The sequence below is a fragment of the Anser brachyrhynchus genome (genome assembly GCF_964034855.1).
Source record: "Anser brachyrhynchus genome assembly, chromosome: 1".
Taxonomy (NCBI): Eukaryota; Metazoa; Chordata; class Aves; order Anseriformes; family Anatidae; genus Anser; species Anser brachyrhynchus.
Window position 1 is genome coordinate 57,615,650 of NC_137694.1, and position 243,793 is coordinate 57,859,442.

The window sequence follows — 243,793 nt, forward strand, 5'->3', positions numbered from 1 at the left end:
ACGCAATTCAGGCTTGCTGATAGTTACCACTGGTTACCATATTTCCAGAAATCTCAAAACTAAGGCAGAGAGAGAGTTTGAATCTCTTCTCAGAGGCCACAAAGGGAAGAAGAAAACCTATAAAAATAGCAGAACCTGATCAGATATTCCTACCACTACCTTACACTTCTCTTCTTTCTTGGATAACAAACACAAATGCTTGTGCACCCCAAAATTAGTGCTTCAGCTCTAGATCCTTAGCGAGAACTGTCCAGGTAACTGTGCTTAAACTCTTTGGGTCTGGGAAACAGACCTGCAAAAGTAACAGCTCTTACAAAAAATGAAATAGTCTTTAGAAAAGGAACCTGTCTACCACCCAAAGAATAAAGGACAAAGCTTGTGACTGCCACTGACATTTTTAACAGTGCCACTTCAGTATGCTCAGGCTGAGTGAATGATCTGAGCCACTTGCTCACTTAGGCTCTTTCAATTTCTGAATTGTGTGTGGTTTGCCTAAGTGTTTTTCAAAACTATTGGCTGTGAATTAAGAAGAAATAATTGGGATCAAAGCTCTAGCAATAGCTAGACCCAAGTAACTCCACTGCAGGTACATGAAAGGAGGCACTCGATAGATAAAAGTGCGCAAATGTTCATAGCAGTATGCTAGAAATCAGCACATTATTTTTATACCTAATAATTTTGATTAGATGCCAACAGCACAAACCACCTCCCTATCTAGGTTTAAAAACCTAGGCTAAAAATTTAGTTTCATAGGTAGTACTTTGTCTGCACTTCCTATCCATTTTCTTTATTCTTTACTGAACATTCGTTGTTCCTGCAAGCAGTGATGTCCCATTCATTACCCACTGAAAGTGAAAACAAAAACAAAACAAAACAAAAAAACAGACAAACAAACACCACCAAACCACAGCCAGAATATATTCCTTTTTTTTTATTATTTAAATGAAATTTATGGACACATAAAATTGAGGTATTTAGTCAGTATGTGTTCTCATTTATACACAAGTATTTTTTTCAGGTGGTCAGTCAGCATATGTGAAGGAAAGACAAAAAGATACAAAACCATCTCACCAACATGAGGCCAAAAAAAGCAGATGTTTGAAAAGTTTGTGCAAAATGTAAGAAGGAGTTTACCCCAAATTCAGAATCGGATTTAAGCACATAGCTAAATGTTAATTTAATCTTGCCTTAGAAAAACAAAGATTTTTTGATCAATTTGGAGAAAAGTTCTCATTTTAAGTAGACATTGTTCAAATTGTAAGTATTTCATACATTTTGAGATATCAGTTTGAAAAGGTATATTCTTTGAAAAAGTAATGCAACATTCTGATCAAAAGGAGAAATACCTACATTTTCATGCAGATATAAACTGATATATTTAATGTTACCCTTTCTGTACATTAATTTAATGTACATTTCTGGACCTTTCAGGACTTAACCTCTACAGGAACACGTTTCTAAGCATATAATTTCTGACCTGTCAAAAAGACACAGTCAGGACTAGTTTGTGTACAACTCAGTTTTCAGAAAATAAAGAAACAGACTAGCAACATTTTTCTGTATCACGAATGGAGCTTTGCTTTTATAGGTGCAGTTTTACAAATCTCTGTCTACCACTTTCTAGAATGGATTCGAGTGAAAGAGTCCAACTTTCTTTTCCTGAAAATTATCCTTTGGATAATCACCGAATAGCCAGAGTCCAATGCATGAGTTGCTTCTTTCACTTTAGAAGAAGCCGTAAAAGAAATTAATTCACAAATGTAGGCTTATTTATAAAAACACTGTCTTTTCAGAAATAGGAGCATTTCTTTGGGTTTTCTAAAAAAATGTAGGGAAAGATGTGTTACCTAGATCTTACCTTTCCCAGTCCAAATGTTTGTAACCCGGTATTTGTCAGGGTAGCACTCAGGAAAAACAGACAATAAAACTTAAAGGAGGAAGCGGGATAAAGCAGAGGGGAGTTTCCTGAAATGGATTTATCTGGTTTTGCTGTCTCCTCGAGTGAAAAGCAAAAGAAAACAGACAAACAGGATAAAAGCTAAATGAAAAGTAGAAGGCAAACGTTGCTTTGGTTTTAACAAGCCAAAGTTTAGTAACACAGCTGAAACAACCTAAGCAATATCTATTTGCTTAAGAATCATCTTTAAGTTTTGTGCAGACAACATTTAAAGTCCTTCGACAGATTGAAAATACCTTTATCTTTTTTTCCTAGCTGTTTTCCCTTTTCCTGGTACTCATTTTAATCCGTAGAAAAATCCCTGGGGTTTTAGTTTTGGTTTTCGGCTGATCTTGAAGGCTTCTGTCTCCAGGGGGCCATTTCCTAGCTGCCTGCCTCCTCAAATTCACTGTAGGGGGATGAAGCTGAGGAGGTTTTAGACTCTCCATCACTGTTGCACTCCCGCAGGGGACCAGGACTGGGACCATCAGGGAGCTCCTTGGCAGAGAGCGTTTCCTTACTGTTAGACCCTAGGGGATGGCAGTCCAGCAAGCTCTGCAGGTGCTTGATGTAGCTTATTGCAGCTCGCAGGGTCTCCACTTTGCTGAGGCGCTTGTCAGCAAATTCTTTGGGCAGGTGCTCCCTCAGGCGCGTGTAGCCCTCATTCACGCAGCGCACCCGCTGCCTCTCCCTCTCGTTCCTCTTTCGAATGAAGGCAGGCTCAAAGGAATAGTCATAGACGCCCACGTAGCCAGGGAACGGGATGTAGGAGATGCGACCTGCGTGCCCACCGTAGGCTTGCTCCCAGTAAGACGGGTCCAGGCGGAAGGGAACCCCGAAGGGCTCTCTCAGGGGGACCCCGTGGGGATGCACATGGCTGCTAGCCAGGGACATCGCTCCTGGAAATGCAATCCTGTTCAACAGTCCATCATCCTCTTTACCGCTGTCCATGCTCTGTCTTTTCTCACCAGTGCAATGTCAGCTCCTGAATTTGGCTTCCAAATCTTGTATCAATCCAAACGAGGAGGAAACATTTGTGTAGGTACTCTGCCCCGCAGGCTGCAGATTCCTCCTGCGGTGTGTAAAAACTCAGATCTCAAAGCACCGCGAACAACTCATGAAGTCCACTCTGTGCTTGGTAATCAGCTCTAAGGCTTGATGTTTTTATAGATGCAGGATGCCAGCTAATTTACAGACAGGTATCGAGGACCATCACTCCACACATTAAACCCTTCTTTTCCTCTGATCTTCATATTTCAAAAGATAATAAGAGGGTTCCTGTGTATTCCTTTTCTCCCTGCTTGAAATTATGACCATACGAGTTAACGCCAAACATAAATAATCTTCCAGGCTCTAAACACTTCTCATGTATTGTAATCCACAATATCGTTTGATATAATTGTCTCCAAAAGCTGGGTAATTTGCAAAGTTTACAGGGATCTTCAAAGTTTTGGCAGAACTCCTCCCTTTCAGGAACCAAGGATCTTCTGTCATCTGAAAACTACCCAAAGGCTTTTCACAATGAAATCCAAAAGACAACTGCAAGCTTTGTTGTTTCGGCTGCTCTGGTCTAACTGAAACAGCTCACGAGCAGTTTGCAAAACTTATACGGCACGTCTCTAGCTTTCTGGAGAAGCTGAGAAATCTTCAAAGGAAAGAGTGCTCTCTTGTGGTTGCAAGTCATGTCAGATCAAGAATGCATATGTGCAAGCACAAGAGGAAAACTGCTTTCTTCACCTGAACAGAGGCCTTTTTAAGAAGTATGAGTTTCACAAATTGAAAATGAGCATTTTCAGAAAATATGCAACATGGTGCCTGTTTCTACTCGTTGCAGAGCTGTTCTGGTCAGCACTATAAGCACCTGCCTCAGATGATCAAACACAGAGATTATGCCCCGACTGGCTGCCCCAGTGTAGCCGTTACTGGAAGTTCACCCAGATAGGGGCTTACTAGTGGGACCCTACAAAATGCTTTAACTGGGGAGCTGAAAATCCCTCTCAGTTGTGCCAGATCCTTGCTGCATCCACCAGTTTTCCTGCAGCTTGCTAAGAAGTGGAGGTAGAAAGAAGAAAAGGGCATTTGGCAGCAAATTTCCTTTTTTTTTTTTTTTCTTTTGCCACCATCAGTTTGGTGAGTTGAACATTTTGTCTGGGAGTGCTGTGGGAAGGGACATACGTGAAAAGGTACAGGCATGCAGGCTCTGTTAAAACTGTTCTTTTGCTCAAAGTGAAAGTTTCCGCCCTGCTCAGTCTTTCATGCCAAACAGTCTCTGAAGCGTGAGTAACTGAAACAACATCCTCCCCTCTGAGAAACACATCTATGTCTCTGCTGAGTCAGAAACCTGCAGCAATGATGTCAGCGTGCGTTTTCAAGTCAGCTTCTGTAAACCTGCTGGCCCGTTCTGCAGCTTCAAAAAACAATGCTGCAGGAGCAATCCAGATTGTAATCTTCAAAGTATGATGAACGTACATGGAGACTGTTCCAAACAGACGCAAATGAGAACAATCCTCTACTCTGATTTATGCCAGGGGCAGGATCAGCACCAAAATGGCTCAAAATCCCGGGCAAGTATCCATCTACTTTCGCCTCCGTCACCAACGTTGACTAGCAAGAGACGATGACTCAAGCTGAAGGTTTCGTAGCATTACCTAATGGTTAGCTAATGCATTTTAGGAGAAGTTGAGATCTTATCCAGTCACAACTAAACGTCTTTCTAAAATGTCTGCCATTGTTCAGATGGGAGGAATGGGTGTGGGGCCAGAATTAGTGGGGAACACCCCGTGGTATGTACAACTGATTTCAGATCAAATAATCAAGACCCCTTTCTGCCTCTTAAATATCTGTGGAGACTCTTGAATGGCATTTGTTTTTCAACATCACTTGCACTATGAATTTTGCTGTCAGAGAGGTGTCTAGCAGATGTGTTTTCAGAACAGAATGCTTAAATGAAAATATTGCATTCACTGTAGCACTAAGGTAGGCAAGGACTTTAAGTCTTCTTAAAGCAAAGAAGATGTTGGCCTCTAAGCAAATACCTGAAGTAGGAAAAGGACATTTGATGTGTCATTATTCTATTGAAAATGCTGTTCTCTGTCATATGCAGCACAAGCAAAGACCTTCCCCAGTCTAGGATCTTTGCAGCAGCATGTAGGGAAATAGCAGCATGCCTCTTGGGGCTCTCAGGTAACAAAACTTTTCACAGCTCTCTGTGACCCTGCCAGAAGTCTGGCCACATTCAAAAGGCAGGGTTAGGTTTCAGTTCTGTCGTCAAATGCACTAGTCTTTGTTGCCAGGCTTCTTTACCGTGTTTACTGTAAATGCAGGTCACCTGCACTTCTCTGGGGGTCAGATCTGCACCTGTGCTAAACAGACACTTGCACCTCCTGCAGAAAAACCCACCTTGTTAATTACTTAAAGAAATAAATAGAAAAAATATTACAGGTGAATGTGATTTGTTAACCCGTGTGGCTGAAAGAGTTGGTCTCATAGCAGAGTCTGCAGGCTGATTGTGTTTCCGAGCAAGAGAAGTAAGAAAACACGCCACAAGCACTCGCTGAGCGTCCTATCTTGTTGACAAATCTCATGTCACTCCCTCAGACATGGCTTTGCCCCTGGGCAGGGAGCCACACAAGGCAACACGCCACATGTCCCATGGCAGGTCCCCTGTGCGAGTGCGAGCAGGGTGAGGGCGATGCGTGGTGCTTGTACCGACCTTCACACGGTGCAGGTCCTTATTGACGTGGCTACGTGCACAGGCTCGGGAAAGCTGCAGGACTGGCCCACATGTTCCTTTTAATCTGACAGGCAGGTGAAGACTGCATGAATAATTTCCCTCTTCTAAGAAAAGCTTTTGATCCTCGTTCTTAGGCCGTTTCCCAGATTAACTTCTCTTCACACCCTTGCCTGGATGATGCTTTGACTCCAGAATGCCACATCCTCTGAGCTGAAAGGAAGCAGAGGGCCTGGCTGGCTTTCCGTGTGGTAGAAGCCAGGTGTTATTCACTGCTCTACGATTGCAGAAAAGTCCTGCTTCAGAGCTGTTGCAAGGGGATATTCAGGCTCTGAGGTTCTGGAAGCTGTGCTGTTTCCACTTGTATCACATGTTTAGCCTTTTTTTTTCAATACAAAGTTTAAATGGGGACACAGGGACATTCCTTACATACTCTGTTGCCTGTGGCATTCGACTAGGTTTCCTTCTTTCTCTGCTTCTTTCTACTTCACTATATGAACTTAATTATCCAGTCAAAACTAAGAGAAAATATTTCCCACATACATAAAAATAAAGCATCGAGGCGTCTTCCTTCCAGATATAACTTAGTTGTGGTTTTAATTGCATATATCCTAGCACAGTATCTACAAGAACATAATCTTTGTACAAAGGAACCCTCAACTTGTTCACGCTCCCACAAGAATCATGAATAATACTACTGACATTTTTGTGTTACAGAGTGACTGCTTTGAATTACTTTGAATTACTCAAAGCAACAGATTCTCCTTGACACCATGTCCCTCGGTGTCTGAAATGAAAGTCATCATTGGAAATATTGTAGTAGAAACACAAGCATCAGCTGAACACATGCAAGTTCACCTACTTCCCGACGGATGAGGTCTCAACTATTTTATCTGTGAACCTATTACTGAGGAGGAGGAAGAAGAAAACACATCAGGAGTTAAAAAAAAAACCACAACCCTCACAACATTATGCATTTATTATATTTTACTGTTAAGTAATTATACTGAATTCTAGTACTTATTATATATATTGTAGATTGTCTGGGCTGTTACAGTTTATTAACAGATATAAAACTGAAATTAACAGTTTCTTGTGTTAACTGCATATCACAGAAATACTATTAATAACTGCAATTTAGATTGAGATTGAGGAATATAAGAATGAATTTGTGCATTGCTAATAGTTTTAGCAGTGTGGGCCATCTCTCTCCAGCTCTACAGCTAGAAGCGAGTGCTGCATCTACCCTACAGAGGCTGCATACCGTGACTGTCACCAAAATATGGGTGGGCATGCAAAGCGTCAACAAGCCCATAAAAAGTGGAAGGAAATCTGGGTATTTGATATTAAATGGCTGGCCTCAACCACAGTTGTTTGCACAGTCTTCACCCAGTGTAACTCTGCTCGCCCTGGGGAAAGAACCCCAGGCAGGTGAACAACAGCAGGAGAGAACCGATATCTGTGACACGTGGGCATGGTCCTGCAGGACTTCTGCTCACGCTGCAGAGAAGTACTAACTCATGCTAACTGCATCATTTTCCCTGTGACTCCGAGAGCCCCCCTTATTTTTCAGGATGTCTCCAGGATATTAATACAACTTGAAAAATAGCTCTGTAATTTGTTCTCACGCAGCAAGTACCACACAGCAAGTCAATAAACTAAGCTTTCAGGGGACTAAGCTTTCAGTTGTCTTATCAAAACACTTCACATATAACACGTGTTTCATATATAAAAAATATCTTCCCTTTCAGAAGAAACGTTTCTGAAATGTGTTTTATCACAATACCTTGGGCATGCAGAATATGTCTCTGCAGACACAGATTAATTTCTCATTCAGTGACACTTCATAGTACCACTGGCTTCCTTTGATACAGGTGCTTTATGCCAGCAGTTAAACTATCACTTGTTCAAGGGAGGAAAGTGGCTACAAGAAAAGCTGAAATCTTGAAGAAGTCGTGCTTGCCAGTCAGAGAAAATACTTTTGTCTGCCTATGACTACACCCAACCTGTCTCCTAGGTACAAAGTATTACTGTCAGCTCAGGTAGTTGAAATAATGTGAGGATTTCAGCGCCAGGCCAGTTCTCTGGTAGGACTGCACTGTCATAATTGGCATCAAGACAAGCTCAGGGCTTGGGCTAACCTGGTGTTTCAGGACGGAATTGAGATGTATTGAAAACAACTGCGAAGTCATAAGGATGACAAAGGAAAATGCAATGTCTCCGGTCATCTTCTACGTATTAGAGGATTAATGTGATGGAAGAGACTTCGGGGCTTGTAGTTGTTCACCAGAGCTTCTAAGAAAGATGCAAAGTATTAACAGCAACTATATGAACGTGTGGCACTACACTCAAAAAAATAATTACAGTTAAACCCCCATCACAAGCTTTGCAGTCCGTCAAAACCTGAGGCTTTCCTTCTGACTTGGTGAGACTGTTTTTTGGCTGACTCAGAAACACTTGGTCATGGTTAGAGTATTATTTGGCTTAGTGGAGAACATGAGAGACTCACATATGTGGTGCTCTAAAAGATGTCATTCTTTTGGCCACGGATGACAGAGGCCTGGATTTACTCCACCTAAATGCCGTCCTCTAGAAGTTAGGTGTCTGGTCTAAACTAATCACATAGGTCCCAGTTACAGGCCACAGACACAGGGAGGCAGCTCCACGGGGGATCCATCTCACACATCTTAGCCGCTGACCTCGGGATGGGATGAAGCACTCTGTATGGCAGGCTATTTCCTTCACCTGCAGAGAGAGCGTGGAGGTGTCTAATTTTCAGACAGCTGAAGCCAAACGAGAGGCTGTTTCCACCCCTTAAAGGACTGATTGCTTTGTACTGAACTGAAATCATGTTTCCAGATCATACAGTTAGTTTTTTTTAGGGCACGAGGCAGCAGGCAGAAAAATGCCTTAAGCTTCCCCCTGTGCAGACATCCTATCAAGGCCTGTATCACGGGGCATCACTTAGGAGTCAGGCACGACCAAATTGCAAAGCATATTATGGTGTTTTGGGAGAACAGCTGCTCACCCCTGTACTTAAGCAGCTCGTGCACCAATTTGAGCAAGTGTGACAAATGTCCATGTGCCCCAGGTGACCGTGAGGTGCAGTATTACTGGTACACATCGAGAGATACCATTGCTACCCAGCCTTTGGCAGAATGGTGCAGCATTGGCCCATAAATCCGAGAGGCCGGAGGCACAGCAGCTCTCCAGGAGGTAGCTCGGGAAGTTGTGCAGATGGTACCAGAGGCCACAAGACGCGGCCCCCTCACGGCAGCAGCGCTGGGAGCGCGGCGAGAGGGCCGGGAGCGCCGTGGGGGATAACGGGGACATCCCAAAGCCTCGGGACGCGAGGCCGGGCCGGCGGGGCCGCGGAAGGCAGCGCGCTGAGGGGCCGCGGGCACGGGGCCGAGCCCCGCGGCGCCGCCGCTTCCTGGATGTGGCGCCCGGCGGCGGAAGCGGCTCCAGCCCCCTCCTGCCGCCATCTCCTCCTCCTCCTCCTCCTTCCTCCTCCTCCTCCTCCTCCGACCGCGGCCGGGCCCGCGCCGCTCGGGGCCCCGCCCATGAGGCGGCGGTGGCGGCGCTTGCGGCCGGGCCGGGGCCGGGGCCGGGGCCGGGGCCGGGGCCGGGCGGCGCGGCGGGGGCAGGCGCCTGCCCGAGGGGCGGCGGCGGCGGCGGGCCGGGGCTGCGGGCCCTGATGCGGCTGCGGCCGCGGCCGCTCCGCCGCCGGGAGAGGCCCCGGCCCGGCGCCGGGCCCCACGCAGCGCAGGTGAGCGGCCTCGCGTCCCGCCGGGGCTCGGAGCCGAGGGGGTGCGGAGCGGGGACAGCCCCCGGCGGCGCGGGGCTCGGCCGTGCCTCTCCCCGGGGCGGCAGCGAGGGGCCCTCCCGGCGGCGCTTCGGGCCGGCGGTGGCGGTGCTGGGGCGGCGTCGCCGTGGGGAGTCGCCCGGGGGCAGGGGCTGAGCGCGGCTCCTTGGCGTCGCCGTCCCCGTGGAGCGGTGCGGGGCAGCGCCTGCAGCTTCCGCAGCTCTGCCGCTGCTGCTCGCGTGCCCTGCGCCCACGGCGCCGGTGTTCACTATAAACGCGTTTGAGGAGCGGGCTGAGACAGCCTGTCAAAACTCCTTAAAACGGCTCGTCTGCAGGAGGTGACGCCTGTCACTGCGGGCCTGGTCTGGGATGATGGCGAATTAGGGGTTTTGCGTCCCTTACCAATTTCAAGGGATCTTTCCCCCCCTCCTGTCCCCGTGTTTTAGTCTTTGGACTTGAATGTGGAGCCCGGAAGTCGTGCAGTACAAACGGGACACCATTGTCCAAGTAATTGTGACATTCAGCTTGCAAACTGACCAGCGTTCATAGTACTTAATCACAGGGGCTTTGACTGGAAGGAATGAGACTTTGCTGTCTGTATGTAGAAGGAAAAGCTCTGGTCAGATTTGTCTTTCAGAACCGTCCTTTTTAATCTTGGTCATTGCTCTCAGGTATGATAAGTATGCATTGATCATGGTGTGGTCACAGCCCGAGTGGTTGGCGTGCTTTATGCTTATCTTTCTAAGGCAGAGTTTTTACATGTCGATCTGAGTTTGAGTTTGTTTGCTCAACCCTCCTTCACCACAGTGCAGTCAGGAAACAGGAGTGCTCTTGCTTCTGTTTCTCTCTTTTTTTTGACCTCCCTTCTCTGTTCCCTGCCCTCCAGAATGAATGAAATGAACCTGAGTCCTGTAGGGATGGACCAGCTGACCTCGTCCTCTGTGAGCAATGCCCTGCCCGTCTCGGGGAGCCACTTGGGACTGGCAGCATCACCCACTCACAACGCCATACCAGCACCAGGTAAGGGCAGAGCTCCACGAAGGGTGTTGCAGCTGATGCTGTGTGTTTTACTGTCATGTGAGAGCTTATAGCTGCGTAGCTAAAGTCATGTCTTCAGCAGGTAATTAGGTGATGTAGAAATGGGGAAGGACAGACCATAAACCATCCCTTACGTGGGAAGACAAAAGGGATGTGTACTTACTGGGCTTATGCCTTAGTGTGAGTCTCCTTTTGTGGGGTGTTTTGCGCTGGGTGGGTGGGTGATAGCAGAGTCCTTTGAAATACAGCCTGTCACTGCAAATCCGTCTCCATCTTTGTCTATCTTCACTCAGGTAAAACTGATGGTCTTTCACCTGTAAAGCAAAACTGTTTTCCTAGGTGTTCTTTCAGGGGACACAGACAGAAGTTAATCACAATTGGGAAGTAGAAGCAGACCCTGCGTAATGTATTCAAAAGATCTAGCCACATTCAGGCATACCTCTCAGTGTTGTGATAACTGATCTGTTCCTTGAAACTTGTTGCCTTACCCTGACAGTTCCATGTTGTACTTCCATAGTGGGCTCCTGAGGAATTGGTAACCTCTTTGTGAGCGTGGTTGTTTATAAGCTCAAGTAGTTCCACGGAATTTAAATTAGCATTTTCTTTTCCAGGCTTGCCTGTTGCGATTCCAAACTTGGGCCCCTCCTTGAGTTCCTTGCCCTCTGCTCTGTCTCTGATGCTCCCAATGGGTATTGGGGATCGAGGAGTGATGTGTGGTATACCAGAGAGAAACTACACCCTACCTCCACCACCATACCCTCACCTGGAGAGCAGCTATTTCAGACACATTCTACCTGGTAAGTGGTCTGTGCTGATGGGTGGGAACAGAGAAGGAAACTGTTTTAAAGAGCCATCTGGTTTCTGTCCTGAAGCAGCCAAGCCTGAATATTTAGCAGAGCTGTAAATTCTCTTGAGTTTTCTTGGAGTCTGGTGTGTCATTGACACACCTTCGTTTTGAGATCTCTGTTGCTATACGTGTGTATTTGTATGTGGAGAGAATTGCAGGGCAATTGCTATTTAAACTGAACCTTTTATTACTCCTCCTGCTGCTTTCTTTTAAGGTAAACCAGAAAACAAGGCATGACTGGTTTTGATCTCAGATGGCTTGTTGTAGTTTGAAAACTGCTGCTGTTTTGTTGTTGGTTTTGTTGTTGTTCTCCTGTAGTCTGAAGGAGCACTTGATGTACGTGTAGTGGTTACGGTAGTTCAGAGCTCAAATTGAACAAGTCGTTGGTTGAGGAGTTTGTGCTCTTTCCCACCCCTATAGTCCATGGCATAGTTTTTCTTCATTTTTGTTCAAGGTTGGTTTCCACAGGCCTAACATACTGATTTCTATCTTGATTCCCCTATAGCAGGCATATTGGAGTATAAATGGAGCATTTTACATGTTAGTATATGAAGACAGAGATATTCCAGCTTTAAACGTAGACCTTGTTTCATTTTGTAGCTAAGATTGACAGGGTGGAAGGGGTTAGATAAACTCCAAGGTCACCCTGTGAGTGTTGTTGGTTCAGCCTGGATGAGGAAATGAAATACAGCAGCCCGGTTCTCGTCCAGCTGCCTGACAGCTAGTGGCTGGGCTTGCCAACTGCTTAGCAGTAACCTTTCCTACTGCATTGCATGCCTGCCCATTTTGTGGGCAAAGAGTGGAGGAGGAGACAGTGCATCTGAGGGCCAAAGGTATTTGCAATTCTTCTGAGCTGGAATAATGTGTGCAGAAATTTGTTGTTTGTTTGTTTGTTTTTTTAATAGTCCACTTGATGCTTGGTCAGATATTTCTTAAGGCTCTTCTGTCAGTCATCTTGCTGCCTTCAAAATTCTCTTGTTCAAGCGACAGGGCACCACTGCTTACAGAAATGTCTGATGCAGCTGATTAAATTAAATCATCCATTTATTACTAACTTCTTGGCTTAGCCGTTTTCATGGGGTTGTGTTGCAGAAAGAGTAACCATACTTGCATGCTTATAGTAACAGACATGTTTGAATGGAAAATTTTTACAGAAACAAATGGCTCATAGGGTTCAAGGCCAAAAAGAAACATGCTGACTCAGGTCTTGCAGAATCTGTAAAATCTCTCTGTCTCCACTGGAAGTAGTGTTTACTTGACTGTGCTGATGAATTTCCTCCAAAGATTTTTCAGCTTTGTCTACTAGGAGAAGTTGGTACTATGTAAATGTATGTTAGAGTTTCTTTTTATCTTAAGTTCCGAGGTTGTTTGATGTTGAGGAGCTTTCCAGAACTACCAGAAAAGATGTTAAGGTTTCTAATTTATATTTAACCAAGCTATTGTTTTGAGGAGAAAAAGCATGCTTTTCATCTAAGGAAAGAGAGCAGATGACTCAGGATACCTTTGAGAGACCTTATCATGGTCCTTCAGAATTGCAGCTGATGAGCTCTGAGATGGGCAGATGTGTCATTTAGTCTCAGAGGAAGGAAGTCGTCATTGTTAAAACTTAAATACCTAAGCAAAAAAGGATGTATCGTGGACAACTGTTTCTAGCAAAGATGAAACAGGGTTTATCAAATGTTAGGTACTACTAGAAACCCTCCGTTGTCCTTTCTGAGCTGGTTCTCAAGAAAGAAAAGTAATGCCCAAAATGTGAAGAACCCCTTTCTGGTTCAGAGCCTAGCTTAAATGCTGCCAGAAACTTGGCTCTTTGACAGAGAGACGGAGACACATAACTAGAGACTTGTTCTGTTGGGTGGAAGCTCTGTTTTTGTTGTCAAAAGGTAGTCTGGCAAGAGTGCCGGCTTGCCATATGTTTGTGAGTAAGGTTTTAGAGTCAGCGGGTTTTAATTGGCCATAATATAAGGAGCGTGTCTTCAGGAATTTAGGTCTGAATGTACTACTCTGCAGCGATGGGGTATTTTTGTGTAAGATTTGAAAACCTATGCCATTTCACCCTCTTCTCTTCTCCCCTCTCGTCCTATCAGGTATCTTATCTTACTTGGCTGACAGACCTCCGCCTCAGTACATTCATCCCAACACTATAAACGTTGACAGCAATTCAGCGTTGTCGGTCCCCAGCAACCCCTCAGCCCTAGACCCCTACCAGCCCAGTGGAGCCGTGGGGCTGGAGCCAGGGATCGTGTCCATGGACTCCCGCTCGGTCAGCGCGCACGGTGCTCAAAACCTGCATCCTGGTGAGAGCCACGAGGTAGCGCTGGATACCACAATCACCATGGAGAGCGTGTCGAGGGTAACCAGCCCCATCTCCACGGACGGGATGACGGAGGAGCTTACGATGGACGATGTAGCAGGGGATCATTCGCAGATCCCCAACGGCTCCCGGAGCCACGAACCTCTAACCGTAGACGCGGTGGGAAGTAACCTGGCGTCGGACGCGGTGGGGCACGGCGGCGTCATCCCCATTCACAGTAGCACTTTGGACCTCCCCGTCGTCATGGAGCCCGACCACATCGCCGGGCGGGTGACGGGGATATCGGACAGCACACTAAATGACTCCATTCATACTGTGGCCATGAGCACCAACTCTGTGAGCGTGGCGCTCTCTACCTCACACAACCTAGCTTCCCTGGACTCGGTAGCCTTGCACGAAGTGGGCCTCAGCCTTGAGCCGGTGGCGGTGTCTTCCATAAATCAGGAAGTAGCCATGGGGCCAAGTCACGTGGATGTGTCTGCAGACAATCTGGCTTTCGTACCGTCCTCTCTGCAGATGGAAGACTCCAACTCAAACAAGGAGAACATGGCAACCTTGTTCACCATATGTGAGTGTGCATTCGCTGCTTTCTTTGGGTTGGGCTTGTCACGTTGCCGTTGTCTGGAGGGGTGGCAGGACTCTTGCTGCCAGTCTTACAGATTTTTGGTGAAAGAAACCTTGCTGTTTAACAAGTCCAGAAAAAATGGGAACATCTGCAGTGGCCGATTAACCTCCAACTCGTAGACATAATAGGATGTTTTCGCATTGTTCTCTTTGTATCCCTCTCCCATGCTGCCTTCCGGTTGGAAGCTTAGCTCTTTCTGAGCCTCATGCCTTTGGTGGATATGCTGGTACTGCCCTTTGCAATGAGACTCTTGTTTTTTAAAGTCCAATCACAAATGACTCTTCTGGCTGTGTTTAAAGAGAAAGACAAACACAAGCTGTACATTTCATCAGGTGGGCATAGCTGTTGAGTTTAATGTTGCATGACTTTGTAAAAGTTTTATTAAACCATGAACAATCACCATGAAAACGTTGTTCTCAACAGGACCTACTGGAAAAAAAGTGCAGAGAGGGAGGGAAGTTTTTAATATTTCTAATTATTCTCATCAAAGGACTTCAGTACACAGGTTAGTTGATCTCCTAGGAAAAGAGGAGCACTGGACATTGTATTCTCTCAATCCTGTTGTAGTTGAAGGAGGGGTGTTTGAGAACCGTGAAGTTCTCCTTCACAGGGATGGAGATTTGAACTTCCACCCGCAGCTTGTCCGGCTTCCTGCCGCCGAAGCATAAGGCCAGCTTTTATGTGCAGTTGTGTCAGTCGTGGCAGCATTGCTGACCGCTGCTCCTGCACGCGAACTGGCCCTACAGCTGCTTGTCTTATGACCAGCTTTGCCTGCTGAACAGTTTTAAGAGATTGAAAGAAATAGTGCCTGGCTAGCAATGGGAGAGGTGCAGTTTACTGCATTGTCCTCCCAGTCGAGACACTTGAATTAAAACTTTTATTCTGTGTGATAAGATAGAACTTAAAATCAGGTGGCTGTAGACTATGGTAAAATCACAGCTCTTAGAGGAAAGGTTTTACAGGTGATGCACTCAGGAGTTGTTACTAACATCTGTTGCCTGTTGAACACATAATGATCAAAATACTACAATACGCAGCATGCTAGTGATGAAATCTCTCTCATTCACCCCAGTGAGATGTGGCATGTCATCTTCTTATCACAGTACTTGAAATGGTCCTATGCTGTTTCCCAGCTGATGTTCCCCACCAGTAGGACATTACAATGGCTGCTGCATGCCCGGTGCTTTCATGTGATTCGCAAAATAATCTTTGCCTTGGGAAGGTTTACATTTTAACTTTTTGTTAGTTGTTTCAGAGCCTCTTGCTGGCTCTTCACTGACAAGGCAGAAATCAGGGCCTTTTTCAGAAAGCTTTTTTACCATGTTCCGACATAGGAAGAAAAAAGTGCGCCTTTGATGCAGACCTAAATGTTTGTGAAACAACGGACACTTTTTGGTCATCTTTGCTTACAGTTATGGCTCTCTGAATCAGAGCAGTAATCACTGTGATTTTTATGCATTATTTGGCAAGGACAGAAGCAGAAATTCATATGCTGTAGAATTTTGTTTTGTTCTGTTTTTGTTTTTGTTTTTGTTTTTCTCTCTCCAAGTTCTTAAAAAGGTAAAAATAAAAATCTTAAAAATCCCTAAACCTTTCCAAGTGGAAGTGTCACGTGCCTAGAACTTGCATTTCTTACTTTTTGCCTCTTCCTGGGGCTACTCCACAGCTCCCTGGTGGTGTGTGGTAGGCAAGGCTTAGAAACAGCTACTACACGTAGTGTTCCTCATTACTTGGGTCTGGTTGTTGTGGCTGCTGTACTCGTACATGTCACTTGCACACATGAAGCAATTCTTATATAAGCTCTACCTGCTAATTTAGTGAGTACCTTCCTGCCTGTAATTGTAGAGTTGTTTGAACTGCACTTTGTATGGGGTCAGGTTCCAGTACGCCAATCTCTCTCTCTCCAAAAATCTCTTAAAAAAATAATAAGGGAGCTGTTTTTTATGCCTGCTGAAGACTGCTTCTGTGATAGGTGTTTGTACTGGAGTTGGGCCATCAGGGGGCCAAAGAAGGTCTTTGTGGAGATCCTGCTTAATTAACTGAGCGTCTTTCTTTAGAAGAAGAATGACTTATCAGGAGAGTGTTTCCTGAGTAGGTGTTGGTTGCTCCATTCACGGAGAATTAAAATGAGGTCGTTTTTTGAGGTGAGAGCGTTTCATGGTGTGCTTTTTCCTGAATTTATTGGACTGAGGACTTTCAGTGGTTTTATTTTTTTGGCACTGCGTATGCTGAATGACAGATTGAGAAAGCGGTGATACTGGCTCTTCTTGGACGCTTATTTTTGTTCCAATCAGTGGCATCTCATGAAGGTGTACTCTAGGAGTTTATTGCAGTGTGCCCTTCAAAAGCAACAGCGAGGTCAGGTTTTAGCTGCTGCATTGATTTCTGCATTGTCTGAATTTAAATGGAAACACGGGGGTAAAATTGTGATATCGTAGGGGAATAATTGTGGGTTCAAATTAGAAAAAAACTGTAGAATGAAGACCTTACTGTCCTACATTGGTTTTGCAGTAGTTTTGATGAAGAGTGGGCTCTGTCCCATTGCTGCTCCTGTAGGGACAGCCTAGAGGTCATCAGGAAGGCAGGTTTTCCTCGTGGTTGATCTGAATTTGATAGGAACAGTGACGTGTTGGTGCCCACCTGACTGTAACAGTAGGGTTCGCAGTCTTCTGAGCAAAAAGCTCCTAAAACTGATCAGTTAAAGCAGGTAGAAGCAGCCTTTGGCAGGAGCTGAGCTAGAACATGCCGGCAGGGAGCTGGTCACACCACGGGGACTGTTTCATCTTTTTCATCCCTGCTGTCCCTTCCCCTCTCTGCAGGGTGCACGCTGTGTGACAAGGCATATCCATCGGACTGCCCGGATCACGGGCCCGTCACCTTTGTCCCGGACACCCCGATAGAGAGCCGAGCCAGGCTTTCTCTCCCGAAGCAGCTGGTCCTCCGGCAGTCTCTCATGGGAGCCGAAGTGGGTAAGAATCAGATGACTGTTTGTTTCTGCACAGCAGTTTATAATATACTCCCCACCTGAAATCCCAGACTGTAGGGTTTTTAATGTGGGGAAGAAACACTGCAAGGCAGAGGTGGTTCCCTCTTCTGTAATCAGCCTGACTTCTCTTGTGCAAGAGCTTCTTGTACTCCAGTTACTGTTTAGACTTCAGCTAGACGGTAGGGGTGCTGCCACGCAGTGTTACTCTAACACTTGATAAGGTCAAGCACAAGCAAGGTATGGTGTTTATTTTTATCATGTGCTAAACAGTCCAGGCACAGCTTTGATAAGAAAAGAAAAAACTACAGCAGTTGCAGTTTGGGGGAAGATACCAGTTAGAAATAATGGAAGAGATTTCTGTTTGCTTGTTCATCAGCTTGGTTTGCTACCGTGTGGGTCTTCAGGATGGTGTCATTGGAGAATTGATCACGAGTGCCTCTTTCCCCCCCCCCCCCCCCATTTACATTTGGCATGTAGACTGTGACCTTGTCATTGGATGTGGACCTTGTAACTGTATTACACGCCATTGTCACCTGGAAGTCGAAGAGTACAGTGCAATACCCTAAGGACCTGAAGGCTAGAGAAGAATGTGATTATCGGCTTGCTTAGTGTTGCTGCTTGTTGAGCGTAGATTACACTTGTTCTTTTCAAGCTCCACTAGTTCCCAGTTTATTCCTGAAAGCTATTCAGTGTGTTCATGTAGATCTCTCTATATAAATGTTTAATAATAAATAATATACACGCAGGAATCCCTCTGCCCATGACAGAAATACAGCTGCCTCTGGGGAGAAATGCAGAAGCTGCTTAACAGTGCCCAGCAACAATTCTGGAAATTCCGGGGGATTAGGTAGGCAAAATGTAGTTACTGAACCTAGTATTTTCTGCTTCTGCAGAAAGCGCCACGAAAACATTGGTACAAGTGGCTAGGCTCTTAGTTTTGTAGCTTACTAAAAAGTAAATTACCTGCTTTTGACAGACAAAATGAGTATTTGTAATTACAACAAAGCGGCTCCAATAGTGTCATGTGGTGGTGGTGGTTCTTGTCTCTGCATTAGGTGTGTTCTACATGTGAAATAGAAGCTTTGATGATCTTATGCCTAGATAATCCCCTTGGAGCGTTATCTCATAAACCTCCCACCTTTTTGTTAAGCATCTTTCGTTGTTTAAATAACTGATTTCTGCAGATGTTGGTCTTCTACTGATAGGTGTGTGGACACGAGAAACCATTCCTGTAAGGACTTGTTTTGGACCTCTGATCGGGCAGCAGAGCCATTCTCTGGAGGTGGCTGACTGGACGGACAAAGCAGCGAGTCACATCTGGAAGGTCGGTGGTGTTACGGTTACGGGCTCTGCAGGCATGACTTTATCTGGTGAAATGACACAGCAGCTTTCACATTATCATCCTTGCCAAAACCAAAAACTAATGGAGTTTGATTGCTTAACACTTAAACTCAGCAGAGCAGAGCTGTATATCATGTGATATATGCTGGTAGTCAGTCTTGACCTACACTGAACCTCTTTAATGCCTTTTCTTTTAAAGGGCTGCGTGTGGTTTCCAGTATTTGTGTGGAGTTGCAGCTGAGATTGTATATTAATTTCTAGGCAGCACTTGTTTGTTTTGTATTGTTTATAGAGAGTTTCCACTGGTGATAAATCATTTGTTATAGGGAAGCTGCTTTAGAGCTTTCTTTTTCACATCATTTCATGTTGAGAAAATAAAATCGATCTACATAAATAAAGTAGGTACCGTATGCCCAGATACTATTATTCAGAAGATTTGGCTTGGAAGAAAATGAACTAGATGCATTTCTGCTGGGAGCTGAAGGTGGTAAGTGGGGAAAGCTGCTGATAAACAGTTTTTCTAGTCTCCTGGGTTGCAGAGAGGTCAAGATGTCTGTGTGAAGGGGAAAGTAGGGTGTAAGAGCAAGGCTGTGGTCTTGGCAGCAGCAATGGTGACCTCCTGGCACATTTTAGTTAAACACATCCTCTTAAAGGAAGAAACTGTCTTTCACTGAGTTTGTTGCTGCGTTTCATCCTAAGATTGCATCTGTTTTTCCTTGTAGATCTATCACAACGGTGTCTTGGAGTTCTGCATCATTACAACGGATGAAAATGAATGTAACTGGATGATGTTTGTACGCAAAGCCAGGTGAGAGCCACCTATGCTGTGCTGAGTAGCTGGGAGTCTGGGCTCATAGCAGGCTGTGCTGGCTGCCCAGACAGCTCGTGAGCTTGGGACCAAGGGACCTGCAGGAGTTATCCAGGCGTCTTGGAGTGAGGGGAGAGCAGTGAAACAGGACCCTGTGGAGAATGTAACAGGGGAACCAGTAGACATGCTGTAGTAAAACGGCCCCAAACCTGTCTGCGTAGTTTATTTTTCTTGTGCTAATGCTTTAGACGTTCTTTTTGTATTGGCTTAGTGTGTGTTAGCTTGTTATTGCCTTCCTTTTGTCCCATTCCTTTTGGATACGTCTGTGAAGACAGTGTTGATTGTTTTTTTGGTTTTGACCTTTATTAGGAAAGCGTCCCTGGATTCTTTTGGCCAAGTTCCAAACTCTTAGGGTTCATGAGAACCGACCTTTTCAGTCTTTATCTAGAGCCTGCGGTGAAAACTATCCAGACTGGCTTCCATATTGCTCCACATGTGGGCCAGTGTGGAGGCTGAACCTCTTCTATAGCTCTGTGATGGGTTTCCCCTGCAATTCATTTCATTGCTCCTGTATCCAGGAGTCAAGAAGTCAGTTCTTGATCTCCCTTAATCTCTGAATGCTTTTTCAGATTTCATATACTGGGAACCAAATATGTGTAAGGTACAGTCTCAGAAGATGAGTTATCACGTCTTGGAAATGGTGTTCAAGAGTTAGGTTTGAAGATAATTTTGCTTTAAGTCCTGCCTGGTATCTTCTCTCATGTGTTCTTTATTGCTTAAGGGGGTTATTATGAAAAATATATGTATTTTTTTTAGTTCCTTAAGCGATGCTAAACTCTCTTCCCTCAGCCCACTCCAATGCTTATTAATAACTTTCTCAGTAAGATACCAGTTTTGTTTGGTGGAGCAGATTGGTTCTCAAGGTCCAGTTTTCCTTTCCTTTCCTTTAAAATAAAGAAAGACAGAAATGACAGATGTGATTTTTTTTTTATAACATGCTGGCAAGCACTGAAGTTCTCTTGTAATCTATTTATAGGAATCTCCTCTGGTTTTTTTTCCCTCTTTCTGTATTTCTGGAGCACTTTTTTCATAACTCTCTCTATTGCTATAGGAACCGGGAAGAGCAGAATCTGGTAGCTTATCCTCACGATGGAAAAATTTACTTTTGCACCTCCCGGGACATCCCACCTGAACACGAGCTTCTCTTTTATTACAGTCGGGACTACGCACGCCAGCTCGGTAAGGAAGCACTCGTCTTTGTTGGCTTTGCAGGGAGTACCCAGCATGAATTGCCTTTTGGTGCCATCTCTGGGTATTGTGACTTGGGAGTGCTTGGTGTTCCTTGTCAGTTCCTAGCGGTGCACATCACAGTCTTCTTTTACATTACTCCTAAAAGAGCTGAAAGGAGCTGGAGTGAAAATGGCTCCAGCTGGCTTTGCTACCACAAAGTGTTAGCATGGCTCATGCTCACGCTCGGTTAGGCCTTGCCGTGCCGCACTAAAAGCGATGTTTTGTGCCCAAAGGTGTCCCCGAACATCCAGACGTGCACATCTGCCACTGCGGAAAGGAGTGTGCTTCCTACGCAGACTTCAAGGCCCATTTGAGCAGCCATATTCACAGCCACCTCCCCAGCCAGGGCCACAGCAGCAGCCACGGGCCAGGCCACGGCAAGGAAAGGAAGTGGAAGTGCTCCATGTGCCCCCAGGCTTTCATCTCCCCTTCCAAGCTCCACGTCCACTTCATGGGGCACATGGGCATGAAGCCGCACAAGTGCGATTTCTGCAGCAAAGCTTTCAGCGACCCCAGCAACTTACGGACGCACCTCAAGATACACACAGGTGAGGGCTGGGGACTTGTGCTAATAAAAACACCGGGGCAGGACCTGTTCTCTGATCCCTGGGCCAGCTGGCAGGGTATAGCTCGTGTCAATAATGCCAAGCTCTTGCCCCTGTTCTAAGAGCAGCATCCTGACCGTCTGCGGGAATGATCTCTGTGCTGAGTCCAGCTAATTGCTGGGCATCATCTAAGAGAGCTCTGGTTGGCGTGGGATAGGACAAGCTTGTAGGACAGTAGTTAGCCCTGTGTTCTAGCTGACAGTTCAGTTCTGTGCCTAAAAGAGCGTTTGGTAAGTTGAAGTACATTACATTTGGGAAGAACTGTCAGGCTTCATTTGGAAGACAGAAATCCCTTGTTCCCTCCCAGCAGCTCCAGTGCTGGCAGCTCTGGTATAACAAGGGTTCCCTTCTGCTTATGAGCAGCAGCCAACTGGGTTGGCGAGCTTGTAACGGGGACAGTTGTACACTTAACTGTGGGGCTGAGACCTCTCCCCTCGTTCCTACTTGGTTTTTCATCTTAAGCAAATGGGACAAGACTGAAATTGGTGACTGAAGTAGATAAAACTCAGCGCTGTCGCTCATCAAAACTTAAAAGTCTGAGTATGCTGTTGACTTCTGTGTGCATTTGGATATCGCTAGGGGCTTTGGAGATAAAGGAAGAATTGTCAGAAGATCTGAGAATGAAAAAGAGGAGGAAAAAACAGTGAAAGATTTTTCAGCTGTGTAAGAACATGATAGAGGGTAAGAAAATGCATTTAACACAGGGTGAGAAGAGGGGAGAGGGTGAAGAGCAAGTACAGTCCAGCAAGAGGCATGTGGATATTTTTCTTCTGTTCTTTCAGTAAGGTTGAAATAGCAATTGGGAATGAAGGAAGGCACACCACAAAGCTGGAAGTGGAGTAAAACTGGGAGTTCGGTGCACTCGAGTCAAGTATAGGAAGCTGCGGGCGCAGTACTGAACCGTTGGAGTGCAAATGTAGAGTACATGTGACCACAATGCTCACTGGGATAGGGTTCAAGTGGTATTCAAACTTAGTCTGGATTCAGTGGTATGTGGGGGTTTGGGACTATTTCTGGCAAAGAATAATGGAGGAATTACAGATAAGTAGAAAAATGGGATAGAGCAGGTTACCAAAGAGCCAGTGAGCTTTGTATGTGTGTGTTAGATAGATAAGAGAGCTTGTTTTTTTTCTAGACAAGATCTGGGTTTGGGGTCCAGTAAGGCATCAGAGACAGTTCCTGGGGGAATTAGTAGAGATGGGGATGCCCTAATGTACAGTACTTAGATGGTAACCATTAAAAAGGTCTCTACCATTATTTTTACTCAAGAATTCATCTTGGATAATCCTAGTCCTATTAAATGTTTGCGTGACTCTCTGCTGAAATATTTACTAGTACCTTGGTGGTGTTTTGAGACCCCAAACGAGGAGGTATGTTTGATGCAGACAAGCAGTGGAAAGTTTGACTTACAGGGAAGGCTGAATGACTGCAAGCCTGGGGAGAAGAGGAATCAGGCAAGGGTTTTTAGAAGGACAAAGCACAGTGCTGTGCACCATGTAAAGGGTTCAGTGTTTCAGAAGCGTTCGTAGTTTCAGAAGCGGACAGGCTTGTTTGCTCACTGTCAATCTGTGGGTGTACGTATGTAATCGCAGGTCAGAAGAATTACCGCTGTACCCTCTGCGACAAATCGTTCACCCAGAAGGCTCACCTGGAATCGCACATGGTCATCCACACGGGGGAGAAGAATCTGAAGTGCGATTACTGTGAAAAGCTCTTCATGCGGAGGCAGGACCTCAAGCAGCACGTACTTACTCACACGCAGTAAGTGGTCTTCGGGGATGTGTGGGACTGCAGTAAATAATGAAGCTTAACGGCCTGAGAATTTGCAGCGTGCAAATAGTTTGGCCCGGGGAGTGTAGGTTCATCCTCTGAAATAACAGAGATGTCGGTCTGGATGAACGCCTCGTTACTTGGCCTGCTGCTGAGGCTGGACAGTTCTGGCATTTTTTTTTGCAATCCTTCAATGACAAAGGAAATTCCAGGCACGCACCCTGTCTTGTGAAATAGCATTCTGGAGCGCTCATCACTTTGAAGAGGGGGGTCAGTCAGTTGATTTACATTTAGTTCTCTGCTGAGAACTGTTTCTGAGTCCCAACACAACATGAAAAAATCATGAAGTCCTGAATACTGTTATTCCCAGGTGTTAGTGAAGTCTCTCACTCTGCACCTGGGGGAGTGCATCTGCTCCCACCTGTTCCTTCCCCCCAAGCCTCATTCGTGCACTTTGCCCCTTCTGTAGGGGGAGATGCCCACAGGCAGGGCAGGGCAGGGCAGGTCTCCATCCTCCTCCCCCATGTATCTGTAGCTCCCCCAGGCCCTCAGCTCTCTGCCAGGCCCTTGGCTCTGAGAATTTCATCCATCCTGTTTGGAGTTACTCCCAGTCCAAGTTCCTCCCTTAAAGGCTGCTTGCCCAAACCTAATCCCTCTGCTTGTTTCATTTTCGGCATCTGGTTCTTGTATGCACTTCAGATCAGCTTGCTGCTGCTTTCCTGCTGCCTAGGAGACAGCACAGTGCAGCTAGCACCAGGGAGGGAGGGAGGAAGGGACTTGCTTTGCTGCTTGATCTTACAGCCAGAGCTGGGAGCACTACTGGTGGGAAGCGTTTTGCACAGTCATCTGCAGAATTTGACTGCTGCGGTCTGGTAATCCTCCACTTAGCAGTTACAGCTGAGGTTGGCTGTAACACTCAGCAGCTTTGTTCTTTTTTGTTGTGTTTTTTTTTTTTTCTTCCTGTTTGTGCAGGATGGGAAGTGGGGAGACTAACCCTTCCACCATGGCAACACCTCTGTCCTTGCCAAAACATGGAGTCGAACCAGGGTTTGGTCTTACTTCAAAAGACAAACAAACAAAAACCCTGTAGAATTCTTTTTAAACTTACCATCAGAAAAGATAAACATTGGTCGCCAGCGAGGAGTTAACCCGAAAAGCTTGACATTTGCCAGTGGTGGGGGAGCAGAGAAGAAGGGCTTTGTGAACATGCTGCTTTTTGAGAGAAAACTCAACAGCGTTTACACTTCAGTGCTGCAGTAATGCTGGCAACCTCCCCACTGTTTAATACAGCATCAGCTGCCTTGCTGCAGAAGCAAGCTAACATTTTTTTTTGTCTTGCAGAGAACGGCAGATCAAGTGCCCCAAGTGTGACAAGCTGTTTCTGAGGACAAATCACCTGAAGAAGCATCTCAACTCACATGAAGGAAAGAGGGACTATGTCTGTGAAAAATGCACCAAGGCTTATCTAACCAAATATCACCTCACTCGCCACTTAAAAATATGTAAAGGTCCCACATCCAGCCTGTCAGCCCCAGAGGAGGAAGAGGAGGATTCCGAGGAAGAATTAATAGACTCAATGAGGACTGAAGACTGTAGGATTAACAATGGAGTCTATTCAACAGGTGATACCCTCACTGGACACAAATGAAGAAAACAGAGAGGGAAATTTTCTTGGATGTTAAAAACTGGGGAAGAAAAAAACCACCACAAAAAAACTCTCGTTTCCCCAGTCAACAGCGTATGTCAAATGAGGAATTTTCCTTTTTGTTTTGGTCTCCCCACTACCGCCACTTAATAAACTCTGTAGCCAAAACACTGAATGAGAACGGATCATGCACGTACAGTTGCTAAGAAGGAAAGGTGAGGAACGGAGATTTTTCACACACGCTGTGCATACTTCTTTTCCAAATCACTCAGATTAATCCATCCAGTGCTAGGATACATGACACACCTCGCATCGTCCTTTGAGTGAAGAGCCACAAACCAGAACCGTAGTCGAGTGATTGCCATAACCTGTAAGCCAACTGTCCTTAACTGCCAAAGCCCTGACAGTAAGAAAAACAAACAGAAATGCTAGTGGCAGTTGATGTATTTTTCTTTTTAATACTTTTTAACTGAAGGATGTGGTTTGGCACAGAGCAAAGAACGTCAATGCTCAGGGTTCCTTCTAAAAATAAAAAATAACAATGCTTTGGTTGGAAGTCAGTGAGATCAGCATGTGCAGACAAAGCAATTACCCTGCTACAGAAGTGTTCAGAAAACCAAAAATTGGCTATTGGAGTACAGTTATTGCCTCTTCTCACACTTGTTCGCTAGAATAGGTATGTGAAGAGGTAAAGGCTGCAGACTAGTAAGGAAGAGGCTTACAGATGATCAGTGTTTACAGTATGCATTACGTCTTATGCTGTAAACCTTTTACCACCTAGAGTGATGGGAGGGTTTGCTGCTACTATTATTTATGGAATGAAAATGTATTTCATTCACTTGTTGTTTTTTTCCTGGAAAAAAAAAATTAAAAATGTGGCTCTTTTCTAATGTTCTTCTTTAATATTTACACATTCTGAAAAAAAACAGCACTTTTTCATCGTCTGCCTCTCCCAGGCTTTCCTGTGTTTAGTCAAGGGAGAGCTGGGCTATGAGGTGCCTGCTTGCAATGAACAATTCCTCCCTATAAAACAGGGCCCAACTTCTAGAGCCGATAATACCCACAGGCAGAGCTAGAGGAAACTACTACCCTCAAAGAGCTTAACATGAAGCATTTATTTCAAATGGAAGCTTTGAAAAACTTACAGCTTTTCACTGCAGAGCACTTGAACAGAGGTGGTTCTGGTGCTTTTACCTCTTCAGCTTCACAAACCCAGTTGTTCGTTTGTTCACACACCGTTCAGTGGTGCCTGGCAGATAAAGGATTGGGAAGGGACTCGACGCATCCAAGGTATTCTGGAAACAGCTGACTTGGAAGCTTAGAACCATTTAGGTGCAAAAGACCCTTTTGAAGCCGAATTGGATTCAGATGCAGGCACTTTGAGGAATGGAACAGAAACCCACAGCCCTGCCTTTTCCCATGTGCAGCCTGTACCGATTAATTTCTCTGCTTTACCTCCCCAGAATAAGTTCCAATGAGCTAGGGTGGAAAGCAGCGGTAACAGCTTGTCAGCTGTGCGCACAGGCACCATAGCTGCTTTGACACCGGTTGTTTTAACACCCAGGGCATTTTTGCTGCAGTAGTGCTTTAGCAGACACCTTCTGGAATGTGGAGAGGGAAGCACTTCACAGGAGGATGGGTATCGTTTAGCTTCTGGCCTCCAGGAAGGCACTTGGTGCTCATTTTAAAGGCGAGGAACCTTGATGAGGTTCCTGCTGTTACAAATGAATTCAGTCAGTGGTTAGGCTGACACTCAGAATGTTCCTCTGGGCTTTCAGATTTCAGGCAGAAACGCCTGCGAGGGGTTAAGAACACAAGCAGGTAAAATGGATAGCAGTGACAGGGACCAGCTGAGATCCCCGCTCCCACTTTGCACCCTGACAGCCTCTTACCCTCTTCTGAATAGTAGCTCCTTATTTCAATTCTAATTCTTTTTACAGATATCACATTTAGACTTTAAAATAAACAAAAACCCCAACAGCAGCACACGTGTAACATCAGTAAGATTCAGGTGCTGTGGAACCAGAGAAAAGAAACCCTTGATCTTGATGGGAAAGAGCGGGGATATTTCTGGTTTGACACTGGCGATCTGAGGTGTTACATTTCGTGATTCTACTCAGGGACTCCAACTTACTATTCAAGAAATACTCTTTCATACATAACTTTAAAAAAAAAATCTTAAAAACTTAAAATCTGTATAACAAATCTGTAAATTCAGTCCCAAGGATAAATCATCTGTCTATTTACATTTGCCCTTTCTTTCAGCATTTGCTTGATGTCACGCAACTGTTGACTGAAGTACCGTTCCTTATGCCATTACAAGTTATTTACCTCCTTTGCAGTATCTGACAAACTTCTGAGAGCAGCAGAATGCTTTTCTGGTGACAATCTCATAACTCTACACGCAGCAGCCCCTAACTCAGGGATCATAATCTCAGGCCCACGGAAGTCATTCAGTCTTTCACAGCTGGTGATAGAGGCAGAAACTCCCGACTTAAGAGCTTAACCACATGACCACGTTTCTTTGAGATGAAGAAGGCTGCAGATCGCATGACACGAATCATTTCTATGAACTATTTCCAAACAGGGGAATTTGTAGAATACAAGAGTTGTAGTCCCTTTAATTACTTTGATTTTGTGAGGTTTGGTCCGTCATGATTCCATTGCTGTCTCTGAATTGTTGCTGCTACTGCTGGCCAAGGAGCTGCAAGCTGCAGAGTTTGCCGCGCCAGCCAGAACAAGTCTCTCTCTGTTTCCAAAAACTTCATTCACTGCAACACAGGTAAGGCATTGCTTACTTGTTACTTTCCCAGAGAGAAGAGCATTACAGCAAGCATATAGCATGGCAAACAAATAGAATGGAAATCCTAACCTGATGCAGTTTCAAAGCTTTCCCCCATTACTCAGAGTAGAGATTTTAAGCTTACATATCAGAACAAGTCATCTCCCATGCATGATAATAAAAATCACAAGTTGTGTTATTTGTCCCCCAGAGAATCTCTACGTTTCCCTGTGCATAACTCCTTTACTTAAGTACTGTGAAATGGATGAGTTTTGTAGAGCAAAACAGTTTAAATTATTTATTTCTGGTTTTAGTCTCTGGTTTCCACCAAGCTCTTAAAAGCCTTCTCAAAAAAAAAAAAAATCACATCACTGAGTTATATGCAACTAAGACAACTGATCAAAACCAGTCCTCAATTTTCTTCCTACAGGTACTCAGGAATGTGATACTTTTTTCTTTATGTTCCTGGTGTAAACAAGTATGACATCGGTATTATAAGAGATAAGGTATTACACTTCAGCTACAAGAAAATAATTCATGGCAAACACAGTTCTCCAAGATAGAAAAAAAATAACAAAACAACATTTTTAAGCTCAAAGTGTGAAAACATCCAGTCTTTGGGTACTTCATTAAAAATGTTAACCGACAGTTTCTCTCAAAACCATACTACATTACTCTATATACAAATACACTCTGGGGGTAGGGGGGAGAACATCAAGATTCCAGAAAATTATAATGTTACCTGCAGAAATGGTGCTTATATCCCAAACACGCAGCCCTTCTCGCTCTCCTCCAAAGGCAAAAACAAATGGGAAGTCAGGGCAGCAAGCTGCACAGAAGAGAACACCCTGGGAAGGAGGAAGAAAGATTTTATTTATTTATTTATAAATATCATCTTAAAACAATTTTACCATCTGCGAATACTTTCACCAGGCAAGTTTTAACGAATGTAAGTTCTCTGTTTCTTGAAAACTGACTTTAATTTTGTGACTTTACAAAATTTTAAGAGCTGTTAATTACGAGTAATAAATCACATCTTCATCTTGAACCCAGCAGATACACGCTGGAGCACCCCTAGTTCTAGTCCAGAACATGGTACCTAATTTTCAAGTCTAAGGCTTTGAAGCAGTTTGCCAATTACATCTTGAATTGAATTGTAACAAGAATTGCATTGTAATGAGAATGATTTACACAGAATACACAGATGGGATTTTTTTTCCCTAAAAGATGTTATGTAAAACAAGATTCAAGTTAGAAAACAGATTCAGCAGACAGTTTATATTAAAATCTTCTTGGAACCAAGAAATGAAAGTTACCATTTTCATATCCCTGGAATGGATTAAACTTGGTTTGTCTCCCAGGATATCCCAAATTTTCACATATTTGTCCGCAGATGATGTCACAAGGCACCCTTTGACCTGACTGCTCAGCTGTAGCCCTGGAAGATTAAGAATGCATGGCTGTGAGAGCATCACCGAATCACTGTTTCAGAGATGAAGATACATTTTAAAGTGAAATCATAGGAACAAACCTAAGGTTCTCCTCACACTAAGCTCTGTTCCAGCAAAAAGATGCAAGTAGTTATTAACAGTTTTATGTTACCACTGCTCCCTACCGGGAGAGAAGTAACAATCTTTTGAGAGCAAAATAACTTCATGCAGGTCTATTTTGTTTCTCGATCTAATGACAGTAGCAGTACGAAGTTGCTTCTTTCCGTTACTTCACCTAACCTGACTTCCCCAAGTAGTTTTTTCCTTCATTTGCCAAGGAACATCTCCGTAGCCATACAAGACGACGGGGCATACTCATATGATCTCATTTTAGGCACTTAATCAGGTGCTTCAAGTTGTCTTTTATAGCTCCTATACTGGTCAAAGTAGTCTAAAGCAGAGTGTGTGAAAACCTCCCCATGTGCCATACCTAGGTCACCACCAGACTGAATGTTGGTATAGAATAATTACGGATACAGAAGGTAAACATTACAGTTCATAGTCCTGGACCAGAGTCCATAGTTTCTGTCCTTCCTCACCCAAAAAGCACAGGGACTGTGTCCCAAATGAACAGACCTGTTTTGACATGTTTATTCTTCACAGTATTTGCTGTGAAAAGTTCACCATTTTTAAAGTCCGTCTCTTACAGTGGCTTCTCAGCACAGATTGTTTCACAGTCCAGCTACACATGATCACTATGCACAACCTTTTTTTTTTGTTTTTGTTAAGGAAGGATTCACTACCACCTCAGTCATATCAGTTGAAGACATCTTCCAAATAAGCCTTAGCACTGGGAACAAACACGATACACGCTCAACTTACCTGACACCTCTTCCTCGTGAGCCTTCAGAGTAAACAGCGGCTTATCAGAGCGAGCATCCAGACAGTACACAAAGCCATCCTCTGTGCTTGCCTAAGGAAACCACAATACTTTAAAAACAAACAGCTGTAGCCATTCATTTGAAGAAAGCTTCTACGACATAACACCCACCCTCTATTAAATCCCTGTAGTCTGAGACGGACTTACAGTGCTTCTCCGTCGGGCATGTAACACATAGCTCTGCACCTCCCAAGTCAGACTCCACAAGCCTGGTGCCTGAGCTGTTCCACGTATCTAAACTACACTGCACTGACATACATGGAAGTCATAATCCTGGTCAAATTTCTTAATTATATTTTGATTTGAAGACGTTTGCACTGCTAGGGTTGGTTGTAATGCTAGGCACTGAAATACAGAGCCTTTCATCTCTAAACCAACAGTTCAAACTTTCTGGAGCCACCCAGTAGCTGCCCAGTAGGCCTGTGCAAAGTTAGTGTGAGTACACTGAGAGAGATCTACATGGCAAACCCAACAGAACTGAGCAGCTGCTCTTGTGGGCTGTATACACAAAGCAACAGAGAACGAGGCAGATAACTGAGATATCAAAAAAGTTTTGTTTTTAAATTCTGTTCAAAAGCTTTATTGTAAAAATCTTGATAAAAACAAGCTATTTTTACTTTATACCAGGTAAGAGAACAGTGCCCTCTAGTGCTGATATGAAACACTGAACCAGTATTCAGGATCTTAACTCTAATTAGCCACTTCTCAGCTGCAATTGCCTCGTTGCAAGAAATGTAACATTAACTACGCACAGGACAATATATCCCAGCCACTGAATGCTATGAGAACATAGCAAAGATGCCACCTCTGGCATGAAAAAGGATCAGCATCAATTGCTTTCACACTGTCACAATGAGAAGAAGATACCAAATAAGTAACTGATTTCTATATATATGTTGAAAAATCTACCTAAGAACAACCTCTGGCACGTTGTGTTTTGAAATAGGGAATGCTGGCAGCCCAACTCCCCATCAGCTCTATTATCTGATTCAGAAACATAAACACAAAGATACAGGCTAAACAAAACAGCCAACAGGCCAAGAAGAGAAGCGTATATACTCACTAAGAAATTACAAGGTGAAAAGTGATTCCAAGTTACTCTTTCAACCTGACCACTAAACCGCCAGATTCGATGGTTATCTTGTGGACTTCTGCAATCATACAGCACAGCTGATCTATCAGGAAAACAGACAGGAAGGGGAAAAACAATAAAAATCACAGCAGAACGCTTTATGAAGTTCGTTTTACCACTGACACCTATAGAAGGTACGTATAAACTACAATTCGAAAATTAAAATGGGAACTACTTCAATACTTAAGACTTCTAACTAAATAACAGATGTTGAAAACCTCTCAGATAAGCACAAGCTTTTTGCATAAGCTTCACAGTTGCACCTTGGTTACATTCAGTGGGGCTATGTGAGACTAAGCAAACAGAGCCCAGACTTGCTCAATACATTAGGTGCTTATTATATAGGAGACCATAATGCATATAAATGAATTATGAATGCGCTTTATTAAAGTCAACTAATTACTGTTCAAAAATAATGCTCTAATTCAGAAAGCAATTTATGATACATATACATTTGCAAACATGCTTTAACCAAAATAAATAAATAAATGAATAAATGTAAATTTGGTTAGGTAAATGCTAGTCTGAAAAGGAGAAGGAATAGATGGGAGTTAGCAGGTCCTCTGGGATTCTTTACAGACACGTGCTCAGGAAAGTGGTGGCAGAATCTGTCCAAACCAAAAAAGCTCCTGGATGCAAGCACAAGAAACGAGCAATGCTGTCACTCTTGCAACATCTCACTGCAACCAACATTCACAATGTAACTCATTCCCACTCTACCTTTAATTAAAGCCTAAGAAATGTGAGATCTAGTTTTCTCAGTTCCTTTACCAGGCATTTTCTAAAACTGTTTTAGTACATACAGAATTTTTTTATGGTCTAACTTTCAGGTTTTGAAAGCATCTGCCATCATTCACTGAATTGCCTGCAGTCCTTGGATGCTTTACAAGAGAAATCCACAAAGGCAGTCTACTAGTTTATGGACAATATACTGGTTTATAGGTGTGCATGGGATTAAAGGGCTAGCTAAAAAGGAATTGAGAAGCTGAAAGAAGCCCAAACGCTGAGACCATATTTTTATGGAAGAAAACAAAGGGGAAGAAAGTGGACAGAAGCAGGTTCCCAACAACAACGCAAGGTTTTTCTCCAATACTTTTACTGAAGCAGACGTAGCAACAGCATAAGACAAGCCAGAGAACATAAAGGCTTGGCCAAAGACCAATGAGTTTTTAAATACCTTAACACAAGGCAAAACCTTAAAAGCAGAATAAAAATTCATTTAAAATAAAACTCATGGTTATAGCACAAAATTAGAAGTTATCCCTGCGAGATGAGAGAACAGAGAACTTTTTTTGGCTGGCAGGATGTTTAAGTAGCTAGTCCAAGTGAGCAGACAAACCATTTCACAGCAACTCCAGGCTGCAATTACAGGATTGCCTGTTAAGTTTTGGCTATGGCACGCCTGTCAATAGGGGCTATGCAGAGCTGACTGGGACTTGAAAGCCCTTTATATCTCCAGTCTGGTCTTACAGTTTGGAAAAACATAGATAAGTTTTTGCAGGGATGAGCAGTGGCACACTCTTAATGCAGAAAATGCCAAGATGCCAAATTATGAAATAAATTCAGTTTGGAGCAGACACCTGGCACAGGAAATTGCAGTCCAGATGGTTAAAAGATTTAGCTTAGCTGAGAAAGAGGTAAGGAAAGCAGCATTTTGGCCACATACAAACCTGGCTACCTTAATGGAAAAAAATAATAACCTTGCTAAAATTTGGCAGTGCTACAAGCAAGTGAAAAAAAGGAAAGAAAACGTGAGACTTAATTCAATATTAATAGCCACTCTAAGTGTAACATTTGAAAATATTACCCTGACATACTTATCGTAAGATCCAGAAATAAGGGTCTGAGTTTCAAATGGATGAAATTGCAAAGTCTGGACCTAGATAACAGGAGATTTCATTAAAAAATAAGTATCGAGATAACACATACAGAGACTTCCTTTGAACAAAAATAGCAGACACACACACACACACACAAAACAAACAATCAAACAAAAAACTCTCAGCACTTTCACCAAAAGAAATGAGATGATTAGTTCATTTCTGATGTACCTATTACTCTACATATATATATTTCCTAAATTATATATTTGGTAAAATTTATTATTTTAAAGCTTTCTTACCTAGAACACACTGTAAACAACACTCGTTTCTTTACACAAGACTTACAGTTCGACTTATGTTCAGAGATCTACTTTTTGTAGGTTATAGCAGCACTATCAGATTCCCAGCCTTCAGGGCTCTTACACAAAAGGCATTTAAAAAAAAAAAAACAAGCAAACAAACAACAAAAGCCTACTGCAAGTCTTCCCAAAACTTCCTTAAGGGTAAGTAAAGTAACACTTTTAAAATCAAACACAGTGTTGTCTGCAAAAGCAACTAATTCAGAAATCTAAAGAATTCTGCACAGTTGGCTGGAAAATTATAGACCTGTTGTTCTAAGGGTTCACTACCAAGCAGCTAGTGAAAAAATGCAGTATTTTTCTCTCTGTTTTTCACAGTGGAAGACACATCGCAATTACTACATACCTTGTCTGTGTGTAGTGTCAGGCTGGCTGCTGCCTTACCGACGGACATATCCCACAAAATCACAGTGCTGTCAGCGGACGCACTTGCTAAAACGTTCCTGATAATGCATCAAAAGTGAAGTTCAAAAAAAATCTTTATACAGACACAAACAAATTGTGGTCAAAAGTCCTAAATACATACAGAGCCTGATTAAGCACACTGGTCTATGGCCTATGCATCTCAAGCCTAAGGGGTAACTTCCCTGAAGGTAATTCTAAGTTACAAGTAAAGACTACAAACAGACCATGTTATTTTAGTAAAATACTTATATTATAACACTGACATTTTTGCTTGCATTTCCCTCCCCACACCACTTAAAAATATCATTTAATGGGAGACTTTCTGAGCAAAGCAAAGTGAGAAAGGCTTTTAGCCACTTTGTTTCCTTTAACAGAAAGTTTTTTTAAACATTACCTACACAGCTTCAGTTTGTCATCATATAAGTACAGCTAAGAGCTGGACAAACCCATTTTTAACAAAATACTTTGCTCTCCGGTATCTGAGTGTTATATAATATAATTGTATATAAGTATATATATTCATTATTCATGTATATTCATTATATATTCATGTATATATATTCATTATATATATAATATAATTGTATATAAGTAATAAAGACCCAACACTGTACACCCATCCTACAGCGTTCACAGGAACCACTAACATTTAACAGTTAGTTTACAGACCCCACATTTCAACTTAAATTTGATCAACTGTGTCAATAGCAATAAAAGTTTTTAAGTTTAATCAGAAGAAACTCAAAACATTCCTAGAGCTTGTCAAAAACACCCTGCAACCACTGCCACTGCATTTAAACAACAGATCTATAACCTCAACATGCTGCTTCTGCTTGAAACTGCTCTTCTTCCACGTTCCCCCCTGCAAGGAAGTGTTTCTGACTGAGACACCTAACAATCCACTGGAAAAACTGTTCTCCCAAACAATGTTTCAAGAAAAAGTTACAAAAATGCATAGTGAAGGCTATGAGAATATGTTACATTAATGTAAGTACCATTAAGACCTACAGGCAGACAGTTATTTAGAGAGAGCTGTCACAGCATGTCTTGCTTAAAGAAGAAAAAAAAAAAGCATTCAAATATAAGCAGCTCCAAGGAGTTCTTTGTTTCAGCCCATGAGGCTCCCATTTCAAAGGCTGCTTTTATTTCTTGAAAGATCTATCGGTATCAATGTGTTCATAACTCTGTATATTACTGAATTATACATTCCAGACACTTTAATTCTTGTAGCTGTAATTTCTGTGATTTGTCTCTATATTATCACAAGACAATCATTTCCAGATAGCATGAAAGCTACTCTTTTGTCAGACGGGTAGAATGAACAATAACTAACACACTCTGCTCCTATGCATAATTGAAGAACAACAGACTGCACTGTAAATTAAGGGTGAAGCCTATGTATGTTTATCCTATGTCTATGTGGGTGTTTCTTCCTTTGTCTAAATAACAAGGAACTTTAAGTAAATGCTGATACCTGCTGATTGGAAGCATGCAGAATTGACTTTGTGCATCTTCAGAGACATTTATGACAGCAGGAAAAAAAAACAAACTTATCAGTCTGTATCTGACTGGTACAGTTTCAAGGCCCATTCTGAAGATCCTTTGACAGCTGAATCGTTAAAAACCACCTAAGCAATAACAAGTGGCATCTTTATTTCCATCAGCACATCGCCCTTGACCTCTCCCCCAGGATGGGCCAGCTTTGTGTTGCTTCAATAGCACCACTTTATTGCTAGCTCGTTCAGGCAACAGAGAATTCTCAAAAGCCAGAGTCATTTCTATAGCTGTGCTGTCAGGGCTTTCACACTGGTTTCTGTTCACAGCTCTAGGGCAAAAGGCAGAGGGGAGAGAAAAAAGAAAAAAAAAAAACACAAAAAAACACAAAGTACAGCAAGGACTTCCTTCTATAAAGCTACTTCCATCTGTTGAAATGGTGTTTTAGGTTATTGGCAGATTGGCACAGATCAGGGCAAACCTTGTGCTATTCCAATTTGTCCACCTGACTTAAATGTAGCTGATTTATTGAATGGCTTGGACACCCCTTAGCCCCGCCTTCATCTGGACAACTTGCAAATAAAAATGATCTGCAGCAATATATACATATTAAAGAAATTAACAGAAATAATAATTTAAAAAATAGCTTTGAAAAATAAAAAGGGAACAGGTATTTCTGAGAACTGATTCATTTCAGCCCTGCTTCCAAGTTCAGTGTTATACTACATAAAGTTTTGAATTTGTGAAAAAAACATGCCTACTTAAGTATGCTGATTTGTATCCAGCCATTGCTATTGACGTACTCGTTTACCTGCTTTGTTTGTTCCATGAAAGATCAAGCACAGCATCAGTATGTCCTTCCGCCGTTCCTTCTGCAGATAAATTCTGTATATGCAGATACAACATCAACAGGCTTTAGAATGCTACACCTTCAACGGAAATCAAACATTAACAGGAATTCCTTAAACGCCTGCACAAATAACTGTATTTTCTCTTACTTGCTGCTACAAGGCTTTTGGTAGAACTGCGCCTGCAGTACCTGCACTTCTCCTACTCCAAGTCTACTGCTCCATCCACAGCAGGAGAGCTTACAGAACCAATAACTCCCTTCAGGCTATAGAAGAAACTTCATTTTCACCAGTTAATGTGCAGCTTCTTCAACTTTCTTCTAAATGCTCCTGGCAGTTTCCTCTCTCTCCTCCCAATCAACCGCACTTTTGGTCCTTGTAATTGGCAGCTCCTGCAAATTCTAATTTAAAGTGGTTAAGCTTCGAAGGAGTCTTCCAGGACAGCAACTGGAAACCACCTATAAGTCACCCCAATCTTTTTCTGTTCTTTCCTCCAGACCTTATTTATCCATACACAGGGCAAACAGCTTTTCAAATTCAGGTAACATTCATGATTACCTTCAACAGCAATTCTAATAACTCAAGGATTTTCAGAAGCAAGTTTCAAAGAACAAATTCCCTTTCTTGGGGTATTTTTTTCTATTGTTTTTAAAATGAGAATGTTTGAGAGCTCAAGAAGTAAAACCCCTTCCCAACTACACACAGTGTGTTCTACAGCTGACTAACACTGAAGTGCCCCTTTGTTTGAGAAACTAAGATTAGCTATATATCAAGTGTTCACATCCGTATTTACTTTAAAGAATCTTTAAGTACTTTATGAAGAATCTATTATAAATAAATTATCGAAGATTAAGTTATGCTATCTTCCATACTTGCTCTACATACCCAAGAATTCGGACAAATCACCAAGGCACATTCAGGTCTACAACGAGGGTAGGATTCAGATCACAGAACTTGGCATCGAGTTGAAACCTACGCCTTACTCTTTCGTAATTAAGGTTTTCTCCACAGCCCACTAAAAGAAACTCAGTCATTCTCCGGGCGTGTCTCTATGCATTCACCCTAGATAATCTCGATGACTACCTTAAAACATGCTTCAGTTTTAGATGGATAAAGCTAACAGAGGTGAATCCTGCCTAACAGTGGTTTATTAGAGTAAACCCTGTCCTTTATTGCTCAACGCCTTATCAGCTCTCTAAGTCATGGGAAAATAGCAGTTTCAGCCTCCTGTATACTACCCTAACATTATTTTCTGTAACCTGTCTAGACACCATCTTTCAACATGACAGTGGGAATTAAACCAGACTACCTACGGTTTTATATTTTTCATAGTAGGAAAGAAGTAATAACAACATTATCCTTGCTCTACGTTTCTTCCATTTAACCAATACTTACTTTTTTTCCTTTCTTTTTCTTCTTTTTCTCTTTCTTGTTGCCAAGAGAAAAGACTGGTTCTAAGCAGTCCACTATATCAAGGTCCCAAATATCAATAACTGGGGTCATGTTACCCACTGCAACGTAATTTCCTACACAGAAAAATGCAAAGGCAACCACTTTTAGTTATAAAAACAGTGTATCTGGCAACCCAGCTGTTGCTGCTTTCTTTGATTAGGTCAGATTTATGTTTACATGCCAGAATTTTCTATCTGAACGTTTTTGGTGATTAGAACTGACAAGAAGTGGTTTAAAAATACTGACAGCAGATATTGCCAGAAAATTCTGACTTGCTCTTTAGTACACTTCCCCTTGAGTACAAGTAACTTTTTGAAGAAGACATATAAGGCACCACATGTAAGGAACACAAAAAAAAACAACACTCTACGTGATATGGAAAAAGTCTGTAAAAACAGGAAAAGGGTTACTAAAAACATCAGTATATATAAATCTCATTGTGTTTTAAAGTTAACCAACTGCATTGGCCATAATGAGTTTAACAAAAGCAACCTTTCATTTACAAATGTAAAAAAAAAAATCAGATTAGAGAAGAGCTTGTTTTGGTCTGTTAATTAACAATAACTATTTCTAATTAAACCAGTATTTTAGTCACATGACTTGTTATGCCAGCAGCACCAAGATTAAAACTGTTACACAGTTTTTCCCTCTTAACATCTTGGGTTTATTTCTTAGTCCCACTGGAGAAAACTACCTAGTAACAACATGACAATAACATACTTTTCAAGTAAAAAATACTCTTACTTGACAATTACAGTATCCTTTGTCATTTACCTGATGATTCATCAGGATTAGGATCAAAATTCAACCACTCCAAACTTAGAGGGTAAGCAGGCAAGATAATATCATGATGTACATAAAATGAGTCTTCTTCGTGATTATAAACTGAAAAAGAATTAGAGATATACATGGCATCAGTGAAGAGGAAAACCTGCCAACTTATAGTTCACTTCTAAAGAAGGAAGATGTGGCAAACACTAAATTCCCAAGGTGATCTGAAATGCAAATTTGCGATGCGTTCAGAGTTTCAACGCAGAGGCCAGAGCCTCCAAATACTAATGTTATGGCTCACAAAATTAAACATAATGAACTAACATTCACCTGCATACTTTAGATAAGGAAGTGACAAGTTCAGCAAAATTTAGACAGTTTGTTCCTAACTTTCCACACTACTTTGTAAGAATCACTTCAAAATAAATGCTCTGTACTATCACCATTTTCTACACGAGGAGACATTAATGATGGTTTAAACATTAATTTTACAGAATCAGTAATTAAAAAAATGAAATAAGTCTAGATTCAGTCACATGGGAAATCAGGGTAGAAGACAAACAGTTTTCACACAGTAGGGAGCCGAAGACTCCAAAAACCAACCCCCACTCTCTGTTCTACACAGCCACATGGAACAAACGGGCTGGGCAAAACCTATTTCCTAGCTTCATTGTAAGGAACAAATCCTGTTACTTACCATGGACCTCCAAACTACAGTAGTCTTTATCAACTCTGCCACAAAGGACAAGATTGTCACTGGATTTAATCAAAAAGTCTTCCTGTTCATATTGATCCTGAAGAGTGAAAAGGAGAGGACAACAGACGTAAGCAAGGCACGTACACACACACGCGACTGCACAAGTACAAAAGGCTGAATCAGTAATATTTTCTAACCAGAACTGAAAGCACTCGAAAACCAATGCCCTGCAGCCCACCCACCCAAAAAAACATCTTCTGATGGTAAATGCAGAAAGGCAGGAACCAGGCTCCACCGTGGGGATACTGAGTAGTTGTTATGCAGGCTGAAGGAGCATTTATGCGGACCTAGCTGGATTTAGAGAAATGTTTAATTACTAAACATGAAACCATCTCTTGAGGCTACCACGATGCAACCCATTGCTGAAACGAAAATCACCACCGGGGGCCCACATTTGTATCTTATTTCCCTTGGGGTCTCATGCCTGGGGCATTTATATAATGTAACACAGTTTCACACAATAAGCACACTGTGGCTGCTCTTCACACACAGGAAGCAATTCCAAGAGCATTAACGCGTTGTCCACTTTCTGGAAAATATTTCCAGAAAAGTGCTGCCTGCAGCTATACTGGGCATTCAGCTGCACCAGAACAGTAGCCTCCATCCAATTTCCATTGTTACTGAGGAATGGAAGGCATTCCGGGAATTTTTCTTAGTGGAAAACTAAGAACTGTACATAAAAGTCAGTAATCTTACACAGACCACCGCCCTTCAAATATACAACACATACAGGACCTTTTGGCTTTCATGTTGCAAGCTTTTAATAATTTCTTTTTTATTCACTCCAAGCATTTTTTCTATATTTGAATTCTACTGGGTATTGCAATTCTCTGAGTTAGTCAAGTTAATGCTGTGCAGTGCTTGGCCTTCAACAGCGGTGGTAATAAACACCAATAACATAAAATGTGTGCTGGAGAGTACTAAAAAGTATTCCGAATCTGTGGAAAGGATTTGAGCATAGAGGGATGAGAAAAGGGAGCTCCCCTTTTCTGTGTATGGAAGAAAGCCAGCTTTTCTGACACAGAATAAATAGGATCATGGAATATTCCGACTTGGAAGGGACCCACGTAGCTCACGTTCTCCCAGGGCAAGCACCTCTGACTATAAAACCCCTTTCAAAGCGTTTATCTTCTCTGCTGGTACATGCGAGCAAGAAAAATCACCAATAGCTCAGCGGAACACACGTAAAACATACAGTGCCCCAAAATGAATGTAGCAAGTGAACTCGTTTTAAAGATGCACATATACCTTCCTCCCTGAGCTTTGTTATGGTACGTGAAGCCACCATGACTTCTCGTGTGAGATCACACGTTTGACAAGGGTCCCTTACAAACAAACTGGACATTGTGGCAGGAGCCTACAACTAGTCTTACTTTTCAATTTTGAAAGCTTTGTGAAGAATCTAAAATAGTACAGAAACTACAGCTACCAGAAAAAAAAATCAGAACCTTTATGCTTAGCAAAGGTCTCAAAAATTCACCTACCCCACCCCCCTTGCCCCAGATGATCACAGTCCTTGCAGCTCTCTAAATTATATTGTCTCTTCGCATGAAGCCTCTCCTTCTAACTGACTTCTGTAGCCTCTCCCTGTACATTAATTCAGACGGCAGTCACAATCCATCTTTCTAAATTAAATTGCTGGATGTTCTTTGAAGTCTCTCCATATCACTTCTGAAGAAGCACCCCACATTCTAGGTAAGGCAACACCACTGTTACATACAGTGGAAGGATTACCTTGTGCCTCACACACTGCATCTCCATTTACCACAAAAAGACAAAGAGGCTGCGCCACAGGACAGCGCTGACACTCAGCCTGTGGTAGACTACAGCTAGAGATGATTTCTTCCCCTGCAGAGCTCCTACGAAGCTCCTGCCAGGATGTTCCCCATCTGATATTCGATGGAAACTGATACAGGCAGAAATAGGCGATTATGCTTTAATTGATGCTTATTTAACGGGGATGTGTTTCTTCAAGACATAGCCCTAATATAACACGATTACTTTTCTTTGTAATCCTGTTTTCTAAAATAGCCTGGGTCCATCTCAGCTTGATTTCTTCCACAAACTGGCGGAAGATGTAAGAGGCTTGTAATCTCACAAGTCGTCTAATTTTGGTCATTAGTGACCTGCAATGCTGAAACTTGTTATTTCTTCAAGCACTTTCTGTGTCCTATCAGAGAGCTGACAAGCCACTCCACGTACGGAAGTACACATCCTAAATCATGAGCCAGTTCACCTTAACATCTGACTTAAAGGTAAAAAGTGCACAGAAAGGGGGCTGCACAAAGCAGCCTTAAAAGGAAAAAATCTGTCTGAGCAAAAACCTGGCAAGCCTTTTAAAAGTGCTGCAAGCACCTAAGACCCCAAGGCAGTCAGGCAGAGAATTAGGCTTAAATGAATTCTAAGCTAATGCTGTTTAAGATATTTAGCATTTGTATAGTACTTACAGTGTTTTTTAGAGTGATGTAAGGATCCTGATCATTGCTCCCATACACTGCCAGCCCAGCTAAAGTCTCTCCGAGCTTTCTATCACCTAGATGGGAATTTCAGAACATTTCTTACATGTGTCAATGACAGGTGAAGTTAGACACTCCTGTACCAGTACCTGAATTGCAAAATATCAGGAGTGGGCTAAATGAACTTCCAAGTCCCAAACACGAGGAGAACCTCAGTAAGCTACATTGCTTAGTGCTTTCAGGGACTCTTGCTGCTGTGCTCCGGCACTGCAGCAGGGGGTGTGACAGCCTTTCCAACGCTGCTCAGTTCTTGCATCAGGGAGGAGGACACTAAACTGTTTCACTCACTAAATCACTTCCTAAACTGGGACGAGGAAATAATTCAACACGTGAATTTCCAGCACTTGAAACAAAGCACTCTGTAGTTTTAGGGTACTCATGCCTCAAGTACCACAAGAGGTGAAAAGGTTCCTCATTTGCAACGCGTATCTGACATTTAAATTTCTCTTACCTGTGTCTTCCTCTTCATCATACTTATCCAAATCATATTCAGCCAGTTCATCATCAGTCAGCTTTTCGGAGGTTTCCTCCTGGTCTTCATTTTTGGGAGAAGACTCAGCTCTTTCAGCAGTGGCAACGTCCATGCCATCTGCCATCTGGCCCTGCTCATCTTCATCACTATCATCAGCACCTTCCCTGTTTAAAGACAGACATCCCCTGAGGAAGCAACACGGACTGGATGCTTCCAGGAAATCATTCAGCAGATTGGCAACAAGATTTCAGCACGCAGTCCTGGCTGCTCACATGGATTTCCAGTCTTTATGCCAATAATTTGGAAACCTACTCAACTCCTTTCCTGACTTCTCCCAAAACAGAAGATGTCGTTATTCTCAGGCTGATAGGGAAAGCTTTTTCTTGCACATTTTCCTGACAAAGCGTGGCATAAGTTTTGTTTGGTGGAACTAAACTGAAGTGTGTCTAGATCTCTTACTCTTGCCTTTCCTTGTGGATAATTCAGTTTCTGTGAATGCTTGCAAGGAATTCAGCAGAAGGAGCACACAGCAGACGCTGACTGAGGGCCTAAGGCGGACATGCCAGGCCTCTGAGTGCAGCAGGCTCCACAGGAGCTCAGCCCTGCTGAACGCAGCGCGTGCTGCCCTCCTGCACACAGTCCCCAGGCAGCAACCAGCCAAGGTGGCTCCCACAGGTGGGGGGACCAGGTGATCTTGGAGGTCTTTTCCAGCCTTAATGATTCTGTGATTTCTAAAGCAAACGCCAGATGTCTGTTTAATAGAAGCACTTTGTGTAACAGTGTGAGAACTGGAAACGAGATAATCAGAGATCCTAAATTCAAGCCTGATTTATGACCTTTGCACGGGAAAAGAAAAAGCGGTCAATGTCATAGGATCATCAAGGCTGGAAAAGGGCCTTCAACATCACCTGGTCCAACCACCCCCTCGCTGAGGGTGCACTCAGCTCCCTCACCCAAACCACCGATAAAGACGTTAAAGAGGGCTGACCCCCCCGTTAACCCCTGGGGCACGCCACCGCTGACCAGACACCAGCTGGATGTCACCGCGCTCACCACCACCCCCCCCCCGGTCCCGTCCGTGACCACCGACGGGCGCCCAGCCCGCCCCGTGCCCCCCCCCCCAGCTCACCTCAGCCGTTCGCGGGCCTCCCCGACGAGGCGCCGGAGCTCGTCGCGGCTCAGCTGCACCTGGGGGGGGACACGGGGCCGTTAGGGGGGGACCGGGGGGGCGCTGAGGGGGCCGGGGGGGCGCTGAGGGGGCGCTGAGGGGGCCGGGGGGGCGCTGAGGGGACCGGGGGATCCCGCCCCCCCCCCACCTTGTCCGGCGTCTCCTTGGCAACGCCGCGTCGCACCCAGGCTGCGCACGGCACCGGGCAGCTCATGGCGGCTCCGCGTGCGGGACCGGGGGCGCGCGGGGGTGACGTCACGGGGAGGGGGGGGGGGAAGGAGGAGCGCGGTGGCGTCATCGCAGAGCGCCGCGGGGGGGGCGGGCAGAGGCGGGGAGGAGGGGCGGGGTAGGGGGGCTGTGTGTGGAGGGTGCTGTGAGGGGAGGTGCGTTGGGCGTTAATTAGCGGCTCTGTGCAGGGCTGTTGTTAATTGTTCGCTGCCCAGCTCCCCGTGCAGTGCTCCGTGCCCCCCGAGCCAGCCTTGTGTTTACGGAAGCACCGCCCAGAGGGGGCGCACACGCGCTGCTTCCCTCCCTCCACACGCGCGGTCACAGAGCAGCAGGGTGCTGTGGGGGCGCTCCACGGCCGGCGTGCAGAAAATGAGGGGAGGGGAGAAAAAAGGGTAGGAAAGCTGCATAGACGGCCTGCCGAGCTGCAGTTATAGGAAATAACTTCTCTTTTGAATCACAGAATCATTAGGGTTGGAAAAGCCCTCCAAGATCATCTGGTCCAACCCTCACCCCACCACCAGTGTCACCCACTAACCATGACCCCAGGCACCATGTCCAACCTTCCCTTGAACACCCCCAGGGACGGTGACTCCACCACCTCCCTGGGCAACCCGTCCCAGTGCTTGACCACTCTTCCACGTTTCCTCTGGAGTTGTGCCTGGAATCTCTCTCAGACCCATTTCTTAGCCTCTAATGAGCAGAGGTGATTTTTCATTTTCTCCTGAGGCACCTCTGCAAAGTAAGGCAAGACTTGGTAGCAGCGACTTTCACTGTTTCAGTTTAGTCACTGATTCTGGTGTCAGAGCCTTCTGCCTGTCTGACGAGAAAAGCACTGAAACACTGTCCCTAATTCTGGATCCACTTATGGAGAATTTGAGGCATTTGACCCATCCCAACCTATCTGAGGAGGCAAGTGCTGGGTAGTTCTCATCCACAGGAAATGTGTGTCCCTGTCTTGTTCCAGGTGTCATCATGAAGGTTCAGCTAGGTGAAGGTACCTGGCTAAGCAGAGCAAACTTTTATTCTGGCATGGACTTACCAAGCAAAGAAAAGCAGGGTCAGTAGGAAAAGTCAGTAGGAAAAAATGGCTCCTCTGAAGGGAAGTGCCAACTTTTTTTTTTTAGGGTATGTGTCAAGGTGCTCGGAGAGTATTACCTTCCACACTAAGTAAGGGTGGAGGAGAGAGGAGACCTGAAGAGATACAGAAGCCACCGGTGCCAGCAAGCTCCCCAATACTTATTTGAAAACTTGCAGAAAGGGTGCTCCAGAGTCCAAGGCTCTGCGGAGACCTTGAAATACCTTGAAACTGTCCGAGACAGTGTAAGCATGTCTAGTATGGCAGCTGGAAGGTACTACAAGGCCATGAGAAAGTTCATACTGCAAATCATACAGGCTGTAAGCAAGAAAACAAAGGGAATTTTATGTGTTTTGAGAGAAGCAGGCTTGTTGCTGTGGTTCAGCTCACCTCTTCAGATGAGACAAGGGTAAAGGCATTGATACACTAACACTCAAAAAAAAAAATCTTCTCTCAAATGAGCTGAAAAGTATGTTTTGCAGTCCCAGAGATGCTGAACAGCTAAAAGGGAAGTCACAACATCAAGAAATCCTCTAACTTTGGACAGACATAAAGAAGTGCTTACGAGTTGCTTTCAAACACCAAGGGCAGCCACAAAAGTCCTCAAGGTTACCTTTTGATTCTCTATTTGCATTCCCTGGGTGATTCTCTGAAATGAAGAGCATGAATTGGAGGAAACCAAAGGAAGATCAGATCCCAATAGGGCAGCATCTTGTCAGGGGAGACAACATACCCTGCTTGCACACAGCAGTGTAGCCTGGAGGGAAGACCTCTGATAGCTAGGCACAGGTAAGTTTTCAGGTGGTTGAAACAAGGCCGCTTTGGTTTTCTTTCATCCAAGATCTCAAGGTGTTGTCTGGGAGATAACCAACCTCCCCGCTTTAGAAGATAACGCATTCTTGCGCCAAGGCTTATTCTCCAAAATCTTAGGTTTTGCTTACCTTTATGGAATAAACTGGATCTGTTATTTATCCATTAATTTACTCTTATTTTTTATTGCTTATGGAGCATCTGTTTCCCCAAAATGTGCCCTAAGAGTTGATACAACTCTTACAAATGCACAACTACAACTCTGTAAATGATACAACACACTAGGGCTCTGCTAGTAAAGGAAAGTCAATAAACATATGGGTATGGGAAAAACCAACTGGCAGTGCTCCAGGTGCTGTGACTCTGCCAAGATATGCAAGTTTTACTTATAATTGTTGTTCTCACAGCCGGCAGGGAGTGGTGCCTGTGTGCCTTCGTGTCAGCGTACACATGGGTGAGCACTCGGAGGAGAAGGGGTACGTGCGAGTGTGCCGGGGCACCATCACATCTCCGTGGGCAGATGCACTCGTAAAAACACCAGAAGACTCCCACCCCTCCAGCTGTGCTGCACCACAGCAGTGAGGGGAGATGCTAGGGGCTGTATTTGTCTCAATGGTGGGGCGTATTTGCTACTTCAGTGTCTAAGAATATTGCCCAATATCAAGCTGCTTCAAGTATTCATGATTTCAGGAACTGAGACCCTTTTTTTTTTTACAAGCTTCTGGGCTTGTAGGGCAGAGGGGCTGGGAAGCTCCAGAAAAGCAGAGAGGCAGTGGGGCTGTGCTGTGTACAGCAGCATCCTGGACTGCCAGGCTATCTGTGCAGATTTGTGGATGTCATCTTTGTAGCAAAGCTTGGAGATAGACAGCCCACCTCTTACTCTGGAACAACAGCCCCCTTGAAACATTCTTAAAAAAAAAAAAAAGTAATTGAAGAAGCTCTCGTTAAAATATAAAGCTCTCTTGACATGGAAAAGTTTGGCTGATACTGCTACACACCTACAAATATGCCTGTATAAGCCACTATGCAGTTTTCTTAAATTTATTATTTCTGAATGGCTTAAATGATAGTGTTACTTTCTAAATAATCTAGTTTAAGCTGAGCTATACAATTATTTTTTTGTGTGTGTTACACAGATGCCTCTGCTGCTTATGCCCCCAGTAGACCTACATCAAGCACTTTAGACAGTGGTCTCCTGTTTGGACAATACCGGAGGCTCCTCTTGGGTAAGCCTTGCTGTGTGGCACTGGTGGTTTAAGACATCGCTGCCCACTTCTGGCTTGTAGAGGAGAAGACACAGCAGTGGGCAAGACTGTCCTAAACCTTAATTATTTTAGTGAATGTGCGCCAAAGCCCTCAGTTTCTACATGTTAAGGTTGTCCAGAAAACCTACAAAAAATGTGAACTGGCCGTAGCAGAAGCACAGATGATTTTGCAGAAAATGTAGAGCAATGTTGTTAATGGGTATGTCTGAACTTCTCTATTTTCTCAGGGAAGAGTTAACTCAGATGCCCAGAAATAATACTAAATTGCGCCAGTATCGATATTCTCCTTGGGAAAGGAAACAGACCAGACCAATTTGCTACAAGTGAAGCTTGCTTTGCTTTTTTTCCTAGTGAATGATACTGGGGAGGAAGGCAAGGGGGCCTACATCTGCTACTAAATTTTGATATTTGTAGTCTTGCCACCTGTCGTTACCACACTCAGCTCCTGGACGGCTGGGCTTGCAGAGCCTGCAGGCACCTGACTGTGCCAGGATCCTGGTCTGGAGCCACCCTGTCGCTTGTAGCAATGTTTAACTCGCATGACTCACATGTATGGATTTTTCCTTCTAGGCCATACTTGAAGGGATATTACCATTTTTTGCCTCCTGGATCAACTTGTTTTGTAATAATCTGATACATTATAAAGGAAGGATTTGATTCTAAATCCACCAAAACTTACAAGGTACAATTAAATTTAAAAGTTAAAAAAACCCAACACTCAAATAAAAAGATTTTTTTTCAAAGCTTGATTTTACTGTCATGCTAGAATTAATCATTTCCCTCTATTTACTTCTGAATTCTCCTTGATACCCATTTGGCACTTAGTTGTATGCACTTACAGCAATACTGCATAACAAAGCAAGCTCCCAGACTTTCGGGTCTTCACAAATCCAAACTGGCTGGCTACCACACATCTGCAGATGCTTGATTTTAAGCACCATGGCACTCCATTCCCTTGTCTTACAAGCAGTTTTTTTTAAAAAGATCAAGGCTCAGACAGAAATTTTTGGAAACAGCCTCCATGTCACTTCGTCAGAGGCACAGTGGCCTTACTGACAGCAGTGAGTGGGGAGAAAAAGCACCAAAAGTTCCCGATGCAAAACACTGGACACAGGTAGTTTCTGAGAGATGCTTCTTGGGAGAGCCCCCACAGTCCTGCCGCTGTCTGAAGTACACCGAGAAACACCTGAGCAGGAGAAGGAACAACAAAAACACTCACAGCAGCCATTGTCTAGGCTAGAAAACAATGGAATTTTTATTGAACAGAGATGGCTCATAGACACGCTCCAGAGAGTTCCACCTGCTGTTCAGCAATACTCATTGCCATCTGATAATAACCTATGGGGGCAGCTGTATAAAATAGGAATAAAATACCAAATTGCTATATTCATTAATAACTTTGCCTTCCAAATACAGAACTGTATGTTATTTAAAGTCTGAAAATAGACTACAGTTGTTAGCATTTAAACCAAACCTTTATGATAACAAATATACAAAAAGGCAGTCAATATATTAAACATTTAAATCAATAGCATACATTTCTCAGAGGTAAACATTGAGCAAACAAAGCCACCAATGATGTTCAGAAGTCAGGTAAAAGTTTTAAGGTCAAGCTCCAAACACTGTAGCTTTCCTAAAGCCATAGTGGTATTACACTTGCATCTAGCCCCTAAATTGAAAACTACATAGCATGAACATTTGAAAATACGACATTTGCTATCCGACAGGAAATTGGAAGTTTCTTCAGTCCTCGTTGTATTTATATTAAAGCACCTGCGGAGACAGAGGGCAGTAGGAGTTAAGCAATTTGCTTTGCTAGGTCGAGGTTTTAGTTCTGGTACAGGTGAGGGCAACAGCATCCTCACATCAGACACAAATTCCAGCACTGATGGAAGAGAAGTATTGCCTGACAGATAAACTGCGTGAAAAATCAGCCTTGCAGCTTGCATGAAACAGCATGGGATTTGCATACCTGTCTATTTGCTGAAAGTCTGCGCTATTTCTACTGCACAGAAAGAAGTCTCCTTCAGTAGTTGATCTAATGCCTGAGTTTGAAAGCTTGGGATACATACATACGGTCAAAAATAATGTGACAAATTTACTACCAATAAAAACGTGTTTTAATGCCAACAACTGATAAAAGTTCATATTGCAATATTGCTCACAACATAAATGTACAATTTGCACAAAACATGGCTCTTCAACATGAATATTTTGCAAGCTACAATATATATATATATAATATGTATAATTTCTTTCCTTAAAGAATTATATGCTGGAGTGCATGCAGAGAATTTCAAAGCAGTAACACAACAGGAGCAATCACTTGTTTACGGGTTACTGAAACCATTCAATACGAAACACCGGGATATTAGATAAGCAGACAGACAGATAAGTAGATGTACGGACACACTGCTTTTTCGCAGGCCTTCCCATGTTACACAAGAAGCGCCGGTTCCTTGTAAGCTCAGGTTCCTACGAAAGACTGATCCAAACCGGGCTCTGAACGTCCCCCACACTCTTCAACCATCTGAAACCACAAATCACTTCTGCTGGAGGTGACAGCAAAAGAGGCACTTGTCCTTTAGCCAGGAGCGGAGGCAAGCGATCTTCTCCATGGATAACACCTGTTCCAATCCTATTCCTATGTTTACAAGCAGTGGGTGGTGAGCATCTATCCATCCTATGTTTTGGCTGGTCCCCAGCAGTCTCCTGTAGCCTTTACAGTTGGAAACCCAAGATGGGAGAACCTGGATCCCCTGAACAGCAGTGCACAGCACTGCCACCGTTCTCGTCAGATATGTACAAGGCATGACACGTCCCCTCCGGTTAAAAATTTACATAAAGTATATACAAATAAAGCTATTCTATCAAGGTGCAAGTTTATTATTCTCCGGTGTGTTCTAGCGAAGATTTCTTAAAAACCTTTATACAAACCCACCGGGAGAGTTTACACAAAGTTGACGTTTTGTCATAGTTCACTGTGTGAGCTTTGTTCTGCAAGCTCCGGAGCAGAAACTCCCATCCCTTTCCCTTGGCGTTCTGCCTGTGCAAGGACTGGACTTGGTAGACTACAGTCATGTCTAATATAATTTTTTGACCTCAATACAGTTTTAACTGGGGTGAATTGGCACCATTTTTTATTTTTTTATTTTTTTTTATCGCAGGAAGTCATCAATCTCCACGAAATGAAGCAGGACTTGTAACTGGACATCGGGGGGTTGCGGTTCATATGCCCAGTCCAGCTTTCCTGGCTCGATGGGACTGTTTGTGGTATGTGAAGCTAGCACAGTTTGGCCCTAAGGGTATATTTTTAAGTCCTTGGCACTATTTTACATTAGCTGACGGCAGGCAGTGCCCTCAAAGAAACATTTAAAAAAAAAAAAAGATCAAATGCAATTTACTAAACAGTAAACATCAGCCTGATCCACTAAACAGATGGATATGGAATGCAACTTATCTAAAATTAGAATGGTTGATGTTTTCTTGGGCAGGTCTAAATTTGTAAAAATCTTTCCCACCCCACGCAGGGCTCACTCTACAGCACGTAAATATAAGATGCTTCTAATAAAGTCATTGGAAATGCACGGGCTGTGATCAACAAGCGCAAGGGAAGCCTACCCTCTCCCGTTTCTGCTCAGCAGAAACCTCAAAATTGTGCAACTAGCTCATGTAACCGAAGTACGTTTGTGATCCCTGCTGAGACAGGGCTGTTCTGTGCAAGGGCAGCAGGGTTTGGCCTTCAGCCCTGCTGCTGTACCAACCACAACCGTGCCGACGACTGGATGGGAAATTCTGTCTGCTAGTGCACTAAAACGCCTTACAGCCTTGCTGTATTCCCACTGACTTAAGGAGAAATAGACCAGAGTTTAACAACTGCATGCTCAGCACCACTGGAGGTAAGTTTTTTTCAAAAATCTTCCTCTAATACCATTTTCCTCCATTTTGTGACTTGATTTGAACAAGACGTTCAAGGAGAGGCTTTGCACACGTACTTTCAAGCTACAGGGAGCGTTTTATACTGGGAACAAAAATCTGATTAGTTTTTCTCTTTTTCAGAGTAATACAATAATGTAAAGAAGATCTTACTGCTTTCGCATGCTGTCCTGCATTTCTACAGTGTTAACAAAATGACATTTAGCAATGACGAATTAAAATCTAATTGGAGGTTTCAAAAGGATTAGCGTCAGACCGAAGGGGGTTTAAGATAACATAAGGTGCACTCAGAGAACAGGCCTTCAGTTTTCACAACATTTATGCTAAGGACCTCATTATGTAATAGCACACGTCAAGCTTTCCGATCCAGCCGACTGAAGGAATATGTTATACTCAAGGGAGAATTATGTTCATGTTAAAAAAAAAAAAAGAAAAGAAAAAGAAATATAAGACAAACGCACATTTCAAAATATTGTTAAAGCTGTGGACACAGTGGACAAGAGCTGCCACTTTGAATTATGGCTGAGCTCCTCTATTTTTAATGCATTTCCTCCTAGCTTGTTTCAAAGTGCCCTAAGTTGGTGTCTTCAGTGGAAACGTTTCCTCTGGAGCATTAACAGGAAAAAATGGGCAATTTTCAGAGGCATCTAGCAGAACTGAGAGACTGATACCTTTGAATAAGCTACAGTTATCTGTCTTTTTGAGGTGAAATACTTGTTTTTTCTTTCTTAGCTCTACTTTTTGTCTACTGACAAATACTTGCCGTCCTCATTTCTGTCCTCTGACTGTGCCACTTTAGAAGCTGAACATTCACCGAAGGACAAGCAAAGGGAAGGAAAGTTTCACCTGTGTTGCTAATTGCAGATGACCTCAAACGCGTCCGTGAAGCCACAAGCCAGTACTGAAGCTACATCTGTGGGATGAAGGACAATATCTTTGTGTTTGTTGACGATTACTGTTGGTTTGTGTGATCCTTCATTTGTTTCTCAATAAAAAGTGAAGAGAAACCTTCCCATAAAACCACAACAATGGATGGCAGTGAAGAAAACTACTCTGCTAGGAAAAGGAAAACACACACACACACACAAAACCCAACGAAACTCCTAACAAACAGCCATAACAAATGCAAAACATTCATAACCATTCCTGGTTTTATATAACACAAATTAGGAGTCTGCCCAAAAGCCACAAAAAAAAAAAAAATCAAGACTCACTCGATGGTTCTGCACCATTCCAGAAACCATCTTATTTCTAACACATCCTTTCCTCTAGCTTTCATCTTTCCCTTCTATCTTGAACTTCAAAGACATCTCAGAGACAAGTGGGAGTGGATGTTAAGAGGGATGAAGGAAGCAAAGAGTTGTCACAAGGACAGTGCCAGCTCTTCTGTCTTCTCAGGATGCCTGCACCGGGATTTCCCCATTCAGCCGCTGTTTTCTTGGTAAACAGAAAGATCCAAGATCAGTCCTTCAGAAGTGGATGACAGAGGAAGGACTTCTTCCCCATTTAAGGATCAAGACTGCTCTTTCTAATTACAGATACGCATTCGGCTTGGAAAGCATGAGATGCAAAAGGACTTCAAAGGTAACACAGTATGAAAGAGAAAACAGACCTAATCCACAGACTAGAAAAATCAATGAAAAGGCTTCCAGCAATTTTAATGGGGAAAATTTCATTTCATGCTTTCATGTTTGGTTTGTGAATGATGTTGTAGTAAAATCTCAACTTGTATTTTTCCTAGAATGTTCATATACCCTTCATTTAACATGTAAATTACTTCTTGAACCTTGCATCAAATATTTATAAATGCTAAACTAGGTACAAAGTGAAACCCTTTCGGGAAAGTGGAGCAGAGGGAGGTTTAGCTGCACTAATGGATATTGCATTAATGCTTAGCATCAAGGAAGCCTGACTGCCATTAACAAGAAATCTCATTACAAACATGATTTCACGCCTCATAACATATCCTGCAGATCTATTCACTGTCCATCTCCCTCTTTCAAACACACAAACACACAAAGATGACTACGGATGGAAAGTCCAAAACATTTCGTAGCCTTTTCTCTCCAGTAATAATAATCAAATAAAAGTAAAAAAAAAGCAGAAAATTCACGGTTCAGACAATATAGAACAAATCACTTTACAATGCCACTCTGTCCTGAATGACTTAAGAAGCTTTCCAGGCATCAAACTAATAAAAAGCCTGCTCTGAGGACAGTTGCTGCACAGACAAGCTTTGAGATGAGCCAGGACTGTAGGACACTCTAGCAGCCCACCTGCTACCACGTGGAAGGTGGGACGATGCTGTACTTCCAGTGATTTTTGTTTGTTTCCGCTGCTCTTCATTACACTATGATTCAAAACACGCGGGACCCAGATCCCTCTGTGAGAAGCGAGAAGAGGGTTGGGGAATGGAGCACTGACCCCATCTGGGGACTGTGCAGAGCAGAGATGTGTTATCCGACCTTCCACACGATGCTGATGGGAACGGTGGAGGCAGCGTCCTGCACTGAGGGGATTTGCCTGTCTGTTATCAGGATAAGGCTCAGGCGCCTCTGTTCCCCACTGACACAGCACACGCAGCTGCAACGCTCGGAGAAACATGGACAGGAAGCAAATACCATTACTGGTCGAAATGTACAGATAGGACTTAAATAGATCAAGTTTTTTTTCCGGTATTAATTGGAATTTAGCCAGGGACGTGAGGACAAAAAGCTCTAAAAATATTTCCTTCAGTCTTCGTTTTCTTCAATGGATAAACATGAACTCAGAGCTTGAGGAAGACCGAGCACTTCACCATGTCCCCAAACGGCACAAATAGTCACCGGTGCCATAATCGAGAGGCAAAAATCAGCTCCCAAGCTGCTGAACCGACTGTCCCAGACTTGCTTATCGGTGGTCTGCCAGGCGTGGCGGGCCAGGCCGGGTGCCTGGTTGGTGAACGCCTCGATGCTGGGGCAGCTTCCGCTCTGTGGAGACCTCGGGGCCCTCCCCAGGGAGCAAACCTCAGCCCGCAGAACGCCTTGGGGTCTTTAAAAGCCACTCGGAGCAGAGCTTTTTGAAACCAGGCTTTTGAAAGTCTCGTCTGAAAGCCCCGCACGCAATATGCGACAGGACAGTCAATTTGTCCACTGCTGGGAAGGGGAAAGGGCAAGGCACGTTGTCGTGAACCTGCGGCTTGAACAAGTCCAGATGCTTTGAACCGCACTAATCCGTCCCTGCCAGGATATCGGAGGTGTGGAGGCTGCGACCTTAATTATTTAAAATGACCTCCCAACAGACTGGCTTTTTCCAATGCGGCTGTCTTTTTTTTGTGTGTCTGAGCATCTCCGGTTTCTAATATGGCTTATTTTAAACCATGAGTGATTTCTGACTGGGAATTTCAGCGAGATTTTTTTCCCTTTCTTTGTTTGCTTTAGAAAGGCAATAAGAAACAAGATTGCCTCTCACTGCGCTGAGCAAAGCCGCGTAATGGAAGTTTTAATGAAAACACAGCAGCAAAGATGATGGGAAGTGGGAAGACCAAAGTTAACCACACACAAAGGGGTTCAGGCAAATTCGTTCTTGCAGCTGCAGCAACGGAGATACTTATAAGGCCAAAAAAAAAAAGGCTACCAATTTCTGCAGCTCCACGGCCATGTCTGAGCAGTGAGACCAAGCAAACCCTGAGCACTGCATAGCCCAGAGCCACACATGCTGGGTAGGGATGCTGAGCAAGGGATGGGAGATGGGGCTGCTCCCCCTTCCCTCCCGTCCTGTCCTCTCCTCTCCCCTTTGGCTGCATGGAAACTCTCATCTAGAAAACAAACGAAGCAGGAAAGAGGGAACTCCACACCTCTGAAACCCAAGGCAAAGATCTGCAGTTAGACACTGGACCTCCTCCCGTACCGAGACCTTTTCATTAGCATGCCACCCAACATGGACAGAAACCTGTGCCTACTCCAAACACGCCTGCTCACACCGCGTCATCACCTCTGCGGGATGAGACAAAAAAAAAAGAGTAAAACTGTGCCCAAATAAGGATGAAAAGTGCCTCCCCAACGGAGAACAAACACTGAAAGCGCTGTTCTGGTACATCGCGTATGATCAGGCGAGCAGACTTAGCCAACGAAACAACACAGCTTACAAAACCACAAGATGTTAATGGATTTTAACCTGTCTAGCCAATGCAACCCCTCCTGCAAGTTGCTGCCATGTCTCCTGGGCATTCCAGTGACAAGCAATCCCAGCAAAGCACAAGAAGCATCATCTATCAACACTACACCAACCTGAGGAAAACAAAAGCGGCCTCATCTAGAACCCTCCATGTGAAAAAGTCTAAGATAAACTAGGCCATCCATGACTGATCCACACAAGAAACCAAGCTAAAAGAATGAAAATTTAATGGCAACAGAAAGGAATCAAATACCCCCCCTCCTACCCCAACTACGCTTACTCCCCTGGACCTGAAGACAACGAAGACAGCGGACAAATGCCCATTAGCTTCTGCAGATTTCCAGATTTTTCCTTCTGCTTTGGGCACCACACTCATAATGTTTTCAGCAGTGGTCTCACTGAACTCACAGGTCATTGTCTCACAACTGAAGACTCAGATTCACTTTTTTTTTTTTTTCTTTTATAGGCCTCTTATAAATGGTAGGTCGGGTGCAATTCTGCTGAGAAGTGATAGTCTGGTCGGAGCTGGCAGTCTCAGGTTTCACCCACCGAAGACAACAGACCTCACCTCAAAATACATAGCACGTTAAAGAATAAAAACATTAGCTTCGTTATAAAAGTGTGGAAGATGTGATTGGAAGTCCTAGGAATTAGAGATACAAATGTGCTTATGTACAAGCATCTAAAATTAGTGATGCTCTCATCTATGGAGTTTCAGATATTATTTGGCTGTTAGTTCAAGGCTAACTTTCTGAAAGTTGGTTTATTAAATATTAGGACAAATCCTATGCGGCCTTTTTAACGCTTATATATCTCAACAGGCCTACGCCTTTGTGCTAGGGGATGAAAGCAACATCAGGCACTTCATTTCTGCAAAGCACTTGCAGATCCTCACATGAAAGACACTTTGTCAAACAAACTAACTTCAGGTCTTTGACTTCAGGTAACTCTCGTTCATCAAAAAAAGAAAGTCATCCACTAACTTCAGAGGCAGCTTTAGTGAACGCAGGCTTCAGGATGTCATCTTTCAGGAACGGTTTTGAAAAACAGAACCAGCTCCTGAGGGACACTGAATACATGCAACAGACTTCAATGAGCTCTGCAGGATCCCAGCCTCTGCTGGGATTTAACCCAGGGACAGCAGTACAAGGAACGGCCTTTTCTCCAAGATGGCCAAGTCTTGCCTTGACTACGTAGATGTGTGAACTTTAACACCTCTACTTCTCTTGAACATTACAAAATAAATCTCGTAAGTAGATTTAAGTCCTGCAAACCTGAGCCCCCACGGGTTTAGTGGCAATCCGTGCTGTAACAGAACCTTCCTCTGATTTGGGGCAGGTCTGAGGGGTTGGCGGTGCCCCTTCTTCCTTCTCACCATACCACCTCAGAGCAGCTTACTTCAGTGCAAACTGATGATTTTTTTTTCTTTTAATCTTCAAAAGGCAGCAAATTGTTCAACACTGAAATAAAAAATAGAGTTCTCCAAAGCCCCCAGCACACCACAGGCTGCAACACAACCGGGACAAGTTCACTGCTTGGTAGGAAGCCGGTGGTCGGTGGCTGTTCAAGACAAGAAGGCTCAGAGTCAACAGCAGCACGTGGAGGAGACTCAGCTCTCATAATGCCAACAAGAGACTGGCTACTAAGCCTTCATACCTCTTCAAAAATGCCTCTCCTCTGTCTTTTAATAGGCATTCGCACAAGTCTACTCAGAAGCTGAGTCCAAGCAGGCACAGCTTTAGCTGGGAAGAAGTCTCAGCCGTTACAAAGCTGGCCCTTCTCCAGAAGAGAGAGCATCTGGCCACCAGCTGTCTTAAGAGGACAGCAGGCTTAAGGAAGAGATCAGGGAAAATTTGAGAAAGGAGTAGACAGTGCTGAAATTTGTCTTGAAAAGAATACCAACCTTCCTCTCTGATGTCCAAAACCTTTGCCCTCAAACATTCCTCATCCTCTTCTCTTCCCAGCTCTGAAGCAGATTATTGGAAATTTGCCCATCTGGGAGAACGCAGATACCGTTTCTGGGCGTGGGATGGGACCCAGCAGGGCTCCCAAGTAACAAACCGGGAAGTGTGGAAACTGGCAGTATGGGAGGCAAAGTGAAAATATGAGGGAGTTCAGGAAGCTAAGGGAGGGTCTTGTGGAGTGGCAGAAGGAAAGACCTGCAGTGAGGCAGGGCAGGATGCCTGCAAGTCCTCAAATGTTACAGCACTGGGCTAGTATAAAAAAAAGACAGACGAAAGGCACCAAAACAGCCCTTCACTCATTACAAGCTGGACAGTTATGATAAAAACAAAAATCACACGTTTTTCTACAGATTTTGTATTTTCTTTTCCATCTCACCTAGAGTGGCTGGAGAGCACAGAGGTCATATTTTCCCTCAAAATTTGTAAATTATCACAACTCATACAAAGACTAAAGAAGCAGAAGGCCATTTACTTTCCAAAATGATAATACCATCTCTCTCTGCAAAATGCTAATAAAACGCTCTGATGGAAAGAGCCGTATCTGATAGGGATGGTATTCACGGGCACCCACCGAAACTCATGCTGCTTTTTAGATTAAATTTACAACAGAGCCCTTCCTCCCAGCCCCAGATTAATGGAACGGAGAATCCATGCATGAAGCCACATAAAATAAAGCCAGGAGATTATGAAACAGGCTAGAAGACAGGATCAGAATTGAAATTGATTTTGACGAAGTGGGGAAATTGCCCCAATTAAACCAGCACAAATTTAATAAAGACAAGTCGAAAATGTTATACTTCATAAGGTGTAGTAAACAAATGCACACATCCAAATGGGAACCCCTGGGAAAGGAGCAGTAATTCACCCAGGAATTATAATGCAAGGTAGAGTAGATCAAAGCCATGGGATGTTCTTGTAGAAAATATTCTGGGATATATTTTCTGATACGCTCTACATAAAACTCCTGAGAAAGCCACTGTGCTTTGCCTCTTCCTGTGTAACTCCCCTGCAGGAGCAGAGCATTTTGGGGAAGCTGGGGAGATGAGGGGAAAGACAGCAAAATTCAGAGGCCTAGAAAATATTATTGAAGGGACTTGGAAAAACTTGTACTAGTGAGGAAAGTAGGACAGTTCCTCTCATACACAGAATGATCTTATAAAGAGGCTGTGGATCATCAGCTCTTCCTGTCAACTGGGAGTTGAGGGAAAAGCGGCTTGCTTTGCAGTAGCGAATTTCTGAAGAGTCTGATAGGAAACCCTTCTGATTGTGAGGGTGGTGGACACTCTGGATCCCTGTCACTGGATGGTTCAAGAGCCCGCAAGCTACACGTTGTCTGCTGTGGTCCAGCTATACCTCACCCAGAGAAATGAATGTCACGGTTACACAGGGGCTGGCTCTTCTACTGCCAAAAATTATAGGGGTTACAGGATGAAAAAGTATTGAAAATTATGATTTTTTTAAGGTTTCTTTCAGCTACCTATCTATGATTTTGGGATTACCTATGTTTTGAAGGGCAAAAGTAATTCCCTTATAATCAATAGCTGCAATCCCTTCCTGTAAGAGCTTTGAACGTGGGACGTGACACTTGTGGCTACCGCTGTAACATCCAACGCCAGACTGCGGGATGAGGTCTGCTCCTGCCTAGTCGTTACTAGCACGGGAGGATGGCTCTCCTTGGAGGAGGAGGCAAACCGAACAGCAACAAGCACCCCTGAGTGTTGTCGCTGCATCAGCCTCAGTTTTGCTCCTCTAAGATGGCAACGTCCACAAAGAAGTTGCCGTTACCTAAATGTTCCCGACAACATCTCGCGTGGACATTCACTGTGCAGGGAAAAAAAAAAAAAAAGGTTGAATTGAATGACATGCTGTGTCTCCGCGACACTAGTGGCAGCTTAGACATTTTTGCAATATGTTGCAGAAACTGTACAGGCTTTAAAAGACCAAGCACACAGGAGGATTTACACCTCAGAGTGACAAAACAGCTCCCTACCGTGATGATAACTAAAGCCAAAGCTACGTTCTCTGAGCATGCCAAAAACTATCACCGTGGAGGAGCAGCCAACGTAGACACTTCAACAGAAGAACAAGAGGTTACCAAGCACTGCCAAAATAAAACTTCTAAAGTCTATGAACTGGGCACAGTTTCTGAACAGCATGCTAGAAAATAAATATATTAATGTCATTTTTTGCCATGGAAAAGGCAATATCTTTGCCTAAGTCTTGCTGTGGTTTTCTCCACGTTTTAAATCAAACAATTCATGAAAAGTATCATTCAAAGACAGAGCATCAGGAATGTTGTGGCACGTAGCAGATTTATCTTGCTAACAGTACGCTGCAAAATAAACGAAGCTCTGACATCAAATCGCACCCCCCCCATCCCACCCCACCCAAGCCCTGCATTGTAGATAACCTATACATTCTCAGGATATAACGAGAAATCATTCTATAGTACATATTTAATTATAATTTAAAAAAAGTCTAACTTGGACACAATCTCTGGCCAGTAGCAAAGTATTGACACGTTACTAGAGTAAAGATCTGTTATTATCCCTTCACTGTAACAAACAGACATCAGCATCTCGAGAAGGGTCTCTGGGGGTATCATATCACAAACAATTGCACTGGATAAAATAATATGCTAATTTCACAAATGGAGTTTGACAAGAAGTAACATTGCATTTGTCTTGGCAAAACGAAGCACAAACAAAACATTTCACAGGTACAGTTACCATGCAAATGCATGTTGAGTTTGTCATTGTTTTTAACCCCAAATCACAATTAGCATGCAGTTTTTCCTGCCCCCCCAACTACTGTATTAGAGATAGTCTGGGTAATGTACCTCTTTGGTGTAACCATAGCCTGTCAGGCAAGATTATACCACCTTAGGAAAGAATACAAGCAAAACTCGATCATATGTATGTTTACACAATGTACATTTTAACCATTTATAAAACAAAACATGTTACATAGATTCTCAAACACAGCTCTGTCGAAAATGAAATTTTAAGCTTAAGAAATAGTTTTTAAACTACAAGGCCACCCCATTATTTTTTATGAACAATTTAAAAAGTTCCCACCCCTAAAAATCTGCCAGTATTATTTCCTCAGTTGCGACAGTCTTACCCACTCTCTAACACAACTGATCTTTGCTCAACAGCAGTAACAGTTCTTACATTTCTTAAGTGTACGAGATAATGGACTCCGGGACAGACATAGTTCTTAAATGCGAAACACTGGGACGAAACCGCCTTGAATGAGTAATTGGTCGATTCAGGTGTTCCCTGGCACCACTGCTCAGGCTGGGGCTTCTGCTGTTCACTGATGTGAGTTCTGGCTTTTGTTGGCATCTAGCTCCACGACCACACTTTCAGGTTCAGAATTTGAGTACAACAGCGATGCACTGGACACTCTGGTACCCCTGTTGCTCAGAAGCATGCAGGAGCTATGTTTTCTGCATTCCCTCATCCAAACGAGGCTGTGGCCTCAGCACACCGCCTTTGGCCAACACAGAACTATTTGGATGCGAAGTAGAATCTATTTTTTTTGAATTTGCTTAAGCAACTGCAACAGGAGACTTAACTTGCAGGGTCTTTATTAAAGCGTTACCATCTTCCTCAGCTTTATACAATGGAGCCCTTTGAAGAAGACAAATGAATTGACTGAATCCTTGTAGCCAACGTCCTCTGTAAGTCCTGTAGTACATTTTGACCAGATGTTTCTCCATTCTTGTCATACAGCAGCTGTTTGAAAGCTTCGTTTTCAATGAGGACCATCATGTTTTTTAGAAAGTAGCCTTCACAATAGGAGGATAGTTCTGTGACTCCGAGAAACTACAAGAAGTGAAATTAGAGAAAGATAACCATTCTGATAAAACCTGGTCAGCAAGTACAGTGCATAAGAGCTGCACACAAACAAATACACGAACTAAACCTTTCAGACAGGTACAGTAACACTTACAGATCTATATGTTGGGAGGGGGGCAGGAGGCACACAGTATTTTACGCCTGTGATTCTGGTTATAAGTTCCACCTTATAAGGCCCTGGGTGTCCAGGGCTGAAGCTTTGGTCCTTTGGAAATTGGTAGCAGTTTTACCACAGAGTTCATTAGACCCATGACTTCACACCCTAAACCTATAGGTTTCGGAAGAACTGCTAGAGCCCAAGTTTCATGAATGCCAGCCTTCGCAAGAGTTGGACCATGACTGCAGAAACCTGTCACGCAAACTAACAGCTTTGAGGGATCTTTGGAGGAGAAACGGAGGCTTGCAGAGCATGTGCTTTGGGCTGTCAATATTCCTCTCATACTGAACACTGTGGCTGGGCAGTAGGCAGGGACACCGTGAAGTGTGAGCAAACCTTGCATGTGTAAACACAACTGTGTGAGCAAACCTCAAATGACCCATACTGGTCATCTGCTGGGTGACCAGCAGTGGTCATCACCCACTGGCCAGCTCCTGTGGTCATACAAGGAGTATAGCCATGATACTCTACTACAGGAGTTGCAAGCTGTGCAAATGTACAGAGCAGGGCTCAGCCCATCCTCCTGCCCAGGTAAGCTCCTGCTGGGGCTGAGCTCTGGGAAAATCAGGAACTGTTGGCTCTGGGGTGCAGCCAGAAGGGCCAGAACTGCAGGGACATTTCATACATCTGGGCCCAGACTGGAGCAACTGCACAGCAGCGTTACCCAGCACCACATTAACATCGTGTTTGGAACTAAGAATGGAAACTGTTAAAAAAAAAAAAAAGAAAAGAAATATAGATTAGGACTAGGTTGGACCTGTCTTCCAGAGGGAAACTTGGTTTCAAACCACACAGGTTTTCATCAAATTAAGAGTGCATTATTTTGCACCTGGATGAGATAGTGTATGTATAAATCGGTATTCTCCTCTTAAACACCATTCACCCCTATTCATTACTTCAATATATTCACAGCATTGAGAAAATAATGTATGTTTCTTTTCTTTTTTTAGACTTGTTCTGAGTCCCAGATTGCAAATTGTGCTAGCACTGAATGTTCTAGGTATGTATTTGAAACTCCAATCAATTTTGTTGGGAGTTTGAGGCATTTGTGTAAAACACAACTGGTACCCAGTGGTAACCTAGATGATTCCGTGAACGAAGCAGTCACCACTATATACCCTATTTGCCCGGTTACTTCATCTGTTTCTGGAGGCAACATGAAAATGAAACCCTAGAAGTGATACTAATCAGAAGGCTGCCTTTGTAGGTGTTGCAATCCTAAGAATGGAAAGCCACAGATGATTTAATGCTCTCTGTTCAGCTTTTAAACCATGAGTGTGAGAAAACCCACATTCTCTCACCTTCCTACCAGTACTTCGCCTCTTTAACCCAGGGCTCCAAACACTTGTTCCTACAGCTCCTACTACACAGCTCACCACCCTGCTAAATACTCCTCTTCTACAACATACGCCCCCACCACAAACAGCCTTCCAAATCTGTGCTCACTTCATGCTGCGCCTCCACCAAATCAGGTCTTTCTCTCAGTTATGATGAGAAAGACTGGGCTCCCTGTGTCTCCAGGCCAAACTGCTCACACATCTTCATCTGGAAAAGTAGGTCTCAGCATCACGCAACTTCCTGGAGGTCTTGCAAAGCAGCAAGGGCTAGAAATGCTACCTACAACAGGAGCAAGTTGCTCAAATGCATCACCAGCTCCTGGCTGGCATGGTGGTTCCTGTCTTCGGTGCCGGCTCACCTTATTCCCATCCTCACTGCTGTCTTACATGAGCTCCATCCACACTTCAGAGAGCAAGGAAAGGCAGACAGTTGGCTGGCAAGCTTCGGCTGACCTGCCTGTGAGCTCCCCTGGCTCATGAGGCTCATCTGGCCTCTTCCACCACATACCATGATCTCATATACACACAACAAACCCGTGAAGCTGCCGTGTGGTGGGAGCACTCTGAGCAGAATGAACTGGGCTCAGATTGGTAACCTGCACATCACACAGACCAGGAGCAGAGATGGACAAGTCTACTCTGCCAACTGCACAGCAGAGAGGTATCTGAACTAGCTTTAAATGTGTTAGTTCAAGTTCTGGAAACAATCTAGCTATAGCAGCACGAAGCTTAGCCCTGGTAATTTACTGGAAGCAAGGTAAATTGGCCCATGAAGAGCTCTAGGGTGATGTAGCTTAACTAATTCCAGAAGCCGGGACTTCATTCACAGCTAGCTTAGCTATCCCTGCAATGCACTACATGTCAGTGCAAACATGACCCTGGAATTAAAAGCCTCTCAAGGAAACCATTTACACTGACTCTACTGAGAGACACAGGCACATGAAACTTGAAGGCTGAGGCCCTTACAGGCAAACAAGGAACCAGATTTAGCCACAAATGCTGGGTTTATTCAGTCCCAGCACTGGCAGTGTAGAAGACCCTCAGACAAGTCTAAAGCTTGGTGTAAGAACGTTCTTCAGTCAGGATACAAAAACCAGCCACATTTCAAAATTCAAAGAACGTATGTGATTTTAAAACAAAATTATTCAGTTTACTTTTAGTAACAGTAACATAAATTGAGAAGTTCCCACATGAGCTAGAAGACAAATTGAGTATTTTTCAAGATTCCCACACTGCTGATTTTATTTCCTATTACAATAAATGGACCTGCAAATATACCTAATTTCTTATTCTTCAAGAAGTGGAACTTTATGCTATTTCAAACACTGATTGCAAGTTATCTGTACATCAAGACCTAACATTACTAGTTGCTGTAGGAAATACCTGAGGGTTGGAACAGAGGTCAGATCTGCAGGGGTTTGGAGCAATCTGCAGGATTACTCTGTTCAATCAAACCTCCATGTCACACTGCGACATTTTCTCTTTCATAAAGCCCATGCAAGTTATAGAAAAATCATTTAAGGAATGCTTTAAAAATATTTAATTACAACTATATTTGTATCATTTCCACCTTCCAAGTGAAAGTCTAACCACTAAGCAAAAGAGGAGGAGAAAAAATGAAACTAATCAATGTACAATCACCTCCATCAATGACCTAAAAGAGTTTTTTGGGGTCAAAAAAAAAAAAAGCCATGCTTTTATGCCTGATGGCTCTCTAGCTAAGTAATTTGATTCCAATAAGAAGCTGTGAAACCTTCTCCAAGACATGAAACTCTCATTACTATCTTTGCATGGCTGTGAGACACTGCACTTCGACAATCAGGCATCTTCATATATTGAAAAGTTATCACCAGCATTGAATATATCACCCCTGTGGGCTTCAGGCAGGAGGAAACAGGAAATTTTAATGGGAAAATGCAGCCTAGAAGGTGAAAAAGAGACATCTTATTCAGTTAGGTGATTCCTGTTGAATAACTCAGCAATTTGGGTTGCTGTGATAAGGGATAGGTCTTCCACATGGTAGTACACACAAGTAGAGTTTGAACCATTTAGGAAAGGGGGCAAGAACTTGCCACAGATGGTCTTAGATGTGATTTAGGACTGTAACTCTACTAGGTATATCTATTACAGTCCCAATAAATTAATAACAAATCTTAAATATGTAACAAACGTACTAAACATATGACATACGTATTACTACTTAGCATAAAACTGACCTACGAGTACGAGGACAGACATATAACATGCATGAGTAGTTATTTTTACCTTGGCATGATTATAAATATCTACGCAGTTTTCTGTATTAATGCTTTTTGCGCAAATGATCTCACAGTGTCGTTGTAAAGCTTCAAGCTGGAAAAATTTAGCAGCAGAGAGAAGCTAAAAAAAAAAACAAAAGAAAGGAAAAAATAGTCAAAACTGCTGAGTGGCACACATTCAGAACTTGCTTCTTTACTGCTTCATTATAATTTTTCTCTGCCCCTGCTTCAGTTTGAATGGAAGTACTGACCCTTGACAGTCAGTCAGAATGAGGAGGTTGCTTGGTTCCTTTAACCCCTCACAGTCCCCTCTAGATCAGCCTGTACATGGGGAAGGTGTACATGGACAGACCTCCAGGGGCTGTTGAGGTCCACATGCTGACTTTGGGACGGGGTTGCGTGTATGTGTCATAAAGGAAGTGTCAGCTTGGAGAGTCTTCGGTCACTTTGCAAACGTGACACTGCAAGGAGAGACCTGCAATTACATTCCAGGAAGAAGTTTGGGTTCAACAACTCCGTAAGCTCTGGCTGAAACAGAGCACCTGGGTTAGATGTGGGGATGTCAGCAGAAGGGCCAGGACCAAGAGTACAGAAGAATTCAAACCAGATGACGATAACTGCCCTGGGTAGTCTTAAAAACCTAGAGAGGCAATAAACTTCAAACCTGTCACCTCAGCCAGCTCGAGGAAATGGAGTCAGACCTCCATATGCTCCTTGCTCTAGCTCGTCAGCAGCAGTAAGGTCATGTCTAGGCCACAGGAGCTCAAACACTGCCTGGCTCCAAATGGAGTGGGTGTGCAGCGGGATGCAATGCAAACATGGGAACCAGCCTGGTGCGAGGCGATGCCTAGCTGCACTAGCACAAGGGTAATGTGTCCGCATCGCTGCGCTGGCATGGCTCTTGTGCCATCAGGACTCCAGCTGACCTCTCTCTTTGGACCTGCACCCACCCCATGGGTATGCCGCCTGGACTGGCGCTGCTTTGGGATCTCTGCACGCCACTGTACATGGGGAGCATGACCTGAAGCATGCAGGGCGAAAAACTGGCTTAAATCATGATTTCTCTCTCCAGCTGATTTCAATACTGCTTGGATTTCCCCTATTGCTTCTTTCATGTCCTTTTCCAGCTGAGGAAAGGGATTTCATCATCTTTCCACGGTAGGTTACCACCTCTGGCTCTCTGCTCTGGCTTAGGATGCAGGTTGGTGTTCTTCATTGCTTCACACCTTGCTCTAACCCAGCCAAATCCCTTAGGCCAAGGCCTTCAGGCATTTATATGGATCTTGTCATCACAGACCCCAGGACTACATGACGAAGAGCCTTCCTGTGATTCCTCAGCACTAGGTAGAAGCACTGGGGAACAAAACCCCAAAACTGCCATGACATTATTATTCTGATTTCTCCTATGCAATCTGTTCAAGTTCTGCTTTAATCCCATAAATAAATCCAAGTGCTGGAAATCTGCAGTGCTGATGTGATAGCAGCCAGCTGGCCTCAATTATGAATTGCAGCAAAGATTTCTGTGGAGTATTTCTGGCACTTCTTGTTATCATATTTGTAATAAGGCAAGTTGCTAAATGCAGTTCTGAAAGATAAAGCCAAATCCTATTCCAGCTGCCTCTGTGGCTCAAGCAGTCACGTGCTGGTTTGTAATTACTTTAAACTGTGAGGAACCGTGGCCAGATCTGTTATCAACAGATCAATCAATCAGCCATACATTCTAGAGTCACAGAAGTTTTGAGATGTCACAAAAGTAGAGCAAGCAGCCAGCTGAACTGCAGCACAAGCTTTTTAACAACCTAGGTGATTACATATGCATCTCTATAAAGTTGTTGTGCTATCTAGTCTGAGACTCCCTATTTCAGAGAGGGTTAGAAATTCAGGAGCTTTTTTCAAAACTGCAAATGAGAGAATCAGAGACCTTTTCCTATAAAACTCAGAAAGTCGATGTGGGTATGCTTAGTGAAAAACCCACTGCTTCCACTGGGGAGGGATGATTTCAGTCCTGACTAGTTCCATCCTCCAGTTGCTAGCAGGATTCATACAGATGCCCCTGTACCCGTCAGAACTGGTTCAACCTGGCCACTTGTACCCCAAAGAAGAGTTGCTCCCAATTTCTGGTTTGCAGCACTTTGTTGAGAGTCAAGCTTCGCATGGATGCCCCAGACAATAGAGTCATAGGGACAGATTAACTAATGTAAGCAATAATAAAGGATCATGGGGGCAGACCATACTTTGGACACTGATGATTACCAGTTATGTAAGTAGCTCTGCTTTTAGTATTTACTGTCCTGCATCCCTTTTGGCTGCCATAATTTGGTTATGGTCAACAGGAAAGCTCCTCAGAATGACTATCAAGAATTTGCTCAAATGTGTCTTAGTTCTGTTGAGTTGGAGTTGTTAGGTTGATCATAGCTGGCATTGACAGTGCACACTATATGGAGGAGCCTGACTTAACACCCATACAGGTTATGGGTGTGTGGCTATGCAGAAGGATCCAACGGGTTTGGACTGCCTTTTGCAAATGGGTACAGTATCACTGGACTTTCAACACCCAGTGAGAAAGCAGCAAAGAAATCTCTGTATCTCAGCAGCTTAATATTTTATTCAGAAAATGAGACAGTCACATGCTTGAAATTGAACTAACTGCAGTGGGATTTCTTCTGTGGTTAAAGTCTGGTGCGTGCCCAGGATTTCTCCAGAGTGACGAACCAAATTGGATCCTTTAATACTGCCGAGATAGGTCTGGACATGTAAGCCTGAGCTAGTAAGCCAAAAGTAAGAGTGTTGTAGAGAAGCTGACTGGCCCAGCTCAACAGAGCACCTCACCTATCAGGCTGAGAGACAGAGAGAACAGAATACTCTGTGGGAGTTGGTTCCAGATTTTAATAACACCAGCTTTGCACTTCCTTGAAAGAGCCTCTCAAAGCATCTAACTAGATGTTTTGATTTCAGATAATTTTTTGGCTCAATGATCTTGATTTTTCTACTCTTTCTTTTGTGACAGTCAACTTAATGCTGGCAGAAATTACCATAACAGGGGAACAGCAAAGCTGGAAGGAGACTGAGTGTCTTCTGCAGGACTGTGGACAGCCTAAGCACTCTGGGCACTCAGTGAGGGATGGAGGTGGCTCTTACAGGACTGCTCATGTCTTGCTCAGTGGCCTTGTGCCCTTGGGGTGATTGATATACAGATCACTTAGCATTGCTCCCATTGCAATAAAGATAAATATCTCTTACCTCCATAATTTCATTGTTTTTAATCAGAAGTGACTCTGCACCTCCATAGTAAAGATACTGCATAACCAGCTGTAACAAAACAAACAGAGTGTTTGTAAAAAAAAATAATAATTCAAGACATCGGGGAGCAGGGGTTCATGTAAAGATTGCAGCTAACACCAGAGACTCTTCAATACCACCAAGGATTTGTACATAAAACTAGCCCAACCCAACTGATTTCAGGATATATTTACTCTGTTTCTGCACAGTTCAATGGGTCCTTCTCACAGGTAGTCTGACATCTCAGCCCTCACCAGCCACATTGTCTGTGCCTTCTCGTGAGCCCCAAACAGTGTGCAGGAAGCTGATTAATTCTTTCTGACTTTTCAATGTATTTTTCAATACGTACAGTATATCATCGATTCAGGATAATATAGCATTTCTAATGCTTATTCCCTTATTCCTCTCCTGCCAATGGCACCCACACCTCCACCCAGCAGTTTGTGGGCATGTAGAGATGATGAGAAATAGTGGTGGCGCCTTTGCACTGCAATATGAGCTAACACCCCTCTGCAGCGAGCTTCCAGCACGCTCTAAGTTACTGTAGGCAGCTGGGAAACATCTGCATCTGTAACAGTTGATACATGGAACCGCCTGAGCTCTGACTCTAAAGGGAAGCGTATACAAGTATATGCTACAGATGCAGAAAGCAAACTGTATTTTCATGGCAAAAAAAAATGATCAAACAATATTCCTAAAGAAAGGAGTTAACTGTGTCTGGAAGCCTGTCCATTAAATACAGAGAAAGCCAACAACAGAAAAAGGAATCGAGTACTTTTAACTGACATGCCCTGCTTTATCTGCATACCCTGTATAAGTGAAATGCTTGTTACTTTATCTGGTTGGGCACGACATTTGCAATCAATAGCACTATGCAGCTTAGTGTATGCAAGAAGACAGAGTCTGTGCTCATGAAACCACAGCTGTAAGTTTATCAAATACACTTGTATTAGTTTGGACAGGGCATGTACAATGTTTCTATGTTCCATTCAAATTAAATGTGAGAAGTGACTTTACCTGAAAGATGGGGTACTTCACATAGTTGATCTCAATACATGTACTATCAGTTGAGGGCTTGCTAGACAGCAATGCTTTAAACCTAAACAGAAAGGAGCAAGACTGAAATACCAGCCCAACTATCTCTGTGAAAAAGTATGGTGAAGTGGCAGGACAGCATCAGCTCTCGCAAAAACAGTGCACTGAAATGCATGGATTTGTCACTGAAAAGCATCAAGATTTAGACACTTACATAAAATAAAGTTCAGACTATAAGGAAGAAGCCTTTCTTTTGGGAGATTTCAATTTGAAATTTTGGAAAAATATATCTGATATCACAATGGAAAAAAACGCATACAGGAGATTCAGATACTGTAATGATGTATATTACAAAATCAAAATTTTTTTGGGCAACGTGATCATTTAGGAAGAGTTGCAACATTTAAAAACTGAACACCTTATTTGAAGATCAATTTTAGCCTATTTCCATTATGCTGCTTTAAATGTTTTGGAACAAAATATTAAGACAACTTCAGTACAAATTTTAAGGCTTCTATGCAGGCTCAATACAATTGTATAAGAAGAGACAAGAGAGAAAACTGGATAGGTTGCTTTCTCTGATTATCAAAACCTGAAATTCAGACAGTTTTCAGGATAAAAGCACATTTTAAATTGATAATTGCAGATGTATGTAAGACAGATACATGTGTAGCAATCTATTTCTCAAAACTAGATATTCCCGTTTGATTAGAAGGTGAAAATGGGAAGTACACTGTCACAAACACAAGCCCTTGTAGTTCCTCTTTTCGATAATTCATCTGACCTTCTAGATGTAGTGCAAGGCTTGACTTATCTATCAAGACCAGCATTTGCTGGATGGTAACCTTTTCCATACTACAACTGCATCTTAATTAAAATATAGATAACAATTGATTTGATCTTAATAGTGTCAAACTCTATTGCAAGTACAATTTAATAAGCTTAAAGCCAAAGTTTGCAATGTGCTTGTACACCTTTAATTATAGAGCTGTGTCAGAATAAGGTTTGTGAGCAGTGTAAGGAAGGAATACACCTGAAGGCTGAGTTGAGCTGGCTGACCCACATCTGGCCTTCTGAGCAAAGGAAACAAACCGTTCGTACTGCCTTCCGATACAACATGACATGTTTTGTAGATATTTAATTTTACTAAAAAAAATGTAAAATCTTGTCAATTAATTGTATGATAGTAACTTGTTTTTCCTGCAGACTGCATACACTGATGCAAGGCAAGTTTTAGCTGCTCGCAGGGTAAATGATTGCTAAGAATCAAACTACTAAGACTCCTCTATGCTGGATGCAGAAATGGGTGCAGCAACGAGCTCCATACAAAAGTGCCTTGGTGGAATGAAGTCAGATGCATGGCCAGAAGCATGCAGCATCTACAGGGTGGGAATCTAGTGATAGGAGCACTTGTTAACATCCTGCAGATCAACCAGAAACAGGCTGTTGAGATTTTCTGATTAGTAAAAACTTGGAGGTTCAGGCATTAGCCCTCAAAGAATCTCAGCAACAGCAATAAAAACAAAAATACAAAATCTATTTCTGCTTTTGGTTAAAAATAGAAATATCTTTATATTTTACCTCGGTGATGCAGTAAATAGCAACACTCTATGTGCATAAAATGGTCTTCCTTCCACCAGAAATGTAACATCTGACATCTCTTTGTTGTTAAGAAAATGGGGATCTGGAATAAAAAAATAAAAAATAAAAAAATAAAAAAACAAAACACACACACCATTAAATTTTGTTTGGAAGAGTTCATGAAGGTACATAATATTTTCCTGTTTTGACAAAGGAAGACAATAGTGTAAAAGGATGTTGTTTTTAATGAGTGAAGCCCATAAAGCTATTTTGGACAGTCTGAGACAGAAGATCCACAGACAGCCACCTGGAGTTCAGACTAAGGAAATTCAAAGCTTTGAAATTCGTGTCGACCTTTGCTGAGATGACATCCAGCCAGCCCCACTGCAGGGAGCTGGCACAGCTTCCCAGCTCCATTACCCAAAGCAAACTGTGTCTAAATGCCCTCAGGCCATACCCTCACCCTCTCCCTGGGCAAGGGACAGCCTTTGTGCCAAGGGGAAGAGAGTCCTGGAACTTGGCTCATGTCTTCTCTAGGTCACATCAAACCAACTTGGGCTCTGTCAGCAGGGCTGGGAGGGCCGTGCTGCCGCGGTGTCACCTCCAGCCAGCCACAGTGGTTTGAGATGCGGACAGACGTTTGGCTTTGGGCCCTGGGCTGGGATCCCAGCCTCGTTAGCAACACAGACAGATCTTTGCAGATTTACAGTCCCACTTCCAGCGCATCTGATGATCCTATTGATTTCAGTGGGAGTTTTAGGACAGGCTAAGTTTGGGGCCTTTCATTTTTCTAGTCCTGTCTTCTAAGTCCACATTTTCTTTTGACTTGTGCCTCCTCCAGCACCCAGCCTGCAATGTGGACTTCCCATAGCTCTCCTTAAACAACCAAGAGCATCTCCAAGTCATACTTACCTAAGCGAGAGGTCTGCTTGCGCTTGATTTCAACAAGCTTTGGAATAGGGTAGGGTCCGTAGCAATGAGTGAAAATGACGGACAGCTGCTGACTTATCACTTCGTTCTAAGCAAAAGAAAACAAATACGAGCAGTGTAAACTCAGCATTCAAAGGGAGGTGTTGTATTGTTCTCAAGAGCTGCATGTTTTGAAGCTGAAAAATGTAATTGCTGAAGCTTTATTAAAAATTGGAACTTATAATTATTGGTAATTGTTGTAAACTACAATTCTCATTTAGTTGTTTGTTACATCTCCTGTAGGAAGCAGGTAAAATGAAATGTCCTCTCCTTGGACTAAAAGCATTCTTTTCCCAACAAACTCCGTAGACCACGTTCCCTCCAAGTAAACAAAACTCCTTTACAATAGCCTCTTCATTTCATTTGCAAACTTACTTCACTGTAGAATAACTTTTTGCTGCTCTTTGGAAAATGGTCATTGCTCACATTTTAGAAAACCAGAGCTACCAAACAGACACACAGCTGGTGTACATTTCTAAGCACAACACCCTCACAAACGGACCCTCCTTTACAGAATGATAGAAGCATCACAGCCTGCCATAGGAGCTCCTCATTTAATCCCAAACGTTTCATTAATGTGATCTTATATCCCTGGCTCTGGCCTTGGCACCACTTCTCTGAGGAGGCCGCCAGAACCTCACAGGGCCAGGTCTGGTGCCTGGCCCTACTCGTCTCTACGCAGGGCAAGGCACCCGTGGGACACTTTCCTAAGCAACTTAAGTATTTATTTGTCAGCCTATGCTGGAATGATAGTGAAACGGATTTAGTGCTTAACTATCTAAGTCACATCTGAAAGCAGGATTTAAAAGCTTTTGCTAACTTTATCCCACTCTTTGCTGGCAACTGAGCAGGTCTAGCCAAGTTCAGTGGGGCAAGATGGCTAATTCCTGACAATGGAGTATTTTGTCCTTTAGCCGCAATGTTGGTTGGCAATTCCCTTCCACACTGGGAAACTGTGATGAGACACTTAGATATGAGAAGGTTCAAGATGAAGAGAGTAAGCAGGTAAGGGAGAAAAATAATACTAATATAAAAACTGAGGAGTTTAGATGTTATACTAAAATTATCTCCAGGTTTTTAAAATGAAAGAAAATGAAGCTTTGCTTTCTCCGAGCACATTTCAATTCAGTTCTAAAAGTAGAAATTCCTTAAACCCCACGAGGGATGAGGAGGAACGGCAGAGATACTGTAATGACTCTTGCACCGTATCTAATTAAACAGGGTGGGAAAAGGAAACAAGCTGTGCCCTCATAGGCACACGCTGATGTCAAAGGAAATTACATACACTCACCCGCAGGCAGAAGTTGGCTCCCACTACTACGTCAGACATAATATTAAAAGAAATACTGAGATAAGGGAGATACTAAGAAATACCGATACCAAGAGAAACCATTTTGCACGGCACAGGGAGCAGCCTTCAGAGAGGGGCTCACCGCTGCGCCTCCGGGACGAGGAGGATGCTCTGCCCCGGGAGCATCTCTCTGCTCGGTGTCCTGAAGTCAGAGCTCTGCAAAGCCCTTCATAAAGGGAGTGAATCACAGGGCAAAGAGAAAAGGAAGATTTAAAGCCAGATTTACAGAAGGAAGTGACTCAGCCGTTGGGAGAGCCGGGGGGAGAGCTCTAGACAGACAGGGCAGAAAGAGCAATCGCTTCTCTGCTCGGAAGGGCTGTGCCGAAGAGCCGCACCGACTGAGTCAGCCAGGGAGGAGCGCATCCGGGGGGATGCCGATTACCAGCAGGGCAGCTCCGAGCTGGAGGCGGCAGATGCTAAAAAGTCAATAAATGCAACGCAGTATGGGGCTAATGCTGTGTTTCGGAGCATGGGGAAGCTTCTGGAGAGGAAAGGTATAAGAGCAACGCTCACCTTAACCTGCAGTGAATAACAGAGTGACTGCGCTACTGAGGAGAGCTACTGGCAGCTCCCGTCAAATCTGCCAGGGTGCCACTGTGGTTTTAGTGGGTCCGTGCACTCATCGGTCCCAACCACAGCTGAGCCTGGGCAATAATAGCTTATTAAAACAGACATCTATTTCAATAATGACATCTCCTCCTCCTAGGGGCGTCTGTGGGAATGCACTGATCAAAAATCTGGTAGCAAGCTCCCAGCACCTCGGTAGGAGCCAGAGGTCTCGCTCGCTGCAGACCAGGACGTCCAGGTGCACCAAGATCGGGAGAGAACAGGCCAGCCCCAGCCATGCAGGGGCGAGAAGAGGATCCACACTTGTAACTCGAACCGGCACGATGGGCAGGATGTACACTGACAAGCCCAGGGGAGTCTGCTGGCACAGGCGAGGCGCTGCCAGCTCGTGGGGTAACAAACAGGGCACAAACCCTGCCCACAGTGTGCAGACACCAGCCCATTATAAAGCCACCTCGCCACTGACTGCCCACAACTTTGTTAAAAACTGGTGTAGATTAAGATCTAATGAGCTCAAAACGTGACACATTCACGTGAGTGGGGCTTTAAGAACCCTAAGGTGCAGGAGAAAGATGGGACAAAGTGACAAAAAATGGAAGACCTTAGGATTGACAAGTCATAGAAAGCAGGGCCATCAAGCAAGCAGCCATACTGTGCACTGCGGATCTCCAGAGCTCTCACCCAGGACACTGCTCTTGTTTGGCAGAGAAGAGGTTGGAGACCTTTGGTTTCTGTCGATAACATTAAGAAACGCTTGCAGCTAGAAAGCTGAAGCATGTGCTCATTTTGAGTCATCGCTAACAAACCACAGCAAGTTTTCTCCCAAAAAAGACACGGAGAGGGGAGTGGTGAGCTATTACAGCAGAACAAGTCCGCTCCCCACACAAACACGCGTGCAGCCAAACCTCCCGGGGCCCTGGCTCTGCTCCCTGCAGCCCGCTGGCTTCACCAATAAACCGGGCAGAAAGAATCGGCAAAGAGGAGAGATAAAAGGGATGCTTTGTCAAAGGTACAGTCTGTGACTGGATTGCTGGGGAAAAAATCTGCTTTTTCACAAGCCAAATGTTGCTCTTGGAGCAGGCTGAGCTGGGCTGCCTGTGAAGTAACGGGGAACAACTACGAAGGACCATGACCTGGTGCCTCCGAATTGCTCCGGCAGAGAAGAGGATGTATCCAGCCTGATCAACCTTCCCTTTTCCACAGCACCCACACTGAGAAGCTCCGAAGCTGCCCTGGTTGCCACATCCACCCCATTTAAGCGCTGAGCATAATTCTTCCCTGTTTATCCATCCCCCTACCAGCTGATTGTGAAAGAACAGCTGTAGGAGCTCTCTGCAGCAGTTGTGGGCGGTGATATTAACACCAGAGGAGCAAATCCAAGTTTGTTTTCTTGCCACAGTTTGATGTTGAAAAACATTTTGCCTGGATGTGTGATGCCAAGATCTGGAGCAAGGCCAGCTTCCTCTCAGACACTCAGGAGCTCATGAGCGACTTCTATTGCGGGAGGGGAAAGAAAGCTTGGCATAGGATATAATGAAAATATTTACCTAGCCATGGGGTAGTTTATAAATAGGCAAGAGGGAACAGGGAACAGCGGTGAATCTTCTTAGGGAGATGGTGCTTCCAGCAGCGTTGGTCAATGAGCAAGCAACTTTGCTTTGTAGATACAAGCAGTCTCCTGACTTAAAAGCATTCCTCAGAAAAGATCCAAAGGAATTCCCCACACTTGAACTGTGGGGGGAATTCATAAATCCTCTTGAAGCAAAGCTGAAGGTTTTCAAGTTGCCAGAGATGAATAGTTGATTGATCTTAGAGAAGGTGAAGAACTGGGTGGAGGGTGCAAGGGCACCTTTTCCTGAATGCATTTCTGATGAAGGTCTGCAGCACGTCTCAGGACAGGCTCCTCCAGACTTAGGTCCAAATGCTGGAGAAGTTTGCTTCAGTTCGGCTTACCAGGTTCAGCCTGGCCTCACCATTCTGGGATGTGGTCCTACAAGGTCCTGAACACAGCTGGGAAACATCAAAACAGTTTTCTCCAGTACTTGGGGAAGTTGTGTTTCATCTTGGTGGCTCATGGTCCAGACTCTCAAGGGTAAAACCCAGGTTGGCTTTAGCAGTTAGGCTAAGGTCTTGCCCTTTGACTTCCCAGTTTTCTGAGATCACAGTTTGCATCACTTGACTCCTCTTCAAAGGTTCCCACACTGATTCTCCCTTGACTGCTCAAACCTCAGTGGCTAAGACTCTTGACCGATCTACAGACATCTTGCTACCTCCACCTGGTTGCCCTCTACAAGTTAGGCTGCTTTTCTTTACCAATTTACATGTATGTGTGCCAAGCCCTCAAATTCCTCTACCACAAAGCCACAAAAACAAACACTCCCAGTGTTAAGCAGAAAAATGACACACTTATTCTGGGCTCGGTGTCTGGCAGTTAATGCACATCTCCCCAGCAAGCAGAGAAACCATGCATGCAGGGGGGCTGGCAAAGGTTTCTTTTCTCTCCCTGGTCCTGAGGATGCCAGGAAGACCCATCTCTACAAAATACAGAACAGCAGAAGTGCTGCTTCCAGTCACCCGTTGTGCGCGTGGTCCCCAGCTGCTGTTCTAGCACTGTTGAAGTATCAAGATGCCCCAGACCCACTGAGGAGCCACTCATGAACTTCCTTCCATGACAGGCCGGGGTTGCCTTGAATTATTCCTCTATTTATGCTCCCCTCTTCCCATGAAGAGCCAATAAAGGGTAAAACAATAGAGGGCTTTTCTCAGACCTCCCAGGCTTGAGCACTCAAACTTTGCTATGAGACTTTGTTCGCCATGTCTCTGAATCTTTGTCACCCTTCCCTAGGTGTTTCCACTACTGTCCTCCAGCGTAATTCACTTTTGCCAGCTGCATCCAAACTGATTAAATGCCATTTTAGAGGGTCACTCCTAGGTGATTAAGCAGCATACACATAATTAATATTAGTCAACAGTTGCAAAGGTAGGGAAGCCCCAGAGGTTGGAGATACAGTTAGAGGCAGTGAGCTGCATAACAAAATGGGTTTTGTTAGAGCCAGGCTCAAGTCCTTCCACTGCAGATACAAATGGAAAGGAATTAATCACAGGTAAGGCACAAATGGACCCTTCAGTTAGCTCTGGGAAAGCTGCCAAGCCTCCCTTTCAAAAGACTCTTTATATCACAGCTGTGCATTGTATGTAAAAAGCTCTGATCCCCAGGCACAGTCTAATCCCTGGGTGAAAGCCCAGAAAAGGGCAGGTGTCACATCCATGGCATTCATTTATTGTAAATGAAGAAATGGCTCCTGCCTCTGGCAGGGAAACATTTTAGAAGGCAAACAGAGGGTAGGAAAGAAATCAAACCTGTGTTAGTACGAGGCCGAATCTGTGTTATGAAAACACAACACAGGGTTAACAGTCTGTTATTAACATGCCACTCGGTACCTGGCGTTCACATCTCACACGGAGAATGCACGACGTACATGTGTGGATGACTTGCGTCCTGGTTACTCTGAACTGTTTAGACACAGAAGTACTACAAATGACAATGGGCAACATTACAGATCACTGCAATTATGTGAGCACAGTGAAACCTGCCTTAAGAAATCACTCAAAGTCCCAGCCAGAAGATCAATCACTGAATACAAGCTGGGCATTAGCTGGCACACAGAAGGTTATCAGCCACTCCATGGAGCCTGTAAGCAGGCACTTTAGCTTCATGGAGGGAGGTCTTCAGGGTTATTTCTAGTGCTGGTTTTGATGTGCCTGTCTCCTCTCTGGAAAGTCCATTTTTTTTTTTTGCATTCAAAACATTTCATTTGTTGGCCAAAATATTCCGTTTCCAGGCATTAATTTTTTCAAGAAAAGTAAAATATTATGTGGAGAACAAATATTCTAATGAAACCTGTCATTATAATAAAACCTCAATTTTCCATTGAAAAGCTGTTCCACCAGAATGTGAAAGTTCATCCAGCATAGAGGGGTCTTTCCTGATCTGTTTCCAGGTAAGAGAAACACGCACAACCAAGAGAAGGTTTTTCTCTAGAAGGTGAGCAAGACCCAGTGCCTGCCCATACACTGTGCAGGGTTCACCTCTCCCCTCTAACCTAAGCCCTTCCTGCAGAAGAGGACAGTCTGGCGCCACACGGCAAACCCATCTTCATTAAGCCCATCAGAACGAATATTCATTTAGGCCCACTGTGACTCAAGGGAGAAGAAGGGGAATTTTTTAGCTCCATCTTCCAGAGACGCGTCATGTGCAGGCTACAGGGAAAGATGATGTTTGCTGACCACTGTGTCTGGACTTTGTAGAACAGAAGCACAAACTGAGTCTGTTGACATTACTCTGAGGAACCTCTTCCGGTGTTTGTTTTAGAGGAATTAAAACCAGAAAGACCATAGCAGCAAAGAAACAGGACACCCATCTCAAGCTTCAGCTTCTGAACATTTTGCAGCAACAGAGCAGGCAGGTGTTTCAGGCTTTCCCACTGCCTTTTGTTTGTTGGAGCCGTCAACATTTTTTTTAACAGTTAATGCACTCGTGACAGAGGCTACATGCTGCTATTTCTGAAAGGATGTATTAAAAAATATTTACTTTCTTAGAGATTTTGGATTCCAAGTGGCTAAGTCACTGGTTAAAGAGTACTTTGGCTTTTAAATTATATAGGCCAGGTTTCTCGAGATACCTACATGCCTGAACCCGTTTGGAATTTTAAAAACTGTTTATTGTTTTAAATCCTTATTTGTTCTATATAACTGTCAACACGGGGCTGTTATTCCAACAGTTCAACCTTCCAAAAAAGTCTGTGCACTCCTGCAGGTTTCCTCAGCTGCCTATAGATGCATTTGTAGTGTGTGAGAAACTTGGCATGAATTTTAAATTCTGAGGAAACATCTTTGCAAATAGTTTCATGTGTCTTTCAACAAGCCTTAATGCACAGTCTAATCAATGCCTTGCTAATGGGCTAATTTTTAAAATAAACTACCTTGTCACTGACAGAAACCTATGGGAAGGATGAATACTACTGAAAAAGGGCGATGAAGGACCTCCCAGGACTTTTCAAGTTGCTTTTGCCTTGGATAATACACTAGCAGGAGTACTCGCAGTCCTAAGCCAAGGTTTCCTGGCATGAAACACCTCTGGTGTCAAGCAGAGCTTCAGACAGCACTTTAGCATGTGCACTTAACACATGTGGACTAACACATTCAGCAATGTGTTCCCACAAAGGATCCAGAGTCCTGGCAAATAGCAGTTCCATGCCCATGCTGTAGGGGGAAGGCAGAAAGTTGTACGAGAGATTATTTGGAATTAAAAGATTCTTATTTTTCCTCCAAAAGTTAGGCCAAGGACCATTCGATCTAAATGGCTGCACACAGAAAAAGCAGTGGACGAAACTGGCTCACAACCCAGTACTGACAGCAGCAGCGCTGGCTGGTCTGCATGGATGGAGCTGGGTGATTTTAATGATAATTCAAGCTCATGCTGAGCTCCACAATGGAAACCTAACACCAACCTCTTCCAAAGACCAGATGTGTTTAACTTCCAAGGCTGTGGTTTTGAGTCCCTCTCTCTTCAGGTTGTGGAAACGTCCACCAAAACAGCTCCAGGATTTTGGTAGACAGGGGGATGAAGAAGCATCCCCCACATTCAGCGTGTTAGCCTCAGGAGGTCCTCTTTGCAAAAACAGAAGAGCACACATGCACACAGATGTTTTCTTCCCCGTGACTGCTGCCCACCAGCACGAGGGAACGGCCATTAGCCCTGCCTGCTGTCACGTGTGGATAACCCGCTCCACCTCAGGGCTGGGGGCAGGCCTGAGCTCCCCGTGCCTGTCCTCCCTGGTGGCCGCAGCTGACCTGCCGGCCCTGCCTCAGGCACTACAAGCCTGTAAATCGGGGTGCTTCCTCCACACGGCTCTTTTTAAATTCTCTTTTTTTTGGGGGGGGCCAAACTCAGCACTGCAGGCAGCCCTCTAGCACAGCCACTCCTCAGGCAACTGCAGTGCTCTGACGCAGATTGGGAGTTTCCTCAGGCCATGAAGAGTGCACCACGGATACTGACAGGCAGCGGTTCGGTTGCATCTTCCTATCTTCTTCTGTAACAAGATCTCCAGTGTCATCTTGGCTTTGAGGGACTCAACCCTGCACTACACAGCAGCTGGAGTTTAGCTCAGGGCTCCTCGCTCTCGGAAGTGTCTCTGCAGCTTTCGTCACACACAGCCCTGTCCAAACCACTCTGAGCAGGCTGTTTATGAGTTTGTCTGCCTCAGAGATTCAGTTGGTCTCGAACTGGCAGAGCCTTTCCTCCTCATCTGGTGGCTCACATCCCTTGGCGAACCACCACAACTTCATTGACAGTCTTAGTGTTAGGTTTGAATTTTGCCTGCTCTTAGGAAAGTACCCTGAACCAAGCTTTCCACGTCCTTCCTACCACCACTGCCTTTTGTGGTCTTTGGTTTGGAGCTGGGCTGACTGCAGGACAGCAACAGGGGCAGAGCCATCTGCCTGTTCTTGTAGCTTTGCCTTGGCTGCACGGAAATACTGTCATTCCTCCACACTCAGTCTGAGCAGTGCAGCTGATAAAGACATTTAAAGGCATGAAAGGAAATGAAAGCGCTCAGTCCCACCGGCAGCCACCAGGAGCTGGGTACTGAACCCTCATTTGTGCCTTTAGAAGTCTTCCCCCAGGGCTTCAGTGCAGCAGCCGACGACCAAAGTGCGATTTATTAACTGTTCTTCCCCTCTTATTTCACAGCTTGAGGAGAGGCAATAAAACCAGGGACTTCAGCTTAGCCAGTTTTGCCTGCTTTGCCAATTTTTTTTGCCAGTCTGTGTTCCACCATCAGGGCTTCTGAAAATTTTGTTTTCTTTTTCTTTCTGGCATTTCCTGGCATATAAATGGGAGCTGAGTGCCACCCTGCCAAGCTCCAGGACACTGGCATCAGTGCTGGTGGCAGAGCTTTCAAGCAAACTCTCACAACTGAACCTGAAGGACAGGGTACAGGCATTTTAAAAAACATCTATAAGACAAAAGGGATTCCTTATATCTGGTCCTGTTCTTATAGATGATGCTTAGTTTTTCTTTCGTCTTTTCAGTTTTTTAATATTTGCCCTTTTTGCATATCCTGGAAACCAGCACAAACCTTATGTCCCAGTGCAGAGTGGAAGCTGCGGGCAGGCCTGCTTCCTATTCAGAGACCTGCCCTATGTTTCTGTGTGAATTTTGAAGTCTGTCAGGCCAAATTACTCAAATTACAAACTGATGTCTGGCTTAGCCAGGCTGTCACAGCTTCTGAAGCTGAGACTGTCACTCTGTCAGGCACTGAAAATCTACCTGTTTAATTACCTCAGTTTCCCTATTTGTAAAAGGACAATAAGATCTTCTTCTGTATCTCAGCTCACTAATATTTGTAAATTGTTCAGAGACTGCAGGAGAGTTGGAACTACATCTAGGAATGCAAAGTGCCATTTCAATCAGGTACAAGTTGCTATGCAATTAAAATATACTGAGCATCATGATATGTAGCAAATGATGTAGACATCTTGTTTCATATCAGCCAAGAAATGCTAAGTGGCTCTGTGCTTTCTAGTTGCATATTTTGTACTTTTTGCCCTGAAAAACTCATTAAGGAAATGTATTGGGACAGACTGTGATGTTTAGCAAGAGTTATTATGTCTGTTGAAGTTCACGGCCCACGGGGAAAAGGATGTCCATGTGGACAAAATTCCTCTCCCCACAGCTCTACAAAATGCAGAGCTTTACAATTCACTGTAGAGAGGGACATGAACCACAGTTACAGTCTTTCTACACCTCTTAAAGGAGATTTCCATTCTGTGGATATATAGAAAGAAGAGTCTCTGCACTCAGCCCTCCCAGAGAAGGGGAACAGAAGAGCCTTAGAATCTCAGTTTTCCTTGGCTGCCTTCTACGGAGTGACCAGGGAGAACTTTTACTGGCTCTTTCTTCTGCAAATGAATTTATTTTGATTCCTTTCAAAGAGCTGCACAGAATCCGTCCTCATTTCTTTCTTTGAGAGCTTTCTGAGAGGCTTTTTGGACAAGACTGTGGCAATAATTCATGCCATTTGCAGACAATTTGTAAACCCTTACAGTGTCTCAGAATGATTCATTATTTTTCTAAGAATATGAAGCAGTTTATGTGTGCGCGTTTGTGAATATGCATGCTCATGAAAAGTGAAGACAGGCCGTTCCCCTAGGCCCAGAGGAGGGAACAAAGATCAGCACAGATTTTTTTCTTTATACTATTTTTTTTTGGATATATCAGTTGCTTCACCCCTCTACATTTTAGCTTTTAAGTGAACCCAAAGCAGAAGGCAGCAGTCTTATGTCTCCTACAAGACACCCTGGAAGACCCAGTCTAATATCTCCCAAAGGTATGATCCTGTGTAAGAAAATTATTCTAACGATGATCAGCTACAAATACATTATCTTTGGCTTCAGCCACCCAGGAGAACCACAGTTACAGCTATTCCTCATCCTAGATTAAAACGCCTAAACTTAATCTCTGTTAAATTTTCAATATGATTAGTTTTATATCAGCTTTCAAAACAAACAGCACCTTGCTGGTAGTTATTGCATGAACATACATTAACCCAAGCCAGTTCAGAGCAAGGACTCCACAAATCCTAGGATTTGGAATGATTTCCTAAAAGATATCTCTAGATATTTTCCATAAATACCTATCCAATACAAACCGATCCCAAAGGGAAAGTTCATGGGAGGAAAAATTTGAACAACTGCTGGAACAAACATTCAGCATTTGCACAAGACTGCTCTCCAAGCCCTCTTTTGCATCAGGATATGAGAAATAAATCCTTGTAGGCTTTCACTAGCTATACTATGTCTGGAACCCTTTAGTATTGAGTGCATACATCAGACCTCCCTCCTTTCCGCATTATTAAGGTTATTGCTTCAGGTGCTAAAAAATACTCACTCCTTGCTGTTATAGATAGAGTTGGGTGAGAAATGTTACTTACTTCCCAGTTAAACAAATAGAAGACTGTACCAACATGCACAGCATGTGATGAATGCTTATGTGATGAATGCAAAAAAACCTAACCTTCACTAGATAAGACATTTTCCTCTCCTTGCTGGCCCCATGATCCTCCCTTTGCTATTATACTTGCATACCTAATGGTATCTCCCTCAAAAGGCTTTGTTAGTCTGATATGTCTGGCTAAGAAAATGTCAGCTGAAAGAATAAATCTGGGAAGGCTGCAAGTACAAACACACAGAGGATTCTAAAAAATTATTCTGTGTGCGCTTGTAGAAACCAGTCTCCCCACAAGTTTAAAAGTCCAAATCCCACATGAAGGAATGAGAAAGTCATGTGAGAAGTTAAATAAATCCAAAGCAAACACGACTATTAGCTTTGTTGCATGGTCCTGTAAAACAAGCCGGGTAAAGTCAGTCTCTGGGTTGTTTTGGTTATCAGCATCTCTTGCTGTACTGCAGTTATCCTGGTGACTTTAATTTCACCGCTATGCATTAGCTTCTGTTGTCTCTCCAGCTCATTGTTAACACCAGTATTAAGCTGTTCTAGCAGGAGATGTGATTAGCTGGTGTTTTTAACCCATGCTTCCACATTGAAGAAATCTGAGATACACAATACAAAAAGTAATAATCCTATATGGTCTAAACAAGCTTTGGAGCAACTGTGCAAAAACAATATTGCAAGATTTGTGTCTAACAGGATCAGCATGAGGCTGATTTCTTTAAAATGCATAATTTATCCTACCTTGCTGGCTTTCAGTATCTCAAACATCAGAGGCAACCCCTGTGTGATGAGCTCCTCTGTGTACTCTTCTTCTTGAATGGACTTGAATTCCTTTAGCAAGCACTGGATGAGGGGTCGCCTGTGCTGCTGGAAGGATGTTCGCAAGGACTCCAGCCATGTGTGCAGCGTCCAGGGAACACCTAGGGATGGAGGACAGAGCTCATTCTCAGCTCCAGAGAAGGATTTGCCTTTCTGATATTTCTACCTTTACTTGTATTAATGTTAAGACTTTAAGCAAAAACTGCCAAATAATCCAAGAAATCAAATTCCACCACCTAATTTATCCACAGCTGAGAAAGTGGATGGTTATCAAGACATCCCAGACCTAATACACAGAGGCTCTCCTCCTAGTGCTTAGAGAAGACTGTGGTCTCTTTGCTCATCTATCCTTCAGCTTCTCTGCTGAGACTGCCAATTTGTGGTAATTGCTGTGGTGCTCTGTGATGCAAAACCCTTTTGGAAACTAGATTTACACTAGCTCATTTGTTTGAATGCAGCCCTGGAGAGCCATTAAATGGTAAAAAACAGATTTTGGTCACTACCCACCTGTATTCAAAGTGGTGGTCTTCAGATTACAACTTTCTTTAAGCACTACCCCATGTCCTTTACTGATCATTACTATTTCCCATAAACAGCACTGGGTGAGTTAAGCAGATCAGCCTTTTCAAGTAGCCATTTGTCATGGCAGAACCACTCTCCAGGAACTTAAAGGGAAATGTTCCCATGCACTGAATGAGAAAACACACAAAGCTAATATACTACTCCAGGCGTTAGGCTGGATGTGACCCAGTTTCTCTTCTTGTGGAACGGAGTGGGAGGAAACACAAGCCCAGGGTTTGGCAACAAAAGGTTTTTCCTCCCACTTCAGCAAATGCCCAGCACCTTGAGAGCAGCCCTGGTGCTCTCATCTCGCTCAGCACCAAGTGCTTTGTCTGCTCAGCCCTCCTGGCGAGCCACTGCTAAGACCCCACGCCCTCACCCATGCAAGAGGGTGGAGTGCTGCACCACGTGGAGGCACGTCAGGCACCCTGGCCTCTCTCTGAAGGCAAATTAATGGGGATTGGGCATACATCAATGGACACACAGCCCAGACTGATTCCTTCCGTGCTCCCGACCACCCTTGCTGTGGGCAGAAGCGGACTCCCAACAAGCTGGTATGATGCTCAAGCCCCATGCTGGCACAGTTAGACACTGAGAAGCCAGTTCACTGCTCCTCCCCTCAGAGGCTCGCAAACCTCGGAAAAGAAAGAATTTTTAACTGTGGACTGCATTATGGCAGAGTGCAGAAGAGGAGCTGTTGGAAGCAGTCTGCAGCAGACAAACACTGCCCCAGAGACCTAGTTAATACTGTGCCAGGCAGCAGTGAAGATGGCTGCTGGTGGAAACAGCTCTGTCCTGCAGAAAAGTGACTCTGAGCAGGGTATGCTATGGAGCTCTAAAAGGCCAGGAACCTGCAGGATCCCCCGTCATGTTCCAGATGGGGGTCAGAGAATGAGGGGCTGCTGTTAGCATGGGTCTAACACACGATTTGACATGAAGGGTGGATGCCTGTTTTGTACAGTTGGCATAGGAACCGGGACACTTAACTGGCTTGAGAGACGCTCCAAGAGCCTTGGCACTAAACCTGGGTTAACTCAACTCACTTCCCCATCCTTACCCACAGACTCACTGGGAACCCCCCTGCTATTATCACTTCCACAGCAGTTCAGGGAGGTGCAACTGTGGTCGGTTTAAGCAACAGCACACAAAAGACACGTCTTATGGTGGTATCTGTGAGGAGGGAGAGAAGGAAAGGTGCCGGCACTGACCTATACTCCGTATGTCAATGGTCACGTCCACGTATCCGTGCTCGGCACTGTGGTACATGGCCTCCTTCAGGGCTTTCAGCTTGGCCTTGCTGTTGCGGCTGGCGCAAAGTGGAGCTGCTGCAGAGTCAGGCAAGTCTGTCCCCTCAGCCAGGATCTCCTCCAGTGACAGGATATCGCTCTTTTCCTTCTCTGGCTGAGCAAGCAGCTTACGGAAGACATTCCTGTCAATCACAGCATGATACAGAGAGGGAGAGAGGAAAAAAAAAAGAGCAGGAGAGCGGAGTTAGCGGCGATGCTTTTTTTGTGCCCAGGATACTTGCTGCAGCATGACAGGTTAGGACACCTATCCAGCAGGCAGGTCAGAAACTACTCCAATTAACGGACTAGCTTACAACAGTCCCAAGACAAGCACCACTCCTGCTAACCCACCGGCAATGCCTGGACCACAACTGCAAGACGCTGCTGTAATGACAGCAACAGTACAGATGTCATACAAGTGGCAGCATCTTGTGGGAACACAAAACCATGAGCTAAACGTGACTCTCACGTGACTCATGACTTCTGGCACTTGCCGCACCATCGGGAAAGGCTGAGTTGCCTTTGGACAAGCTCGCAGGACTTTCACCAAGGAGGCCACTTGAGAAGGGAGCTGTCTGGAGCTACCAAAAGCACCACGACTCAATTAACACTCAAAGCAGTCTGGGAAAGCCAGAGCAACTAGACATTCAACGAGGCCAGTCAGGGCAGGTTCAAGCACTTGTGGGACTACTCTGGCTGGGCCATCAAACAGCAAAGCCCAAATTCAGCCACAGACTTAGTACCTTCAGGTTCATACCCGCATAACCTCATCAATATCAAAGGAATCGCTCTCAGTTTCCATGGCTGTGAGAAAAGAAACCAGGCTGGCCCCCAGCCCACCTCCCTCGTATTCCTCCCTGCACTTGCTCAGAATCTGGCACGGAGTGGCAGTGGGGCATGGGGTGTCCCCAACAACTGAGTGATTTGGGAAGAGAGGGAAAGAGGAGGGAGTCTGTGTGCGTGCTGTATAGGTAGGAACATAAAATCCAGTTCTCAGAAGTAAGTTGTGGGTCTGTGACATGCACAGGCTGCAGCCAAGCCTCGGAGTCCTCCTCAGGAGCTCAGCTCCCACTCAGACTGGCTGGCACCAAGGCCTGAGCAGTGAATGTGAGACTCCAGCAAAAAAAAAAAATCTGTACTCTCTGTCCTCCCAGAGATCCCTCGCAGGCTCCAGATGGGCAGCATTGCTTGAACCCGCCCTGACATGCCATGAGCATGTTGTTAGACTGGCAGCTCTTCTCTAAGCAAACAGACGGTAGGTACTGTCTCTAACCTGTATCTATGTTCCTCTGGATGGCTACAATCAGAAAAGTAGGAATGTGAAGATCAAAATACTAATCCATCGTACTGCAGTTAACTCCTGAATATTGCAAGATCATGCATGCCGGGTGCTCGTTTCATCACTGTCTTTAAAAAACTTCCAGCATACGTACAACATTAAGGCACACAGGACTTTACAGTAAACACAGATGCAGAAACTCTGTTCAACAACAGTGAAGGCTGCAGCAATACAGACACAATCCGCCCCAAACCTCAGAAATACATCAACAAGAAATTCAGAAGGAATGTCTTTGGCATTCCTTCCTGCCATCACACCAGCTCCCGTTTAACAGACATCACATTGCAACACACCATGTAGAGTCCCCTTCCATTTTTTTAAAATCAGATATTAAAAAGCAGTTTGTACCACCAACTGGTTAAATTCACATGCCAGCAAAAAGCCTTACATCTCTGCCCAGTTGGCGACATGTTTAATTGCTCATGCAGAATTTTCACCCATCTGCTCAAACCAGACTCCCAGGCAAGAAATAACCACTTCAAGTATGCCACTAGACTTGTTCCCACTCTACCTGTGTCCATGTGCAGCAGCCTGACTGAAAGAGTTCATGTCACCTTGTGGAGTCATGGAAATGCCATTCCTGTACATTGTTCCTATCATGGGATCAGCTCCTCGCTCCAACAGCAAACTGACCAGTTCAAAATTTCCTGCAAGTTAAGAGACACACATTTACTTCTTTTAAAATCCACTATTTGCTCGTCTTAATTCACAGATCTCGAGTGAAGAATTTATTACAGAGGGAGGAGAAAGTTCTTACCAGCAGCTGCTGCCAACTGTAAAGGAGTTTCAGAGTAATTTTCTTCTCCATGCTCCAAGGAACCTTCTACCTTTGCTCCAGCATCCAACAAGAGCTAGAAAGAAAATTCACCATTTAGAGCAACTGGGGGGGTATCAGTGTTCAGAGCTCATGAACAGTGACAAATGAGAGTCTAATGCTTCTTGTTATCTGCAAACCAGATACGATGGAGACAAGTGACATGCACATTCTGCTCACTCTCTCACAGAGGCAAATTGACCCCTTTTTTAGCTCGTTTTACACTGTCAAGACACCAGGAGCACTAGTGTCCAACTTCAGAGCCAAAAAAGTGTAACCCAGCATTTTTGAATGGGAAATGGGGATAAGGTCGGTGTTAGGAAGTAATGCACTGAAGATGGATATACTGAAAATTAGCTCAACAAGCATCCTTCCTTCGTGGTCTAATAGAAGCCCAGCACCATCTTAAAGTGGAGCAGATTTCATTTGCCTCCATCTTTTATATAAAGACATGGCCAAAGAAAGGCAATTCTTAAGGACAAATCGCAGCAATGAATCCAAAAGCTGTGGTCTCCATCGGGAACACTTCCACATGAATAATAACAACGCTGAAAACAAAAGTGGCCAAAGACAGCAGGACGGAGCCTGCCCTCCAGCCCCTCTTGTCCATTTCTCTCTTTAGGCTTTCATAGTTTTGGCGCTTCATTATGTGTGCCATAGACACAGATGTTTTGAAGAATAAACCTTCTCGACTTTTGCGATGCCAAAGCACAGAACCAGCATATCCCACGCGACGCCTTGCTCGGGTAAGGAGACTGAGTGCTTCTCTCCCTTTGGGACAGAGCGACGGCTCTTGCTGTCTGCCTCTCCCCCACCAAGGCAGCCGTTTTGTGTTTGTTAGAGTATTACAGTGTAAGAAAGTGTAATGAATGAATAAACAAACACATAAAACAAGTGGTCAGGAAGGAGCACAAGGAGTTGACAGACTTTCTTTGGTGCAAGTTTGCTTTAAAATTGTCCAATTTAAACCTCATATTGGTTAAGGTTTGAACACCGTATTCATTATATAATAGATTTATTATATATCAGTACACTCTAAAAGAAGCAGAAGTAACCAATATGAGTATGACAGGAGGATACTGGTTTGAGATGAATGTAATTATAACTAAAGAGGAGAAACAAAAGAATGAGATGCAGGTAGGGAAATACAATAATACCTGAACTACAGGAATATGTCCATGCAACACAGCAAATGTCAGAGCTGTCCAATGGCGGGTCTCAGGGTGGACGGATGGGTATTTATGAGCAGTACTGACAACCTACAAACAAATTAAAGTTATTTTTTTAAAAGAGCTATACGTAAGAAAATTCAACCTGCCTGAAATCCAGGCACGTGAGGGAGTAGGTGAAATAGAAAACCTGGGAAAGGTGCTTTATAAAATGATTGGTTTCTTTTTTCCAGCAAAAATTTTCTTAATACTAAAACTGTTCGTGCCGATTTGACAGCTTGAATAGAGTTCATACCAAATGAAGTCTTTTTACCAACTACTGTAGCTCCATCTAAACCACTGGCCACCAGATACTTTTGCACAAGGTCAAAACATCCACAGCTGTTTACAGCAGCACACACTAGGGAAGCAGGGCGGATCAGGACGCTTACAGCTAAAGGCTGCTCCCACTGTCTTCTCCAGACCGTGTATTGACAGCCCCAGCTCTTGGAATTGCTTCTGGCCCAAAGGAATTCTTTCCACATAAATCAGTAGGACTTTTGTTGTTGACATCAAGAAAGACACATCCCAGTCCCTGCCCTAGAGTTTCCAGCAGTACTTCCAGGCTCCTCCTCTTCCACCAGAGGAAAAAAGGCGACTGAGAACAGATGGGGCAGAGTGGCGTTTCACAGATACTTTAAGAAAACTCCTTTTTACTTTTTTCTCCTGTCTGAGTTGAGTTAGAACAAAGCAGGGTGGCTACAGTTGAAAGAGATGCAAACTATATCCTTAGGAAAACAAAAATGGTATTTTTCACATTGCTCCTTCCATTTTCTGTTTTAGTGCCTGTTTCCTCTAATGGAGACATTGGGGAAGATGAATAACCGCTCTCTACTTCAGGTTCCCTGTCTTAAAGTAAGGGATATTAATATTGATGAGGTTCACAGAGATGGAACAATCTAATGAACATTTGCAATCTGCGCTTGCACACTCAGATGGAGTGTGACACTAAAATTCAAAATCTTATTATTGGTCTTTGAAGGAGGACTAAAATCAGCGTAAAAGATGCACCATCTCTCTGCCTCATCAGCCAGCTATGCTTTCACTATCCTGTCTGAAGCAGTTTTACCCATGTAGGGGAGTGTGGTCAGTTATTAAATGCTTGGTTGCATTAGCAGATTGCATTTCCAAGTGCCACATGCAGCGTTTTGCTAGAAGCATACGACCAAGCCCTCAGTCCCAAGAACAAGGGATGAGGATAAAATCTGAAGAGCCTGTGCAGATCCCACAGCTTGTGTGAGGAGCAGATCTGCACCAGTGTCTGGTTGCAACGCTCAGATTTGCCAAAGAGAGAGAGTCAAAGTGCCTTTCTCTCTTTTGCAGCGCTGTAAGGACCAGTGCACCGTGAGCCCTGGTGTCACAGAAGTGTGCAGTGGTCTGGGTTTGCTTAGAAGGAAAAGGATCAAGCAGCTTGAGCCTTCGGGTTTAGGCTGGGAAGCAAGAGCAGCAGAGGTTGAGAATGGCTATCACGGTTCAGTGAGACACATGTCCAGCTCGTTCTCCTCCAGCATGGATTCCCACTGCTGTTTGGGGCAGCCCACAGCAAGCAGCAAACAAAATGAAGTCATTTTAACTCCTTTGCTCCTTTTTTTTTTTTTTTTTTTTTGGTCAGAGTTCTTTCAGTTGACACGGTGTTTGCAAAAGACCTGTGGCTCACAGGGCTTTTAAAGCCTCAGTTGAGATTTGCTGAGCAGCCACAGGTCCCACTGACTCCAGAGTGAATTGCAGCTTCTCAGAACATCTGGAAATGAGTCCATTTTCACTAAAGATGGGCAATCAGAAAGGGAGGCACCCAGCATTTGAGGCTACTTTTAGAAACACACATATATATAACTGATTTGCAAAAAGAAATAGGGAAAATGATGCAGGCACCTGACAGAGTATTTATTTTCGTTCATGGCTGATTTGCCTTTTTTTGCCATAATTGCCCAATTTGCACAGTTGGTTGTGGTGTGCACAAATCATCTTCTAATTGCACACCATAATTATTCACAGTTCTTGTCCCAAAGTGTTTTCATTTGATTTTAGAGCAAACACTCTACAGAAATGAATCAGGGAGGCTCAAATTCCTCACTGGAGCTGTACTTTCAGATGTCAGCAGTTTCAGGACGACAAAACTCTTTAAATTTGCATTTGGTTAAAGTCTGGAAGATTACTGGCACAACTGGGAGGACTGGGCTTTCTGCTCCTGATGAAAGCCAAGTAATGCCCTCCTACTTATGAGCCACAGACTCAGAGCAGCAGGAGAGATCAGTCCCACGTCCATTCAATCTTTGATCTGTCTATCGAGAGTGCTAACAAGGGCTCAAGTATTCAATTATTGCCAGCTCTGAGGGTGGTTTACTTGAATTTTGTGAGGGAAGAGGTGACAGTGACTTCCATGAGGAACTGAACTGAAATCACCAGATGATTTCACGTAAGCCACCGATCAGCAATCGTGGCTGATGACTGATAGTAATGACTATCAGTCTTGTGCAGGTGACATCTATTTCTACTTTTAAATTAAATTTTTTAAAAGTGCAAAATGCCTGGCTGAAAGTAACTACAATTTATCAGCTCGCTCAAATCCAAACAGAACAGATGGAACACAGATAAGTGAAGCAGACAGCTTAATTTACTCATGACCTCCACAAATTGAAACTGGAATCATTAACAAATAATTCTTTCATGGATTTTCAAACGGCTCTTTAAAATGTACATACCTGCATTGCACGGAGCTGGACCACAATCTGTTTGGTGGACAGATTGTGTAAGTTTATGATGTGCATTCATCAAAGAGACGTTTATGTTCTGGAAGCTTTATGCTCCTCATCCAACACTTTTCAGCCCAAAGCATTTTATAAAACAGAACAGTGGAACTTACATTGCACTTCTGTGCTGGGGATGCTTAGACAGAACATCCCAAGGCATAGAAATGCTCAAGGTTTGGCAGGCTATCAGATGGGTATTTCTTTTACCCTCTTGATTTTAACTCAGCTGAGATTCGGGGAATCCTTTCAATACCATCAGAGCTGTGCTCCATGGCTAGTGCTAATGCCTGTATTCATTTGCAGTGTGCAAACACAACTAAATCAGTATTACCTGTGGGGTAAGCCCGATGACTTGCCCCTTTCTGTGCATTGAATCCCAATGTTAACCTAATGCAGTCTGATTTCACTATTCGTTTCAAGTGGTGCTGTCCCAGACAAGACAATTTTCTTTTATGTTTAATTCTTGGGATTTTCCTTTTGCTACTGTTTCAGGAGGTAGTTTAAGATGTAAACAAATAACAGAACAAAGATACAACCAACAAAAAGTCCTCACCTCAGCATTCAGATCTGCTCCAGCATCTAGCAGCATCTGCACCATAGCCTCATCACCCCTGACACAAGCATACATCAGTGGAGTCATGCCCTAGTCATTTTTTGGAGTTAAAAAACAAAGGAATTGACAAATTTAACACAAAACTCTTTTCATTTAAAAAAAAATATATATATATATCATCAAGACTAACAGTATGTATTTAATGACATCCATTATCTCTGTTACAGACACGTCTCTCAGACTAACAAAAGCAAACCATTTTGTAAAATCTCCATTTTCACTGTCACTTCGCTTTTTTTTGTTTTGTTTATACATTATCCTTGTCATTCTTAGCCTAGCCACTGAAATCAGGTTTGTGAGCTTCAACTTCATGTTCATGTACTAAACTTAGCGTCTTTGTCCTTGGGGCCCCAGCAGAGAAATGTTTTTATCAAAACAACCATATTTCCACTGATAGTTTAAAAAGACAGTAAGTCTATTCAGTTTTCTATGATCACTGTTTCTTAAAATCTAACTTTTTAAATAACCACCAGAGCCATTGAAAACATACAAAGCTCCTCTTACGACAGGGCAGATTTGGGCAGTTTTTTTCCATGTAGGTACCGTAAGTGGCTAGAGATGCTAAAGCTTTACATAGCACTCCCTGGTGTAAAAAAAAAAAAAAAAAAAAAAAGGACAATTTTAAATGAAATGCTAGACAGCATTGTTGCAAGGGAAACACAACCCTGTCTGGAGGAAAACTAGATTAACTGACCCTTCACTACTGAACCACCACAACACAATTTGTATTAATCTGACATACCTGCTGCCATTTCCCTTAAGATAAGTATTATTGTAGCTGTGGTAATGAGTCTAGATGAAACCACGAAGAAATCATTAAATCTACCATAAATTATAACAGAAAAAGCCACTTATTAAGTACAGTAGGGGGTGTTGATCAACAGTCACCGGTTGTTTTGCAGTAAATTTACCGCAGCGTGCAGCTACCTCTGATGCATGTTTGTAGCCTATCTCGAAGATGCCTGGTAAATTTGCTGTCAGATAGCAGCAGGTTCACTGTTTAACCTGAGTCCAGCCATGAAGTGAAATTACTTTCAGAGGCACAGGGGATGCCCAGAGTGGCCAGACACAGAGCCATGCCACTTCTCTTCCTAGCCAGAGCCCAGCATCGCTATTCTTGCTGACCTACCCATTTTTCCTGCTTGCACAGAGGGCTGAAAAGCAGTAGGTGCTTATGTGTGGAAGGGTTACCCTTGTAGAGAAAATATAAATTAAGGTTTGTCCCTACAAGGTAGTGAAAGCCCCCTTGAAAGTCATTGAGAACTTCAAAGGATCAAATCCACTTTTGGAGATACAGAGGAAGGGAACAAGAATTTGGGGCCTCCTGCCATTATTAACAAACAACTTCACCCCAGGCAAGGACAGGTTCGGGTGACTTGAAGATACTTGCAAAGAGAATTTGAAATGACTTCAGCTACAGTCAGGGACAGAACATTTCCTTTGGCAGTCAATAAACAGCACCAGAGTAAACAAGACCACCAGAATTATCAAGAAGTTGTGCTTGGGCCTTGAAACACAGTGACTGGACCGTAGCTTAAAATGAAGTACATGTTACTTAAAGTACTACTTCAAATTCTGTAAATGGTATCATTCAGAAGTTAAATCAAGTGGTTAGCACATGACTTTGAAATCCCCATGCATGACCCAGCACTTGTGCAGCCAGAGCCAAGAGCCCTGCAGCAACTCCAGCATATGCGAAGGGGCTGCCTGTGTACCCCACATGGTTTCTGGCCCTGCTGAGGCTGAAGATGGACTTATCGTTGACAAAAAGGGGCCCTGAACGTCATGTGGCCATATCAGGATTTTAAAGAGTTAATGAGGTTTCCAAACTCCCCTCCTCTTGCACTGCTGCCCCTGCTTCTTATGCCTCTGCCAGTCCCCAGGCTTGCTCTGCAGCTCAGCCTTGTGCTGCAGCATCGCTCAGCCCCCATCTCTTTGCAGGTGGGAGGAATGGGTTTTTAATGAGCCCATCATTACTGCTCCACACACACAGGAACACAGTAACAACATGAAAAATCAACACCCAGGGCATTTGGTTTTTGGTAAAATAAAAAATGACTCTTTTTCTTTCAGCCTTGTATCACTTAGGGTTCTACCCTGCAAGATGTGGGATGTCTGGTCCAGGGAAGTATTTAAGCACTGGCTTAACTTTCACTCAAACAGGATGTAAGCATGTGTTCAGAGTTAAGCATATGATTAAGTACTTTGATGAATCAAGCCAGAGTGTTCCCAGGTTTCAGCCTGGAGGACAGAGGAAATATGCTGTGAAAAGGTTCCAGGTTCGGACTAACTTAAAATAATAATGATTTTTAAAAGTATGATGTATGAACCTTGGAATGGGCTCATTCATACAATTTTTTTCAGGGAGTGCTGCTTTCTTCTAAACCTTTTCTCAAACAAATTCACGATATTGACCCAAACTGAAACTACTGAATGCAACATAACTCACATTCCTAGAAAAGCTTTCCTCTCAGATGACCCAAACCTACTTACAATCCAACTGTGACTTTCACTGGGGGCATCAGAAAATTCAGAAAACTCAATTTCAAAAGAAAGCGGTAATATCCATGTCCATCATTACCCTCTTGGGAATGGGGAATGACCTCGTGAGCATCACAGTTCAACTGTGCCAGCCACAGAGGCAGGTTTATCCCTAGACACAACCACTGGCCTCCTGGAGAAGCAACTCCAGAGAAATTTAGGCTCCTCAATTGGTGGATGTTGGCCACAAAACTAATGGAGTGGTAACATTGCAGAGAGGCTTTCACATCTAGAAGATCAGTTCAAACAGGACTCAACTCAGTCAGAGAGTGCCAGTGATTAACCTTTTCCTGATGGGGGCTTGAGGGTTTATGTAATACGTGTTGCAAATCCCAGGGCAGTTTCCTCTGGGAAGGTGTTTACCTCAGAAAGTCCTGTCCTACACCACTGTTCAAGACATTTAAACCATTTTAAGTATTCAGTTTAACTCTAAGCTGTCTCATGATCTCCTTCTGGCTTCACCCGATTCACCTCTCTGCTAAGAATATTTCAGGGGATGCATTTGCCCTCACGCTGAGTTGCCTCAGTACCAAAGAATCAATATGACTTGAAATGACCAAACTTATCTTAGATATTCACCTAATGGTGCTTTAACTAAATGTGAAGTAATGCAGGGTAAACTTTAAGGTCCTGCCTTTATTTAGCTGAAAGCTGGGGCTCGTTTGCTTCGATAAAGAGAAAAAAACTCTCATGTTTCATGATTTTCTTTACATTTCTATCTTGTTACCTGTTCACTCATGCTGTTAATCCCATCCGGCCCGAGCAAGGATATGGCCTGTTTAACCAGATCCGTTCGGCCGCAGTTGAGCATTCGGAAACCCAGGTCTTGCTTGAACTTCGCTTCAGTAGCAACTGCATCCAGTTTCCGAGACGCACAAAAACAGTCGTCGATTCTGTGAACATGAGAAATAAACTCCCTCAGAGGACAGTCACAGGACAGACCTTGCTGTCCCTAGGAAAATAATACTTTGCCCTGTCTTTGAAGGGTGTAGGTCATGCACACATTCATTCTCCTTTGACCTGTATACTCAAGGGACGTGCTGAATGGGAAATGTTAACGCATACTAATGGAGATTGCCCTTGGTCTATCTTTCATGGGACAAGTCATATATTTTATTTTTAAAAAATGGGAAAAAAAAGAGCTTTCACTTGATTTTTTTTTCCCTATGGAAGCAACGCACAGCGCATTCTCACCACAAGTTCTCTCTCCGCTTGGCGAGGTGATCCAGTCCCCCCAGTCTCTGAAAAGCTTCAGTGGCTTCAGTAAGCTTTGAACTAACATCAAATGGACGTATCACCATTGACAATACAACAAAGAGAAAACAACATCATTCCAAACTCCTTCAAGTATCTTACCAGCACAGCCCCAGTAACAGAGGAGCCTTTGTGGAGGAGAAAGCACAAGTCCCGTGGACAAGTAGGGCACCGTGCAATCAGGGAGGAGAGAGCATTCCTGCTAGGTAATTGTGGCAAAATACCATGAATCCTTACTGGCTGCGCATAACAGACAGAATGTCATTCTTTTAAGGTCTTATTAGAAGGATCCCCAAACTGTAAGCTGCTCAAAATATCCATTTCAAATGGAAGAAGGCCTAGGAGTTATTTAGTCAAGACATGAATCTACAGCTCTAGAGAGAGCAGGCAATTCAAATCCAATGTTTATACAACCCGGTTTCATCTTATTAAAAGACAGATTTGCTTTTCTTTCATGCTGAAGAGTGTCTGGGGTAGAGGGTGGAGTCCAAATCCACAGTGCTTTTGGCGTGAACTTGGATAAAGAACTGTTTGGAAAAACATCACTTTCATTCTCCAACAACACTAGGTCAGAAAACAAGGGGCTACTTATGAATGAAGAAAAAAATCAAGATCAAAAATGAAAAAGGCAAATACACATCAAATATTTGTTTTCTAATTTGAATGTAAAAAAATGCAGCAAACCAAAAAATATACAAACAACACATCGTTATTATTTAACTTTCTCCTTCAACGTGCTTTATCAAAGCTTTACAAAAATATGTGATACACCGCTTAATATTCAACAGCAATATGCAATGAATACACCGTTTATATAGAAGCAGTGGTATGTGGCAGTAGCTGTCGTTCTTCCTCTTTCAGAGGAAGGAAAGTGAGACAGGAAATACAAAGGATTTTGATCAAAGCTTCTGCAGGACTCAGTACTGAAACTGGCATCTGAGCTTAAGATTGTTCTCTGCCTTGCTGGGCCACAACCAGACTGGAAATCAAATATTTTGTTCTTTCTACATACTCAGTTTTGCTTTTGGCTGCTTAAAAGTTGATGTCCTACAAACGCAAACAAAGTTTGGAGTACCATTATTCAGGGGAACACGAACGACGCTGCATCACCACAGCATGCCACAAGATTAACACATGACACTCAAACACAATAAACACTAACAGCAGTAACAGATTCTGCAGAAGTAATATGCCTGCAACAGAGATGAAGAAAGAAAACCATAACCAGGCTGTTTGTTGCGCAGTTGTTTACGAGCAAGTTTCAGGAACAAGAAAAAAGCAGCACAGATATGCAGGGCTGAGCTCGATGACACAGAGATCCGCAGGAGCGATTGCTGCTTTTACACGTTCACACCGTATGGCACATTTCTGGCACAAGAGCTACAGCAACATTTGGTACTTGCTACCCCCATAACATGGGATGCTAGAGATCATCTGTGCCCTCCTTTAATGCACAACAGGGATAAAGCATACTCAAAAGCTAGATGTTGGGATTTTCAGTGCACGGAGAGAGTGGCTGGGCTTCCCAGCTGCAGCTGGCCATTTCCAGATGACTCTGGGCTGAAAACAAGGTGGTTCCTCAGTGAAGTGCAGCCATGGAAAGATCCAGACATCCTCTGAGGACTGCAGAGTTGTCTGCCACTATGAATCACTGCTTGTGTTAAGCCACTGCTTCATCATTTGTACTGAGGTATGTAATATAGGCTCTGAATAAAATGGGTCAAACTCAGTGCTGGCAGAAACAGGCAGAGCTTCACTGACGTCAGCCAGGCTTGGTGCAAGCAGCACACTAGCGATGATCTTCTCTTTACACAAAGATTTTTACACAGGATTTTGACCTGGGATGCAAACCCACACGTGGGAGGAAGGAGCAACAAGGACCTATCTTACCTGTTCTGTAGGGGCTGCCCAGAGCTCTGCTCTGGCATGGGTTCAGACATTACTTACTGCTGCTCCTCTGTGAGTTTGCTCTGGTCCCCTAAGAGCACATCAGTTCACCCACTTGAGTCAAGGACTCATTAGTCACTACTGATATTGGATGTCAGCAAATTAGTACTCTTCAATCAGCTGGGGAGGATAATAGTCTTGGCCCAAGGCTATGGCTCTGGGGTGCTACAGCTGTACAAGCACTGCAACAATAATTCAGATTCAGAGGAGGGTCTGAGCTGCAAGGCTGTTGGGCAGCACTGAAGAAATTGCCATCTAGACAAAGAACCGCAAAGCAAGAAACCACATCTTAGTGCCTCTACCAGTGGTCTACACAGCCAAAAGGACAAGTCATGAGACCCTGATTTATGGGACAAAGGAAAGTATGGTGGCAAAAACTGACACAGATCATTGCTGCTGCCACCATTATGTTGACTAATAAAATGGATAATGATCAAACTGGGGAGTTTAATAAAACAAGAGCATGATGCAAGGGAAAAAAATGGAAAACACTTCGGAAGAGAAAGTGTAGCACCATTTTAAGAAGCCAGAGAGATGAATGAGTTAAGGAAAAGGAGATATAACATTTACAGATATAAAGCAGCGAAGAGACAGATCAAAAATGATCAGGAACTACAAGTACAGAATAGGAGAACACAGCATCACTTTTAAAACTGGAGAAAGCCAACTGGGAAGATGGTACAGCAGAAAGAACGAGCCGTCATATTTCAGAATGAGAATGGAAAAAAAAATAAAAATAAAATAAAAAAAACAAGCCCAAAAGCATCAAAAATCAACTCTAAGCCAACACAGCACTGCATTTGCTCCCAAGTCCTCCTTCTTACCAGTAACTGCATAATGCTGACTCCACCAGGATCACTCTATTGAGTATAAGCGGGGGTCTCAGCTCCATTTTACACGATGTAAGTGGACGCTGTTCTATCACGGACAACACACAGACTCACAAACATTAAAGGATGCAAGATAAAAGGAGGAAGGGAGCAAGCACCCTGGCCTGACGCACTCCGAATTCCCATCTTTGTAATGCAATGAATATACTGACAAGCTATGAAGAGGTGGGAAAAGGATAGGAAGAAGTCTGAAAAATAAGGTTGACGAGGGATGGTTAAGTCAGCTAAATATACAGGGTCTCGCTTCAGAGCTGTAAAGCTGTGCTTGCAAAGTAAGGGACACCAGCATCAGTGCAGCCGAAAAGGGCAACGCAAACAGAACTGGAAACCCCCCCGACTGCACAGTCAGTTCACAGCCCTTTTGCCAAAAAGTATTTGGGATCTTTCCAAACGCACAGGACACTGACACCGGCTCGACAGCTGGACATCCCCTCCAAGGCCACGTCAGCTTGCTGGCAGCTCTGCCGGCTGCCAGCGCTCTCACAAGTTTGTCCTTTCCCCAAGTCCTCACCCTGCAAAAAAGATGCTTCTTCATCAAAAGGACAGGGCTGGCTGACGGGAGGAGCAGAAGATCGCAGGAGGCCATGGCTCTCCGTCCCCTTTTCTCTGGGGACAGTCTCAGGAGGGCAGGACATCACCACCCTGGATGCTAGCCAGGGCTGGTCAACTTTGAGGTCTCTGAGAGGTGACACAGTGGCAAAGGCAGGATTGACCAGCATGTTTGGAGTCTGATATCCTCCCTCGAAAGGCTAAGCCCATTCTGGATTCCCACATTTAGCAGACTGTGGAGCTGGGCAGCTCCCTGGGACCACCACCACTGTACACGTGCTCACACTTTCAAAACTGAGAGGTTGCATATATTGTCCTTGACTTAACGTGCATTGATCACAGGACTCATGGTCAGCAGCAAACCCATCTCTGTAACCCAGGGGTTCAGTCACACAGCCTACAAACTCACTGCCTGCTTCTTCTCAACCATGAATCAAGCAAACGACTGCCTTTTTAGGTACAAGGAAAACCAGAAGCAAGTGAAATCCCGATTTTATATTTGTAGCTAAGCTGTGAGCATGTTTTTTAACGTACAACTTTCTCCCAAGCCTCTTTTAATTCCTCACGGATATTGCTCCTACAGCAGTTATCTTCAAGATCGTTACAGAGTTACCACCGCACATAATTAACTTTACTGGGGCTTTATATGGGCAGTGCCATGGTAACATTAATTATTTGCCAATGGCCCCTGTCAAATTCTGCACGGTGACCATGACATCCTATCGTGCTCCGAAATACTCGAACCTCTGAAAGGAGTCAAAGGCAATCTTCTTCATTTATAACGGCTCCTAACAGTAGAGCAAATTATTTTTATCTTTTCCCGAACTCGCGTTATGAAAACATAATGCGGCACTTCTACAGCGACGGTTAAAGGCAAGTTTTTTCATTGTCACTTGGACTGGCTAAGATAAGGTCTGTGCGGATCTTTAATAAGTTACTCACGGACTGAATGCATTTGGGAAAACAGATGATTCAAAGACAAAGTGTTTCCATCGTAACTGGTATACGCAGCAGTTCTCTTATTACATAGCTTTTTAATTATTTGTTCTTTTGGAGGGGATTATTGCCAGAGTCAGTAGTGGACAATTAAAAAAATGCAACGCTCTGTAAATGTTATAAAAAGGAAAAAAAAAAAGCATGAACGTCCTAATTATGTTCTAAGCTATACATGCCAGCATCTCAAGCTAATAGTTAATTTAAAAGAAATGGAAAGAAGAATGTGATGAGCAGCAGGACAAACACTTCCCTCAGCTGAAATGAACAGATCATCATCGTGATATCCAAGCACCAAAGCCTTCTTTGTCCACCTGGGACTCAGTCATCAGCCCTTTCAATTAAAAGAATGATAATCTATTAATTAAGTCCATTTCTTTAGCTCCGTGGAGTTTATTCACTATGCCTCTGTCCTAAATATGAATGAGGTCTCACGTCAGAAATTATAGTTCAGCTGGCTGCAAGTCTGGAAGGAGTCATATTTTAGCTAGCTATATGCATGTATTTGCAATGCTTAATTTCTTGGGGTCAGGGATCACGGTTTTGATCTGGGTGTGCACAGCCCATAGCACAAAAGGGTCCTGTTCCTTGCCTGGGGCTCTTCGGTGAGGCTACAGACATGAACAGCAGTAGCAGGAGCAGTAGATGATTTGATTTAAATCTGTGAGTGCTCTTTTCCCAGTGACGTGCTAATGGGAAATATAATGTTAATATTAAAAGGACTCCAATATAAATACTATATTGAGACAATTATTTGAGTTTTTGGTTTGGAGAAAGTAAAACATAAGCACAAACATGTTGATCGAAGTGATGAAGAGCACTACTTTTTAATACAGACATAAAGTATCCCTGTTTACTTTAATCAGGAGCCAAATTAGACAAGAAAATAAAAATACTCTGGGTATTTATTAACCAATCTCTTATTCTTGTCAAAGGCCTGACAATAAATTGGTTACAGATACCAGAAAACACATTTAAAATGTGATGTAACTATCAAAATCAAGACCCAAATCTATATTTCAAAACACTTTTAATATTACAGACTCGCATAATATAGGCGAGGAACCATATTCAAAACTGAATCTGACTTCAAACTTTGAATAAGGCTAACGTATCAGGGGAAAATTTGAGTACAGATTCATCTTTCACTAATCTAAGGTTTCACTAGTTACTGGAAGGCAATATGTTGCCTGTATCCCGATGATTGCATTAAGGAATGTATATAGCATCAGAGCATATGAAGCACTGCTGAACTTGCTCGCAATGGAAAAAAAAAAAACCAAAAAAAAACAAAACAGAAAGTCTGTTTATACTTAAGCCTGTAAAATACAAGTGTGTTCTGCCCTGGAAGTGAAGGAGAACATAAGGAGAAGTCCATCCCCTTCAATAATTTTTTTATTACTGCTTTCTTCAAACAGCTGGTTGGCAAGACAGGTTGAGATTCACCTCAGGAAACCCATGCTCTATCTTTTAAGTAATAAAATCTCCTTCATCTACTGGCACCATCTGCCCCAAGGGACTGCTGGATTTTGTCAAGCAGCTTGTTTACAACCGCTTGCTGGTTTGGCATTTTTGTGCCTAATTATGGCAATAGACACGGTTGGTGTTAAAGGATTAGTGAAAATTTGTGGGAAGAACAAGGACATTCAAGGAGGTGGGCAAACACCACCCGTCCCTACTTAACAGTGGCAGTATCTAATTAAATAGCAGATTTTCTTAGCAATTTTCTGCTCCCTCTCTCCAGAACCTCAGCGCCTTACCCTGTGCATTTTAAGAGAGTGAATAACAGTGGAAATATTTTTGTGCCTTCAAATGTCTATTTATTACGTCTATTTATATTTTCATGCTCTAGTACAAACAGAGGATTTCCATAAATAAAACATTAAATGCAACCCTTCTTTCACTTGAAAGTAAGAAGAGTGTATGTGTGGTATAGTATTAAGATGACATGGAAAATGGTGTAGGCTGCTCTGAAAGAAGAAAACTACTGCACATCTTGCCTTTGCGTTGCTGTGTTTTTCCCTTTCCAGAGTCTTCAGAAAACTCTCTACAGAGAGCCAAGGATATCCTCATGTTAAATTAGCTCCACTCTTGAGGTCGATAATCCTATTTTCCTAGAGAACCTTCATTAAGAGGGATGGTCCCAGACAGAAAAGCAGACTAGGTATTCCCGGTTCAAGGCTAATTGGAAATTAGGACTGATTTTCAATTAAAGACAGATTTTCAAAGGCATTCAGATACTGAAATTGCCCGGAGACCTTTCTGGATCAGAGCTGCAAATGCAACTCATAGCCCTGGGTGAGGTTGGGATGAGGCAGCCCCTGTGGAAGCACACAAGACTGGAGTGTTAATAATCCCCATCCCTCCCTGCAGCAAGGCTTGGACCCATCTGCACTTGCAGCTTAAACTTACTCATGACCCGTTCATATCCACATATTCCCATGTCCCTTTAAACAGAGAGCATTTTTCCTTCTGTGGTGTTTACTCCCAATATATTTATAGAGAACAGCCCCATGTTCCCATAGCAGTCACTTTCCTCAGCTAAATGAGCCCCGTTCTTTCAGGCTTCCTCTACAACAACATTCTGTCAAAACTCAGATCATGCCAGCCCATTTCTCTGTGCCTGGTCCAATGTGAATATTTTCTTGATGTGAACACAATATTTGCTATTCCCCATCACTTCCTACCAGTTCCACCTACAGAGGCACCAGTATTTTCCTCTTGTCATGCACCCTCAAATTGCATTTGTTTTTTTTTTCCCAGCTAAGGAAACAGCCATTTGGGTGGTTCACAGTCGTTCTGCGAGGAAATACTTCACTACAGTCTTTACCAACCCATTTTCAATACTCAGCTCCCAATACAGTATATTTTATACTGCATATACTGTGCATTTTTAAACTAAGCTCTGTGCGCTTGCCTTACAATTGTGGAAAACTGCATTTCATCTCACTGCCGTTGTCCCAGCCCTCAAGGTCATCCACTCGTTCCTGGATGATTTCCCAAACTTCCTCTGTTTGGACAATGCCTCTCAGCACCATGGCATCAGCAAATTTTAACTTCATGAGCACACTGCTAATATTTGTGCCAAAGCCCTTTCTGAAAATTAAAAAAGAACAGCTCTTATGATGGAGAGCTGAAGACCTCTGCTTTTAACCTCACTGTGGCCAACCCCATCCCTTGTCACCTCTCTTTAGCCAGCCCTTGCCCGCTTTCCAGTTCCTACACTAATCTCTAGCTCTGTCTTAACTAAAAGCTCCCTGCATGGACTGCATCACTCAACTCCAAAAAGATGAAATCTACTGAATTTCCTTGGGGTAGAAAATCAGTTATCTTATCACAAAGTTATTAGATTAGTCTGGCAAGCTCTATCTTTAGAAAATCTGTGTCACATTTTATCCCATTTTCCCCTCAACAACATGTCTTTAATTAGCCTTTGCTTCAAAAACCATTCTAAGGCCTTGCATATTATTGACGTTACACTAAGGGGCTGGAATTTTCCTTGGATCATTTTTCATCCTCTTCAAATATTGGGTACTGCTATTATTAATCCTTAGAGTTATGGTACCACACTCTGGGTTTTGTTAAAAAATATTTCTCTCTGACCTTCTGGTTTCATGAGGCAGCTCTTTCTCATCTCTGGGACAGAGGTCATCTGGTCACCCCAATTTGAGTGCATTAAGCTGCATAATTTGCTCTCTTTTTGATTACTGCTTTTCCATTGCCATAACCTTGTTGTTATTATTTAGTTTTCCTTTCTCCCCGGGATTTTCTTCCTGAAGACAGAAGCAAAGTATTCACATTTGGGTGATGGCATCTGTTAGCACTGATGCACACCTCCCCCGGTGCCTTCTCAAGGCTGGGACATAAACATACCGATTTCATCTCTGCACTCCAGGAAGAGAGGAGAAAAAAGGATATGACCATAGTCAGGACCAGAGATAGGACTCCGCTTCACGAGTCAGAGAAGAAAAGGGATATTTGCTGTGGTCACCGTATGTGAGCCCAGCATCCTTGGGGAACCCACCCGTAACTCAGAAATGCTGCCTACGTGTATAAGCATGCAATTAAGGTGGATCAAGTTATCACAGCTTAAACGTCTGCCACTCATCAGCTGAAGGGAAGAACAGACTCTGGGCCCTGAAGGATCAAGAGGAACATGTCAGAAGTGGCCCCTGATGCTGAGCAGATGCCTTGGGACACCGCCAGCTGCCATGTTGCCCTTCGCAAATGGGCTCTGCCTTGCATGAGGCTGTTCTCAACCAGCTCTGGGACAAGCAGCAGCGATGCTCTCACCTCCAACAAATTTTGGCTAAGCATATGGGGAGCCCCGCAGGCCGCACATCAATATGGGATGGGGCAAAAAGACAACAGACCTCTGTGGGATTCACCCGTGAGGAGCCTGATGCAAAACTTCCATTGCCTATCACTGTCCTTTGGTTAAAATTGCCAAAATGGAGTTCAGACCTCTTTAAAGAGATGTTCTGGGCTCCTCCTGCCAAGACCTGCCTTCAGTGAAGCAGCTGTGGGCTGTGATAGACAGCAATGAATGTTGCTGAAAGCAATCCTGTTTCTCCAGCGTACAAGAGAAGACACAGACCTTTTCATCTATGGACAAGAAGAAACTGTTCATCGAAACTAGTGAAGTTTGCTTCTCTTACAAATGCCAGATATGAGCTTCACAGCCTTCCGAAGAGCTGAGCAAGGGGACAGGGCACTAACGAGCGTGAAAGGGTTTCCAGCCACCAATGTAGCTGCAGAGAAATGCCTAGCCTGAAGGAGAATTAAATTTTCGCTGCTTCTGGATATCAGAATGAACGTGCATGCCCACACGCGCAATTGCACCCCAGACCGTATCCTTCCTTTAACCTCTGACTGTCCAAAAAGTAGCACTTTAACCAGTCAGGAGCAGGACTGACCATGTAACAGTCTCCTGCATGACATTACTACCTCTCTTGCATCAATTTGTTCCAGCACCTTTACATCCTCCAGGATTGCCATAATATATTATAAAAAGGAATAAAACCACCGACCCTGATAAAAAGCATGGCAGCCTTTGTGCTAAACAGTACAGGATGCTCCTACTTCGTTCTCTCTCTGCCTTCAGCCTCCAGTCCCCCATATGTAGCCATCCATTAGCCATTCTCCCCAGCACATGTCTAACACGTTGGGTATTTTTTCTGAAACAAACATCCTATGGAATGGAAGAAGGAAAGAGACGTGCGAAGAGCTTCTTGTATTTTGGCTGAGAAGGTCCAACACAGTTGTTACCAGCATGTCCCTTTTTGACAACAAATTACCTTCATCCCTGACACCTCCATTAACCAGAGGCCTAGTGCTGGGGGCAGACACCCACCTTCACTAGATTTATGCCAGTACAGAGCTACTTGGCACACAACTCTCTGCTGACTTTGTCCAGCTGCCTCAGGTAGCACAACACGTCCTGGGAACAGGTGGGGTGTTATTTAAGTCTGGTCTCCCACCATGACAAAGAATATTTTGGACGCAACTTGGGCTTCAGTCTCGGCTAGCTGCTGTACAACCAGCAGTCAATCCATCTGTGAAACCTAGCTCCTTGCAAGAGGTAGAGACAACTGCTCTATTTAAAGCTCCCACTCCTGGGGGAAGGTGAACATTTAGATCCCTGCTCATTTGACAAGGCTGGGAAAGGGTAGAAACTTTCTGGCACGTCTGCTGCTGTAAAATGAAAAGAGATTAGGAAGGAGACAGACAGCTCCTGCCTGACTCCAGCCTCCCTCAGTCCTCTACCCAGAGCAAAAACAGCTCCTCTTTCTGGAGATGAAAACATTGCAAGAAATTAAGGAGATGGATTTTTGAAGATCAGAAGAGGGGAGAAAGAGAGGAAGTATCGGAGTGAAAGGCAGGAAGAGAGCAGAGATGATTTACAAAGCCACATATCAGGAACCTCACTGCTGGAGTATGTGATTGTGCTGGGAAGTGTCACACAGCTCCGCTGGGAGACCTCCATGCTGTACTTCAGATAAGAAACCGAACATTTGTTTTTTATCTGAACTTCATAGCCTTTGAGATTCTGCCAGAGCTCTGCCTCTCTCCGTATGCGTATTTTTCCAGTGTGGAAGCTGATTTTGCTTTACGCGTTTGCTATGACAGGTCGTGAATCAACACCACGGAATGATGCAATATCACAGCACAGGACATGGGCCATGGGATGTAACACATGGTGAATTTTTTGGTTTGGGTTCCTCTATTTAAGGGACTAAAAAAGATTGCTAAGAAAAGCCTAGAAATTGAACTGGTTTCAAGGTTCTACTTATTAAGAAATATTTATCCAAGTCACAAAAATATACCAAGCTCACTGCATTTAAAATCCTTCAGCTGCCATCCGTCCCACAGCTTATTTGAAAAGCCATCCCCTGTAAGGCTGTTGGGTCCCCCCCACACACCCTGTGTTTGCACTGATGGAATTGGTGCTTGCTGGGGAGCTGATAGCTGGGAACACTTCCTCCCTCCCAGGGAGGCATGAAAGGCCGGTGCTCGGCTTAGTGGCAATGAGAAGCGGTCAGGGTCTGTACGGAATTCAAATAAAAAATTACAAGCAGCAAGATTTCAGATTAACATCCTGATGCTTCACGTTATTCTTCAGAAAAGCACAGTCCTTCCTTTGATCTCGGGATTACAGGCACGCAGGACCAGAGCCTCAGCTACACAAAGAGCCTCCTGCAGAACGCTGGCGGCACGCACCGACCTCGACATAACCACCAAGTACATCAACACTCGTTTGCAGACCTCTGATTCGAGATTCCTGAGATTCGCATTTTGGGACATCAGTGGGTCAATCAGGCCCCTACAGTCAAATAAGGGCATGCTGCAAAGTCTGGTCTTTGTGAAATCCAGAGCTTGTCTCTGGCACGATTTATTTATCCACTCCCACCTGATTAATTCTGGGCTGTGCTCCTCAGGCTCATTCCCACTTGTGGGACGAGCAAGACAGCAGCCGCCGCTTACATTCATTATGAAATTAATTCTTGATGGCAACTTTAAACTAAGTGCTGATTTGTTCCTCATCATTAATAATTTTTCCTCTAGCGTAATACAACTCTCCCCAAGTTTAAGTGATTTTGAAACTTTTGGAAAATCATCTAACCAGTTGATGGTGTTTTATATATGCGTGTGTGTGCGTGTGCATACACACTGACAAAATATAACTTGTTAGAATGACGTATATCATTCTTTTTTAAATGCACAAATATTTATACTTTCATTTTTAAGACAGAAGATTTAGAGCACAAGCCTTATTGCCTTATTTGCAATCGTACCTAAATACTGAAACAGAAATTTAATTAACTGTGCCTTTTCAAGACCAAGTGCTAGGTCCTCAGAAAATGCGTAGTACCGATAAGTCCTGACATTTCAGTAGGGATGCAGAACGCTGCACTTCTGGAAATGAGGGTCAAGATGTTCACACTGAAGGGAAGCAATTACAGTCAATATTTGAAATATGAAACGCTCCAGATTTAGCTTTCAAAATTCAACATATTTCTTCAATTAAATATTCAATAGCCATGACTATAAAAATCTTATGCAGATCACAAAGTAAAGTATAATACTCTCTGGTGAAAGAGCATGTCAAGGCCGGAGTCAACAAAACACAGCTGCTCCGATGCAGGTTGTCACAGCTAATCATTTAGATCGTTGCTCTGCTTTCTGTGTTGCAGGGAAGAATGCACCTACTGCCGTATGACAGGCAGACTGCTAAAGATTGTTTTTTACATACAAATTTGTAAAGTAATATCAGTGAGTAATTTCTACTTTGGCAGATTCATAATGCCTTTTCACATGAAAATCAAAACCAAATACATTCTTGACTCCAGCACAGCCCTAGATCATGCTGTTATACATGTACATAATAATAAAGCAAAACAGACACTAAAAGCACATCCTGGCAATAAATACTTTAGGACTTCATTAGAAAACCAAAAGGTCACACTTGATACACGAAAAAGTCAAATTATCCAGGCTGACATTTACAACTAATTTGAACTGACATTAGCATGAAAAATACAATTTTACTGCAAGAGGTAGCCTTACCTATAAGTTTAAATGTGCCCTTTTACCATTAATGCTGAAAACAAAGCAGTGAAAATATCTGCAGCCCTGCCAATTATATCTCGGTATTCTAGAGCGAAGCAATACGAAGCAGACAATTAGCAGAAGATTTCAGCCCCTCATTACCAAGCAGAACCTAATAGTGAGAGAAAAAAAGCAGGCGAGCAGATGATGGGCTCGATCCAGCTGTGAGATATTCAGGCACCCATTACCATGCAACCGGCTTATCCACGGATGTGAGCAAATACCAGAGCCGATTTCGCAACGCACGCAGCGACGAGCCCGAGCATCCGTGCACCTCTCTGGGAAATAAGAGAGCCCTCTGCCTGCCTGCTAAATCGCTGTCACTAGGAGAGAGAGAGACATTATTTTGCACAAAGCACCAGATCTTTGTGTGGACTTACTTTAACTGTCGAGGTTCACAGTCAACTCCAGGCAGTAAGAGCCTCGCTGCCTGCCGTACGTCATCACTGTCCACCGAGAAGCTGCGACGGTGCCCCGCGTGAGCCACGGCAACCCGTATCCACTCCATCAGGGGAGGCAGCACAATGAACGGCCTGGGAAAGCACACAGACATGAGTGCTATGGTACACTAGCAGCAAAATAACAGGTATAGGGTGCATGTGTGTGTGTGTGTGCAACGTACAGAGAGCACATACAGTAATACAGGGAGAGAGAAGGAAAGATGCAAAACGAAACCACGGGAGAGCAACTGGCTCAGCAAATTTCACGCAGGTCTAAATCAAGATGTCTCGCCCTGTCTCTAGAGCAGGATTATCTGAAGAGTGAGATTTACGAGCCACGCTCATCTATGGGGCTCCTGCGAGGTCGGTGCGCCCCCCCAGCAAGCCCTCCCCCCGCCTCCCGCTTCGCACCACGTATCCCAAAAAGAGGGCAGGAGCCCAGCACAGGACCACATCCTGCTCTGGGTGACGTGCTGGGGCTGGGAGCGCTTCCTTGCTGCTCTGCAAAGACTAACCAGGGCGGAAAGAGGGGACCCCCACACCCCAGGGTGCCAGGAGTGTAGAGGTGATGTGCAAGGCTGTCTCCAGCAGCTCCCATCGATGCGATGCGCGATTCGTGCTTGGAGCTGAAAGCGGGACCTCTGCAGCTGATCCCACTGTGTTGTTGAGGTTATCTGTGATCAGCATCAGAAATCAGCCTGGTTCGTTTCACTTTTAAGCCTACCGCTGGCTGCATGAAATTGCTACACCTTTAGGTACCAGCTGTTCTGCCACTTGAGCAAAAATACACAAAACGACCCCTTAAAGTGCATGGTGGGATTCAGCCATAGCCCCCACTTGAGCGCGGTCACTGCCAGAGACGCGGTCGCTCACTTCATGAGACCTGAACAGCCCCACGTCCTAGCAGGAGCTGCCCATGCCTTATACAAAACACACAGCACACAGTTTGCCCACATCTACGCTAAAAATTATTTAGGGATCAAGAGAAATGCACCAAACCATGAGTGAGAGCCATAGTTTCAAGTCTGAATTTAGAGTTAAAAAATAAAATAAAATAAAGCATCTGCAGCTGACCATTTCGGAAGGCCCCTGCCTCTGAGATCATGGTAGACAAAAGCCACAGAGCCACACAGGGTGCAACAACTGCCCTGCCATCCCCAGCTGGGCTGCGTGGCTGTCCCGAAGGGTATTCCTCTGCGGGCATCCTCTGTGGCTGTCCGCAAAGTCTGGGTGGCGAAGGGCTGAGGAAGGGTAGAAGAAATCCCTCCTTATAGAAATATACTACAAAATTCTAAAGATTGTAAAATCATTTAAAAAAAAAATTAAATCTGTTCAAGAGCAACCTGTAAACTATGCTGAAAGTCCTGTACTTAGACAGGAGCACTGAAAACTACTTAGACACAGCGAGACTGCTTTCATCTAAACTGCAAAGTGGGTACCACGGCGAGGGGATGTTAACAGAGATTGGTATAATGAGAGAGCGAGAGATGAAGCGTATAAGTGACTGCTGTCCTCAAGGAACGTCTGTAATTAACCTGCTCCCACCTTCTTCTTCTGAACCTTATACTTTTTGCCTCCTTCCTTTGTGGCTCCCCTTCCCCTTCTCTTTAGCTAGATATTCCCTCAGTTTATTAGCTCAGTATCTCATCCTAATACTGTTAGTGCAGCAGCATCCCCTGCTTTTGCTCCCTTCCTTTCTCCTGCTTATTCTTATTCGATATTGCTTTCCCTGCCTTTCCTTTCCTTCCGTGGTCCCTTCCCACAGAGGAAAAAAATAAAAAGTCTGGATTGGATGCCAAGTAGGCAAATACTTTACATTTTAAATATATAACTTTACCCCAAAAAGAATCCACCCTGAGAAAAATGATTTAATAGGATGTTGCCTCTGGAATATCCTCTTCCTATTTACAGCTCTTTATGCCACTTATTTATCTTTTGAAAATTTCTCTTTACATAGCTCTGACATTAATATTCTGAAGGGGGGATGAGACATTTCAAAAGCGCTGAAGGACGCAGAAGCCCTAAGGCCGCTAACTTTCCCTGGGACGCCGGGTTCCCAAATCGCACAGGCACGTAAATGACTAACCTCCTTTTGAAATATGACATCTTCTGCTGACTTGACACTTCCATTATTATTCTATTTAAATGCGCTTCCATCACCTCAAGACCAGGCTGCGTTTGTTTCTCAGCTTTTACCTTCCTCAGACCTGCCGCCACCGTTGAAGCCGGCTGATAAGAAAAGAACAAATTCTCCCGCAGCCGCCGTGAAAAGATTTCCACAACCCAGCTAAATCGCGGTGACGGTGGTGGTCGGAGGAAGCAGAGTGAGCGCTTCTGTGCCTACAAGCGTGCAAAACACTAAGCTGGAAAGCATCGAGGGACAAAAGGGTAGGGAAAGCTGCTGCGTGCCGCCCGGGGGGGCTGGTGCCAAAGGGCTCCCCGGTACCTGTGCGCGGCAGGGCAGGCTGCCAGCCCCAGCTCCCCGCAGCCAGGACTGCTGCTTGCTCACACGCTTTGTAGGATAAAACGAGTGCATTTTCCACCCAAATATCTATCTAAGAGCAGGGCTGGCCTCACCGGCTATTAGAGCGGAGGGCGAGGGGAACAACTGATCGGTGGGAGTTGCTCTCATCACTTACCTCGCAAACAGAGGAAAAGGAACTGCAAATCACACTGGAGTTGTAAAAACGTGTATAATTACACACAGACCTTGGTGCACTGGAAACAATTAATGGGAAACTAAACTCTAGGCTACAGTTTGCGTGAGTGAACACAGTGGGTCACAGAAACGAAGATATGCTTGTACAGAGGCTTCCTACAAAACAACAGGCGACCTGGGGGCTCGCTCTTTCTCTTCCCCTCTTGTGCAGGTCAGAAACTTTCTCAGCAGAAAACCTGCCCCACTGCAGTATAGAGCAGGGCAAATAAAACTATTTACAGGAATTGTACCATCCTTGCTATAAAATGTCAAACTTCAACGAGGAAAAAGAAATAAACAGGACTATTTGGTGCAGCATATCCTGAAAAGGAAGAGAGCTGCTATTCTGTGGAAGCAGAGGGACTTTCTCTAAAGGCCAGTTGCACTCTGTCCAGGAGGACATGTGATTCACTCAGAGTATATTACATTCCTTTTTCCAAGGCAAAAAGCTCCGCTACTGCATATCTGAGCATGTCAGGGAGTTTGTATTTTGAGAAGAGACCCAAATATGGTTGAGTGCAATAGGTTAAAAATACCCTTCAAGAGTCCATGCACCATGTGAAGGTTTTTTGGTTTTTTTTAATGCTATTTGTGTGCCAGAGAAGAAAGAGGAACACAAAGTTATAGGGAGGTGGCAATCCACAAGGTAACGTGCCACCAGCAAGATATGTACCACTTTCCAAATGACACTGTGCAAAAAAAAAAAAAAAAAGATAAGGAGAAAGCATCGCATCACTAGCACACACAACTGATTTCTCTCTGCTGCATGAAGGCAGGCAACAACCAGGAGAGGTTGGTATTTTGTGTTTCAGAGCAGCCATGCAGCAGATGAGCACCTTATACCCTTTGGAAGAGCCTGCTGGGCCGGACTCTGCCTGAAGGGAAGTGCAAAGCGAGGAGCAACTCGAGTGCCACAAAGCACCCTGCCGGGGCATGGATCCACAAGCACTCCGACCTCTTCCTCCAGCCCCTCTCTCACGTGCCCTCACCGCTAAATGCACGCTCCGGGCTTCTTCGATTCACGGCTGGGAAGCTAAGTGTGAGCTTAAGTCATGTCCCAAAAAAGAACGGAATTCGGCACAGGCTTTGACGTTTTCCTGAGCTAAGGGAAGAAACGTCCCAGATGGCGATGCAGAGAGAGGGATGGGGGAGGAGAACAACAAGGAGACCCCAAGAGGCCAGACCCTTCCCAGCACTGTCCCCCGGTCTCTGGCAAGGGGACAGCCAGCTCCTCTCAGAGCATGCCCTCAGCAGGCTCCTACTTAACCTAAAAAGGGAATTATCGGGGCTGCTCTTGACGCATCAAGACATTTCTTTTTACAGAAGCAGCACCCCGGGCCTCCTTCCACTTCCACACCTTCCTCTTAAAGCCTGCGGGATACACTGGGGAGGCGACAGCAAACGCTCAGCTCTGCTTGCGAAGGCCAAACCCTGACCCCGTCGGCTCCTACCCGCTCTCAGCCTCTCTCCCTGCAGCCCAGAGCCCCACGCTTCTCTCACGGCTATTTCGGGACAGCGGGGGGACCTGCGAGCTCCTTTGCCTTGCAGATATCTGCAGGCAACAACCAGGCAGCATCCTTTCAAACGGGGACGACCGCCCGCTTCTTCTCCTGTCCCGGTATCACACGTCCTTCTCCGCGTCGCCCTCGGACGTGGCAGCTCCCCGCCGCTCTCCAGGCCTCTCGCCTCTTTTCCTGCCGGCTCCCAGGCAGCAGCGCGGTGGCACCGAGTGCCTCCAGTCGCAGAATGGCATATTAGGAAAACAAATGTTATCCGACGTAACGCGTAGCCCGCTCCAATAATAGCGCCTTAACCAGGTGAGGGATTGCCTAAACCGTGTGCTCCTCCTGAGACACGTGTAGCTCGCTTCACCGGCATCCCGTCCCGTGCACCATTTTCCTCCTCAGCCTCCTGGCACACGGCAACATTAAGCATCCCACGTTGCACGTGCGAAAGCTCCAGCTTTTTTATTATTATCGTTGTTATCAGCAGCAGTCTGCCTGTACACAAACATGAGATTTTGACGGATAAAAGAGCAGGAGAAGCACCTGCTGTAAAATGCCATTTGCTGTTTCAGTATTTCTCTGTTGGTCTGTGAGGAGGCTGAGGAAGTTCCTTTTTGGACATTTTGTTGCAACGCTCGAGTTGCAAAGCAGGAGGGCCAGCACTCCCACAAATCCCAGGCCCAAACAACCCGTAGCCCTGGCTGTTCCCTGTCCCTACCACATTTCCAAGCGCACACTCCCTGCTGCCCATTGCACAGGGCTGTGAGCGTAGGGATAGGGCAGGGGGAATGGCTTTAAACTAAAAGAGGGTAGGTTTAGAGTAGCTACAACGAAGAAATTCTTCACTCAGAGGGTGGTGAGGCACTGGCACAGAGAAGCTGTGGATGCCCCATCCCTGGAGGTGTTCAAGGCCAGGCTGGATGGGGCCTTGGGCAGCCTGGTCTGGTGGGAGGTGTCGCTGCCCATGGCAGGGGGTTGGAACTGGGTGGTCTTTAAGGTCCTTTCCAACCCAAACCACTCTGATTCTATGATCAGAGATGCCTCTGGCTGTCCCTTCCTCTCTTTTACTACCTGCAAAGTGGCCACAGCTGTACAGACCTAACCTCACTTTAACTTAAACACCTTTTGTACAGTTTAACTATTACAGCTACTTTAAATGATTTCTGTTTGCAGGATCCTTTAGCTATTGAGGAGGACGCTAGGTGTTTCCTTTCTGCACTCACCCCAGCAAGGGACTGGTGCCCACAAACCTACGTGACGAGGGCAGCCAAAGCACTATACGCGAGTCACTGGTATTTAAAACTGCAAAAGGGTCAGTGAGGGTCAGCAGTACTTCTGAGAAGCAGAAGGCCATACCGTTAACAAGAAAAAGCCTATCCAGACAAAGGTAGGGAGATGTTTCTGCTTGCAGATATGAGTCAGCAACTTCAAAATTATGAAGAGATCTTTTCATTTGTTTGGCTTTATGTTTTCACGGGTGTTGTTAAAAGAAAATCCCAATATACGAATTGAAAAGCACTCTCAATTCTGACAATCTTTGTTTAGAAAGCGTGATAAAACTATATATGCAACGTGAGTCCATTTCTAGTGTTATTGGAGCACAGAAAAGCACATTTTCTCCAGTATTTAGCACACATTTCCGATGGGTTTCTGAGCTGCAAAATGTGCGTTTTATTATTTTCACCATCAGCTACTTGTCTTCCTCGAGAGCGAATAGCTCCCGTTGCGTTCAGGAGGTCCTGCACAGGGACCCGGCTCTGGCACACAACTGTCCCACGCTGGGCAGCCCCCCTGTGCCTCCAGAAGCCCCGCTGAGGGTGGCCCAAGCCTCTGAAAAGGTGACAATGCAACTCATCTGCACTGCGCTCAGGCTGAAGGATCAATTCTTGCTCTCACACAAGCCTCAGAGGGACCTGCCCAAGCGGAGGGAGGATTCACCCCTAAGCTCCATGCACCCGGACCTCAGCGCTCAGGACCTGCAGGAGGACATCTGCAAGTCAGGGCCAGGGCCTGAATGTGCAGTCCCCGCTGCCTCCCCTGCGTTACAAGCATTAACGGGTGAGACTTGAAACACAACTGAGTCAGAGCGATGACTCGCCCAGCAGCGACGGTGGGGAGACATTTCCCAGGCAGTCCTGACATCAGATGTGACCTGCCTGGCTGCGACGTAGCGCCCTGGAAGGAAGCCAGCCCGAGGAGCGCTGATGGGAGTGCAGTGCCGAGCGGCCCGGACACCGCGCTGTTCTCTTGATGCTGCACGCAACTTTCTCTGTCTAAAAAACCCCATAGCGATCACACGGACAGCTTGGGTCTAACCTGATAAATGAGATTTAGAAAGCAGCCCCAGCCCAGCGAGGGTGTCGTGTCTGACGGCAGAGCTACAAACACTGCCTGAGCTGCTCCTCGCAACGTGCGCAATCCAGCGTGCTGCAGGAGGCTGCCGATACCGCTGCTGAAGGGATTTTTAAAGAGTGGGAAGTTTGATATTTCGGATGCAAAGCTAGAGGATTTACATAAGGATGAATTTGGGATTCCTTTTCAGTGGCTCCCAGAGAAATCGACCATGGTGTTAACTCAAGAGCAGTGAGGGCACAGTTCTACATCTGAAGATTTCAATTAAATAGCGGCTAAAACTTGATGGGGTTATATAGGGTTATGCCATACTGGCACATCAAGCACATGCGCTGCCTTCTGCAAGTACAGACTGCAGGGTGAGCAGGTTTCATACCAGGACTTCCACATTCCCTGTTCTCACGGAGAGATGCAGTGCTTGCACTTTACCTGTTACTCAGCAGCCTTCCTCATCGTTCGCTCCACTTTCTGCTGGCCTTTGCTGGAGAGTGGCCTACCCGTGGAGTTCGTACCACCCAACAGCTCACCCCAGGGCCACGTTTCCCCAGCTACCTTCTCACTGACATGGTTCTGTGGCTCTAACCTGTGCTACAGACGCAGCTGCACCACTTCAGAAGGTGCTTTATATGAGCTCAGGTTATATTACAGCAGCAGACCACTCCTCCAATTAAGGAGATCGCATCATGTTAATTAGCCAGGTACGCTAATAACTACCCAAACCATGAATCAGATTTCAGACGACAACCTGAACCCCTGCTGCTGGTCACAGCCCACTACAGGCTACAATTTCCACGTGTGTACACGCAGACAAGTGCGTATCTGTGTGTGTGCACGTGCAAGGCAGGCAGAAAAATGAAAAGCAAGCAACAGCCCCTGGGGGTTTCGTAAGGGATTGCTTGGCTTTCAGGGAAAAAGCGGTGAAGGTAAGCGGAAAGAGGGTTAAAACCAGACACGTATCCGTCAACTCAGTGAAGACTCGAGGGGAAAAGGCAAAGGCTGCTGGGTGGCAGAGGGAGTTAGTGCTCATCCAAGGCAGAGGAAACGCTGGGGAAGGAGCTTCGCAGCCGCGTGAGCAGAATTAATGGGTGGCGCTGGCCGGGCTGCGCTGCTGAGCCACCGCTTCTCAAGGAGCTGTTAATGGGGAACATGGAGAGTTAGGAAGTAATGAGGGCTTTGTCAATACAGCTGTGGGTAAAAGTGGGTAAGGAACCACTTAAGGAAAAAAGCGCTGCACAAATCTGCAACTGCAGATTCTGTGTTTTCCGGTGCTTAAGAAATTACTTGCAAAAATGTTGGAAGTGTTATAGAGGCTGAGAAGCAAAACACAGCCACGGGACAGATCCTTTTATTAAACCAGAAGCAGCAAGCTAGAAAGAAATCTTGGCAACAGAGGTCTAATTGACAATTTTTTCCTTCTTATTTTTAATTCCCAGAAGAGCAGAAGAATGAACAAACCTAAACAATCTGCAGCCACCCGCAGGTGGAGGTACCAGAGGAGCACTGGTTTCACACACAGCACCTGGCACATGACAAACGTCTCCGTTGCATCCTGGCTGGATGCATTAGAGACAGCGGACCCCACAAATAGGTCCAAATCCTCTCCTGTACCTCCACGCCTGCCAAAAGAGCCATCTACATGGTACCTGGGGCCATTAGATAATCCGTCCCAGCAGGACTGGCTTGTGTTGGTGCCAACAGCACAGCCAAAAAGGCACAGAGTTTATTGAAAACTGACCAGATTGAAAGAAGCACATGAGTTTGGAGGGGGCGGGGGATGTCACACATCTGTCTTCTGGTTGGGTTTACTGGAGTTGAGGAAGCGGGGAATCTCTTCCAGATTTGCTGAGAAATCCTGGCCGCTTTCCATCTCCCCCCATGAAAGCAGACACCCCCCCTTCCCCCAGCTTCACTGCAGAACCATTTCTCCCTTTTATTTTACGTACAGATAACCACTGTTATAAATACACCGCATTCTTATTTCTTTACCTCCGTGAAGAGCAAATGCTGAGAAATGCTCCCTAGAAAATTCTCCTTAGAAGCCAGTCCTGGATTTATTCAAAGGTAAACGTCCGATTTTATGCATCCCAGGAAACTTTGCAGGAGGTACTGATTTTTTGTGCTAGAAAGTGCTAAGCCAGGCAGGCCTACCACTGCACCAGCTGTAGGGATTGAGCTCCAGCTTTCCTCCCGTACCCAGTTGCCGCAGAAGGACACGCAGAGTCTTTGCAGCTCCCTAACTTGACTTTGGTTCAGAGCCCAAGTCCGGGTGGACTGGGGATGGGGGAGAAGGACAGGAGCAGCTCCCGTGGGGCTACGCAGACCTGCAAGCACTGGCGGAGCTCTCTGGTCACAGCCCGCAACCCTCTGCAGCCTGGGCATGCACGGTCAGAGGACGAGGCCAAAACGGTAGCCAAGTTGTCCTTACGTGAGCCAAGGACAGCCCCTGTTCCACGGAAATACTGTCTATGCCCAGATCCACTCGGTTTCTGGCTTCTCAGCACCAGCAGGGACCCAGAGAGGCCAGGGAAGGGGGAAATCGCCTAGACTGCCTTCCTTCCCTCTGTGCTTTTCCAACATAAAAGTCATTGTCACAGCCCGAGAAGATGAGAGGGAACAGGGAACAGAGATAAGGCATAAAGCTTGCAAATATTCTGCATATAAAAACGTCATGTTTAACAAACCCGCTCCCTCATAAGGCATAAAAACCCATCACGAAAACCGGAAACACCAGAAATAAGTCATGGGCCATAAAGCATGGCTGCACACAGGGAACAGCACCAATAATCTTTGACAGAAAATATGAAGGGAGGCTTCTCAGAGCACTAAACAGAAGTCAGCTGAACCAGACTCCTTCCCGGGCAGCACAGGACGCTCACATCCAGCTGGTGAGGCATGCTACAGAGCACATCCAGTGGAAACATCTAGGCACGTGTTTAAACCTGCATCACTTCCACTTGTGTTTTCCAGCACTAAGTACTAACGCATGTTTGATTAGGCAATAGAAGGAGTATCTGTTCCTTCCAAAGTTGACCACAAACTCTTGGCAATAAGACCGAGTACTTACTTTGGCCCTAAACCACACAGCACAGTTGTTAAACCGGCCTTCCAAAGGAAGACATCTTGCCAAACTGAATATTCGTAATAAAGCAAAGAAGAAAAATTGCATCTGGCTTTATATAATCAGTATTTCAATTGCTCTCACAAAGACAAGATATATTAAGACTACCTCAGAAAAAGAAAAACCTAGTAAAGCAAATGCTAGAAGAGATTTTTCAAATATTCTTGCTGTTTTTTCTTTCCACGGGTAAGTCTTTAGAAATCTTACAAAACCAGAGCCTCATTGTTATTCACTTTTATAATCCCACTGGTCCCAATGGCATTACTCCCACAGCTGAGGACTACAAATCAGGTGAGGATATTTTCTAATTTCAGTCCCCGCTTTTAGTGTAGTACTAACCACAAACATTCTTGGTCACGAGTTAGGCCTTCTACTACAGAAAGGTTGGCTAACAACAAATCATGAAATAAATAATAATAAATAATTTTAATTATTAAAAAATTATTAAAAAAAATAAATAATTTTAAAGACATGAAAAAATAATTTTAAACACATGAAAATTCTGGATTTTTGTAACTTTCCTGCCTTTTTTTTTTTCACACTTGGGAAACAACAGAGCAAAAAGCAAAAACCACACTCACTGAGTGACCCAAACTAGGGAAAGAAGCAAAATGCCATCCGAAGGAAGATGGCAAAGTTCCCAGTAACATCATTAATGCCAGAGTTTCATCTTGCATGATTTTCTGTGAATCAATATAAAAATATTTCAGTGAAGATATCATATTATATACCACTTACAATTATACATATGATGACATTCTCAAATGCTGCTTTTAAGATGCAAACCTCACAGCGAAACAATAACCAAGCCCCGTGCATGCAGCTGTCGGGGCATGTGTGCAAATCAGAGTTTGACTTACAAATACAGCAGGATATATACATCAGAACATAAATGTGGAGTTCAGCTTCAAAAAGAAGCTTGCATTTGCACCACCATGAAACACATCCTGAAAATGAATATCCATTGCTTTCCAAGCACTGGTCACTCCTCTCATCTCCTTAGTGGTGATCACTGGTTTTGGGCAGGGAAATAGCACGACATGCCTCAGGCCACAAGCAGAGGCAGAGCTTGGCTCACATTACTAGGGAGGCTGCTGGGTTTTTGACAAGATGACTTTATTTGCTTGGCTGGAAAGCTGTCCTGGTTGCCCTCTGCTGTGCCTCGATGCTAAGCGGCTGTTGCCCTCTGAGCAAGGAGATCAGCTGCCCTGTGCCAGGCACCCTGCATGCCCATAGGCATTTGGTCACCCCGTCACTGGTTTCAGCAGCATCTCCTCCTCCTCCTCACCTTACAGAAGACCTTGAGTCAGGACGAAGCCTCACAACTGCCTCCCCTGCTCTGGTTGTCACTAAAGGGCGAATGAAAGCCGCAGAGCCAGATCTGGCCATGTCCCGAGCAGGATGCCTTGCCAGCCAGGCAGGGGCTCGCAGCCCCTGGGTTACTCCTGTGCTGGGTATGCGTCACGCCTGGGCACCTGGCATAGCTGGGGCCCTGCGTCTTTAACAACCCCTCCTTGCTGCACAGTACTCTATTCATTTTCCACTTCCCAAATCACAGCTGTCAGACCCTATTAATGTGTAGAAAAACACATTTAAACCCAAACCTGCTAGGCCCAAAATAGAAGTTCTCATTTTCTTTTCCAAAACACAGAATAGCTGAGCAACAAAGAAAGAAAACGGAAATCTCTACCAAGTGCACATCTGGAATCAATTTGCTGTATGTAGCCACTGGGTGTCACTTTTGATATATATTGGGTCAGCCATGGAGCACTTCAGCAAGAGAAACGGATTTCAAAAAGGTGATCCCAAACCAAAACAGACTGCTCTGCAGCCTCCTATGCACAAGCTGTAATTAGCAATTAGCCAGCAACGCTGATTTATCAGTGAAACGTCTTCACAAAGATATTAAATACACCGTAAGGTGGCTCTTACCTCTCAGTCTGCAGCGTGACTTTGGACGGCTCCACATTTGGGTTCTCCCACTCCATCTGCGGGCAGTGCATGAAGTAGCAGAGGGTGTACAAAGCCTCCGGCTCCCAGTAGAGCGATCCCTGCTTCTGGTGCATCGGCGTGCCGTTCCCGTGCTGTTTGGCGTTGAGCGGCTGGAGGTGGTGCATGGCTCGGGACACCAGGTCACCTGGAAAGCAAGACCTGGGTGAGCACCGAGTTTTTAGCCCTCTCTCCTTCCCTCACGCTACTGCCTTTCCCCCAATTTTTCAAACCAAAAGATGCACCAGGCTGTTTTCCCCTGCCATTTAACCTCAGGTATATAAACAGTAAGAGGTAGAACAGGATCCTGTGCATTCATTATTCATCGCTGGTTCTGATGTTGCCTGGTTGTTTACACAGTGTGGTGACATACCTGGGCTGCAGACAAGCCCCCGAAGGCCTGCAGGGACGTGTTTCTGTGAGTACAATGTGCTCAGTGACAGTAAGCACCCAAAGGCTGGCCCACCTCTGCACTGCCAGGAGAACTGGTACACCGGGGCCTGGGTCACAGCTTCCTACAGGCAGCCCGTAGAGGCTGCTGAAACACCACAGTCTCCAAAATTGCAGAATCACAGGATGGCTGTGGTCAGAAGGGACCTCTGGAGGCCATCTGGTCCAACCCCCTGCCCCTGCTCCAGCAGGGCCTCCCAGAGCAGGCTGCCCAGGACCACGTCCAGGTGGCTTTTGAAGATCTCCAAGCAGGGAGACTCCACAGCCTCCCTGGGCAGCCTGTGCCGGTACTCTGTCACCATCACAGTGCTTCCTGATGCTCAGACACAACCTCCTGTGCTTGTCTGCACCCACTGCCTCTTGACCTGGCACAAGGCACTGACGAGAAGAGCCTGGCCCCGGCCTCTCTGCGCCCTCCCCTCAGGGATCTGCACACACAGACGAGATCCCCGGAGCCTCCTCTTCTCCAGGCTGACCAGTCCCAGCTCTCTCAGCCCCTCACAGGAGAGGTGCTCTGGTCCCTTCATCACCTTCCTGGCCCTTTGCTGTCCCCTCTCCCCAGTACATCCCTGGCAGCCCAGAGCTGGGCCCAGCGCCCCCAGTGCGGCCTCACCAGCACCGAGCAGAGGGAAGGAGCGCCTCCCTCCTCCACTGGCTGTACTTTCCCTAACGTGGCCTGGGATAACATCTGGACCTTGCACCACTCATCACCACACTCTGGGCCTGGCTGTTCAGCCAGCTTCCACCCACCTTGCACTCTCTGCTCATCCAGCCCATCCATCAACAGCTTCTCTATGGGGATCTTATGGGGAACAGCGCCAAAGGCCTCCCCGAAGTCCAGGTAGCCAATATCTGCTGCTCCCCCCTCATCTACCAAGCCAGTCACTTCCTGGCAGTGGAGACAATGTGGAGTGGCACCAAAGGCTGCATTCTCGTGGTTAGGTAGTGGCAGGAAAATCCTGGGGCAGCCACGCACATCCCGGCATGCTCCCCTGGGTGCCTGCCCAAATCCCAGCCCCTTACCCCATAGGAGTGGTTGCTGCCCCCAAAACAAGGAGGGCTACGCTTATGGATGGACCTGTGAGCAGAGCTGGTCCCACGGCTCTGAAAAATGAGGCTTCAGGCAGTATCATCACAAATGCGCAAACTGAAATTACAATTTTTAAGCCCAGGCTGGCCTAGGAAACTTCTTAATGTTAGCAGAACAGGAAATCTGAGACGGGCTCACCTGAGCTGTTCAGGGGCTAGGGAACAGAAAATGGCCCATCAGAAAGATGCTCAGTGTCTCCCTCTACGATTATGTGGATCTGAAAGTTTCCTCGCATTACAGGTAAGGGAAATAAGCTGCAGTATGCAGACCATGATCAGCAGACCCAGCAAATGCAATTCGGTTAGCAGGCAAATATAGAGGCAGGAGCACCGATTCTCTAAGCACTATACTGCTTGTAACTAATTAGCTGAAAGATGTCCCTCTGAGGCAGTGGATTTTACGATGTTAGCTGTCTAGTGACCACTATATAAAAGGCAGCAAAACAATTTTGGTCATAAACTGCCTGTTTTCACATGTTCAAATCATTCTGAAAGTTCTTTGGGGGAAAATAATGATTTCTGATCAAATCAGATGGTTTGTTTTAAATGAAAATCTTGGCAAAAGCCCTTTGGGTCATTCTTGAGCTATACAAAAGCAAGTGATAGGGAAAAGAAGGCATAATTTTCCCGTTCTAAGAAAAAGTCACAAACTTTCTTTTATTTAGTTTTCCCAAATGACCACTGAGCACTGAAACTTGGAAGGAAAGTTGGAAACATACACTGAGATAGGAACATAAGACCAGATCTGAAAACAAACCAAAACAACAACAAAAAAGCTGAACAATGAGCCTACAAACTTCAAGAACCATTTTGCTTGTGTGCAAGGCAGAGCAAAAGGTTTTTTTCTTTTTCTTTTTTTTTTTTCCCCCCAAAGTCCCACCCCTGTTAACACATCACAGTATATTCTCTCTCTCCAGCCTGACTTACACAGGGAATGCTGCTGCTGAGATAATGTGCACCAGGGAGAACAGAAACATCTCACTGAAAAACGTTCAGCCCAATCCTCCGAAAACACAGTCTTAAAACCATGAACAGAAGAAAACCACTGGCATGAGAAAACTGCCGAGTCCATGATTTCAGGGTTTTGACACAATTTTTGCTGCACTCTGCAATACTCTTCTGATTCAAAGTTTTCATTTAAAAATAGTTTCTGCCTTTTCCCCCTGCCAGGAAATTGTCATGATAGGACCAATCTTGCAGCCCTGCATGCTCATAATTTCCAAGGGAAGCTGTGCATGCAGAAAGCCTCCAGAATCGGGTCCACGACAGAAACAGATGTGCCTCTGAGATGATTAAACAGTCCTGCTCAAAATCATCCGCAGCCGAACAGCAGCAGCAGGAAAGTTTGGGACAGCCATCGCTCATCCCACTCTGTCACAGCAGAAGCGCGTTGCCAAGACACACACGGGGACATTCAACTGCTAGCAACATCACTGAGAGCAGAAGTAAACTATTCTTTTTCTGCAAAAGGAATAAAGATTGTGTAGAAGTGCTAAGTGCAACATCCAGGTTTAGCAATAATTGCAAAAGCAGAAAAAAGAGTTGCACTAAATTCAGTCTTTTCAGACCCAAGGCACCAAGGCAATGCAGCATGTGGTTACAGTTAAGCACATGACCAGTCTTAGTTAAGTGGATTGGGATGGTACGCATCAGAAAACTCCTCTGGTTTCTGTACCAAAAGATAAATAAAATCAGGACACAGTTTAGGCCACGGCTCAGTCAGCAACATTACTTCACCCACATTCCTCACCAAGTGCCAGGGCGATGCGACTTGTATGACACATCCAGCACTGGGGGAAACAGCACGGTGAGTAAGGAGGAGCAGCAGCAGAAAGAATGACGTGCGCAGGGCAGCCAGCTCAGCATCGCTGCTGATGCAAGGCTGGAGGAACTCGAGACTCACTGGAATCGATGGCAAAACTCCAATCAATTTCAATACGACCAGGAGTTCATCCTTTTATTCTGTATTTCCTCAACTGCTTCTTAAGGAACTCAAGCCAATTCATGCCATTAAAGCTCAATTAATGCTTCTTATGTATAAAGCATCATTTAATTACATTATACGAAGAATTGATTGGCTTAGATCTTGCTTTTCCCTTTGCTATGTTATCTCTGGTTACACTTGAAATACAGGCTCTACCAACAATTATTATAACATTCCTCTATCAGAGACAACTCAAGGCTTAAATAATCAATACCTATAAAGCACTGAGCTTCAGAGAGGGCAGTAAGCAAGCAGAAAAAGCCACATTATGATCTTGCTGTCTAACAGGCAAAGCACTGAACGGAGGACAGGAATCTCAGGTTTCTATTTCATTCCGCTGTGTAACCTTGCAGCAGCCACCGCACCCCCTTCTCCTCCTCCAGCCACATCCTGTTACAGCGCCAAATCTTCAGGGCAGAGATGGGGTCTGCACACATCCGGGCTGAGGATGGAGCTGCCAGGTGTGCGTGCACTGTACAGCAGTACTTATGCATAGTCTGTAAAATGCAGGGTAGCGTAACAACTGGTTTGAGATGCACGTGTGTTGTTTCAGACCCCAACGCATTTTGATGTACCTGTTCCTCCTTGCTAAGGTGCTTTTGCTTCTCCGTTTTCTTCCAACAAGGAATACACAAAGTTCACTTGCTTTACCCTTTGATCTTGAAATGTGTCTTGATTCTGGCCAGGGCGCTCTGAAGCCCACGCGCATGAAACCAGCTCCCTGGTGGGACTCCTGGTCTGGTCTCCAGCAGTCACTCAGCCAGCTCAAATCTCGTCTGCAAAATCCAGCCTCGCCTCCACACTGATACACACCCCCTTGCCAGCTGTAAAAGCTGCAATATACCTGAACACTGAGGACAACCTTGAATTCGTGGCCAATCACAGAGAGGGAAACCCTGCGTTCATCATTGTGTCAGCCGGCTCTGCTCTTCACAGCTACAGCAACGCTCTGCAAGGCAAGCTTACCTGCTCACAGCATCGCTGGCTCCCATGTGCTTACACAGTCTGCAGCTTTTCAAGTTTTACCTTCAGCTCCTGATAGGTACATGTGAGACTGGCAGCTTCTGTCAAGAATAAAGCACACCTTTTCTGGCCCTCATAACATATCCCAACTACATCAGCTAAGTGCTTCCAAAAGGCCAATAAACTCCTGAGGGCATCATTTCAAAAAATAAAATTCCCTGCATGGGAGTTGATCCTGTAATGCTGGTGATGCCTCTCCTGATGGCTCTGGCGTCGCGACACAGGGGGCTCGGCGGGGATTTGTGCCTCATGGTCTCCTGTGCTCATTCCTGCCCCTGTGCCACAGCCCGCAACCCATCTGAGGAGCAGACCAGGGAACCCAACTGCCTGATGAAAACCCTTGCCAATGTTACTATCGTTTTAATTTAAACCAAATAAACATTTCCACAATTTATGCAGCACAAGCCAAACGAGCCGCCTCACAAACTGTTCTGCTGGCAGAGCCGCGGAGAAGAAGACATCACATCGTGTGGGACGGACGAGGAGACGAGCGGCGAGGCGGGCAGGCTCGTGAGGGAGGATGTTTGTGCTGCCAAAACTAGAGAGCCAGCAAAGACGGGCAAGGCCCCAGGTTGGAGCTTGGCAGCCCTGAGGAGAAGTGAGGTGCTGGACATACCTGCCAGCAAAGGACAGGAGAAACCAGCACCATGCAAGCCTGCAGCGAGCCTCCAGCATTTCGTCCCTCCCACGACCACGAGAGGAATGGCCCATCACTGCTGCTGTCAATTCAGAGCTTTTTAGGAAGGCAAGACCCACATACATTCGATTCAAAGATTCAGAGTATTACGTAAGGCGCGTGCTGTGACACGGGCCTGGTTTAAGGCCATACTGAATATTTAAGGAACAGCTCCACTGACTTCAGGCCGAAGATGTGATGTGACAGGGAATGTTCAGCTGCGTGGGGGTGGTACGTTCAGCAACCCACAGCACACAACCGGGCTGCTCGAGCCCTCTCGACAGTGACCAGCTAAACATTTTTTTGCCTGCGTTTGCCTCTAGTAAAAGCTGCTCTCAGTGTTGTGATTATTTCAGAGCCCAATGCTTACAAAACAACATATCGATTTCGAATCTTGTAATAAACAATGGGGAAAAAAGAAGGAAAACAGAGGAGGAAGAAGGAAGGAGGAAATCACAGATGCCCAATACCCACTTCTGAGAAGCTTCCTGCAGGATTTTATGGCCTGTCTTGATGAACCTGACCACTGTTTTCAGAGGGATAGACGTGCAAAGCCTACAGTGTTCAGCTGGGTGTGGGTTTGCACAACCATGACCAACAGGTGAATGACAGTGGACAAATCCTTACAGAGCCACTCCCGATGACACCTATCTCAAGTTTTTCTTGTTCCAAGAACATGCTCTAAAGCCTTAAGAACAACTTGTAAACAGTATTTCTGCACACTGATAACAAGGCATACACTTGTTCAGCCTGTGTCTTTCCTTCGAAGCCCAGGGGAGGGACCCCAAATTGTCCTGTTAGGGCATGGTGCAAAGCGGCAGGCCATGTTTCTAGCATGCCATGTGATAGCCTCCTGCCAGCAGCACCCACCGGTTCGGTAACAGTGCTCTGCTCACCCCTCCCGTTCTCCAGGACTCCAGTGTGTGTGCAGCCCGCTCTGGGGAATCGTGCCCTGCAGCGGGGCTTGTTGACAGCGAGTGCTGCTGCTTTGCTGTGCTACCCGGATGAACATGTTCTCCCAACAGAGCAGGCCAGAGCCACAAAACGGACCTTCAGATCTGTCATTGGCCTTCTGTGATCTGTCCACATCATCAAGAGAAGCGCTGGCCAGAGAGCTGCACTCCAGGCGCCAACTTCCACAGCGTGGCCAGCCGTTTCCAAAGTCTGCCCCCTTACAAGCACGTGACTCAGATTCAAAATTCACTTTCTTGACTTGGATTCACTTCACAGCTTGGTGTAAAAACCTTGGATCTATGTATGGCTTTTGCTCAGGGCCAGCCCTGGGGAGATTGTACTGAAAATATGAGTTATGAGCCTGATAATAAACCAAGATCCATTCGGTCAGATTGCTATCTGGTAGCCATGGTATCCTGCATCCTTCCCATACCGTAGCAAAGTCTCTCCTCCTTTCTGCCTGCCTGTTGCATCTGCTTTCCGCACCGAAGTGATGTATTGCTAGAGCCCACCCAGGCGTATGCCTGTAAGCACATGAGCGCAGGTGAACACGGGTGGTTTAACTGTGCCTGCTGCACGACAGCAGAGTGCCTCCAGTCATCCGCTCTGCCAGCCGCCCGAGCCATTCACACGCTTTTGATTCCAGCTGCACTGCTCCTCCATGCTTGCTCTGCCTCCGGTACTGCACCAAGCTGCGTGTTTCAGAGGCAGCTGAACAAAAAACTGCTTGAGGAAAACCCTCCCTCAGAAGATTTACGGGAGGTCTTTGTATCGTTAACTCGAGGCCCATCTGTACCAGGAAAGGAGGCTGCAGAAAGCTAGGGAGGGTGCGCACAGCAAAGTATCTATCGCATACCTTAACACGTGCGTGCTCTTAGCACTGAGTATATTCAAACATGAAGCTATGCTATTCTTGGCATACAGTGTATAATAGATTAAAAAGCCAGCTGCCTGGGGCTATGGGTGCACTTGGGGTGCCATAACGTGCACCCAGTGGAATATCCCGCCTGCTGCAAATTCATCATCGAGCTCACCTTGCAATAACCTCCGCATTTCTGTGGTATCCGCCTGCCTATGGTGCCCGCATTGTACCCCAGTGTGGATTTGTTACTCGCTATGCCAGGCAATCTTTTCATCTCCTAACAGCCACTTATCTCTCCAACAGAAAAGCAGAGGAAGGAGTTTGCAGTCCCAAACTCTGCATTTGGCAGCAAAAGACAGGACCAGGACACGAGCAGCCAATTTCCAAAGAGCGGCTCCCCTGTGGCCTCCAACAGATCATTTAACCTTTTATCTCAGCTTATCCCGCCATCACAAGAAGGTTCTATTTATATGACAGAGTATGTGTTTGTGTGCAGTTCAGTATTTGCAAAGCCTTTGAAGACAGAGAAATTAAGGATTGGATATAACCCATAAAAAAGCCGCAATAATAATTAAACCTTTTCAACTTCACATACCTACTATAATAACACTATTACCTTCAGAATCTCCTATCCAATGAGGCAAGCATAATGTTTATGTTTGATTCCCTCCATACCATGTCAGCTCCAAACAAAACAGCGTTTGACTCAGATGAGCTATTCATCTGCCAACCTAAGGCAGAGCTTTCACTCTGTCTTTCTGGACCACCGTAGTTGGATTTTTTTTTTGCTTAACCTGGACCCATGTCTTTAAATGTTGAATTAAGAGTCCCACATGCCTGAGCAGGCCAGCAGAAGAGTGCTCACCTTGCCCCAGCTGATTGCCTGCGGTCTGCACAGCACGGGCTGGGATGACAGCAAACCTAAGGAAGGGAAAATGCTGCTTTAAGGGTCCATACCTTGAAGGTGATTCATGAGGAGGAGTCCTGAGCGGATACACTGGGGCTATCAGAGGAAGGTGGTGGAGGGTTGAAGCTCCAGAAACCCCCACCCACCAAGGTGATGATCGTATTGTCAGTGGTGACGGCTGTATTGTCACATCCAGAGAGTGCCCACTGAAGCCACCAGCTCTATGGCCAAACCCTACACTGCAGGGAGCACTGCCATCTGAACTGCAGGGCTAAGTCAGTATCTCTGCCTAGTTCTGCACTGCAGTGCATGAACGTAACTGCTGTAGAGGAAAAGTTTTGGTGCTGTCTGGTGCTGCTTAGTCTGAGAAAAGTATCTGACATGCAGTGCTTTTGTTCTGGCAGTAAACAAGCACAGGGCTTACAACAACGCTGCTTCAGATGCCACCCTTCCAGCAAGCACCTTTGGCCTGGCATTTGCTTCTAAACCTGTGTTCAACCTCTTATTTACAGGACATGAATCAATTTGTAAGGCTCCTGCAGTCCTCCCTCCTGTTAGTTGTAGAGGATTGAGACTAGATGAAAAGGCAAGGGAGGAGATGCCGACTTTCATCATCTCCTTGGCTGGGGCTGTGAGGAGAAATGAAAAACAGCATTGGTATGTACAAGCACATTTCTACTTACACTTAAGCAGTAACCCTTTCTTTCATCCCTAAAGTGTGCCAAGATCTACTGTGAGTCTGTTATTTTGGAAATGTATACCTTCAGCACTGCAGAGGCAAAGAGGATGGTGGGGAAGGGCAGCATTTTTCCAATGGCAAAAGAAAAACCTCACTGAGATTGAGTGGTGATGTGGAGGAAATACCAGCTTGAACGTCAGATCTGGGAGCTGTTTAAGTGAAATATCATCCAAAGGCTGAGAAGCTCTGAGATCAGCAGTGTTAAGTAACATCTGCATCTTCAGATTATCCTAGTTTGAAATAAAAACACACGCTTATTGCCATTAACACTCAAGAGTAATGCCCTCACCACGACCAGTCACCATGCTTTGCACAGGACTGGGTGGCCAACTTCCCACCCAGGAGAGGCAGTGAACTGCCCATCTCTGGACTCAAAGCAGTGTTGTTCTTCTCTGACTTGAAGACATGGTTTGGATGGCATCCTAACCCACAGTTTAGTCCTCTGTGCCCCTCGAGAGACAACACAGTTCTTTGGAGCCTCTCCCATGGCCTCAGCATGGGGTAGTTTTCCTAGCTCGGCCTTACACTAACACTTACGGTCTTCTCCCAAAGGCAGAAAGGGATGGAGGAGCATTTCTTGGTGCCGGGGATGGTGCCCAGCATACCCTAAGGCTCTCCTCTTCCTTCTCATCACACCTTTGAGTACACAAGAGGGAGGGTCCTTCTTCATCCCACAAAGCAGAGACCTCCAGCTGTAAGCCTCATCCGTTCTGCGTCTAGTCTCTGAGCTGGCACCAGTATTTTTAGACGGGTGATGAATAGGTGCGTTGGGAGTGTTACGCAGTTAAATATAACAAATGTTTGTGGATTGCAAACAAGCACATAAAGAAGTTAGGAGAAAAATTCAAAGGTCAAAATGCAGTACCACAGGATCTTTCAACAGCCAGAGCTCTCACTAATATTCCTCCTTTTATCTATTCTGTCCATTTTCCCTGTCTGAAGGAGAAGGAAATGAGAAACTGGAAATCCAGAAGAATTCCCCAAACTTTCTGAAAAATAGACCAGTTCCTGTTTTCCTCCAGGTCTGGTCTAGAAGCACGGGAAACTAGGAAAAATTGGAAGAAGGAAAAAAAAAAAAAAGCTTTGTCAAATGCTTCTCTAAAAATAAACAGTGAAATACTGTCAGGCTACTGTTTAAAATCCTATTATTTTTGCTGTGCTTCAGTTCTTCCCAATGTTCTCTAAATAATATGCATTTCAAATGAAATTACTTTATTTTAAAACACACTGTAGTAGGCAATTACAATTCCTGAATACTAAATGCCAATATAACATAGACCAAATTTATTGTTGTTTCTTAACTTTGTGCCATGTTCATTATATTTTAATGAATAAGGTTTCACATTAATTTTTCAAGCCTTTTCCTCAGAATCACGTATAACTTCAGTAATTGCGTTACAGAATTAGGTCTCTATTTACACTCTCCTCCTGTGTCCTAGAGACAAAACCTTGCTTTGATTTTCCCTAAGTCAGCAACATTACTTCTTCTTCCTGTTTTTGGGAGAGCCGCACTACATTGTCCAGTGACAACCAGCACCCACACCACGGCATCCAGCCTGCTAACCCCATGAGATGTCAGCAGAGGTACCACCAGACCTGAGCAAGCGGGATCTGGGGTCACCAGAGCAGTGTCCGTGAGTCTGGTTGCACCTGAGGACCCCTCACTAAAGGTCAACCTTCACTTGCACAGGGGATGGTGATACCATCCCTCTACAGCTGTGTTCACCCACCTTTTCCCTCTTTTCTCTCACTTCTGTCCCCCCCAGGGAGATGCAGCCCACCTAAATGGTCTTTTCTAATGTGTTGGCAGCACACACCAACAAATGCTAATATCGTTTATCCTCAAAAACGCTCATGAAAGCATCCTAAGAAGCAGTTCTTCATCAGTACGACAGCAGATATGGCACCTGTCGGCCACGACAAACAATTTCTGTATTGCTTAAAGGAATGACACAGCCAAACCAAGTACCATAAACTGCCAGACACTAGTAATTCCTCTTACGCTGCAGCCAAAAGGTGGGACTTTTCCCCAGAAAATCTTCAGCCCTTTTACTGCAGAACCACTTATCAGTACCCTCAACAGAAAAGAAAGGGGAAAGAAAACAGGAGTAACAAAATGGGAGAGAGAGAACATGAAGGGAGCAGACGAATGAGGGTACCGCGTGTAGGAGGTGAGGATACCACACCATGCAATACTTTCCACTTCGGATAAGTCACTCTGTTTTCCACCTGGGACAGAGACAAAGATTGGGAAGAAACTGAGCAGATTTGAGCAGAAATACAGACGCCAGCCAGTAAGCGGGCCCTGCTTGCCAGCTGTCGTCTTCCAAGGGACAGATTCGATTTCCCGTTGTCCACGTCTCCAGCAGCTCGGCAGCTGGTCACGCTGCTACGTGTGAGGATGCCAGGCAGAACCGAGAGCGAGGGATCTCTTTCCTCCATGTACGTGTGCTGGTTAATTCTAGTTATTCTGCATGCTTGCAACACTTTAATTATTAATGTTGATAAACTATAGGAAATCTCGTTCAATTAGAATTACTGGGATTCTTCCCTCAGAGATAAAATTAAGTTGCTTTATTGCAAGATCACTCTGCCCTTGTTTTTTTGTGCAGTTATGAAGAGCACAGAAATTAAGTCCTGGCTCCTGGGACATTGCATGTGGACACAGGCTCGGGGTCTACTCGCTCTGCTGCTCCAGCAGGTCAAGCTTTTGTCCTTGCCACTCGCTCCTGGTTTCCACCTCCTCCTTCTCTTTACAAGTGCTATCCTCTTAATTCCTTCCTATTTCAGTCTCACCCATTCCCTCGATTCATCCCCACAAGAACGGGGGCTTTTACTAAGGTAACCCTTCCCTCATATCCCACTTCTCCATGCCAGAGCTTGCTGCATCCTCTTTTCTCTCTGCAGTGCCAATTCTAAGGCTCTACCACCTGCCACCCCCCACCGTGGCAATGATAAATCCTCCTTCACCTCCTCCCTCCCCGCCGACGTGCTGTGATGCCCAGGTGCTCCCCCCTGGCTCAGCCCCGTTGCTCCACGATCCTTCCCACACGCTGCAGCTCCCCAGCCTCCCTCCACGGCACAGGCTCGCTGTAACCTCCAGGTCACAGCCTGCACTCAGTCCAGCAACAGAAACACAAGTGCTGTACAGACAGGCAGCAACCCCCCTTGCGCCCCCTCATTTTCCTTCCACTTGACGATTTTTCCCTAAATCCACCAGGTTCTGCTCACCGTGACACCCTGCGCTCCCCTCAATGCTTCAGGATTAAGGTTTGAACTCTGCACCAGCATTGTTCCACAGCACAGATTTTTATCCGATCGAGCAGAAAGCCTTGCAAGCTTTGCCAATTACCGCTACTCCCACGATTTCTTCCACGACACGCATCTGCTTGCAGTGGATGGGGAGGTGCCCCCAATTGTTGTCCAGAGGGCTTTCTGGAGAGCTGTCAGCCTGCCTGCTGAGAGTGCCAAGCTCTCTCTGACAGCTGCATCTAACTCCCACTGATGCTCTGTTTTCTTCAAGTTGGCCACCCTGAAGTGTTTTGCCTGTGCTTGGAGTCAACAGATATATACAAAAGAAGGCATATTTGCCAAGCACTTGAACCTGAGGTAGGACTTTAAGGTGATAGATTTCTAAATTTAAATGGAAATTTAAAAAATAAATAAGTAGGAGAGTGGGGAGGATGCTAAAGACCCTGTTTTTTTGTATTGCACATGATACAAAAAAATGGAAAAAAAATCCACAGATTACTTACTTACTAGAACACAACCATACGTACTTCAAGAGAGAGAGAAGTATCATGCATAATTTACTTGGCACATGGAAAGTAATGTTGTGTATGTCACGTGTGAAATAAATAAGCATAAAGTACTTAATTTGAATAACACCAAACACCTGATTCCAGAGGCTGAGCAACACTTCACGCTAAGGCATGTAAGTGCTCTTGGCTTGTTGACGTTTCACCAGAAGAGAGGAAAATTAGCAAGTTGAAAACAGAAATTCATACTGCGGCTTGCAGACAAACATTCATGGTGAATCCACAGGGCTCATAAACAGCATTGAAACGGAGCCCTGATGATATGAAATGGCTACAGAGGAGACTCCCGTTACTGCAGAAAAGGCTGAGAAATGGCACCTACGATGCCAATGTGTGTTCCGTACAACGTCCATCACACAACACCCAGTATTAAGAACAGCAAGCTGGGCTGCATGTATTTTCTTATATTTGACTCTACAGTTTCTCCCCAAAATTTCATAATAGAGCTCAGGAAAAAAAATACAAGTTTTCCCACCCATAACTTTATATCTGTAACTGTACTGTAAACATGTGATTGGAAGGTTTCTCTCCTAATAAAAATCCCCCAAAGACCCTTCTGGTAACTGTAAACTCCATGTTGTAGGAAAATGCACATGGCATTTGCCTCCTGCCAACGAGGCATCTAGGTAGTATTCAGAAAACTGTAAAAAATGTAATTGTGCTGTAATCAAAGTTTTCAGATTTTTGCAGATATCATAGCTTATCACCTTTCTCTAAAAGTGTTTTGATTAATAACAAATAATTTATCTTCCAGGTGCTAATTGCTCTGCTTTAGGTTTGAGCTGTGCTTCCCTCCTCTACTGAAACTGGAGGACAGGAAGGGTGAAGAACATTCTGTAACAGACAGAATGAACTCTACTTTAATTTGTGACTATATATCCTTCATTTATTGAAACATTCAGCTTTTTGTCTGCCCATCTCAAAATGGGCAACCCAGTGAAATGAGACAGAACATCAGTATGTCAGACGTTTACAAGTCTGGCCAAGCTGTGAGGCGCTCTCGAATGCAACATGAAATAAGGCATCCCTCACCTTTAGAAATGAGGGCAGTGTGTGCAAACAAGTTGTAGCCATTGCTACGAGACTGCACGAGACTTCTTTCCTCCTGTGGATTCACAGCTTCAGTTTCCCACCAAACCATAGAGCATAAACATGGCTAAAGTCAGCCCCAGCGCCTCCTTCAACATCACACGTGTCCCCTTGTCTCCCCTCTGTACTACCAGTTAATGCAGGTGGCTTTGCTTTACCTTGAGGAAAGAAACCCAAACATCATAAGCAACCTCGTACTTACTGAGTTCGGCAATGCTCCCCACGCGTGTAGCCAGTAAGGACTGCTCGATGGTCCTTAGCTCTGACTGGCTGAACATCTGCACTTCCCCAGGCTTGTTTGATCGCTGCTGGTCTTTGTGAAGGTTCAAGCTGTCCGGCAGGCAGAGGACACCTACAGTGAATAAAAAAAGAGAGAAGCCCCATGTAATTTCAGCCACTACTGCTGTCACAACCGCCGCATCCTTCTGGGGACATTCCAAGATGCAGCCCATGTGTGCAGAGCTCAAAGACAATAAACATTTATAAGTCAACGTCACAGATGACTCACGCTCTCAGAAGTGACCCTCATTAACTCTTCTGAATATCCTCAAGTCCCTCATGATGTCACCTAGGGATAATTATTACAGAAAATCCCAAAGAACTGTCCAAGGCGGAGGTCAAGAGCCTTCGAGAAACTACTCCAAAACCATATGAGTTTAATGGAAAATGGTAACTCAGCAGCAGAATTCTTACAGATTGGCTTTAAAATGGGGTATGAAAGGGATGATACATTTATAGGATTTTCCTATACAGGGAATTCCAGTGACAACTGCCAAAATAATGGACGGTGTCAAGGTGCTTGCAGTGTCATTGATGAGTCTACTGCATTTCTTTTGTAAATACAAGTCCTCACAACTGAACTGCGTGAGCTTCAAAAGCCCACTATGCAGAAGCCCTCACAGCCGTGAATTTTTATGGGGGAGGGCATAAGCAAAGCTACTGATGTAAAAAAAACTTATGTCACACACATCCATGCAGAAACAAGTCACTTTTTTGCCACACTATCGAACCCCTCAGGCGCAGACAGAGGGCACGCGTTTATTAATCAAAATCACTGTTATATTACAGAACAGAACTTACGTACAAGAGCAAACAGCTCATTACCATCCCTGTGTAACAGATGCATTGAAGTCCAGCTTGGACAGCAAGCTCTGCTCCCTTCCTAAGGCCTGTGAAGGGGCAGCTATGGCCATGCTTGTCCACAGCATCAATTCCAAATCCCTCTGGGACACACACAGGTGGAGACCCACAGGAGACAGGGGGATTGCACCTCTTTATGGCAATTAAATTCCATCCTCTCTCTGACTGTGGGATTTGCAACAATTTGCTTTGAAAAGAAGACAGAATAGGAAATGTATTTTTTTCAGTCAGCTTTTACTGTTCGTTCCTTTTAAGCACGGGGGAGAAGTTCTACCCTTACTGGACGAGCAGGCACTTCACAAAATAACTTTACAAAATGCCTGAAGAAGGAGGTGCACATCTGGTGTCTTCAGAGGGAAGAACTCGCTGAGTTTCCCAGCTCAGAAAGTAACTGGCATCTAACTCTACTAACCAATGGTTCTGCCAATAGGTATAAAACACCTTGTTTCTTCCACCAGCCTCATCTCCATCTCCTCCCTGCCTGCAAAGAGTCCAGTCTAAAAGTCCTACTTGCAGCACAGAGCTAAAAACACCCATCCTGGGAGAAAAGAGGCGACACAGGCTCAGCGTGCATGATCAAACCAAAAAGCAGGGGGTATACGCTGGAGAAACCGGGACCAAAGGTCTCGTGCACCGCGGCCGTAAGACAGCAAGCTAAACCAGGCTCCCCCTCCCGCGACAGCAATACCAGGGCAAATTCCCTAATAGCCTGCTTGAACACTGGGGATGGAAGAGCAGCAGCAGCCGTAATCCCAGCCCTGGCTCCAGGCCCAGGGTCGTAGCAACCGCAGGCAAACCACGTGCATGTGTGGAGGGTCGCGGGTGAGGAGTACGGCTTGCGGGGAGCGCCCTGGAGAGAAAGAGCCGGACATCTGACGCAGCAACAGGGACGACAGAATTGAAAGTACAAAGGCGAAGGATAAAAAGGGACAGCAATCAGAAGCTATCAAACAAGCCTTCCAAGTTCTCTTGGGATCGCCTGGCATCTGCCTTGCATTTCACATTTAGTGTGCCAATCGACATTTGTATTCTGTGCACGTCCAGATCTCGAGATGCGCAACACCTGGATTTAAAATGCAGAATTGCCAGCGTATTTTAATAAGATTTCTCTCTCGGAAATATTTCTCATTTATTTAGATTATTCTTCATAATTTTAATGGATAGAAATTAAGGCAAAATTGGAAGAGCCTTCTCTGCAGAAAACAGATGTGTAAATGATCTACTCTATGAGACTTCTGAAAAGTACAAATAGCTTTATACCATCTTTAAAAAAAATGAATATCCAACAGGAAAATATTCTTCAGTGAAAACACACCTTAAGAGTGGAAAAATACACTCTTTTAAGATACCTTTACAAATAAGATTTAAATGGTTTAAAAAAAACATAAGATGCCCAGGAGATGTCTCTGAGTGATGAAAGCCGTGGCATATGGACATTTTATTCTCTATTTTATTTCTAACTCCGTTCCCACAGCCAGGCTTTCCCTTACAAACAGCCCTGATGATTAGTTACTCTGTTCTTTAGAGAGGGGAGCGTATTCTTAGGTTTTCAGAAGAAAAGTGCAAATGAAATGCAAAATGTACCATTGTTAGAAAACTTAGCAAATTATAGGATATGTCACACCAAAGGGTTTTTTTTTCCACTTGGGGTTGAGATCAGTAAAACCATGCAATAGCCAAACATCTGATACACAGCAGCTTCACAACTATAATTGACCACAGCAGGTGACCCGTGGTGCGTTGGAAGATTGGTTACAATTCTCATCATTTTGCTTCATCGGATCTGGTTTTTGCCAGTATGGAGAAAGGGAATTGCATGGCTCTGGCACACAACTCTGCCCCTCTTCTAGCTTCAACCGTTCTCTCCGAAAACAATCACTAATGTCACTAAAATGCTTTTTTGGAAGCAAAACTTGCTCTGTTTTTTCAGTATTTCCTGTAAAGCTCAAACGTGCTGATGGAAGACTACGGAAGGGAATTGCTCCCCCACAAGAAGAGAGGGAGCTTGGCAAGTCAAAGAGGGAGGGGGGAAAAGTAAAAACTTTATGATTATAATATGTCTTCTTTATAAGTAGAAACATTTAAACAGCCATCACCAGCTTTCACTGGTTTGGCTACAGTTCAATTTCCGTATTTTAATTCCCTGCTGATTGGCGTTATTCACTTGTCAGCCACGGCTTCGCTGCGTTATACTTGACACGCAGGTAAGGATCTCACGTTTCCAACAGCCTGGAAAACAGAACTTTCTTCCCTTGCTTTTTTTGTTCTCTCGACTGTTCCTGCTGATGCTATCTGTCATCCCAAAACAAAGATTTCTGTGCAGTATCTTCAGAATTAAGCTGCGGTATCTGTCTTTTCTCTCGCCTGGCACTGCTAAACGTCCTTCCATTCTGCACAGTTACTCAGCCCTGCGCGCTTCTTTGCCCAATATTTTATCCCTCATCTTCCCTCCAATTCACCAGAGTGGAAATCGGAAAGCAAGCAGTCAGCTATTGCAGGATGAATGCAGGGCCAGACTTGCTCGACATGCCCCTGGCTGCTCTGTGCCCTGCCATGATGTATGGCAGCCATACGTTGCATTTATGACTGCTATGAATCACTGGAGCAATGGGAAACAACCAAAGCACTCCTGTGTATTTGGCTTTTGTCACCCTTTGGGGTGCTTTGTGTAACCTCGGCTGTCAGATCCTTGGGGCAGGTATCTGTCTGAAAGGAGACACGCCGAGAACGGGCCAAACCCAAAGTTTGCTTTATGAGCTGCTGTTTTCAGTTTGCCCTTGGCCTCATCCTGCCCTGCTGTCTGTAGGTAACAGACTGAGGAGAAACACAACGAAAATACTTTAAAATCAGCAGCAAGCCAAAGAACATAGTGACAAGCTCCTAATGCTCCCCTCCCAAATCTCCAGGGGAAAAAACAAAAACAAAAAAAACATCGTAAGGAAGATCTGATGTACAATTAATACACTCCACATTTTTCCTGCCCTCTGAGCTCATTAGAAACACAAGCTAGAGCTCAGTCCCCAAAGACCTAAAAATCCCAAACCAAAGAAGTATTGCACAAATCGACAAAGTTAAGACCGAAGATGCCTCAACTTGTAAAAGGAGCAATTGTTTTAAATCCTCACTGCAAACTCTTCTGAAGCCAGGGGTTCTCGGTAACTCTGTTTAGGTTTCCCCACGCACATTCCCAGCTCTTGTGCCGGGCTGATACACCACCCTCCATCACAAGGCAGATTTTGGCACAAATACACACACATTCCTGCACGCCCCTTTCGGAGCTTGCCGCAGAGCTGCCTGCGCAGTCCTTGCAGCGTGGCAGAAGTGTGCAAATACCCCACAAACTCCCCAAATTCAGCGCCGGGCAGCAGTGGACAGAACTTGTCCCGGCTCCTCAGCACCTCCCTGGCAAAACAGCCTGAAGGACCTGATGGCCCAGAGCAACCCCAATACTGGACACCATGTTGGCTATGCAAACTCTTTGGCTTTCAGGGCAGGAGAACGAAGGCGTCCACAGCCCAGATTTCACCTAAATATAGAGGAGTCATCAAAAAATCTAAGCCTCCTCCACTATCCTTCTATTTAGAAATATATCTGCATTTATTTACATTCCAGCTGTTCCAAGTGTTGCAAAATAGCTGATTCCTAAAGTGCTGGCCCCTATGTTGCCCATATACCAGGACTGGCAAGCAGACTTCATATCCTCCACAATCCTAACACAAATGTGTTTGTTTTGATAAAAAATATAAGCACTGTAAAGACTATAAAGCATTTCTCGTACATTTTGGTATTACTATTTTTTTTGCTTTGGAAAGACTATCACATTTTTCTCGATATATTAATTTACAGTCTAGATAGAAACTTGAAGGTTTTGCTGCTATATTTTTTTTCCTTGAATGAAGGGCTCCTATTTTCAGGAGCAAATAATTCAAAGTATCTTTGACATTCCTCTTTATCTATCTATTACATCTTAAGCAAACGTACATATCTGGAAAATAGTTTAAACTCCCACTGCAAGGAGTAGCTGGATTCTTCTAAGAGTTTATAGAGATTAAGTGTGCAGGGCAGATATCAGGCAAATTGCTCTACAAAATGAGCCTGAAAACAGTAGTTAACCCTGAACAGTCCTCAAAACGTGGTGCTGCATGTCGCTCCAGTGAATGCTGGCCTTGCTTAGGAGGACTACATTCAGGGGCCAGAATTCAATTGAATTATTATAGCCATTTGATTTTTTAGACAGGTGTTCCTAAGGACTAGAAGGTCTTTGAGTCAAGTCTTCTGCTGTCATACACAATCTTGTGAACTTCAAAAGTTCACAAAACATACAATCAAAAGATCCCATTTCTTCCACAAGCTCACGAACCAAAGTATTTCCCAGCAAAAGAGAGCAATCTTGAGATCTACAGCAAAAAAGCCTACTGGAAAGAAAGAAAAGGGACAGAACTATTGCCAAGGACTTTTGCAAAAGCAACACATTTCAGCAGGTGCAAGCCCCACATGGCTGATACTCTGACACACAGAAAATCTCTCTCCTGATCCCACATTTGGCAGCTATGGCAGGCAGGAGCACGCGAGGAAGATGCACTGTCCAGGTCCACAAGGGGTTTCAAAGCTCGCTGCGGACACCAGCACTGCGACCTCGGCATCCTGATGCCGCTGCAGAGGAGATGGTGAATTCAAGCTGACAAAACCCACCACGCAGAAGCTCCAAGTTGGGAAGAAACCCCCTGTTGCTCAAAGCAACCTGCACCAGGACACTGCCGCTCAGCCTGTCAAACTGACAGGCAAGGCAGATGGAAAGCATCTTGGCTTCTCCTTACAGAAATGAGACCATGGGGAAAATCTTAATGCTGATCATATCAACCAGTGCTTTCAGTTCACTGAAGACCTGGAAAGCATTCAAGGCAAGGAGTGCGAAGTGTCTTCTTTCCACACATTCCAGCCCGGTTAAATAACAGGGAGTGGCTTTGCATGGAGAAAATGCGAAGCACTTGGGAAAGCTAGAAGGCGATAAAAAGTTTCCCTAATCGAAGTCTCAGAGCAGGCAAAGCCGCCCGAACAAGGAAGCATGGAAGAGGCACAGGAGTCAGATGCAAGACCCTGTAAAGATGTCAGATGCAAAGTAATATTGCTTTGTGTGTCTTTAACACCTACTAACCAAAGACATTACGAAGCATTACTTCGCCTCCTGACTGACGTTTAGCAGGTAAAGTAATATTCATGTCCGTTTTATAGATGAAGTGAAAGTAAAGCACTACAGAGCTTAGTAACTAATTCAAGGTGAAATAAGAAATGTCAGAGAAAACCAAGAAGAGAGAGAGATAAGGCCTCTAGTTATGCTGTTTAACCACAAGAGATCACCCTTTCTCTCCTGGAAAAATCAGTAGAAGAGCAAATGAAAAAAATGCTTAAAAATGAAAGAATTGAGATCCAAAAAAAAACAGCCAAAAACTTTATCAACAGCAGCAACTGTTGATAAATGACAAACAGAAGTTGTGCAAACTGCAGATTTTGGGTTCCTACCAGCAGGAACTTCACTTCCAGAACAACTGCAAAGAACAATCCTCTCAGCTACACAAGCACAACTTATTTATTTCATCTGGCCAAGTTTGGAGGTTTTGTCTTAGCAATTTTGTCTCTGGCTCCTCGCAACTGGAAATTTCAGTAACTGCATATCTGGAGAGCAGTTTTTTCCAAGTATGTGCGATCATTTTCAGGGCAGTACCCCAGCTGAGTTGGATTTGATTTCATCAAAAGCCAGAATGGATGATCATTATCCAAAGCAAAATACCTCTGTGAGATATTAGAACAGATGTTATAGGAAGGCAAGATAATAGAATTATATTGCTACGCAGGGCTGTGACATCTTTTCTTGCAAGGCGTTTGTTAGTACAACACATTCTACTTAATTGGGACGTCCTCCTTATTAGGAGCCTTCTAAGGCAATCGTTTTAGCCTAATGATAATGAGTGGCAATCACTGCTGCTTTAAATGGCATTGAAGTAACAACAATTCAACTAAATTAGGATATATTCTGCTAGTACCAAGCAGTTAAGTGGTGCACAACCAAGTGGAACACAGGATGGATTTGATTGTTTAGGATATAAATTACAAAACAAAGAAGAATCAAAAGATTAGATCCCACTAAACATAGAAACTAAACTCCCAGATCAGCAGCTACAGCTTTACGTTCATTTTTATTTGGATACAAAGAAAGCAAAATCTTGGTCCCACCAAAATCAATTTGAAAACTTCAAAATCCTCAAAACCACCACGAAAAAAAAAAAAAAGCTGATCCACAAGCAAGAAAAGTAATGGAGATCCATCCATCTCCTTGTGTCCCAGGTCCCTAAACGTCTCTCCCTTGTGGTCGCTGCTTACTGTTGTGAATCCATGAGCTGGATGGTCAGCACGTGCTGATGGCAGGGCGAGCAGCAGCCGACGCAAAGCTGCGTTCCCCTGCCTCTCCGTGGCAAGGAGACTGATGTGCCTTTACCTACTTGTGATTTTCACGACCTCTCTCTCTGTTGACTGTGACGTGGTGTTTTATCGACTTCACAACAGGAAAATTGCTCAACAGCAGGCTGTGATCAGCTAGACTGTTCCACTGTCACAGCAACCGTAAAAGTTCCAGTGCAAGTTGGGATTTCTTTGGCACAGAGATGTTTGAGCTGACACACTGCATTTATTTCACACAGAGCACCCGGCAGCTCACCCTGGTCTAAGCTATGCTGCCCTGGAAATAGAGATGGCGAGAAGAAAGGTTTTCTATCACACTCTTTGACAGAAGGCATGCAGGTAAATAAGTAATAATAATACAAAATACTGCTATCACCTTTCTTCTTTGCTACATGCAAATAAATACAATACACGCTGCCATCAGTGACTTGATACCAGGAAGAAGTTCACAGATTGAGAGGAATTCGCAACAAGAAAAGAGAATGATGAATGTGTTAGCAGTGCTGGCTAGCGAGGGGGCTTATAGATGAATTCGGATGTTACAGCACGTAGCTTAACTGCGAGATGCCTCTTCCACATTGCAGCCAGCACTCAGGATGGCAGACATACCGAGAGGGGACAAGGATATGCACTGGAATAAATATGGACTCTGGAAACGGACAGCAGTACTAACTCATGCAAGGATGGGCTTGTCTAAAAACAGGCAAAATCCCCCATTAGGCTGAGAGTTCGCAGAAGGTCTAAGCCTTTGAGTCACTGAAAATGACAAAGGATGTGCTAGTGGGTTTTTATTTCACAGAAAAAAAGACCTGTCAGCTGATAGCAGCAGAACAAGAGGATTCAGTGATTCAGAGCTTAATACGCTTTCCTGGAGCCCGTAATTTCCATCGCTCGTTACCGTCAGCCCCCCAAAATGCCCAGCCATGACAGACGACTTCCTGTTCAGCAGCCCTAACGTGACCACGGCACGAAAGCCCAACTGTGCTGATAAGGCTTTTTTCCAAACCAAATCAAGGCTCATCCGTTATGTGATAAACAAATGCAGCTCATCAAGGATTATCGAATAGGTATGCGCTCACGTCTGGTTTTTATGAGCTGTGAGTTTCCTGTAACCATGCAGGGGCAGACCTCTCGAAATGAGACTGGACCCCATGCAAGCACATAATTCCCCATTTTTGCAAACCTGCTATCCAGACTCCTGCACGAGGTTCTGCAGCTATAGGAAGGCAGTATGAAATGCTTGATACGACCGAGCATTTTTCCACTGCATTCTCTGTACACTGCCATTCGTTTGGCATGGGCACCAGGCATCGGATCCCTTCAAGGGTTGGGCCTATCATTTCAAAAACACCAATGTGCTCACAATTTCTGAGCAGTTGCACTGAGTACTATACAATACACTTGGCAAGAAAAAGTAGAATATCTTAAAAAATGCCTCCTCTGTTTGCTTCAGTATTTGTAAAGATTAGTACGTCTTTTGCAGTAGAAGGAATTGTTTGCCAAAATTCCTCCTTTTGCCTCAGAACATCATCAGCTTGTTCAAAATCCATGAATAATACATGATGGCACAGACATTCAGCACTCAGACAGAATACAGGGCATTCCCAAACCAGTTACCAACCGAATCCTTTGCATTTGACAGGCGGGCATGGTGTCAGCAGCCACAGACGGGACAGAGGAGAAGGGGACGGGGTTGCTCAGGAGCCAGCTACGTGTGCCAGTGCTTATGGAAGCCATCCTTACAGGAATTCACAGCAGTGAGACATCTGACCTTACCAGGACAGGGTAACTCACTGACTGGAATATTACACGTATTTCTGTGGAGCTGGGTGCTCGCTGTATGATTTGTAAGCCACCTTCCACACACACCGGAGTGCTGGCTCCGTCCCAGGGGAAGCTCCAGTGGTATGAAGACCAGCCTCCAGCTCAGAAGGCCTCAATCACCAGCCCCAAGAGCCCCTGGGAGGGCGCTCGAACAAGCAGTTGAATAAAATAAAAGAATAAATAAAACGAGTGAAACCCGGACTCAGTGGGGTGTAATGTGGTGGGGTCCCCCCGTGAGGGGGGCTGCGCCGCGGCCTGCAGGCCGATGGGAGGCGTGAACAACAGCACATGGCCGCCACGCACCGCCGTGCCCTGGCGGGGAAACGCAGGCGGCTCTGGCAGAGCGCTGACTGACTTGGTACAGGTTGGGGTTTCGTCCCCCCAGCGATGAGTTCAGGGTAAGCGGGAGCGTGCCGAGCCCACAGCAAAGGCTAAGTCATCAGAATTTCCCTTCAACTGCTTGTGCAGATGACTATCAGATCAGCCGCTCCACCCTCGCCATGAAAGCCCACGCTTAATGAAAGCAAAGAGAGAGAGGCTGCTTTAGAAACACGTGCTGCTATTTACTGGCTGTAGGGCAGTATCCCATCACCACAAGCCCTCGCCCACACCACGAAGGGCAGCACTGAGCGAACCGGTTATCGCGGCAGCAGGAAAACCACCCACCCTCGAAGGCACGGGCTGCATGAGCACGGCCATCATATAAGCAGTTAATAACCCCAGTGCAGGATGTGCTCTGCAGCCCCCTGCCCACCCCCAGCCATGTTGTGGTACCCGGCTCCCACCTTCAGCAAAGGAGTAACTAGCGCTCTGCCTTCAGCATGTGCTTCAATGGGATTTCACCATGTGCTTAAAGCCAACTATTTGCCTAAAAATTTCACTGACTGGAAAGCCTGGATGCTGGCCAGGTGACGGTCCTTTCTAAAAGTAACCTTTACGTTCTTCAGAAATTCCACTTGGCTTACTAAGTAGAAATGGCTTGTTAATAGCACGTGCTTCGCCATCCAGACCTTTGATATAGATACCTACAGCAATAAATCAGCTCTGACCAGAAAAGGTTAGCCTAAGTGTGTATATATATATGGTAAAATCATTACAGACGATGAATAAAATTTACAAGAATAGACATTAGAACATGTCTCTGGCACACTTTTATGACTGATTGCCCCACCAATTGGCTGGCTGAACCCTTTTCAAATAATACAGATTTTACAGAGCTGATGGACACCCTCTTCCCCCTACCCAACTACAACAAAATCTGTGTTCAGGTGCATGAACTCATTACAGGGCTACCAGTTTAACTGAAGAAAGACTTCTAAAATTATTTTATAGAGGTTTAATTTTTTTTCTTTGATCCTTGCAGAGTATCCATTTGTAGAATTTGAATGTTATGACATCAAGATATACAGTCTTATTCCTAAAATACCTAATTCATTTTTTTTTTAAATGATGCCCTCTATTACTTTTCCCAGACAGAGAAGACTGCACATTTATTCTCAGAGCAGTTAAAGGTCAAACCCTGTTTTCACTTTATGCATAATCTTCAGATATCAACCTCTGCATTATTCATCTCCTCTACTTCTTCACCTAGACTTTCACATACAGACCCACAAACACCAAAAACCCTATAGTAAAGGAACGCGATCGTTTCTCTGTCACACCTTTCTGCAGTGCACCTATTAGACATCAGTTAAGGAAGAAACAGATATTCAGTATTTCATCCTCTTGTTTCAGTGAGGTCTACGGCATACCCACATCTCATTCATCCTCTACTTTGAGCAAAGCACGATGCCGTTCCTCATGGGCTCACCTCTTCCCACACGTGCCCGCAGCAGCATCCACAGCAGTGCCTGGGCTGCCCTATGGACCTGCTCCATCTTCGAGCACCGCTTTGCCAGCCCTTCCCTAGGACACCAGCACCACAACTAGGAAGGGGAACGAACTGTGGGGTGATGTGGGTCCCGCTCTCCTCCACAAACTCCTTGTTGCCTGAGCCAACTCTACTGAAATCTCTCCATATGTACATACATACACACACATCTATACATTATATACATATATATATACACACATACATATATATATTTTTAAATCAGCTGGGGGGAAACATCTGCCCTAGAAAAAGTAAAATGCAGTTGGAGCATATTAGAAGAAACTGAAATCTGGGAAGTATAATGATAATCAGCATGTAGCCTTAACAGTAGGCCGTGCTAACCGCCTCGCCTGTTACATCTCGTCCTCTGGTTTTATTTAGCCTTTTCTCTTTTAAGCAGACTGAAAGGATCCAACTGATGTTTTGAAACACCCAGACTCGGCTGCAATGGGACAGCATTGCATAACAGACGAGCTGACTAAGGAGCAGCACATACTGTAAAGGACATTGGAAAAAATGAAGAAAAATCTAGTCTTCACTACAGGTGGTTAAAGCCACTAAACTAAATAAACTCGTACTTATTTCAACCACATTTTTCTAAGTACTGACATGTTACACTTTCAAGTGCAACCAGTGTTGTACTTATTCTAACCTCATTCTCTGTGGACAAGCGCAACACAATGCTCCCTGGTTTACATCTCTTCATGTTAACAATGATATGAACCACAGGGAATTATAAAAGCTACAGAATTATGAAGATCATAATATTTAAAAAAAGATGCAGATTCAGAGAGAACTGTGATTTTTTTTTAGCATAAAAACACACCATGAAATGTTAATTGTAATGCACAACACTGCAAGACCTACAGAAATTACAAGCAAGTTTTAATCGTCTCCGCTACACGTCATGAGGAAAACCAACAAAAATAGATTAAATTTCTAGTTCTAAAATAACTTTGGAATTAATTATTTTAATTCCATTCTAGCGAAAAGGCAGAGCTCCCCAGTTTAAATCATTTGTAGATTCGTGGTCTCCAGCAATGAGTGGACAACACTGCCATTGACCTTAGCCACAGAGACTGCTACAGCATGCCAAGAGCAATCTACGAGCTTCATTAAAGGATTAGAGTTTGTACAAGTGTGTATATATATATATATAAAGATATATATTTATACACATTTATATTTATATATATTCAAGGCTAAAAATATACCTTATTTCTACCTACAGACTATTTGCAGGCAGAGCTAAACTGTACATTTAAATGGGAAACAGTATCATTTTCCCCTCGCATCATTATATGTCATACAGCCATGATACTTGAAAGACATTGCATGTGGGTCAGCTTTTCTGACATGAAGTATGCCTAAAGAAGACAGACAGTTCATCTGGCCCAAATTCCTCATTCCTCGTGTTAATCATGTCTCTAGGTGACTAATGACGGATTTAGTGGATGCTCAAAATGGTTTGTTGAGTAAGAAAGTTTTTCTTATTCTAGTAGAGGTGGAAACAAACTCCCTTCTCCCTATCTCCTGCAGTGGAAGGCTCCTGTAATGGCAATATTCCAGAACAGCAAAGTAGGCCCATCACTACAAACACAGCTACAGTAGGTAAAACCTTCAGTATGAGAACTAAAATACAACATTTAAAGGATAGGAATTTTGACAAAAAAGAAGTGAGCCTCTTTTTTTAAAAAATGTAGAAATTATTATTTTTGCTATTTCCAGAAAACAGCAAAATGTTGAAACTTTTTCATTTAATGTATCTCTAAGTACCTTCCTCAGGCGGTTTCATCTTTGTTCAGCACTCGGGTGGTATCCTTTGTTCACTAAACATAGCTAGGCAATTTGACACATTTGCCCTGATCATGGAATAAAAGAGACACTGGAAATCTTGAGACAAGGTTTTCTTCCTCAGATGGGGCTGGGAAGAGGAAATGGAAACTATCCCTTGGTTTTGATTATGAACTGATCATAAGGCTGCCACTTACAAAGCCCACCCACTAGAGTTTTTAAGCAAAAAATGATTCAGAAGCAATCTAATTCAGGAAGGGCAAGTCCAGCAGCATGGCTTTCCCCAGTATGCTCTGAGATAGGGAAATAGACGCAGATGCAGTCAGATGCCCACCTGAAGCACCTTGAACTTGGTTTATAGGATCCGTGGCCTTGATCTTCACATTATTCTGAAAAAATTCAATCTAAATTGTTCACAGAGCAAAAACATCTTTCTGGAGTCTTCAGATCCTGGGAGAGGAACAAAGAAAAATATGACTGCTAGGGACAGTGCTTGCAAATTTAAGGAGAAAAGTGGTAAAATGTTTTTGGGATGACTTCAGAATCATGGGAAATATGCAGTATGAACCAATGGTTTTCATGTGCAAGTGGAAATATGATTAAAATGTTCTTAGGTCCATAATTCAAGAGGCAGCACAGAGCAATATGATGTAGCAAAGAGAGATAAGGAGCTCGTGAACTGTGGTCTATTAGTACTACATACAAGATTAAAGCAAGCAGCTATAGAGAAGAAAAACAATAAAAACATCAACAATGAAAAACAATCCTCACACTAAACTGCTCTGCATGCTTTTGGGCTATGATCTGACAGCTGTGGGTACAAGAATGTTCATGGGATCCACCATCCTCTTTTTACAAGTTAATAGTAGCAAGCCAGTAAGCATAGCGGAAACATGAGGACAGTTTTGGAGACCTAAACACAGGTTTGCACCTCATTTTAACTACACTGGAAATGTTAATTTAGGTGCTTTAAAAACAGACCGACCAGGAAACGTCTCTGAAGCAAAGCAAGGAGAGATATTCAAAACATGTAGTACTGATGCAGAGAAAGATTAAGTGTCTTGGTGGCAGCTAGAACATTCTGGTCTTCGGCAAGAGAGGACAGTGTCCAAGACAATATCCTGTCCAAAGAAATTTATTATTAGGCATGAACCTAGACTAGGTGGAAGCAAATGTACGTCTGTTGTCATTCAGCTGGACAATGGCAGTTTGCCTCCTGGTCACAAAGCCTTCACACCCCAGCAAACCCCAACTCGTTTGGGGTTTTGCCCCCAAAAACAGGTTGCAGCCTGAGTGCTGCAGCCATGCAGGCTCCTGCAAGCCCCTATGCCAACACGCGTCCTCAGAGCTAACAGCTCCATGGCACCCCACCACCCTTGCAGTCCACATGTGAAGATATTAGCCACCTGGGGTTAATATCCTGTCTGGATATCAAATATCATATCTACCTTAAGTTGGTGCAGGTCAGCACAACCCCATCAGCCTGAAAGCAAGCTGAAGATCTAGCTTTAAAGAGCTACAGGCGGGCTGAAGGCCAGCGGGACACACTGGAAACGTGCTGCGAAGCAGAGTGGGCACATTTGGATGTGGAAGGTGACTTCCGTAGGCCTGCAAAATGCCTGCTGTGCTGGGGCTCGGCTGGTGGAAAATACTGATGAGCTGGCCGCCCGTGGAAATCCTGTTCCAGCGACGGCTCCCCGTCGGTACGTGTGTGTGTTTGCCAACACCCGCTCTTATTCGATTCCCTCCGCTGGTTTATTTTGGCCGCCAACCAAATGCTGTGAGCTACAGCCTGGAGTCTGCGAGCGCAGTGGGGAACAGCACAGAGGCTGATGGCACAACCGTAGGGCTGCGGGACCAAAAGGGACAGGAGCACGGGGAAGCCAGCACTGCCACCACTGCACTAGGCTAGCTCATCCACAGGCTGGCACGGCGGTGGGGGACATCTCTGCAGTGACACAGGCACTGGAGCCCGTGAGTAGGGACCAACCTCTTCTGCAGAGCCGTGGGAGGCTGGAGGCACGTACGTGACATCTTCAGGTGCTGTGGTTTGCAAGCTGTGGTCGCCAGAGCACACGGAAAGGGGCAGAACTGTTTACCAGGACTTGTGCTTTGCAGCACGCAGGCGAGGGCTGCCCCAGTGCGCTCACCGGGGAGCATCTGCTGGGTTTGTCAAGCCACAAGTGCAAACCAGCCCCTTGCCGGTGCTGCTCAGGAAGGCACATCGCTGGGCTTGCTTTATTACCGCCGGCTAAATGCCGTTGCAGATGATTGCGATAACAGGAGACGCATTGCTGTAATAAAGGAAACAATATTTACAAAGATACTTAGAGTTTTATTTTCAATATATATCATTAATGCAGTTAACAAATATTAGGGCATTAATTTTCTGCAGGCGGTTGAGGTTAGGGCTCTCCTATTGATGCATTTAAGGCTCAGTGCTTTAAATCTGCTGCCTCACATGAGAGCAGAGGTATTGGCACATGCAACAATACCAAGGTTCGGAAGTCTTAATCCACCAACCCAAGCCTACTCCTCTCTAATAAATGAACGAGTTGGTAGCAGGGCATGGCTGGTGCAAGACACACTGCCTGGGCGAACCCAGCAGCACGGAGCTAAACGCCACCCGAAGCACACAGCATTAAGAAAGCATGCAGTCAGTGTTTTGACACATAGATCCAGTGATGGTTTGTAAAGAAACAATGCTCCATCTTGATGCCACACAGTGTGGCTTCCCCCCAGTGTACATATGCTGATGCTGGGGGTACTGCTCCTTATTTACACCACTGATGATCCCAAACCAGCCCCAACTTTGAGCCTGAAATGCTGTTCATGATGAAAAACCAGAGAAATCCAGGAGCATGCTGCACAGAAGCGGTGGCCAGGAAGAGGAGCTTTGCTCCCCACGTACGCCCTGTCCAGGCACGGTGCCTTGGTTAGCTCACGCTTGGAAAGCACCTTGAGAAGCACTGTGCTACACAACCACCCCTGCAGGAGGTTTGTAAAGCAACCAGTTCTCCAGAGGAAGAGTGAAAATGGAAAATGGGAGCTTCGTGGTGGCGTATTTAAACAGACACAGATGATTTGGCCTCGGTAACAGAAAGGCGCGCTCTGCTCCTTGGGTGCATTTCAAAGACAACTCTGCTATGTGGAGGTGAAAACGAAGTGCACTTAAAAAAAATACTCCCCTCTCCCAGCACTGTGGACTTTAATAAATCCAGATGTCTAAGATTTCAATTCTTAAAACTGCGCCTTGTAAAAAAAAAAAGTCAAAGAAAAATGCGAGGAGAAAAGCACGTTTTATATTCATTAAAGACCTGCACGGCCTACCTGGGAGAGTCAGAGGAAAGGAAAAAAACCATACAGCACAGACGTTTCAAATCATACAGAACAAATATTTCAGGGCAGCGAAATGTTATGAAGTAGCTTAGTAGAACTGTTTAACAGTCGCAAAGATACTTTTAAACATTTCATTATTGGGAAATCCAAATGTCAAAAAATCCTGAAACTGGCTTAAAAATAAATACATTTATATGAGTAAAACCGAGTCCTTTTCTTTGCTGCTTTATTTTCACAGCTTTCAACACACGCTCAGCTCTAGTCATGTTGTCAGACTTATCTCTTCAAACAAGAAAAACAGAAATTACATTTTTCTGCACGTCAGAGGAAAAATTATCATGAAAGCACGGCATCCCAAGAGCTGGGGCTTTAGGAAAATCATCGAACACATAGAGATTTTTACTGACCAGCTCATCTGTGGTTCTTAGCTGGATCTTCACTGGTATCTCAGCCACTCAGCCTGAGATTTTTAGTAGCACCTTTCATAGATTTACAGGCAATAAATCTATCAAAGCTTTCTGCTTCTCTTTCATCTTTTGTGGGGGAAAAAATGATAAAAGACGAATGCCAAAAAAAAAAAAAAAAAAAAAAAAAACAAACAAAAAACTCATGCAGTCTGCTAGGGAAAGGAAAGACATAGCGAAAATTATTCAGCACTAGGAAAAAGAACCCGTATCGATAGAGTTGATAAAAACAAGAAATAGTCCAAAACGAGTTAATTCAGTAGTCCCAGGACAAGAGACCATTTTCTGCAAGCTGTCCTTGCGGCCTAATTCTTCTTTCTTAAACCACACCAACAGCTCGAGTGTTTCCGGCATTAGCACAGCGCAAGCCCTGCGGGTTTGGTGCTGGAGGGGCAGTGCTGGGGCTGGGCCCCCCTCACCATGGGGCTACTCCACTAAATAAAGTGACCCCCATCCAGATCATGCTTTGGATATGAAATGACGCAAGGGATTTAATAGAGATGAACGTTTCTGCGAAAGATGGCGATTCCCAACTTAAAACACAGGGCCCTGATTTGAAATTTTGGGCTTTGGTGTCAGCGTTTCCTTGGTTTCAGCTTTTTCTAAACTTGACGTCCTTTTACAGTAAAAGACACGTCCTCTCACTCTTAAGAGAAAGTTTCACGAAAATGCTAAAGGACAGTGATAAATGACTCGGCTGCTGATGTAGCAGAATATTCTTAACCAGAGCCCATAAGAAACAGGTTTCAGACAAGGCAAAACTCATACTGATTTCATTGTGAGCACAGTAAAGATCAAAGACAGTGCAACTATTTTATTTGCCTACTCATCTGCTTTTTGGTTCTTAAAGCCCACCGTAAAAACAATGGACCCGTTTAAGCTCTCCATCACCACAGTGAAAAACGAGGAGCGATGCGCATACAGTCGCTGAGACTGCCACTGAGCAAAAACACTCCAAAATGAAAATCCAGCCCTTCCTCTCCTCTTTCGGGTACAAGCAGGCCTTGTCGGGTGGCTGCTAACCACTCACTCCCAAAAACCAAAGGAAAGCTGCAGATGCCAGCAACGCTGGCCGGCAGGCAAGCAGCCCACGAAAACAGGACCTCTTGCTCTACGGCACAACATGCTTATCTCTGCAAAGCCTTTGTTTAACAATCCCAGCTGAAAACACATGTGGATGACAAGCCTTCGCATGGAATTTAGCCTAAAATTCATCATGGGGTTTGTTGGGCGCTGCCATAAGCCAACACTTGACCCCCCTGAGCCCCCCCAGTCTCAGCAGTGGGCACTGTCAGTAACATGGCGCAGAGGCTGCGGACGTGTGGCCCCTGGCGAGCATTACCACCTCCCGCCACTCTTTTTCACAGAGATGCTTTTCTCCCTCACTGTACAAAAAAATTTTGTTTGCAGAACTGAAGGAAATAATCTTAGCATTTAAAAAAAGAAAAAAGAAAGAAAGAAAAATATCCATGAAAATCTGAAAGAAAGAGGAAGAGAGTGAATAATTTGACCTGAAAACTCATGTGTTGACCAGATTTTCACTGTAAGACTAATCACTGGAGAAAGCACTGAATGGCAAAATTCACTCATCATAAACTTCAGAGATTTCAAGAAAGTACTTCACAGACTCCATCACTATTCACTCTGGAACATCTTGAAGAGTTGGGCTTGCCAACAAAAATAATTACATCATCAAGTCTTTATACCAAGCTGCAGCTTGAATACTTAAAGTAAATGCAGATTTAAGTACATGGTTCAACATAAAGGCTGGTGTCAGATCAGCAAGAATTTGCTCACTGCTGTAGCTGGGCACTGCAGCGGCTTTGCTGTGAAAACAAACAAAAACAGTAACAATATATGGTTTAACAACAGCCCCCTCCAAAATTCAGACGTTGCCAATGTCCCCAGGTCTTCCAGGTGTATCTTAGCCAACACGCAAGTCTGACAGAGGCCAATGGTGTGCTCCAGCACAGGAGAAAGACGGAGTTAGCAGCAGCTCCAGAGGAAAAAATGTAATTAAAACACAACTTCCATCTCACAAGAAGTGATGCAGTTTATAGAGTAATTGGCCATAACTCACAGCCAATTGGGATAATGTCACCAACTGAAAAGATGGCATTTGTGCTCAGCATCTTAAATAGGATTCACCCATTAAAAAAAATTATCTACGGCTCAAACTCTTAAAGACGACAAGTCTTCAGCTCAAAATGTTATTCCTGCCTTGATACACAGAGAAGAAAGCTGTTAATCCGTGAAGGGTACATACAGACAAATGCTGTTAGAAGCAAGTGTATCAGAATATTGCGGAAAGTGAATGGAAAAGAAATGCAAGACTTTGCTTCAAGGCTGTCCCTTGTCTGTAGGGTCACCCAGAAAACATTGGGTGGAAATATCAGGCAAGTATGGTATGGAAACAACGAGAGCAGGAGATGGGGGGAATGGAAAAAAGTGAAAATGACACTGGAAGTTTTGCAAGCACAGGTGTGCTTTTTGGAGTAGTTTCTCCTCATCTTCATCTGACACGAGTGCAGGAACGTGGCTGCAGCCACAGCTGTGCTCCTCCACCAGAACACATGTGCTTCTGCAGCTCTCCTGCACGTGCAGATACAGCCCAGCCTTGCACCCCTGGGAATTATCGTATTTACAGCAAAATTGCCCGAAAGAAAGCACACGGGGGAATAGCCACACATCTGACCCCTTGTACAGCTCCGATCTTCACCAAACTAAATGTTTTATAGAGCTATGCTACAAAACTGTGGGATATTTAAAAGCCATTGCTTAAGAGATGAGGAGATTACCAACTAGAAATGAGATGTTATGTGAGAGAATTCCTTCTTTCCATTCCTACAATTTTAATGTTTCTATAAACATTTTACATACACATGCTCTCTGTCTTTATTGTCAGGCTGTAAATGATGAAGGCTGATTTTACAAAGGAATGACTTTTTAAAGCAATGTAAATCTCTTTTTGTGAATTGTCCCAAACGGCAAATGCAATCTTCTCTCCACTAACCTACACCTTATAATATACTGGATCTACTAGCAATCACTAACATATAAGTGACCAGTGTGAGCATGACCTGGACTAAAATTAAACCTCATAAGGCCAATATTACATGACTGACAAACACTGCATATATTTTAAGATATGCACTAAATAAAAACCTAAGAATCTTAAAAAAGAAACACAAAAAAACCCCAAACACATGCAGAAAATGAATTGAAAAGAAATGACTGCCCTCCTCAATATACAGGTATCAAAATTTAGAGAGTTTTCGTATAATGATTCACTGCAGTTAGAATGTTCCGCACATGATGTAATCAGAAAATGTAATTTTTTGAGCAACTTAGTTAATTGTGTGTCCAAACCACACTAAAGGGAAGTTAAGGTCACAAAGTCAAGCATTCTAAAATTAGGAAATGACCGATTCAATTTACTGGTGCAATCCTGATTTTATTCTCTTGTGCATGTGCACTACCACACATGATTTTATCCCATGGCTGCATACAATTTATTCCACAAAATTGACAAGAGACCTGCAAAAACTACAGCAAAGTTAGAAGGAAAGCAGAAATAACGGGAGCTAACAGTGATTTCCCCGTGATTCTAGAGAAAACCTGTAACCAAAAAAAAAAGAAAAAAAAAGAAAAAAAGAAACCCAAACACCCGCTGCGTTAACTTGTCCTTGTGTCAATAAGAAGGATGGCTTAAAGTCTACTTGTTAGGTTTCCCAACATAGTTAGTAGCCTTTTCCTTGGCTGAACATCTACAGAGCAGTAACTTCTCCTAGGAGAAGAAACAAATAGATTTCACATCTGTAGCAGGTAATATTCCAGGGAATATGGAAACATAGGAGACAAATTTGCTTTTGTTAAATACTGCTCTGCAATGCCAGAGTTACGTTCACCTTAAGTAGGACAGCTGAATACCCAGTAAAACCCAAAAGGGAAGCATCTGAAACTAGATCTCACCCTTTATTCTCTCAGCTTTAAAATGATAACCCCTCATTAGAGGAACATCTCATTAAATAGCCCATCTGGGTCACCATACAGGTTCTCCGCTTGAACAGGCAGCACAAAGCCCCAGAGAACTGGGGAAGTGGTGATGTCCAAGAACTTTTTTTTTCCTCTCCTTTTTTTTTGTTTGTTTAGTTGATTTTGGGTGGTTTCTTTTTCTTCTTTCTCTGCACTGAACAAAGATTTTCCTGGTGTCTCTAAGGACCCCGACGGCAAAGGTGGAAGCCTTCAGTTTGTTTTCTGTATCATTAAATCTCCAATGGAAAGCACCGTCTTTCATTATTCCAATCATTAGTACTCCCTGACTGCTATAAATTCAGTCCCTTCAATCACCTGTCCCAGCTCTATTGCTGAAATCTTCTGGAAGAGCCTTCTGACTTCTTCTAACTCCAAGTAAAAATGCTTGCATTATTACAAGTTATTTAACAGAAGCTTCACAATGCACAAAAAGCACACGTTTCAAGGGTGAGGTTCACGATCAGCATGGGGTGGTGAGCATTACGGCACTGCTGCAGTCATTTTTTAAAATTTTTTTTAAACACCTAAAGAACTGCCTGCAGGTCCACACGTCCCAAATCTCACACCACTTATTTGAGGTCAGATGCAGGGGTTACTGAATCTAGACCAGCATTTGTATCCTCAACAGCATTTCTTTGGCTGTTTAATGGTCCTCTGTGATCTTTCCACAGAATCAGCAGCGCAAGCATCGCCTCTGTGAAACAACAGATAAACGAATCAAGAAAAATCCGAGGATGTGCGGGACAAGAAACGGAATGTCCCAATGGCATTTCTTTTCTTGAATGCCGCAAACACGGTCTGTGTGGAAAATAGGGCCCCATTAGTATTCCCAAAGGCAACAGTTACTAAACCACACTTCTGATCATCCTCCCCACGTTCCTATGAGTAGTCGCAAGCTCAGATACGCTTAGCTAACACTGAAAACAGGAGAAGTAAAAAATTTAGACAGGCTTCATAACCTTAGGATGGTAAATGCTTCAGGGCCAAAACCAGGTGTATTCATACCGCTCACAGCACAACAGACCCTTACAGATATTACCTGAGCAGGCATATGGCAAACAAACAGCCCAAGTTATCAGAAAACTGTTGGTTTTAGGTAGGGAGCACAAAGAATTGGTTTCTAGGCAGAACACCAGCAGGCTGCTGCTATAGTGCCGACACACACTTGAATTGGGATATCAAAAAGACAAAGCTGACACCCACAGCTTTGAAAAGAGGAACAAAGCAACACCTTACTTAAACAGGCAAGGATGCAGAACTTATATTCCAGCTTGAGACCCAAAACATCTTAATAAAGCAGTGCCTGCACATGAAAAAGCAAAACATCTTAAGCCTTTATAGAAAGCGCCCCTTTGAAAACTCTATTTTGTTTACAGAAGATGCACTTTGACTCGTCTTTCATGCCATTATACTTCCTTTTGCTGCTTTCTAATTCATTCAGAGCAAACGAAAAGGAATCCGGGCAGCTCAGCCTGGGAGACAACTACCCACATTACCACTCTTCTAGCACCTCCGACGGTGTGCGAGAGCGAACGCCCCAGATGCTTCCCATCCCACCCTCTGGCGAGGGCTCTCCTCGCTCCAGCTGCGCTCCGAAATCCCGCCCGCGCCAGCCCGCCTCCATCTGCTCAGCGCCGCTTCCCGGCTGGAGACCTCGCTCCTCACGAGCTGCCAGCTGAACCCCAACCGGCTCTCGTGACAAAATGGCTGCGCTCTGTGAACCAAGCAGCTCAGGGAGGCGACTGACAGGGGTCTGTGATGCCCAGCAAGGTGTTGTGAGGGCACCAGCGAAGGCCGCTGACAGGGCCTAGGCATTGTGCCGCTTTCTTCTGAGGCGTTGCACCGAGACACGGCTGGCCTGCGGTACGTGTGCTTCATTAACATCCAAAGCAAGAGCTATCCAGAAGCACTAAGTGTTGCTGGCAGGCCAAATCCTCGGCGTGGAGTGGTATTTGTCTCTGCTCACAGAAACTGAGGAGACCATTCATTAGTGGCAGCCCTCACCCATTAGCTTTGTGATCTGCAAAGGCGAAATACTGCTGAACACTCACATTAGCAGGAAGCCTTAATGAGGGTAAATGCAAGGAGCATGCCTCCAGAAAACCAATTTCCTCGCTTAATTTGGACAAGGTCAACCCGATGAGAAGATACTGCAGTCACACTCCTCTTGCCATCCAAACCTGGGGCAGACGGAGGCAGCTGGCTGCAAAGTTGGGGCCCCCTCCATCAGCAGGGGCCTCCCCAGAAGGCCTCGTCCTTTCTGCCATGGATTGGGCTCATCGGTCCCTCACCGGGAGGTCTGGGAGTGAGCCCCAAGGCACAACCCCACACCAAGCACACTCCTAGGGCAAAGGCAGCATCGTGCTCGTACAGCCAGACAAGCAGCTTACAGAAGCGGGCTTTTCCTAACCGCTACGACAATTTCAATTAACTAAAGAGCAGCTCTATAACTCCTCTTTCCCTTGTTCAACTCAAGCAAAATAACTGCCCTGACAACAGATATAATTTGCCTTTTTGTCTGCACCTATGAATGAGGCTACTGCTGGGAGATACCCCAGCCAGACGGTGCAAGACGCAACATTTAAGGATCTGGCAATTTTAGGGTAAAATTGCAGGCAGCACAAGACTTGGCAATAATGTGTGGGGCTTTGAGGAATATGGTCCTGAATGTCCAAGCACTGCCTGTCACACATACTTTCACAAGTATTTTTTTCCATCATCCCTTGTTTCTTCTTCATGTACAGAAGCAGTTTAAATTATAAAGCAACTTGTTTTCCAGGCAAGCACAAGGCAAGGTCACTCAATCAATAAAGTTCGGCTTCTGTAGTATTCTGGCTTTCAACAAACACAGACTCTGTTCTCCACTTGAACAAGCCCTAAACTTGCAAACTGACCTCAAGAGGAACACGCAGGCATCGGTTCTGCAAGTATATGCCTATGTACATCTTTCCTTAATTGAACTGTTACTCATACGCATAGATGTTTGCAGAGCTGGGGCCTCCACCTCTTTGTGTTCAAGCTGCTTGACAAGTAAAATGCAAATGAGGCAATGTGCTGCAATTGCGAATTATGTATTATTGATAAAAAGTTACAATTCAGCACTGAGGATTCAAAGAGAAATTATCGAGGCCTATACTGAAGGAGTGGAAAGATAACAAACATACTGAAGAGAATACGAATTTTTTAAAAAGAAATAAATAGAATGTTTTACATTTTTCATTTATTTTTCTATTTATTTCTACCTATTAAACATTTTTTTTAATGTACTGTCTTTCAAAGTGGGGCACCTTGCCTTGTCTGCCAACTTCAAACTGCATACAGATGCTGAGACAGACCCAGGGAAGAAACCGAGACACTATTCTGCCTATCAAGATGCTGGTTTCGCTACTTTAAAGAATTCCCACAGACAGCATTGAAACAGGGCAACAGCAAAAAGGTGAGAGGCAAGAGAGACGGCTGCACTGAAAAGCCCTGTTGTGTTCAGCCACATATTTTTCTCATTTGTTTAGTCTGAAATTCCTCCTTCAATGACTCTGGATTTGTTACCTTTTCGGAAGGCACCGGGAACATCTGGACTCCATATGGCTCGCACCTCCTCTGTGCCAAATGAAGCTATATTCTGTTTTCTAAACCCTTTATTTCTCCAAGCATTGCCACTGACTGGGTTTTAAATATCTCCACACCGGACTAAAGCGTAACCTTAGAATCACTCAATTTGTTGACACAAAGTTTATGGCGGTGCATTGATGTGGTTGGATATGCCAGAATTTTTTTGTCCTGTCTTCCTTTTTCTTTATTCTTTCTGCTCGCTTTAAGATCGGGATAATGCAGATAGCAAGGCACATATGCTGAGAAAGCAGTTGAGCAGCAATTTCACCTGCGCTCAAGGAAGCTGCTTCTGCTCACCCATCACCAAGATACATGAGGGAAACAGGTCATCCTGACGGTCCATGTGCAGAGAATGTAGGCAATTAACATTTTCATTTGGACTCATAATTTTCCAGCTCCTGATATCTCCAAGGAGCCACAACGGGATTTCTTCCAAGAGCGTAAGGATTTCTGCAACTCAAATACTGCGAAAATAATGGCATAGCCTTCTAAAAGTATTTCCCCACCACTTAACTACAGAAGAAGAAATCTAGTTCTTATTTGCACCACCACCACCACCCCCCGACATTTCTGTGTGGCAGCGTCTGCCACAGGTCTCTGCTACATCCACTGCGGCTGCAGCTGCGGCTACTGCAGAGACCAGGGGGCTGCACTGAGATTTCTGCCACCTGAACCCATTGATCCAAAGGTTTGTTCCACTTTGAATCTCACCAGAATATTGTTTTGCTATTTCTCTCTCTGCAGGAGGGAAGCAGAGACCCAGAAGCCACTAATTATTTGGATACTGTTCCAAACCCAAAGAGGATTTGAAATGTTATCACCATTCTAGAATAATTTACAAGCAGCAATCTGTGCAATTTTTCCTGTTGTACACCAGTTTGATTCCCAGGTATTAATCCTACCAGGGAACACACCGAGGTTCTTTGCACTCTATGAAGCATCAAGCCCTGGATCTCAACAACCATTACTTTGCATCTCCCCGTGTCGTAGAGGCCGTGCTTATTCCCAATCAATCTTTTTAGCTCTGCCATTAAAAGGCAATCTCAGTGTTCAGGCACCAGACTGAAACAGGGAGGACCGGGCTTCATTTCTATGTACTCCTCCTCCTCCAAGGGCCCTGTACAAGGCACCTGCATCAATCTCCCATCCCCAACATCCTCCCTGCCCTCTCTGTGCACAAGATAGTGGGCTTGGAGGGGAAGGAGCTATTTCTTTCTCAGTGCAAAAACATCCACCACAACACAACCAGCAGCAGCAGGAGCTTCTGGATAATAGTACGATAAAATCAGCAACAGTCACGATAACACTTCTTTTCAGTTGATATCCAGGTATTTTCAGTCTTATTGCACAGGCACAAGTCACTACAACAGTTCATCCCAGCATCCCAAACGCTGATGGTTCAAGGGAGCACACCAGTGCTACAGATGTGTGTGTATTTGCTGAGGCACATCTTCCTCTTCACAAATAGAGCTTTGTCACTAAGGCCGTACCCAAATTCTGTAGTAATCTGTGCAGGAATTGATCCAGGCACTGAAGATGGCACCTCCTTTTTCTTTCAGGCCAAGCACCTGCAGTGCTATTAACCTCCTCGCTGATTAAGGGATAACATTGCTCAAAGAGGCGTTGGCACAGAAGTCTACACATTTACACCGAGTTGTCGGCACAGCCCCGATGCTGCTATGCTATGGTTGCAGTGCCTTCAATCTGCCCTTCATCAGCTTCAACCTCTGGAGCACTTGCAGGGAAAGGGGCTATTTTTTAATCAGTGCGAAAAATGCACCCATCACAACGCAACCTGCCAAGCCCTTGCTATGTTTATTGCCATGGGAAGAGGCTGCCTCAGAAATGGTCTTTCAACTCACCTGCTGTCAGCATCCACCAATCTGCCCACCTCTGTTGCCAGGGTTCAAACCTGCAAGGTGCTGAGTAATCAGGCTCTCATCCGGACAATGCTCAAGGCACCTCCTTCCACTCCCTGACACTGCCTGCACCTTTAAAAGGTTTGCTGGGGCAATGCTGCAACTTTGGAACCAGATAATCCCTACTGGAACCAGATATCCCTCCTTACCACAGTCCCCATAAAAACAAGTAACGTGCCCTTCCCTCCTGCTCACACATACGCACACAGCGAAACAAAGGGAGCTCCACGCAGTCAAGCAACCCTGAGAGGAGCAACCACATGTGGCAGATGCTGCTGCATTGCTTAATGCATCATTTAAAGCCTTTCGGGGATTGTACCGTGGTGATGAGTAATTTGGCTGCAATATTGCCCACAGACAGCGCTGTGTGGATCAGGGCACTTTGAAGGTCACCGGCTGGGTCAAAAGCAAGAGAACCACATTGAAAACAGAGCTTTCCATCAGCATATACCCTGCAATGAGAATGAGAGCAGAAAAGGGCTCTACAGTGCTGAAAATGTTCTTTCTTTTATTGCTGAATCACCTTATATGTGGTCTCTGTATAAAACACGCAGCACATCAAGCCGTTCAGATTTGTGCCTGAAAGGCTTGACAGACCCTGCCTCAACGTCTCAGCCAGCTGCTCTGGGTACAAATTCAGATGTAAGTATGTGAGCAAGCAGAAACCAAATCTTCACCGCCAGCACCTTTTTTCAGTGCCCCACAGCAGTGCAAACATCACGTGTGAAAATGAGATGAGACAATCTTACCCATCTTGAACGAAGAGTTTCAGGTCACCAGGGACTGCAAGTGCACTCTGGGTTTGCACAGCTGCAAACTCTGGCCACATATGAACCCACACAGAAAGGCAAGTTCATGAATTATGAACAAATATCGTGTGCCAAAACACATCAATCATTATCAGTCACGAACAAGCCAAGCGCCATCAATTCATAACGTTGACATTCGCACAAAACTTACACAAAACAATCAATAGAATCGCATGGATCACTGAGAAAGGAGATGTTGTTTTCATATAATTCAACACTAGGCTTTTCATTGAATACAAAATGCTGAAAGACCTTAAAATAAAATTGCCAGAGTCAGTGCTCTAGTCAAAAGTCAGATAAACAGCTTTTGCCCACTTCTAATGTCTCACTCCTGTCTGAGAGAGAAAACAGATGAATTCACCATTCTTCAGAAAAAGAAAGCAAGGCCAGCAGCCTGCTCACTAAACATGTGAAAACCTGAGAAGTCTTTTTACCCAGCAGAAAATGGCCACTATTCTCGAAAGGAAGAGCATGATATAAAAAGCTATGATTGTGAGAGGTTTTAATTAGGTAAAGCATGCTTTAAAATGATACAACAAGGCCATGATAGCTGGACTTGATGATCCTCGTGGGTACCTCCCGATTTGGGATATTCTATGGCTGTACAAATGAAACAAGGAATCAGGGCATTCCTAAAACCAGCAGGACTGACAGTATTTTAATGAGATGTTTTAGAGAAGAAATTCCTTATTGGCACGTCTTCTTTAAATTACTATTAGCAGCTATTCAATGTTACTTAGCCTCCTAATTTCCTTAATTTTAGGACTACGGATTGGTCTATTAGGACAGCTTGCAAAATTATCTAGCGTCACGCCTTTTGCAGTAGAGTATGTCTTTGGAGAATACGGCATCATGGCTGTGCACTGCCGAGCTGCCAGTGCTCTTGTTTCTAAGGCAGGAACAAGTATTTCCTGCAACCGTGTTTTGGGCAGACTGCATTGAAAGAAGAGGAAACTTCTGTGGTTTTCTTTCTCAACTGCCACACAAAAAAAGGACTTCCTTGTGTTTGAAATGAAAGGGAGCAGATACCTTCCAGACATCAGACCAGCCCTTGCAATAAACACAAGGTGAATGCAGCTCTTGTTCTAAAGGCTGCACAGTCACTGATAACAGTTTTTCTTGAAGGCCTTTGTAAAAAAGAAATGCTGCTGTTGGTTGGCTGGAATGCTTTTGCTCTGCCCCTCGGACCTGTCACCGCAGTACGTGCTGTGCTACCCTCGACATCGCTGCAGGACAAAAAAACTGACAAACAGCACACTCGACCAGGCACTTTTAAAGCAAGTGCACCCACATCGGTGCAGATACACGGACGCGAAGCCCTGCCTTGACGAGACATGAGAGCTCCTGCAGTATTTACTCTTCAGCTAACACTCCCTTCCCCTTCCCACACACACTTGAAAAATAGTGTGCCAATTCAGCCAAGCGCAAAAGCATGCACTGAAATTTCAGGTGGCAAACACTCATTATAGTCTCGCTATAATTATTGCTGTCGTTGTTAAGAGCAAACACAGGATTAAATGCAAGCACTTTGCTGAATTGATGTCTTGATCTCTTAACTTTTATCTAATCCTATGTCTGAACCAGGCCATAAAGTTCTGAGCACAGAGAAAAAAGGCACTGTTCTGCACCACAAAGGGACAACATGAACAAGAATAGGCATGTGAGAAAAGGGTTAACTACTTATATAACATTGGGTACAACCTCAGGTTTCATTTCATACTTCAGTAAGGTTCAGAGCAACTCTAGAAAAAAAAAAGAAAAGAAACACAACAGAAATATTCTAAACCCTAAAAAACATCAGAGATTCTGCCTCTCTCAGCAGCAGTGGCAGAGAGGGATGTGTATGCTGATTGGAGCTGCACACCCATGTGTTTTTTCTGAGATCAGGACAGGCCCCTGGCAGGCTCCCAGTTTTCTAAGTGCCACTTTGTGGGGGCCACGGGGCCAGCCTGATCCCACTCGCTGCCCTCCACCCCCAGCTCTCGGCTCCCTGTGGGGCTCTGCTATTAGGGCTGCTCCTTAGAGCATCCTGGTTCGAGCATCTCGGTTCGAGCATCCCGGTTCATCTCTCGGCCGGCATTTATGCACAACAAACAGAAGATGCAAATTTCAGCCGACAGCGTGACCGAGACTTTCTTTTCCCCCCGGGACGTGGGACTTGTGCGCGCTGACGCCTGTGAGAGCAGGGACTGTCACGGTGCCGACTGCGGAACCAACAGCTCCAGACTCAGCATGGTTCAAAATCTTATCTGAAGGGGCAGGAAAGCATTGCTGGCTGTGTGAGCAGTTAAACCACACAGGCAGAGCACTGGGAAGGACGAGAGCTGCAGCAGCCTCGCCGTACACCGAGAGCAAGTAATTAGTGCACTGCAAGATCAATGCACCAAGATTGATTTTCCTCTCACTTACCAATGTAAACTGGGAATAATACCATCACACTTGATGTAAACATTAGTATAAAATTGGTTTAAGTGAGAAAAGCACCAGGTTGACTGCGTTACTGTATTGGAAAGCCAGTTTGAAGAGAACATTCTTTATTTCCTTGTAACTACGTCTACATCAATAAAATTTTCTTGATTACCTCCATTTGTTCTAAAGCTGTTGCTCCAGTTCAGATTATCGTACAAAACACCTTCAAGTCAAAATCCAAAGGCCCACATCTACAAGCTCCTTTTTGCACCAGTTCTAATACGCCACCATTTTTTTTCTCCAGAATATCCAGGCTGATGGCATCCCCGATTACACCATACTCGGCACTTTGAGCCTTTCTGAGGCACACACACCATCTTCCCCACATTCACGCTTGCTGACTGCTGCGTGCTCACGCAGGACATTGCACTGCTTGGACAAGCTCTGAGCCCTGCTGGGACCCCAAGGGATGTGGAGGGGCACGCGGATAGGGACCACCCCACAGGACAGGAAAAGGATCTGATGAGGCCTGGGTTTAACAAACAGCCACTACCCACAAAGCAGGAAAGGAATTTTCTAGACCACCTCAGAATAAGAAGATAAAATCTTCCTGCTGTACTTCAAAAAGGCAACAGCAGATTTGCCTGCCTGCTGCTGATCAGAGCCAGGGCATCCCCGCTGCCCACTGCCCTGCGTGGCTGCTCTCTGCCAACGACGTCCTGCCGTCCACGGCTCCGTTGTATCCTCCCAGAAACCTACCCGAAGGTGCTGCTGTGAGAAGCCACAGTCCAAATCCACAGCTGCCATCAGGAAGAGGTTTGTTCCCCAAAGGTTTCTAGAGCTAGCAGTTATTTTCTCTGAGATTATAGATGATTATTATTATTATTTAAGTAAACCTGATCGATGCCAGTCCTGAAGAAAAGAGAAAGCAACACTTGAGCTCTCTATTTAGGTCAAGTTTGTCCAAGTCCAAACAAAGTACCTAAAAGCATAACAACGCTATCAAATGCAGATACAAAGCTTAGCAAAACATGAGATTCTCACACAAGTTATTATCTCCCAGTAAGCTGACATCCACGGGATCATTCCTAGGCCTTTTAATTTACCATGTCTTCTCATTAAAGAAGATTAAGTATACTTCAAACAACTGCTCTTCCTTCCCCTGTCAGCCTCAGACCTCCGACTTCCTCCCATGATACTTGGGAGGGTGGGCTACCAGGAAAACATGTCTACCCCTGCCCCAATCCCACCTGCAGGCCTGAACCCCCTCGCTTCTTGTCATGGAGCCAGAGGAGGGAAATTCACTTCTTGTTTCCAAAGCTTTGGTCAGGTGCCTGAGCTTAAATGGGACGCACCTTGGTGTTTGTGCCTGAAATCACACAGGCAGTCTGGAACGAACCCACAGCCATCTACTAACACCCAAGCCCGTGCCTCTGCTCACGCGTGGTGCCTCCCTGAGACCTCCTGGAGGCTTCCCCAGCACCCCTGACCCTCAGCTCGGTTTCCACTGAGGTATTTCAGGCACCCAGCTCCCACTGCAGGCAACAGGAGGGTTACACGCCTGCCTCTGTTTAGGACCTGAACCACAGACAAAAAGCCTGTCTCAAAGAAAGCTGCCGGGGACGGCTGGAGCCAGCAGCAACCACTCCAGAGAGGGGCTGCTGAAATTTCCACCTGAGGAAACATCACATAAAAGAGCGAGCCCTTTGATATACGCATTAGGAAAAAGAACAAACATCCTCTCCCACAAAGTGTAAATATTCAAGACTTCTCTGATTGTCAGCGCATCTCTCACCGACGGAGCGTATAAGGATAGAAGAACCGCTGCACTTGAGGAATTAGTTCACTGTCACTCTGCCTGTAGCACAAAGATGGAAGCCAAGCAAGCTGCACGCGTAGGGCTGCAGTACACCTGCCTGCAGGCCCTGCACAGAGCTGCTCTACCATGTGCTCCACTTATTTTTATGTCATCTTTGGGAAAGGTTTTACCAGACACAGCTCTGGCTTCAGCCAGTCCTCAGACTTACTCATCTGGCACGTCTACGAGTGTTTTTAAGAGAAATTTGAAGAACAGCTCAGGGGGACTACTTATGACGAGAGGGCTTTCAATGCACCAGGGCCTGAAGCAGAGCCCCGAGCTTCCCCAGGCTCTCCCCTCACACCAGCCTCCACGACTGCAGATGCTGTCTGCCCGGCTGCTCCTGACAGACGAGGGGTTTTTATTCCCCCCTGCTGTCTAAGGGCCGAGGGGTTTTTATTCCCCCCTGCTGTCTAAGGGCCGTGAGCACATCTGCTGGGCTCAGCCTGAACCCGTGCATCTCTCCAGCAGGCCTCCGTCCTGCTCGGCTCCGCTACGAGGTCGCCCCCTGTTTATTGGGAGATTTACTCCGCCAGGAAGCACAGAGAGCTGGGGAGGATGCAGCAAGAAAGGGGCTGGGAAATCTAATGACAAGCAAGGAGGTGAAGATGTGAAGCAGCCGTGTGCCCCGGCCAGGCTTTCATACCCGTGTGTATGAATGCAGCAGCTACAAGAGCTGCTCCGTGCGTTATTTTAGCAGGCTCGCTCCTACCCCAGCATGCTGCGCTAGAACCCACAAGCCAGCGTGCAGGTCAGCCTCAACCCACAGTAGTGCACAGGCCCAGCACGGGCACCCTCTGGGACACTGTCACATTTCAGGGGTACTGGGGTCCCCAGGGTACCAGTGGGATGAGTGCGAGCTGGTCCTCAGCAACCTCCTGGCCAGCTCTGCACGGCTTCTGGCCTACAGCTTCCTGCAAGCAATAATAAGGCAAAACCAAACCGTACTCCAGCCTCTTTGTTCATGCATCTAACCACGGAAACAGCCTGGGAATACTGATTCTCTCGGTGGAAGGGACTTCAACAAATCACCCCACCCTGTGCCCTATCAAGTTTGATATCCGTAACGATAGCTAACGGCACGGAGAGCAACGGACCAAAGACTTATTCTCATGAAAGCTAATCAAAATGAGCAATATGCCCATTCCACACACTCAAGAATTTGATATTGGACATTTTTTAGATTTCTCAATAAAATAAACTCTTGCAAGCTCACTCTCTTTCAAAATCAGGGAACAGCTTCATCAAACACCTCTTCCCTCCTGCAGACTGGTTTTGCAGAAGGCAGAGAGGGTTCACATGGGATCTGCTGCAGATTTTTGGCATGACACTGATGCTCTTGCTTGTTAGGAGTCTAACATTTTGCACACCCATGATATACTACCTTCTCCCTGCCATCCGCCAGCTTTCCTCCCTTCTCATTTAATCTCACGCTGTTTGCTGTGGTGAATTCGTGTCATGTTTGCAAGCAGCAAACCTAGCGTGACATAACTCCTGGGCAATGCAAATCCTAAGTCTTAGCAATAACAAAGGTGGGCTGTGAATCACTCCTGTCCTGCGTGGAACAAGGCTGCACTTCTTTTTTTTTTCCTCCTCCACCCATCATTTCAAAAACAACCTCCAGCATAACACGCAAGGCTCAGTAGCTCTGGTGCTGGAAGGGCCAGGCCTTGGACATGATCAAACTTTGCTCAAGATAATACTCTACAAAAGAGAAGTTTCTTCACAACCGTTTAAAATCTGCCTTTTTAAGCGGTCTCACAGTGAAGCTATAGTACGAGCCGTCTGCACATGGGAAAACAGCACTGCTTGTATGCAGATAGCTCCTAACGACAACATTTTTATTAAGGGCTGAGTCATGTTCCAGCTTGCGTAGTAACAGCGTGTGAAATAATCCCTTTAAAGAACTGCTCCAGGAACCTACACCAGCACAGAAGTACGACAGGGATCGCTGCCACCTTCTCTTGCACCACCCTGCCAGAACGGATGCGCACGTGGGGCAGGGCTGGGAGCAGGCAGAAGCCACCGCTGTCCCAAGCCCACAGCCAGCGCTATCTCCTTCCCCTGCCACGTCTCCATCTCAAGGCCACGTCTTTGGGCCAGGGCACGGTCTCGAGCCCTATGACAGGGACCAAAATGGGGGTGCTCGCGCTGCTCAGAGCCGCAGCTTGCAGGGGAGAGGAAACCTTACAATGAAATGCTGACTTGTGTTGGCCAAAGCTGCTGGCCCTCAGCCTACCCATGCCCGGCCATGGCATGGCTCTGTTGAAAATCACAGGGATTCCCAGAGCACAGCTCCTCGGCTTTCTTGGTTTTCCTCGCTACAGCACATGCTTTCCTACAGCCTCCTTCGAGCATCTGTACAAAAGGGATGTGTGTGGCTGTGCACATCCCCATAAAGGCTGAAATTTCTGACTGCGCTGACTTGTGCTTCCTTCGGGGCTGAGCGTCAAGGGCACAGCGGCTGCATTTGTGGCCCAGGGCTTGTCATGAAGATGGCTATTAAGGCTGGAGCATGAATGAAATGACAGCTTGGAGCAATGCACGGCTTAGTCAGAGGCCAGAGGGGAAGCTGGGGAGCACTGGGAAAGGCAGAGGGGTGGGGAAGGGATAGGGAAGAGAGAAGAAGGGCATCTGAGGACAAAGAAGGTAGGGCAAATAGGTGAAGGAACACTGGGAAAGCCCATCTGCTCTGACACCAAGGACACGTTTTTACTCTCTGCACCTCTCACCCCACAGTGGCGTCTCTGCACAGAGGGGAGACCCCAGGAAGCCCCACTTCTTCTTTCACTTCCACCACATCCCTCCCTGGTCACTGACTGCATCAATCCTGCTCTGCGCCTGGAGGGGCGGAGGGGAGTGGGACACCCCCCTCCCCAAAAAGCTGCTGCACGGCAGGAAGGGTGCCCGTCGGGATGTTCCCAGCCACTGCTGGTGGCTTAAATGGCACACGGCAGCACCTGACAACTGTGCATGCTATGTTTGTAGCAGCACCCCACTCTGCAGGGATAGAGAAATCTCCCTTCATAAAATCAAAAAAATGGTAAAAAAGGGTATTACCGAGGAATGGGGCTTTTTCTCCCCCACCCTCCTCTCTTTGTGTTTCATTTATAATTTTAAACGAAAATACAGTACCCTCATTGTGCCATGCCAGGTGTGAATACAACATTTAGCACTTAAGAAATCAGAGACTGTTTAAAGGGAAGAAATCCCCTTCTACCCTACAGGCACAGGATCAGGAAGTGCAGACAAGACAGCTTCAGCCTACAGCAGGGTAAGTGTGGCTGCATCCAGGGCATCACCTGCAGTGGTGCTGGCCAGCCTTAAGGTTGGTCCCTTATGGATTTTTTTAAGGGAGGAAAAATAAAAAAGACTCATCTTACCTTGTGACTACACGTGGAAAGTGCCTCTGCTACAGAGCTCGGGGCCTTCATCACACATACATTAAGGTCGATGAATTCACATTTACAGGGTGATTTTCATCTTCTTACTGGAACTCTGCTCTGAGCAGAATGACTTCTCCTCTCTACCCCTTAGCAGCTCCTATTCCCCAAGACCTGAAACAACCTGATCTTCCTTTTTATTTTTTCCAGTTTTGCAAGTTTGGACTAAAAGACAAAAGGAAACAGTTGACAGAAGAACTAAAAATGGAAATGTGGAACCTCATTAATCAACACAAAGAGCTCTCAGACATGAAGAAATCCTGACAAGGGAACTTTCAGAAACTCCAGTATACAGCTTCCGACACCCTGTATATATCTGTTCGTATATATAGGTATGTATTTCTCCCCAGACCATCTCAGAGGCACACACCCCCCACACCTGGATGTGAACTCAAGGCACTGGCCCCACCATAAACCCTGGCTCCCCCCGTGCTGGACCACACCATCAGCACATCCCACCCTGTCCTGCAGCAACGACCTGGATGAGGTGTGGAGACCCTGACTACAGCCTATTTCTCTTTGCTAACTGTTTTTTCTACCTACTTGAACACATAGACCCAGAGGAAAATGACAGATTATAAAGCTTTGCAGTGAAATCCAGCCTTGAATCGTGATAATCTCTTTCTGCTCTGCCTTACTTGCTCTTACTTGCAGCCAGACCAAAACACAGCCAAATAAAGATCTGAAATCCTAAAACAGGGCAAGGGCAAAGGCCATTACAGAGGCTTCTGTAAAGCTTATCTAAACGCAGCCTTTTATTCTGTGCTATAACACTGCTTCGTCATCCACTGGCCAGGAACGATGCTGCTGCTTTCCTCAGAAACTCGCCCCAGTGTGAGCACTGCAAAATTGCAAAATCCTTTCTGTCCTAACCTGACTGAATCCAGCTAAATTTCACCGTGAGGTTCAATCCATTAGCTGATTAAAAGCTATAGATCACGCTGTCTGGGACACATTCAGGCCATTATGAATAAGGCCCGTCAGAAAAGCTTCCAGCGCGACCAGTATCTTTGAAATTGCTATGGCTACAGTTAATAAAACTTCGCATTCAGTGTTTCTTCCAGCCTGAAATACCAACAGGCAAAGAAATTTATGGTATTCTTTGAAATTACATACTTAGAAGTGAGTTATAGGTACAGCATCTTTAATCCCCATACAAAAAAAAAAAAGTCCCCAAAGAATACCAGATATGTTATTGCACGCCAGTGACTGCATGCTTATGGAAGTTGCACAAAAAATATCACTGATGATATTTTGCAGATTAGCTTCATACAGACCAAACAGACCTTTGAAGTTTCTCTACAGACAACCTTCTTCATATCCATCTGCTTACTCCCATCACTTCTGAAAAACAGCTAACACCCTTCTAAGCAACACGTCCAACTCTCAGTGACTACTACTGAAAGCCATCAATTTCCCAAGAGCAGGATTCAAAATAAGAAAACTAGAGTACGCAAGAGACTTTTGCAGGGTTTGCAAACCAATGCTGGGTGCTGAACAACAGCCACTGTTTTCAGACACTGCTACAAAAGCTCTTCCCAAGCCCCGTTCCAAGGTGCCAGAGCTGCCAGGAGCAGTCCCTGGCTCTCAGTGCTTTGCTCGCGCCGAGGGATTGCCAAGGGAGGTGGCTGGGACCACGCCAGCTTGCCAGGGCCAGCACCAGATGCCATCAGCTGTAACAATTAATTTGGGAGGAATGTGACGGGTTTTTTGAACTTCCCTAAGCTTTGCTTGACTACCACCTCTAAGACGAATTCTGTCTTGACAGGGAGAACAAGAAAAACCTCGAAGCTCCTCTGCCCAAGTCAATTCCCTCTTGTTTCTGTCAGCTGAAAACTCAGTCCTTATAAACACACCTATAAAGTTTCCTGGATGTGCCACTGTCTTTTCATTAGTGTCATTTCAAGCCCCCTATTACAGGAGATTTATAAGACTTCACAGAGGCTCAGCAAATGTTTGCAGTCTTTAAAACTTCATACGATAAATAAGTCAGGATTTTTCATCTGCACATTACAATGATATTTAAGCACTTGCCTTTCAGAGCAGTAAAAACTAAATCTTGTCAAATTGCTGGTTGCATGTTATTTACCTAAATAATTTATCCTTATATGCTTCAAATGATCTTCAAAGAGGCTGTAAAAGTTTCCAGTGTGTTCAGCATTCACAACCACGACACAAATGGTTTATGCAAATATTTTTAGCTCACTGTTCATCTGCCAGCTAGTTACTATGTCCCAATCCCAAGCTCACTGAAGGCAAAGAAAAGACTCTGTAATTATTTATGATTCCTCATTCACCTGCCATTCTGCAGGAATGGTTACCTGTGACTATTTGCAAATGTCCTATGACCTTGTGAATTATTTTATTGTATGATTAAGAAAAGCAGCTTTTCAAAGCGGCATGGAGTGATTTACAAACTGCACAGTCTGGCAGTATAAAGTAAGTGAAACCCCACATACACGTATTCTTCATACAAATTTAGAAATGTAATGCTTTTGGTTAAAGCCTTTCCAATTGAAAGAAAAAAATAAACCAAAAGAAAATAAAATGAGAAAAAAAAGACGATTAAAGACAATTCTTATGCACGGCTAAAATATTTGTTCTCCTTATCCTACCAAATAGTCCTGGTCTTACTAAATAAACAAGTAACAGTAAAGGTTACCAGATCTCCTACTTCCTGAACATCAGTGAGCTTAAATAATAGAAGTTACTCCCTGTAACAGACCACAATCAAAATATTTAAAACTACATTTTTTCTACTGAAACTCTGAGAATGAAGAGAAGTCCTTTACAGGAAAGGGCCTTGCAGCCCAGTTACAGAGCATGAATAGCGTTTATTTACTTTAGAAAAGGGAGGGACTCTTTGGGCAACAGGAAGAGTGGTTTTAACCCTACTGCACTACGCCGTTCCTAAAAGCCTTCTCGTGGAACCACAGACACACGCTTGAGTTGCGTGACAATGAGCTTGCTTCTCCTGGTTGTATTTTTGCAGAGCCTCATAGCTAATCCATTGTAAACTGCAGAGCAGGGATGGGAAGCAAAGCAGCCACACAAACAAACCCCACGGGGGAGAGGTCAGGTAGTCTGACTACCACAGATATTAAAGCAGAATCCAGATTTTACCGGTTCGTGCGATTTCTGACATTTAGACTTTTTTCCCCATACCTATGATTTTTACGCATTTATTCTGTTATGCCCTTGCTGGTCACCTGCTGTCATCCAAAATTGGAAGGACAACACAGCATTTATCTCAAAGGGAAACAGAACAAGTGATCACTAATTCTCCTAGAAACTTCAACCTTCAAGAACAAAAACTAGATTTCTGCATGCAGGAAGACTGTGAATTAAGGGCATAAGAAATTAATAGAATGACAACTTGACTGATGTTACCAGGTCTATAAAGGAAAGTTTTCAAGACTTATCAGCTACTTAGGTCAACCAAATAGGCTTCTTCACCAAACCCGTATGTATCTAAACAAACTAGCATTACAGAAAAGCGGGAAGGAACACTTTGACCAGAGCAAAGGTCTGGACCTGTAAGAAAAGACTGAAGCGATCAGATTTGTTCAGAGGTCTGCAAATACATAGAAGAAGGTTGCTGCAAATAGGAATGAACTGAGCTGGTCTCCACAATGACAATGCACAGAAGAAGAACTCTTAGACTGAAAATGCAGCAAGGAAGATTTAATTCAGGCATCAGGGAAGGCTTTTTTCCGAGTGGTAAAGATAATCCTGGACATGTTTGCTGGGGAGTGCTGTGGAATTTCGCATGGTGAAGGCATTAACAAACCAAACGGGCAAACTGCCAAAAATGGCAAAAATATCCCACCAGGAATTAGGGGGGTGGACACCTGAAATACTTCCAGGACTATTCTTATGAGTATAGGAGAGACTCTTGGAGTGAGTGATGGTAAACGCCATTGTTCCAGGCACAGATTAGGAGTTCCTCCTGCTTGTTGGCAAGGGCAGGAGGAAGGACAAGGAAGAGTGGAAGACCACCATATGCTTTCAAAACTCTTGTTGGCCAGCGTAGCTCCGACTCCGGTGGTAGAGTAATGACTGTGTTAGTCCACAAACGGTTAGCCTCAATACACGCGTTGCTTGTTTAGTGCTAAACACAGACATAGTAGAGGTGAAAGAACAATAACACAGTTCTATCAAATACACATACAAGAAATTGTATATTGTTCTAGCTCAGATCCCAAAGCATTTCAACCAGCCTCCCACTGCAGGTGCTGACATCCCCGCTTTACACGGAGAAGTGAGGCAGAAAGCTTGCAGTTTTCCACGTGCAGCAGTGACAGCAGGTACAGACATCCCAGGCAAAGCATTCACGACCTTCCCATCCTCCCAACGCCCAGCATCACAGCACTGTGTTAACCGCCGTGAGATTTCCAGCTGATAGAAACCCTCTGACTTCTTGATGACTACCTACAGTCACAGAGCATCTTCCCCAAATTGAAGAATGGTAGGGACTCGAGAGGATTGCTAAATAGCTCACTGGGGAAAAAGCAGGTCTGAGAGCATCTGACAGAATATTTGAGGAACAGAGTTAACCTGCAGATCCATGTCTATGTCTTGGGTTGATCAACTGAAAACGGGGGGTTTAGAAGCCTAGAAAACTATCACCGATGAACATGCATCCCTGGGAGATGAGAAATGTTTCAGCCACCTGTGTCTGCCCTCCATTTTCTATTAGAGGACATTTAAAAAAGTATTTGGAATGTGGATGTATTTATAAACTAGTCAAATACAAGTCAAGTAACACTTCCACCCAAACCTCTGTTGCTAATCCCAAAATTACAAGTACACTTCCAGCTGAAAGGGATGACAGCGCAGCTACTTTTGCTATGGCATCTGCTCCAAGCACTCGCTCATATTTGCTGTCCCCTGAGAGTAAGACAACACTGCTCCAGCGCAAACGGAGGCTTGGGAAAGGAGATAGCACCCCAAACCATCACTTCTCATGCTCGCTGAAGGGCTGGGACAGATTTGATAAACAAACTATTGAGACTCTCTGGCACCGTTCAAAAGGGAAATTTATTCTGTGAGACTATAGCCAGTCCACCCAGGTCCCTGCCCGTGGCCACATCCCAGTGGGTTTTTTAGCTACCACGTTCCCGGTTCAGTCGTGGGCTCTCACAGGTGCCGATGGCAGCGCTCATGGCCAGGGGCTCAGCCTCTGGTGTCTTCTTCCCTCGTAGGCATGCACACTATGTCTTCAAACTAGCACGGAGCCAACAGCCCCGCTGTACGTTTTAATCACTAGATCACCCATAGAGCTGCTAATTTCCTACCTGACTTTGAGCTGGTGGAGTAATCTGACAACATATTTTATCTAAAACACCTCCAAGCTATGAAGATTTTACTGTGTGCTGCATTCAGTAGAATATAGCCACAAAACATGGATTTCCCTCAGATCTTAACATTAGATCTTCCGACCCAGGGGACCAATCCTGCCAACACGGTAAAAGACATTTTCCTGTCAATCCTCTACATATGCAGACATCAATATTATCCTTCAGGGCAGGCTCCAAAGTTTCAGAACTGCCTAAAAAGGAGCTGCTGCTCATTAGAGACTTTTTCCCCAGGACAAAAAACTTTTCCTAGCTGAGAATTACATTCAAGTCGCCTTTCTGGAATTTCTCTCTGCCTAGTAAGCTGGAAGCTTTACAGGCACAACTAACAACAGAGAAATTCATCAGGGAACGTGGCAGCGTGAGCAGGTCAGATTTTTCCTCACACCAATACACTCCTTTTACCACCTCCTTGGAAGTGTTGGTTGTGCGTGTGTGTAGGGTTAAACTTGGATCTCAGAATCTTCCAGATTCTGGAAGACCCTTCTGCAGCTCCACAAAATGGCTCAGCTTCAGCAAAACAGCATCATTAATAATTTAGAGGAAAAGTGCCAAAAATATCCCAATTAGACTCAGTCCTATTATCCTCTCACAGCTGCTTTTGTTGAGGAACTTCCAGAGCTCTTAACGCTGTGTACCTGAGATCTTACAACTCTTCTGAAGGAAAATGAATAACAAAAACCACCTGAGTGCCTGTCTGAAAACCACAGCTCTGGACCACCTGCAAGGAGGTGGCACTTTGTGCCCTGTTGCCTAATGCTTCCTCTCAGCTCTAAGTATGTACTGAATCCAAGAAATTTGTGTACAAGTTTGTGTTTTCCACCAGTCTTGCTCATCTTCTTAAGGATGCTGCTGTTGTATGTGCTGATTTTGGACATCAATTCAACATTAAAAAGACAGTAAGCTGATGACTAATTTAGTTCAAGTTTTCATCGCGCACTTTGATCGCTGACAGATGGGACCAGGTCTCCAAGTCTGACATACATTACTGGGTGTGGTGCACCCTAAACCTATTCCTACATCCATAAAGGCCTTGTTATAATCATGGCAACATTAATACTGAACCTACTGAAAACTAAGGGTGCTACCAGTGAAGAAAGCATCTACGAACTACGGGACATTGTGTAATCATCTTGGCATTTGTCTGAATGATAATTCAATTGCCTCCAATCTAAAGTTATGCAAGCTTTGTTCTGGTTAAATACCTCAGTTATCAAACATAACACAGTCATCTGGAGTTCCAATTAGCAATAAAGATTAGGTGAGCAACAGTTTAACTTTTTAAAATGTATTTACATATAATTAATTGTCCTACTAAATGTCAATGGATCAAATGATGGTCTATCTGAATGCTTCTTTTCGATTGTCTTGCATGGCACCGCACCTTGCTTTTTACTTACCTCATAAAACATTATTGAGCACACATCCAACCATTGGCTTACTCTGAATGCAATAAAAATGAAGATTATACCTAACCATTCATGTTAAACATCCATTTGTAGATCTCTCCTACTACACCTCTAGATCTGAAGTAGGTCAAGTAAAGCATGGGTTAGAGTCACACGTCTCCAATTTTTCAAGGGCTCTGCTCACTGATTTTCTTGGCTACCCTCTCTCAAAACACACACACAAAAAAACACCACTCAATGTGGACAAGATTTCAGACCCCACCAAATCGAAACTACATGAATGGTTTCTATCAAGTACCTGCAAACCCAGAATGAAGTCAAAAGAGAATCATCTCTGTCTTGTAGCAAACCGGCTCCATAAGGTAGGTGGAGCAGGGCTGCGTTTTGTGTCAGACCTGCGCTGCACCTAGTGGAACAACTTTGATGGTGTTTCTTTGCCATTCTTCTGGCCTTGAAGAGCAACGGCACGGCCCCTGGACAGGGTCCCCTGCCCCGGTCCCTGGCTCCGTGCCGTGGTGCTCAGCCGCTCTGCTCCTCCCGGCAAACACCCCCGTTTCCTCCTCACACCACCATCCCTCTCGGCTGCTTCCCCATCAAACCTGATTAGAGCCACACATTTCCTCACATCCTCTAAATGAAGGATTTTCATGTATTCATACCCACAGCTACTCTCCCATATGTTTGTTTACCCAACTATTTACATTGGCAAGCGGTCACCCCTGTCACTATTACAGACTAACTGCTTACAGGTCCAAAACAGCACGCTGTCCTGAGAACGGCCCGCCAGTAGCCCTGCAATCACTGCCGCTTGGCACACACTCGTTTAAGCTGACAGTTCTCCTCCCCAGCAGTTTCGTTATCCCAGCCGCCAGCGAGCAAGCCCGTCTCCCCTTGGGAAAGCTCTGGCTCCTTGATTGCACAGGGCACAGTGGTTAATACGTGAGGCCGTGCTATAGGGAGCATGCACCTCGAAGAGTAACCTCAAAAGCCATACCCTGGTACCCCACTGCTGTGTTGGAAGCACTGACAATAATACATACGTGTGTTTATTTTATACAGCTGTAGACGTCTCATCACCACCGACTGCTCCTGTGCCTGAATTTCCTGGCCTAAACTACAGAAATCAGCCCTGAGACAGCCGTTTGAAGCCTAGGAGGAACCAAATATGCAGCGGGTTTTAAGGAACAGCCACTCTGAGTTATTAAATTAACAGGGTGCTTTTCCAGAGACAAATTTTGCCAGTCTTGCTTTTTGCTTCTGCACTGCTCCAGTCAGCTGAGAAATCAGAGACAGCTCCTGGATCAAGGAACTACTTAGGCAAATGGAAACCAGAGAAAGGACCTAAAATTCAACCTTAATCGCTCTTTTGATACTGTGATGAGGGGCTTGCCTGTAGCTTGGAAGGCTGAATTTTTTCATCCATTCTCAGAAGCAAAGCAGAAGCAGCAAAATAAAGAGTATCAAAAACAGGTACTAAATGTCACCATAAAAAAATGACACAGTTACAAGCAGATAAGCAAAAAGAAAATACCAGTGACAACAGGCGTGCCAGGCGGGGAGGGGACCACTTCGTTATCACTGCAGAGAAAAGTAATTACAACCATCCCATGTCCCAACAACTTTCAAAGGACTGATTTTTTTTGTTGTTGTTGTTTTGGGGTTTTTATTGAAAGGGCGGCAGGGCTGAGACACATTTTGCCAACATTCATAATACACTTTTGCAACGCAAAAATTGCATAATACATTTTTGCAATTTTCTTTCCCACTAGAAAGGGACGGCAGGTCGCCCTCCATCAGCACGTGCCCGCAGGATCTCCACCAGCACACAAAGCACCCGAGATGCATTTCCCTGTCACCTCGAGAACAGGCACAGCACACAGATTTTTCCCTAGACGATCTGCGGCTTCTTGGGGAAGCCCATGTATTATTCACTAAAGTTTCTAACACCCGTTAAATTATTGCTAAAGGTCAACATTTAATATTTCCCGCGAGGATGGATTTGTTTTGTTGCCCTTTAGAATAAATGTTGGTAGTAATGTCCCTCTGAGCGCTGGCTTCCCCCCCCACAAAGACAAACAAAGAGCCGGCTGGGGTGAGGACCAGCCCTTTCCATTATTTTCCACTATCAGCTCTACTTGTGCTGTTTTAACTCAGCCCTCAGCATTTGTGGTTGTAAAGCAAGTCTGCGACACGACATAGCGATAGCAAGACCGAACGGGGCACTCTTGGTTTAGTTTTCTTCATGAGGGAAGAGGGACACCTTTTAAATGTCAAAGAAAGTTTGGGGAACACCATCTTTTTCGGTCTGAACTACCAGATGGAGTGAGTCATCCCCAAATTTTCCTATGGGTCGTCACAGCCTCTAAGCCAGCATCACCACTGATTTACATTTATGGGCGATGACGAGAAGCGCCTTGGGGTTGGACTTTCCTGGGGGATATTTCACTGCACACCTTTTGGAAGAACCAGGAGAGACCTGGTGGGGATGGGGGCAGAACTGGCAGGGCACGTCCAAGAGGGGATGTGCCAAAGCCCTCCCAGTCGCTGCTCCTCCAGCCCCTTGCCTCCCGCTGGACGCCAAGGCAGCAAGCAGGCAGTGAGCCTGAATTTCTCCTTTTTCATCGCTTTTTTCCAAGGTTTCTCCCAAAGCTGCGGTTACGTATGCAATTAACATAAGGAGGAAGCAGCCTACAGGCTTCACTGTTATTTTTTTAACAGGGACAGCTTCTCTTTCCACCGAATAACCCCTCCCTCAGCCCTCTGAGTAATCCTGCCCGGCCCCAACATTTGGATAGGCACAGCCAAGCGCGGTCCATCCCGGGCAGCTCCTGGGGGCACCGGACCCCTGCAGTGGGCTCTGCCCCGAGCCTCATCCAACACACAGCCTGCAAAGCTGCAAGAAATTTAGGTGCTGAGCACTCAGCCCTTACACGCTGCCCAAAGGGACGGAGAGCTGCCCGCTCCCAGGCAATTTCTGCCACCCGTGGCTGCAGGAGAAACACCTGAGGCCGGGTGGTTCTGCATGCATGCTCCTCCACCTCTTTACTCACTCCTCCTGCTGCCAAGCTGAAGACTTTTCAGCTACGTGGTTCTTCTCAGGATCTCTCCTCCTTTTTTTTTTTTTCTTTTTCTTTTTTACTCCACGGAGAGCACAGAAATTTAGCATCCTTGCCCTAAGCGCTCCTTCCCAAGGAGCGGCAGAAGAAATACCTGTATTTCCCAGGGGAAGAAATTAAGCCAGCCTCTCACCACCAGCATCCTTCAAGGTGATGCTGACAATAATGTCGAAGCTATCGCAGCCGCGCTAACAGCATATATCAGCGTGGGTACCCAGCTGGAAACCTTCAGAGGCATCAGTCCCCACCTCCCCAGCTCTGGCACTACAATTTATGTCCGGACCACTTCCAGCATCCACGCTGCCCACCTGAGATATGAATATTTGCCATCGCCGCCCTGTCACCTACACTTGCGCCTGCAGAAGTAGTTCACTGAGAGTCAGTGGGATCTATGCAGCAAATTTTCAGTATCTATTTCTCCCTGTTGGTAATGTCTATAAATTACTTGGAGAAACCAGCTGTAAAATTGCTAAATTGCTGATGACATGAAACTGAAGGGAGTAGTAAATACAAAGCAACCACAAGAGAGATCCAGGGGGATTCGGATTGCTTATGTAACTAGGCCAGTACACTGAAAATTAAATTTACTGTGGAGCAAACGCAAACTATTGCTCAGTTATTGGAAAACTGCAGAATCAAAAAACCTGCGCTTCTCAACTAAAGCACAAGAAAAAAGGACCATGAAATAGCAGCGGACACCTCTCAAAAACTCTCTCAAAGGGAGAAAATTACTGCAAGGGGCTCTGCAGAAGCAGGGAATGGCAGGGCCCTGGCAGGGGACCGTGCAATTTGCCCATCGGGCTCCACTCCATCTCCCACCATCACCACGTAAACCTGCATCAAAGCCACTTCCTTGAGTTAAACTCCAGCAGCTATGGGGAAAAAGGGACAGCAGGGCCATGCTACACAGCGTGCTGCAGCCAGTAAGCTGGAAACAAAACTGGAATAATCAAACTGGGGTTCACCAGCTCACGTGGAGGTTCTTGGTAGCCACCCATGGCAATGCCAGTGGAGGACTGGTTTACAGGGGTGGTGTTTTAAAATTTAATTTGGTCTCTACTCAGGTGGACGCACCGGGAATAGGGAGTGACAACAAGAACCAGTCTGCCCCCAGATCTCAAATAAGGCTGCGGTTTGGAGGGTAGCGTGCATATCCTAAAAACCATGATAAAAAAGAAACAGCAGAAGTGCTTTAAAAAAAAAAAAAAGAGAGAGAATATAAGGCAGGTGCCAGAGCAGACTGTCTGCATGCACAGGGAATGCTACAGGAGGAGGCTGCAAAAAGACGAGGCCTCCTGGCAGCGAGGGCTGATCCGATGGAGATGGCCACCACAGCAGGGTGGAGGGAAGGAGGATGCTGGTGTGGGGATAAGCCAGCTGCCAAACGTGGTCTCCTCTGGGCACGACATTTTACACGGCTCCCAAAATATCTCACCTGGGCCGTATAATGTAATTCCCCTTACGGTCGCTCTCAGAAAGACCTGAACTATTTTGGATGAAGCTCCCTCCCGCTCCAAAATTAAAATAAACAAACGCATGGTTTTCTGCTGACCTCCTTGGGAAATTTCAGCACGGTGATTTACAGTTTGGCAGCACTACGAACAGCTGATTAAGTCCCGAAGTACAGGAAAGTCAGTCAAGCGACTTGATTTACAGAGGCTGCTACCCGTGCTGCATACCACGCAGACATTTCAGAACAAGAGAGGCAGAGACGGGATCCCCGCTGCAAAACAGCCAAGCACCGCATCAGATACAGAGAAACACAGGCTCTGCTTCGCCAGGTTGGTAAAGTTGATATCCTGCCTCTGGCAGCAGGACCTGACACCAGCAGAAGGTGCACACCCCGGGCTTCAAGGCTACAAGACCCAGAGCAACCCCACAAGGAGCTGGGTGCCCCCGCCTGCAAATCCCGCTGGCCGCTGTGGGGCCGTGGCAGCTGTGCAATGCGGCAAACCATCCCTCCTGATCTCCAGAGGAGCGGTTCTATCCCAAAGCATGAAATTTGTTTAGCTCTATTTTCATATGCATAGCCGAGTATCTGACATAAAATTACATAATCCCTAAAAAAAAAAAATAATTCGTTTTGATACTTGACTCAACGACATCTAACAAGCATGAGGGAAGAGAGGAAATGTAAGAGAAAGATTAATTTTTAAGTGGAAAGCACAGAATAGTCTCAAAAAGTAAAACCATTATGATAAAGAACAATATTGAAAAGGTAATTAAAAAAGTTATTAGGAATAATTTCACGAGAAAAGAAAATGAAAAATAATCAGCACTGATAAGGCAAATCTCCTGTTCTTAGATGTTCTTTCACACATGAAATTTCATTGTCTATAAATCTGTATTACGTTCGGCAATACAGGATGGAAAGCTCAAGGCTTTTTTTCCCCTCATTTTCTTTGCAGCAAACGTAATAGGATTATAGCTGGCTGTGTTAGCTTCATCACTGTCTCTCCATCCGAAGAGCAGCTTCCCAAATGTCCTCCCCCTTCCCTCCGGCCCCCCGAGGCAGCCTCCTCTCCGAGTCAGGGAGGTTCGTGCAGCCTCCCGAGTCCTCGCCAGTCCCTTCTCGCCAGTCCCTTCTGCACCCAGTGGCCATTCTCAGCCCCACCTATGGACACAGGGAGGTTTCCAAAATGTCCAGTCCCTCTGCCATGAATGAAAATTGACAACAAGACAGGGTTGGAAGGGGCCAGCGGGCTCGCTGCCTCTCGCCAGCCCGCAGTGAGGGGCTGGAAGGAGCCAGGGACATGGGGAGCATGGGGGGCTTGGCCAGGGATTTGGGATTCCTGCAGCTGGGTGACAGAGGCATACACAAATCCATCCTGCTTTTAATAGCTAATCACAAATAACTCGCTTCACATCTGAGGCTCTGCTGTTTTTTCTCCTTCTGCTCAGTTTTAACTCCTAACTCCACAGTGCACGAGAGCCTCTGCTCCAGGACCCCGCTGAATCACATTTCTGAATACAGAAGCCTCCCAAAATGCTTTTTGCCTTGCGGTGCCTATTGCGGGGTTTCTACCAGCAGCACCAAGTGGAGATAAACAACCCAGCATGCAAATAAAGCAACCAATGCGTTCCCCCTCCTCCTGATGTGATTTCAAAACTGACATCAGTTCATGAATAAAGAAAAGGTTGTTTTGTTTTTGTTTCTAAGATAATAAAGTTTTGCGTTATTTCTAGTGCCAATGAAAATAGATACAGACGAAAAGAAATGAAAGCAGCGTGGATGCTAAAATCGAAATTTTCCTGAGCTCCACTGCCTCTAGGCTACGACTGCATCTTTCTCTGTGTTCACAAAGGGAATGACTGAGCCTTCTTGGGCGTCCATGTACGTAACTCTAATTCATGCTGAAATCAGTGGGACAAAGGCACATGCTTAAACATTCTGCTAAATTCAAACAGTTCAGACCCTCAAGGACTGTAGCTCAGCCCAGGGCCTCCCTTCAGAGCACCCAAATACTCTTGATTTCACAGGGATGCTGCGTCTCAGCCGCAGGCTGCCAGAGGCTCGAGGGACGAGCAGGGCAGGAATCGCTTGCCGCGTGCCACGTTTCTTACCACCCTCCCCAGCCAGCTGACGGGAAAGGGGGAGTCACAACACCCCCGATCCCCAGGGACGGTTTCAGCTCTGCAGAAAGCCTTGGGATGGTAGCACTGGGCTCTTGGCCCCACTCAGCTGCCACGGCTGGGTTTGTGTCCCCGTTCAAAACCTCACCGCTGGGCTTGGTGCGGCACAGGCTCCGAGCCCACCCGTGCCCCGTTCTGCAAAAGCAGCGGTGGGGGGCATCAAAATCAAATCGAAATCAAAGGGCAAGCACAGGACCGTGAAATCTCTCCTGTAGACACAGCAGCTGACTGGGACTTAAAGGATCTGCAGAGGACGAACAAAGATGGTAGGAGAGGGTTAACGGCTGTAGAAAGGCTTGAAATGTGGCAACCAGAATAACCGAGCTTGGATGAGAAATGCTAAAGATTACAGGCTGGGCCTCCTGCAACGGTGTTTGCACTGCATGCAACACATGTCATCGAGTCTCAGCTCATTGTAGCCTACAATGAAATGGATAGGAAGGCCATAAAGGCGGTAATTACCGCAGGTAAGAAGAGTTGTGCAGCTGTGAATGTAGCAGGGCAATACTGATAAACACACTAATCCGTACGGTTTCTGACACACGGCTCCCTGCTCGTGTTTGCTGGGGCTGGGTGACTACCGTCCCTCAGGCACGTGGCTGGTCTCTGCCCAGAAGGAGCAGCACCCAGCTTCAGGTGAAGTCTGCGCCTGCCTTGTTGAGTCCGAGGCAGCTTTAGCCTGGCGGCGTTGCAGGCGCCTGTGTTTTCCTAATGAAGAGAAAAGAGCCCTGCGGGAAGAGCTGGTGGCCAGGTTTCTGAGGGAGCAGCATTCATTTCTATAAGTAGGCTGCACTTCCAAAAAAATAACACAAAAAAAATTGTGTTTGTGCTGAGCGTGGCTCCTACCTCTGCTCTCAAAGCCATAAAGACCTCTTCAGCTCTTTAAGATGAGGGCATGTCTGGGGGAGCCACGCTTACAGAAGAAAAAAATAATCTCAAATGGTATAAATGGAACCATTAATTTTTCTCCATCTCTAGCATTTACCTCACCACTGACCAAATCGACATCCCAGTAACTCTTTACTTACACTCACAGCCCCCAAGGATTCATTCCAGGAGTAACTTCAAACCCTTGCAAACAAGCCCTTTTCCTCCACTGACCCTCAGGCCAGCCCAGCTCGAGGGTCTGCAAAGAGACAGTCCCCGCGCCGGAGCTAACACCTCACGTTATGGCCTGAGATGCTACTGGAAACGCTTCCCTCCGTGCTCTGGGTTCGCTTTACCATTTAAAAAAATCACTTTGTTATGATCTAAACTTGCAGAAGTTGAAGAGCTACATTTCTGGAGGAAAAAAAAAAAAAAAAAAAAAAATGGTGCTGTGGCCATGACTCAGGAACGCACGTCCTGAGCTCCTGCCGAAACCACCGCGGCCCCAGCACACGCTTCAGAGAGCATCTGCCAAGCGCTTCCTCAGCAGCGGGACCTGGGCTGAAAATAGTTTCCAGCAGCTCACGGTGTCCTCCCGCGGCATCCACTCCTCTCCTATTTTCAGTCCCCACAGGCACACGGGGGCTCAGTGAAGCCCTGGGTGTCATCGGGGGGGGGTTGCCTTTGGGCTTGGCCCAAGCCACCCCGGGGGACGTGCACCCACCAAGCCCAGCAGGGCACAGCCACCAGCAAAAGCCTGCGGCGCGTACAGCATAGGTCCCACTGCCCTTCCCAAAACAGTTTTCATCTTCTTCTTGATAATTCCACCTTTTTTTTTTCCCTGCTGCAGCCTAAATTCCTCACTATTTATGTCCCAGCTGACTGCAGAGAATTGATCCCTGCCCGCTTTGAAACTGCTCTGTATGTATTTATAGATATTGTGCCTCTCGGTCTCCTTTCTGCACGGGGCTCATCCTTAGCCTCTGCTATTACAAGCCTTCTGCTTCCAAACCTCATTTTCTGTTGTCATTGATCCCCTCTGACCATATTCTAATATATCAATTTAGATTAAGAGAGATACCCTGAAGTAAATACAGTAGATGAAGCAGTAATGGCAGCAGAGTACAATAAATTACCCCGCTTTGCACCTGAAGTGCTCCTGACTTGTCTCTGGGACACTGGCTCCATACTTCACATGTGGTATATTTAAATTTTCCTTCCTGCCCGAATCTCACTGCATGTGTCCTTGCTCCCTCTTTCCTTCAGTTCTGAGCCACTTGTCCAATCCCTCCGTATCAGACTTCATTTTAAACAAAACCAACGAGCACTTTTTTAATTTATAAAACATCTCGTAGCATGCAGGCCCCTTCCAGGGCTGCCCACGTAACTCAGGGGTAACTCAAGATCTTGCATAGACTCAAGCCCACCCCTGTTCAACAAAGATTTTCCTCTGGTTTGAGTCCAAGAACCCTCTCACCCTCACTGAGCTCGGAGGGGACAAGCCAGCAAGCCAACACACAACCCAGCAGCAACAGAAAGAAAAAGGTACGTTTTGGGGGGAAATCCATCCCTTTGCTCTTTGTCTGTAGTACAGAGTCCTGACCCACACCTCTGAGAGGAAACGAAATGCTTCCATCTCCATGCCCTACTTCCAGGGAATGGTGCATCCATTCAAAAGCAGGACCACAGGTGCACACACGCGGTGGGCTTCAGGCTGCTGGCAAGCTGGGTGCTGTGTGCGCTCACCTCCAGACAGTCCACACTCAAACTGCACATCCCATGGCCACAAACCTGCAGTGCAATAGGTGTGCACACCCGTTGTAACTTCTCTGCACGAGCTGCAGAGACGGACTCGGCACACACAAAAGAGATCTCCAAGCATCAGGACATGACCAGAGCGTGAGAAGCATTTCCAATTCTCTCAACCTGCACGAGGTCAGAAAAAAGGGCCACGTCTGGGAAAATCTGAACTTGAGGTGGCCCCATTCTAGCACCGGTAAGAGAAGAATGTCAGAGTGGGATGGGAAGGAGAGCCTTCAAACAGACAGAGAGGCCAGAAGTAGTACCTTTCCCTGCAACCATGAGGCAAAGGGAAATCTCCACACCTTTTAAGAAGCACAAGTGCACCTCCAAAATGGCAACACAGACCATGGATAGTGCCTACTTCCAAAAGCAGAAAGCATCACACTGAGGACCATGTTGTCTTCCAGTAAATCAATGCAGGCTGCATACAAGTATCACACAGACCTGCTACTGCAGTGAGGTTCTGAAGGACCTTGGTATGACCCAAAACCTTGGAGCACCAGGCCTAGGGACCCCTCCCATGTCAGTGGGAGGTATGACCTCCTTGTCCACCCATTCAGACCCTGCTGATGGATATTGCACAGTCTGAGCCAGAGAGATGCATTCATATGCCTACCCCAACCTAACGTCACCATACCTACCTTCAATCAATTAATCCCAAGAAGTGGTGCTTCTGCTTTCCATTTTCCATCTCATCCAATCTCCCCCTTAAATGAACACTGTGATTGAACTACAACTTTCTACAGAACCTTTATTCCCTGAAATGCACTTGTTCCACAACTTTGTGTATTTTTAGTGATCGTGACAGGTAGAAAATGCTCATCCCCCTCGGCAGACTTGTCTTTTGTCATCTTTACCACCAACGGTCTTGTTTGTTTTAGGTAAGGACAAGCCCCGGGTAGAAGCACTTAATTACAGTGCTGTATGGTATCCTGGCATCTTGTACGATTCCTGTATTTGCAGACTCCTCCAGTTCATATAGCAGGTTGTTAATCTTCAGATAATAAATGTATTTTATGTCGTTGATTACTAGGTACTGCTGCTTCTTACTTCGTAAGGAATTAGGAGGAAAAGGTAGTCCATGACAAACGTACCCATACACACTAAGAACATCAAGCTGTGTTGTGACACTTCTAATAGAAGGTACGTGAATCCTTCTGTCAGTTCTCACTGTAAGCATGAATTTGTTGCTAGCGTATGTGGGGGTTGATAGGGAATCACATCCTTGGGCTCAGGGTGAAAGAAAGCTTCTGCACGGGTCTAGTCCTGGACCCACGGCAACCAGCCAGGTCTTGATGGCCTCTTCAGGCTAAGACCAACCTAAACCCACCTGGAAGTCACAGCTCGAGTAGAAGAGCATTGTTATTTCCTTTAATATATTTTCTCTATGATCGGGAAGACCCACTTGGATAAACCAGATGACATGCCAGTACATGTTTGATTGTTTAATCCTTGGGCAAAGCTTATGCTTTCGGGGCAACTATGGCAAAAGTATCAGGATACTAAAGCTAATTATTTAAATAAAAGAATGTTTGAACTGCATTTACAGCAAATTGTAAAGTTCATGTTTAATATGTTATCTAACACCTCTCCAAACACGCTGTACTCGCCTGTCTAGACAGAGTTCCTGTGACACAAACAAGCAGTATGTGGGGTAAGGTGAGCAGATCAGCCAACCACAAATATTTAAAATTCATCTGTCAGCTGCCCTCTTCCCCCCTGATGTGAGACTGGCTTAAAAAGCCCAATGTATATATTTTCAAATCATAATTCTTTTTATTTGCTGGCAGGCTGCTGAGCCTCTGGAGTATACACGCTTCATATTTTCAAGCTTCTTTGGGCAGCCACAGCATGTAAAAACTGACATGTATGTGGTGGAGGTGGATTTTGAGGGAAGGAGGAAAATTAAACGAACACACCAGTTCCTCTGAAACCCTCCTACAGTAGATGGGGCTTTAAATGGAGTAAGGAAACAGTCCCCGAAATACTAGCAGTAAAACCACAGAAGCTGGCAATCTTGTCACTATTCAAGATGCACAAAAGCAACAGTACCCAGACGTCAATAAACTGGAGGTCTACCAAAAATGAAAGTGCTCTTTCGGAAACTTAGATCTGGGCTTACTTCAGGGGCACTCCTAGACTTGTCACCTGCTTTACATCCAAAGCTTTACATGAAGCTCACCTCCAACCATCACTACCACATAACACTGAAAGGAAAAAAAAAAAACACTGCAAGTTATATACCAATAGCAGCATGCTTTCAATGCTGCTTCCCTCTGCCAAAATGAAAGCAGGTTTAAAATCCACAGTCAAAGATGGACTTTGTGGTCACGTTTTAAATCACACTGGTTCTGTCCCCAACAATGCCTGAGCTGATTTGAACCAGAACAATGTTAAACTCTTCCATTCGTCTTGCTCTTGCTTCTTACTCTGGACTTCTAAACCCTCCCTCGAGAGGCCAGGAATAACTGGTTAATCAAAAACACCCTATGGTTTGGGACAGAACAAAGCCAACAGCAATTCTTTGTAAATCTAGCACTCCTATTTTGCAAGCCACAACAACCCCACTTCAGTTACATGACAATAACACCCTGCTTTGGGCAGATGAAGAATTCATATTTTCCTGTTCACGTTAAAGTTATCAGCTGATATTCTAGAAATAAAGAAGCATTTAGATCCTTCCTACCCAATTCTTTTAAAATACCACTATACTGAAAGTGATACTATTAACCAAACAGTTCCCGTGGACCCAACTAACCAATGCCTTCCATCGAAAAATCGCGCTTTATAAGTTTTTGAAGAAAAGCATTCAACTATTAGCTCCTTGGTTTAACCCTCTTTTTGAGAAAAGTTGTTTTGAGTAATCAGATTAATAAGATTGCAACCATTTAACTTAAATTTTCATGAGAAAATGATTTGCATACTTCCATTGTTGAAGACTGATGGAAGATATGAAACAATCTCTCTTAGAGCTGCTGAATATGCAGAAGTTGATTATATATCTATTTATGTTTATGCAAAACTTAATATGAACGTATCTTTGCCTTAAAGGCAGTAATCTATTCCCCACACACATACTTTATTCTGTTTCTGAAAGCCTCCCATAAAGAATATCTGGCTTGCAATAATTAATTTTTATAGTAGTGTTCTGGAAAATTCTCAGGCCATTTTTAACCAGAGAATGTTGTCATTACATACCATTTACTAACACATACAATTGCTGTGAAGAAAAATAACGTTCAACTTTCCAAATGGCTACTACACGCTTTGCAAAACGTTACACTGGCTAATTCCTTGCCCACCCCTCTAAGCAACGTATTTCAGTAACTTCCACGACCTTCACACAGAAGGAGGCAAACAACTCCTACAGGAAGAAAAACAGGGAATTTTATACAGGATTCTCCTTACTTCAAGAGTCTCCAGCTCCATGAAAAGCTTATTATTTAAGATAATATGATTTCTCCTTTGATGAAGGACCTTCCTGAAAACATTCTAAGAATATCCTGAAGGACCGTTTTAGAGGAAGAACAACAAACAGAGTATCCAAGGTCAATAGCTTTGTGCACAAACTCACATTGATTTTATTAGGTTACAACCCAAGGAAATTCCTGTGTTGGCGAAGAACCCAACAAGACAAGTGCTACTAACAGCCAGATGTGCAATAGCTAATTTTTGGAAAAAAAAAAAAAAACAGATCCTCCAGAAGTAGCAGCATGTTAAAATAAAGTATTGGAAGTCCGTTCACACAGGGAAATAAAAAAAAAAAAATCAAGAACTGACAGCTGTAAACCCCAATCAGACTTTTATAAGGATGGTTTTATTCTTTTCAGAATGTGAACAAAATGTGTGTAATAAGATAATATTGAATGAACACAAACTACATTTTTAAAGGTAACAAAAGCTGATTATTACCAAAAAAAAAATAATTAAAAAAAGAGATACTTAAACCAGAATTCCTCATGAACTACAAATGGCCTAGCAGAAACTTTCAAGATGACTCATTTTTTTTTTGGCTTTCTGACAAATCCTCATATTCTTTCTTCCTCATCAGGCCATAGTTTTCTGTCCACCTACTTGCTTGAGACAGACTTTACAGAGCTAACGTGTGAGCAGCAGCAAACATCCTTCCATGTGGATTTGTATGGGACGTTCTTGACCTAAATGAGCAAGAACACGTTCACTCCTGAACCATAATCCCCTCTTCCACTTTTTCCCTCCCTTAGCTTGCCTTCTCATCCCTCTTCCCTGTGCTCCAGACTTCTCCTTTGAGCTGGTCTCCCCGTACCACCAGCCACTTGCAGCTCTGCCTTGGTATCTTGAAAGTCAACATCCAAACAAGACAGCGGCGAGCAATCACTCGGAGAAAGTAAACCTGCAGTCTTCTGCCCTCCAAGTGGCAAAGGGGAAAACGGAGACGAGCCCAGCAGGCAGCCACACAAGGCATTGGTTTCAAGCACTGCCCAACTGCAGGTTTCCCACGCAATACCCAAGACTGCTTAGTGCCCGGGCGCTGCATCTGTACAGCACATTATAACAAGAGCTCCCTACTTCAAAAGGTTGTTTCGCAGCTCTGAGTAACGCCTTCGATGATGAAACGCACCAAGTGCTTTAGAAAGGTCAGTACTGCTGTGCCCATGGTGAAATGAGCTATTTGCATGGCCGTCCTCCAAGGCAGTGTCAACACAGAGCTGTCTGGCTTCCTGGGGTTTTGCATGTGCAGCAGATGATTTAGAAAGCGCACGTTAAACTGCATGGGCATTACCTTTTCCTGGGCTCCACGAGGGAGATGGGGTATCTGTTCACCTATGGAGTACTTCTACCTCTGAACACGCTCCCGGTGCCAGCAGAATGAGCAGTGACTGATGTCAAAAGAGCTCTGCTGAGAGATCTCACATGAGGAGCTTTGTCCCATGGGATATAATTTAAAACAAATTAGCCACCCCTGGAAACCTGCTCCAGTCACAGATGCCTCTCACCTCACTGAAAACCCTACCTGCCTTGAAAAGCAGAAATTCCAGCTGAAAGGGTGCGCTTGCTTCTGAGCTGTGCTCACTGCTGTGTCTGCAATGCTGGTAGCAGGTGTGGAAACTGGAGCACATGCATGTTTTGAGGTGGCACAGGTTATTCTGTACACAGTACAAACATTTTTTGGGACGGCAATTTCAGCCAGGGGCATCTCAAGCCGCCCTCCCTGCCCTGCACACCGAGCAAATCCAAGCTGCCACACCACCACCATTCATGTGTTCCTCTCCAAAGCGCTTCCCAAATCTCTCCCATTAATCCCACCAGCACTTCTGAGAAGCAGACACCCGTGTTACCCCAAAATTACTGACTGGGAAGCCAAGGGAGGGAGCTGGAGGCTTGAATATTCAAGGGGAACAGGAGGCACAAAGTAAATTCCCAGGTCCCTGCACCCAGACACCCACGGCCCCTGGGGCTTCTGGAGGGCAGCCAGGCAGCCAGAGCCGGCCGGCCGTCAGGGAACACCAGCCGCAGGCACCTCGGTTAAATTAAGCATCCATGCAGTCCTCGGTATCCGACTCCCACCGGGCTTTTGGTATTCCCTTGGGCTCCTCTGAAAGTCACGAGGAGAGAGATTCTGAATGTGAAGCCCCAAACCTCAGCTTACCACTACACAGCCGTCCTCTGCACTGTCACACTGCAAGAACAACAAGAAAGCTGGCCTAGGTGGGACAGGCACAAGGCAGAGATCAAACAGCCACGTGAGCAGACACCTTTATGAACTCATACCAGTAAATATAGGTTGCACATCTCTGGGATTTTAACAAAAGCGAGAATATGGAAGCAATTCCCATAGCCTGAACAATTCACTTATATTGGCCAAAACAAAGGAATTATTAATTTCTTTGCTGAACAGAAACAGGTTCTTATCCTTGTTATTTGCATTTAACATTCTCGACTGGTCAGCCCTTGAGCAAAGTGACCTAAATTTGCAGATAGTCTTGCCTCGAGCCAGGTGTTGGACTAGATGCTCTCCAGCAGTCGGCTCCAACTTCAGCTCTTCTACAACTGTACGCTGCAGCACTGCCATGCTTTCAGCACAGGCGATTCGCAAGGTGAGAAGTGAAATGCTACAGGTTGTGCATCAGTCCCTAGCCCGCTCCTCCCTTCAGCCTCCTTTCTGAAGGGTCTTGGGGAGCTCAGCGTCCCCGGGGAGCTGCTGCTGAACCACTCGCTCCTTCGGGGGACTCCGCACCAAGGGGACCACATCTGAAGGCAATCCAGTTAATCTGATGGCTGTCGTAATTAAATCACTATTTGGTGAGAAGCTAGTAAAATGATGTACTTCACATGCAAACAAAAGCATGCGTGCACACAAACCGAGGGAGCTGGAGTCATTTCAGAAAATGTGGACCCACAAATGTGCAGCAGACTGAGAGCGTACAGCCAGCAGGACAGAAAACCGAGCCAGTGCAGAGGGAAAATAAGGAGGCAAAACGGAGAGGAGGGAACGAAGCAAGCTGCAGAGAACAGAGAGGATTTTGCTTGGTCACGAAGCGGAACAAGTCAGATTGCAGCTGGTGCAGACTGGTCAGACTTGTCTCCACCTGGAGAGCTGGCTGCGCTGGGGCGAAACACCGACACTGGCGATGTGGTGCTAGGAGCCAACGCGGCTGGAGCAGCTGGTGTTCTGCCAGGACACGGACACAGATGCTGACAGTGCTATTTGTGAAGGATCCGGCACCACTTTTTTCCCCCCCATTATTGTTTAAAGTGCTTCTACAAATATTTAAACTCCTGCAGCCAGCGTTCAGAAGTCCTGGTGATGAGCGTGATACAGAGGTTTTCACAGCAAAGAAAGGAAAAACAAATGAGATCAATGATCTTCTCTGCTCTAACCTTTCCCTCACACCATGCTCAGCGCTGCCAGCACATACAAATTCAGCGCACGTGAGGCTGGAAGACCTACTGCTACAAGTTTTCTCTACTCCTGCCCTAGATGAGTATTTCCAAGCAGCCTCTGAACCCAGTGACGTGCAGAGCTCTTGTTTTCTCCTATAGCAGATAATGCTGAGGAAGCCACCCCTTAGAACACCGTACTTAAGTACAGACGATGTGGAACAACTACTAACCTGTACGACATTTTAATAGAAGAACTACTCAAGCCTTTCGGTACAGTTTCATAAAGGATACAGCTCTTTCTGCTTTCGTACACTAATTGCACTGAAATTGCATCCAGTGAGCCCATGCATTTTTAATCAGGTCCAGGGCTTCTGAACGCACCGCTATTGCACGTGGTGGTATCAGCCAGAACCATCAATTATTAACGTTGCCAACTAAACTTCTGCTGAATAATTTCAGGTTGGCGGCACGTTACTTGGCTGAGGCGAAGCTTACTTCGCGTGTCCCTTTATCATTAATATTCTTTCTGGCTTGCTTACAGCACCAAAGCACCAGAAGGGGTCACAGCTCAGTTTGAGATGGTGCCCCTAGGGAGGACGTGGTGCCTCAGACAGACTGCATTAGATGGCACTGTTGATTTTTTTTCCTTAGAAAATGCCTCCTCTTGGGTCATGTCTAATCTCATAGCTAATTATCACTTTTTGTTAAGGCCAAGGAACGTATCTGGTAGTCATCTTTATTAGGCAAAGACTAATAAAGAGGCAAGATCCTGCTTTTCAACCTTCCAAGTAATATATAAAGCACAGCTAAGCGCCAAGAAAGAGTGCAGGGAACAGACTGAGAAGCAAGTTCAGCTCTCCTGCCCACCAAGCGAACCCGTGCCATTAAACAAACCGAGGCTGCGACAGGCCTGCGTTGCTGCAGGTCCTTCTCACCGTGTGAGCAGCACCCTGCAAGAGCGATTATAAAACAGGTATATGTAATAGGATGCATGACAAGCAGCCGTGTGTGGGTAGGAGGGGTGTTACCCGCAAGTTATTGCGCAGGAGACGAGGAGCAGAGTCATCGAGCTCCAATTTTCAGCTTTCCCACACTTTTCATTAGGGGACAGCGGGGTTTTAAGTGGTCAACCCATTGGCTAAATTCTTCCCCAGGTGCCTCAGGATTCGTTCCAGGCCAGCCCACAACTGAATGCATTGTGAGATTTTTGGAATAAATGTATTGCAGAGGTGCAAAATGTTTCTCCCCAGCATTAATGTTATTAATACTCATTTTACTAGCATTCACTAAGATGAAATTCTCCCCATGGAAGGCGCAAACCATAAATCTTTAGCTGTCAGCCTGCACAGCAGCTGGTGGAGCTGAGCATGGCAGGCATCTGCTTACCAGGGATGTTTCCTGACGGCAAGACAGTATTACAGCAAGGCTCTCGCACCTAAGCGGTGAGATAAATGGAGATTTTGAACCAAGGAACAAAGCATGGATTGTATGCAGACCAACATTTGCTAATGTTTATAGAGCAAAGTTGTATGTACCAGCTCATCGCTGCTGTGCCTCCCTCTAAATGCACACTTTACGACAAAATCAGTCGGTGTTAGCAGGCACGGCTGAGCACGGTACAGAAGCAGCACCTGACGAACTGCTCGGTGAACCAAACTCAGTGGAAGTCACACACAAATCGCCTTCCTTGACTGAAATCCCCCCCATCACAAGGTCTACGTGTGATTTGTGTCCAAACTCAAGCAAGCTGGTGATAGGAACCACCTTACCTTGGCTGACAAGAGGCCCCTAGCCTGGACAGCCCTCAGCCAGCCCAGGGACATTTTAATGCAAATTTACCTAAACCGGCCTGAAGTCACGCTATGGGTTAAGACGGACAGAAGCTGGGGAAGGCCCAGCTCCAGCCCCGCACCCGGGCAATCCCACTGACCCGGGCAGAATACCCCCTGCTGAGCACAGGTTGGGCAACTTGCACCTTGAGCTGGTGCCGGGTTTTGCACAAAGACACAATACGTTCACGGGCTCCCAGCCAAAACAAAATCAGCATTTCAGGCAAAGGAAAGCGAGGTGACAGCGGAGACCGCAGGGAGGCTGGTGCTGCCTGGGGACGTGGCGATGGGAAGGTGTCTGGAAGCACGAGGCGGGGGGATGGAGGGCTCAGTGAGGAGCCAGCACAGCAGAAAACACGCAGCCAGGAGAAAGTGGTAACTGAAGGCCCATGCCATAAAGATTTGGCTCCTGACCCTGAAATGCGGCACATTTGCAAGTCGCTCCTGGAGCAGCGGACGGAAGAAGGGAGGGAAGGGTCTGAGGCAATCGCAGGTAAGGAGAAGCGATAAGAGTGAGCTGAGGAGATCCAAGCACAACCGGATTCGTTTTCAAACGCAATCATGCAATCACAGAGTCTCCCCCCTCAGGAATTTGGTGAAAAACCACCCCGAGTCTGCTCGAGTGGTTTATGAGGTCACCAGAATCCCCAGCACAATTACATCCTTCTGGCGAAGCTACTCATTATTTTAACACACCACATCTCTTTTCTTTTGGCTCACAAGTACCAGTCCTTTAAAAGGCCCAGAACCGTGCTGGTACTTTTGAGGACCAAAGAGAGGAAGAAAGAAAGGAAAGGAGAGAAGGAAGCTCATCCACCTAACGGGCTTGTTGCCAAAACACACACTGCAACACAGGACCTGGCTTTTGCCCTGATACATCACTATTCTTACTCTGATTTCTTTGGAGTACCGTGATGTAAAAGTGGAGATGATTTACCTCACAGAGTTAAACTGTATATAGAGGCACTTTCCACTCTTTCCACTGTAGAAGGGGAAGATGTGCTGCTTCTGCAGCCAAAGGCCTTTCTTCCACTGGTTCTGAAGTAAAGGCACTGGACAGGTATGGCATTGGGTACCCAGGGGTGGCACCAAAAAAGACCTTCATGGTCATATATGAGAGTCACAGTCAGGATCAAAATAAAAGCCTTCACGATAGAAAAAAAAAAGAAAGCAGTAGGAGGTAAGAATGAACATGTGGTTCAAAGCATCACCACTGCTTTAAAGAGAAGGGTTAAATTTGAGCGCGTTATGAGCTCACCCTGCAAAAACCTTATCCTGAGGTTTTTTCTCAGGCAAATGCCTATGGATTTCATCTAAGTGCAAACTTCATGATCTGGCCAAAAGACAGCTTATGAAGAGATTACAAGGTTTGATCTGAGAGCGTATCAGCAGCAGCACGGGTTGAGCTTACTTAATTTAGGAAAACAGAAGCAAGTCTGCCTCCACAAGACTGAAAGACTAGAAAGGTTGAAACGCAAAACCTACATAGGAAAATGTATTGCAACTGGAAAGGACAGGAAGAAAATGAAGAAATCATTTATGGTTATTTCGGATATGTGCAACTATTTTCCACTATTGACAAAAGGCTGTGAATCCACTGGAGTGGGGAAGCCAGCCGGATAAGTGGGGCAAAACCGTGCTTCGAAGGGCATGCATGTGTGCCACACAAGCTGCAGAAGAAAGACACGTCTCCTAAGCTGCTGCTTCAGTTTCAAATAGCTATTTACCACTGCTAAACCCAGTACAATACCTGGGTTCCCCCAAAAGAGGATGGGGGTGGAGGGGCAGGGAGGTGGATTTCGTTATTACAGCCAGGGGGAAAAAGGAAAGCTAGATTGGCAGTGACAACAAAACGCTGCACAAAAATAGACAAATAGCTACTTTTTAAAAAAAATAAAATTGGTGTGCTTTGCTCATGGCCACACAAAGCACTGCACTCAGCATATTTATGGTCTGCATGTTAGTTTTCCACATTACGATGACTGCCAGTGCCTTCCAGGGCTCTGAAAACCCTAAACTCTCACTGGAACCCAACTTCTGCTGATCTATGTTTCCACCATCTAACCTCTGTGAACCTACACTGGTATCAGTGACTAAACTGCTCTGAAACAGGATTATATCATTTCTAGCACGAGCAGTGTGTGTAAACATTGGACTTGATTTCCAGAGCAGTACAGCCAAAACCACTTAGCCCTGCTTTCAAACAGCTGGAACTGGAAATAGACAGTGTTATTTTTTGTTGTTTTAATAATGTTTTTAAGTTAATGTCACAATTTGTTAAATTTACCTCTACACACATACAAATGTTTATTCCCTGCATCTCCACACGAGAACATTAGGGATGCTTATGTCTACCTGTACCTGCATTTTTAGAATGCTTGCAATACCCCGGTCATCTCATACAACAGCCAATTTGTACCAAATACAAAAAAAAACCAACAACCCACAATTGCAATCAGATTTCAAGCATACCGTCCTGTTAAATATAGACCTGAATGTTGAATATAAACCTGAATAATTTTTTTTTTTGAAGTAAAGTATCATCTAGCTCTTCCCGTAGTTCTTGATCTCATGGCTGCCCCTAGTTCTACAAGGAGGAAGAGTCTGCCAACATGCACAGCATGCTCCAGAGAGACAAGACCTCTGGAGTTCATCTGACTCATTGCCTGGCTTCTGCCAAGCCACGTCCTCTCTGCATGCCAACAAACAACACTCCAGGAACCCCAAGAAGCTGCCTGCAGAGCCACAGAGTGGCATGTGCTGCTGGTTCATTGTACCTGGGCCCTTTTCTCCTAACCTCTGGTTGACCTTTCCAACTAGACGTGGCTGTGCTCATCTCCGGAGCCATCACATTTCACCTCAGGATGGAGAGAGCAGTTGGTTGCTAGCTTCTGCTCTTGCACTATTTTGGTAACCTTGATGGGACACTTATCCACCAAGCGGAGAGGGCACTATATATGGGAGCATCTACCAATGCATTCAAGTCTTCCAGCCCATAGCAAGCAATCTGATCCCCACCCCACAGCACCAGAAGACAGTAAAAGCAACTCCTGTTACAACAGCTGACAGACTAAAGCAGGAGTAACAGCACACCAGGCAATGGGATCCCCAGCAGGTGCTCTCCCCTGCCAGCTGCTGCACGAGGGGCAGGAATGTTTCCCCAGCCCTGGTGCACTGCCGGTGAGAAAATACCTCCTGTCACCCTAAAGAATGAAGCGTGCAGCACGGCTTTGGATGTCAAGCTAAAATATTTTGTTTCAGCATGGACATTAGGTGCCATCCCACTCCTCATGCAAGCAACCCTGTGCAATCTCAAGGCACAGGGTGCAAGGCAGGTCCAAAGAAGTCAAGAAGAACTTCTCCAGGGACATAACCAGGAGCTGGCCTGGACCATAAGCAACCAGGAATGCTGTCCTGAGAGACTGCAGGAATAGGATGACCACTTGGTGGTCAGTTGTGACTATCCAGGATCAAGCACAAACTCGATATACACAGACAGCCTTCCACAAGTAGGTGATATGTGCTTAGCATATTTATCTTGACAAGTGCAGTTTGGTTTCAGTTACTGATAACAGGCAGGTAAATGTAATATATATATAGCTTGTTAGGTAAAAATCCTTCAGATCCCCTCTTAGTAAGTTTTTCCTGCAAAGTAGAAGGAGGCTAATTTTCACTTCATGTGGGAATTATAAAGGCGTGCAGATTAACACCGTTACTCTTCTTTTCTTGGAAAACCTGCCATTTCTCGTAAGCTGAATTAAACCCTAGGCTCTGGGTTTTAGAAGATGGTGCTGCTCAGCACTGCAAAAACAGTAAGACCGTGTGTGTATGGCTGTGCAGCATCCACTGCCCTGCTGGAGCTAAGTAAATTATAACCTTCACTTCTTCCAGAGGAACAGTCCCAGCTGCAGAGAAATGATTCTTTCAAATGACAATATAAAATGATACAGTCAAGCCTGCCTGATCTCATTCCCTGAAAAGAGATTTTCTCTCGGGATGCAATCTGGTTCGAGTGGAGGGAGTTATCTGAGCGCTGCATCAGAGCAGGGAGGATATGGCTGTTAGCATCGGTCCAAACCTCTTGCGGAGAGCATTCCTCAATATATGTAGAAACACACACACGGTAATTGAAAATGAACAGAGGCACCCCAAATGCTGTTCTGTGACCCTGAAGGGCTCCCTGAATGATTTGTTCACTCACCACATTTCAGCTGGTGCCACTGCAGCGAGCTCTGAGGGCAGGACCTAAGCCCAGGGCTGGGGGAGCACCCGGCCACAAGCAACAGAAAATGTTATTGCCGGTACACAGCATTTGAGCCCTGAGGAACTCAAGGTGGTTGCTGCATCACTGTAACGTCCTGTGAGATGTAGTCCCTAAGCCTGGTCTGTGCGGCTCAAGCCACCAAAGGGCGTCTCACTTCCTCGCCACTCACGTACGCGCATGCAATAGGCAGCTGTTTGAGTCAAGAGCCTCCTTCCAGTTCGCTGTCACAAAAGCACGAGGATAATTACAAAACAACAAAGCAACAGCGTCATAGTCTTTTACTAACACCTCCGCTGACATTCCCACAAAACATTTTGCAATATCACAGGGGAAAGCCCACACGATCAACCAGAGCTCCATGGGACCAGGCTGCAGCACCACATCAGTGACACTTGTGCAAACCTACCTGTTCAGCGAGCGTAGGAAGATAAATACTGTCAAATCAGAAGCCTGCAGACTCTGTCGAAGTATGTTTTGCTTGAACTACCCTGCTGGAAATGGCTAACTGGGTGAACTCTTCTCCAAGAACTCATTCATTACTTAACCTTCACCAGCTGTGAGCTCGCAGAGGTGGGGACGTGACCTTTACAGGATGCAAGCACAGAGGAACGAGTGAAGTGGCATCTGTAGGCACAAATTATCAGCAAATGCACCTGAAATTTAAGGTAGTTTGAGAAGAGAATAGCTAACAGTTGCTCGCAGCCCGGACACAACCTTCAAATGCCACAACTTCTGGTCTTAACCCTTGTCTTAACGCTGCTGACGAGCAGAGAGGCCCTTTTAGTTTTTCTTGCCATGTGACTATAGCAGGGAAACAGAGGTGAAGCCTCCCTTGTCAGGCCATTCGTGCAGTGCAGGCAGCAAGAATTACCCCATGCCGGCAGGGCTAATGGGCTGAGAACAGGCTGTTAGGGCTGGGAGCCACCCGAGCACCAAAGCGATGGATCAGCAGCCTGCTCCCACAGGCGAGAAATCCTGCACCGTTTCCTCTCGCGCTTTCCCAGAGCCTCTGAAAAATGCTATTAAATGAAGAAAAATACCATTGCCAAAGTGATTTCAGCTTTAAGCTGCTTGCATGACAGACAAAGGTACAATGCATTTAAGTGTGACGCCCAGCCGCAGCTAGTTCCCACCGGCACATCCCAACACTGAAAAAGAAAGAAATTCGGGGCCTTTCTCGTTCCCCCCAGTACAAACCACCTTGTGTTACCCCAGCTCGCAGGAATGCTAAGCAGGTCCACTTAAAAATGCATTATTTGCTCTTGGACATACTCTCTTGTAGTCCTGGAAGGCAAATAACATTTGCTTTCTGCAACACATCAAACTGAATACGCACATGTGATTAGCTCGTTACGCGAGGTATCCTCAGGCTTTCTCTACTCCTCTGCATTTTAATAATCTCTTTTTAATTTCTGGCTGGTACTACTTCCACCCCAAGTGTATTAGTATTTCCGCACACCTATGCTAATTCCAACACCACAAGCAGATGCTACCCTTTCAGTCTCCCTGCTGCAGCGATGTGAAAAGCATGCCCGATCTGCCCGCTCCAGGTAACTGGGAGTTGCACGACGTCCCCCTGCTTCACCCAGGCCACTTGCTAATGCACAGCAAACTTCACAGAGACACCATCAATATTCCTTCACACCGCACAGCCACGTATCAAGGCATTTTTCAGAGCTTCAACACCGAGCTGCTCAAAGCATGTAACCAATCCATTAGTGCCATATGAAAACTGATTTTTTAATCTTATTTTTCTGCAGAATGGAAATATCATAATGCCAAGCTTGAAATAAAATCGTGATTTGTAGTTTAATTTTTTAAGTATGGGAGCATTTTCCAGATTTTGCTTTAAGCCTCTGTCGGTGTCTGCAATTCCTTGAAGCATTCTTATACATCACCATATGAAAATAAACTGCATTTATCCCCCGCAGAGTCAATCTGTGCACCAATAATAAACACCCTAAGCCTGCCTCTTTTAATATGTGAAACGCTGACCTCAGATGTGTATGTAAGGTTGCCACTGACTTTAATGAAGACAGAAAAGTATATTTAAGGGCAAAATTTGGAATACAGTCTGGTTTTCCTCAATATTTCATATAACCACTCCATCAGATTCCTCGGGGCCTTTTTACCCAGGCCTCTGTAATGAGCTTTTGTGAGCTACACCTCTCAGTAAGCCCCTTTTCCCCTTGACTTCAAATTTCAGAAACCTTAATTTAACTGAGAATATAAACAGAAACTCCAGAGACCAGTTTTAATACCGTGTATTCTTTTGATGCTGCTTTGTAACACGCTACTCCTTCACAGACTTGGCTCGTACGTTTGCCGTAGCAAGCTGCAAACAACCCCAGCTGGGCACTCAACTCCCATGAGGCGGTCACACAGGAAAGGCCCAGGGCACGTGCCAAAGCCCAGGGCAAAGGACGGATTTAGGGCAGCAGCACATGAAGACTTAAAAACCTTCAGCTCGGGTGGAGAACGAGGCAGGTACCCACCTCGCCAGCCCAGCTCACTGGACGGGGCTCACCCACTGGGTGAGCATCGCTCGAGGATCTTGCCACCAGCCGGCAGGTGTTGACTGGTGTGATTCTTAAGATATGGAAATTACCTCATAGGTGCCGGATTTTGAAAAAAAAAATTAATGATAAAGCAAACAAACTAAAATATTCAGCCTTATTAAGTGATGTCACTTTCCAAACAAGGCTTCTCCAAAAGCAGCACTGCTAGATTTATATTCTTTCATAAACCAAATCCACATTAAACCTTACTGAGTCTAATTCCACCACTGTGCTGAATGATCCATTTAAAAATTAAGCCCAGGCATGAACCACAGATAATTAATATGATCCAGAGCTTCCTCTCAAAGGCATTACAGCTTGGGCTCAGCCCAGGGATGGTCAGCACAGAGATCCCAGCTCAGGGTGGCAGCTTCCCCTCCCCAAAACATTCCCCTCCTTTTGTAAGAGGGGAATTGCAGCGCTTCAGCAGCTCGGGGGGGACAACAAGGAGGCAAGTTCAGACCCCCCCAGCAGCAGGGACCGAGGGAAGTGTGCCCCACATCCCAGGCACGGGTTCAGCTCCCAGGCACAGGGGCAGTGCTTGCTTTAGGAGGGATTTCAGGTTTTGCACATGCCTGCTGCTGAGAAAGCATTTCTATTGTGCGGAGGGGTGGGACGGTGAGTAAGAGCCCTTCATCACCCCAGCACGGCTTTGCACTGCCTCCCTCTTCTCTGGGTTGAAGGCTAACTAGATATAAACTAGGCTTCATTACATCGTAAATCATGATAGCGATGTCACAGAAAAAGAAATCCCCACGGTAGTTTCCATGAGGCACATAAAAATTCAGGTAGCACAGGCATTTTCAATTCAAAGGCTTCTGCTCTGCCCTCACCAGGACAACTCTCCCCAGGACAAATTCTGCTATAGCCCTACCTGTGACTGATAGCGAAAGAGCAAACACCGTGCCACCCCCCTTCCAGGTGTTCAGCCAGATGGTTACCTGAAAGTAAAAAGCAAACACCATGCTAAACTCCACCATCTTTTTCCAAAACACTTGCAACCTCTGCACTTGATTTTGCACTCGTCCTTTGAGAGGCACCTTGTTTGAAAGGCTGACATTCCTGGAATGGTTTGGAAGTGTGCAGGTTGTTATCCATGGCGCCGGTTGCACGGATTAAAAATAGCAGCTGGTAACACCATACAACACTTCTGTCCAGTTCTCAAAAACCAGAAGTGACAGATAAGGTGAGAGAAGATGAGAAAAGTGCAGCAGGTACAACACAGGATTTCACATCTTATTTCATTAGGAAGGAAGGCCAAATCCTACGTGCAAATACTAGGAACCACCTGAATGCTGCAGGGCACTGCCCACTGAATCCAATGAGGACATCGCCTCAAACGCCCCCTCTATAAAGGGGCTTCCACAAAAGCCGTGAGACTCAAAAGGCTCCTAAGCGGCTGCCCTGTTAAGCTGTGGATAAATTATCGCACCAACAGGGCCGGTAACTGGTAGGTGTTAAATGAGTTGAGCCCCTTGTTTAGACCGCTAAAAGCACCCAGCTACACCGCCTCGATGCGGTGCTGAGAAAATAAACTTCCAGCACCAAACACCTGACTTCTGGCTTCAGGGTAGCAACAAAAGCAAGCCATGCAAAGAAGGATGAGCTATGCAAATAGCAATTTAACTCTGTTAAGCAAGTGAGCACACCAGCTCTCCCAATGGGGACACTGCAAAACCGTAGAAAAGGTGTGAACAAGACGGGTTTCAGGAAAGACCTCACCTGGCATTCGGCACCCCGCTGGACTGAACAGCAGCCCTGCCAGGATGGCGCTGCGTCCCCAGATCTCGTCCCACCCCTCAATAACGACTTCTCGTGCTAGCCTCCGGCTCATCATTTAGTCTGCTTTCCTGAGCTTTTCCATCTATAAAATGGGAATAATCACATTTAATTTCCTTGCAGAGCTATTATTAGGGTAAATTAGGTAATGTTTGTACACTGCTTTGAAAAATGTAGGAGTGCTCTCTCTCCTCTCTCACTCTCTCTATATAAATATATGATGTCCTATTATCACAACCATCTGTGCCAGTGGGAAATTTTAATTGCTGAGCTAGCTCTTGGGAAAGACCTGCCGTTCTATAATATATAGGTCAGAGGACTTTGTGAACTGTGAAGGTAACGATAACACATTTCAACGGGGAATGCAATGAGACATGAGGTAATGCTAAATTTGGTGCTAACAGGGAAGCGTTTACTAAAAACCTAGAAGAAAAGAGAAATCTTGGTGTCCCTTCCACATGAACTGAGTACTAAGGAAGGTGCTTTCAATCTCTGTTCAGGAAAACAAACTTATCTTCAATTAAGAAACATGAGAAAACAGTGACCTGCATTTCAAAATGCAAAGGATGGCATATCCTAAAGGCTAACCTGGAAGAACTACATGTGAAAGTAATTCCACTGCTAGAGAGAAACAAGTGGGTCAAAATAAATGGCTCCTCTGGTTCTTGGCATGAAGTGAGCTCATTCCTTAAACGAGAAAAGAAATGAGAGAGAAAACAGAGAAGAAGTTATGAAGTCTGAATACACGCTGGAGGTAAAATATTATAAGGCATAAAGTTAAGGGGACAAACAGTAAGGTTTTTGATTTGCTTTGAGCTTGAAAGAGTAATGGGAAACAAGTATATGTTTTTATAAATATAACCAAGGAAAATAGAGAGGAGAGAATGGGTCTATTGTTGAACGAGGCAGGGGATCACATAACAAGAATCCAGACGGATGAAGCACTCAGTAGTCATTTCTCTGCGTGTTCTGTACAAAGCACACAGAAGTAATTAGGCAGGAGATAAAATTCATGATCTAGATAAGCCTGGAAAAAATGAAGAAGAAAAGAATGTGAAAGTATATCCATTTAATCAATGTGCCAAAATCTTTCCATAGCAAACATCCACTGAAATCAATGGACTTAAACAAGGGATAAATTTAGCCTGCATTTTATAACTCAGTAAGACCAAATGACACGCACAGAAGGGATCTAAAGAAACCAAATATACACAGAGACCATAAAACTGCTGTTGAGCAGTCTTGTAGCTCATACGGAACTAGCAAGACACCAGGAGTCTGGAGAAAAACAGTTGGTGGCAGCGAGGTACAACATTGGGATGCGGCAAGATGTAGAGTTAGGAAATTCCAATCAACTGTTTTATTAGAAGAAATAAAGCACACAACATAAAGCAGCATGACGAGTAAAAAGAGGTTCCATAAAGAATGCTTCTGCCCAAAGAAACCTCGATGTCTTCCAAACATGTCTTGGAGGGAGGGAATTCTAGTGTAATTGAACAGTCTTTTCTGTAGGATTACAAACTTGCATGAAAGAGTATGATTTCAAGAACAGCCCCACCAAAACAGAGAGAATGGGCAAGTCCTAGGTCATACTGTGTGCTCATCTCCCTGGTATGAATCTGGAAAACAGTCACTGGCCACCACAGATTTAGCCCAGCAGAGCTGGAAGCCACGGCTGGGCCAGCCTTGGACCCAATCCCTACACAGTGTGAACTAATGCTCTTAGGAAAGGTGCTAACTTAGCACACAGGGATAATGACCTTCTCGGCTTGTCTTGGAAAGCAAAGCTGCACGGCATGCCCTTGCACCCTACTGCTCACAACAGGGGAAGGCAGTAAATAGATCGCTGCTGGACTGAGGAGCCGCTTGTGAGGACTGATTTGGATGAACTCAAAAGCAAATTCAGGCGCCAACTCTCTCTGTTGGAAATCAGTGTCACTAATGGGAACGTGCCCTAAGAGTTCCACTCATCTACATGAACCAAAGAGCACTATCTTCTGTCAGTGTGCCCACTGTGATCTTAAAAAACACAGACATATACCAAAAATAAGGGCAAACAAGGCATTTGGCACTTTTGAAAAAATGCATGTATGTATACACATAAACACAATTTTTACAATATTTTACTTCAAAATGTTGCCTGTTTACATTGTTGGTAGAAGAAGAAACTACTACAATAACCACAACCTCTATGCAGAACCACAGTATCTCCCACTGCTGTCATGTTACAAATGCCATGTCATTGTGTTTTTTTTTTTACAAAAACATCTTAAAGACCAGAAGTAGCACTTAAATTTCTTGATCACAACTACAAAAGGCACCGATCCGCATCTGATCACAGGAAGAGGGCTGATATGCATCTGCTCCAGTCCTCCACTTAGGGCTTAATAAGAAAACATATTTGGCTTTGAAGAGCGCCGAGGATGTTACCAGGCATGGCCAGTGCAGCATAAGAGCGCAAGAGAGCCCGGCCAGGCCTGCTGCCACAGCTGTAGATCAAAAGGCCCACGGCACGGCGATTTCTGCTTCTTGGAAGAGACGCTGCGAGTTCCTATTGCGTTTTCAGAGACAGCTTACCTTGTCGAGACAAGAACGGGAGAACAAGTTTATTCAGGCTCACCCAGCCTGTCTGGAGTTCACGGCCCTCGTGAAAACAGCTTTTTTTTTTTTTTTCCCCTTCCTCTCACCGCTCAGAGGTGACGGGCATTTGCAGACAGAAGGCGGAGGGGGTGGATTTCTAGGATATCTGCTTTTAACCCAGCTTTCGGCTTGTGTCCCTCCCTGAAACTGCATATGCCACTTACAGCGTGAAGACAGCACTGCCATGAAGGTTTCTTGCATTGTCAGTGCGAGCTGATGCATGAAACACTGGGTACGCGCCTTTTTGAGTGACGCTCCCAGCCTTCATTTCTCAGTGACAGGTTTCACCACCTAGAAGGTAAACAGTGCTTCAAGGGCTCTTGTCGTCCCTGGTCTGCCTGTGCCAGCATTCACCACTTTTTGGCTGCCAACATGATTCTTGCCGTCCACCTGCCAGGCATTGATCGGCCTCTCCACAGCATCCGTGCCTCGGCGGCTCCCCTCCAGCGGGACACAGCCGGGGCTGCTCAGGAAGCCTTGCGGAAAGGCGATTTCCAACTGCTGCACCAGCAACTTGGCGGATAAGCCTGCTGCCAGGCGGCTTAGGCAGAGATTATGACAAGCTGTGTGGCTCCCCGTGTCTCTTTTTAGATGCTTTTCTCTCTTCTTGATGAACCTCCTGCAGCTCGTCTTCCATCTCCAGAAGCAAAGGTTGAGCGTCCTTCCTGAAAAACCAGGCTTGGAGATGATGCCAGGTGTTGCACTAGGTGACGCTGGCCATGTCCCAGGCTTCCTCTAGGAAGTTATTAAGAAGTCACTGAGCAATGCTGCCAAAAGCCCAGTCCTTTCGCAGCAGTAGGTCTCAGCACTGGCTGTCCTACCAGAAATGTCTCCAAAGGGGCCGCAAGCTGAGGGCACCATGAGCCTTTAACCTCCCCATGGGCCTTGACTTGGTCTTTGTCAGGGCTTAGGGATACCAGAAGCTCTTGTAGGTCACTATGCTCAGAAAGCAGAGTGCTAAGAGGAAGAGAAAGCCTTTGGAAACATGGTTTTAAGAACTTTGGGCCTCTGTGAGGGTGTGTCTTTCACTGACAGTACATGGACATACCCAAGATGGTTACTGTAGATTTCCCCTGACATCCTCTTAAGCCAGTTGCACAGTGTGAAGTAATTTGGTGCGTGACACATAGTTGGCAACCACTTACAAAGCACAAAATTAAGTAGAAGAGACCAAAACACACATCTAGGCTGTTCATATCTCCTCACTAGCACTGTGGTAGTGATTTACTTTGTCCCTTAACCTCACATGCAAGTAGGATGTTAATACACGTTAAAAGTTTCAACCTAACTGGTACAGCCATGCTCAGCAGATCCAGCTTACTTGATTAAGTTTTGTGGCATCCATTAGGAAAGAACTTTTGTGGCTAATCTCTTGCCCCCAGAACAACACGAGCATCAACCCAACTGGAGCATGAGACAGAGCAGGTATTGAGAGAAAACGGAGGCAACTCAGCCATCAGAAGCCAACCTGAAGAAGTGAAAAGCTGCAAGATGCTACAAACAGATTTCATGCCATCCCAAGGTGGTAGAACCAGTAGCATCCAAAAAAGCAAACTATTTTCAGTACCACTGATACGAACTTGGAAATTGAAATACCAGAATATCAGTGTATCCACTTGGTTAGCCTGCCCATATGGCCAAGGCAATTATCTCCACTCATTTCACTTCTCTGCTCACTGGAAAAAAAAAGGACAGATTTGGAAAGAAGGATGGAAAAATACTGCTTACAAAAGAGCAATGTTTTTTCACAATCTCTTAAAACATTTAAGTATATATTACCTTGAAAGGATATAAAACAGTATGATCATAGGCCATGCTAAACTGTGCCATCTCATAATAGAAAATCACCACCGCACAGAACCTGTACAGGGTAGATCAATCGCCCAGTGGGGTACCAGAGACATCAGAGCGTTCTGGGGCACCGCGGCACAGCAGGGACAGGCTGCTGCAGCAATTTCACAGAACTTCAGAGATTAAAAAAAAAAAAAAAAAAAAAGTATGCAACTAAATGCTCCCTTTCCTGTTGCTGTTTGCGTATTGTTAAAGGGACGACTCCATTTTAGAGCACTTTATAGGTCACCTTTAAGAATTCACCATTTATTCCCACGCTTGCTTTCTATTTCCTAACCATCATTTAAGGCTTGATAGGATTGTACTGCACAGCCTCGTGTTCACAACTTTCCTTAGCATCAGGTTATGAAGGACAGCAAGATCAGCTACTCCTAATTCTCCACATCTCACATTTTTTTAAAGCCAGGGAAATCAAACTCTGGGGAAAATAGCAAGGGGGAGATGGCTGTTTAGGGTTACTCAAAGTAAACATCACCCTCCAGCAGATGTCTACCCTGTGGATGATACACAGTGAGCACCAGAGCCCACCAGCAGCAGGACAATTCCTAATTAGTAACAAATGGAAATGAGAATGTATGGAATGGTGCTGCCTGCGCCCGTGCGCAATAATTAGGAACATGCTACATCATGGGTGGTATGTGACACTGTCACTCCAGCAAACTCCCCTTCGGTGAGACAGAAGCAAAGTCACACCAAACAAAACACGGAGTTTTAGTTTAAGCAGTTTATTTGAAGGATGCATTGTGGTGATAATCAAAGAACACGGAAGCTGGATGTAATGTCTGAGGTGAAAACATCAAATCAGTCCCACTACTGCAAGCAGCTTCTCTAGCTTAAATGAAACCTCACGGTCCAAATTTAGAAGTAAAACAGAAATCTCACGAAGAAGCCACTCCCTGGGAGAGTCTGGGAGTGCTGCTTTGGACATTGTTATGAAGATATCAAGTACAGATGCAGGCAGAAGGCCGTGTTACAGCATGCCTTTGAGAAACGACAGCAGAAGGGACACTACTAAGGGTGTGTTAGGAGAGACACCTGCTGCTATCGCTGCCAGTCAAAGTCACGACAGTGCTCCTCTTACTGCAAAGCAGTGGGGAACACTTCTACATCCCATCTCCACTGACCGTAACTTTGAGGTTGCTTTTGCCTCCACTACTTAAATGTTGAAGGACGAGACTGGTGTTGGAAAGACAAATCACTCTCAGAAATGCCTCCATTTGCAAACCCACCCTTGTCATTTTTCTGCAGCATATGCATGGGTAAAAATAGGCAAACGGCCTCGATAGCTGGTGAAGCGCTCAAACGCTGAACAGATTTGCTGCAATCTTCCCGGGCGCTGCGCAAAGCGGATCCTCCCCTCCAGACACCCGTGACAGGAGCGGGAGGACAGCCATGCAGAGGGTACGCTTTGGTGTCTAACTGTGCTGCTCCAGGGTGATTGCACTTCAAATGGGTGGAAGGGTTTTCCCCCTTACTCTGTCTCAATATCCACCTAGCCCTTAGTTTACTGATGAGGACAAGGGAGGAGTGAAGGTGGCTCCATTCACAGGGAGGACAGGCCCCAGTCCCCTCTCACCCGCTGCAATTGCAGCTGCAGAGACTTGTAGCTGGCCCAGCACCCCATAACAAGAAACACGGGACTATGAGACTTGAGATATGGCCGCTACTTGAGGAGGAGTGAGAAGAAGTGGAAACTTTGCTTTCCAGCCTTGCTGAAGCATAATCCCATTGAGCTCAGTCAGTGCTGGGTCACACAGATGGGGGGGGACTGAAAGAAGGCTTCAGAGCTCCCTCCATGAATTCAGCAAGTGCTGTTGTCACAGGTACATTATTTGTTCTTTCCTGCTTCCTTTTCTTGCGGATCACAGACTCAGCGGGCATTTATGATAACTAAAGAAGCAATTACAGACACCCCACTGAAATACTGCAATGACAGAATTACTCCAGATTCGTGGCACACCCTAACCACTTGCTCATGATTGTATTTGCTACCAGCCTGACTCCGTTCCTGTTGAATCCATAACAGAGCCCAGCCTGCAAGGTGATGGGGCAGCACTGTGCCTCGGGTACCATCAACACCTTGCAAACTGTGGAGGCAGATGCTGAGACAGGTTTTCAAATGTGGGCAACGCAAACTTAGCCAGATTTGTGCAAGTAACCACTGCACGCATTCCTCTCAGGCATATCAACAGCTGGCCGTACTGAAGACACGATCTATGACACTTGCTTCCTGCATTTTGAGGGGATTTTGGAAGCTACGTGCTACATTGTTCCTGAGGAACCAAAACTAAAACTGAATTTGGCCGGTCAATCAGTTCTTTTAATTTTCCACAATGCTCCTGGTTAGATGCATTTTCTTTTCCTTAAGCATGTGCACTTCCAGCTGCTTTGCCTCACAGCAGGCAGCAAGCAATCAAACACAAATGCAGACGTTTAAATCTCAGGCAAATTCAGATCTATAGGATGTAAACACGCAGACCCTTATACAGACATATGCACTTTCCAGCAATGTACGTGATACTCCAGAAGAGAAGAATCGTTTGGGGGTTTCACTTGTTTGTTTGTTGCTTCAGAAGCTGGCACTGATCCTGATACCCGAATGGTATTTTCTCAAAAGGAGCAAAGTTATTCTTGGGTCTATATCTTTTTTCTTAATACATGTCTTCGCCGGAAGTGTTATATGGATTCCAGAGATTCAGTGCACGCATGGAGGAACAGAACAGGCAATGTCCCGTGTTCCCATAGCATGGCAACTGATACTCCGATGGGGATCTGTCCTTCTTTGCCACTTTCTTTAACTATTTCCACCTCTCTGGAAGCTGCTCGGGTATGTGCAACACAGCAGACGTTGCATAAACGTTTCTCCAATTTCCACTGAGTTTACACGCTTACTTTGCAGAAGTCAGAAAACATTTTTGGCTTTATACTATTTTTATTTGAGGTCCTACAGAACAACATAAATCCCTCCTTCCTTTTCTGGAGGAGCCAACAGCACTCGTTAAGCCTTCTAGTTCCCTCTGCTGCCATAAAAAGGTGCCGAGTTTCTGAATGCAATCAGCTGCTGTGCAAAGGCTCTGCTGTGGTCTTGGAAAGAAATCAGCACTCATGTACCTCCCTGGCAGATCCTCCCAGGGCTGCTGAGCCAAGGCAGGAACCAGCAGTAGTGGTGAAGGTCACCTCTAAGCAGAAAGGCTTCCAGAGACCCTCTGCTTTGGCTTCAGCTCTTTGGAAACTGCTAGGCTTCATAACTGATCGGCTACACAATGCAAGGACTGAAAGGAGCAGTCCGTCTCTTCAGGGAAGATCAAGAAGTCAAAGCACTTAAGACTTCACTTCCTACTACACTTCCAAGATACTCTCCTCGAAGACATGAAAGCTGGGCATCCTGCTAACAAAGACAGAAACGAGACACCAGCTGGGACATCTCAGCTGGGCAGAGAGAAATTTCCAGCCACAGAGCTGCCTGAAATTGGGCAGCGCTTACAGACACATCAGCCTCCTGAGGCAGACTCCCAGCTAAGAAAAGTGCAGCAGGCAGACCCCAACTACACGCACTGTACAAGGTTTCCACCTGGCAGGGACTACAGCTGCAGCAGGGCATCGAGCCAGGCTGGGCATGCCAGGAGATGTGGCATTTCCATATGTGAAGACAGTATCCACCCCTGCTTTACATCCCTTTTAGCTCCCGTCTGAGGCACAGCTGCACCAAGTCCAGCGAGCACAGTCTGGGATTTCCCATCCCTTCCAGCTTCCCAAGAGCCAGGGAAAACAGCTCCCCAAGTCAGGCAGTTGATGCTACGCTAAAATGTAAGGCATCAAATTTACTGCTGCTGTAACTGGCTACAGCCGCACCTACCTGAGGGTGCTCTCTTGCGCTAATAGCGAGGTGACTGCAAACCACAACATCCCCAGACTAAAATATGTGCACAAGTACAAGATTCGTTTGTGTGTGCTCGAGGGAGCTGGTTCTTCCCAACATGACATTTACACATGTAAAACAGAGGCAAATTCTCAACTAGTGACAGCTTATCCAGCACCTGCAGGCACCGAGGCTGCCTGAATTGACTGCGTCGGAGAATCACATGCATTCACCACAAGAAGGCAACCTGATGGCAACAGGCTAGGGTGTATTTGCTAGATCTGGACAGCATCCCCCTTCGGCAGCCTTCGCAAGCGGGTGGCATGCCAAAGCTGTGGCATAATAAGCACTAACGTCTCATGTCACTCGGTCATTTTGTGGTAGCTGGAGTGTGTGCGCGCAGAGGGCTGCTCCATTAAAAGCAGCACTTGAGACATAAAGACCGGTATCGCTGAAAATTGTCTGAGGAGGGAAGCACTACATGAAAGCTCAAATATAAAAAGATGTTTTTCTTCAACAGGCACGCTCCCGTAATAGAAACCACCGTAAAACACTGTGATTAACGGAGGGATGCATGTATGTTTTCTAGGTCAGCTCTCAATAACTTGAGGAGATACCGGGTCACAGACTCATTTGGGGTTTTTGTTTCATTTAAAACAAAAATGAAACAAAAACAACCACCAGCACACAGCTATCTTGACTTCAGTGGAACTTTTCCATTCTTAAACCACTAGAAGATCTGCCTGATAATGTGTGTGACCTAAATGGAACTGAATTAGCTTTTCCTCACATTAACAATATACATAAGGAAGATCATTGCAGCATGCCCTCATCGGATATGAGGAAGCAGAAGTTTAAGGAAAGGTTTACAGCAAGACTAGAGGCCATGAAACCAAATTCTGATTTCATTACAAACAGCTCAGTTTTAAGCTTGGACCTGCAGCTCTAAATCCATGGACTGGATGAGGGAGAAATCAGTATTTCCATGCTCCTCTGTAATTTGAGCCCACTGAGACATATCTCAGGGCATAAATCACACAGCTCTATAAATAACATAAATTACGATTTTGTACTCTTTGGAAGAAAGCTGACACCAAACTCATGTAGCAAATGCAAGAAAAAATAAGCATGGCTTGTGGTCCAAGCACACCAGAAGCTCCCTCTTGTTCCACAGGAGGGAATTCCACCATTAGCTGGCCATGCCCTTTGGGGCTCAGGGCTACAGGTAGCCTATAATACACAAAATGTCTGTCTGCATGTAGCATCTTCAGGCAACGAGGTAAATGTTTATTAACAGAAGGTGCCACTAGCAGAGTTCCCAAGAACTCCTACGAAAAGGTGAGCTCCACTCTCACTTAATTACATGGGGGAATCTTCCCAGCAAGTCCCAGTCCTAGGTTCACATCATATGGACATCTCCGACTGCCTCTCTGTGCTACATAAAAGGAAAAGAAGTGTCCTACTTTTATATGCACACTGTCACTTCTGTGAACTGAAGTATGACCTCTCTCCGGCACAATCTTTTTAAAACGAGGCTGCTACATACATGTGAAAAAGCAAATAACCAGCTACCAGCAAAGACTTAGTTTGGTATAAACAAATCACCCACTGCGGCAAAAAGACCAGATAAACACAGTTTTGAAAGCGCGTGGTTATGAAATGATTCAATGCATCATTTTGGCTCTTTTGAAACCAACGAGAAGATAAAACTGAACAATTCTTTCATTTCATAATAGGAAAGAAAGAAAGCCTCTTGTAGCAGACAATTTCACTTAAAATCTCTTCAGAAACATACTGTTCAGTTTCAAAGTGGAGACAAAGGTGCATTATAAAGCGCTTTAAGAAATGTATTCCCTCCTATTCCATATCCCCACTCTTGGTAATACCTAGCAAAGAAAGCAGGACGCATCTCGGAGCCCACTGATACAAAACTAGCACGAGCCCTGCCTGCCAAAGACACAAGAATCCTTAGGGGTGCTTTTCAACCACTGTTTGGAGCCTGAGCTGCAGCTCCTATAAGTTTCCATCTTCCGTATGTTACACGAGCATGACTGTTAAGTGAGTTTCCAAGAAATATGAATGAGCACATGAAGACCATTTCTCAAAATCCTTGCAAAATGGGAAGTTGCATTTCTTACCTAGTTTCTAAGAAAATTAGATTTCTGCGGTACCATTTGCCTGTCAGGCCCTCCACTGCCCCCAGCAGCCTCCCAGCTCGTGGGTAGCTTTCGACCAGCTCTTGCGAAGCACTGCGACACAAAGGATGGCCACTGATAACTGCATCTCTGCAAGGGTTACGAAAGCACAAGATCCGGGAGAGATAATACCACCTTCATCAACGCAACCCCAAATGCGAAGCCCTTGAAGTGGTGCAAATACTCAAAATCTGCAGGGAGGCCCAAAACTGCCCTGAGAAAGCAGAGCACTAACAGGCCTCTAACACGCTGCTACCCAGTGAATGAAGAAACCCACTCCCATCATTTTCAGTTAACGAGACTTTTTTTTTTTTTCCTGCAGATGGTAGTGATGGCACAGGGTAAGGACATCAGCCTCCTTGCAGGAATAAGGTTAAGCTCGAATGCCCTGTGCTCACTTTTAACAGAAATCGTTTGTAGCACTAAATTCCAAGAAAGCCACAATTAATTGTGCTACGGTATCAGTAAATGCACTAGTTACACCATTAGAGCCCATTATTTTCCCTCTAAGACACTACACTGCTACATTATTGATGCAACAGTCCAGTGTAATGAAGCGGTACTCGGCGTTCCTCCTACTGAACGCAGAGCTCGCTGCGCTGTAGCACTGGTGCCAGATTTAGGGAGTTTTTTTTTTTTTTTTCCCAGTAGGTCAAAAATTCCAGAAACAACATAAAAACAGCTGTGCAGAAGTTAAACACCTGTCCTTAATCAAACGCAAGTGCTTTGGTTTCTATGTGATGTAGCTCAAAATTGCAGCTATTTCTAAATACTCTGCTTCTACAGTGAGTATTTTTACATCATCTGGACGGGCTATTTTCAGAAAGACATTCTAGAGAGATTAAACCAGAATGCAGTAAATTAGCAAGCCGCTTATGTAGATACTTAACTTCCTTGATGTTAAGAAAAAAAGCAACTATATCTAGACAGTTGCCAACAGCCACTAGTAGTGCAGAGAGCATACATGAAAGCCAGGGATGGAAGTTTTGCCTGTGCCCAAACTGAGGAAGAAAGCCTACAGCAGTTATCAAACATGAGGTGCCCAGAACGGTAGATCATTCAGCCCTGCAGCTCGTATTCATGAGCTATCGAAATGAATGAAGTTTTCTTTCATGTGAACAGTACTGCAGGAAGGAGTCTGTATTTGGAGAGTGCCCGGTCATGCCCAGTCATCAGTGAGTGGTTTTACAGCCGTAGAGGAAGGTCAGGAACGCCTGCGTGCGTTGTGCAATGCCTGGGAAGGCTGCTGAAGTGAAGATTGGGCTAAAACATGAAATAGTACTTCCCCTGCAATACAAGAGAGTATTAATATAATCTTTAGAAATAGTTTCCTTCGCTTGCATAATTCCAGTAAACTGTTTCCCAGTCACTTCCTGTGGCATTCAGCTTCACAAAGCCCCAATATGTTGCTGAAAGGAGAGCGCTCATTATAATTATTTTAAATTTACTCTCTTTCAGTTTCATTTAATCTTCTCGCATCCTGGCTCTCTGCAAAAAAAAAAAATTAAGCAGCTGATCTGTTTCCGCCTTGCCACTCACTGTGGCACGGTTCAATCACAGCTTCTCCTGGGTGCCTTCTTGCTGGACCCAATAACGCCACTCCGGCTGGCTATCACCGTACCGAAATATTCCCCCCGGGCCTCCAGGGTTCCATTATCTCTTCTGCCGTTTGCTCGAGTCTTTTTCTTTCTGGAAATGAGGCTACTGAAACTGAACTAATTACTCCAGGCTCAGAGGATGCTTTATGCAGGTGCTGAATTGTTCTCATTTTTCCTTATGCCACAGCCAATACTCCTGTGTTTACTTAAACACCTACAACTATTGCAGCACATCAGTGCAACACCAGCAGCATTACAAATCGTTGCTGGGAACGACATCAGAACCCATCCCCTGCTCCTCAAGCCACGGTCAACACCAGAAATAAAATACAAAGTCCTCATTTTCTGAACTCCTCATCCCTTCAATGCCGTCTTAACCCCCAAAATGGATGTTTTCCCAGGGGCTTACCCAACTCAGAGCCTACAGCAAGGAAAGGCATGAACCCCAGCCCTAGACCCCGGCGTGCCGGCAGCACTTCTCATACCAGTCAAGGGACGTCTCATCCCCGCTGCCGGCAGCACGCAACGCGCATTGCACAAGGTGCCTGCAGGCCTTGCAGCTCCTCTCAGTGGCACAGCAGCCAGCTTTGTAGCCAGTTTCGCAGTCTGGGTGTGTTTGCAGCGTTTGCATGAGAAGAAGCTATTAAGCAGGCAGCAGCATTCCAGTTACCCTCCGAGGAGTCTCAAAGCATAGCCCTAGGTTGGGGAATCAGAGCCATCTCATCTCCAGGTGACAAAGGCGTGGGCAGTGGCGGCAGGGCCCCTTCCAAAAGGAGATGCCTGCCATCGCTGCGCCTCCCCAGGTTATCTGCGATAGTGGCCAACACCCGAACATCCAGGGCCAGCCCCAAATCTTAGGGAACACTTTGTGACTCACCAGCTCCTGCATCACACAGGCCAGATCTGTAATTAAAGGTGTCTCTATAGGGCTACACCCTCCCATCTGATAACCCCGGAGTCTCTGGGGAACCGTGCTCCCAGCCAGCTCCTGGCTCTGTCTCGAGCACTTCTCTCCCCGTGACGTCCCTGGTCAGCAAGGGGAGCAGAGCCGGCAGACATCAGCGCTCCCATCTGCTCTGGTGGTTTGATCGGGCTCATCGCCACAGGTTTCCTTACAAAACCCACCGATTATCCCACGCACACGCAGTTTCTATGTGCTGAAGGGAGGTGACAGCCTATGTCCTTCCTGAAAATCAATCTGACTAGCTGTATGCTTAAGGGATAAGCTTTGGTGAGGGTATTTTCTCTTGTTTAATTTAATCTTGCTGTAGAAGCCTTCAGCCACCAAAGGTGACTGCTGATGTGTGACAGCCTCACTGATTTACCTATGTGGGCTACCAGCTTTTGGCTGCAAGAACTTTGCTACACGAGTTCACCATCTTTCGCATTAGACAGGTGTTGATCTCACTCCCAAATTTAAACTTGTAAAATACTTGAAATTACTCCCGCTTCTCGTAACTGTGGCTCACCAGACATGCTCTTTTAGGACGGAAAGCAAGGCATCACGTGCATTGATAGAGGGGGGAATCTTTCATTATAAATACTCTGCACATTACTGGCCTCTGTTCCTGCATTCGCTCCGCTTGCAAGACTTGCACTATTCAAAGCGATTTGATATACAGGTCAGTTGTTTGTGAACACAGCGGTACAAACAAGTAGTGGATAGGTAAAGCACAACAGCAAAGCACCAGCAGGTCCCCGCTACTGAGGGTCAAGTTATTTGGTTGTGGTTTTTTCCCTACATTAAGGGAACTGCGTATTTTGAAATCCCTCCTCCTTACTGAGAGCATGCCAGATAATTAAACTGAAGCTCTTAGTCTTAAAATCTAATTTAGTTTTGAAAACATACGCTGCTGCACTATTTTTAGGATTTTTCCTATGTGGGCCAACAGAAATAGGCTAGCCAGTTAGCCCGATGGGTTATAAGCTGTTCCTAGCGGAGTTCACTTCGCAGCCTTCAAGCTGAACACAGTGAATCAGTAAAACAATGGAAAATTTTTTTCCTTTCAAGTTAAGAATAAATATCTAAAGTGAGATAGTGATACATCACCAGGGCTCATCCTGGTGTTTGACAGGCATCGATGGGAGTCCTGCCCAGGTGAGGGCTGGGGTTGGGCTCAGCACTACATTTGGAATATCTTCTGTCATACATCACTCCATACCAAACGTGCCCTCAAGAAGTGACATAACACCAGCGATAAAAGGATAAAAGGATAACTTATTTGAAGTATTGAGTCTTGTTACTGAATCTAGCCCTAGCACATTTGTTCAGCAAAATAACCTACCTACCCAGACTTACAAAGGATTCAGTGAAACCGATTTCTGCAAATACACTGGCCTGCAAAAAAAATGCTCCTGTATTACAGAAGTCTTCTTAGTGTCCTCCACAAAGAGCATCTCAGCGGGTACCAAGGAGAGGGGCTTGCAAGGCCCCATTTGAGGTCCCCACAGGGAAAACCCACCCTTCCCTTACTTGAGCTCCTTGTCCACTCCCTGCTGCCAGACAAAATAATGCGGCTGCGTGGTGGCTCTCTCCCTTTCTCCCTTCAGCCTCAGCTCCTGCTGTCGGGCCTGGGAGCAGTGCAGATAAAGGCCACGTCCCACCCTTGGCTCTGCAGCCCTGACACTCTCCACGCAGCCAAACACAATATATTAGCAAAGGCACTGCAGTCCAGCAGTGTTTATCCAAGACCACCACGGGGCCAGTGAAACTGCAAAACCCTGTGGGATGCAAAGTTTCCTCCAATTATTTGACAGCCTCGAATGCAAATGCGTTCGCCATACCTCCGCTGCGACCCCGGCCCCATTCACTTCCCTCACCTGGGAGCAGTATTTCACAGCAGTGCAATTTAAAAGCAGGGTGTTTTTTATTAATTTTAAAGCCTCGGATTCTCACAGGTCCAGGTGCTACCCCACAGCACTCGAGGACAGAAATCCGGTCCTTGACGAGACCCCTTCTGTAATCTTCTTGGGAGTTCCTGCTCTTCTGCTCACTCACAAGCCCGTCCCCAGACCTTTCCGGCTGCCTGAAGCCAGCGTGCTGCTCACACGAGTGAGATCCGTCTGTGTAAGGGCTGGGGAGCAGGCTGTGAATTTGCTGACCCAGAGGTATTACCTGGCCCTCCCAGCTCAGCTGCAACGCCTCCATGGGCTCCTATCTCCTGGCGAGCATCCCGCCTCCCACACGACCTGCAGCTCAGATCCCTCCAAGAACTTTTGCTTTCAGCTGCCATACAACACCGAGGAGAGGAAAAAAAAAAAAAAGAAAAAAAAAGCTTCCGTCTGTCTCCCATGCTTCTACCTCTGGGGATCTTTCAAAACCCACCTCGTTTACTGGAAACGTTCGTTACTGCCTTAAGCACATAGGTAAGAAGAGCTCAGTCCTGAAGTGTTAAGGCAGCAAAGCTCCCACCAAGCAAACCGTTTAGGTCAGCCAACAACAGCCAGCCAAGTACTACTACGCAGATCTACACCAGGTCTGCGTGAGAGCCACCAGGATCAGAATCTGGCCCCAAAACTTTGACCAAGCAGGACACCATTCACCACGGTGCTTTCGCACCAGCTCAACCAACTGAGCAAGTCCTCCCTGCCTGCTTGTGCGACTCAGTTCATCAGGGCACAGCCACCTGTCCTGAGGCCAGCTTATATGAGCGCTGTAGTTTTCTTCCTGTTCCTTACTACCAGTCCAGCATGATCTAACCCTAAATCAAGTGCCTACTTTTTCCCCTGCAAGTGATGGGCCCAGAGAACCCCAGCTGGAGACTGCCGGTGTCCCAAGCACCTTCTCAGCCCCCAAGCTGGTTTGTACCTAACGTGGGATGCAAAGAGCCCTCTTACAGCACCGTATTATAAAACTCTTGGATTGTTTCCAGGAACAATTACATCAGATAAAGGGTACAGCTTATTATGAACCATGTGGGAATCAAGAGAGAGAATAAAATACCATCGAGATGATGGAGACCAAGAAAATTGTCACATCTCCTGTTTCTTCAAGCTCAATTCGGACCTCAGGCAAGAAAAGAGGAAGACCGCATGAACCCACCAGGAGCTACGTGCATTCATCTGAGGGTGTTTGCCCCAGCGTTAACTTCTCCTTGCATTATTTTTTCTAAGTTAGGAAGCCTCTCTAGCCACACCAGCAGAAACCAACCATAAGCCACGCTGTGCAACTTCTGCACCACCCAAACCTCCACGGTAAGGGACTGGGATAATTCAAAAGCATCAGCTCAGTATAACGGGTTAAATTAATTAAAATAGTCAAGACAAGTCTCGGCAGCCCTACCGAGGTACCAGTGCAAGTGCCTGCAGCCCATCCATTCTGCTCAACTGGTAAACACCAACAACAGCTCCTTGCTCTCGAACTGCTCCAAGAAACACATTCCTCACTCCTGCTACAGAAAGGAGACCGTATCTACTTTCTCGTTGATTCACTTCACTTGAGCAGTAGCCTTCTCGCTCCTGTTTTTACAGGAGAGAGATTTAGCCCCACGGAAAGCAAAATGAGTGACTGACCAGCAGATGATATCGCTTCACAGCCCACAACAGAAGGATTGCTGCATTACCTTCCGGGAAAACGGGAAGCTTATGCACTGACAGACAAACGTGGCCACACTGAGCCTGCTGATGGAAACTCTTTGTTGTAGGTAATCCCTGAAAGCAAGCACAGATTGAGAGCCACATCTGAGCCTTCCACTGGCACATTTCTCTGTAACGGCTATGTTTTTTTCAGACTGCCCAACTGAACACCCCTGACAAAGTAGCTCCAGGTTAAGCTGATTGTGCAAGCTCTGGGGTAATTTTGACTCTATCTGTAAGTCTTTTAACACCTTGAAGCATCTTGTGCGCTTACCAGGTGCACAGCAATTGTAACTACAGATTGATACAGACATGGGGCAGTACCTTGCTTTCAGTCAGGAAGAAAACAAGAGCAAAGGAAGAAAAACGTCCCTACTTGTTCCTCATGCCCTGCTGAAGCCTCCTACACCCAGGACAAAGGAAAACACCCTGCAGACAGACCCACGGGAGGAAGAGCTGGGGCAGAGGGACCGGTAGGACAGCACCGATGCCTGGATGCGACAGCCAGCACGGCCCACCCTGGGAGACAGAGCAGGAGAGGCAGCAGAAAAATGTTGAAACCGAGAGGGCAGTGGGAAAGTGGCCAGGCACTGATGCAAGCTGCAGGGATATGGGAGTTTCAGAAGGATGCAACACTGAAAACTCTGCCCACGTGCCACGCAAACAGCGGCAGCGCTGCTGCTCTTGATCCCCAAAGCGAAAGAGCACGTCCCGGCAATAAGCACAACCTCCTCCATCCCCTCCTTGCCTTTTCTCTTTATCCTCTCCTAGAGAAATGACACAGCGATTTTGGGTAGAAGTTACTGGTTTCAGTGCACCATCTGAAAGGATCCCCCTGCTGCTTCCAATCCCCTGCATTTTTCTGCTACACTTCGGCCAGAGGAAATTACTCCCAGCAGAGGAATTAATTCTTGGCACCCACACGCTTTGGGAAACAGCTCTGTTTGCTTCTGGCATGATCTAATAGAGCAGCTTCCCCCTTCCACACCATCACTGGGAGTAAGGTGGGGGAAGACCATAAAGCGTTCCTCTGACTTAGGAGAAAAGAGAGCGAGTTCCCCTTCCAGGAAGGGGGAGAAAAGGCTAAGGCTATAAGCGGCCCCAGCTGGTACCCGCCAGGATATTTACTGTGGACATCGCACAGGATTTCAGCCATCACCTGGTTCGAAACCACACAAAGGCCGACACACCAAGCACGGTCTGCCTTTATGAGACAAATGGAAAAGTGAAAAATGACGTGGTGACTTTCACCCAAAGTACCTCTGAACTGGCCAGATGGCGTTTACAACCGAACTGGGGAAAGGTGCAAAGCTGTCCTAGCGCTCACCTGCATTTTGTCACTGGCTTACAGGGAGGAAGGACTCGGTGCCACCATTCAGCAAAAAAAGCCAGGAAACCAAAACGCCCCTAAAGTGACACTTATTCCCCTAACATGCTTCTTGTATGTGCAATCGGATTTCCCAATGACAATTTCAAAGTCTCGTTTACATCAGAAGCTAAGCAATACAGCTGCAACCCGAAAACTCCCTAGTGTGGCCGTAGCGGTAACTGCTACCAAGGTACTTTCCAACCTGATAAAGGGAATAATTATACAGGCATACATCATCTTTATGCTTAGCACTAGGGTGTTTCTAGTATAACCATTTCTGAATTTATTTTTGTTTAAGTTGCACTCATTACTGAAACAAATTATATGAATAAAAATGTCCTGAGGGAAACAAACCTTAATCAGCCACTCACTCAACCAGCAGCCTCCCGCTGGGTCTCCTCCTCCCAGTCCCACCCTCGCTCCTTCCGCAGAGGCTGTGGAAGTTCACACGGGAGGTTGGCAGGTAAGAGAACCGAGCAGGAATACATCTCATCTGCTGCACCGCTACTGAAGTCAACATCTGGGCAAGGGGCTCGAGTGCCAAGAAGCACATGGGAAAAACGTAACGGCAAAGACCCCAAAGTTTAACATATAGGCACATAAAACATAATAGGGAGGAAAAAAAAAAGGAAAAAAAAAATGTTCTTGAAACTGCAGTTAAGAAAGCCCAGGAGAAAGGCGTGAAATTCCATTTTATACCCGAATATTCCTCTATCATCCCAGCTGAAATAAGTTTTAGATTGATTTTTACATTGCCCGTAAAGCCATGATAGCATCTTGAATGCTTCAATTACAGCAGAAAGGAGAGAAGTAATGAACAGACACAGTACTCTCTCCAGTAAATGAAGGGAATGGTCCCAGTACACCCAAGGCACACACGTGTACATGCATGTATCAGAACGTAAAAGCATTAACTGACTTGGTTAAGCTGTGCCAATACCTTGGTCGCTCTCATTTGCTTGGAGTCCCTCTAGTTTGCCTGGATTAGGAGAAGAGGCTGAGGTTAAACTGAGGTTAGCTGACACGTGTTTGCCAAGCCTGACCTAATCCCTGGTTTCTTCCGAGTTGTTGTGACTTTCTATCTAAATAATATTAAGAATAGGACGAAACCACAGGGATACGGTTGGCTTCCAAGCGACTATTTTTAGCAGCTGCACACAAACAGACGAGGGCTAAGTTACGCACGCCGGCTGCTCCACAAAAACCCTCTCCCCAGCTCCCAAGGGACCTCCAGCCTCCGTGCCCCATCCACCGATGTCAAGCAGGTGACTTTGAGCACCTGACTGGCCCTCCAAGCGTTCCCTGTGGAAGTGGAACACATTTTCTTACTCCTGCTATTTGTGCTGGATCTAAGGCGCGGGGAAACTTCCCTGCCATCTCAAAGCAGCTCTTCGATCTGGCCTAGAAGCAGGGGTTTGATGAGCAATAAAGAAACAAAAATAATATGGTTTAAACCACAGAGGTGCTGTTTTTTACTGCTTTTTATTGAGTATACAATATTTTGCTCCCACTATTTCAAGGAAAATAACACTCCACGCGATTGCTATGGGATGTAAATGCGTGCTCTACTGTTCAGACGGAGCTCGTAATTGAAACATTTGAGCGCCAACGAAATCCCAAGCGTAAAGTTTCTAATTTTCATTCAACCATGACATTAAAATTCTGGTTGTGCAGGGAAAAAAAAATACTACCTCAGAGTGCTTTTGAGGTCTATTTCTTGTGATATAGTAACTGGCATAAACTCACCCGAGATGCCAGCAACCGCTCACATACTCCAGCAGCTGGTTCCTGACGCTGTTGCCTCCTTCTCTTTTGTCAGCCCTACTCCCCTACCACAGAGCATGGTGCCAAGAGGGTTATACAGGAGACGCAAACCACTGCCTGCAGCATGCTAACGAGTGCCATCGCCTTCATCCAGGCACCTTTGGCCCTGCCCAAGAAACAACAAGGCATCTGCAGAAGAGCAAGACTCGTGCAGGCTGACGCACCCACCCAAAGAACATCCTCGTCTGAAGGCGCACGACCGTCATTTATAGGAAGAAGAGGGTTATCTTGCAATGCTGATCTTACTCAGCAGCTTCCAAGATGACTGGGTATGACACGAGGCTAAAAAACCTCAGCTGTAACCACTAAGTGCTCTGCACAGCTGACGGGGAAGCCCTGAAAGAATGGTTTGTGCCTCCGGGATCCTCAGACCATCCGCCCCAACACCCACGCTCACAACCTGGATCAGAGCAGCCCCTGATTACTTCACGCTCAAACTCATGTGCCCCCCATACTTGCATCCTGTGATCTTCACGGGTTGCCAGTTTCACTGTCCACATGGAACTTAAGGTGTTGAATTCAGCCTGGAAAAGTTTTCAAGGGTTGACGTTTGCCTGCCAACGAGACAACACCGCCTGTCCCCTATCAAAATTGCAAACAAAAAAGGTATCAATAAAGGGTCTCCTTTTGCCCTCTTTTGCTCACCCCCAGTAACATATGGGCCATGGTACCTCCAGCAAAGACCTAACCAGTGATTCTCATCTGCGTCTGATGGACCAAACCAACCCATTTTCATGTCTGCGTGCCCACTTGGTACCCAATTTACCGAAACCCCAGAGCACCAAGACCTGCCTCTTCTCCTGGAGTAGTCCAGAAAGACATAAGGAAAAAACAACTTCATGTGCAGCAGGCTTATCATGGTGTTTCAAGTTCTGAACGTGGAGGAAGGATGAACTTGTGGTTATGCCACTACACAGAGATGCGGCTTCCAGCACTTCGAGCAACCTACCACAGGTTTCCCAAGTAGTTCTGAGCAGGTCAAATAATCTCTCCCATCAGACTTCCCCACCTTTCAAGTGCCTGGGAAGGAAACATTCGCAACCGACCGTCGAGCACTCAGACATCAAAACGGTGAGGGCTAAATAAACAGATGCGTATCTCGCTGGTGAAGAAACAGCCCGATGTTTTCAATGGCTTACAACGTTTGGTCTAGCTGCCATGGAAGTACTTAAGTGTGTGCAGCGCTCCCTTGGATTAAATCTAAATAAACGTAAACAGCAATAAAAAATGGTTTTCATTACAAGAAGGCCCGAGTCTTGTTTGCACCTGTAACTCTGAATATGTGTAACAGGATGTCAAGCTACTTTTTGCACGATGCTGAAAAGCAAAGCATGACAGGCATTTGCATAGGAAACTGAACGGCACAGGGAGAGAGGCAAAACAAAATGGACAACTTGCTAGGGCCTGATTCGAACATCTTCGAGAAATGCCATTTGCTCCAACCAGGACTGAGATTCGTGTCAGGTAAAGCTACAGCAAAATGGAGACAAAAACTCTGAATCATGCCCCTGGAGGGGAGATAAATGAGGGTCAGAATGAAGTTCATTTAAATCCACCAAGCTGCTACAGACGGGGCTACAGATCCGCAAAACAAAATGAAGGGCTCAGTAGGAGCCTGCACTGCCAGTGCTGCAATGTCAGGAAGGCAACGCAGTGCCACCTGAAACCTACAGGCACAGCACCAGGACTCGAGGGAAAACAACGGTGGCCCTCCCGGGGGAGACACGCCTGCAAGCAGCGCTAGGACGAGGCGCAAGGATCCCGCAACGCGTGCCCCTGGCAGCAGAGGTTCAGCAGAGCCTCCGGGGAGGACATCCTCCCAAACCCAGGGGAACATAATGGAGACACATCTTTTTACACCAGTGGGGAGGATTCGCCCCTTTCTGCTTGGCATCCTCCTGTGGGTCTCTTTTGGGAGAGAGGACAATAGCAAATTAGCTGTAACGCATCGGCTGTGCCTCTAACACCTCAACAGGGTTAATCTGTAGCCCTGATCTAGACTTCCAGTTATCCTTGTTTCCCCGGTTTCCTCTTCTCCAACATTTGCATCTCAGCGTGACAGGTATTTCGTATTTAAGCTTATGTGCCTGTGCACGCCGCTACGTAGGAGAGGAGCACCCGGTTTTAACTACGGCTGCGACTCCAGCCACGGATCCCAGAGATGCGCTACCGGCTCGGTCCATTTCCCCTTCCTTGCCAAACCGAGGGAGCTGAAACGAGAGACGTCAACTTTGGGATCCTGCTCCCTCGAATGGGGAGCTCGGTAAAAATATTGGACTCCTCGTTTGCAAAGAGGCAAAAAAAAAAAAAAATCCCCAGGAAGTTGATGCATCGCGGCGTTGCATCTGTGTCGAGCCCTGGGTAAACAAGCAGCAACATGAATGAAATCTGTCCAGAAAGACTGCATTTCAGCGCCAACCACGCAATCCCTGGCCAAACCACTGCGTCTGGAACAAAGTTTGATCTCGCTCGCGAGCGCCCAGCTGCGCTCCTGCCATTTCCTGGGGGGAACCGCAGCTCTGCGGGATGGATGCCCACCGCGAGACCCACTCGGGCAGCCCCCGGAGAAGCGCACCCACCCACCCGGGGGTGGGCTGAAAGAAGAAAGGGTCGAAAGCCACCCCCGGAGCTGCCACCCCGGCGGGGGCACCCCCTGCCCTCGGGGGGTCCCCGGCCGGGCCGGGGGGGCGCAGAGGGGACCCGGGGGGGCCGCTCCCCGCCCCGGTGCCCCAGGCGGGGGCCAGCCCCGGGGCCGGGCACTCACCGCTGGCGTTCTTGCCGCAGATGAGGTGCTGGTAGGGCTGCAGCAAGCCCCACAGCTCGGGGTCGTTGTTGACCGTCTGCTCCAGCGCCTCGAGCGTGAAGCGCGGCCCCTCGGCGCCCTCCTTCTCCTTGTCCTTCTCCTTCTCCTTGTCCTTGTCGGCCGGGGGGCGGCCGGGCGGCGGCAGGGGGGCGGCGGGGCCGGCCAGCACCCTGGCGTGGATGTCTCGGAAGAGGCTCTCGGTGCCGGCCGTGAGGTAGATGGCGGCGTGCTCGTGGATGCGCAGGGCCACGCGGCTGTCCACCATCCAGCGGTAGAACTTGCCCACGGAGAAGGCGAGCCCGCAGCGCGCCGACTTGCCGCGGCTGAAGCGGTCGCCGCCGCTGCCGCTCATGTTGTAGAGGGAGAGGGCGCCCAGCGCCGCCGCCGTGCAGCGGGCGGCCAGCGTCCAGCCCAGGACGATCTCCATGGCGCTGCGCACCTCGTGCTTGGTGCACTTGGCGAAGCGGAGGCTCAGGCGCTGCGCCTCCCGGGCGATGCGCACCAGCGCCCGGCTCACCAGCGTGGAGAGCCGCGCCGCGGCATCCCGGCTCCCGGCACCGGCACCCGCACCGGCACCCGCACCGGCACCCGCACCGGCACCGCCCGGCGGCCGCGGCTCCCGGCGGGGCGGCGGCGGCAGCAGCAGCGCCTCCACCTCCTCCAGGCTCCAGGGGACCTCCTCGAGGTCGGGCAGGAGCCGGGCGCACTGCTGCCCCGCGCAGTCCAGCACCTCCGAGTCTTCCGCTAGGACGGTGTTGACGGTGTCGAAGCTGTTGTGGCGACTGTGCATGGAGCCAGCTAGGTGCGGCCAGCAGCTGCCTCCATAGGGGTACGCGGGGTGCGAATCCGAGCAGCACAGCGACAAGTTGGACGAGCGCACCGAGTCCGCCGCGCCACCATAGCCGGAGTCCAGCGTCAGGTCTTCCAGCGTCCTCACCGCCGTCTTACCCCTCCGGGCCATCGCCGCACTTCATGCTGCACCCGACCCAAGGCGCCCGGGCACGGAGCGGACGGAAGCGGGGGACGGGCAGCGGGCAGCCCCGCTGGGCCGAGCCGTGCCGAGCCGAGCCGAGCCGAGCCGCCCCGCTCCGCTCCCCCTGGCCGCGCAGCGCCGGAGCCGCCCGGTGCCTGCTGCCCGCCGCCGGCCGCGGCCCCGCTCCCGGCCCGGCTCCTGCACTGCGCCGCGCCGCCGGCCCCACACCGCAGCGGAGCGCGGGGTGGGCGGGGACATGCAAATCTACCGGGCGCCGCGGCCAATGGTTGCGCGCGGAGGAGGGGGATATGCAAAACAACAGAGCCCCGCGGCCAATGGGGAGGCGCCGCCCGCAGCGAGGCTCCGCCCCCGAGCGCCGCGGGGCGCAGCGCGGTGCGGGAGGGCCCCGGTCCCCCCGCGCTGCCCGCGGGCGCTGGGCGCGCACCGGCGGCGGGTGGGAGCCGGGCACCCACACGGCCAAGGGGTGACACCGGGCAGAGCCCTGGTCGGGAAGGGAGAGCGCCAGGCAGCGAGCAAGTACGGGAAAGCCCTTAAGAAATCCCGAAATTGGGAAATCTGCACGTTTCCAAACCTTGAAATTAGAAAATCTGGAAATCAGAAAATCTGGAAATCAGGAAACCTGGAAGTTAGAAAATCTTGATATTTTCAAATCTTGACGTTTTCAGATCTGGACATTTTCAAACCTTGACACTACCAAACCTTGAAATTACAAAATCTTGAAATTAACTCTCATGAAGGCTTGGAGAAGTAAGATCTCTTTTAGGATTACTATTGTATTTCCTGTGCACTTCAAGGTTCCTGATGCAGCACACAGTATCTCCCCAACTAACATATTCCAACCCTACGTTGCCTGCCCCCGTGTTATTAGGAGCTGCCTGGCTGATAGCCCAGGCAACAGGCTGGGAGGGTATATACACGCTTCTACACTCTGTGTTGACGAAATGCTGTATCCTTTTAAGCAGAAAATACCGGCAAAATCCCATCCCTTTAAGTATAAGAGCCTAGCAAACACATTCTTCTATCGTGCCAACAGAGCCGGCCAAAATTCCCGAGCAGACAAGGCGCGGCGTGTCGGAGCGGTGCCCGGCCCAGGGAGCACAGCCTGGCGTGCCTTCAACGTAAACTTCCTACAGGAAAGGCACGAACGCAGCTACAGGTAGGCTAATTTGTCGGGCAGGCTGGGGAAAGCTACGACACGGCCAAAAAACACCGAGGGGTTGCCTTCCGCAGCGGGTCGAGTGCTGTCAGAAACCGGTTTCTCAGCATAAGCTCGGTGGTTCCGCCAGACGCGCCGCGCACGGCAGATTTTTCATGGGAATACATGGGCATCGTACGCTCAGCAGTGGTCGCAGAAAGTAGCAGGGCTCAGGGAAGGAGCAACCTCAACGGCAGCCGCTGGCAGCCTGCAAATAAGACATTCAGGCCCCCGCTGACAGAGCGGGGGGACCATCAAACAGGGGAGCGTGCCTTGAGAGCAAAATCATGCGGACTTTGTGGCTGTCCAGACCAACATCTCGCAGCAGAGCCCTCTGGTGTCTCCAGCCCTTCAGTGCGGAGGCTTCCAGGTTGCTCAGGGAAATCCTCCGGCTCTCAGTTCGGTAAGAGAACGAAAGCGTCTCCGGGACTGAACACCTCGGGTTGGGTATTTTTCTGACAAATGCCATCCACCTGACCCTGTCCCTACGCTTCCAGGAAGCACTGTGGCTCCGCACTGACCGCAGGCAACAGTAGGTCAAAATTAGGGGAATCCCAAGTTTTGGGGAGTTTTGTAGCAGATGGTTGGTTGTGCTTCATGGTGTGCACCCAGGAAGGGTGAGCTGAACAAATGAGGGGGGCGTCTTGTTCACCACCCCTTGTAAAAAGGTTGATGCTGACCTTCGAGGCACTGTTTTTAGGCCATGTCATTACCCACGCATCGAGACAAATAGGACAAACGAGAAGAGGACAGTTGTCTCAGGCTGCGCGCAGACTCAGGCGTTTATGGCACTGAGTCAGAGTCAGCTTGTACTTCAAAAGACCTCTTTCCAACTAACTACAGAGGGCTCTTTTTAATTTTAATGCAGAAAGCAAGATATTGGGCCTTACTAGAGATTTTGTCGTTGCAGCGAGATCCGTATCACCTCCCACGTCGTGCCACCAGTTTGGAAAAAGTCTCGACGCTTGGACGCACCAAGCGCGTGTCAGCGCCGGGCTGGTTTGTGCTTTCAAAAGCAGCAGAGAGACCTGACTCATTTCTTCAAGACGACTAATTACTTTCTCACTGTGTGCTCAGATCAGTGCAGGGCAGCCGTTCTGGATCTCCAGGGATGTTTGGGTGCCTGGAGGTCCTTGCCTTCCCATGTGCGGCCAGCTTGGCTTCTGCATCCCGGAGCGAGCTTCGGCATGGTTTGGAAGGACATCTGACAGCGCTCCCGAGACAGGGTGACTTTGTTCTGGAAACTGCCCTGGGAGAAGATGGGATCAAACGGTTTGGAGGGAAACACACCTCTGCGACAAGAGCAGTGCCCAATGGGGTCAACAGCCCTCAGCTTTAATCCCAAAAACGCACCACACCTCTCCTGCCCTGGGCAGGCGGGCAGGTGTCTGCAGCCATGCCCTACTGTGCGAGCCGACTGGGGTCATTTGCCTACCAGACAAAAACATCCACTGAAGAAAACAGAGCCCCTTTATATGTCACATGCTCGGGGAGGGGGGATGACAATTTTCAGCTAGTTGGAGACGGGGACATTAGTTATCCTGACAGAGCTGGGGATTCAGACAGGAGCTGATTAAGTACCCTCAGAGGATGATAAGTGCCAGCAAAAGCTCTGAAAGAGGTAAATTGAAACACACTTTAAAAAGGTGCTCAGGGCAAATTGAAGCGAATGGGGAAATTAGAGATTGCATGGGGAGAGCAATAAGTGCCACAGCTCTTTCCCTTTCCTTCCCCACCCAGTGAACTGCCTGCAAATGGCACCTCGGTGAGAGCCGCAGGGACAAGCCCGACAGCAAGCACGCTGGCAGGCGGAGTGCCTAGGATCAGGCCACTCGGTTTTTTGTATTCCAAATTCAATGTGCTGCCACGTAATAACAGCTCAGATCAAAAGCAGCGCTCGCAGTATCTCGCAGCTCTATCTCTGGCTGGCAGGAGCAAGCACCAAGCCTCACCAGGGCCTGGCTTGTGTTGCTGGGGAAGTCCTGGCGCTAATGTTTCTGATCACAGGCGGTTCATTTACAAAGCCATGCTGTGATCCTGTACCTGTAAAGCATGTGTGAAATGCACCTCCCTGGCAAAGCAGCCTTTGGGGCTGCAGCATGCCTGCAGCCTGCACAAAGCCACCCGTCACAGGTGGAGAGGAGCACTGCCGTCGCAGGTAGCGTCATCCCCGCAGGGCTGCTGGGTGACGGCTGCCAAGCGTTCAGACAAGAGGGCTCCAGAAGGAGACTCCTGGTGCTGCTTCTTGACCGCGTGCAGCACCGAAAGGAGCAGGGATGGGTGGCACGACGAGGCCACCGGCTCGCTGGGAGGGTGGGAAGGAAGGACAGTTGCTGCCCAGCCCAGCTGCGCTCTTCTGCTCTGCAAAAGCAGCAGCTCCTACTTGCCACCGAGCTCAAAGCCCTGCCAACTTTCTCCCTGCAATGCCCATGCCCCTGTGTGCTGAGAGGGCAGCGCGGCAGGGATGTAGAAACCTGTGCCTGGCTGGGAGGGGAGCGATTCTGCAGGATTTCTGAGAAGTTGCTAACTGTGGACGCTTGGAGAAACTGCCAGCCAAAACCAAATCATAGATAACGAAACCATGCAGCCCACGGCTGTGGTACATTTTGGATGCCAAAATCATAAATGAATTCAGAGAGATCTGAAAAATTTCTGAAGGCTAAGACCACTGGTAGCTATCGATCACAACGATGCACATGCAGTCTTCATCTCTGAAAGTTTCTCAACAGCGGTTTGCCAGAAGTGGTGAGGTTATGCCAGGGGAAGGAGCACTTTGTGATCACTTGGTTCCTCATGGCTCTGTAGCTGGTGGCTGCAAAAGAAGAGACACAGCACTGCAGAGACAGAGCCAAAGTCTCCAAGGCAGCCATTTGGTTGCAGCCCTCACTCCCACACGAGGGGACAGCATTACCGCCAGGTCACCAGCTTGGCTTGGAGGTCTGAACAGTCAATTCAGCCATACTTGGAGTCCTTATGAAGTGCTGGGTTTTTAGGAAGGATCAACTGCAACCTCTACACCCATCCTGACAGATTTCAGTCTTTTCTTTCCCTCAAACTACACACGATGAAGACTCTACAGCTTCCCTAGATGGTCTGTTCCAGAGTCACACTGCTGCTAGGAACAGCCTTCCTAGCATCTGACCTAAACTTCTGTTTGCTACAAATGTAAGGATTAAAAAGATGCTCCCAACCTTTGTTAGTGGACGGGACGGACATCTGTACATTACTTTCTTTTAGGCAGCACTCAAAGCATATAGAGCCAAGCAGGATACACACGGAGTTATCCTCCAGCCAGCAGCTTCCCATAATGTCACTACACCACTCCACAAAAGCATAGCAGTGTTTGCATGCTTTATGTGCAGTAAGATTATACATACATGCTACGTTTTGATCAGAACTAAAAGAAACAGGACTAGCAGGCTTCCCTGAGCACAGAGACAGGGAAAGGCTATGCTCAGCCAGTGGGAATTTCCATTCCCACCCAAGACGCAACAAACCTGCGTAAGAGATGTATGCATGGGTAGATGAGAAAACAATTTAAAGGTGAAATACAAAGCAACAAAGATGCTCGAGATCAGTAGCGACTGCTTAGTTAGCTGGCCCTTTGGTCTTTGGTAGAGAGGACATCCGGCATAGAAATGGCTTAACTTACTCCGCGTTTTAAGTACTTACTTCTCCCTGTCTATCCATCACCACCTCTTAATACTCGGTAGTTCAGGAATGACAGTGAAAGAGAAGAATGCTCAGGGTCTTTCTGGCTGCTTGCAGGGATGCAGAACCACTCTTAGGCCATCACACTTACTGCACCTGATGCTTCAAGGAGGTGATGAGCTGGATGCAGCACGCTTCGACCCCAGTGGGCCTTGCAACGCCACTGCTCTCTCCAGGGGGATTTGTGTCTGTTAGTCCTTGCTTGCAATTTAAGAGCTGGTCCTGATTAAAGGAGAAGCAGTACTTTTGTATGTGTTTAAAATACGATTCTTTGTGGTAATGTAGCTCATTCACAGTCGCACATGCAATTTTAGGGGCACAGTTTGGAGAAGAGCAACCTTTCCCTCTGGCAAATGCATGAAGAGAAGAGTGGGAGACGGAAGTGAGCCCTGTCCTCCACTTTCCTCACTCCGGGGCTTTCTTATAAACCAGGGAAGGTAAAAACAGCCTCCAGAAGGTTATCTTAAAACCCATTCTCACCTCTCAATGGTTCTGGAAGGCCTTCATGAGCCACCGCCTCCATGGCTTCAAAGCACAATTAAGATAAGAGGCTAATACAATTCCCAGATACTAAATGAGAGCTTTCTGTTTGTAGGCAAACTGCAGGAAAAGTGCACAAATGAAGTCACTTTAGTGTGAAGAGGGTTTTTTTTGTTCCAATAACTCATCCCTTAAAAAAAAAAAAACCAAAAACATTTTTTGCATAAGAGAATGTTTAAGGAACTGAGCAGTATTGTGCCTTTCAGTTTTCTTTGTCTCTAGCACTTGCAACTTCTTTTGCATGTTTTCCTTGTAGTTTTCTTAAGAAAATGATTAAAGCTTTTTTTTTTTTTTAACGTTACAGCGTTCTGTTCATTCCTCGACTGACCAAAAGCATTGCTGAAATGACTATAAATAAATCGGCCAAAAAAAAAAAAAAAAAGACTAACAAGAATTATCCCCAGAAAAACTTGTAATTGCTGTCAGTGCTTTTCCTCGCAGAGAAATTACATCACTGTAGCACACCAGGTTCAACAACAAACTGTCTAGATACATAGAAAAGACAAGGGAGCATTCTTGTTAGAGATTTGCATTAAAAAACGGCAAATACAGTAATATATAATACAAACCTCCTCTTCTTTGTTTTTTTTGAATATTGTTATTATTTTCAAGATTAGTAGTAGAGAGCAGCAGGCAACACGACTCCGTCACAAAGTGGATCTCACCAGCTGTTCTGTGGGCCCCGATGCGATGCAGCATGGTCCTGGTGACAAGGAGATGGAGGCTGCAGTGAGGTGGTGAGGGAAAGGTTGGCTGGCCCTTGCAGGGGATGCGGTTGCACAAGGTCATGATGGGTTTAATAAAACCGAGGCCTTGCCCCGTGAGGGCAGCGGGCTCCACATGGGAGCAGGCATCCACTGTGAACCTACTGCGGTTTCCAAATGGAGTCACTGTGCTTTCAGGGGTCGTACAGTCATTACTAACCACTAGCTTCGCACACGGTGAAGGTGTGAGCAAACCATAAAATATTTGTGGGAAATGTCTGCCCTCAGCCATCCTGAAATCCCTGCATTCTCCACCTTTTCCCCCTTTCCCTCCCTTTGCTGGTAGCAGGCAAACTATTTACGGTCTGTGCAGGGATTATGTTTTACCCACCTTGCCCAGCCAGTGACCTGCTGGGGTTTCATGTACTGTAAGAAATATGAGCTACCAACCTGCCTCTTCCAATTTTTGTAATTTCAAGTATTTCTTGCATTTGCAGCTGCCTTAAGGCTCAGAAAGCAAGCACTGCAGAGGCAGGGGGAAGGGCTGAAAGCAGTGGTTTCTTCACCGCACAAGCTCTCAGATGGCTCGCATTTCATTTAAAAACCTGCCAAAGCACCTTTCCCAACAAGCAACCTTTAAAGCTCCTGTGCTGGATTTACGTCACAAGGTTTTGGTAGCATGGATGGCCTCTGTGAGCAGAGTCCAGCAGCTGCCCGGTGTCAGACCAAAGTCAGCTCCAGCCGGCTCCAGAGGTACCCGCTGCTGGCCAGAGCTGAGCCAGTGAGCGAAGCCAGCTGGGCCTCTGGGAGAGCAGATTTAAGAAAGGGAAAAAAAAATGCTGTGCAACAGTGCTGGGAGAGAGGAGAGAGAAGCAGCCCTGCAGGCACCGAGGTCAGTGCAGCAGGAGGGCAGGAGGTGCTCCAGGCACGGAGCAGCAGTTCCCCTGCGGCCTGTGGAGAGGCCCCTGGTGGAGCAGGCTGTCCCCCTGCAGCCCATGGGTCCCACACGGAGCAGATCTCCACGCTGCAGCCCGTGGAGGAGCCCCCGGTGGAGCAGGTGGATGTGGCCTGGAGGAGGCTGCGGCCCATGGAGAGCCCCCGCAGGAGCAGGCCCCGGGCCGGAGCTGCAGCCCGTGGAGAGGAGCCCTCTTTTCCATTGCATTCTCTCCCCCTCTTCCTTTGAGGAGGGGGAGTGAGAGAGAGGTTGTGGTGGAGCTCAGCTGCCCAGCAGGGTGATACCGCCACAGCTCCCCCCTGGATGCCCTGCTGTACCTCGACATGGGGCACAGGCTGATGCCATCTGCAAAGGGGTCAACATCGGGGGGAAGAACAACAACTCCAAGCACTCGAGGTAGGGTCTGCAATGGACTGGCCTGCACACGTGGTTTTATCACGTACAAGGCTGTGGAAGGGAAGGCCAAAGGACACACTCATACTGGGCTCCTGTCCCCTCTGGGCAGGGCCGGCAGGCAGGAAATTAACCACAAGCAGCTGTGAAGCTTCCACTGCAAGCAGCTCAAGGTGGGGCCCAGATTAGGGCCTAAACATCTACGCATCCATTAAAGACTAATTTTGTGGTTTATTTTTTTTTTAATGGAGTTTTAGTCACCCAGATGTGCTCTGCACAGACTGAGAATATGCAAAAATCTCTTACCTGCCAAGTGCAGCAGCTAGGGGCCTTGACCCATGGTCAAATCATACTTTTGGTTCAGCGTTAGGAAGAAGCTGTCTTCTCACACCTCGTGATGGAGCTGCAGGCAGGCTGGGGGAAGTCCAGGGCAGCTGCACCGTGTTCTCAAACTCCTTTGGGCTTGCAGAGAGAGATGGGGAAGGATGGGACATGGTTCCTTGGGCCACCAGAGGAAGCACTGGCCAAAGAGGCAAAGAGGTGATGATTCAGTGGTGAAACAAGCTGCCAGAGCAGGCATCCCAGACGCCTGAGAGGCTCCAGACAAGTCTCAGTGATGGGAGACCTGTGCCTTTTGTGTCCACCGCCGGTGGCTCTTGTGGCGGCCAAAGCAATTGGTCTGGGAGGTTTCTGGGGGAACTAACATGCGCTGTATCCTTCATGTGCTCTTGTGTAGACAAAGTGCCAGCCGTGGTGGGGGCCTGGGGTGCAACAGCACCTCATGTCTGTGGGGGACACAGCCACAGGACCCTGCGCAGCCCTATCCTCTTGGAAAAGAGCGCCAGAGCCAAGACATGGCAGCCAGGGCCTTGCTCTGGGCTTCTCCTCTTCTGAGCCCCATCGCTGCTGTGAGACTCATGGATGTGGGCAAAGCACTTCAAGTCTCTTTGCTTTTGTTTTCCAGCTGCAACATGGCGCTAATTATATTGACCTTCTCTATAAAATGCCTTACAAATGCAATACAACAGCTAAGTATTATCGTGATTATGTATAAAACAATCCATTATAGCCTCTGGATGCTGGAGAAGAAAGGAATAATGGCTGGAGTCCACATAAACACAGTGTGAGATAAATAAAGGCACTATGACAATGTTGATCTGGTCTCCTAGTGTGTGTTCCCACAAATCCACAGCGGGATGAACAATCCACACATATCTCTTGGCTGACAGCTGACTGAAGCTATGTTACAGGGAGGAAGAAAACCTAACCCCATCGTACAAACCAAACTACAGATTTCCTGCTTTGATCACAGAAGTAAGAAAGGTTTTTTGGCCATGCTTTTTGCATATGAAGAGAATTGTTTTCAGTTTGTTTTGGGGGTTATTTTTGCAGATTAGACATCTGAGTTTGATACGAAGGAGGCGCCCTACCAGTGCATGTAAATGTTTAACACTCTGTCAAAATGAGGCACTCATCAGCATTAAAAATTAAAAACTGTCTGGGAAGAAAAATACTGTCCTGTTTGCTGACAACAGGAAAGAGAAGTCCCAAACCTACGTCCGTGCAAACTCAGACTAACATCTCCTGCGGTCTGGCTACCAGGCAAACCTAGGAAATAATTTAAACTTTTTCTAGGACAGCTTCAGAAGGAACCAGCTTAATCCCCCCTGTACTAAAAGCCAGCCCAAAGCCACTTGCCACTTAGTGGTTGAGAAACTGCCTGTTTCCAGCTCCTGCTTGACACCCTGGTCATCACCCAGCAATGCCGATTAAATCATTAGAAGAGCTGCCCACGAAAGCAAAACACGCTTACCACACTCAAACCAAAACGTGTTGATTTCTTTCTTACCATGCCACAACCTGTGCATTTTTATAACAAAGGCATGCAATAGGGGTGCTTCACCCACTTCCAGGAGACTTTTCCAGAGTGTCAGAGCACAGCGTTTAGATTATCTCCTAATTGGAAACGGAAGACTTCATTTTAACGTGAAACCTTCCTTCCTTGTACACTAAATTTGAAGCCTCAATGCGCCTTTCTTAAAGACACCTTCCCAATACATTCACACTCTGCAAAGGAAAAATACCCCAGTGACATACCAGCAGATGGAAAGGCTAGATATCTAGACCAGGCTTCTTACTGCAATAAGCCATCGCCTCATACAGAACAGGAACAGCCCAATCACCCTCCAAACCAACAGGAGGAGGGGAGGGAGGGGTATAGAAGTCAGGGATTCAAATTTTCATTTGTGGGGCCCAAAACCACCCGAGATTTTGTAAAGATTTCTTTTCCCCCTCAAGTCTAGGTATTCACATATTCCCCTTGATCTCAACTGCTGCTTTAAAAAGCCAGTTCCTTCAAAGGGAAAAAAAACATGCACAGTATTGGGCAGTTAAAGTCTGCCATATTAAAAATACTGGGGTGCTTTGTCTGCACCTATCTGAACATCTCTGCACAGCAAAGGCACTCAGTTCCCGCTCAGGATGTGCAGAACTCATTTATAAAGTGAAATACTTCTCTTGCCATAGTCCAAGGTTCTTGTTTGTAAAAGAGATGACATTTATTCAGTTAGTAAAATAATCCACCAGCACATAATGTGCCCCTCTCACAGCTTCTGGAAGAAAGCCCAATACACACGTTCTTGCTCCTATAAAACCTTTGCTGCAGTCACAAGCTGAAGTATTTGGAAGGGGTTTCAAAACACCCATATCAGCAAGATGCAGACGCCTGGGTTTTGTTTACGTGGCCCAGACTGTGCGAAGCAGCCATCATGTAAAGGAATGGTGAAAAGAGCTATAGTTACATGTTGGAGAACAAACCACACGAGCTGCGGTGCCAGTGACAGTGCTGCAGGTGGACATAGCCAGCCTGGGAGGAGAGATGAGAAACAGCGAAGACAAGAACCCGCTTTGTTTGTCAAAAGCAACCTGCAAAGCCACAGCCTGAGTGCAGCTGCTTCTTGCAAAGCTGTAAACTTGGTACAAGCACTTTTTGTCTTTCTAGTTATTTTCCAGCATCAGGCTAGATCATGGCTGAAGATGGAAGAGAGGAGTGCAAATGGAGAGCACCACACAGGCACCAAGCTTCACGGCTGCGCTGCTCAGATCCTGCAGTCACACCTGTGTGAGTGCCTGTGTTTCTGATGAAGAAATCCACTCTCCATAGTCTCCATAATCACGTAATCCTGGCTGTTCCCACACCAGCAATTTTTTCATAAAGAGGTACCTTGGCCACATTGGCTTGAAGCATGAGAGCGTTTAATTGAATATCTGATTTCTGGCAGTGTCCGATGTTGGCTGCTTCTGAAGAACTCTGAAATATGCTCAGTGACACATGCCACTGGGCAGCGACGTGCTTCGGAGGGGGATTGCTTCAAAGATAGCTGGGGCTCAACATGTTTGTGAGCAGACAGTATAAACACTGTAATTATTGATCTGTCTTACTATGCAAGGGCCTTGACCTGGCATTTCCAAAAACTGAACACTGTGAGCACTCTCCTTGAGACAGCTAAGAAGAGCTAGATTTTCACAATTTCCTCAGCATCAAGCATCTTTTGGCTAGCCCCTCTGAAAATGAATGCACATGGAAATCTGTAAGCTAACAGTTCAACAAATTTGAAAAACAGCTAAGTAACCTTCCCCACCCCGGTAATGCCTTGGGATTATTTCTGTTTTGGCGAGTTGAACAGGAATATCGTTAAGTCTCATCCTTCGCTCAAGTTCTACCCCTCCTTGATTTTGTACTAAGGTATGAAGTGCTCAGCAAGTGTTTCCTCACCATCCACCATTCGATACCTGCCTGCTCTAGTTCTGGATTTCACAGGCTGTTCTCTGTACAATCATGGAATCATCACAGAGTCATTGAACAGCTCAGGTTGGAGGGGACCTTAAAGATCATCCAACTTCACCCCCCCACCATAGGCAGGGATGCCACCTACTAGATCAAGTTGGCCAAAGCCCCATCCAACCTGGCCTCCATCTTCCACCAAAATCTACAGCATGTTTTGTCTGATATACAAATATATATGTTTCTCTTTTTTTTCCATTATCTTTCTCAAGAGGAAACCAAACCAAACGCTATACTCAAAGCAGCTCTGGTTTTCTAAGCAGGATTAGGTTTCTACCCCCACGCTGCGACCAAGGGACTTGTGTGCTTTTTTCTTTCACGCAACTGCCTGCTGGCTTCCCACCACTGGCACACCTGCAGCTAATTCCCATCACATCCAGATGAGAGAGCAGCGAGTATTGTCCCTGACAGGGTTATTACTTTGTACTTAGGATGCTGAAACATTTAGAAAAAATATTCTGATTTCAGAGTTTATTCATATGGTACAACATCACTGTTCATCTTTAGTTACTTTGCTTCCACAAGCAACGCCACATTCTGCCATTAATCTCCTGTGACAGGGCTGTTCTGCTGCCCACGTTGATAGCATCTGTATGGAAGGAGGAACAGATGATCAAACCACACATAAATCGACTCCAGGACTGAAATTAAGAAGAGTCCCTTCAATGGAACTTTAAAGGCTTGGAAATAGTTGACATTTTTATAACGTACTGCTGATAAGACAAAAATCCCACAAAAGCTTCTCAGTGCAAGAGTATACGGAGGAATGCTGAAAATCGTAATGCACTGCTGGTTTAGAGCATCCATAAAGGATCCAGCTGCTGAGAGCCAAGGTACAAACGAAGAACTTTTTCTCCCAAAATACTTTTCAGTTTAGCAAATACTGTCTCCAACTTATCCAGATGCTGTAGACAAGCAGAGCAGGGTGAAAAATAGATTTTCTGTTTGATGCCAGTTCTATTAAAACAAAAAAAAAAAAAACAAAAAAAAAAAAAAGGAAAAATAGTTAGAGAATGGAGCAAGCATTTTGTTTGGTTGCAACATTTTGGCTTCGAGCCTTTAAAAACATCCAAAATGAACCTGAAGGGTTTTGAAATAAAGTTGTGGCAAATCGGAAGATGTTGAAAGGAGTGCTTCAGCTGCTTTGAAGTTTGGGCACTTGTTTTTCTCTCTCTCTTTTTTTTTTCATATGAACAATTCGACTAAACTGACATTTAGGTTTCACAAAGTGACATTTTCTTTCCAAGAACACTTTTGGCCAAAAAAATGTCACTTCTCTGTGTAGCAAACAGATACAAAGAGTAAGCTCTCCAAATGACATTCCTTAGAACAGCTCCAACCCATCCTCAAAAGCAAAAATGAGATGCAAAATCCAAAATACACAACTTTAGTCAAAGTGAAGCGCACAAGGCAAAGTAAAGTAATGAAGAGAGCTTTATGCTCGCAGGAACTTCTGACTGCTGCCATCCACTTGCTGAGGTGCAGGTAGAAATACCACCATGCTCCAGGTGAATTTGAAATAAGTGATGTAAAGATGAGTTCATAAAGCTCCTCACTCTCAGAAAAGAAGCTTTTCATTGCGAAGACATCAATGAGGAGGACTGCTGCCTGGCTGGGCAGAGCAGCCTCGGAGGTGAAGGCCAACCCCAGCCTGTCCCACGGCCTAGCAGGGCCGGGGTGGTGGGACAGGTTAACACGGCCATCCCCTGGCTCAGGAATGGGACAAACCAGACAAGTCCCTGCCAAGGAGAGCCCCCAGGAGCCAGGTAAGTGCAGGACCGTGTGGCTCCTGGCCAGGTGTGGGTGGAGGTGAGGGCCAGCCCTGGTGACGCTCCCAGGGCTGCTGCACTCGGCTGGTGACATGCACCATGACATCCATCTCTGACGTAACAAGCCTGAAAGCAGCCACACAACTGTATTTGAAACTAAAGAGGAAAGTGCAAAGCTTTGAAGTCAGAAGGCGTATAATGAATTCGGCAAAACTTTGTATTTCAAAGCCGGTTCTATTTGCAGAAGCCATCTGCCCAGAGAAAAGCTTGAACACACACCTCTGACAGGAGTCAAAAGAGTGGAGGGAAACAGAGCTCGCCGAGGACGTTTCACATCACCTGTTCCCACAATATCTGAAATGTCACTTAGTAGTGCAGCAGCCTCCATCCTTATATCAATTACAACATTTACATCCAGCTCCCCCGAGGTCGCTGGCATTTGAAGCAACTGTCCAGTCCAGTAGCTCCCAGCACTTTCTAATGAGATATGCCAATAAGACGTCACTGCTTGTCCCTCCTAATGATAACTACGAGCTCTCTGGATCTTCCCCTTAAGCCACTGTCTCACTTATCCCCTTATTGAGATTTATTGATCTCCCTTCTCTCCCTTTCCCTGCACTCAGCCTCTAAGCCGTGTGCTGAGCTGCAACCCCAGAGATGGCTCCAGCCAGGAGGACAAGGGGTAGAGCAACGTGTGGCCCTTTTCAGGAACCCTCAAGCCAGGTTATGGCACCAAGCAGAGGACACAAACCCACCCCTTGGGCTGAGCCAGCAGCTGAGGCAGCTTCCTCCACCACCACCACATCCCCAGGGCATCTGTCAGCTGCGCTGCTCTGCGGCGTGCAGCATGGGCATACGTTTCTGCAGCAAGGCAAAAAAAAGAAGGATCGCGTAAAGCTCAGAACAAGTCTGTTTAAGAATTCCCTCTGATACCGCTAGCCTTTCATACAGCACATAAGAGCCATTAAAATTCTGTCTGATAACCAGCTTCCTGAGAGCACGAGAGCTGGGCGATAGCACGTCAGCGCCAGGCTCCACCAATATTTCTCCTGGCTGAAAACAGACCCTTAAGTAAGCCTGGAAGTCACCCGTGAAACAAGCCCACATTGTAGACTTTGAGAACGAGTCTTGGCACCACGAGGAAGCGGAGAAGAGCAGAGGTCATTCCCATGGGAAAAGGATGAATCCTTCTCCCTGGGAGCTTGCATAAGCCATGAGGCAGAGCAGCCCAAGGGAGGCTGGTCACGGCCACGGCCCTAGCAGAGCCAGGAGCTGCATGGCTGATGTCCACCTACCTGTGGGGAGCTGCTCCCCGGGTCTCTCCCCAGCTCTGCCGCTGGTGTTTGCAGACCTTGAGGGATCATCGCTGTCTTTGACCCTAATGGAGACAAAAGCTATTGAGGAGAAGAGGGAGGCAGTAAGCAGGCAGAGAGAGACAGATATCATGGCTGTGTAAGCCCGGCTTTATTAGAAATCAGCTTAAAAACAGTTCCCTCTTACTCCTGAAATCTTGGCTGTCTTGTGAGGTTCACAGGACGCAGCCTGTTGTGAGCGTACACGGTCCCCACCACTGTAGTATTTCACTACATAATAACCTTTAATATATGTTGCTTTTAAACGTTCCTGCCAAAGAACTATTTCTTCATCCGTGCTAGTTTGCTCAATAAGTATCAGTCTTTGCTCACCTGGGCTCACCTTCCTGCCTTGCTGGTGCCACGGCAGCAGGTGAGAAATCAGCCCCTTGCCCCGTGGCAGCACGGCCCAGAGCCCTGCTAGGAAAGGCTCCGTAGCACGCTGTGGAAGGAAAATGTAATGAATTTTCCTGATGGCCTTGAGACAGAAGCTTTTGGCCCACCTTTGTATGCAGTTCTGTCAGTCCAAGAGGTTGGTTTTCTGTGTCTGTAGCTCTGGCTGAGTGCATGGACATGGATCATCCTGGCCGTGGCAGCAACTCAGAGCGATGCTTCAGAGCCCCTGGGCCATGCAGACACATGCTGAGGTCCCAAACACATCTATAACCCTGCAACAGAAACGAGATTGCTGCCACTGGAACCCAGTCCTATCTCTGATCTTACAACGCTAACAGTTAAAATAAAATAAACCCATTGGTAGGCCCAGAAGCAAATTCACACCAGATCCTTCCTGCATTACCACAGTATCCTAGCAGGAGCCCAGGCCCCACCTGAGCCATGGGTCACCTTCTGCAGCTGGTTTCTGCCAGGAGAAGCACACACAGGTACAATCTTCTCTACAAGATTTTGGTTCAGCTGCCTCCCCTGGCACGCGTCTGTGCACCAGCACCACCCGTCTCGACTTGTAAGAGAAGGATACGGCCAATACCAGCGGCTGGATTTTTCCGTCCTTTCTTTTTAAAATGGCAACATTACACATGTTATGGGGGCATCCCAAATGGAGCATTTTTTGTTATTTTTCTTCTCCGATACGAACTGAATTGGCTGGTGGAGCAAGCTGCTGCCTAAGCCAGCGGTGAGTGGATTGCTAGGTTTCAATGCGCAGAGTTCGGCACTAGACATAGCCTGGGAAGAGATGCCTTTTGGTCCCCAAAGCGTATATGGCAGGATGGGAGAGGGAACAGGGGCATCAGAAGTTGGAAAAATTTCCAAACTAGAACAGCAGCAGCAACCCCTGGTTCAACACTCTGACCCCAGCCCATGATTGCAGGAGTGGAGGACATCCTCTTCCAGGAAGAAGGTGCCTCACCATGCAGCCCAAAATGATGGACGTGGCATCCAGGGTGCTTCCTCCCAAGGTGTTTTAAGTATATACAACAAGGAGTCAAGAAATTAAAGCAACAACAGCCAAATTATTTGCATTCCAGAAATATGCAACTGATGCTTTAATAACTATGGGCAGTACCTATGTGTCAGCATTTTGAAACTCAGATCATTTCTTTGTCAGACCAAGAGGAGGAGAAGGAGGCTGGTAAAGACAAGCTGAGTCCAGGCTGGGCACTGACGTGGGGGCTATTGCAGGCACCTAGCTCTGCCCTGCTCCAGGAGGTCTGAGAAAGCGGGAGCAGGGCTCTGCTCCAGCACAATCTGGCATTTAAATGGCACTCTGCTTTGAAGAGCGCCTGCGATAAAACAGCATCTTCTTGCTGAGAAGATGTGCTCCCAGCAAGGATCAGGGTCGTATCTGCTGATTTTAATGACAGAAAATGAGCTTGTGACATATTAGTGGTGCTATCATTGCAGAGCTAACATGGCCAAGAGATAATTAATGGAAGATGTGTGGTTGAGCCTGTAAGTCGTACATTGGCTCTTGAAAAATAAACTGCACTCCCGATACAGTTTGGAAATCAAACCATGGCACTGTGAAAGAGATGCTTTACAATAGCAAGCGGCCTTCTGATAAAGTGATTTGAAAATTAAAAATGTTCTGAGTAAGCGTCTGTCTGCCAGTCTGTGCTGCTCTCTTCGCTGTTGTCCTAAATGCCCCCCAGTTTCCCCACCAAGTCTCAGCGTTATGTAGCTGGTGACTCCTGCTGACGCATGTTGATGCATTCGGCTGAACCACACGCTAGCACGAACCAGAGCTCACCATATTTCTGGCTGTAGAGCCAGAGTAAACATGGCCCTGCGCCCAGACAGTGCTGGCAGTGGCTGGAAAACCAAGACTGGGAGTCTAACAAGAGAACTGGGAAAAATCTGCTCCACTGAAGACACAGGGCAGGAGCCCTTCTGCCACCACCCAGCACACTAAGAGTGTTCCCGCAGCCCTGTTTCACTGTCAGGAGCAGACACTGAAGATCCCTTCCCTGGATCTTTCCTACTCCTCATAGCCACTCACAGACCATTTCCTACCTATGCACAAGCATCAGGCAGAGCTGCCAAGGAGCGAGGACTGTCCGACAGTTGTGCTGCTCTGCCGCGGGCTCCCTGTGTGGCTTCATCACATCATGTCACAGTTTCTCCCCCAGAAAATCACCTCCTTACCTCCCAGGGGCCTGGGAGGATGAAAACAGCAACAAGCACAACGTGTGAAGTTATTACAGCCGTCAGTCCAGGCAGGCTGTCAGCTTTAGCACGCAGGATGCTGGCAAGCGTGGTCCTGAGAGCATTCCCAGCAGCTGCCCTGTTGGGTGGACCATGCAGCATGGTCCTCTGGAGAAAGTGCCTTTGGGCTCAGGGCTGGACCACATCCTGACCATTTTCTGCCTCAGGGTGAGAAAGTAAACCTCTTCCACCAGGATTCTCCTTTCCTTCTAAGAAAAGGCAGCAAAGGACACCTCTGCCGTCCTGGAAATGAAGCAGAGGCTCGTGCCCTGCTGTGTGGCAGTCTCCTGATGGAAAGAAGCTGAGAAGCCGTACTGAGAGCCTCCGCTCCTCCCTCCCCGACAAAAGCAAAAGCTAGGTGTGGACAGATGCTGTCAAACTCTGCACCACATCAGCTCTTGCCACAAGTGCTCCCTTGCCTCAAACCACCCTGGGAGGAAGCACAGCGTAAACAGTCTGGTAAGATCTGTTCCAGACGCCTGCTGCGGCGCATCAGAAGATTAACATATTAACTCCAAAAAGCCCAGTAATTTTAAGAAAAGCTCTGTACATAAAGGGAAAGAAGCTTTGCAGGGATCAGCAGAGTTTGGTGCGGGGCAACCAGGGAAACCTGTTAACAGCAGACTCTGTGGATAATTGAGAAAATTATTCAACGCCGCTTCTGAAGGACTTTTGATTACAATATTGCCTGTGTCGGTAATACTTTTCTCCTACTCTTTCCAAATACACATGCACAATGGTTTGCTTATCCCTAGCTTTTGACTTACAATCAGACAAACATAGGCTCTGCTCCTTCTGGGGCTCCAGCTGAGCAGGGCAAGCCAAATAAGACACTGCAGGAAAGATCATGGGCAAACACGTCCATCTGATGTAGGAGGTCATTATGTCTTTTTGCACATTAAGTACCCCACGCAACCAGGCACTGAAGTATTACTCGATGAAAGCGACAGCTCACAATTACACAAGCCGAACTAAAGGACCTGAGGCCGAGACCCCCCAGCTCATGGGCCAGCAGCAGGGAGTGAAGGTGGGAAGCGAGAGCCACGGGGAGCCCAGCGTAATGGGACCCGATGAAAGAAAGGGGACTGGCCTGACGCGCCATCCCGGAGCCTGGCAGACTTCTTCTAAGGACAGGTTGCACCATCTTGTCACCACGGCCAGGCGACCAGAGCAGTCTGCCCACAGCCAAATGCGTCTTCTGTGCAAAGG

The 243,793-nt window shown here is 45.7% G+C and overlaps 5 protein-coding genes and 1 long non-coding RNA gene across 11 annotated transcripts; 2 read left to right on the forward strand and 4 right to left on the reverse strand.

Moving 5' to 3' along the window:
* Positions 1-574: 574 nt before the first annotated feature.
* On the reverse strand, positions 575-3,504 carry ASCL4 (achaete-scute family bHLH transcription factor 4). Its single transcript, XM_080577172.1, has one exon. It carries the CDS (start codon positions 2,885-2,887, stop codon positions 2,321-2,323), a length of 567 nt encoding a protein of 188 aa, XP_080433298.1. The 5' UTR covers positions 2,888-3,504; the 3' UTR covers positions 575-2,320.
* Positions 3,505-9,298: 5,794 nt separating this feature from the next.
* PRDM4 (PR/SET domain 4) lies at positions 9,299-24,908 on the forward strand. Its single transcript, XM_080557457.1, has 11 exons — positions 9,299-9,435; positions 10,358-10,491; positions 11,121-11,306; positions 13,444-14,238; positions 17,115-17,264; positions 18,487-18,605; positions 19,345-19,430; positions 20,542-20,669; positions 20,954-21,268; positions 22,918-23,086; positions 24,437-24,908. The coding sequence occupies exons 2-11, from the start codon at positions 10,359-10,361 to the stop codon at positions 24,741-24,743; spliced, it is 2,388 nt and encodes a 795-aa protein (XP_080413583.1). The 5' UTR covers positions 9,299-9,435; position 10,358; the 3' UTR covers positions 24,744-24,908.
* A 264-nt stretch (positions 24,909-25,172) lies between these two features.
* Positions 25,173-43,365, reverse strand: PWP1 (PWP1 homolog, endonuclein). Of its 2 annotated transcripts, XM_080557474.1 has the most exons (15): positions 43,238-43,365; positions 43,051-43,109; positions 41,901-42,085; positions 41,381-41,466; positions 38,874-38,970; positions 38,180-38,290; positions 37,349-37,479; positions 35,917-35,990; positions 33,553-33,649; positions 32,842-32,903; positions 30,956-31,067; positions 29,835-29,925; positions 28,839-28,960; positions 28,265-28,370; positions 25,173-27,511 (listed from the first exon to the last, which is right to left on the reverse strand). In XM_080557474.1, the coding sequence occupies exons 1-15, from the start codon at positions 43,301-43,303 to the stop codon at positions 27,393-27,395; spliced, it is 1,518 nt and encodes a 505-aa protein (XP_080413600.1). In that variant the 5' UTR covers positions 43,304-43,365; the 3' UTR covers positions 25,173-27,392. The 2 variants fall into 2 exon arrangements, with proteins under 2 accessions (XP_080413600.1, XP_080413601.1); XM_080557475.1 differs by lacking the exon at positions 41,381-41,466 and having other exon boundaries at positions 43,238-43,351.
* A 4,335-nt stretch (positions 43,366-47,700) lies between these two features.
* Positions 47,701-225,801, reverse strand: ABTB3 (ankyrin repeat and BTB domain containing 3). 4 transcript variants are annotated; one of them, XM_080590523.1, is made up of 18 exons: positions 224,425-225,662; positions 220,777-220,815; positions 133,501-133,650; positions 119,651-119,855; positions 107,986-108,138; positions 94,591-94,756; positions 91,263-91,352; positions 87,909-88,010; positions 86,695-86,788; positions 86,449-86,584; positions 84,521-84,741; positions 82,674-82,852; positions 70,945-71,050; positions 70,033-70,135; positions 68,434-68,515; positions 67,378-67,446; positions 64,145-64,258; positions 47,701-60,352 (listed from the first exon to the last, which is right to left on the reverse strand). In XM_080590523.1, exons 1-18 carry the CDS (start codon positions 225,422-225,424, stop codon positions 60,143-60,145), a joined length of 3,219 nt encoding a protein of 1,072 aa, XP_080446649.1. In that variant the 5' UTR covers positions 225,425-225,662; the 3' UTR covers positions 47,701-60,142. The 4 variants fall into 4 exon arrangements, with proteins under 4 accessions (XP_080446649.1, XP_080446651.1, XP_080446650.1 ...); XM_080590525.1 differs by lacking the exon at positions 107,986-108,138 and having other exon boundaries at positions 224,425-225,801; XM_080590524.1 differs by lacking the exon at positions 220,777-220,815 and having other exon boundaries at positions 224,425-225,656.
* Positions 225,802-225,844: 43 nt separating this feature from the next.
* On the forward strand, positions 225,845-233,894 carry LOC308194618. The gene is made up of 3 exons (XR_013950762.1): positions 225,845-225,973; positions 226,491-226,613; positions 227,563-233,894. It is a non-coding gene; the product is annotated as an uncharacterized lncRNA (long non-coding RNA).
* A 3,401-nt stretch (positions 233,895-237,295) lies between these two features.
* LOC308194593 (uncharacterized protein) lies at positions 237,296-242,638 on the reverse strand. 2 transcript variants are annotated; one of them, XM_080590714.1, is made up of 5 exons: positions 242,393-242,638; positions 240,424-240,588; positions 239,864-239,962; positions 239,324-239,429; positions 237,296-237,756 (listed from the first exon to the last, which is right to left on the reverse strand). In XM_080590714.1, the coding sequence occupies exons 2-5, from the start codon at positions 240,500-240,502 to the stop codon at positions 237,594-237,596; spliced, it is 447 nt and encodes a 148-aa protein (XP_080446840.1). In that variant the 5' UTR covers positions 240,503-240,588; positions 242,393-242,638; the 3' UTR covers positions 237,296-237,593. The 2 variants fall into 2 exon arrangements, with proteins under 2 accessions (XP_080446840.1, XP_080446839.1); XM_080590713.1 differs by having other exon boundaries at positions 239,864-239,946; positions 240,254-240,588.
* Positions 242,639-243,793: the final 1,155 nt, after the last annotated feature.

Excerpts from the sequence above, each read along its gene's own strand:
- ABTB3 (XM_080590523.1), bottom strand. The coding sequence starts at position 225,424 with ATGGCCCGGAGGGGTAAGACGGCGGTGAGGACGCTGGAAGACCTGACG. Across the intron at positions 86,585-86,694 it reads ACAGTTGGCAGCAGCTGCTG|GAAATTTTGAACTGGTCAGT; the intron begins GTAAGAACTTTC and ends CTTAACTTGCAG. Across the intron at positions 60,353-64,144 it reads ATATTTATAATCATGCCAAG|TTTCTCGGAGTCACAGAACT; the intron begins GTAAAAATAACT and ends CACTTCTTGTAG.
- LOC308194593 (XM_080590713.1), bottom strand. The coding sequence starts at position 240,495 with ATGTCCATGCACTCAGCCAGAGCTACAGACACAGAAAACCAACCTCTT. Across the intron at positions 239,430-239,863 it reads CGGGGAGCAGCTCCCCACAG|AAACGTATGCCCATGCTGCA; the intron begins GTAGGTGGACAT and ends GCCTTGCTGCAG. Across the intron at positions 237,757-239,323 it reads CTGCTGGCTCAGCCCAAGGG|AACTGGCATCAAACAGAAAA; the intron begins GTGGGTTTGTGT and ends TTGTTTTAATAG.
- PWP1 (XM_080557474.1), bottom strand. The coding sequence starts at position 43,303 with ATGAGCTGCCCGGTGCCGTGCGCAGCCTGGGTGCGACGCGGCGTTGCC. Across the intron at positions 38,971-41,380 it reads ACATCACTCTAAAAAACACT|GATCAATATGAACAGGAAGA; the intron begins GTAAGTACTATA and ends TTCACTCTTCAG. Across the intron at positions 29,926-30,955 it reads TTTCACCTTGTAATTTCTTA|GCAAGCACAGAGGATGGCTT; the intron begins GTGAGTATATAC and ends TGGTTTCCTTAG.
- ASCL4 (XM_080577172.1), bottom strand. The coding sequence starts at position 2,887 with ATGGACAGCGGTAAAGAGGATGATGGACTGTTGAACAGGATTGCATTT.
- PRDM4 (XM_080557457.1), top strand. The coding sequence starts at position 10,359 with ATGAATGAAATGAACCTGAGTCCTGTAGGGATGGACCAGCTGACCTCG. Across the intron at positions 19,431-20,541 it reads ATGTTTGTACGCAAAGCCAG|GAACCGGGAAGAGCAGAATC; the intron begins GTGAGAGCCACC and ends CTATTGCTATAG. Across the intron at positions 21,269-22,917 it reads GCACCTCAAGATACACACAG|GTCAGAAGAATTACCGCTGT; the intron begins GTGAGGGCTGGG and ends ATGTAATCGCAG.